This window comes from Oryx dammah, unplaced genomic scaffold (assembly GCF_014754425.2).
Source record: "Oryx dammah isolate SB20612 unplaced genomic scaffold, SCBI_Odam_1.1 HiC_scaffold_26, whole genome shotgun sequence".
In the NCBI taxonomy this organism is placed as follows: Eukaryota; Metazoa; Chordata; class Mammalia; order Artiodactyla; family Bovidae; genus Oryx; species Oryx dammah.
In genome coordinates this window covers 55,721,412-56,009,769 of record NW_024070210.1, presented here as the reverse complement: position 1 = coordinate 56,009,769, position 288,358 = coordinate 55,721,412, and the positions used below count along the sequence as shown (strand labels likewise).

Genomic DNA, 288,358 nt, shown 5'->3' with positions numbered 1-288,358 from the left:
AGGCAGAGCAAAAAACAGAACTGCAATGTGGGCCTTGAAGCCTTGGCCAACCTGCAGGGGGACTGGGAGGGAGGGAGTGGTGGCCTGCAGAATGTCCCATGGAAGCCTCAAAGGGCTGGGTCTCAAGACCTCTGCCTCACTCAGTCCCTTGGCTGTGGGCTGCCCTGAGGGGGATGTGACCTTGGGCGAGGCTGCTTAGATAGCTGAGGCAGACACTGAAGCAGATGACGGCTGGAGGACCTGGCCTCAGCTACTGGGCAGCAAGTGAAAGTGAAAGTCGCTCAGTCGTGTCTGACTCTTTGTGACTGTAGCCTGCCTGGCTCCTCTGTCCATGGAATTCTTCAGGCAAGAATACTGGAGTGGGTTGCCATGCCCTTCTCCAGGGAATCTTCCTGACCCAGGCTTCAAACTCAGGCCTCTGGCATTGCAGGCAGATTCTTTACCAGGGCAGCAAGGCCTTCCTAAAGGGAGCTCTGGGCAGTGTGCCCGTGTGCACCACAAGAGCACACCTCTGTTCCTCTGTCACACATCTGGGGTCACCTCCCACACAAACTCCTTGTACTTGTATCCTGTCTCAGGCTCTGTTATGGGGGCGCTTACACTAAGACAGTGGATGAATCTCAGTGTACACATCCATTCTCCCATTAACGGACATCCCAGTTGCCTGCAATCTTTTGCTACTGCACACCGTGCTGCACTAGACCTTTTAGTACCAGTCTCCTTTCATATACACCGTGGGAGTTTTAAGATAAATACCTGGAGGCTGAATTCTCGGAAAACAGGGTTACACATCTTCAAGTTTACCAGGGGTTGGACCAAGGCCCTGGAGCTGAAGTTAAGATTGAGGATAAGAATATACTGGGAAGACAGCTTCATACTGAAAATGTTTTGTATCAGATCCTTCATCACAGACAGATCCTCAGAACCCTTCCTCTAGAGCAGAGTTTCTCAAACTTTAATGTGCATACAAATCCCCTGGGGATCTTGCTGTAGCGTAGATTCTGATCTGGTAAGTCTAGATTGGGACTTGAAATTCTGTATTTGTAAGCTTGTAGGTGCTGCTGCTGCTCCATGGACTTCACACAGAGTATCAAGCTCTAGAGAATAAGTCTGATTGGGGGGCTATCGAATATCAAAGTAAAAGATCCATGATTCTTTTTGACTACTGCCAATAGAATAGGGTAAAAAGAGATGGCCTACAGAAGGAAGTAACCTGTGGGCTAAACCATTAAGATACTACAAATGTGGGATATTATACTACTAAAGGTCTAGGGATTCACCACTGATGGCTTTTGGGAGTAATGTCAATTCCAGGTTACACCTCATTATTTTCTTGGGGAAAGATAAGGACCAGTGTGGCCTTATAGGAGTAGGTCTGTCTTTAAATGTCAACTTTTCTGTTGTTCTAGACACAAGGTTTGATTGTCAGTTTGAAGATGCTATAACATTTGTCCATAAAAACTGCCCAAGTCAGGTGGGTTTGTACTTGAGTCCCCAAGCAGACAGACTTGCTTTGAGGATTTATAGCCATGGACCACCATATGGGAAGGTCTTCTGTTCATTCCCATCAGTACAAAGGGACTTCTAGCATCAGTTAAAGAACTTCTGTTTCTATTCATGATGGTGTAATAAAGATTGAATTTATCCTCCCATTCAAAACAATGAAAAAGATGGATAAATATTAGAAACAATGGGAACACATGAGGTGAGCCCTACAATTACTTAGCTCATTGCCTGAAGAAAGTTTTCCATCCGTGACATATGGCAGGGAACCCAAGCAGAACCTGGGAGTCTCCCTGTGTTGAGTGAGCAAAGATGGGGTGCAGGGCAGCCATGGCATCTACAGTTCATAGGGCAGAGAGGCAGAGGAGAGAGCTGCACAGGGAGAATTGTGAAGATCTGCAGAGGGTCCTTCCTGAGTATTCATCTGAGTATTGACCAGCCCAGGCATGTAAAGACTTTTGCTGAAACCAAGGAAAGAACCACCCAACAGGATTTGAGGGAACAGGGTTCAGCACTCATAGTGCCAAGAACAATGCCTGCTCCCCACAGCCAGAGTAGAAAATCTCACAATTCAGGAGGCACTGATTAGAGCACCAAGGAAGGTCTTGCCTTGGGGGAAGATGAACTGTAAATTAAGTCAACTCTGACCTGGCCTAATAAAATTGAAATGTAAGACCTGAAATTAACAAACTGTTGGAGAGGAAGAAATTTTCCTCTACTCTTCTAGGTTCTTCTGGCTTGTCTAAGAATTAAATTGACATGAGACAGATTAAGAGGAGAAAAATTAAATGAAAGTTCCAGGAAAACTGAGTAATTCACAAAAATAGCCTAAGCCCTCACCTTAAATACCATCTTCAGCTAAAGACAAAAGTGGATGTTGGGAGCAGTGGTTTGAGACTGCAGAGGGGAAGTAGGCAACTGACATGAAGATGAAAAAGCAACTGTTTGGAAAAGCCATGCAGAGACAATGGAACACTGATTTTTAGGCCCTGCCTAGCATTTTCCCCACCATCCTAGCCCATATCTTTGCAGAGATCTCTGGTGATAGGTCTAATCCAGAAACAGACCCTTTATCTAAAAGTTTTTAGGGAGCTCAGGGAGGGGTCAAAATTTCTTCCTGAGTCTTTTGGGCCTTGATTGTTTTTGTTCAAAACAGTTCACATGCCAAAGAGACATTCTGGGTGGCAAGTTTTGCTCTCCTACAATACTGTTTCCAAGTAACTTAACTGCATTCCAGAACAAAGCTCAAGAATATTTACATGGATACAAAAATATTCAACATCCAACAAAGTAAAATTCACAATGTTTGGCATCCCAACAAAAAGTACCAGACATGCAAAAACGCAGAAAAATACAATTCAGAATGAGGAGAAAAATCAATCAAAAATCATCAAAGCTGACTTGAAGAATACAGATGATAGAATTCATATACAATAATATTTTTAAGTTATTATGACTATATTCTATATTTCAAGAAGATGGAGGAAAGACTCAATATAATATACAGACACATGAAAGATATAAAATAAACCTAAACTGAACTTTTAGGGGCAAAAATGGTGATGTCCAAGATGAAAAATGCACTTGCTAACATTAATAGATTTTACATTGCAGAAAAAAAGAACACTGAACATGAAGATAATAGCAACAGAAACAATCCAAAATTAAACTTAGAAAAAGACTAAAAAATGGGGATATCAGTGAACTGTGAGATAATTTTAACACTCATGTAATGTAGAGATTGGAGTCCCCGAAATGGGGAGGGGGCAGGGGGCCAAAAATAACATTTGAGGAAGTAATGGCCAAAAACGTTCTAAATCTGGTGAAAATTATAAACCCACAGATTGAAAGAAGCTCAATAAATCTCAAGCACAAAAAATGAAGAAAACATCACTAAGACATATCATAGTCAAATTGCTTAAAGCCAGTGATAAAGAGAAAATCAAAAGAAGCTGAGAAAAAACATACATTATTACAGAGAAACAGAAATAAAAATGACAGATTTCTTGTCAGAAACAAAGTAAGCTAGGAGACAGTAGAATGACATCTTTAAAGTACTAAGAAGAAAGAAAAAACAGTCAAACTAGACTTCTATACCCAATGAAAATATCTTTAAAAAATGAAGATGGTCAAGAAAATAAGAAGACAAGCCACAAACACGGAGAAAATATTTCCAAAACACACAACTCGTTAAGAGCTGTTATCCAAAGTATACAGAAAAACACTGAAAACTCAATAATACAAAAATAAACAATTAAAAAGTGGGCCAAAGACCTTAACATATACCTCACCAAAGAAGTTATACAGATGGCAAATAAGCATATGAAAAGCTGTTCCACGTTACATGTCAACAGCAAAATGTAAATTAAAACAATGAGATACCTCTATGCACTTATTAGAATGGCCAAAATCTGGAAGGCTGATGACACGAAATGTTGTTGAGAATGTGGACAGCAGGAACTCTCATTCAAGTGGGAATGTAAAATAGTACAGCCACTTTGGGAGACAGTTTGGCAGTTTCTTACCACATGATCTCGCAGTCATACGCTTTGGTATTTACCCAAAGGTGTTGAAAACTTATGTCCTCTAAATCTTCCCCATGCATGTTTTAGTAGCTTTATTCATAACTGTCAAAACTTGGAAGCAATCAAGATGCCCTTCAAAAGATGAATGGATAAACTGTGGTACATGTAGACAATGTTCTATTATTCAGCGCTAAAAAGAAAAAAGCTATTGAGTCACAAAAAGTTAAAATATTACTGAGTGAATGAAGCCAGTGTGAAAAGGCTATGTGCTATATGATTCCAACCATGACATTCTGGGAAAGGAAAAACTACAGAGATGGTAAAGAGATCAGTGACTGTCAGAGGTTGGGGAAGGGGTAAAGAAACAAGCAGAGTACAGAGGGTTTTGAGAATAGTGAAAATACTTTGTATGATACTATAATGGTGGACGGGCCTTGACTAGTGGCTCAGTTAGTAAAGCATCTGCCTGCAATGTAGGAGACCTGGGTTTGATCCTCGGGTCAGGAAGATCCCCTGGAGAAGGAAATGGCAACCCACTTCAGTATTTGTGCCTGGGAAATGGACAGAGAAGCCTAGCGGGCTACAGTCCATGGGGACTCAAGAGCTGGACATGACCTAGAGACTAAATCACCATAATGGTGGATACATATCATCGTGCATTTGTCTAAAACTATACAACAGGCTTCCCTGGTAGCTCAAACAGTAAAGCATCTGCCTACAATGCAGGAGATCCGGGTTTGATCCTGGGTCGGGAAGATCCCCTGGAGAAGGAAATGGCAACCCACTCCAGTATTCTTGTCTGGAAAATCCCATGGACTGAGGAGTCTGGTAGGCTACAGTCCATGGGGTCACAAAGAGTTGGACACGACTGAGCGATCTCACTTCACTTCTTCATACAACGTGCATCACCCTGAGTGAAACCTAAGGTAAAATGTGGGCTTTGGGTAAGTATGATGTATCAGTGTAGGTTTACCAGTTGCAAGAAACGGACCATTTCATTGGGGGTGTTGATAATGGGGGACACTATGTATGTGTGGAGGCAAGGAGTACATGGGAAATCTCTGTAACTTTCTCTCAGTTTTGATGTGAACCTAAAACTGCTCTAAAAACCAAAATATTTTTTTAAAAGGAAGTATGAGGAAAAAAAGGAAGTTAGGGGAAATACTTTTTTTGATATATAAAAACTAAAGAATTCACCACCAGTACTTATTCTATCAGGGCTTCCCCTGTAGCTTAGTCATTAAAGAGTCTGCCTGCGATGCAGGAGACCCGGGTCCGATCCCTGGGTCAGGAAGATCCCCTGGAGAAGGATGTAATCCACTTCCGTACTCTTGCCTGGAGCATCCATGGACCGAGGAGCCTGGCAAGCTACCATCCATGGGGTCACAAGAGTTGGACACAACAGTGACTATACCACCACCCTTACTCTATCAGGAACGTTATTGGAAGTCTGACAAGCAGAGGGAAAGTGATAGCAGAGGGAATCTAGGTCTACGTAAGGGAATAATGTCAGAAATTACACTGCATGGGTAATGTTTTTTTGTTCGGGTCACGTGGGATCGTAGTTCCCTGACCAGGGATCAAATCTGTGCCCTCTGCAGTGGAAGTGCTGAGTCCTAACCACTGGACCTCCAGGGAATTCCCTAGATAGGTAATTTAAAGATCTTTTCTTATCTAAATCTCTTTAAAAGGTAATTGACTATGCAAGACAAAATAAAAACAATTTGCTTATGTAGAAGTAAATGTATGACAACAATAACAAAGCCTGGGAGAGGAGAAATAGAAACAGCTATTAAAAGGTTCTCATATTTTACATGAAGTGGCATAATATCTCTTGAAGATAAACCATGATAAATTAAAGCAACCACTAAAGTAGAACAATAAAGAGTTACAGCTAGTAAGTCAACAATGGAGATAAAATGAAATATATCCAATTAATCCCAAGAGTCAGAATAAGATGGGAAAATGAACCCAAAAAATAGATGGTAAAAATAGAAAACAGCAAGGCAGTGGAATTAAAGCTAACCATATCCAAAATCACAACACATTAAAATAGGCTAAATATTCTAAATTAAAATAGAGATAGTCATATTGGATATAAAAGCAAGATACAGGTTTCCCTGGTGGCTTAGTGGTAAAGAATCCACCTGCCAATGCAGGAAACATGAGTTGGATCCCTGATCCAGGAAGATCCCATATGCAGCGGAGCAACTGAGCTTGCATCACAACTATTGAGCCTGTGCTCTAGAGCCTGGGGGCCACAACCACTGAGCCCATGTGCCTCAACTACTGAAGCCCGGGGGCCCTAGAGCCCGTGCTCCCCAACAAGAGAAGGCACGGTAGTGAGAAGTCTGTGCACGGCAGCTAGAGAGTAACCCCTGCTTGCCACAACTAGAGGAAACGCCCAGGCAGCAGCAAAGACCCAGCACAGCCAAAAATAAATGAATAAAATTATATATAAATTAATTTGGAAAAAGACATAATTTTGAAAACAAAACACAGAACAAAGTTTCAGCAACAGAGAAAGAATTTTTAGGTAAAGAGGGGGTTCAGTCCCTCTGAGTTCCACTTTGGGGTCTATCACTGGGTCCAGAGATGTGATTATTGGTCTTCTGGGTCCAGGGCAGCCAGAGCTTCTCAGCTTCCCAGCTGACATGGGCTGGCACTGTCATCCAGCACTAAACACAAAGACAGTATTATCCCTAGATGAGGGTAGTCAAGGTGCCTGTCCCACACCTTTTGCTTTCAGGACCATCTGCTCAGGCCTTCCTGTGGCTGAGGCCTCTCCCTGGAGTGAGATCAAAGAGCCAGGGGGAGTCAACGACAAGGAGGACCTTCCACATCCAGGGTCTGGGTCCCAAAGGCCCTGGAACTTTCTGCTGAAACGACCTGACCCCATTTCTAGGGCCATTAATGAACTGTTATACAGATCCATCCTACCAAAGGAGGGCTCTACATGGGCCAAGGGGGCTGTAGTGGGAGCATGCCAGTGAAGTCTGGACAGGGTTGTCTGTACCCATGCCTGCAAGTCCCTCTGTCATGAGGAATAGAGACAAAGGTGTGGGGAGAAGCAGAATGACCTGTGGGCCAGGGAGCCCTCATTTAAGTTCTTGCCTTGGTCTCTGTGAATGTTAGTATTGGGCCTGCCCCAAGAAGAACGAATGAGAGACATCCACAGAAAGCACAAGAACCATGAAACCAACACATTTAGTAGAACTCCTAACTCGATGTACGGAGAAAAGTGCTCCCAAAGTCACTGCATTAATAAACCTGGACCTAAGGTGATGGCACCCCACTCCAGTACTCTTGCCTGGAAAATCCTATGGACAGAGGAGCCTGGTGGGCTGCAGGCCATGGGGTCGAGAAGAGTTGGACATGACTGAGCAACTTCCCTTTCACTTTTCACTTTCATGCATTGGAGAAGGAAATGGCAACCCACTCCAATGTTCATGCCTGGAGAATCCCAGGGACGGGGGAACCTGGTGGGCTGCCATCTATGGGGTCGCACAGAGTCGGACACGACTGAAGCAACTTAGTAGCAGCAGCAGCAGCACAGCTTAATTTATTTTTCATGTTAAAAGTCAGGGGAAAAAATGAATTGTTCTAATCACTAAGATTCATTTGTTTAAAAGAAAATGGAAATAGTTCCCTACATCAGCATGAGGATAAACTGAGAATGCAGGCAATATTTCATGGAGGTAAGCACTTAGCACATGCTGATATGATTGTTCTATTTTCCTTCAGCTGGTCCCTAAGATAATGTTCAAAGCATTACCTTGTCCCTTACTATGTCTGGTCAAATCTAGTTAATAAAAAATAGACACCAAGACATTTTTAAATCTCAAGTAAGCCAAGTTAATAATTGCTCACCTACAATATGAGAGCAAATTGTAGTTTGGGATCAAAAGCTACTGTTTTTCTGCTTTTCAGAGCAGGCAGAATTCCTGATGGTTGTGCACCAGGTGAGTGTGGGGACAAGCTTAGAATCGAATGGTCTTATCATCATGGCTTACGCCAGACCCTGGCTGGGGGCATCTATCCAGCTTAATGAGGGTGAGATTTAACCTGTCTTGTCTGGAAAGAAAGGAAGAACTGAAAACCCATGCCAATGACCATGAAATCTGCGAAAATATCAAACCACACTACATGAGGATAGTCTTCAAAGGCTAGTGAGGTTGCAGGGCCTGCGGCTCATGGCAGAAATCACAGCTATCATCCCTTACACTTGTGTAGCACTCTGCTATTTCCATAGGGGTGTGGTAGGCAGGATTTCCCATCATCTTCAATTAGAGATAGAGTGGTGCTCACTACACAGAGAACCCAGGGATGGAATCTTTGCATTCCCCAAATTCCCTTTGGGAGAACGTTTGGATATGATCGTGCTGGCTCTGGGGGCTGGACAGAGGACAGTGCTCATTAAGTGCCTGTCAGATGCTGCTGGGTTTCACTTCTGCAAGACCTCTAACAAGGGAGGAAGCCACAATGCCTTCAGAGAAACCCCCACCCCTGGACCACTGAATGCAGTCTTTCCCATGAAGGCCTGGCTAATGGGGAGGCTCATGCCCTGGATACAGGGTTTTGTCTCTTCTCTGTCTGCCCTGGAGGAACAGATGCTTGTAACACATGTAGGCATCTGGAGACACATGTTTTGAGCCCCAGATTTCTGAAAGAGAGCTCTGGGCTGCAGATCTGGCTGGAGGACATGGTCCTGGACACATGGTGCCTCTCAGGGATGGGGCCAGATGCTCAACAACCTCATGGGTGTTCAGGATGATACACTCAGAAGAGGTGCAAGGGCACGCAGCCGGCCAAAGTAACCCAAATGATTACACTACCATTTACGGGGCTTCCCTTGTGGCTCAGACAGTAAAGCATCTGCCTACACTGCAGGAGACCTGGGTTCGAGCCCTGGGTCGGGAAGATCCTCTGGAGAAGGAAATGGCAACCCACTTCAGTACTCTTGCCTGGAAAATCCCATGGACAGAGGAGCCCAGTAGGCTACAGTCCATGGGGTCACAAAGAGTCGGACACGACTGAGCGACTTCACTTCACTTCACCATTTATGGAGCATCTTAAAGCACTAATTATTTCATATACATTATCTTATTTAATCCTCAAAACACCTTGCATTGGTTTCATTATTCCCATTTCACAGATAAGGAAAGTGAGGTTTAGTGGGAAAAAGAAATTTCCCAAAGTACACAGCTGTAAGTGGTGGAACCAAGAACTTTCTATCAAAAGACCAGCTTATACAAAGTCAGGAGTGTAACACTTGGGTTGAAGGTGCTCCCAGGACATTGTTTGCTGCTGCTAACTTGCTTCAGTCGTGTCCGACTCTGTGCGGCCGCACAGACGGCAGCCCACCAGGCTGCCCCGTCCCTGAGATCCTCCAGGCAAGAACACTGGAGTGGGTTGCCGTTTCCTTCTCCAATGCATGAAAGTGAAAAGTGAAAGTGAAGTCGCTCAGTTGTGTCCGACTCCTAGCGACCCCATGGACTGCAGCCCACCAGGCCCCTCCATCCACCGGATGTGCCAGGCAAGAGTACTGGAGTGGGGTGCCATTGCCTTCTCCCGGGACATTGTTTAGGGAGCCTTATTTTGACATCTGAGGTTTTCATACTTGGAAGCTCAGTCACCTAAGATTCCACAAAACTCGCTGTGCAGTAGCTGTCACGCGTCACCTCCAGGTCCCCAGAGCCCCAGCCTAGCCTGGCAGTGCTCACTCCCACAGTCTGGGGTTCCTGATCCAGGGCCCTCTCCACACCTTCTGGAAGCTTTCCTGTGGTTACCAAGACTGAGCCTGGGAAAGTGGCCAGTGCTATTTGTCAGCTTTTGCCTCTTTCAGCAGCACATGGGATTCTGGCTGGGGATGTGACAGAAGAAATATGGTTGTTGATAAGGCCTGTCTATCAGCTCCGTGGGGGCAGACACACACCCCTGGGACTTTGCAATTCTCAGGACCCAAGGCCGAGCTGTTTTCTCAAAGGACAACATCTGTCTCCTCTAGTTCTATTGCAGGCTGCCTTGCTTTTTCCTGGTAGAGGAGGAAAGACACTGTGACTGTGAGTACCTCCCTCCCAGTCCTGGGGTTTTTAACCCTCTTGGAAGACAGACAGAAAACATCCATGAGGGGGCCAAGGTGGGGCGGAGGGGCAGGGGGTGTGTGCCAAACTGGGGGTCCAGCACAGGATCCTGAGCTGAACCAGGATAGAGGACCAGTTGGAAGTGGACTGAACCACACCACACACTAAGAGTCAGATGGCACCTGAGGATGAGGGGCCCTGGCTCCAGGAGTGTGGAACTGATGGTGGAGGGAGGGAGGCAGGTGTGCAGAGCCGTGGGAACATGCAGGCCCCAGCTGGAAAAGAAGCGAGATGGGCAGGAGTTTGGCAAGAGGGGCTCGTGGAGCTGGCTGTTCTGGTTGCTGTGCCCGTGGACTCATCAGAGTTAAAGGAGAGAGACAGGCTGTCCCAGCTGTTTACTCCTATAAGGCAACAAGTTAAACTAAAAATCCTCTAGGATTCAAAACCAGCTTTTGTACACACTAGCCTCCACTTTCCTTTCTAGCCTCATCCCTAGCTACTTTTTTTTTTGTCCACTCTAGCCCTGGTCAGAAAGTCTATGTTCCAAGAGACTCACAGACTTAGAAAATGAACTTACAGTTGCTGGAGGGAAGGGATAGTTAGGGAGTTTGGGATGGTTATGTACACAGCTACAGTCAAAATGGATAAGCAACAAGAACCTAACATATAGCACATGGAACTCTGCTCAGTGTTATGTGGCAGCCTGGATGGGAGGGGGTTTGGGGAAGAATGGATACACGTATATGTATGGCTGAGTCCCTTCCCTGTTCACTGGAAACTACCGCAACATTGTTAATCAGCTATACTCCAGCACAAAATAAAAAGTTTAAGGTCTGAAAAACAGAAACAAAAAGTCTGTGTCCCTTCATATGTGGCTCTCTCCTACATCTTTGCCTGAGTAAGTTGCTTGCTCTCCTCTAAGTGCCCACTCACCAGCTCTCTGCCTGTGGAAACTCTGCTCATCTCACTTGAACAGGTAAGTCATGTAAGAGTTACAGTCAAGAAGGATAGGGAAACATAGTTATCAGAGAAATGGAAATTAAAATTTATTATAAGACATCATGGCATGGCTATGACGTTAGCAGATTACAAAGAAAAAAAAACCTCAAAAAACAGAAATCACCCAGTGCTGACACACTTCTGATGTAATGGGTAAGTCTATTGTTGGTGATGGTATAAATGGGTCCAGCCTTTTTGGGGGAACAATGGAGGAATATATTTCAAGGGGGATAGAAATGTTCAATGCCTGTTGACCCCCATCAATCCTACTTTGCAGAGCTAAGCGAAAGAAAATGATACTGGGCTGCCTTGGGGCCTCAGTGGTAAAGAATCTGCCTGTCAATTCAGGAGACACGGGTTTGGCCCCTGGTCTGGGAAGACCCCACATGCTACAGAGCAACTAAGCCCATGGACCGCAACTCCTGAGTCTATGCTCTAGAGCCCAGGAACCATAAATACTGAGCCCATGTGCTGCAGCTACTGAAACCCACATGCCCCAGAGCCTGTGCTGGGCACCAGGAGAAGCCACCACAAGGAGAAGCCTGCACACCACAGCGGAAGAGTGGCCTCCAATTGCCGCAGCTAGAGGAAACCCCGCACAGCCGCAAAGACCTGGTGTAGCCACATAACTATTAATTAATATTAAAAAAGAAAACAATACTAAAGAATAAAAAAGCTACATGCATAAAAAGTTACCCCTTACTTGTGGCTCAGCTGGAAAAGAATCCGCCTGCAATATGGGAGACCTGAGTTCGATCCCTGGGTTGGGAAGATCCCCTGGAGAAGGGAAAGACTACCCACTCTAGTATTCTGGCCTGGAGAATTCCATGAACTGTTTGGTCCATGGGATTGCAAAGAGTCGGACAGGACTGAGCAACTTTCACTTTCATACTTACATCATAATTGCTAACTGCAAAGAAACGGGAGAAACAGCCCAACTATCCCACACCAGGGGCCTATAAAGGAAATTACTTTCACCACCAGATGGAAAATACGATGAAAACTATTAGCAAAAGGAAATGCTTATCACATAATGCTTATGAGAGCATAAAACTGTACTGTGAAGATACTATTAAAATCACATATATGTATGAATAAAGATGTGCAAAGGAACACAGAGAAAGGAAAATACTTCTTAGGGCATTATTTTTATCAGAATGTTGTTGATATAATAAAAATCTACAAAAAAATGCTACCCTCCCTTCACAATCCCTGACTCACCTTGTCCCTACTTGGTTTGTGATCCTTATTACATTATGGCCTGAATGTAATTATTGCAATATACTGGTTTTGGACCATAAACTCTTCAAGGACAGGGACTGTGTTTTACTTTTTTGTCTCAACTGAGCACTTGTATCTGCCTAGCACACAATAAATGTTCAATAAATATTAAGTGAATTCAACCACTGCTAAAGACTATCTTTGCTTCAAAATAAAACTCAGCAGATTATTCCCTTCACTCTCTTGTCTTCCTGGCAAAAAGCACTCAAATGAATGAATATCTATATTCCTTTTAAAGGCTTCTTGGGAAGGAAAATGCACATCTGAAAAGTTAGCATTTTATATCTGGAGTGAAACACAGATGCAGCGACACAGGCAGCACGTGGAAATCTACTGAGCCTCCTAAGGCAAGAAATCTAAAAACTGAAGCCATACTGAGGTTCGCCACTTGGGGACAGGTGGATCCCGGCCAGAAGGAGAGCTATTCACCAGCCCCCCTGGGAGTCCCGAAGCTGCTATGTTTGAATCAAGGCCTGTCTCATATGAGCTTCAATGTTAGGACCGGCCAGAAGACAGGAAATGGGACTAACTAGCAGGAGCTTAACCCTCCCAAAGGGGATAACGGGAGTTTACTAAGGAGTTATTTTTAAGTACCCAGCCTTTACTGATTACTAGGCATGCTATGTACACTTCCTTAGGCTCCCATTTTACAGATAAAAACTTGAAGTTCAGAGATAATATATGACTCACCCAAGGTCAAAGAGCTGGTAAGGCCAAGAACCCAAAGCAGCCACAGGTTCTTAATCTTCCCTACCCAGAATGCCTTGCAACACATTATGAACAGCCCCATTTTGGCTGTTTGTCCAGGTTGGTTAAGTCACAGAGTTTTTCTTTCCCCTGTTTCTCATTTTTTAGAAGGCCAGTTAACATTTTCCCAGGACTGTGCTGAAGAGGGAGTGGGTAGGTTCTTGCATGTACAGATAAGTCCCACAGCCTTCAAATCAGACTATTTTCACCTGGCTTATGTTTTTCTCTTGTTTTCAGCCTGGCTCAATGAGCCCTTGATTTTATTCTATGCTCTTTGTTTTTTGCTTTGTTTTTTTAAAAGACTTTTAAAGTATTTATTGAATTTGTTACAGTATTGCTTCTGTCTTATGTTTCGGTTTTTTCACCCTGAGGCATGTGGGATCTCAGCTCCCTGACCAAGGAACGGAGGTGTGAAGCCGCACCTCCTTGGAAGGTGAAGCCATAACCACTGGACCACCAAGGAAGTCCCAGCTGCATGCTGTTTGAATCGCTGGGGTCCATCAGTCATTTTCTGCTCAAGAAAATCACATATTGTCTCTTATCAGTGACTTTCCTGATGCCTGAGTGTATAAATCATTTTTAGGACACGTTTCTTTATCTGACTACAGTCTCCCATATTGAAGCTAGGTTTTAGGGCATAAAACAGCAGTTGTTCCAGAACAGCTTCTTCCAAAATTATATGAATTTTTTCTTAGAAGTAAAGCTTTTATACAAATTGCACTTTTTTAGCATTTAATATTCTCCTACTCTCTGTTCCCTTTCCTCTCTTTCTTCCATGCATTTGTGGTGCAAAACTGACATTTTCAGTTTCTCTTAATGCAAATAACATCTGGTTAATACCCAGCTTCACTTAGGCAGAGGCAGGATCCCCTCTACTTGCTCTCCTGTTGCAGCTGCTTCAGGTCGCACTCATTTCTATTCCTCTTAGTTTTATTTTGTGCCCTTCAAATTATCTTCCTAAAATACAATATTCCACATCAACTAAAAATTGATTTAGAAATAGATGGTACTTAATAAGCCCCAAACTACAAAAATCCCACCCATTCTTAATTGTCTGGGGCTTACACAGTTATACATTAAGTGGTAACAGATGTTCCCTGCTGGAGACAGTTTTCAGGTCTGTGTTTCATCATTCCCTCCAAAGATAGTCAATTTCACCTCTTTCATTCTTGCATTAAAAAAGAACAAATAGCAGGGGAAAAAGTGGAAGCACTGACAGATTTTATTTTCTTGGTCTCCAAAGTCACTGTGGATGGTGACTGCAACTGTAAAATTAAAAGATGCTCGCTCCTTGGAAGGAAAATTATGACAAACCTACACAGTATATTAAGAAGCAGAGACATCACTTTGCCAACAAAAGTTCATATAGTCAAAGCTATGGTTTTCCAGTAGTCATGTATGGATGTGAGAGTTGGACCATAAAGAAGGCTGAGGGCTGAAGAGTTGATGCTTTTGAACGGAGGTGCTAGAAAATGTTCCTGAGAGTCCCTTGGACAGCAAGAAGATCAAACCAGTCAGTCCTAAAGGAAATTAACTCTGAATATTCATCGGAAGGACTGATGCTGGAGCACCAGTACTTTGACCACCTGATGTGAAGAGCTGACTCACTGGTAAACACTCTGATTCTGGGAAAGATTGAAGGCAGGAAGAGAAGGCAGCGACAAAGGATGAGATGGTTAGATGGCATCACTTACTCGATGGACATGAATCTGAGCAAATCCTGGGAGATAGTGAAGGACAGGGAAACCTGGCATGCTGCAGTCCATGGGGTTGAAAAGAGTTGGACATGACTTAGTAACTAAATGACAATAACGAAAGAACATTCTCTAGGTTTAAAAAGAGTGAAAACTTGTACATTTGGAGGAATAGTTTAGTGATAGATATTTTTTCTTTGGACCAGTTAAGGAAATTTAGGCTATGTTTTCTAGGTTTGCCGTATATTATGTATATTTCACTATTAAATGAACATTTTAATATGTGTGTGATGGATGAAATCTGGCTGCAGATTCTCTGCAGGTCCTCTCATCAAGAAGTGGAGTCTATTTTCCTACCCTTTGAATCTAGGCTGAACTTGTGACTTGTTTTGACCCATAGAGGTGGCAGAACTGGCCTCCTGTGAGTTTCGGGGCACAGAGCCTAAGAGGACTTGCAGCTTCTGCCTCCATCACTTGCTGCACTGAGACTATCTTTAGGAAGCCAGGCCATACTGCAGGAAGGTGGAAGCCCACCTGGAGGATAACCCAGTACCACCTGCCAGACATGAGTGGGGGCATCCTGGACCTTTCTGCTCATGAACTCAGGTGAGACCTTTCACTTGCATGAATCCAGGTGATACCAGCAGAACCACCATCCGGCAGGTCCACAATAGTGCAAAAAATAAGAAATCATTTTGTTTTAAGCCACTCAGCTTTTGGGATGGTTTGTTAAACAACAATATATAAGTGAAAAACATGGCATCCTCAAGTCACTGTGAGAGAGAGTGAGTATGTGTGTGTGTATAAATCCAAGTATGTGAGTTTTAAAGAAAACTAGTTCCTTAGACCTTAGAGGCAAATTACTCCCTTTGGATGTTCCCCATATTCAGGGTACAGATTAGAAATGGACTTTTCATTCAACATCCATTTGTGGTATATATATATAAGAAAACCTTTCAACAAAGTGCGTATGGAGGGAACATATTTCAATATAATAAAGTCCATTATGACAAATCCACAGCCAACATCATACTAAATGGTGAAAAGCTGAAAAATTTCTCTCTAAGGTCAGGAACAAGGGTGAACACTCTTGCCACTTTCAATCAGCAGAGTATAAGAAGTCCTAGGCACAGCAGTCAGAAAAGAAAAAGAAATAAGAGGAATCCAACTGGAAAGGAAGAAGTAAAACTGTCACTGTTTACAGATGTCATTATATTATATATGGAAAATCCTAAAGATGCACAAAGAACTATTAGAATAAACAAATGCAGTAAAATTATAGGATACAAAATTAATATAGAGAAATCTGTTGCATTTCTATACACTAATAACAAACTTTCAGAAAAACAAATTAAGAAAACAGTCATATACAACTGCATTAAAAAAAAATACCTAGAAATAAATCTAACCACTGAGGTAACACCTGTACTTGGAAAGCTATATGATGTTAATAATGGAAATTGAAGATAACACAAACAAATGGGAAGATACAGTGTGCTCACAGATTGGAAGAATCAGAGGCTAAAATGATCATATTACCCAAGGCAAAGCTATAGATTCAGTGCAATCCATATAAAAATACCAAATGGTGTTTTTCATAGAACTAAAACAATTCTAAAATTTGTATGGAAACACAAAAGACCCTGAATAGCCAAACTGACCTTTAGAAAAATAAGAGCAAAGCTGAAGATGTTATGCTACCTGATTTCAAACTATACTACAAAGCTACAATCATCAAGACAGTATGGTACTAGCACAAACACTGATCCATGGAACAGAATAGTGAGCCCAGAAATGAAACTACACTTACATGGCCAATTAATCTATGACAAAGGAGGCAAGAATATACAAGGAGGAATATATAGGCTCTTTAATAAATGGTGTTAAGAAACTTGGACAACTACATACAAAAGAATCAAACTGGACTACTCTCTCATAGCATTCACAAAAATAAATTCAACATGGATGAAAGACTTAAATGTAAGACCTGAAACCATAAAACTAAAAGAAAACATAAGCAGTAAGCTCTTTGACATTGGTCTTAGTAATATTTTTTGGATTTGCCTCCTTAGGCAAGGGAAACTAAAGCAAAAGTAAACAAATAGGATTTCATCAAACTTAAAAACTTTTGCACAGCAAAGGAAACTATCAACAAACAAAAAGGCAGCCTACTGAATGGGAAAAGATATTTACAAGTCACATATCCAATAAGGGGTTAATATCCAAATTATACTAAGAACACATAAAACTCAACATCAAAAAAACAATGCAATTTTAAAAATGGGCAGAGGATCTGAATAGACAGTCCAAAGAAGACATACAGATGGCCAACTGGCATATGTAAAGATGCTCAAAATTATAAATCATCAGTTCAGTTCAGATCAGTCACTCAGTCGTGTCCAACTCTTTGTGACCCCATGGACTACAGCATGCCAGGCTTCCCTGTCCATCACCAATTCCCAGACCCTACTCAAACTCATGCCCATTGAATCTGTGATGCCATCCAACCATCTCATCCTCTGTCATCCCCTTCTCCTACCACCCTCAATCTTTCCAGCATCAGGGTCTTTTCAAATGAGTCAGCTCTTCGCATCAGGTGGCCAAAGTATTGGAGTTTCAGCTTCAGCATCAGTCTTTCCAATGAATATTCAGGACTGATTTCCTTTAGGAATGGTCTGGTTGGATCTCCTTGCAGTCCAAGGGACTTTCAAGTCTGTCTTCTCCAACATCACAGTTCAAAAGCATCAATTCTTTGGTGCTCAGCCTTCTTTATAGTCCAACTCTCACATTCATACATGACCACTGGAAAAACCAGAGTTTTGACTAGATGGACCTTTGTTGGCAAAGTAATGATTCTGCTTTTTAATATGCTGTCTAGGTTGGTCATAACTTTTCTTTCAAGGAGCAAGTATCTTTTACTTTCATGGCTGTAGTCACCATCTGAGTGATTTTGGAGCCCCCCAAAATAAAGGCTGTCACTATTCCCACTGTTTCCCCATCTATTTGCCATGAAATGATGGGACCAGATGCTATGATCTTAGCTTTCTGAATGTTGAGCTTTAAGACAACTTTTTCACTCTCCTCTTTCACTTTCATCAAGAGGCTCTTTAGTTCTTTGTTTTCTCCCAAAAAAGTCATCTGCATATCTGAGGTAATTGATATTTCTCCCAGCAATCTTGATTCCAGCTTGTGCTTCATCCATTGCAGCATTTCTCATGAGGTACCCTGCATATAAGTTAAATAAGCAGGATGACAATGTACAGCCTTGACGTACTCCTTTCCCAATTTGGAACTAGTCCAGTTCTAACTGTTGCTTCTTGACCTGCATACAGATTTCTCAGGAGGCGGGTCAGGTGGTCTGGTATTTCCATTTCTTGAAGAATTTTCCACAGTTTGTGGTGATCCACACAGTCAACGGCTTTGGCACAGTCAATAAAGCAGATGTTTTTCTGGAACTCTCTCACTTTTTTGATGATCCAACAGATGTTGGCAATTTGATCTCTGGTTCCTCTGCCTTTTCTAAAACCAGCTTGAACATCTGGATGTTCACGGTTCATGTACTGTTGAAGCCTGGTTTGGAGAATTTTGAGCATCACTTTACTAGTGTGTGAGATGAGTGCAATTGTGCAATAATTTGAACATTCTTTGGCATTGCCTTTCTTTGGGATTGGAATGAAAACTGACCTTTTCCAGTCCTGTGGCCACTGATCAGTTTTCCAAATTTGCTATTGAGTGCAGCACTTTCACAGCATCATCTTTTAGGATTTGAAATAGCTGAACTGGAATTCCATCACCTCCACTCTCTTCATTTGTAGTGATGCTTCCTAAGGCCCACTTGATTTCAAATTCCAGGACGTCTGGCTCTAGGTGAGTGACCACACCACTGTGGTTATCTGGGTCATGAAGATCTTTTTTATATCATTCTTCTGTGTATTGTTGTCATCTCTTAATATCTTCTGCTTCTGTTAGGTCCAGACCATTTCTGTCCTTTATTGAGCCCATCTTTGCATGAAATGTTCCCTTGGTATCTCTAATTTTGACGAGATCTCTAGTCTTTCCCATTCTATTGTTTTCCTCTATTTCTTTGTATTGATCATGAGGAAGGCTTTCTTATCTCTCCTTGCTATTCTTTTGAACTCTGCATTCAAATGGGTATCCTTTCCTTTTCTCCTTTGCTTTTAGCTTCTCTTCTTTTCACAGCTATTTGTAAGGTCTCCTCAGAAAACCATTTTGCCTTTTTGCATTTCTTTTTCTTGGAGATGGTCTTGATCACTGCCTCCTGTACAATGTCACGAACCTCCATCCATAGTTCTTCAGGCACTCTATCAGATCTAGTCCCTTAAATCTATTTCTCACTTCCACTGTATAATCATAAGGGATTTGATTAGGTCATACCTGAATGGTCTAGTGGTTTTCCCCACTTGCTTCAATTTAAGTCTGAATTTGGCAATAAGGAGTTCATGATCTGAACCACAGTCAGCTCCCGGTCTTGTTTTTGATGACTGTATAGAATTTCTTCATCTTTGGCTGCAAAGAATATAATCAATCTGATTTTGGTGTTGACCATCTGGTGATGCCCATGTGTAGAGTCTTCTCTTGTGTTGTTGGAAGATGGTGTTTGCTATGACCAGTGCATTCTCTTGGCAAAACTCTATTAGCCTTTGCCCTGCTTCATTCTGTACTCCAACACCACATTTACCTGTTACTCCACGATTTATACTTATCAATCATCAGGCAAATGCAAATCAAAACTATAATGAGATAGCATCTCACGCTTGTCAGAATGGCTATCATCAAGAAAACAACAAATAACAAATGCTGATGAGGGTGCAGACAAGGGAACCCTTGTTCACTCTTGGTAGAATTGTAAATTTGTGCATCCAGTATGGAAAACAGTATGAAGAGTCCTCAAATAATTAAAAATAGAACTGCTACATGACCCAGCAATTTCACTTCTGGAAAAGAAGACAAAAACACTAATTTGAAAAGATATGTGTGTGTGTGTTGCTTAGTCACATCCAACTCTTTGGGACCCTATGGACTGTAGCACACCAGGCTCCTGGAATTCTCTGGGCAAGAATACTGGAGTGGATTGCCATTTCCTACTCCACAAGATCTTTCTGACCAGGGATTGAACCCAGGTCTCCTGCAGTTCAGGCAGATTCTTTACCACCTGAGCTACAGGGAAGTCTCAACATTCATTGCACTATTATTTCAAAAGCCAAGATATGGAAGCAACTTAAGTGTAAACCCATAGATGAATGGATCAAGATATTGTGTGTGTGTGTGACATACACATATCACACACAATGGAATATTAATTATTCCAGTATAATTATCAGCTATTGAAAAAAAAGGACTCTTGCCATCTGCAACAACAGTGGATGGATTTAGAGTGTATTATAAGTGAAATGTCAGACAGAGAAAGACAAACACTATGATATCACTTATTATGTAGAATCTAAAAAACAAATAAAATGAAGCAAAAAATAGACTCATAAATACAGAAAATAAACAGGTGGCTGCCAGAGGGGAGGGATGGTGAGGGGGTGGGTGAAATAGGTGAAGGAATTAAGAGGTATATATATCCAGTTATAAGATAAATAAGCCATGGGGATGCAATATATGGCATAAGGAATACGGTCAATAATACTGTAGTAACTTTGCATAGGGATGGTTACTAGACTTGTGGTGGTGATCATTTCATAATATATGTAAATATCAAATCACTATATTATATACCTGAAATGATCATAATATTGTATGTCAGCTATTTTTCAATTAAAATATAAAAAATTTTGAATAATAAAAAAGTTATCTCTAGTCCATGGGGGAAAAAAGAAATGGGCTTTCTAAAGGGGTAAATAGTAGACAGTCTAGGAATTTGCAAATTTATTAGGCAAAAAATATTAGGCAAATGAAACAAATATACATAAAAAATATATGCTGTCTCTTCAACTATCTGGGATTCTCTGGTGGCTCAGACGGTAAAGTGTCTCCCTGCAATGTGGGAGAACAGGGTTCGATCCCTGGGTCAGGAAGATTCCCTGGAGAAGGAAATGGCAAGCCACTCCAGTACTCTTGCCTAGAAAATTCCATGGATGGAAGAACCTGGTGGAGTCCATAGGGTTGCAAAGAGTCAGACATGACTGAGTGACTTCACTTTGTTTTCTTTTCTTTCCTTCTTTCAACTACTTAAACATTGTGTGAAAAGCATGCATTTAAAAGCACCTTCTTTTGTTGTCAAAGCATTTTTATTATGAAATATTTCCAGTCTACACAAAGGATAAAAAATAAATACCAAGATTATTACAGATAAAATGAAAGCCCCTCCTCAATAGCATTCTCCTTCCTTTGCCTCCAGATGGAGTCATTGTTGCTAACTGGTGTTTATCATTTCCATGTATGTCCACATGTAATATACAGCTCTGCAGTTTTACAATTTTATGTAAAGTGAATCATCCATATGCAACTCCAACTTGCTTTTTATCTTCAGGGTCAAGTTTTTGAGGTTTATCCATGTTGGCTCAGGTGGTAACCCACTGGACTCTATTCTTAGAAAAGTGGGATACAAGTCATTGTAACAGACTCATTTTGCTGTACAGCAGAAACTAACAAACTCAACACTGCAAATCAACAACACCCCAAGTCAAGAATTAGTAAAATAAATAAAAATGTAAAAACCATTCTTGGCTGGCTGACTGTAAAAATTAAAGGCAGCTGGACAAATTTGGCCCACAAGCCAAAGTTTGCTGAACTGTGTTCTAATGAATCACAAAACTGAGCTTGATGACATACTTTTAAGCTTCACTTCTGTTAAATATGTTCAATATACTAAAAACTCTAGACTTGTTTTTGGATCCTGAGGTTAGGTATCTCTACCTGGATATCAAAACAGAGACATGTATTTGTAAGACAATAAAAATAATAATAGAGGGGAGAGATACAGCTGTCCCTCAGGATTCATGAGGCATTGGTTCCAGAACCTTTTATGGACACCAGAATCCACAGATGCTCAGGTCCCTTATATAAAATGTGGAAGTATTTCCATATAACCTACTCGTGTCCTCCTGTATACTTCAAATCCCCTCTAGATTAATTACAATACCTGATACAATGTAAATGCTATCTAAACAGTTGTGGCACACAGCAGATTCCTGTTTTGCTTTTTGGAACTTTTTTTCCAAATATTTTCAATCCAAGATTGGTTGAATCCCTAGATATTGAACCTGTGGATATGGTGGGCCAACTGTACTCACTCTATGAGAGAACAGGGGTTGGGACACCTGAGGGGACAATGAAACATTCCATCCATTTCACACCCATTCAGGGCACCCACACAGTCACTGTTCCGTTCACCTCTTTCCCTCTATCTGTCTATGTCCCTCTATCTGTTCTCCCTCTTTCCATCCTTCCAGAGTAAGTATGGCAAATGAGTGTACATGAGATGATTCTGCTGTAATGCAATGTCTAAGATTCAAAGCAAAGGTAGGCTCTATGTCCTATATCTCTGAGTTCTCCAAGAGAAATGTAATGTGAGCCCAAATGTCATTTTAAATGTTCTGGCAGGGGCTTCCCTGGTGGCTCAGTTTGAAAGAATCACCTGCCAATGCAGGAGACACGGATTTGATCCCTGATCAGCAAGATCCCTCATGCCGTGAAGCAGCTAAGCCTGTGTGCCTCAGCTACTGAGCCTGTTCTCTAGAGCCTGGGAGCAGCAACTGCTGAAGCCCAACACACCCTAGAGCCCTGCTCTGCAACAACAGAAGCCACTGCAGTGAGGACTGCACGCCTCATCTAGAAAGGAGCCCCTGCTCACGGCAACTAGAGAAAAGTCCAGGCGGCAAAGAAGACCCAGCAGAGCCGAAATAGACAAATGTTCTGGTAGCCACATTTTAAAAAGAAAAAGGTACTTTCAATAACATGTTTAACCTCATATGTCTAAAACAAACCTCATACATCTAAAATATGATCATTTCAATGTGTACTTAGTTTAAAAAGGATCAATGAAACAGTTCATAATTTTTCACACCAAGTATTCAAAATCTGATATGCGTTTCACACTTAGAGCACACGCTAATCTGTGCTACCCACATTTCAAGAGCTCAGTAGCCACCTGTGGCTGGGAGCTATTGTATTAGCATCAGTGTACCTTCAAAATCTGAGGGAATACACACTGAGTAATCCTTCACTACGAACAAAGCTAGTGTAGGTGATGGAATTCCAGTTGAGCTGTTTCAAATCCTGAAAGATGATGCTGTGAAAGTGCTGCATTCAATATGCCAGCAAATTTGGAAACCTCAGCAGTGGCCACAGGACTGGAAAAGGTCAGTTTTCATTCCAATCCCAAAGAAAGGCAGTGCCAAAGAATGCTCAAACTACCGCACAATTGCACTCATCTCATATGCTAGTAAAGTAATGCTCAAAATTCTCCAAGCCAGGCTTCAGCAATATGTGAACCGTGAACTTCCTGATGTTCAAGCTGCTTTTAGAAAAGACAGAGGAACCAGAGATCAAATTGCCAACATCCGCTGGATCATGGAAAAAGCAAGAGAGTTCCAGAAAAACATCTATTTCTGCTTTATTGACTATGCCAAAGCCTTTGACTGTGTGGATCACAATAAACTGTGGAAAATTCTGAGAGAGATGGGAATACCAGACCACCTGACCTGCCTCTTGAGAAACCTATATGCAGGTCAGGAAGCAACAGTTAGAACTGGACATGGAAAAACAGACTAGTTCCAAATAGGAAAAGGAGTACGTCAAGGCTGTATATTGTCACCCTGCTTATTTAACTTATATGCAGAGTACATCATGAGAAACGCTGGACTAGAAGAAACACAAGCTGGAATCAAGATTTCTGGGAGAAATATCAATAACCTCAAATATGCAGATGACACCACCCTTATGGCAGAAAGTGAAGAGGAACTAAAAAGCCTCTTGATGAAAGTGAAAGAGGAGAGTGAAAAAGTTGGCTTAAAGCTCAACATTCAGAAAATGAAGATATGGCATCTGGTCCCATCACTTCATGGGAAACAGACATGGAAACAGTGTCAGACTTTATTTTTGGGGGCTCGAAAATCACTGCAGATGGTGACTGCAGCCATGAAATTGAGAGACGTTTACTCCTTAGAAGAAAAGTTATGACCAACCTAGATATCATATTCAAAAGCAGAAATATTACTTTGCTGACTACGGTCCGTCTAGTCAAGGCTATGGTTTTTCCAGTGGTCATGTATGGATGTGAGAGTTGGACTGTGAAGAAGGCTGAGTGCCAAAGAATTGATGCTTTTGAACTGCAGTGTTGGAGCAGACTCTTGAGAGTCCCTTGGACTGCAAGGAGATCCAACCAGTCCATTCTGAAGGAGATCAGCCCTGGGATTTCTTTGCAAGGAATGATGCGAAAGCTGAAACTCCAGTACTTTGGCCACCTCATGCGAAGAGTTGACTCATTGGAAAAGACTCTGATGCTGGGAGGGATTGAGGGCAGGAGGAGAAGGGGATGACAGAGGATGAGATGGCTGGATGGCATCACTGACTTGATGGGCATGAGTCTGAGTGAACTCCAGGAGTTGGTGATGGACAGGGAGGCCTGGCGTGCTGCAATTCATGGGGTCGCAAGGAGTCAGACACAAGTGAGCGACTGAACTGAACTGAATCCGTGATGTATGGGTCTTCCTATCAGTGAGTGCACATTGTGAAGGTAAGTTTGTATCTTTCCATGAGACTAGAGGAAGAGTCTGCAGGGCTGCTGGAATGGCGGAGCAGAGGCAGCCCCAGCTTGGCTGGGGAGCCTAGTGGGAAGCTCCAGCTCTATAAACCCCTGACGTAAACTTAGGAAGCTCACTTTACTTCCTGACCTTTTGGGGCATCAGTTTTCCTCTCTCTAAAATGCAAAAGTAGACTAGAAACACTTGAAGGGCCCTTGTAGCACTGAGGATCCCGAGCTTTCCATTTCCCACGGCCAGTGTTCCTTGGAGTAAGGACAGTGACGGTCCTCTGCTGAGGGGATGGGCTGCTATCTGTATTCCCCACACAGAGCACCAGAGAGCCTTTCATCGGAAACTGACTCCTGAAAGTCCCATAGAGTCAGAGCTTAAACCTTGGCTCTTTTAGGGGGACCATGATTCCTCCCGAGGCTAGGCTGGCACCATAGCAGTCCACAGTCAGAGAGAACCACACACCAATTCCCTGGGTGGCATGGTCTGGGCGGCGCTTTATTTAGATGAATGCACACAGAGATGCTACAGTTCAGTCTGGGCATATGATTACACGGTCTGGATGCCGTGTGGTCTTAGGGCAAGTCAAGAACACTGACTGTGAATCCCAGCTCACACGAAATTTACTGTGCCCTGTCTCAATTTCCCTTTTTCTCAAATTGGCAGCACAGCTGTCACCTATCTTATGGGTATGACAGTTCTATCCAGATTCTCAAACCTGTTTTTAAAGAACCCCAAGTCTCTACTGTAAATGCCACAGAAATCCAAGTTTCGAAGTACATTCAGGCTGAAACCAGTTTTGAAGTCATGCAAGATCTCAGGTTTCACCTTCTTTTCTTCCTTGAAGATCCAGTGATACAAAGAAGATCAAGTAACCATGATTATTAGCCCAGGAGGGCCAAGGAAAAGGAAGAGAAAGGGTAACTTTCATTTTATTCATCAAGGTCTTACTGGAAAAGAAGTGGATGAGTAGACGCCAGAAAGGAAGCTTGTTGGCTGTTAGTGTTTTCCATCCCTTTGGAGTTGGGCACCAAAGGGCTAGGCTCCCAGTGATGGGGAGGAAGAAAAAGGAAGGCTTTTTTTTTTTAAGATTTTTTTTTTTAATGTGGACCACTTTTAAACTCTTTATTGAATTTTGTTACAATATTGCTTCTATGTTTTGGGTTTGGCCCCGAGGCATCTGGGGCTTCTCAGATGGCACCAGTGGTAAAGAATCCACCTGCCAATGCAGGAGACATGAGTTCCATCCCTGAGTTGGGAAGATCCCCTGGAGGAGGAAATGACAACCCACTCCAGTATTCTTGCCTGGAGAATCCCCTGGACAGAGGAGCCTGGCAGGCTACAGTTCATAGGGTTGCAGAGAGTTGGACACAACCCAAGCGACATAGCGTGCATGCAAGAGGCATCGGGATCTTAGCTCCCCAGCCAGGTATCTAACCCACACCCACTGCACTGGAAGGTGAGTTCTTGACCAATGGACCACCAAGGAAGCCCCAGGAAGGCTCTCGTTTTAATATCAGTTGCTATCAGCAGTCAGGAGGGGAATTTTTCAGGGCATTCTGATTCTTGGCAAATTATCACTGGATATAAATCTAAATTTAATGCAGTCCTATGCCCCCTACATTATCTCTTTAAAGAGACCATCACCACCCAAAGCCCTGAAGGCTCATTCAAAAGCTACCTTTTCTGAGAGCTCATTTTCATGGGCCATTTTGGTTTGATCCTCTTGATGTGACATTTTCAGATTGTATTTTTAATTTCAAAGGTAATATAGAATTCAATTCAATAAGTCTTGAACACACATAAAAATCTGGTAAAAACTCAGATACTATAAAAGGGTATACAACAAGAAGTAAATTTCATTCCATCCCAACCAATGCCAATCGGTAACTAGTTTCCTGTGTATTATTTCAAAGCCATTCTATACACAAAATGTGTATTTTTTCATGCATTGAAAGTTGTATTTTTTTACTTTTAAAAATACTTAAACTCAAGACAGAAAGGTAGAAACCTGTGGATTAAAAAAAGAAGAAAAAGAGGTCTGAGGTATAATTGTTTTAAATGCTGTGTTGATGTGTTGAGTTTAAAAATATTTTGATGTGTCCCAACGCATGGAAAACAAGATGCTATGAATCATTCACTGCCCTGAGTGAACTGTCCAATATGATTATATATTTTTTTACTTGGCAAGGTCACCTTGACAAGTTTATATAACAACATACAGAAAACAAAAGTCACCAAATAAAGTGGAGTGAGCAGGGAGGGAGAGAGAGGAACAGAATACAGACTATTCAAGAACCACTTACATAAGAGGGGCCGAGAAGGGACAGAGATGAAAGACTGGAGACATAGGTCAGCCAAACACTGGGCCAGGACCTTCCTAGAGGATCTTCTGCAAGAGTGGACGTGATCACGTTCTGCAACATCTGAGAGGGCAGCCACTGATGCTACTGAGCACTTGAAGGGTGACTCGTGTGACTGAGGGACTGGATTGTTCATTTTAGTTCATTTGAGTTTATATAGCCACATGGGTTAGTGGTTCCCAGCACAGTCAGTGCACCATCCTTAGGGGGCATCAATGAACACAGAGAGAAGGGAATGAAAAGAAGTGAGAAAATAAAGGAGGGGAAAGTCAAAGCAGATGAGGAAAGAAGGAAGGCAAGGGACAAGAAGAAAGAAGCCGTTGGGTCTTGCCAGAAGGGAAGGAGAAGGGAAGAGAATAAAAGCACAAGCAGAAGCGGGGGAAGGAGACGGAAAAAGAGTAAGATGCGATGGAGAGGTAGACAGTTGAGAACAGTCTTAAGTGACAGTGAGTAACTTTGTGCCACCAGAAGTGCCCACTCACTGGCATTTATTCTGAGGTCTCAGCAATAGCGCCACGGGAACAGACTCTGGGGTGTTAAATTCCGGGACAACATCCTACCTGCGCTGACGCGGGAGGCCTAGGGGCCTCAACTCCCTAGTCTGCAAAGGGAGCAGCGGTCCAATACCCTAAGGACTTGTTCACCTTCACTGGTAAAATAAAATACTTGACTCCAAGGAAAACCCACAGTTTTGATACACCACTAGGTGTCGCCATTAACCAAAATGAGTTTTAATTTTTTTTGACCTGCAAAATTTGGTGAAACTTTTATCTTTGAATCTATATCTGACCTATACAATGTATGGCTCTTTCCGAATTCTGTCACACAAAAAGCAAAACAGTTTGTGCTCTGGGAGTCCACTAAAGAGGGATACTCATTCTAATTTGGTTTGTTTTTCTTTCCAGTGAAAGCTCTCCTAAATGCCACAAACATGGTATGTATGCACACACACACACTCAGTCACTTGCTTGCTCGTTCATTCATTCAACATTTACTGTGTGCCAAGAAGCGGTCTCACGTACAGCCACGTAAGTTGTGCACTGCACAACTCGGGGCGGGGGGCAGAGGGGGGCCCGGTGTCGGGGGTACTGTGCACAGACCTCAATGTGAATGCCTGAAGTTGTTCGGACAGGAGGCTCTGCGAGATATTGGTTTAGGCTTGGGAACAAAACAATGGTCCCTGCTTTTTGGTCCCTTCCTGTTTTCTCTCTTAGGAAAGAATCTTAGTCTAAAATCTTTGTAACTAGAAATATCTGTGCCCCATATACATTTTGAGACTTAAACATACCACATAGAGGTTTATCCACCCTCATAAACACTAAACTTTCATTCCTTTTCAGAAAAGTTATACCCCTCACTGAGCATATTTTACAACTAAAGCAATGTACTGAGAAAATCAAAGCATGGCCTTTGATCTTGAGAAATTCAAGAAGAGGCTTGATCATCCTTGAGATACAAAATAATATTCTTAAGATCTGCATATCTCAACTTGACCTTTGACTAGAAGAGGAGTAGCAGCAATTGAATGTGAACCTAGACACTAAGACTTCGAGATCTAATCTGATTAGGCTTTCTTGGGAAATGTACCATTTAATTTTGCTGTGTCACAAACCACCTGAAACCTAACTGGCTTAAAATAGCAAACATATTATTTCTCATGATTCCATAAGTCATTTGAACAGTAATCTGATCTAGGCTGGTGTGGTGGATCTCTGAGGTCTGAAGGTGGCTCATCCGGAGCTGGCTGGTCTACTCACATACCTGGAGATTGACAGGCTGGCTGGCCAAGGGGGACTCAGCTAGAATGACATCTCTGCCCTATGTGATCTCTCCTCCTCCAGCTTCACATGGTGGTCTCACCATGAAGGTCTCAGGGTACCAAAGAGCAGGAAGAGAAGGCAAGCTTCAATATGTAAGCAGTTAATTTTTAAAATGAATTAATTATTTCTGGCTGTGCTGGGTCTTTGTTGCTGTGCTCAGGCTTCCTCTAGTTGTGGCGAGTGGGGCATACTCTTTGCTGTGGTGTGCAGACTTATTGCAGTGGCTTCTCTTGTTATGGAGCATAGGCTCTGGGGCACACGGGCTTCAGAAGGTGCAGCACTGGGCTCAGTTCAGAAGTTGTGGCGCACAGGCTTACTTGCTCCGCAGCATGTGGTATCTCAGTTCTTTGACCAGAGATTGAACCTGTGTCCCCTGAATTGGCAGGTGGATTCTTAACCACTGGACCACCAGGGAAATCCCTGCGAGCACTTAAAATTTTCTGCTTGTGACATATTTGCTCTTGTTTTATCGGCCACAGCAAGTTACATGGCCAAGCCTGAGTCAATGGGCAAGGTGTGATTCAATGGGGTGGATCCAAGGAGGTATGAAAAAACTGACAGCCATTGCTCCAACAATCTACTGAAGAAAATCCACTTAATTTCTCTTTATCTCAGTTTTCACTAAAACGATAATAATACTTTCTTTACCTGTTGTCCAGGAATGCAAAAGGGATAAACACACAGAAGAAGCTGCTATATATTATTCAAAAGAGGAACAATATAAACATTAATTTTACTTCAGTCTCTTCATTTACCGTTTTCATGTCTCCTCCATAAAATGACTAATCTTTCCCACTTATTAGAAACTCCTATTGAAAGGAAAGGTACTATTTTCAAAGTAAATTTCCAATTATCTCATAATCTTTACCTGTAAATAGGTACATTTCAAGGGCTGTGTGTAAATATACCTACCTCATGGTGTTAAATAGGAGTAGTATTCAGGAACAGAGACCGAGGAATGTCAGTCTGCATGCTAACTTCCACAACTGCCCCTCTGTGTTTTAGACTTCACAGGTACATTTCATTCTGAATAGCTGCTCAGCACTGCACAGATTGAACACTTGTTAGTACAGCACTCAGACAATTTATCAGATAGTATAGAGAATGACTAGGAGTTTACAGTGTCGCTTCTTCCTATTTGCATGTTGCTAAGTGTTACTCAAGGGAAAGAAACCTCTGCAAATTCACATTCACTCCTACTGGCACCAAGATTGGGCAAGAGCATTTCTTCACCCTAACAAATGACTCCTTTTTCATGTAATTTGTAACCTCTAGAATCTAATTTGATGAATAAAAATTTATGGAATGTCTACTATGTATTAAGAACTGCTACAGAGATTGAGAAAAACAAAACAGAGTCCTTGTCCTTCTGGAGGTCACATCTAATGTAACGTTAGATAATGAACAAAAAACTATAGGGCACATCAGATAGAGAAGCACCATGGAGGGCACAGGGGCAGAAATGATATACCCCCATAAGATGAACTTGAGAAGACTTCATAAGAATGATGAGTTGTTCTGAGCCTTGATGAATAAGTAGGATTTCTCAACATGGAGAAAGGATAAGAGTACTCTATGTATGGTCACCATATGATAAACAGATTAGGTTTAAAGTACACATGTTCAGGGAAAGGAAATCAGCCAGAGTGGTTTGAGTGTGGGATAAGTTGTGGTAAGTGGAAAAGGAGGCAAGACCAGCTTGTCAGGACCTCTGAATGCTCTTGTTAAAGACCTTACAATGAGGGTCTTCAATGGCCTACGATTAAAGCATTCTCATGATCATAGTTATTTGAGAAATATTACTCTGGCTTCTGGATTCTGACAAAATGGCAATCCACTTTAGGCTACTGGCTATTTCCCTCAACCCAGCTTTGGGAGTGCCTCAGAAATGGGGCAGTTGTTGGATCTGAGCATCTAATGTAATAATTGTGAGAAGCCTCTAGAAGGACAGAAATAGTTGGGTTCCAAGCTATGTGTGTCTGTGACTGCAATTTACAGAAGAGGAGGAAAGATGCCACAGGTGGGAGAGTTTCCATCTTGGGATCTTTTTTTCCCTCAATATTTTCATGGACAGATTGTTGTCTAGTCCAACTCCACTACAAGTCTACCCCAACTCTACTATAAGACAAAACAAAACAGAATCATGAGTCCTGCACCAACAGAAGATGGAGTCTGTGGCTAAAAAGCTGGCTTAAAACTAAACATTCAAAAAAAGAAAATCATGGCATCTGGTCCCATCACTTCATTGCCAATAGATGGGGGAACAATGGAAACAGTGACAGACTTTATTTTGGGGGGCTCCAAAATCACTGCAGATGGTAACTGCTGCCATGAAATTAAAAGATGCTTGCTCCTTGGAGGAAAAGCTATGACCAACCTAGACAGCATATTAAAAAGCAGAGACATTACTTTGCCAACAAAGGTCCATCTAGTCAAAGCTATGGTTTTTCCAGTAGTTAGGTATGGATGTGAGAGTTAGACCGTGAAGAATGCTGAGCACCAAAGAATGGATGCTTTTGAACTGTGGTGTTCAAGAAGACTCTTAAGAGTCCCTTGGACTGCAAGAAGATCCAACCAGTCCATCCTAAAGGAAATCAGTCCTGAATAGTCATTGGAAGGACTGATGCTGAAGCTAAAAATCCAACATTTTGGCCACCTGATGCAAAGAACTGACTCATTTGAAAAGACTCTGATGCTAGGAAAGATTGAAGGCAGGAGGAGAAGGGGATGACAGAGAGATGGTTGGATGGCATCACTGACTCAATGGACATAAGTTTGAGCAAGCTCCAGGAGATGGTAAAGGACAGGGAAGCCTGGCTTGCTGCAGTCCATGGGGTCACAAAAAGTCGGACATGACTGTGCAACTGAACTGAACTGAACCTATAGGGTCAGGAAGGAGATAACAGGTGCAGACAGGCCCAAGTTCCCTCTAAGAACTGGAGCTGCCAGAACATATGACCTGAAGACGCAGTAATAGGTGTAAGGATTTAAAAGGAAGTGACCAAGGTATGCTTATTTTACATGGATTACCAACATGGAAAACCTCACAGAATTAATAGAAAAACTTTTAGAACTACTACTTATTGTCTGTGAGGATATCAGGAACAAGATCTCCTTACAAAGATCAGTAGCATTACTCTATGTTAGTAATATTCAACCAGAAAATATAGTAGAAAATAAGACACTTTTTGCAAGAGCAACAAAGTGATTAAGTACCTAAAAATTAGTATATCTGGAAAAAACCATATATCCAGAGAAAACCATACTTTGAAAAGGTACACGGACCCCGGTGTTCATTGCAGCACTGTTTACAACAGCCAAGACATGCAAGCAACCTAAATGTTCATCACAGACAATGGACTTTTGTTCTTGTTCTTGTTTAGTCTCTAAGTAGTGTCCAACTCTTTTGCAACCCCATGTACTGTTGCCCACCAGGCTCCTCTATCCATGGGATTTCCCATATAAGAGTACTGGAGTGGGTTGCCATTTCCTTCTCCAGGGGATCTTCCTGACCCAGGAATTGAACCTATGTCTCCTGCATTGGCAGGCAGATTCTTTACCACTGAACCACCTAGGAAGCCCACAGTGGAATATTACTCAGCCATAAAAAAAGAATGCAATAGTGCCATTTGTAGTAACATGGATGGATCTTTCTAGAGATTACCATACTAAGTGAAGTAAGTCAGAGAGTGACAAATATCATATGATATCACTTATATGCACAATTTTTAAAAATGATAAAATAAACTTATTTATAAAAAAATAGACTTATAAATTTAGAAAACAAAATCATGATTACAAAAGGGGAAAGGTGGGGGGAAGGATAAATTAGAAGGTTGGGCTGAACAGATGCACACACCTCCATATATAAAATAATTAACAAGGACCTACTGTGTAGCACAGGAAACTCTACTCAATACTCTATAATAACCTATATGGGAAAAGAATCTGAAAAAGAATTCATATATGAATGAGTAAATCACTTTGCTGTACACCTGAGATTAATACAACATTGTAAATCAACTATACTCCAATATTAAATAAAATTTTTAAAAATATAAAGCACTTAAAATTAACATAAAAGCTCAAAATAAATTTTTGGAGAGAAATGTAAAATTGATAAAGTTCATAATATAAGACTTGAATAGACCAGAGGTATGCCATGGTGGTGAGCAAGACTCCTTAACATGTAAAGATATCAACGCTTCCAAAGTTAATCTAGAAATTCAAGGCAATTTCAATACACTTCCAGCGAATATTCTGAGGGAATAAAAAAAGCATATTCAAAAATGTATATGGAAAAATAAAACCGAAGTCTGCAATTGAGCTGATTTTGAGAAAAGAATAAAGAGAAAGGACTTGCCCCACTCTGTTCCACTGCCACGTAATAAAACACTATAGTCTCTGTGCTTGTGTTCAGTTGCGTCCAACTCTTTGTGACGCCATGAACTGTAGCCTGTCAGGCTCCTCTGTCTATGGGATTTCCCAGGCAAGAAAAGCAGAGTGGGTTGCTATTTCCTCCTGCAGGGGATGTTTCTGACCAAGGGATCAAACTCAAGTACCCTGCATCTCCTGCACTGCAGGCGAATTCTTTACAACTGAGCCCAAGACACTAGAGTACTGCTGCAAAACCATGCAAATAGACCACGGGCCGGAGAGTGCTCAGAGACGTATGTGTGTGTGCGCGCGTGCATTCGGATGTGAGTGTACGTGATGCATGGGAAAGAACACACCACAAACCCCAGGGGACAGGGTAGGTGGCTTACCAGATAGCGCAGGGAAAACCGGTTTACTTGACGGAGAAGAATTACCTTGAATTCCTAACACTATAAACAAAGGTAAACTTCAGAGACACTACAGATATGAATGTGAAAGGCAACCCTGCAAAACAAACAAGCAGAAATATTTACAGGAGAATATATCTATGATCTCAAAAATGGGGAAGGATTCTTTTAAAAAAAAAGGGGGGGCCTAAAAAATACAACTATAGGCCAAGGAAAAAATTGAGGGCTTTGACTATTTTAAGATTAATGATAATCATGGGTATCAATATCAACTGATGGGTGAAAAAGAGGAAAATGTGATATTGAGAAATTATTAATGATTTTTGTGCGTGATAGTAACACCATGATTATGTTTTAAATAAGGGAGTCCTGGGGTGGGGGGGAACTATGTATACACATACAACTGGATATATCTCAAGAAGATTATGCTAAGTAAAAGCCACCACACATAACAGATATATATTTTATGACCCTATAGATAAAATTCTTATGAAGTCTGAATAATCTATAGTGACATACACAGCTCACTGGCTCTTGGGTGGTGGGGTGATCGGTACTACAGGCTGAGGAATTAGAAAGGGGCACAAGAAGTCTTTGGGGGCACGAGAAGTGTTCTTTATCTTAATTATGATGATTTCAAGGATATAAACGTGTCAAAGCTTCTCAAATTAAGACACTTTAAATATGTACAGTTTACTGTATATCAAATGTACCTCAATAAAGTTGTCAAAATGTAAAAATTATTTTTACAAAGGAAGTCCTTTTTAAAAGAGAGATATGTAAATAGAATAATACAATGGTTCCCCTGGATTTGCAGCATCGGTATCACCTGGAAACTTCTAGAAATACAAATTTTCGGCCTCACCCCAGGCCTGCTGAGTCAGAAACTCTAGGGGTGGGGCTCAGCAATCTGCTTTAACAAGGCCCCCGGGGGATTCCACTGCTCACTCCAGTTTGACAACCACTTAAATAACGTGCGTGTATGCTCAGTGTCTCAGCCCCGTCTGACTCTCTGCAACCCCATAGACTACAGCCCACCAGGATCCTCTGGCCAGGGAATCTTCCAGGCAAGAATACTGGCATGGGTTCGTCTTAAATTTCTTTCAGAATAACCCGGGGAAGGGTGATAGTTGGTGGAGATATGTATGAAACCAGCTGGATCATGAGTTGATCATTGTTGGCTACCTAGGGGCTCATTACAACCATCCTCTACTGTTATATACATTTGGTAGTTTCCCATAAGAACCGTTTTCAAAAATCCAAAGTGTTTGTCCCCAGTGCCCCTCTACTGCTCTCCCTCACTGCCCTTGCTCCCTTCTTTCCAGCTCTCCTGTCTCTGGAACATTCTCTCTTGAACTTCAGAACTCGGCACCCTCCTGCTCTCCTCAGGTGCCTCAAGGGTTCCCAACCCTCGGGGCTCCTTCTGCTCTTGCCCTCTCTCCCTGTCCTCCCAGCTAACGTTTTGAAGTGACCCATTCCTTACCATCCGTCACCACTTCTCTCAAAGTTCTTTTGCGCACTCTAGTTTCTGTCCACTCTCTCTGGGTGCAGAACCAGATTTCTCGGAAGCACTGAGGACTCTGTCTTGCCCAAGATCTTTTCTCTGCACTTGCCACGTGTGATCTTTTTGCTGCTTTCATTGGCATCACTGAGGCCCTCTTCTCCTGTGAAAGTCTGTTGCTTCTTTTCTTTCTCTTAGAAAAACAAGATCTTGCCCCTTTAAATTAAAAAAAAAAATTTTAACTTGACTGTTTTAATGTGTAACAGAATTGCTGATTTAAAAAAATCCAAATAATACAGTAGTATAACAAGCACCACTGTTATCTTGTTTCCTGGGACACTATAATTTATTTCCTACTAGCCTGGGGATCCCTCTGTGGGGTCTGAGTTCATTCTTCTTGGTCTCTGCCTCAGCTTCCCTGGGAAAGCACTCACTCTATGGAGCTGGAAGGCTGCTGCCCATTGATTCTTGAGACTGAAGGATAGAGAAAGACTAAGGGAAAGGAGTAGATGAAACAGAGAAGAGAGCAAGACAGAGCCAGAGTAAATATGAGGAGGATGGCTGGCAGCCACCTGGAAGTAAGAAGAGAAATGAAATGTTCCTCGTAGATATCCAGCTCTGAGACTCTCCAATCCGTTTTTTATTGAACATCTTTGTTTTCAGTCATGGCTCTTGGGCTCTTTGGGGATTCCCAGGTGGCACAGGAACCCCTGCCAATGCAGGAGATATAAGAGAGGCAGGTTTGATTCTTGGGTCGGGAAGATCCCCTGGAGGAGGGCATGGCAACCCACTCCAGTATTCTTGCCTGGAGAATCCCATGGACAGAGGAGCCTGGCCGACTATAGTCCACAGGGTTGCAAAGAGTCGGACACAACCGAAATGACTTAGTGCACACACTTGGGCTCTTTGAGGAGCTCTGAGGCCCAGAAGCTTTGCTTCTTCAGAGGAACTAGTGATAAGACACTGCTCAGCATATAAAGTTAGAATGAAGACTCACCATCACGCACGTGGCTGCCTCCGCCCTCAGCTGTGAACCTGGATCCATCCTAAGGGTTCACTGCCTCCCACCCGGCCAGCACTCTGCTTGCATTCACAAACTTGTCCCCAAAGACGTCAAGCTGCTAACTTACTGACAATCCACCCACCGTCACATTTACCTGATCTGCTCAAATTGTGTTCTTATTGCTCTCCAAGGAGTTTCCTGAAAGTCATTCAAGAAACTTGACTCCCTGTTTTAAACTGGTAGCCTTGCCAGACTTCATGACTTAGTGAAAAATCTACTTAAGATGTTTGTGATGTTACACATTTTTAAGGCTATGCAGAAATGTGGAAAAATCCTTACGACCCACTGTTAGTTTCCCAAAAAAGTAGCGTACAAAATACAGTGTATTAACTTGGTAGTAACTCAGTAAATATTTTTTGTTGACATGGACAGGAATAAAAATGAAAGATACAAGAATGACATTATTGTCGGGTAGGATTGAGTAGCGGGAATTCTTCTCCTTTATGAACTCCCTCTATATAGCTTTGTATATAAAAACCACTTAGCTGAGATGTTTCCCTGTGCTAGTTCAATGTTGAAAGTTCTGTTTCCAGGGCTCTGATCAGTGTTCTGTGGCAGCCTGGATGGGAGAGGAGTTTGGGGGAGAATGGATACATGTATATGTATGGCTGAGTCCCTTTGTTGCTCACCTGAAACTACTCCAACATTGTTAATCAGCTATACCCCAATAGAAAATAAAATGTTTAAATTTTTTTTTTAAGTTCTGTTTCCAGGGAACTTGAAAGGGAAGGGAGTGGGACAAGATAGGGTAGGGGATTAAGAGGCACAAACATAGCAATGTATAAAGTAAATAAGCTACAAGGATATATTGTACAGCACAGGGAACATAGTATTTTATAGCAACTTTAAATGGAGCACTGAATTAGCATGTTATACACCTGAAACTAATATAATGTCGTAACTAAATTGTACTTCAATTTTAGAAAGAAGTTCTGTTTCCAGTCTTGGCTGGCATGCTTTGTACAGCACCAGATTCTCTGTGTTGAGTCAACACAAGCAAACCCTGTTGCTCAGCCCCCAGGTGAAAGCCCTTGATACCATCTTTCACTTCCCTGCATCTCCCCCTTGGTTCAGATAACGGCTATGAGTTCGAACTCTTCCTTCCAGAACTTTTCTCTGCCCTCTTCCCCACTTCTTAGCATTTTTCTTCTGCTGACAGCTAGTTATATGAGACCTATTATGATGGGATTTCTCCTACCCAAGATCTCTGAACTGATTTCTTTCCTGTGAACTGGGCCTGTGTCAACTTGTTTGTTCTGTCAGAGGAGGAATAAGCCCTGGGTTCCTTCTTATCACAGACATGTCTGATGCCTCCACTAAAAACCACCAACCAACTCAATGGTTACAGGTATCAATACACTTTATAATTTTGGAGCATAGTATCCTTCCTAAACCTTGCAAAAAGAATTTTACAAATCCTCATTGGAATTAAGTGCTACAATCTCTATGATAAAAGTGGAATGACTGAGGTATTGGAGCTATTTCCCCTTCCCATGCCCCCAGGGAAAACAGAAGTTGAAGAGTGCACCTGAGTTTTAATTTTCTGATTCTTTGAATACCCTTTAAGGACTCTCTGCATCCTGTCCTCATTTCTACCACCCACGAAACTGTGGCAAGTCGAGAAAATAGATAGGCAATATCAAAGAGAAGTTTTGCATATCTGTGTTAAAAAAAAAACTAGGATGTACATATAACATCTAATCTAGTTATAATTTATTCCACTAGAAAGTGAGCTCCAAACTCTTATTTCAAGGATGGGGAGGGAGACGGGCATGAAGAAGCAAGCTCTGGGTATGTGTATGTATAACTGAACCACTTTGCTGTACACCTGAGACCAACACAATAAATCAAGAATAGTCCAATATCAAATACAAATTTTAAAAAAGAAGGTATTAACAGCTCCATAGGTAAGACTTCTTAACTCATCTCAGTGGGTTTGCTATGCAGCCGCTCCCCAAGGAAGTATCTTTTGTTCACTGGCTGTGTTGCCTTGGGTGAGCTTTTGGCTGCCTGCCTGCCCTGCTGGTCACCAGATACACCTGCACCCTTTCTCAGAGCTAGACAGAAAGCTGGATCCTTGACAGAGCTGACCTCTGGCCACAGAGGCAACCCGACCGGAGAGGTCTGTGAGGATGCTCACTGGCCTTCGTCTGTCCAGGCCATGCAGCTGACAGTGCTAGTGGCACCGGGCTTCCAGCCTCCTGAGGACTTCATCAGGCACTGCAACTGAGATAAGAAGGCTGAGGGGCAGAAGGATCACCCCACGTGTTCCAGCACCCCATAACCAGGGGAGACGAGTGCAAACTGAAGTGCAAGCATCTGGGGGGTGCTGGCCAGTCTTCTTTGAAAGGAACTGACATGAGGGATCAGATCATACATTCCTGCCATTGCACAGAAGTAGAGCATCCAAACAAGAGGAAATTGCCAGTTTACGCTGATAGAATGTGGCATCTCTGAACTCAAGAATACCTCCCAGCCCCACGAGTCTGGTGATAGGGCATTTCCTGTGGACATGCAGTTCAGGTCTACTGAGTTAGGAGGCATCATTGCTTCAGCAGGAAGACTGGCTTGTTATGACAAAAGCTACATTCTTTGAGAGGCCAATGTGTAGAACTGCAGGGAGCGACACTTGGAAATCACTCCTTCTTTCTTAGGGTTCATGACTCTGGGGTGATTGCTCAAACCAGAGAAGCTGATAGGGTTGCCAAACTAGAAACTATGGGATGAAACAGTCTCCTCCTTCAGCCAGTCAAGACCTTTCTACAGCAGAGAATCACTAACATATCTACACAGTGCTTATTATGAGCCACTGTGCTAAGTTCTCCACATGCCTAGCTCATAATATTTATTCCTTCCTCCTGCTCTTTGGGATATATTATATGGCCTTCATCTTTAAAAAAGTAGAAAACTGAGACTCAGAGAGGTTAAGTGACTTGCTCAAAATCACAAAGGAAGTGAGTGGTGAAGCTGAGTCTTAAAGCCCAGGTTCATGAGATGCCAAAGTTTTTCCCCTCCACCCTTTGGTCCCCCTAACCATCAGTGAAGTTGTCAGAATTGATACAAGGACTATTTGCTTTATGGAGCTATCTGTGAGCTTGCTGGAATGTGGTCTGTGACTGCATTTTGGTTTAAAACACAGAGATGAGAGAGGACAGTGCTGCAGACTGAGAGCAAGAACAGGATCTGGACCAAACCTCTGAGCTTAGAGAAGAGTGGGTCTAACCAGACAACGTGAAAGGAGAGATGGGTATGAGAAACCTTAAGCTATTATAGTCTAATGATATCTCCTAAGCAGTCTCGGCGTCAACTAACCATGGCTTTCAGAATAATTCCCCTGGAAAGAGATAACACATATTGCACCAAGGTTTATTTTCACTTAAAATGCAAACTTCCTTGTTATATAGGCTTTTGATTTATCATCATTTTTATCAGTCACACAGAGTGCTTTATACAAGTCCCAGCAGAAAAAAAAAAAAAAAAAAAGTCCTGGTGAGAAGCTATTATTCCCTATTCGACAGAAGCAGCAGTTGGGAGTCCATGGACAAATAATTGGACCAGAGTCACTAGTTACCATGGTAATTGGTGGCAGGGGCTGGGTAAGAACTTATGGCCCCTTGTTGGAATCCAGATTTCAGTTTAAGTTAGTGAACCAAGGCTGAGATCAAGACAACTTCCTTTTGTTTCAAGTCCACACTCAGGAGTATCTTATATATGTCAGATGCTTTTGTTTTCCAATGTACTTTCCCATATGTGGTCTCATTCTACATCCATCAACTTGGCTGGGCTTAGACATTCTTATTTCAACTTACAGGTCAGAAAACTAAGGCACATACTGGGCTAGAGACTTGCTAAGGGCCCAGAGCTGGTTCCTGGCAGAGTCAAGAGTCTGGCTTTCTTTTCTGTGGGTCACACTGCCCTCCACCTGATCCTGCCTGAAACTGAGCATGGCAGCTAGGGTTCAAACAGAGGTTATGACTCTAAGCCACAACTGCAAAAGTGAAAACAAAGATGTGAAGAAAGTGGCAAAAGTGATTGCATTTTCAAAGGCCTTGACACTTGTACTGGGATCAACGGGTCCATGCACACCTTGGCTTTTGTTCCCTCAGCCAACACCCAGGCCAAGCATTCTCTTAGCCTTTTCCTTACTTTCTTCCTTTCCTCTACCTCACCTTCCCTCCACGCTCCCTTTACCTGGTCAAAGCAGAGCTCATTAACATAACAAAGAATTACATGGTTGGGCTCATAGTCTCCTTTGCTAGAGAACTTATTGAATCAAAGCTCTGTGGTCTCAGGTTCCTCATATCCCATTTGGGCAGACCTCTATGCAGTGATCAGAGTGCAGGGTCCCTCAGCATCCCTCCCCATAGCACTTGGGGAGGAGGATACAGTCGGGTCCTGGGCAGAGCATCATGTGATTGCTAGAAGTGGCTCACCGTACCCCAGATCAACAAAACACAATCACAGCATCTAGAATCCACATCTCAGAGGGACCCAGAAATACAGCATCCTCATTTGAGGCATTTGTTACCGCAGCCATGGAAAATGCTTGTCTGGGCCTTGGAGACAGAAAATTGTTGTTGCTATTCAGTTGCTAAGTCATACCCGACTCTGGGACCCCATGGACTATAGCACGCCAGGCTTCCCTGTCCTTCACTATCTCCTAGAGTTTGCTCAAACTCAAGTCCATTGAGTTGGCGATGCTTTCCAACCATCTTATCTTCTGCTGCCCTCTTGCCTTAAATCTTTCTAGAAAATTATCTGGTTGAAAATTCAGTCTCTATTACTCAAACCTTGTGAACTATGCAAGGAAGGCGTTTTACTTTTCCAAGCCTCATGTGTCTCTTCCATGATATAGCAAACATAACACTAATCCCCATGGGTTGTAAGAATAAACTGTCTGGCAAACAGTAGGCACTCAATAAATGTTAGATCTCCTCCCACCAGCTTTTTGCCCCATCCAAAGGGGCGTTCCTCATTGACTGACACTATTTGAAGAATGAATTCTCACCTTAAGAAATAAAAATCCCTGTACTCTAATCTTTATGCCTGAAAAGCCAATGGTTAGCTTGTGTAAGGGGCAAATACTGCCAGACAGCACCAGCTTTGAGAAAGAAGAGCCTGGTGTTAGCTGTGCATTTCAGAGGCTTTAGGAACTCACTGAATCTCACCCTTACACAGATGATGTCGTCCCTCACAGCCCCAGGACAGAGTAGGACTCTTCTTCTGATTATACATCAAGCTTATTATCATCCTTTTGGGTTGGCCGAAACGTTTGTTTGGGGTCGGCCAACCCAATAATTACATTAATATTTATGACATGGTTTGTTTTATGTTTACACATTCTCTGAGCAAGGACTATGCCTAGCACAGTGCCTGGCACATAAAGAGTAAATGAATGAATGAAGTTTCCACCCACTTTATCTCATTTCAGCCATATATCAGTACTGTCGATGACCCTGGGGCCAAGATGACAATCTGTACTTTAGAGATGAGGATGCTGAAGTTCAGAGAAGTTGCACCACTGTCAAGGCCATCCAGTAAGTGGGCAGACACTTCAGTCCAGAACTCTTGACAGAAAATCCGGTATACATTTCTTCCACTCCTCTGCCCTTTGACTCATCAGCCTCACCCTCCTGTTGATACACACATGGTGAGATTTGAGAGAAGCTCTGTTCCATGGAACCTTCCATCTGGGCATGTCGTTTGTTGGCCTGGTGCTATCTCTTGAGCACTGAGCATTACCTTAATACTTAATGGATTAAGGTAGCACTTTCTACCCTAATCCATTGAGTAATGGGCTATTTATCGACTGACAACAGCCGCATCTGCTGCTGGCAAGGCAAATCCATACAGGTTCAGTTGCACAGTGTGCAGGAAGCCTCCAGCAGGGAGGCTTCCCAGAGTTGGGGTCTAAAGCTGGCTAGGTTTGTGCTGTTTGCTGAGGTATGGGAGGGAGAGGCTTGATATTCAGCTTCAATGTTTCAGAAGTTTGATCATTTCATTCATTTCTGTTTACTTTCCCTCCCTGTGATATCAGAAGATTAAAATAAAAAAAAAAAACCCCACTCTTGTAGGTCAATTACACTTCAAACAAACAAACCCATAGAAAAAGAGATCAGATTTCTGGTTATTGGAGGTAGAGGGGCAGGGGAATTGGATGAAGGCAGTCAAAAAGTATAAATTTCCAGTTAAAAGCTTAATTAGGGCTTCCCAGTTGGCACTAGTGGTAATGAACCTGCCTGCTGATGCCAGAGACATGAGAGATGGGAGTTTGATTCTGGGGTTGGGAAGATCCCCTGGAGAAGGGCATGGCAACCCACTTCAGGATTGTTGCCTGGAGAATCCCATGGACAGAGGAGGCTGGTGGGCTACAGACCAGAGGGTCGCAAAGAGTCGGACACAACTCAAGCGACTTAGCATGCACGTATGTAAATCTAAATTATGCTGAATTGATTCGTAGTGCTTTTTACATCTACTATATCCTTCTACTTCTCTGTATATTCAATTAATTTTTGAGAGTTTGATGTTGAAACTCCAACTAAAAAATCTTAATTTATCTACTTAAAAAAATAATTGTAATATATAGTGGAACTATATGTAACCTTGTTCTGTATTTTCCAAGTCTCCTGTTATATTTTTATAATAATAGGGATGTAAGGGACAAATCTAACACTGCTGTATGTTATATATGAAAGTTGTTAGGGTAAGTCATAAGAGTTCTCATCAGAAGGAAAAAAAATATTTCCTTTTTTTCTTTTGTTTTGTACATATATCAGACAATGGATGTTCACTAAACTTATTGTGGAAATCATTTCATGATGTATGTAACTGAAATCATTAGGCTGTATACCTTAAAATTATACAGTGCTATGTATCAATTATATTTCAATAAAACTAGAAAGAAAAAAAAAAACAAAGCACTTAGAACAATTGGGCCTCTGTTTATATTCTCAATCCTCTTTTAATTGCTATCCATTCTTAACCAATTAACCAGATCTTTGATCTAGCTATGCAATAAACATTCCAACCCTCTCCTTTCTCTCCATCAAACTTAGTTCACAATATTCTGTTAAATCCATCCCCTTTTTAAACTTCTCCATCTCTGGGGATCCTTGGGGAACGCTTAGAGATGCATGCTCAAGAAGAAACTGGACTTACTGTTTAGCCAGACAGAATGGAATGAGAGTGATAAAATGTGTGTGCCCGACCCAGCTTCCTTTGAACTAGTAGTGAAATGTGTGGTGAGTGATTTCACTTCCATGGTGTGCATTTCTGAACCTGCAGCAGCCCCTCCCCAACCTCTGGTGTTTCTCTAGTGCACTTCATCTTGTAAAGACCTTGATGACGAATCAGAGACACGAATGTCTTAAGAACGATAGTGAAACACTCACTCACCACCCTAGAGGTGTGGTTCCTGATCAAGAGCTATAAGCAGAAAAGGTCATCCCTAAGTCTACGGTGGTTTGAAAGTGCTTGTAACAAGACTGTCTTTGTAACAACTTCCTCAACAAGACTTCATAGCCCTTTATTAACCCAAACAATGGCTGAGCAGATATGAACAGAACAGTAGCACCCCTTGAAATGTGGGTGGCATGTGTTTCCTGTGGCTTCAGCAGAAAAGCTGGTCTGTCCTTCCAAAACTGCCACGGACAAGCAGCTTCATCAGTCATTGAGGCTAGCCTGAGAGCCCACTTGGACTGAGGTCAGCACAGACCAGAGGGGGGAGGGCTGGTCAGGCAACTGTGGCCAAGAGAAGAGGGTAGGATGATTCAGGTCACAAAACCAGGGGTCCTGTACCAGGGCTGGGGGTAGGCACGCTTCAGCAGACCATGTGATCTGAACAATGCCTGTGGGCGGCAGGGAGCCAAGAGAATAGGCAGAGTCACTGAGCAGGAAGGAAACAGAGCCAAACCCCCGGGACCAGACACACACAGAGGACCCACGGAAGCCAGAAGCACCAATAACAAGACTGGTGGTGGGAACAGCAAGTGGCAGTAACAGCAGTAGGAAAATTCAGTGCATGCCAGAGGCAGCAAGTTGGTAAGACCTTTGACTTAACGACTGAACATGGACTAAATACAACGGGGGTCAGACAACAAGTATCAGCATGTGACTAGATGGAGACCTGGATTTGATCCCTGGGTAGGGAAGATTTCTGGAGAAGGAAATGGCAACCCATGCTAGTATTCCTGCCTGAGAATCCCATGAAAAGAGGAGCCTGGCAGGCTACAGTCCATGGGGTCCCAAAGAGTCAGACACAAGTGAGCAACTAACTTTAACACACACTGTATATATATACATATATATGTTTATTTAAAAGAATACAGACATGCGAGGCAAGTGGACAAAAATGAGCAACAGGTGCTGATAATATGCACTGAAAACGACACCAACATTAATCTGAGCCAAGAGGCAAAATGCCTGGTACAGAGTCTTGCACTGAGTGACCTGCATGCTAAGTCGCTTCAGTCAGGTCCAACTCTTTGCGACCCTTGGGACAGGAGCCCACAAGGTTCCTCTGTCCATGGGATTCTCCAGGCAAGAATACTGGAGTGGGTTGCCATTCCCTCCTCCAGGGGATCTTTCCAACCCAGGGATCGAACCAGCATCTCTAATGTCTCCCACATTGGTAGGCGGGCTCTTTACCACTAGTGCCACCTGGGAAATCGAGTCAGAGCTCAAGAAATCATGCAAGTCCCTTTCTTTCATCCAAGTGCCCAGAAAAGAGACCCCTCCTTCCTCCCCAGCTTCCTAGAGAAAGATTGATATTATGAACTAGTTAAGAGCTTTGCCTACTTACCTGCTCTGAGGTGAAAGTCTATTTGCTTAGCAAAGCTGTTCATTTTTTCTTTTTACCTACATATCTATTTCTATTTCACAGCGCACCCTCAACCCCATGCTATTTACCTGTTAATTTCTTTGCGTCTATATTTCAAAGGTAAGACCTTTTCAGGACCTGTCTGTGAACTGACTATACAGTCCACAGAAATTCTGAATTTGAATGCACCCCATCCCTCCTAATCCATAGGTGTCTCGTCCAGTCCGTAAGATGTGCCCAGTCCAGGCAAGCACACGATGGGGGCACAGAAGGAGTCTCTGGCCCAGACTGGTATTGTACTTAGGGGGCTTCTCAAGTAGAGGCAATGACAGCCCAAGGTCGTGGCCACTGAAGCGCGTCCCTGGACGCACCCTCCCCACTGGGTCCAGGCAGGCGTACCTCTCCCCCGCCCGCCTGCGGCTTCCACGGAGAACTGGGTTCCGCGCCAGCCCCGGCTCAAGGTGCGCCCGGGCCACTGCCCCGCGGAGAGCGGCTGAAGTCAGGGTTACAACTCACCTTGGAACTGGGGCGCCAGACCTCCCGTAGGCAGGGCGTTCTCCCCTCCACCCGATGACATCATCTGTTTGGGGCTGAGTCGCTCCATAAAAGCAGCCCGCGGGAAGCCAGGAGCCCAAAGAACAGAGGTGCTGGCCGTGACGCCCGGCTGCGCGCACAAGGTCCGGGTGAGCGCCCCGCCAGCCCCAGCGCCGGAGCCAGAGGGCGAGAAGGAGCTCAGCCGCCCGCAGCCCGCGCTCTCCGCCCGCGCCGGGAGCCGCCCGAAGATGCCTCTCCGCAGCCTGCACGCGGCGGCCGTGCTCCTGCTCGTAGTCTTAAAGGAACAGCCTTCCAGCCCAGCCCCGCTCAACGGTAAAGTTTCTTCTGCCTCTTCTTTCCGAACAATCCCGAGCGCTCAGCCATACCTGGGCAGGAGTCCTCACTCGGCTCGTTGAAGTAAAATCATTTGCGGGGAGCGGGGAAGGACCTGCAGGGTCTCCAACAGTACGTTTTTACAAAGGATGCTTCATTTTCCTTTGGAATGGAGGATCCGTTCTGGTTTCGCTGGGTGGGCGGGGTAGTGGGGAAGCGGTGTGCCGCACATTGTCCTCGCATTAAAATCCGTTTGTGCCTTCTCGGAGTACACCCCCCAACACCCAACCGCAGCGTTGGAGAGGTGGCTTGGGAATCTGCTAACCCGGGGAGGAGAAACAGAACCAGGATGTAAAATATTTTGCCCCGATCCACGTGCAGGCGGCAGAGGGGTGTTCCTGAGCAGCCTCTCTACCAGGGAGGGTTCGCACAGTGGTGGGTGCTTTCCTTTGGAGGAGAGACTCTTTACCATTAAGTTTTACCTCCAAGTCAAAGAGATGATGCATCTCATCCTAATCATTGTTTTTCTCCAGAAGGGCTCTACTACTCTGAAGTCGTACGTGTGTGTGCGCGACGTGCCCTCAGACGAGCACGCATAACCTTATTTCTGAGTGTAGTTAGTTAGGGCTTTGGACCCTGAAGGGCTGAGGCTGGTGGTGCCCAGCCAGTAGCAGGAGATGGTAGAGGGGCTTGGGTCAGGGAGGCGAGTTGTAGCCAGCAACTATAGTGTTAGTTGCTCAGTTGTGTCCCACTTTTTGGGACCCCATGGACTGTAGCCCCCCAGGCTTCTCTGTCCATGGAATTCTCCAGGCAAGAATACTGAAGTGGGTTGCCATGCCCTCCTCCAGGGGATCTTCCCGATCCAGGGATCAAACCTGGCTCTCCTGTGTGTCGGGCATTGTAGGCAGACCCTTACCCTCTGAGGCATCAGGGAAGCCCGTAGACAGCCAGCAGCTAAGGTGAGGGCTTCTGCCTGGGTCTTCACAGCTGGGCGAGCCCTTTTCTGGAGGAGTAGATGGTGACTTACAGAAACTTCCTGAGTAACAGATGGTGGCTAGTGCCCTTGACAGAGTTTGCCCCAAGTGTTTTTATGGACATTTGTAGGTGCAACCATTCCTGCTGCTGCTGCTAACGTCCGACTCTGTGCAACCCCATAGACGGCAGCCTACCAGGCTCCTCTTTCCATGGGAGTTTCCAGGCAAGGGTACTGGAGTGGGTTGCTATTGCCTTCTCCGGCCACCCTTCCTTGACCCACGCTAGGCTGAAACATTCCTAGAAGAGCCCAGAGTGACTAAAATGGCTGCCAGTCTATATTCCCTGGCTGGGTGGTGGTGGTGAGAAGTTGGTTCTGCTCAGAGGCATGAAAGCTGGAGCCCCCCTCCCGTCAGAGGGCATGGTGCCCATGGGGCATGGTAGGAGAGGCAGAGGGAGCCTGGCTGTCAGCAGCTTTGTCACTCCTCTTAATTCAGTTCGAGTCCACTAGCTGGCTCGATATGCTTGGTAGTTATCTTCCTCATCTGGTGAGGGAGAAAGTGGTTGGGAGAAAGGAGTTATAAAAGTGGAAATTAGTTTCTAAAACAGCAGACTTTAATATATATTCCCCTCTGAAGAAAGCTGCACTGTAACCCAAAGTCTGACTTGAAATCTCCCTTTTAGCTCCAAAACGAGAGAGAAGCCCTTCACCGACCCTCTTCTGAAAGCCTGTTTCTCCCCTCACTCTGGGGGCAGCTCCTTTTCCCTGCTGTGCTTCTCTGAACTTCTGGACCCTCCTCTCCCCCTCCTACTTGCCCTTCTCTCTTTTCCATTCTCCCAGTTGGGCTGGGGAAAGTTTTCAGTAAAAAAAAAAAAAAAAACTACTTTCACTGTACCCTGAGCAGCCAGCCTGCTTACCCCTTGATTCTAAGAACACAGCTTTTATTCTGTTCTTCCTCAGGCAGGTTTCTTGGCTTTTTAGTCAGAGCAAAACTCACTGAGATGTAAAGTGTCAGTGTTAACCCAAGTGTGGAGGGGGGTTAAACTGGGCAGTGGGTGAGAAAATAGTCTGCCCTCTGCCTGCGTGCATGCTAAGTCACTCAGTCGTGTCCAGCTCTTTGCAACTCCATGGACTGTAGCCCGCCAGGCTCCTCTGTCCATAAAATTCTCCAGGCAAGAATACTGGAGTGGGTTGCTATGCCCTCCTCCAGGGGATCTTCCTGGAGCACCTAAATTCTCAGTGACTGGCACTGGCAAACCTCGGGGTCAGGGAGGGAGAGAGCATAATAAAAGTCAAGCACCTTCCAGAGATAACCTGGGAACTCTCAGTTGCTGGGGCAGGGGGTGGGGGTAACATTTCTATGAATTCTGCAGAACCTGCTCTGCCTGAGCCTGGTGTGGAGAGCTGGGCAGCTTTGGGCTCCCCAGACGTTGGTTACTCAGGGAAGGTTCTAGCATCCAGGACAGGAAGCAAGCAGGGCCCAGAACCCCTGACCTGAATCTTTGTAAACATCGTTTCCTCCGAAAGCAGCCAGGACATTCTCTCTGCCCAGGATAAGCTGGGGCTGCAGGTTCTAACAGGCATCCACCTGGACCTCCCAGTGCTCAGGACAGAAGTGATGACCTTCTCAGAACAAGACGCCCTCAGGAAGCTACTGAGGTGCAGCCACAGGGAGGGTCCTTTGCCTGGCCTGCCTGGGTGGGGGGCAATTTAATTCTGTGAAGATCTTTGCCCCTAAAGCGAGAGGTGGGAAACCAGGAGGGGCCATTTCCAAATAAACCAAAGGTGCACCCTTCCTTTTTTTTTTTTTTTGCACCCTTCCTTTATAAAGTTTTCTTGACCTCAGTTCTAGCAGACAATGAACCAAACTGGGCACTGACCTTCATCCAGTGAGACCCCCTGACCCAGATCACCCTCCCCTTCATTTTACGGTGCCTCTCCTCTCCAGACTCCAGCTTTCAAGCCCCTCCAAACATGGCCATTTATACCCAAAGCACGGAGTCTTGAGATCCAAGCAGGGTCACTCAGCAAAACGAGGGCAGGAAAGATTGCTCTGCTGCTTTTTAAGAACATGTCCCCAGGCCTGTGTCCTTGAGCCCTTACAGTCCCAGAGGCACGCGATCACACTGAGTTTACCAGAGCATTGTGCTGATGCCTCATCTGAGGATGAGCACTGCAACAATATGGAAACCTCAGCTTAGCAAGCTTCGGGGAAAGGAGCAGAAGATACAGGCTGTTAAGGCCATGGTTTGATTTTGGTGCAGGTGCAATTAAAATTTCTGGCCAATGCAGGACCGCTCAGTGGTTGCAGATGTTTTTTCCTGGTGGCCTCCAGGATCACTGAGTGGCCTGTGTCTCTCCAGGGAAACACTGAGATGAAATTCCCTGTTCCTTGTGAGATTTTACATCCTGGGCCTCCAAGTGCTCTGGCCAGCTAAGTGACAATCCTCTGGCTTCCTCTGCCTCTGAAATCCAAGGTTGTATTTTAATAAAACCCCTCAAACAGAACGCCAAAGGCAAATGTTCAGAAAGGTGGTTTGAAGTTTTCTGTAGCTTGGTTCCCAAGCCATGCTTCACCCCCCACACCTCTTCATTATTGTGTCAATGAGAGGCTAGCAGTAAACTTGAGGGTCACATAGAAGTTTGGGCTCGCCATGGTTCTGAATGTCTTCATCTAACTGCTGATTCAGAGGAGGTGAATTTAGGGACTGTTAAGCCCTGTCCAGTCCATAGTAGGTTTCAGGGGGTCTGTGGGGTCCTGGGTACTGTCATGGTACACATCTTTGCCACAAGCATTTTCAAGGTGTAGCTGGCCCATAAGGCAATTTTGCTGCAGAAAATAAAATAATAAAAAGTAAAAGCATGACATCAGAAAAGACATAATGAACAGAAATAGAGTCAAGTGTACAAAAACTTATGGTTACTGGGGGGGTGGGGAAGGCGAGGAGGGATAAATTGGGAGATTGGGATTGACATATACACACTACTATACATTAACAGATAATTAATAAGGCCTTTTGTAAAGCACAGGGAACTCTACTCAATACTCTGTAATGGACCTACATGGGAAAGGAATCTTAAAAACAGTGGAGATATATATATGTGTGTGTGTGTGTATGTATAACTGGCTCAGCTTGCATATACCTGAAACTAACACTGTAAATCTACTCCAATAAAAAGTTTAAAGGACACAATGAAACATAAGAAATAAATAAAAATTTAAAAGACTTTCTAACAAATATAAACTATTTGAATACATTTTAAAATGTATGTAGATTCATAGTAATACTGTGCAAATAACTGATTTTATCTTGTGGGCTGTACCTAAGCATTTGCCTTCCAAGTCTTTCGTTCATGGTATTTTATACTTTTTGTTTGTTTGTTTGTGGTTGATTCATCTTCTCAGTCAGCATCGCCCTTTTCCTTCCTTAAGAGAAGTACCAGCTTCCAAGTATGAGGGTGCATGTTTGTACCTGAGCTTTGTGTTGCAGTGTGAAAGCCTCTACCCTGTGCTGGATTCTTGGCATCTTGTCACCTATCTGTTGATAGATGTTTCAAAGTTGTGGGAAATGTTGGCTCAACCTTTGAGGCCCTCGGCCTCTTTTTCCTCCAGTGTAGTGTGTTTCAAAGTAAGAAACCAATTCTTGGCGCTAATGATCATCATTGGTCAGCTGGATAAAGCCATCAGTAACATCACTAACTGGAAGAAATGCTAATGCATTGGAATGCTAATGCAGTAGAAATCCAACTGCCAAACCAAAAATTGTCAGCCAGTTATTTGATCTTTCATGGCAGAAATGTCTTACTGCCAGTTAATTATGCAATAACAATTTGTGGCAAAAAAGCTTGTGGCAAAGAAGTTTACAGTAAAATAAAGAAAAAGGAAAAAACACACAGAACAAAAAACCAACACAGTTCTATGGACCTCCTATGAAATTAACTGTACGTGAAATTTCTTGTGTTCAAGCTTATGGGCATTTTTGATGAGGAAAGGCAGCAAATACTCTAAGGGGTCTGGACTACTGCCTCTAGCTCAAAGATTCTCTAAGTTCATGGGAAGTGATGGGAAATGTGGAGAAATGCTTCTTAACAGGAATTGATCCACTTTGCCTTATGGTCTTTCATTGCTTTATCTAGAAATCAAGGAGATGGGTGTGTGAAAGAGCCCTTAGTCCTTCTCTTCCAAAGGGCTGTCAACAAATAATGCCTAAACCTAAGCAAATCATGAAGGCTCAATATAGGTATATTTTTATAGAGTTGTGGAGATAATGCCAAAATAATTATGTTAAAAGAATTCAAAGTGGTTGCCATAGGGAACAGGAAAGTGACTCAGGAGTGTTAGGGGACCGATATTTCATTGAAAGCCTGATGTGGATAGAACCATCTGACTCTTTAAACCACATGCAAGTGTAATTTGAAAAAATTACCAAAAGAATTGAATTTGAAAATTAAAAACACTGAGACAAAGAAATGAAACAGAAAGCAATTTAAAAAAATAGGTGATTAACCAGCTTACAAAGAAAAACAAGCCAAATTCCCTCAAGTTTTTCAAAAGCACTAATGGCCTGAGTAGGAAATGCCCAGTTGTGAGAAGTGAGCACCAGGTGACTGGTCAGGTAAATTTTACTGCAAATCAATTCCCGAGAGAAAGGAGATATGAGTCTTCCTCCTGCAGATGGGCCCAGAATCCTGGAAGCACCTGGTGAAGTTGGGAGACAGGAACATAGGGGTTGAACAGTCCCCTCCCTATAATGTGTCCGAGACAGACACCCCGAGTCTCAATTCAGGGTCTCGGGCTCTTCCTGGAGATGAAGAGGGAAGTGTGTCAAGAGCATAGCTCCGCAACAACTTTTTTTAATTGAAGTGTAGTTAATTTCCAATGTTGTGTTAGTTTCAGGTGTACAACAAAGTAATTCAGATACACATATACATATATATTCTTTTTCAGATTCTTTATCCTTATATGTTATTACAAAATACTGACTATTGCTCCCTGTGCTATACCATTGGTCCCTGTTGGTTATCTGTGCAATGACTTTTTAAAACTATATTTAGTTGTTAGCATGAAGGACTTTTATGAGTGAAGGGTGTGAGTGGGAGGTGACAGGTGACTTTCATTACACTCCTGGCAGGACCTCTCCTCCACATTGCTGCCACCCGTGGAATTCTAACTCCGGTGATGATGGTGGCAGCTTCCTCAAATAAAAACCTTCCTTTTGGAATGAGCTTGAACTCTTCTCTAGGCTGCGTTGTTAAGTAGGGGAAAAGCAAGATGCAAAACAGCATTTCCCAGAGGCCAGCATTTGTGTGAAAAAAAGAAGGGAAGAGAATACAGATACGTGTATGTAGTCACACTGTGCAAGGGGTCCCATCAGCTGTGAAACTGGTTGAGTCTAATGAAGCAGGGAGGTTGGGTGGTAGGAAGTGCTCTGTGTTCCTCTTGGCGGCTCTTGAGTTTTGAGCCTTGTGAATTTATTAACTATCTGGATAGTGAAATGTGGCTTTTCTAAGATATATGGGAGACTTCTGATGAAGCCCCGTCCCTGACCCCTGGACCCCTGCAGAGAATCTTGCCTTGTGCCCCTTCTCTGGAAGCACAGGTGCTCTGAGAGGCAGTTGTTCTGACACAGACTCTGAGAAAGGTTGAGTGTGTTTTTTTTCCTTCCAGTTTTATTGAGATACACCCGACATAAAGCACTGTATACATTTAAAGGGTGTGGTAAAATGATGTGACATATATTTCATGAAGTGATTATCACAATAAGTTTAGCAAACATCTATTATCTCATACATGTACAAAATTATATAGATAGAATTTTTCCTTGTGATGAGAACTCTTTGGATTTATTCTCTTAACAATTTTCATATGTAACATACAGCAGTGTTGATTATATTTATCATGTTGTATTAAAACATCACATTCCTAGGACTTATTACTGGAAGTTAGAACCTTTTGGTCACCTTTATCCGGTTCCCCCTGCCCCAGCCCCTTCCCTCTGGGAACCACTAATCTGATCTCCTTTTTGATAAGTGAGTTTGTTTTTAAAGTATATTGACCTACAACAGTATGTTATTTCCTGAATATAGATTAGTGGTTTTTTCCTATACATTTAAAATATGTCACCATCCACAGATACTACAGTTGACTGTATTCCTCATAGTGTACATTTAATATTGGTGACTCATTTATTTTGTAACTGGAAGTTTATACCTCTTAATCTCTCTTACCTATTTATTTCCTCTCCTTTATGCACCTCTCCTGTGACAACCAACTGTTTGTTCTCTGTATCTATAACTGTTTGTCTTGTTTGTTCATTTATTTTTAGATTCTACATATAAGTGAAATCATACAGTATTTATCTTTCTCTTATTTCACTTAATATAATACCCTCTAGGTTCATCCATGTTGTCATAAATGGCAATATTTTATTCTTTTAATGGCTGAGTAATACTCCATGGTGTGTATGTGTGTGTGTATGTGTGTGTGTGTGTGTATGTGTGTATATATCCTACATCTTTTTCATCCATTCCTTTATTGATGGGCAGCACTTGGGTTCTTTCCATATCTTGGCTGTTGTAACTAATGCTGCAATGAACATGGGAGTGCATATATCTTTCCTAATTAGTTTTTGTTTTCTCTGGATAAATACCCAGGAGTGGAATTTCTGGATTGTATGATAGTTCTGTTTCTAATTTTTGTGAGGAACCTGAATACTCTTTTCCGTAGTGGCTGTACCAATTTACACACCCACCAACAGTGCAAAAGGTTTATTCCCTTTTCTCCACAATGAAAGTTTGAAGTTCTCAGCATCTACCTCCTTCTCAATCTTGCCCATTTAAAACTAAACTCTGGGGGATTCCCTGGTGGTCCAGTGGTTAGGATTCAGAGCTTTTACTGCTGAGAGCCTGGGTTCAATCCCTGGTTGGGGAACTAAAATCCCACAAGCTGTGTGGCGTGCCCCCATCCCCCAAATAATAATAGTAAAATCTGTCGTGTTTTCTCTAACTTGTTCAAGCTCAATTGTACTTACTTCCTTTGTTTTCTTCTTTGCAGGATCCAAGTGGACCTATATAGGTAAGTAGCGATCTTTATTTTTTTGAAGAGATGGCTATATTTAATGAGAAACTTCTTGTTGTGTGGAGATTATTTAGGGGGTTAGGGAGAGCAGTTCTGTTCTTGTTAAAGGAGGACACAAAGTCCTCCCCAAAGACTTGCTCCACATGGGCCACAGACAGTTCTCTCTCCCAGGAGCTGAGCCCACTTTGTGCATTCGAATCGCGAGTCACAGTGTTAAGGTTTTCAGATTCCTGCAAACCACCCAGGTGAGGATGCCCAGGTTCCCTTCAGACTGCAGGGGCCCTAAGCAGGAGAGTGCCCTTCTCCTCTGTAGGACATTCATCCTGCAATAAACAAAGAATAAAGGGCTCCTTTCTGAAAGTTAGGCCGAGGTCCCAGAACTTAAGCTGCCAGTGCGTTTAGCATTAACTTCTTGTTGTCATGCTTGTAAGCAAGCAAGGGACCAAGCAGTGATGGTCGATCCTCAGTAAAAGAGGAATGGTTGTCTTAAATGGAGAGACATGGATGTCAAGGGTGTGCAAAAGGGTTTTGAGATAAGCAGCTTCAAATAGGCTCAGCTCATGTGTGTGCAGTGAATGGGAACTGGTCATCAGCTGGAATGGGGGATGAGGGCCGAGCCCCAGGGTTCACTGGCAAGTGCAGGGATATTAATAATGTCTTGTTTGGGACTGGGTGACGAGGGATATGCAAGAGAGATTGCTGTGGGGAGCAGGGGGGTGGGACTGGCCACACTGGCACAGGAAGGGCGGTGACAGGCAGGGAAGTCCATTACAGCAGAGGAAGCAGAATCCAGAGAAAGATCTGACTTAGATTTTCTAGTTAGCCTTTAGATGTTTGTTAGCCCAAGAGGCTTAGAAAATTCCCTGAGCTAATCAGTTGCCTCCAGGCCAAGGTCTCCTGGCCTCTAGTATTGCAAGGCTCTGTCACTGCTAACATCCCTTACTTACTTATTATGTGCAAAGCACATTGCTAAGTGGGTGGATAATTAGAAGCGTAGGCTGGTAGGCTGTGGTCTGTAGCTGGGAATTACTTAAAGCTCACAATTCAAAGCAGAATATAATAGGTAATAAAAGCAGATAACAAGTAAACGGTTCAGTGCTCTGATGGTTCAGAGAAGAATGCTAGGACTGGATGGGTAAGAAAAGCTTCCTGGAGGAAGAGGGCTTTCACGTGGACTGTGGGGGATGGGGAGGATTCAGTACGGCCAGAAGGAAGTGCTACTGGCCAAGTTGATGATGGTGTCACAGGAGTGGAGGCAAGAAAGAGCAAGATGGCATTTGAGGGAAGACATACAGAGATGTTGTTACGGGGGGAGGGATAGACTCTAAAGCCAGAAAGACAAGGTGGGTCAAACAGGGGAGCATGGAGGAGGAGGCCAGGCTTTCCCCACTTTGTCTCATGGATGGAGGGGTGAGGTTGAGGGTAATCTGTGTTTTAAGGAGAGTAGGGGGTGATAGGGGGTGCAAGAGAAAAAATAGGAGAGAGGCAGGAAGACATTTGGCCCTTGAAGAAACACCATTCTGTGTCTTAATGTCCAGTTTAAAGGGATGGCAGTAAGAGGGTAAGGCAGGGCGGGGCAAGAGCCCTGTCGAAGGAGGAACCCAGAGTCTGGGTATAAGCCCGCCCCCCGCCCACCTCACCCCTCCACCCCGTGTGGGAGGAGACAGGAGCAGGGCAGGTGCAGAAAGAAGCAGGGACTTGAGGTCTGCACCTCATTCCATATGGTCTGGTGTGAACCCTCAGGGTCTCGCTTTCTTCCCACCTGTGACTTGGGAAAGGGGTTGTTTGATCGGTGTTTTCAAGCTATGGCTTGGGGTCTCCTGCATCAGGATCATCTGGACTGCCTTCCAGATATGCAGATTTCTGGGAGCGAGGGAACCTGAAAACCTGTCTATTTCAGATGATCCTTAGGCAATCTGTTAGAGAACCTCGACCAGGTGATTCCCAAGACCTCTCTAGCCTGAGTCAGAGGAAACCTGCCCCACCTCTTCTCCTGGCTTCCCGGTAGAGTGGAGACACCAGTCACGCCTCTCCAGGGCTCCCTGCCTCTGTAGGACAGCCTACAGAGTGGAGCGAGGAAGTCATGGAGAGCAGAGAGACACCATGTCAAGAGGTAGAGGAGGAAAATCTTACTGACACTTAGGCATGACATGGGGCTCCCTGGGGAGGGCCTCTGTACAGCCATATTGACTAATCCAGAAGCATTTCTTCCTGACCCTTTGTGCTGGCCAGCCCTCTGTCCCTCCTCCCCTAGACAGTTAGGGTGGCTCTTTGCTGAGGAAGCAGAGGGCAGAGTCTAAGGATGCAAGACATGCATGGGGGTGAGCACAGAGGCAAACCTGGCTTTTTATTAGTGAAGTGAGCACACACGTGATGTGGCATCAGGTCAGTGGGGGCCCATGAAAGAGGCCGGATGGAGGATAGCTAAGGAGGCAAACAGGTCCAGACTGGCAGCTGGCATCAATGTTCACAGTCACACAGGTAAACAGAGAGCTTGGCATAGATGCCAGGGGGAAATGGTTTCCAAACAACACGGGTTGCACCGAATGGGGCAAGTCCAACCCGAGGCCACGTGGTGATTTTCCCAGGGTGCAGACCTCAGCTACTTTGCACGTAGATGCCACTGAGTCATCCTGCTCTGCAGGCCTCCGGCTGCCAGGAACACATGGTAGGACTTCTAGAAGCACATGGAAAGGGAATTTGAGCCCCTTCCCCCTCCACACTGAGTCACTGGACTGACCTCCTCTATGGCCTCCTGGAGACAGGAGGACCATCTGACAGCCAGGATGGGGCCAACCCTGCCCCAGGTGTCCCTCCTGGGGGGATGGAGCGGCATCGGGTATGTGCTGGCATGTGCTGAATCAGTGCCCTGCCCCCTGCAATCAGTCCCAACTTGATCCTGCTGAGCCACCACCTCTGAAATGGAGGGCAACTGCAAGTCAGGCTGACTCACGAGGGGAGGCTGGACTCCAGCCTGTTCAAGGGCTGTTAGAAAGCGGAATAGGGGTGCCCTTGGGTGTGGAGGTGATTGGAAGAAGGGGATACTGGTCACCTTGAGTTCCTTGGTGTGGGTGCTATGTTCAGTGTGTGAAAAGCCATCAAGCTTATGATACATGCACTTTTCTGTATGTATATTATATTCAATAAAAGAGTTAAATTCCAGCTGGCTGGGAGAGTCATCCTTACCCGGATAGAGTTTTCAGCCCTCCCACAAGAAACAACCAAAAAACTCTCAGTGTGTTCAAAACAACAGAGCAACTGAAAGGAATGACTGTACAGAAATTAATGAGCCAAGAACACATCATGTGAACAGAGAACAGACCTGGGGCTCCATCCCTGAGGATGCCAGACACTGCTCTGATGGTCCTCCAATATGAGTAGTTCAGAAACAGACAAATGCCACTGTTCGCTATTTGGGAGAAATAAGACAAACCTTCACAGCTTCCCAGGTGGTGCTCATGGTAAAGAACCCACCTGCCAATGCAGGAGATGTAAGAGGCCTGGGTTCAGTCCCCGGGTCGGGAAGATCCCCTGGAGGAGGAAACGGCAACCCACTCCAGTATTCTTGCCTGGAGAATCCCACGGACAGAGGAGCCTGGCGGCCTACGGTCCATGGGGTTGCAAAGAGTCGGACACGACTGAGCGACTTAGCACGTATGCACACCATGGGAGATAGGATGTAAGGAGAAGAGGAAGTCAAGCCCCCATCCTGGCTGGTGAGCAAGCCCCATTTCACCCCAAGTTAGGGCCCTGAGGGGCGTTCACCAGGCCAGCCCCTCCATTCTGGAGTGGGGACTCTGGAAAGATGGCAGCTTAGCCTGGGGGTGCCAGGCACCGGCTCACAGGCCCTCCTGCCCAGCTTCTTGGCCCAAGGCGGGACTCCCATGACCAGGCACTGCCACCACATTCCTCAAGCTGCTCTCCTCTCTCGCAGACAATAGATGCTTTATCGTAAAGGATTTCCTTTGGGAATTTGGAAGGGCTCCTCCATCAGGGTGAACCTCACTGGTTCTTCAGGCTCCCACCTCCACCCCTCTTCTGTCCTAAATCTGCTGGAATATTAGGTTGCTACAATCAAACTATCCCTGGGATTTAGGACATTCTTCCTGAGCTAGAACTAGACAGGGGACACATGCAAGGAAGCTAGGAAGAACTCTTTCCTTTCTCTTCTTTAGTAGTGGTTAAAGATACCATGTGACTTCATGATCAAAGGCAATATAAAAAACAGACTAATAGCTAGCCAGCAGGAAGCTGCTGTGTAACACAGGGAGCTCAGCCCATGCTCTGTGATGACCTAGAGGGGCGGGGTTTGGGAGTCTCAAGAGGGAGGGGATATATGTATACATGAAGCTGATTCTTGTTGTTGTACAGCAGAAACCAACACAACATTGTAAAGCAATTGTAATCCAATTAAAAATAAATGAAAAAAAAAAAGACTATCACTTAGAGCTAAAGGGAGAACTTAAAACAGCAGTTATGGAACACATGCAATTAAAAGGCTGATTTCATTAAGGAGAATTCTTATCTATACCAAAGGTAGAGCCTGGCCAACTCACAGAATCCCAGTGCCTTCTCCCCCATTCCCACTGCCAACCTGAGGATGAATGACAAGAGGCACAAAGCACTCTTAGGGGAGAGAGAACCAGAAGGGCCAGAACATGTTTTTCATACCAGGGAACTGAATCGCTATGCCTGCTTCTTGGGGGTTTCCCTTGAGGCTTAGCAATCCAACCCGCTATGATTTATTCATTAAATCTGTGCTATAGTTCCAGTTACTTCTAGTAGAAGTTGTGACATCCAGGGTTTGCCTGGATGTGCTGTGGTCCACCCGTTCATCATCATTTCTCATCTTTCCTGAGTTGCAGAATTGAGGTCTGTGTGTTCTGGGTGCCTGCATTTTCATGTCCACAGCTGGCCTCACCAACTGGGTGAAAAGATAGGGAAGCTAGCATTTGTTCCTAGAGGTGGGGGTGGTGTCGTGAAGGGTAGGAGGGTGGTGGTGAGGGGGTGGTGAGGCAGAAAACCAGGAGGAAGAAGAGGAAAGTGTACAGTGCCCAGAACCAGGCAGACCTCCTGGAGATTGCAGCTCAGCCACTTTCTGGGTGAATGGCCTTAGGAAAGTACCGCCCTGGACCGTGGTTTTCTCAACTACAAGATGGGAGTCCTAACAGCATCTGCCTCAGTGGCACCGGGATGGGGCAGCATCAGCATCCCCTGGGGCTCCGGATGCTCTTCCCAGACACTCTGAACTGCAAGTGAAACTCACAGGAGGAGTCTGGGAGAAAAACCACAAACGCTTCACCTCTGGTCCTTTAGCAGCAAGGAAAGCACCATGTATGACTTTGTTAGAAACACAAGTTCTCCGGCCCCTACCAGATTTACATCCAAATCAGAAACTCTGGGGCTGGGCCCAGCCCTCTGCTTTAATAAGTCCACCAGGTGATGCTGATGCACCCTCGAGTTTGAGAATCTCTGTTCTCCCCAAGCTGTGGCGAGGATGCAGTAAGATAATGCACAGAAATGGGCTTGCAGTGCCTGCTGCTAGTGTGCATGCAGTGGGGCCAACTGCCTTCTTTCCCTTCGCGTCATGGGGTTATGGTGGAATTCTATTAGCTAATCGGTGGGTATCTGCCTTGTCAAGTCTACAAGACCAAACAAATGTGAGAGGTAGATCTTACAAAGGGTCTACCTCTTCATGCTTTTCTGAATTGCCTGAGTTTTTATGGGTGAGGAGGATCCCTTTTACATTTGTACTATTTTCTTAGATCATTCTTCAGCTTTATTGAGGTGTAATTGGCAAAAACTGTGTATATATTAAAGGTGTCCAATGTGATAGTTTCATATATGTTGTGAAATGGTCACCACAATCAACCTAATTAGCACTCATCAGCTTACATAAGCATAAGCATTGTTTCAGCTCAGTCGTGTCCAACTCTCTGCGACTCCAGACTGTAGCCTGCCAGGCTCCTCTGTTCATGGGATTTCTCAGGCAAGAATACTGGAGTGGGTTGCCATTTCTTCCTCCAGAGCATCTTCCCAACTTGGGGATCGAACCCGCGTCTCCATGATCATTGCATTGCAGGCAGATTCCTTACCACTGCACCACCTGGGGCCCCTACCTCACGTAATTACCTTTTTTTTTTTCATTCCCTACCTTCCTCCCCGCTGGCAACCACCTGTTTGTCCTCTGTATCTATGACTATTTATATGTTAGACTCCACATATGAGTAAAATCATACCACATTTGTCCTTCCCTGTCTGACTTGTTATCTGTCTCAGCATACTACCTTCTTAAAAAAAAAAGAAGTGTCAGTCACTCAGTCATGTCTGACTTTTTGTGACCCATGGACTGTAGCTCGCCAGGTTCCTGTGTCTATGGAATTCTCCAGGCAAGAATACTCTGCTCCTGCTTCTGCTGCTAAGTCGCTTCAGTCGTGTCCGACTCTGTGCGACCCCATAGACAGCAGCCCACCAGGCTTCCCCATTCCTGGGATTCTCCAGGCAAGAATACTGGAGTGGGTTGCCATTTCCTTCTCTAATGCATGAAAGTGAAAAGTGAAAGTGAAGTTGCTCAGTCGTGTCCGACTCTTAGCAACCCCATGAACTGCAGCCCACCAGGGTCCTCCGTCCATGGGGTTTTCCAGGCAAGAATACTGGAGTGGGTCGCCATTGCCTCCTCCAAAGAATACTCTAGGTTCATCCATATTCTGAAAAACAAAAGGAGTTTCCCTTGTGAGAAAAATAGGGATTGAACAAAAATACCTCAAGGGTTCCAAGCTCTTGTCCCATGGGCTTCACATGCCAGAAAGTTCTTCCCAAGCTTGTCCTTCAGACCAGTTACCCTGGCACTTTCCTCGAATCTGCGGGACAGATATCCAGTTCCATAGCCGTGGCCACTTCAGTCACGCAGCTTAAATCACTGGAGCATCCCTTCCTGCCCCGCCCAGAGAATGCACTCCTCCCCTCTGAGCCTCTGGGCTGAGCTCTGATTTTGGGTTTAGGAGTGGAGCTGGGAAGAAATCTGGTGCTGGGCTACAGGGAATTCTGAGCTCCATTAAGCCCAGCCCCATGCAGGTTCCCCCACACACCTGGGGCAGAGACAAGCCTTGGAACTGTGAGGTGAGAGCTGCCTGGGAGGGGGTCCTTCCAGGGGCTCTGTGGGGCCTCTTGCTGTGCTCAAACTTGCCCTTTCTACTGCATGCTGGTCTCAAGCCCCAGGCAGTCAGGTGAGGGCAGGGCACAGCCCTCCAGCAGCCAGTTAAAGCCCTTGGCAGTCCATCCCCAGCAGGAAGAGAGAGGGGAGCAAATGCCTGGGGTAAACCAGATCAGAAGATTGAAAGCAAAAGGGCTGAATTCAGAGCAGATGAGTGAAGGTGCCTTGGGCAGAGAAGGTCTGGTTTTTCATGGAGAAGGGATCTGAGATCGTCTCAGCAGACTCCCACAGTCTCCTCAGAGGGAGCAAGGGCCCTCTCTCCTGCTCGGCTGCAGGGGCAGAGGGGGTGAAGGGCACAGGCACTACTGAGGCGCCCAAGAGCACAGCCAGCCACGCCACATGGCCAGGAAAGAGAGCCCGCACCTTCTCTGGACAAAGACTGTACTGTAGTGATTCTCAGATGCAACTTTTTTTTTTTACATTATAGCATCTCTGTAAGTGGGATATATCTTATAATCCATGGCATCTAGAAGCGATGAAATATGGTAGCTGTTCCACAAATACTCACCAGAGAAATTCCCTGTTAGATGCTAAGAGCACAGAGAAAGGAAAAATGATTTAATTTCCACAATTAAACAGTGAAACAGTGGGGGCAAGAAAATGTAAAGCTAATGGCTAGTATGCACAGCACAGAGGAAGGATGCGAAATAATATTAGATTTTGAACTCTTAACTTCTTCCAATTTTCAGTCTAGCCACAGTTTACTTATATACCTAAGAGGTATTAGATCAGTTTGACAAATATTTTTAAGGAAAATAAGTTAGGTGCTTATCTTTTTTTTTTTTTGTCATACCACATGGCTTGTGGGATCTTAGTTCCTTGATCAGGGATTGAACCGGGCTAAGGTGGTGAGTGCACAGAGTCCAGGGAATTCCTATACCTATGTGGGCTTTTCTTTTAGTTAACAAAAGTATTGCTTTAAGGTACAAGCTTTCCAATGACCTGGCAAGTATTTGATTTTTGCCAACCAGGAAGGAACAAGTACGGGCTGCCACCTCCTTGTATCCATAAAGGTTGCCTCACCACTGGTATAACTCTAAATAAAATAGTTCATTTAGCTCATTTTAGCTTTTTAAATGATTTTGCAATCATTAACTTGAGACATACATCAGCTGTGTGACTTCTGAGTGAATGGGAGGAGACCCATTCAGACCTCATAAGGATGCCTGTGGTTAGTTTCAGGGCAAACAGTCATGATGCCGCCATCTCTGGGACAGTTGGCTCAGAAAGGGCTCCCTGGTTATGACCAGAGTGAGACTTGCTTACAGCAGGCAGTGGTGCCACTGGTGAATGGGGCCTGGGCTTTTGTAGTGAGGCCCCTGCTTGGCACCCCATCTTCTGGAAACTGCATGAGAAGTTGAAAAAGGAGGAAAGGTGACTCTGAAGGTTGTGGAACAAAGAAGTTTTGTAGCAAGTCTGAGGCACTCACGCAAATGGCTGTTTCCTCTTTTGGCTTTTGCCACCAGGAAGCCCAGAGGCAAATTGGTGATTCCAACTTGAGTAACTGCCCATTCTCCTATGATCTGCAAATCTAAAGACTCTTCATTGATGATGCCCTTCTAGTTCACAGGTATTTTTTCTGATCCTGAACCAAAGTGTTATACAAATAAATTTCTGGAATCATTATCTAGAAAGGACCAGAGAGTAATGGTACCCCACACATTCATCACTCTTTTATTCTGCCCTCCTCCATGGACACCATCATTTAAAAGGTTTAACAAATGAAATAATTAATTTTCCCCAATTGTTTTCTAAAATTTTTGTTCATATATTTGTCTGCAACAGGTCTTTAGCTATGGCATGTGACCTCTTAATTAGGTAAAGCATGTGGGATATATTAATAGTTCCTTGACCAGGGATTGAACCTACACCCCCTACAATGAGAGGGTGGAGTCATAGCCACTGGACCACCAGGGAAGTCCCTCCCATTTTTTTTATTAATCAAAGACAGATCTGAAAACAGTCAAAGTTTTAAGTTAGCCCAAGATAACTGATTCATATTTTTTCCACAAACATTTATAAATATTAAATGCCAAGTATTAGACTAGATGCTGAGGAAATGATGAATAAGGCGTGAATAAGACTGAGAGTCTGGGAGGAGACAGTGAATTAGATAGAGCCTTACAATGCAGAGCGGAGAAGGCAATGGCACCCCACTCCAGTACTCTTGCCTGGAAAATCCTATGGACAGAGGAGCCTGGAGGGCTGTAGTCCATGGGGTCGCTGAGGGTCAGACACAACTGAGCGACTTCACTTTCACTTTTCACTTTCATGCATTGGAGAAGGAAATGGCAACCCACTCCAGTGTTCTTGCCTGGAGAATCCCAGGGACAGGGGAGCCTTTTGGGCTGCCGTCTATGGGGTCGCACAGAGTCGGATACGACTGAAGTGACTTAGCAGTACAATGCAGAGAGATGAAGCACAGAAGAGAGTGACTTTGCCTAGTGTCTTGGGAAAGAATCAGAGAAGGCTTCCTGGAGGAGGTGATGTCCAAGCTGAGGCCTGGAAGACATGTAAGAGTTAGCCAGGCAAAGGGAAGAGGTTAAAAAAGCTTTGGGGTGTAAGGGATCAACTAGGCTGGTAGGTCCAGGGGACCAACAAGGGTCTCAGAGAGGAGGAAAGGGGCTGGGGAGATGGACTAGAGAGTGAGGGGCTCATGAGCTGGCCGGAGTTGGGACCTCACTCTGGAGATAGCAGGAGACAGATGGAGTATTTTAAGTAGAAAACTGAGAAAAGCATTTTAGAAGGATCATCCTGGCTATAGCATGGAGAGTAAATTGAGGGTGAAACGCTGGAGGAAGTGGGGCCAGAGAGACACAGGAGTCTGAACCAAGGGAGGGGCAATGGGGGTCCTGACCTATTGATATAATTCAGCCCGAAATGTAGACACCTAAAGACGCTTACTCCTTGGAAGGAAAGTTATGACCAACCTAGAAAGCATATTGAAAAGCAGAGACATGACTTTGTCAACAAAGGTCCATCTAGTCAAGGCTATGGTTTTTCCTGTGGTCATGTATGGATGTGAGAGTTGGCCTGTGAAGAAAGCTGAGCGCCGAAGTATTGATACTTTTGAACTGTGGTGTTGGAGAATACTCTTGAGAGTCCCTTGGACTGCAAGGAGATCCAACCAGTCCATTCTGAAGGAGATCAGCCCTGGGATTTCTTTGGAGGGAATGATGCTAAAGCTGAAACTCCAGTACTTTGGCCACCTCATGAGAAGAGTTGACTCATTGGAAAAGACTCTGATGCTGGGAGAGATTGGGGGCAGGAGGAGAAGGGGATGACAGAGGATGAGATGGCTGGATGGCATCACTGACTCGATGGATGTGAGTCTGAGTGAATTCCGGGAGATCGTGATGGACAGGGAGGCCTGGCGTGCTGCGATTCATGGGGTCGCAAAGAGTCGGACACGACTGAGCGACTGAACTGAACTGAACTGAATGTTGTCATTGGCTGGAGCAGCCTGATTGTGGATGAGGGCTCATCTCTGTTGGGCTGCATGAAGTATTCAAATCATCATCCACTGCCACTGCTGCCCAGGTGGGACCCCAGTGGGGACCGCTGATGCAGCCAAGCCCCACAATCATTTACAGATGAGGCGACAAAACCTGAGCGTTGTCAAGTGGCCCAAGCATGAGAAAGTGAGCAGCCTGGAATCTGCGTCTCCTGATTTCAGTCTCGTGTATCTCCCCAGACATTTAGTAGATGCTCATTTTATGTCAGGCATTGTGTACTCTACACGGCACATCACAACACTGAGCAAAAGTCACTGAGGAAATGCGGTGATTTTTAAACCAAGTAAATAATACAGACTTGCCAGAAACAAATGGTGCCAAAATAACTTGCTTTTCTTCTCTGTATCAGTAAAAGGCTTAGCGGTTAAAGAAAACACAATAGACTTAAGACCCGTTGACATAAATAAACATTTGATACAGTTCCTTGTAACACACTCATGGGAAATGTAGATCAAAGACCAACGTGGTTGCTAGGAAAAAAAAAAAATCAATATCCTCAAGTCATTGTTACTGTTGGCAGCACACAACTGGGAGAAATGTCAGGGGTCTTCCAGGGGCCATAATGACCGTTTTCAGATTCTTCAGAGTAGGATGGACAGCTGAAGGAGTTAGAAAGATGAGTGTTGGAAAGAACAGGGAATAGACGCCAGAAGAAGAAAAGCAGGTCAAAGAGGGCAGGTGGAGTGGGGCAGAAAGCGCACCCAGTGAGGAACATCGAGTGAGCGCAGCCGCGCTGCAAGGTGGCAGGTACCAAATTAGGAGAGCTGCTCGCTCCCCCGCCCCGCCAGGCGCTTAGTCCTGGTGACTCAGGAAAGAGGCGTAAGCATGCATTTACACATGCGCACGCACGCACACATCCACATTCATGTGCATCTATCATACATTCTCAGATGTGTCCTTAGCCCACACTCAACCTCCATCTCCTGCACCCGAACCTGGAGTGAGGCTCTCCGCTGGTTTCTGAGCTACCGGAACGTGCGTTGACATCTCATTGCTCACAGCGGTGCTGGGGTGAGATCTTACAGCCTGCCCCTCGCTCCTGGGTGCTTCTTTCTGGCAATTTCCCAAGAGCCTCCAGCTCTCTCGCTCTCTCTCTTTTTTAATTGGAGTATAGCTGCTTTACAATGTTGTGTTAGTTTCTGCTGCACAGCAAAGTGAGTCAGCTATATGAATACACATATCCCCTCCCTGCTGAGCCTCTCTCCTACTGCCCCATCCCAAGCCGCTAGGCTTTTTTTAACCTTTTATTTTGTATTGGGGTATAACCAGTTAACAATGTGTGACAGTTTCAGGTGAACAGCGAAGGGACTCAGGGACCCAGTCCTACATAGACATGTATTCATTCTCCCCCAAACCAGCTCTTGAGGAATCTCTTGGTGTAATGCCATTGGCAAGGCTGGAGTAGGAAAGCCCCCATTACTGAGTAAAACTGAGCACAAAAGGTCTGTAGGGAAGACTGTATGTGCAAAGATGCCTGGTCAGAAAACTCATTATGGGGAAAAAATTGAGAACTGCAGGAATTTAATGTTGTCCCTTCACTTAATTGCCTTGATAAGCATAGGTGCCTTTTGGGTTAGCAACCAAGTGCCCACTCTCCAGCTAAGGCTAACGTGCCAGGTTATCACTGGAGAATGTTTTCCTCCAAGGTGGTCTTTGAGCACAAACCTGCTGGAAGCAAGGCAGTGTTCGAGGGATAAGGGGTGAGAAGGAGCCCTTTCTTGTCTCAAGGACAGTTATCTAGAAGGATATCAGCACAGTGTGTGGGGAGTGACACCCCCCAGCAGGCTGCTTGGGCAGAGGCACAGAGCCCAGTCCAGGAGAGGAGCTGGAGATATACCTGTTGAGTGAATGAGGAAAGAATGGTTTGTTTCTCTCTTTGCTTTTGGCTCTGGGTGTCAGGGAAGGCACCAGGGAGAAGGCGGCACTTGATCTGGGATGGTAGGATTTCAGAGGTGAAACTGGTCTGAAATGAAATGCCACATCTCCATATATATCTCATTAGAAGTAAAAGGAGACATGCAGGGAGCCCTAGATTTGTTTTCCGGTGAGGTGAAAGGGTGAACTTGCTTTAAAAGGTTGGAAACAGCCCTTAAGGTAAAAAAAAAAAAAAAGACTTGAGACTATTCCATTCAGAAGGGCCTGGGAACCAGCATGTCTTGGGAGTCCATCACAAACAGACATTGATCTTAAGCTACCACATTTATTCACCCAAGAGCTCTGAGGTCCTGCCTGGTGGGTGTTACTGCATTCCTTTTGCAAGCAAGCTCAGGGAATCTAAGAGTTGTATTCAAGGTCACACAACCAGTAGGTGGTGGAGCTGTGATTGGCAGCTTGGTCAATGGCTCCAAAGCCCTTGACCTTCCTACTGCATTTCACACCCCTCTGGAAGGGAGATTTTGACAGACATTTTTTGGGCTCCAAAAATCACTGCAGATGGTGACTGCAGCCATGAAATTAAAAAACACTCGCTCCTTGGAAGAAAAGTTATGACCAACCTAGACAGCATATTGAAAAGCAGAGACATGACTTTGCCAACGAAGGTCCGTCTAGTCAAAGCTATGGTTTTTCCAGTAGTCATGTATGGATGTGAGAGATGGACTATAAAGAAAGCTGAGCAGCGAAGAATTGATGCTTTTGAACTGTGGTGTTGGAGAAGACTCTTGAGAGTCCCTTGGACAGCAAGAAGATCCAACCAGTCCATCCTAAAGGAAATCAGTCCTGAATATTCATTGGAAGGACAGATGCTGAAGCTGAAACTCCAAAACTTTGGCCATCTAATACAAAGAACTGACTCATTGGAAAAGACCCTAATGCTGGGAAGGATCGAAGGAAGGAGGAGAAGGGGACGACAGAGGATGAGATGGTTGGATGGCATCACCTACTCAATGGACATGAGTCTGAGTAAACTCTGGGAGTTGGTGATGGACAGGGAGGCCTGGCGTGCTGCAGTCCATGGGGTCACAAAGAGTCGGACTGAAGTGACTGAACTGAACTGGAAGGGAGACAGAAGTAGCCTGGATGAAGATCTTCAGGTGTGAAAAGCACCATCAAACGGCAAGTTTGAAAACTGAGGGAGCGGCTTTAAATAACAGCAAGAGTGCTGTAGGTTAGGTATCAGAAGGGACTTCCTCTTTGTGAAAGCTGGTAGGTGACGAATGGGTTCATAAAAGGTCAACACTGAGGGGCCAGTGAGCCTTCAATTAGGTCAGGTTCCACCCTGGGGAGCTGCAGAAAGCTCACATCTTTTATCAGATCCCCTCTTTTTGTTACTTCTAGATGCCCCCAGGAATGTTGACCAGGTCACAAATCCCTGCGCCCTGCTGTTTCTCCCCTTTAGCTCTGGACTATCGCCAGGGTTTACCTGCTGGTCATCTCTCACCGCCTGATAACCGCCACCCACTTCCCAGGCTCTGGACCCTCCAAAGGCTACTGTGGGGGAGAGTGTGAGGGTCAGGGTTGGTGGCAGCCTGGCTCGTTACTGGCACTGATTTGGGTCTCAGTCACCACATCTGCTAAATAAGAACATACCGTCTCTGTCCTAGGCTTGTTATGCACTTTAATTAACGCTTGCTAAGCATGTAGAACAGTGGTTGGTGGACTATGGCCCGTGGGCTAAATCCAGTCCACCACTTGTTTTGTAAATAAAATTTTCTTGGAACACAGCTACACTCACCATTCACCTGTTTGCATATTCTCCATGGATGCTTTTTTTTTTTTTTTTAAACAACAGAGTTGTGTAGTAGCAGCAGAGACCATATAGCTCACAAAGCCTAAAATATCTCCTATCTGGCCTTTTGTAGGAAATGTTAGCCCACCTCTGATGCAAAATGATGTCTAGCATGTAGAAAGTACTCATTAAATGGTCACTTAAAAAGAAAAAAACCTCACTAGGCCTTGGGGTTTAACAGAATTTGACTGAGGTCCTGGGGCAACACAAAGAGCCTCAAAGAAAAACCTAAAACAGGTGTGTCTGTCATCGATGCTCCCCGGGGGCAACCACAATCCCTGACCCTGGGATCCCCTACCATGAGTCGTAGGCGCCAGCCCTGCCCTTCTGGCCTGGACTCCTGTGTTTCCTCTTTCCAGAGGCCAGGCCCCAGGATGACTGACAGCAAGAGTGCTTCATTCTGTTTAGAAAAGCCTCCTCTGCATGTGCGATCTGTGTGGTCCACGCAGGGCCATCACAATAGTCCGGGGCTCCCAGCCCCTGCACTGCTGGCACTGGGGGCGGCAGGTTTCTCTGCAGGGGGCTGTCCCTGCACCGTATGGCGTTCAGCAGCATCTCCGGCCTGCCCATGTACCCACTGGATGCCAGCAGCATTTCCCCCTGTGATGACACCAAAAATGTCTCCAGATGTCACCAAACATCCCGAGGGGACAAAATCGCTTCTGCTGAGAACCACTGGCTTAGTCTGTAATAACATCATAGGTGAGCCACCAGACATTCCAGTGCAGGATAGCTAAATCCCTAGGAAAACAGTGTTCTTTGCAAGGGCACAGACCTGTTAAAGACGCATCCAATTTATATCACTGGATGGCTAGACAGAAGGCTTAGCATTTTGGCCTGAAGCACCAGCAATGGGACTATTACAGCTGGGGCTGCGCTTTCACAGCAACACTGGCCTGAAGCCTGGGTTCCTAAGAGGGGGGCTTGGCCAAACACCCTGTCCCATAACACAGGGAGGGTCTCCCCAAAGACAGATTTCTGGTCCCTCTCCCAGATCATAGAAAATGCTTATTAACTCCCTGCTGGATTTTTCAGCTTCATCCATTTTACATCTGCTCCTCCAAGTAATAAGAAACTGCCAGAGGCTGTAAAATAACAGGCTCTTCACTGATTCACTTATTCTTTTACTGATCCTTAATGATTCCCTTTGTGGGCTGGTCAGTGGGGATCAGAGACAAGCAGGACACAGCCATGCCTTACATGCACTGAGAGTTGGTAAACAGGTCACAACAGCGGAGCAGGTTAAGTCCTATGATAGTGTGCACTGGCCCTGGGGACACAAAGGTGGAGCAGAATTCCTGTAGGTGGTGATGTGGCTGTCAGGCTCGCCTGAGGAGCTGATTCTTGAAAGACAAAGGCATGAGCAGGACAAGGAGCACGCCTGCGAGTTTACACACATGCGATGAGGATGGCATTCCACTGCAAGCAACAGAGCTCCCAAACCAGACAAGAGTGTGGGGTGCGGTCAGAGACACGGGGTGGCAGCGTGCTGGAGTGGTGGTGTGGGGAGAATATTCCCCCTGAGGGCAGAGACTCTGACACCTTTTGTTCCAGACTATCTTTTCAAAGATGTTTATATAGGAAATCATCCTGTAAGTTCAAGACAGTCTCCTCCCAGGGAAGAAAGCAGATTGGTTTGCTCCCCAGGAAAATATTGTCTCTTTCGGAGGCGAATGTTGAGCAGGCTTGCTAACTGCCTCTAAATACAGGGGTTTCTTAAGCTGGGAGGGACACTCATCATCCTGAGCAGGTTGCAAGCGCAAGTGTCACAAGGCCCTCATTACATCACCCTGTGGATCTGAGCTTAGGAAACAGGTGCAAATGTCACTCTGCCTTGTGAGTATTAAACTGTGCTTCGACTCAGGAGTCTCTGTCTTCACCAGCATCTGTGAGACTGGCAGGCTAACTTTTTAGTCTGGGTGAAGTCTTAGAACCCCACCCCCACTTTTTTGACACATGGCAATGTGGGAGAAGCAAAGGCTGCAGTGGTGGGGTGGAGAGCACCAGGGGATTTGGGGCTGCAGTCCAGACCTTGGGATTAAGCCTGAAGGCAAAGACATGTCTGGATCTGGATCTAGCTTGGGGAGTGGAGGGCTGGAGAAACAAGGCCAGTGAGGCCTATAGATATTGAGCTATGTGTCTGAATAGGATATCCAGTGGGGGCAGATGAAGGCCAAGTTTAAAAGAAACTCAATACGGGGCCTTGACAGCATTTTTTCCAAATTGGGAATCAATTGGGATAATCCATTGCATTTATTTGCGGTCTCTTTAGAACTTTCATGCCCTTGACATTTCTGAAGCATATAGACCAGATATCATGTAGAATGTCCTTCCATTTGGGTTTGTCTGAAGGTTTCTTATAAGATTCAGGTTGTCCATTTTGGCACAAAGAGTACAGAAGTGATGTGCTTGGTGTGTGTGTATATAATACACATATATAATATACATATATATGCCCACACACATACTTATGTATACATATATAGACAATGGAATATTAGCCATAAAAAGAATGAAATAAAGTCATTTGCAGCAACATGAATGGACCTAGAGATTATCATACTAAGTCAGAGAAAGACAAACATCATACGATATCACTTATATACGTACATGGAATCTAAAAAGATGATGCAAATGAACTTACAAAACAGAAATAGACTCAGAGACATAGAAAACAAACCTATGGTTACCAAAGAGGAAAAGGGGAAGGTATAAATTAGAGGAGTTTGGGATTAACACATACATACTGCTGCTCCTGCTGCTAAATCGTGTCAGTTGTGTCCAACTCTGTGCGACCCCATAGATGGCAGCCCACCAATAGATGGCAGCCCACCAGGCTCCTCTGTCCCTGGGATTCCCCAGGCAAGAACACGGGAGTGGGTTGCCATTTCCTTCTCCAGTGCATGAAAGTGAAAAGTGGAAGTGAAGTCGCTCAGTCGTGTCCGACTCTTCGCGACTCCACGCACTACCAGGATTTCCCAGACAAGAGTAGTGGAGTGGGTTGCCATTGCCTTCTCCAGATACACACTACTATATATAAAATAATAAGGACCTACTATATAGCACGGAGAACTCTATTCAATATCTTATAATAACCTATGAGGGAAAAGAATCTGAGAAAGAATAATGTATGTATGTGTGTGTGTATATATATATATATATATATATCTGAATCACTTTGCTGTGCACCTGAATCTAACACAACATTGTAAATCAACTATATTTCAATTTTTAAAAAAGTTTAAAAATAAAGACAAAATATTGTCCTAAAAAGAAAAGACTGCTAAGAGAGGAAATCTGTCACCTCCCTGTGCCTGCAAATGGGGGCCAGAGGAAGGAGACTGTGACTCCTGGCTTTTGGTGGGCGGGTGGCAATATTAGCTGAAATAGAGAACCTCGAAGGAGGTGGAGGGGGTTTGGGGGCAAGGAAGGCGAGAGAGGGAAAGATGGCAGGTTTGGTTATTTCTCAAATTGTTTGCCTGTCTGCCTCCCCTTCCAGGCAAGTCTGATTTCAGGAGGCCATGGAACATCTTAAGGAGGTGTCCCTTAAGGCTCTAGAGCTCAGGAGGAAACCCCGACAGGGCAAAGGTTGTGCTGAAGCCCTGGGAGGCGTCAGGATTACTCCAGGGGAGTGTCAATGAGAGAGAAAGAGCCAAGGACAAAAGCCATGGGACAGCTGCCTTGAAGGGCAGGTGGCTACTGAGAGCTGCAAAGGGGCAGGAGGAATGGGAAGACAGCTCAAACAGTATCCCCCAAACCCAGAGAGGAGAGGTTCAGAAGTGAGCGGGATCACCAGGGCCAAGGGCTACAAAAAAAATGAGGGCTGAAGAGTCTACTTGAATCCAGTGGGAGGTGGAAGTCAGAGTCCTGGGGCCGTGAGAGCTCAGTGGGGAGTGGAGGTGCAGAATTGAGCGGTGTAGACAATTCTAATATGATGCTTGGCTGCAAAGAGGCGGTGAGGGGGACTTCCCTGATGGACCAGTGGCTAAGACTCTGTGCTCCCAATGCAGGGGGCCTGGGTTCAATCCCTGGTCAGGGAACCAGATCCCACATACTGCAACTAAAAATGCCACATGCTACCAGGAAGATCAAAGATCCTGAGCGCTGCAACTGACACCCGGTGCAGCCAAATAAATAAACAAACATAAAAAAAAGGAGGTGGGAGGGGCACTTCCAGGTGGCTCAGTGGTAGAGAATCCAGCTGCCAATGCAGGGGACGTGTGTTCAATCCCTAATCCAGGAAGATGCTACAAAGCAACTAAGCCATGCACTGCTACTGAAACCCACAGGCCTAGAGCCTGGGCTCCACAAGAAAACCTACTGCAGTGAGAAGGCACACACTGCAACTAGAGAGTGGCCCCCGCTCACCACAACTAGAGAAAAGCCCAAGGCTAGAGAAATGGCCGTGCGCAGCAACAAAGACCCAGTGCAGCTGTAAATAAATGAGAGACGCAGCGGAGAGGCCAGAGCAGGAGGAAAGGGGAGGTCCTCGTCCAGTAAACAGATACCAGAAGCCCACAACTAATAGCTTGTTCAGGGCCGCCTTCAATAGATATCCAGGGTGGCCCCTGACCCGCTGTCTGACCACCAATCCAGTCTTGGCTCCTCACCCACAGCCTCACACTTTTAACAAAGGTTAAAAGTGATGGGATGGGGAGAGGGAGGGAGAGGAGAGCAGTTTTTTGGCAGCCAGAAGTACCTGCGACATTTTCCACCGTCTCTGCCAGGGAAGGAGCCTGTCATTAAGGCAGCCCCAGCTCACATGATTTGTTCTCCCATCAGCTTCCTTTTGGTGTCAGGGAACACTGCTTCATCACCTTGTATAGAACACACCTTTATTATCATGAATGTTCAAACTGTTCCCTCTTCATTTAGAAGCTAGTTAAAAGTAACAGCCTCCCTGGTCCCCAGACCCTTGCTTCCAGGATACCAGGCTGCAATACACCCACCTTTGCTTCATGCAGGCTCTGTTCACAGTTTATGTTCTAAAACCCATACAGGAGAAACACTAATGCTTTATTTCAGTCAAGGATTATTTTATAGTAGACAAGAGCAAGTTGAACCAGAGTCAGATATTTAAACTACAGTGAAGAGCAGCACTATGAAAGGAGAAACAAGCTTGATTTATTCGTACAATGGGATATTCTTCAGCCATAAAAAGGAATGAAGTACATTATCAATGAACCTTGAAAACATTATAGGATGTGGAAGAAGCCAGACAATGGAAGAGGCAAATCCAGAGACAGAAAGTAGATTAGTTGTTGCCCAGGGCTGGGGGCGGGGGAGGGGCGGACGAGAAATGACTGCTTAGAGAATACGGGGTTTCCTTCGGGGTGATTAAAATGTCCTGGGACCGAACAGTAGTAACGGCTGTGCAACACTGTGAATATACTACATGTCATTCACGTTAAATATACGTTACAAGTGCGAGTGCCTGCGTGCTCACTCGTGTCCAACTCTTTTGGACCCCGTGGACTGTAGCCCGCCAGGCTCCTCTGTCCATGGAGTTTTTCCAGGCAGGAATACTAGGGTGTGTTGCCATTTCCTACTCTAGGGGATCTTCCCAACACAGGGATTGAACCCGCGTTTCTTGGGTCTCCTGCATTGGCAGGCAAGTTCTTTACCACTAGCGCCACCTGGGAAGCCTGGCTATGTTATATACATTTTACCACAATACAAAATTAATTAAAAAAAAAAATCTTACCTTGACACTGGAGAATAAAAAGCTCTGGCTCCAACCCCAACACCATCGAAGTAGTGAGGGCTTTCCACTGGCGCTTGTTAACTTTGGCTGGACAGCTGAGCAGAATCACCTGAGAAGCTTTTTAAAGCCTCCTGTACCTAGACTCCACTCAAGACCAATTAAACCAGGTCTTGGAGGCTGGGGCTGGGAGTAAACTGAGAAGGTCTTGGAGATTCCAGTGCACAGTTAGAGTTCAGAAATACTGAGTTAGACTAGACCAGTGCTTCTCAAAGTGTGGTCCCCAGACCAGCAGCATCAGCATCATCTGGGAAACGGTTAGAAATACAAATCTGGGGACTGCACCCCAAACCTTCTGAATCAGAAACTATGAGAGTGTTTTAGCCATCTGTGTCTTAGCATGAAATCTGTATTTTAACAAAACCCTCCAGGGGAGTCTGATACACACCAACATCTGACACCAACTCTTCTGCATCTAGATCAAGTAAGATAAAGAGTTTTCCTCCACCACTGACTGTTTACTGAGCATCTATCATAAGCTTGCTTTGTGACAGATGCTTTGGAAGTATAGAAACCTAGCTCAGCTCTCCTCAAACATCTAGCCCATCTAGTGAGTTAGATTCTTGGGAAAGAAGTTGTACATTAAAACAAGACGAGCCTTTTTATGATTGAACAGGATTCCATTGTATGTATATACCACATTTTATTTACCCCTTCATTTTTTGATGGGCACTTGGGTTATTTCCACCTTTTGGCTATTACAAATAATTCTGCTATGAACATTAGTGTATAAGTATCTGTTTGAGTTCCTGCTTTCAATTCCTTTTATTACATACTTTGGCTTCCTAAGTGGCTCAACGGTAAAGAATCCACTTGCAATGCAGGAGACAGGGGTTCGATCCCTGGGTTGGGAAGATCCCCTGGAGAAGGAAATAGCAGTCCACTCCAGTATTGCTTATAAAATTCTATGGACAGAGGAGCCTGGCAGGCTACCGTCCATGGAGTCGCAAATGAGTTGGACATAACTTAGTGACTAAACAGAATTGCTAGGTATTATAATAATTGTGTTTAACTTTTTAAGGAATCACCAAACTATTTTCCACAGCCATGTACCACCAGGAAAATACATTTGGGATGATGGAAAAAGTTCTGGAAAGGGCTAGTGATGATGACTTCACAAAAGTGTAAATGTAATTGATACCACTGGATTCACTTTAAAATGGTTAAAAATGGTAAATTTTATGTATATTTTACCACACACACACATGCAAGATTAAAGACATGAAATGAGCCATGAAAACAAATTTAGAAAAGGAAGTTATGTTCCTAATGGCTCAACACTGAATAAAAATGACTTTAAACACCATAATTATGTTTCTATAATGACACATATAACAATGCATTAAAAAGATGGTGTGTGCAGTTCTTACTAGTCAGAGATGTTCCCTGCTTGAGCATGGAGAAATAATGTTTTTAATATACTTTTTTAGGAGGGTAGGGCAGGATGTCTGGCTCTACTGGGGACTTAGCACATTTACAGTCACCAAAATTCCTTTGTGAACCAGTCAAAGAAAATCAAAGAGAATAACAAGTACTGAGCATGGAGAGGTGATGGGCCTGGCTAGGTTTCCCTGCTGGGGTTAAGCTGTTACCACCTCAGCAACTTGGCTAACTTCTTAGCGGTTTTTATTCAAGAACCACTTTGATGTGTGGGCTCAGAGGGAAGAGTCAGGGATATAGGAATGAATGGGATGAGCTGAGAACCCAGCACGGTGGTTCCCAACTGTCAGTGAGAACCAGAATCACCCACTGGGCTCATTCAGTGATAGATGCTGGGCGCCACCCCCAGAGTGTCTGGGTCAGAGCGTCTGGGGTGGGGCCCAAGGTTTCTAACAGATTCCTAGGTGATGATGGTGGTGATGCTTGTCCAGGGACTGTACTTTGAGAACCACTGGTCTACTGGGGTTGGTAAGAGTAGGTGCCTCTAGGAAAGATAAATGTGAAGGCTCCATGGGAGCACAGGACAGGGAGACACTTGGTCCTGCCTTTGGGGAGTGAGAGGGGCAGGGAGAGGGTGTTTCAGGGAGACGAGATGCAGCTGGGTGTGTCTCAGCATTGCTGCAATAAAGAGAGGGTGGAGAGCAGGTTCAGAGGAGTCTCGACAAGTGGGCAGAGCTTCACCATATTGAACACTCTCCAAGGCAACAGAACCTAAAAGGGTGCCGGAGACAGGAGCAAAAGCAAGTAGCTGGCACCATCTATCTTTGACAGCTAGGAAACCCCACCCTCCTCCCTATAAAAGCCTTCCCTCCAGACAGAACCTGACAAATGCCTGGAAGCCAAAGGGTAAATGACTGCAAAGTCTCCTCCTAGCTATACCCGTACCTCCCCTCTTCCCTAGCAATACTGGGAAGGGATTACTGGAGAGGTAGGGGCCCTCTAAATATGGCAAGCTGTGGGGGAAGGACTTCCCCGGGGCTAGCAGAGAGCTGAGTTGATGGCCCTAGTCTTGCAGCTCATCTTTGTTCACCCTCCAGCCTGCACTACTGGCCCCACTGCCACGGCTAAACCAGAAAGGCTGCCAAAGAGTGGCTTGGGAGGACTTTACCCCGTCCCAGTCCCTTCCCTCTCAAAGTGACCCCCCCCCCCAAAATTGAAATAATAAAAGGAAAAGTTTGATATAAAGTATGGATTAGAGCACCCTTAGAAAACTTTATTTCTATTGAAATAAGAATAATCTTTCTTATTGATTTACAATAAAAACCAAGGAAGCAGAATGGGCCTGCTATGGCTGTCCAGCTTTAAGCTTTGTAAATAATAAGTAATCCTGATCCTCCAGCCCTTGCTCTGCCCTTGCTCTGCTTCACTTCTAACATTAACAAAGAAAAAGCTTCAACCAGTTTGGCTCCTTGACCTCTGTTTATAATAAAATCATAAGACATCACCAGTTAATCATTAACCCAGCCCTCTAGTAGCCTTCTTTCCTTTGGGGCAGGATATAGGGCTTTATGGCCATACCTCTCCACTTGACTGGCAGGAAAACAGAGAGAGTGAGCACAGTGTGGCTTTCTGTTCAGCAGGGATAAGAATCCAGCCAGGGAAGATACTGTGGGAACCCCATACTACTGAACAGTTCAGCTCCCTGGACTTTTATGAGAAACCATGTATCTTTTAATCAACTCCAGAAGTGAACTGCAGGAGCTATAAAATATATATTGAACACATTTTTAGGATTTCCCTGATGGTCCAGTGGTTAAGAATCTACCTGTCAATGCAGGGGACATGGGTTTGATCCCTTGTCCAGGAAGATCCCACATGCCTTGGAGCAACTAAGTCCGTGTGCCACAGCTACTGAAGCCTGTGCCCCAGAGCCTGTGCTTCACAACGAGGGAAGGCACTGCAGTGAGAAGCCTGAGCACCCTAACTAGACAGTAGTCCCTGCTCGCTGCAACTAGAGAAAGTCTGCACAGCAACAAAGACCCAATGCAGCCAAAAATAAATAATAAAAAATAAAATTTTTTTAATGTGACTTCTACCTCCTAACAACATCCTGAGAATGTGTAGTATTTTTGAAAATACTTATTTATTTATTTGCACCAGGTCTTTACTTGCAGCATGCACACTCTTTAGTTGTGGCACGTGGGGTCTAGTTCCCTGACCAGGGATCGAACCTGGGTCCCCTGCACTGGAAGCATGGAGTCTTAGCCACTGGACCACCAGGGAAGTCCCAAAATGTGTGACATTAGATGGGTTTAGAGAGGATACAGACGCTGCCTTCTCTTCTGAATGGGGTCCTGTGGCTTAGCTGTGTTCTCTGTGGCTCTAGCCACAGGACCACAGAGGATGGGTGACCCCTGGAGAAAGGTGGGTCCCATCTCCCTGAAAGGAGTGTACCTGAGCAGGTGCCGAATGACACCCACTCAGCCCACAGCCTAGCCAACACCCAGCCTAGCCAAGAGGAAGCCAGATGAACCCTAGGTTCTTTCTGAGTCTTTATATCACATACACAAAAAATATACAAGCTCTCTGCTGCAGCAGGGCCTCTGAATGCTCTGTGCCTGCCCTCCGGAATGCCATTCCCCAGGTCACACTCACTGTGGATTCAGTCCCATCCTTTAAGTCTCAGCTTTAATGGCACCTCTTCTGTACCACTTGGTCCACCGTAGTCCCTCCATTTTTCTCTATCAGCCCTTGCTTATTTCCTTCATAGCATTGATTGCAGACTGGAATTATTTTACTCATGTACATTGGTTTGCTTATTTGTAATTTACTATCAGTCTTTTCTTCTTTCTTTAACATTTATTTATTTTTGGTTGGGTTGGGTCTCGGTTGTGGCTCACGGTCTCCAGAGCATGGGCTCAGTAGCTGAGGCGCATGGGCATGGTTGCTGAATGGCATATGTGATATTGGTTGTCCGACCAGGGATTGAACCTACACCCCCTGTATCGGAAGGCAGATTCGTAACCACTGGACCACCAGCAAAGTCCCTGTTATGTAAGTTCCTTGAGGACAGAGATCAGATCTGCCGTGTTCTCCATTGTATCTTCCATACTAAATACAATGCCTGGCCCACAGTAGGAATGTTTGTTGAAGAAATGAATGAATTAACTTCAAAATTAAATAGCACTCCAAGGAGGGTATTTAGTGATTTTCTCCTTTATTCGACTTTGGAATACTCATTCTTAAACTGAAAGTATCTATTTAGTTAAGTGTGCATTCAAATTTGATACACAATCTATGACCATTTTCAATAAATATACACGCCCAGACTAGGGGTATTTTTACCAGTCAGATCTTAAAAAACAAACCTTGTGGGCTGATCAAAAGCTTTTATTGTACTAAAATTTTGACTGTTCGTTTAAAAAACAAAAAAGGTGTGTCAACATCTAGAATGTGTAAGGCCTTGTCACTATTGTGTGTCAACATCTAGAATGTGTAAGGCCTTGTCACTATTGTTTAATCTGTGGGGGCAAGTTTTGATCTGGCTGTGTTTTGGTAGTCAGTCCAAAGAAACAGGCCCCGGAGACAGTGGTCAGGACCAGCTGCCCAGGCGTTCACACAGACACTGAAGGGTCTATCCCAAGGGTGTGGCTACCACCACACCCTTGTTACCATACCAATGTCAGGGGCATCAGGTAGGTCTGAGGGACATATTTAGAAAGGCCCCAAAGGACAAATATCAAAATAAAATAATAGTGAATGCATTTTATTTTTGGTCCAGACTTGTCAGATATAGTCCAAATTACAGGCAATATTTATCTTCATTAAAATTTCTGTTATTCTTAAGCACATAGGATGCAGTCAGTGAGAAAGAATAATCAGTAAGAAACAGCAATCAAACTGTACCAGTAATTACATGGTTCTGGTCTCCTACAGAACGATATGTGCTTTTTTTATTATAATATACGCTGTCACATATGTAGTATATTTAGTAAATGTAGAAATTACTCAGCCCCATTAAGTGTTTTACTTACCCCTATACCATGTCTGCAAACATTATAAAACACTAAAATTATCCTTCATTTACTTGTGTAGATTGTTATTTGCCCAAGGCAGTAGTGAGTCTGTATGTACATAAGTATGAACAAATACACCCATGTTGGAGAGAAATAAGAGGAGGACCTGTAGATAAAAAGAAACCTATGGGACATATTAACCAGTCATGATACACAGACCTTATTTGGACTGTGATTCAAACAAACTCTTTCATAAATACATATGACTTTAGCACATTCAATATCTAATAACAACCTATCATGGAAAATAATCTGAAAAAGAATATATGTATACATATTCTTATATAAATATATATATAACTGAATCACTTTGCTGTACACCTGAAGCACTGTATATCAACTATACTTAAAAATAGGAAAGAAAATTATGAGACAACTGGGGCAACCGAACATGCACTGGGTATTTGATGACATTAAGAAATCACTGTTAACAGTTTTTAGATGAGAAGATGATATGAGGTTATTTTTAGAGAGTTCTTACCTTTAGTTGTATATAAGCATCCACAGATTTTCTTCAAAGTAATCCGGTCAAGGGAAATGGATGGGGTCGGGGGTATGGGTAACACTTAATCTGTCACGAACAGATGGGCACATGGGGCCATTCTACTGTGCTCTTTACTCTTGTACCTGCTTTAAAATGTTGTTTAAATTTTAAAATGTTGTTTAAATTTTAAAAAAACCACACTGACTCTTTTAGGTTCATGGATGTACTTGGGCTGCGAGCATCTCAGAGTGTGAGACTCTGAGACTGCCTGTCATCCCACAGTCAGTCTTCTCCCTGATCACCTCTGCAGACCTGTGAGTTCTAGGATTTCTGGCTCTGTCTGTCCATCTATGGGCTTCCTTTCCAGGAAGGCTTCAGTGTACTGGTCTGATCTATTCAGCAAACACTTACTGCATGCCTCCTTCAGCCCAGAGGTAATTTCTACCTCTGCCTCCAGGCCCTCCCCTCCCTTGCTCTCTTTTCAGGCCCACACTCCATGACTTTCTTCTGGAACCATCCTTCCTCATCTGCTTCCTTTTCCTTCTGCTTGGAAGTGTGCTGAAGTCTCTCCATTAAAAAAACAAAAATGCTTCTTGTCAACCTCATCTTCCTATAACCACATATACACATGCCCTTCTCCTATCCCTTTATGGCTAGATTTCTGAAATGAGCTTAAGAACTATTCATTAAGTGTCTAGTAAATGCCACTGTGTGCTCAGACACAGGGGAGGGATGTGACATTGGCTTCTAGGCTTTCAAAGGTCTTTGGAACTTGAAGGCAGGATTCTAGTCTGGAACAGGTTTATAACAGTCACAGGGGAGATGGTTAGAAGACAATTCAAGAAAGTGCTGGAGTAGCTTGTCCAGGACTTGAGCTTGTTTTTGAAGATGGACAAGATTTGCAAAGGTGGAGAGAAAGGAGGTATTTTAAGAAGATTTTTAGCATAAGAACATTTGTGAAGGTTGTTTTGAGGATGGGGCAGCTGGCCTGACTACGGCAGTCGACCTTGGGAAGGTATGAGGGCTTTTGAAGGCCTTGACAGGGTCTTCCCTGGTGGTCCAATGGTTAAGGTTTTGCCTTCTAATGCAGGGGATGTGGATTCAATCCCTGGTCCTAGAACTAAGATCCCACATGCCCTGTGGCACAGTCAAAAAAAAGAAAAAGAAAAAAATTAATGAAGGCCTTGACAGGCTAAAAGTGTGAAAGACAGCTACGGTTCTCCTTTGTTTTTGGGGGGGACAGGAGCAAGGCAGGGCATGCTGTGGAGAAACGGAGTGGATGGATGGGGTCAGGGCTACACCTGGTTAAACCCAGTTGCAACAAGAAAGGAGCCTGGCAGCCAACAGGAAAGGCTGGGGCGGGGACCCTGCAGGGATCCTTTGCAGTGTGGTATGTTGAGGGAGAGGGCCTAACCTGGGATGGTAGGTGTGGTGGTGGTGATGGAAACTTGCGACTCCATGACCCACCCCCTGAGGGCAAAGGATGGACCAGACTGGCCTGGCTCTGAGATTTTGAGCATTTGAGCTTTGGAAGAGTGGGGTCATTTGTCCTCTGACAAGGCTTAGCATCATCAAATTGAGATCTACGCCGTAACACGTCAACCAACTGTACTCTCTGGATGTTATCTGAATCCTGAATTTTACAAACAACCGTTAAAAAAATATGAAAGCAACAAGGTCCTGCTGCATAGCACAGGGAACAAGGGATAAACCATCATGGAAAAGAATATAAAAAATAATGGGTATATGTATAATGAATCACTTTGCTGTTAACACAACCGTGTAAATCAACTACACTTTCATAGAAGAAAATTTTTTAAAGATAGGAGAAGAGGAATGAGGAGTTTTAATTACAGTTATTAAAAATAAAGATCATCTACTTCAAATAAAAGGATACAAGATCCTTGGAAATTTTCAAAATTCTGACTGGTTTTAGTAAGATTCAGTTCAGTTCAGTTCAGTCGCTCAGTCGTGTCCGACTCTTTGCGACCCAAGGAACGGTTAACTTTTTGAGTGTGGGAAGGGTATTATGCTTTTGTTCTAAGAGCCCTTGTATTTTAAAGACATACTGAAATGTGCACAGATGAAGTATATTCAGGTTTGTTTCAAAAATCATCCAGGGCTGGGGAGCGTGGGCACAGTAGAGATGGAGGCAGACTGGCTAAGGATTGCTAGCTGTTAAAGCCAGGGGATGTAGGGCTCACCTTGCTTCTCTCTCTACAGTTCCACGCATTTGGTGTTTTCCCTGAAACCATCCTGGTCCTTGGGGGTAACGCACGTCTTTACTCTGGGCCTCGATAACACCTTGCTGGGAAGCATGAGAGGCGCTTTGAGCTGTGCCACGTTAATCTCCTGTTACAATTCAAAACAGAAATTTGGCCCGCTTCTGTTTTGCCTCAAACAGAAAAATTCATGAACTGGAAAGAAATAATGCCTTGATTTTAGTTGGGAAAACAAACAGGGAGATCCGTATGATCTCCTTTTTATCATGATCTTGGGAGGAATCTAATCCATGCAAGAGGGAAAGTCACAACTCAAGAGAAAAGTCGCATTTTGACGGTAGCTGGAAATGCTTCTTTTGGAAGTCAGTCCTGGGGGAGGTTTTCTGGTAGCACAGCCATTGGCAGGAGTGTGACAGCTGAGAACAAGCTGAACGATGACGCCAGGGCTGTCGCTGCCGACGAAAAGGCTGAAAGATGACGCCAGGGCTGTCGCTGCCGACGAAAGGGCAGTGTTAGAGCAACAAGTCTCACGTTGCCCACACAGCAGCTGGGGGCAGAAAGGAGCCGTTGCCGACATGCCTGACACTGGGTGCCTTGGTGCCCCCCCCACCCTGGCACCTCTGTTACCTAGAAGCCAAAGAGGTGGGAGGCTGCTCTGACAATGTCCCTAGCCGTGTAAGAAGGGGACAGAGCCATCACATGCTGGAAGAGGGTCCTATGAACTCCAATAAAATCCCACACTTGGCAGATCACCTCCCAAGCCAGGGGCCAGCAATAGCATTTATTTTTCAGTGAGTGGCTCCACACAGAGCCAAACCTCATGCCAGGTACACGAGAAAGCTAGGAGCATAAATTCTGAACCTGAGCAAGTGACATCATTTTTCGTTTCTTTTTTGATAGGAAAAAAAAAAATTATGTGGGGGAATAGAGAAGCTAGGGGGATTAATATAGGCACTTACTTCCCTGAGAGGAACAAGCACAAAATTAGCAGGAGAATCCAGCTCAGTAAACATGTGAGGGCCTGCTTTGTGCCAGGCACTGCGGCCAAGGTAGGGATGAATGAGACACGGTCCTTGCCTTCAAGGAGATTACGGGAGGGGGAGGAAACGGGCCTGGACAAAATCTTCCAGATAAACCCTGAAACAGAAGTTCACAGAAGTTCTGTGATCCAGGCAAGGTAACTCTGTTACTAAGCCAAAGTCTGACTTTGGGCAAATCACTTAATCTCAATTTTTCATCTACAAAACGGGGCAGTTCTTGCCTTGTGGACCCCACAGAGTTGTAAAGGCGTAAGGACCAAAACTACTAATATCATCATCACTATCACCATCAACCTTAATGAGGAGAAGAAGAAAAGGCTTTCTAGACTCTGCTGCCCTAAGGACCTGTGATGGGCACTCAGGATGAGCGACCCCCACCCCATGGCTGGCAGCTGAGACCAGCAGCACTGGACCAGCCTGGGGAACGGCAGTGCCCTGTGCCCTCATTTCCACAGCTGGCTCCTACTAGGCACCCCGTCACATTCCCAGGAGCTGCCTTGGCGTGAGCAGCTCTTTCCAACCCGTTCCAACTGGCCTGATACAGAGGTGAAGGTGCTTAGCCCCAGTAATCTTAGTAAATCTCAGAGCTTGGGAGCCAGAAGGGATCTTCCAGAACATAGTGTCCACCCCTCCCATTAGTACAAAGGGCGAAGGAGAGTCAGGCAGGGAATGTGACCTGTTTGGGATCACTCATGGAGGGGCGGCGGTTGGGGGGCGAGTTGGGGGAGCAGCTGGATCTGGTTCTTTGGACTCTCCGGGTCCAATACAGTTGCTTCTCTTTCCTAGGAATTTCTCTTTCTCAACCATGAACTCTGTTGCTTTTTTTTTTTTTTTTAATATTTATTCCTTTGGCTGTGCTGGGTCTTAGTTGTGACATGTGGGATCCAATTCGCTGACCAAGGATCGAACCCGGGCCCCCTGCATTGGGAGGGCAGAGTCTTAACCACTGGACCACGAGGGACCAACCGGGGAAGTCTCTCCGTTTCCTTTTCTATCCTTAGTCTTTTCTGCTCCCAAACACCTAACTTAGCCAACTTCCAAGGAAAATTACTTAGGACAAAAGAAAAATTCCTCCTGGTGATGTTTCCTGAGCTCTCTGTTCCCTGGGGCTCTCATTCTTCGGGGATTATGATTCCTCAGTGCCTGTCACGGACGTGCCCCCGGTCATGATGTGGGTTCACAGACATGAAATGGGAGGACCTGGGCCTCTTCCAGGAAGCCTTCAGGTGAACCCCGGCTCTGGGAAAAGACAGTTCTTCTTATTCAGTTCCCTTTAGCTATGGGATGCACAGTTTTGCCACATCTTCACTTCCTGAGTTTCTTCCCTTCAGGCCTGGCTGGCAGCTTCTGCCACCCTGGCCGCGGGCCCAGATGTGAGCAGAGCAAAGGCTGGCGGCCTCGCTCTGGAAGGCTTGCCACCTGGCAGCTGCACCTCCTCCTGACCCTCAGGGTTTACATGATACCTCTTGACGGCTTCCCCTCTGTTCCCTGTGGTCTCTAAGGAATTTAGTTTTGCCCTCAGCTGAGTAACCGCTCTGCTCCAGTCTGCTCCCTGGAGTGACTGCCTCCAGCCTCCCTCTCCCCTCGTCGCCATCTTGGAGTAGTTTAGTTGCCTTGAGTCCAGGGCTTTGAGGCTGTGGAAATAAAAACAACACAGTCCAGGAGAAACTATGATATGTGAGAGCTGAGAAAACTGGTGTCCAGTGAGAGGCTGAACTAGAGAGTCTGGAATCCCTCCAAGTTCCACCATTTCTGAAATCTCTTCAAGTTCCAACATTTCTGAAAAGGTATACCTGAAGGTTGACAGCCTGAAAAATTAGAGGATTCTCCTGTGTGTGTCTAGACACAGGGCCAACTCCTCATAGCATCTAAAAAAAAATATTTTTTTTCTCTATTTATTTTTTTAGTCTCTATTTCCAGTGCTCTCTCGTGCCTCCTGAAGCTCCAAGTTTCTTCTGGGATAATTTCCCTTAAAGCCTAAAGAGCTTTCATTCACATTTCTTACAGAGTATTTCTGCTGGTCACAAATTCTCTAGTTTTATCTGATAATACTTATTTTCACTGGTTATAGAGTTCTGGGGTTGACAGCTTTCTTTCAACATTCTAAATATTTGTTTGTTCATTTGGCTGCACCTGGTCTTGGTTGTGGAATGCAGGATCTTTATTTGCAGCACTGGGATTCTCAGCTGCAGCATGTAACATTGTTTTATTTGGGGCATGTGGAAGACTCTTAGCTGCAGCATGTGGGATCTAGTACCCTGACCAGGGATTGAACCTGGGGCTCCCGCATTGGAAGTGTGGAGTCTTAGCCACTGGACCACTAGGGAAGTCCCTCATAGCATTTTAAATGAACGTGGGCATCAAGTTTTGCTTCTGACTCTCCCTACTCTCCAGTTAGAGAACAAGGTAGTCAGGGATGAGGATTCTATGAAGCGAGCGCACGCGCACACACACACACACACACACACACACACACACACTCTCTCTCTCTCTCTCTGTCTCAACGACGCTGTGGTCTGTGGAAGAGTGCCCAGAAGAAGTGGTGCTCCTTCCCCCAACTCCATCTCAGTACATCCTTCCTTGTGCTGAAATACTGATGAATGAACTCCAGGTGGCAAACCTTGATTCCCAACTCCTAGAGAGCCCACAGGGCACAATTGTTCCACTCCAACGAGCCATGACCTGCCAGTTATTCGCTTTTCTGGAGAAACCTCAGCTTGAAAATCCATTTAATTACCATGGGAGATAATCTTTTAAACACAGCCTGACATTCTTGAAAGACTTTTCCCTATGGGAGTCAGAAATTTTATCTGCAGTGGGACTGGATTGTTTATTTTCATTTCCAGGGGAAGGACCATTACCTGGTAGTTAGCAAGAAGCCTGAGCCCTGGAGGGTTTATTTGTTAAGTCTGTTCCTCCTCACTGCTAGTTTGTCAATTAGATTGTAATAATTAGCTTGTAATATTGTCATTCTTTTCCCCAGTGTAAACACTGCATTTAGTTCTGTGATTACTTGCTATCTTTCAAGTTTCCCTATCAGGTTGCAGGGTTTTTACTTACTCTAGACCTGGGTATTCAGAGTCAATGTCCTCCAGGGTTTCCTATCAGGAAGATCATAGTCTAGATTACCAGCCTCAAAGACCTACCTGGAGTTGTAGTCAGTTAGACACCAATTTTTCCAACATTTGGGACATTCTAGCAGATTAAATAAATTCTTCCCTGCTAGAAGAGGGGAGGGGATCTGGGCAAGAGGGGTAGAGGAGTAAGGGGTACAAACTATTAGGTATAAGACAAGTTACAAAGATATTGTACAACAAGGGGACTATAGCCTATATTTTATAATAATTTTAAATGGAGTATAGCCTTTAAAAACTGTGATTCACTATATTGTACACCTGTAGCATATAATATTGTACAATAACTATACATCAAACCAGTCGATCCTAAAGGAAATCAACCCTGAATAGTCACTGGAAGGACTGATGCTGAAGCTCCAATATTTTGGCCACCTGAGTTGGCAAAGAGACAACTCAATAGAAAAGACCCTGATTCTGGGAAAGATTGAAGGCAGGAGGAGAAGGGGGTGCCAGAGGATAAGATAGTTGGATGGCATCATCAACTCAGTGGACATGAGTTTTAGCAAACTCTGGGAGACAGTGAAGGACAGGGAAGCTGGGCTACAGTCCACGGGGTCGCAAAGAGTTGGACACGACTGTGACTGAACAATGACAACAACAAGTACATCAATTTTTAAAAGTACCAAAGGGAAGAGAACCAGAGATTTTAAACTGAACTTTAAAAAAAAAAAATAAGAAAAAACTAATTTCCTTTGCTTCTAAAACACACACACACACACACACACACACACACACACACAAATTATTCTCTACTAGAATGCAAGCATGGGTGGCCCCAAGACCCAGAGTAACTCCTACTCATAGTAGGTGTTCAATATACAGATGCTAAACTGCTGAGAGTCATGAGGTCTTCTTGCAGAATGAATGTGCACTGGGTTGAAATATGAACAATGTACAGAATAAAGTGGAGTCCCTGCCATGGGACTGCTCTGGCCCCTCTCTCCCCACATTACTTCAAAAGCAAACCATCTGGAGATGTTTGCATGCCCTGACTCTGTAGGTTGGGGTCCCTGGACCCTGAAGAGCATACCTCTGGGGATAAAGAATAGAAAAGGAATAACTGTACTGCACACAGAATTAGAAGGCGAGGAAAAAGCTCTAGTGGAAAACTGATTAAGTCCCGGGCTTGAACCTCCCCTTCCAGGTCCCGACGGGGAGAAGAGCTGGTCCAAGACGTACCCTTCCTGTGGGGGCCTGCTGCAGTCCCCGATAGACCTGCACGATGACATCCTGCGGTACAACGCTAGCCTCGGGCCCCTGGCCTTCCAAGGCTACAACCAGTCTGCCAGTCCGCAATTTGTCCTCACCAACAATGGCCACTCAGGTGAGCGAGCGACACGGAGACCTGCAGCGGTGGCTGGGCTTCCCCTGGCGCCCTGGCCTCTTGAGTCTGCTGGTGGTGGGGGGGGAGGCGGTTGGGAGGTGTGTTCTGATGAGGCACCCAGGAAGGAGAGCAGAGGGGAGCCCTTGAGGGATCCTTGGGCCACTCTCTGCAGGAGATGCTGCAGGCCCTGGGCTCAGGTGGTTCTGCTGGGAAAATACCTCTTAGAAGCAGCACATCTCTTGGGGTGGGATGGGGAAAGGCTTGAGCCCCTTGACCTATTGATATGGTATCAGAGTGAATTTCTGGGTCCTCATGAATGACTCAAGGGGTCACACAGTTCACTGGGGGGCTCGCCCAGGAGTCAGACCAATCTGAGTTTGCATCCTGGCTTGACTACATATGAGTCACGAGACTATGGATAAGAATTTTAAAATCTTGAGGTTTCATCTGGAAAATGGGCATATTGACAGATACTGTAAAGACTAGAAATTCTGTATGTTAAGATCCAGAATAGAGAGAAGCTTCATAAATAGCAATTGTTGTTGTTGTTGTTGTTATATAATTCTCAGCTTGGCAGATACTTCACTGTAGGTTCCATCTTCATGGCCAAGTGTGTAATACATAGATATATAAACAAATATCCATCTGTTGGCTAAATTAGTTCCTGCCATCATTTCCCAAGGGGAACAAAGAAGGTGCTGCCGCCACTGGAATTGCTTTGTGGAAGGGGGACGTTCTCAGAGAAACAGCCCAGGTTTCTGAGCTGCACCTCTCTGGTCCCCACCTCGCTGCCTCCCCCTGCCCCTGTCTGGGCCCTGGGCAGGTGATGCCAACCTGCTCTCAGGCAGCATCCAGCTGGCCAGGGCTCTGAAGATCGCCCCTCCTCTCCCTGCAGTGAAGGTGAAACTGCCCAAGGACATGCAGGTCTGGGGCCTCGGGGCCCGCTACAATGCCTCGCAGCTGCACCTGCACTGGGGGGACAAGAACGACCCTCATGGCTCTGAGCACACTGTCGGCGGGAAGCACTTTGCCGCTGAGGTGAGTGGGGTGGCGCAACTGGCAGGGGAGTCCTGGCGGTGGGTGGTCTGGCACTCTTCCACTTGGCTGGTGTGTAGACAAGACCAGAGCATGGCGGGTGGGGTGGGGGATGGCCTTCACGCTCTGCACACCCACCCCAGCCCTGCCGACAGCATAGGGAGGCAGAGCCACTCCAGCCACGCTACAGCTCATCCGTGGAGGCCCGCTTCCCTTCCTTTCCTGGACTTGCTGACTTTGCCTCCAAGTCCTTTACTGGGTGATGCTTCTCCAAAGGCAGGGCTCCCACAGTTGCACAGGGGGGACACACGTGCCCCTTTTCTAGACATCACCCTTCTGTGCACACAGATTAAGATCCCACCAGGCGTCTGGCTGACCCATCCCACTGCCGAGTCATACTGGGCTAAATGCTCCCCCAACTTCTCAGCTTTCGTCACACATCATACTGATTACATGGGTCTTTCCTGTTTACATCCCATCTTTCCTTTCCCTGGGCATGGGCTGTGCTTGGAGCTTGGGGACCTGGGTTCAGGGTCACTCTTTTCTACCTAGCCACAAATCAAGGGATGACTGGCATTATAACACACAGGGCATCGTGGCAAGCAGAGACTCACTTAGGATAGCTTGGGATATCACCACAGTGCTGTGCTATGTTGCCTGGAGGTGCTACCCCCAAATATCAAAGAAAACAAGAAGAGGAGTGCGAGCTTTGCTCCTGCACTGCAAGCGTGCAGTGGAGCGTGGGGGTGGGGGGTGGTTGAGTGGCTCCATTTCAGAGCTCAACTGGGATTGCACTTGGGGATGTGGTTCTGAATGTTTACAGGGCAAGAAATACAAGGAGATAAATTCTACTGATCAGCCAATGGAGCCCATGACAAATACTGACACAAGCATTCTCCTCTGTTCTTAAATGCTGAACTGCTTAAGATTTTAGTCTAGTTAGAGTTATAAGAGGTGGAGGGGCTGTAACTCTGGCCTAATAGGATGGCCCTACTGGAGCTGCATGTATTTCAGACCAGATCCCTCTCTGAACCTCCAGGACTTTGTTTCTTTCAGCCTAATTGCAATGAGGAAGCCTCTATTTTCCCAAGGGGAGTAAAGGAGCTAGGGTATAGGGTGAGAGGATTTAGGCATTTAAAAATAGTCACTGTATTTTCTGCTATTAAGCCACATCATGAGACCAAGAGCATGGTGAAGATGGCCCATTAATGTTAATAATACAGAAAAAAAGTCAGTGAAAGTGAAAGTGTTAGTCACTCAGTCGTGTCCCACTCCTCGTGACTCACCAGGCTCCTTCCTCTATCCATGAGATTCTCCAGGCAAGAATATGGAGTGGGTTGCCATTCCCTTCTCTAGGGGATCTTCCTGACCTAGGGATGGAAGCCAGGTCTGCTACATTGCAGGCAGATTCTTTCCCACCCGAGCCACCAGGGAAGGTGACCCTAAAATGGCAGATTCTTTATGGAAGTGAAGTCGCTCAGTCGTGTCCAACTCTTTGCGACCTCGTGGACTGTAGCCCACCAGGCTCCTCCGTCCATGGGATTCTCCAGGCAAGAATACTGGAGTGGGTTACCATTTCCTTCTCCAGGGGATCTTCCCGACCCGGGGACTGAACCCAGGTCTCCTGCATTAGAGGCAGATGCTTCAACCTCTTAGCCACCAGGGAAGGTTCAAAAAAATTCTTTATGGCGGGCCCTTGAAAGTGTAACAGTTTTTCTGGATTGAGTTTATATATGAAGACTCTGGTGGGAACTTCCCTGGTGGTTTAAGAGTCTGAGCTTCCAATGCAGGGGGTGTGGGTTCAATCCCTGGTTGGGGAAATATGATCCCTCATGCTGTGCAGTGTAGCTAAATAAATACATAAAATAAAAGTAACATTAAAAAAGATAAGCCTCTCTCAATCCTCTCCTCGGGGAACGCTTTCTGTTTGTATTAGTCTTTAGCTCCTCTTGATTTCATCTGAACAAGTGAGAAAAGTGCTGAAGAACACAAGCTCAACAGTCAGCAGTAAAAAGAAACAGGGATATGGAACCTTTGGGGTCGTAGCCACATAGAGCTCTGCACCATTTCATAAAGCAGTGCCAGGACAGGATGGTGTGGGGCAGTGCAGAGGCTACATCTTTTGGGGGTAAAGATGAGGAAGCAGGAGCCCATAAGAAATCCTTCATAGGGGACCAATGAAAAGAAGAACTAATGGGATTAATTTTTTCCATTAGAAAAGGCCACTTGAAAAGTGGGGAACATTGAGCTGTATTTATTGAAATATGCTTGAACTCTATTTATAATCACATAAGATGGATCATCGAAAAAGCAAAAGAGTTCCAGAAAAACATCTATTTCTGCTTTATTGACTATGCCAAAGCCTTTGACTGTGTGGGTCACAATAAACTGTGGAAAATTCTGAAAGAGATGGGACTACCAGACCACCTGACCTGCCTCTTGAGAAATCTGTATGCAGGTCAGGAAGCAACAGTCAGAACTGGACATGAACTACACACTGGTTCCAAATAGGAAAAGGAGTACGTCAAGGCTGTATATTGTCACCCTGCTTATTTAACTTATATGCAGAGTACATCCCGAGAAACGCTGGGCTGGAGGAAGCACAAGCTGGAATCAAGATTGCCGGGAGAAATAACAATAACCTCAGATATGCAGATGATATCACACTTACGGCAGAAAGTGAAGAAGAACTAAAGAGCCTCTTGATGAAAGTGAAAGAGGAGAGTGAAAAAGTTGGCTTAAAGCTCAACATTCAGAAAACTAAGATCATGGCATCTGGTCCTATCACTTCATGGGAAATAGATGGGGAAACAGTGGAAACGGTGGCTGACTTTATTTTTCTGGGCTCCAAAATCACTGCAGATGGTGACTGCAGCCATGAAATTAAAAGACACTTGCTCCTTGGAAGGAAAGTTATGACCAACAAAGACAGCATATTAAAAAGCAGAGACATTACTTTGCCAACAAAGGTCCTTCTAGTCAAGGCTGTGATTTTTCCAGTGGTCATGTATGGATGTGAGAGTTGGACTATAAGGAAAGCTGAGCGCTGAAGAATTGATGCTTCTGAATTGTGGTGTTGGAGAAGACTCTTGAGAGTCCCTTGGACTGCAAGGAGATCCAACCAGTTCATTCTGAAGGAGATCAGTGCTAGGTGTTCACTGGAAGGACTGATGTTGAAGCTGAAGCTCCAATACTTTGGCCACTTGATGTGAAGAGCTGACTCACTGGAAAGGACCCTGATGCTGGGAAAGATTGAGGGCAGGAGGAGAAGGGGATGACAGAGGATGAGATGGTTGGATGGCATCATCGACTCGATGGACATGGGTTTGGATGGACTCCGGGAGTTGGTGATGGACAGGGAGGCCTGCTGTGCTGTGGTTCATGGGGTTGCAAAGAGTCAGACATGACTGAGCGACTGAACTGAAGATGGAAAAAGAGATTAATGAAGAAAAGAAAAGAGATAAAATCTCAGTGTGTTATGGTCTCAAGAAGCAAAGAATCAACACAAATACATGAGATCATATATAGAGAGATCATCTACTAACACAGTTTTTTTGAGGATAGGTGATGCCACCTTGAGGATTAAAAATCAGGTTAAACATTGTCAGAGAGACTTCCCTGGCAGTCCAGGGGTTAAGATTTCACTTTCCAATGCTGGAGGTGTTGGTTCCATCCTGGATGGGAAGCTAAAATCCCACATGCCTCATGACCAGAAAACCCGAACATAAAACAACAGAAGCAAAACTGGAACAAATTCAAGACTTAAAAAATGGTCCATATCAAAGAAAAACAAAAACCAAAAAACCTTTTCAGAGCTTGTCATAATAATGTCTTGATGATTCCTAGACAGTTTTTTTTTAACTTTTTAAAGAGCATTTTAGGTTCTAGAGCATTTAGAAAAACGGAGAGAAAGTACAGAGATTTCCCATATACTCTGCCCCCAGCAACATGCATAACCTCCCCCATAATCAGCATCACTCATCACAGTTTACCTAGGTTTTTTAACCCCCAAATTTCTCAAAAACATCTCTTTTCTTCACTTTCATCATGACAAGTAATTTCTACTTTGGAGAAAAAAATGAGTTTAAAGTGGTATTTTGGAGTCTACATTTATGGAATAACATTTCTGTTGCTCGGTCTCTTCAAATACGACTGATAAAACCTTTATAAAAGCCATGCTGTGACTGTCTCCACCTGAGAGGTCAACACATGTCATGCTCTAGCTACAGATGCGATGACCTTACAGTTGGAGGTTTACTGTCTCAGCCTTCAGTTCTAAGTACAGAGTGGCCAGGCTGAGGCCGGGCGAATCACGTGGGACCATTTTGCCCCAGGTTCCAGAAAAAGCAGGAAAAATGACAAGGGAGAAGTTCTCCAAAGTATCCAGGTGTTTTCGCAGCTGGTAAAAAAAAAGCCCATTTGTTCATTTATTCAGGATCTGCTGTGCACCTGGTTATGTTTCAGGCACTAAGTTAGACACTGGCATACAATGAGGAACAAGATGGACAGACTGTCCTGCTGGAGTGTGTAGTCTAGAGAACTGAGGGAAAAGAGAAAGCTGGAGTGGCCACGAGGTGAGGGTCTGAGGCCTAATCTAGCTGGAGGCGGCGGAGGTCCCTCCTATTGGATCCCAGTCTCCTGTAAAAGTGAAAGGTTCCCACGAGTCGCTATCCCTGATGGACAGCAGCTCGTCTCATCTCTCCCACTGCAGCTGCATATTGTCTATTACAACTCGGACCGGTACCCCAATGACAGCGTCGCCAAGGACAAGCCAGAAGGCCTCGCGGTCGTAGCTGTTCTCATAGAGGTAAGAGATGTTGAGAAGGACTTTATGTGAGATTTAAAGTCAGGAGGATGTCAGACGCAGCATTGGGTTCCATGCACACCTGTCCCATTTCAGCTGTGTTTTGACTCTAGAGCAGGGGGTATTCTCCCACAGGGTTCCTTCTCTCTTGGCCTAGCGGCAGCACTTTCTGTGGCTGGACAGCAGAAAGGGACATGTCGTAGGTGATGCTGGAAAACTCAGTCCTAATCCCCAGCCCTACTGTACAAACATGGAATTGCCTGGTTACACAGACCTGTGGGGGTAGGGGACTCATTCACTGCTGCCCCATCCAGATGCCTGAACCCCTGATACAGTTCCCAGTATCCAAGCTCCATCCTTCATCTGGGCCCTGGAATAAATTCTTTTCTGAATCCCAGAAAATGGGACTACCTCCTGATTCGCTTGCACTGTTTCTCCCAGTGAGACAGCGCATATGTCGTTTCTCCACATGCTTACTTGCCTGACTTGGCTGGCATTCACTCGAGCTCCCTTCAGTCCTGATTAGAGAACATGTGATTTGTGGCCTTCAAGGTCACAGACAATCAGGAGCACAAGCTATAACTCTTGCCCTGGGATAATCAACCCTTAGTGCCTTGAGCTGGAAACAGGATGTCCTGAGATGTAAGAGGGCAGGACCATCACACCAACCCCCTAACGGCCTAGTGAAGCATCATGGCTGTCCTGGTAAAGTGTATCCTTTGGGGAGGATCTCAGCAGTGGTGATCATACAGCCCCAGCAGAGAGCTCTTCCATTCACAACTGTCAAGCCAGGCTCAGCCTACTGAATTCTGTCTCTGTCCAACTTGCCCCATCTCTGTTGCAGGTGGGCTCCTCCAATCCAGCATATGACAAGATCTTCGATCACCTTAAAGCTGTAAAGTACAAAGGTGAGGGGTCCTTACTGCTTACTCACCCTCTGCTGGAGAACAGCATATTTGCTCTTGGGTGACCTGAAAAAGAATGCAGGCAGGGGACACGTACTGTCTGTGACCAGGTCCTGGAAACAGGTGGCTCAGAATGGGGCTAGTTCACGTTCCTAGGCTGTCATAGGCTCAGCTGTACCTCTGCCTTGGGGAGGAAGGTGACCTTGTATCCCAACATGTCTCTCCAGACCAAGAAGTGTTCATTCCGGGTTTCAGCATAGAAGAGCTGCTGCCAGAGAGGCCTGAAGAGTACTACCGCTACAGGGGGTCCCTGACTACACCTCCCTGCTACCCCACTGTGCTCTGGACGGTGTTCCGGAACCCTGTGCAAATTTCCCAGGAGCAGGTAACTGTCGTGTTCTTCCTTGTCATAGACCACGTGGTACCTCGGACCCTGCACCGCCTGTATCATAATCGACGATCTGACTACCTCACTCAGTTTCATTGGTAGCTATTCAAAACCTCTCCAGATACCACAGGGGCCTGGAAGTGCTTTGGAAATCACAGGCTGAGCTTCAAAAGCAGAGCTGTCAAGTGGGGAGAATTACTCTATCTCCACAGTTCTTTAAATATGAGTTGTTAGGCTGTGTTCCCTAACCTGTCCCCCAGTGGAGAGTGTTCACCTCCCAGGCAGGAAAGCGCATGGCTCCTTAGCCGGGGTGGAACAGACAGGATCAGGTTAGATGGTTTAACAAACCCAGAGGGTGGGGGGTGCAGCGATAAGGAAGTGAGCGTCTCTGCCTTCAAGAAGCTCATGCGAGTGTGTGCCTGGTGAGTCACGTCTGACTCTTTGTGACCTCATGGACTGTAGCCCAACCAGGCTCCTCTGTCCACGGGATTCGCCAGACAAGAATACTGCAGTGGGTTGCCATTTCCTCCTCTAGGGGATCTCCCTGACACAGGGATCAAACCCATGTCGCTTATGTCTCCTTCATTGGTAGGCAGGTTCTTTACCACTGGCGCCACCTGGGAAACCCTCAAGAAGCTTAGGCTAGTGCAAAACTGGGGAATGGAATCCATAGCAATCATCTCTAACCCTCTCATTTCTTAGGTGATGAAAGTGAGGGTTAGAGAGTCAAGGAGACTTTGGGGTCACCAGCTGGTGAGTGACACAGCAAAGGCCCAAGGTGGAGCTGAGTTCCAAGTCACTGCTCGTGTCTCTGCTCCGCAGCTCAAATTCGTCAGGAGGAAGCATCGTTGCCCAGGAGGCGGGTCTGCCTGCTGGCGCACAGCCCCACCGCCTTCATGAGCCCAGCACAGCTCTCATTGCTGCTCCTCCCTTTTTACTATGGACTACCTGAGTAACCTCAATAAATGACAGCAAATAGGCAGACAGGAATATAGTCATGATGAATCAAGAGAGGAAATGACTGGGGAGGCAGTAATGTTTTAACCCAGAAACTGCCTTGGAAACAGTTATGTAATCTATGTGTGCATGAAAATACCATGAAACTGGTAGTCAGATGACCTGTGAGGTTCTTGCCTGCCTTTTTCTGTTCCTTTTGATGGGACCATCAGACTGAGCCCCAGGCCCCTCTAATTAGACTGGGCTCTGAATGAGGCTCAGGAGAGGAATGCAGTCTCTTTGGGAGGCGGGGGAGCCTTTTGACAGCCCAGGTTTCACTCCCTGCAGGGCAGATTTCACATGCAGTCAGGAGCTGACAGTACCCACCCTCCCGGTGGCCCCGGGAAGTGGGAACACACATGGGCCATTACTCAGACACCCGCGGGGCAGGGGCAGCTTTCAGCTCTCCCACCACCTTCTCAGGGGTCTCTCGCCAGGCCTCAGAGGTGAGATCTGGCTGTCCTTTCCCTTGAGGCCAGGCAAGGGGGCATCACTCTGCCTTCAGGAGGTGTTTCTGCTCTTTCCCTACAGCTGATGAAGTTGGAGACAGACCTGTACTGCACTCACATGGACGACCCGTCCCCCAGAGAGATGGTCAACAACTTTCGGCAGGTCCAGAAGTTTGACGAGAGGCTGGTGTATGTCTCCTTCCAACAAGGTAAGGAGATGTGGTGTGTGGGCAGTGTGGTGCCACGATGTCTGTTCCGTATGAAGTCAGGTGCCCTGCCCTTGGGCATTGTCACTCATGCCCTTAGGAGTTGGGTTAAGAGCACTCTGGCTGCCATGGGAGCCGGGTATGTGAGGAGCTACTGAGTGTGGGTTTACTGAGGTCTCCCGTCACTGACCTTGACTTCCTCGAGCCTTTGTAGAGAAGCACAAGCCAGGGACTCCAGGAACAGGGACCAGAGTCCTCATTAAGTCCAGGTGTCTCCCACAGATGGAGGAGAGAGAGGTACACAAGTAGGACCCTTTCCATGAGATCAAACACCGAACTTCTTACAGGCATTCTTGGCATCAAGGCCCATCCTTAGCCTTGCCAGGTGATCCATGGCACACACCAAGGTCCAGAGTTTCTCCTTTTAGAAAATGGACATGACCCGTGTCTGAGCACAAGCAGCTCATGGTCTAATGTCGCAGGGCCCGTTAGACAAGAAAGCATCTTCAGGACCGCCTTTTGGCTCACCTCCCTGAAGCTTGCACAGGCACCAAGAATCTATACTGAATGAGACATAATAGTTTGGTTTCTTCCTGAGCTGCAGAAGCTCAGTTCTTCCCTCTAAATCTGTAACCATAACTCCCCAGATGGACATTTAACATCTTGACTTGCTCTCTATCTACATGAAGATGGCTGGAGGCCCCGGGAAGGGGGAAAGAGGCCCACGCTCTTCAAATCTCCAAGTTCACTTTCTCACTGTAGACTCTTGAGTGGTCAGGAGAGGGGTCGCTCCATGGAAGTTCCACTTTACAACATTCTCTTTTCCTATTCTCCTAAATGAAGTGGGTAGTAGTCAAGGGTTGCACGGAAATACTTCAATTCTTAAATAAAATAAAACTCTTCCTAGAGATAAGGGACTCTGCCAACATAGGTCAGGCAGAATTTTGCTTGTGATTCAAGGATAACAGTCAGTTCTGTTCTTTTGCACTAAGTCGCTACAAGTCACAGAGGATAGGGTGACAGGAACATCCTCCCCACCCCCACCTCCCAGTTGGGAGACTCAGGTTCAAGGTCACACCTTGTTTCCTCCTGGCTGTATGATGTGGGAAAATAATGTCCCTTCTTTGGCCTTGGTTCCCTCAGCTATAAAGTGACAGGCTGGACTAGGTGAGCTAACATCTTTTCCGCGCTAACATGTTCTAAGTGAGTACTAACAACTGCCCATCCTGACTTTACGTTGCAGGGACAGTGTGTGAGGGCAGTTACAGAGGATCAGAAGAAACCGTGCAGAAACTTGACATCCAAAAGTAACCCCCACGTGTACAATGAACATGGGGATAATTAGCCATCTTCTTAGACCGGCTCAGGTCTAAGCTGGCGCCTGTAGAGCGGGAAGTACAATCAGGCTGGCGGCAGAGCGCTTCAGTAGACCTTCCCAGGCAGGCTGGGGGAGCTTGAGGGGCCTTGAAACAGACGGGCTCCAGCTTAGGACACTGGAGATCACAGCCCAAATGCAGCTTTGCACCACCTGTCCTGCATAGCTCACCTGGAGCTATTGCTCCCAAAAGCGGGGCTGGGCTCGCTCCTTGGAGTGAGAATCCATGGCTGTCCAAGGCAAACCTGTTCATTTGGAGGCTGATTATAGAAACTTGGCTAGAATTCTCCCCTCCCTCTCAAGTCCCAGAGACTCGGGCAGCTAATCGGGCTGTTTCCCCAAGAAGCAAGGCTGAGTCAGCCCCAAAGAATGAAGAACCAAACCTCATCCTCCCAGGGGCACCTGCCATTCACAAGAACCTGCTCACACCAATGTGGAGCAGGTCAAAGACTGTAACGTGCCCTTTGGGTTGATAGGGGTGAGCTTGTTTGTCAGCAGGAACCTTAAGTAATTTGGACTCAAATTGTCTGCATGCTCTTTCACTGGGACATGTCTATAATTAGGGGCTGGTTTAATTCAGGGTCTTCTCTGAAAGTTAACAGGAACTATGCAGTTGGACAATGAAAACTCTGGAGTTTTCTGTCAGGAGAAAAGTAATGTTAAGAAAATCCTTTAAGAAACAAAGCACATGGACTTTGAGAGAGGGGAATCTAGGGTTTAACCAAACTGGAACGACTGGGACTGAATCACTTAACTGGACCCTGCCTTTTCCTTACCCATGCTGGAAAAGGAACACAGAACTTGGTTTCTGTCCTTAAGAGGCAGAGAGTCTCTGACAGCCCTAGGGTAGGGTTTCTTAGTCTTGGTATGTCAATATCGACCTTCGGAGCTGGATAATCTTGTGGCGGCGGCTCTCCCGTGCACTGCAGGATGTTGGGCAGCGTCTTTGACCTCTACCCGTTAGATACCAGCAGCATGTCCACCTGTGACAGCCAAAATGTCTCCAGACATTGACAAGTGTCTCTGGGGAGGAGGGGCAAAGTTGCCCCTGATTGAGAACCACTGCCCCAGGCATTTGTACAATGACTTTCCCAGGCCCAAGACTTTTCCCCACTCAGATCACAGAATTCTAGGGTTTTATATCACTTGCCCTGGTCTTCATTCTATTCTAACCCTGTTTCCCATCTTCCTTTAAAATTTGAGTATAATTGGGTAGGTCCAAGGCTAAGAGATGTAGATAAGACAGAACTATTCACCTTCAAGGAAGCAAACAAATCTCCAGCAGGGGTCCAGATGCCTCTGAGGCAGCAGCCTGAACCCCCTCATCATTCTGCTCCATCCCTTCTTTCTGTATTTTTTTCCTCTCATGTATGCTGTTTCTTCCTGTCTTTGGTTAAAATGCTCACTTTTTGGGAGAGAAGTGAAAGTCGTGCCAGGGCATTGTTTTTCAGCTCTTAAAAAAAAGTGCCTCTTCCAAGTGGCACAAATGAAGTCTTGAGCTGAGGCCGGGCGACAAGACTCATGTCCTCAAGGTGGGGTCTTGGAGAAAACCCATCCTGAGAGCATCCAGATCTCACAGGAGTCAGATGCCCAATGTGAGGAAGAAAGATGGCCAAGGCAGAGTTATATAGCCCAGGGGCCCAAGTCTTGGTTCTGAGAAACTTCCCAGCTGAAGACATCAACACTGGGCCCATAGGGTAGTAAAGCCAGACCGATTAAACCCAAATACTGATGTTATCAGGCTCTGTTCTCAACGTGTCAAGGCAAGGGAAACTTGAAGGACAAGAGAGAGCCAAAAAGTTTCTATAATCACGTCTTTAGTGGGTTTGAGCTGAGCCAGTGCATGTCCCATAACTCAGCCCAGCTAAGGTGAACCTTAGACAGGACAGCCGGGCGGTCGAGGGGTAGGGCTTTCATGCTCAGCCAAGCTGTAGAGTAGCATGGTCAGAATCTGCTTGATCCTCAGGGACCTGGGTAATTTCATAAAATGTTTTAAAGAGAGAGAGTGAAAAAAAATCTTACAAAGCTAAGATGGCTAATTATCTAATTTTTTGAGACAAGAATGTATGCTTTGTGGTTATCGACCTTGTGTCTCTAAAGGTTCCTATTTATAAATAAACTCTATTAGATGAAAAACTATCAATTCTTCCCAGTAACCAAACGAAAGACCAGAAGAATTCCCACCTACGAATCCCCCTCCACACATACAGGGTCTGAATGGTCAGGAATAAGCATTGGATATGCTGAGAAGTGGAGTCCTAGTCACCCCTCATGCAGTTCATCACGCCATGTGTTACTGAGTTGGCCCCACATTAGCCCCACGTTTCTCTTCCACGGTGGAGAAGAGAACACCTCGCCAGGGATGTTCTCTTCACTTCCAACAAGCCTCTGGCCCAGACAGGAGGAAAAGGGGTCAGGCAGAAACCTGGGACCACCATTCATGGTCCAGCATCAGCTGAGCCTTCCAGGGTGTCTCCCTTGCCTCCCCCATACTGCCCTGTGGGGTCTTCTGCAACATGGCAGGTGCTTCACGTGTGCATGCTACAGACTTTTTCACACACGGGTCCCTCAGTCTGGGATGCCCTGCACCTCTCCCACCTGGAAAACCCTGTCAGGACCCAACACTAATCATATCCTGCCGTCCTTCCCCATTCCCCTGAGGATGACCTACAGTTTCCTGCTCCTGTGTGGCCAGAACAGTTATAGCTCTCTATACCTCTGTTACAGTTCTTGGCATAACACAGAGTAATGATCTATTATCATGTACAAAAAAAAATCTACTTTATCCATAGACCGCAAGCCCCTAAAGCAGGGACGATGGGCGTCTTACACGCTTTTTGTGCCTGGTGCTCATTGCAAGTTTGAAAGGATGGAGCCGACTCAGCTCCCTTCCCCTCCCCCGCCAGTGTCTTCTCCGCAGAACCATCTGAACAGAAACCTGACTGGCTGTCAAGTTTTAGTTTTAGGAAGTCTTATTTTGCTTTGCTGTCAATTTGCCAACAGCATTGAAATCAATCTGCTTGTTGAGGAACACGTAAAGATCAGAAGGTAGCTGTCAAGTGTCAGAGGCCCGGGAGGGAGTTGCTGACAGATGCTGTCTGGCCTTCTGTCCTCCTCTGACCTGACGGGGATGAGAGGTCCCAGCACTAGTCAATCCTGCGGCCCAGACAGCCTGACCCACCACAGGGGGCAGACAGCACGAAGCGCCTGGTGCTGCACTGTAACCCATGCCCATTGTGCCAGGGTTTAGGCCCCTCAGAGCAACATGGCCCTCTCTTCTGGGCCGGCATTCCTGCAATCTGGAAGGCAAAGCCCTCAGACCCTAACGTGGGTCATAGAAAGCCAGTTCCCTTGTGTAATCTGGTGGTCTCCTTTGGGCAGACTTATTTGTAGAAGTTATTTAATAGGTTCCATTGTGTTAAGAAAAAACTCCTGTAAAACATATCCTTTTAAGATGTTATGCTCTGTGGTTATAGAGGGCATCTTCTTTTACTTAACAGAACATCCTCCAAAGAGAGGACCAGCATTTCAGTTGCTTGAGTCTATGACTTATATTAAGCATGATAATAAGGATTTTACCAGCTGAAACTGGATTTTATATATTTAAACTCTCAAATCCCTGCTAAACCCAAATGCTCCCTGCCTCTTTTATAAGACTGGAGCCTGCTAAAGACAAATGTAATGTGTACATATGTAATCACTATAGAACATGTCACCCACCACAACAGCCCATACTTTAATACTTTGAAAAGGACTGTATTCCTTTTTATTCAAAATTCTGTTTGAATAAGCAGAATTGCAAATACACCTAGAAATTGCTAGACTTTTTCCAGGAACTTTGAGCTGTATACAGGAGGTGTTTGTTCCTCCTGCTGGACTTTTCTGAGTGTGCACTTGAGGCTCCAGAAGACCTCACATGCAGTTAACCAGCCTCTCTCGGTCCAGCAAGATACCAGTGGAAGACGCAGCTCCTGAGCCAGCCAGAACAGGTAGTTGTACCCTGTGGCGAGCAGCATGTCGATCTCCGGGGTCTGAACCTTCCCCAGTGAGGCATGTGGCACTGGGGTTCTTCCATATCTGTGTGATTCCTTCTGTGTGTAGTACTGTCCCACCTCTGCTTGCTCTGACTCATACCAGAGCCCTGTCTGGAGAGCAGGCGGCTCTCCCATGTCTGTACCGTGTGCAACCCTTCTACCAGCTCAGGAGCCCCTTTACTGCATTCTCATCCTGTGGCTCTTGTGGGCCACTGCCATCAACCAGCGTGTCTTGTTCTTCCTGTCTGTTCTTCTGTGGGAACTCCCTGCCTCATTCGCCATTCAGAAACCATTTCTTTGTTTAATCAATCTGCAAATGAATCTCTGCCCCTCCCTGAACCATCTTTGATGCCCATTCTTGGGCATTAATGCAGGTTTTGGCTTCTCTCACTGGGTGCTAGTTTTCCAGTCTCCCATCAGTTCTCCTGGTGCCTTTTGTGACTTCCCCTTGTGGCGGGCTACAGTCTACAGGGTTGCAAAGAATCAGACACGACTGAAGTGACTTGGCATGCATGCATGCTTGCCCTACAGTTATCAGATGCTCTGACTTCTGCCTCTACTGGGACCTAAGCCTTATGCTGCATCCAGTTCCACAGAGGAGCCCGGCTCCCTGAGGCTTGGTGCTGTCTTACCTGCAGGGGAGAGCATCCAACATCACCGTCCTGTCCTGGGCTTCCTGGGCTTCCTGGCAGGCAGAATTCCTACCAGGTGCTGCCCTCGCCACCACTTCTCTTCCCAAGTGGCTTACATGCTTCACTTGCTCAGTCAAACTGCTTTGTTTTTGCTGCATCAAACACTTGGCTGTGAAGCCTCTATCCCAGAATCTGGGGATTTCCTCATCTTCCACCTGCTTGGTCTTGTTTCACTGTTTCCGAGGAGAGGCAATTTAGGCCCTAACCAGTCGTCATCCAGAAGCAAGGAACACACCTTAGAGCCCTGGATTAAATTAAGCTATTGTTTATAGGGCCTAAAACAGCTAAGGACACTGCTCAGTGACGCAGGAAAATCAGACTCTCCTTCCAGAACAGCCACCCAGCTGGGTCACGTGCTCTTGAAAAAAGCCTATGCCTGGAGCCTTGCTTCTGGAGGCTTTGCTCTGCTCCCGAAGACCATGGCCTGGGGGCACCTCCTCCAGCCCTGGAGATGGGCTCTCAGCTGTCTGGGGACCTGCCTGGCTCTCAGGATCTTCGAGGTGACTGTGAAAGTGACAATTTTAGAAACATCCAGTTTGGACAGCTTAACCAAGTGATCAGGCTTACTAGTAACCATCTTACATGGCAAGAACTAGTTTGGTACCACAAGCATCTGGAGCTTTAGGAACAAAGAACAAAAGAGCATTTCATCAGAAAGGACTGAAAAAAAAAAACCAAAACAAAACCACGACCAGTTGGGGTTCTTTTTGGTGGTGGTTGTTTTTAAGATCCTGGAGGCCTTGGTTACCTTTGCATGCGTGCTATGCATGCTAAGTTGCTTCAGTCATGTCCGACTCTGTGCGACCCTATGGACAGCAGCCCCCAGGCTCCTCTGTCCACAGGATTCTCTAGGCAAGAATACTGGAGTGGGTTGCCATTTCTTTCTCCAAGAAGAGAAGACAGTGAAGGTCAAATATCCCTGATAAAATATCAGGCAGGGGCTTGTGGCCCAGAGCTGGACACTATGCAAAAATGAGGTAACCAGATCTCAATAATGTTAAGAATTTGAGATGCCTGTACCACAACTGAAGACAGAGCTTTTTACAGTGGACTCTCTTCTGAGCAGCACTCCTAGATATTTCTATTATCTGGTACACCTAAACTTCTGAATATTCTCCAACTGATGCTCTAAACACCTCCAAGGTTCTGTAGGTGCTCCAAAATCAAGGAAGGTCACATCATGCCTGGTAGTGTTTTGGTGTTAGCCTATATTATATAACAGTTATTTAAAAATTGGTAATCCATATTTAGGCTCAATGATGGCTCCAGTAATCTTATTAACTGGAATATCCCATTCTCCCAACAGGATCAGTGGTCAGAGCTCATTATACAACCAAAGCCAAAATGGGGGCAATAGAATCTAATCACCCATGATGAAACAGCCCACTGACCAACTGTCTTGATGCAAGATCACCAAGATGTTTCAATGCAACCTCAGCATTTCATAGAGTTTCATGATGACCAGCTATCCAAACTCTTAGGTTTTAGTAGGATTCAAAATCCTTTAGGTTACCTTAGGTTACCTTTAGGTACCTTAAACAAAACAAAACACCAAATTATAATGTGCAGAGGCCACAGGCCATGTAGAGAACAGAGGTACCTTTAGGTACCTTAAACAAAACGAAACACCAAATTATAGTGTGCAGAAGCCACAGGCCATGTAGAGAACAGAGCATATGCTGTATAAACACTTGACGCCCTCCCCAAGGGGAGACTCATGTCCTGAGGGTCTCCCCAAGCCACAGACTGGGCTTTGTGTTCAGGGCAGGGATCAGGCCAGGGGAGCCACGTTCTTTGCCACCCAAGAGGCTGCAGGCTGCCAGTGGTGGCTGGCAAGAGCCAAGAGAACAGGCCACCCTGTTCTTTGTGGATGGCTCCTAACCATATCTGCTCCAGTCATCCTTACAACAGCCTGGGGCCACCCAGGAAGCCAGACCAAGGGCTTCTAGAGCCCAGGCTTGGACCAATGAGGTTACAGACTCAGTATGAGATTGTGGAAGCAGATAGTAGGGAAAGAAGATGGGGCTGATAGCTCCAGGAGAAGCAGCCAGACTTGAAGGGGCCAGATGGCAGGAGAAGGGGTGAGCAAGACCTCACTCTCCAGTCTTAGGTCTGGTTCCTCGGGTGTCAAGTGCCCCAGGGGGAGGTGGTCCCTGGCCCTCTGCTGGCATCTCCTACTTGGTCGGGTCTCTGTCACCTCAGGAGGCTCTGCGGGCACAGGCTCTCCGGAGTGTCTGGCTGGGTGGCTACCATCTGCACAACTCCAGCTTCCAGTGTGAACTGGAATACCCACCCCCCACACCAAACACACACGTAAGCTAGAAGTTTCTACTGAGGTCAGAAAACCAGTGGATAAGCAGGTCTGTGTAAGCAGACATTCTGTAGAGGGAGGGTATGACTGGGAGGAGTAGTTCTGAGAGCCTGCAAGCAGCTGGGGTGACCTGGGGGCTTCGTGACTGGGCTCCTCTGTATTACCCACGAGAATGGAGTCACCCATGGCCCTCCCTGGGGAGGTCCTTAGCAGGCTGACTATAAGCTTTCTCCTTAGATCGCTGGGCACAATTTCAGCCCCACTGAAGACCTCTAACTCACCCCATTCATCCCCAACAATAACTCATGGAAGAGGACACAGTCCTCTGGTTCCACATACCAGAGAAGGGAGGCTGGTATGGTGGATGGGTTTCTCCAGTTTGTCCAGTGGAACCAAAGTGAAAACAGAACAAAACCACAATAACACTGGATGGGGATGGATGTGGAAGTCTGGTAACAGGTTCTAACCAAGCTCTGCCAGCCCGAGCCAGCCAGCACCTAGAAAGTTATTTGCTGAGGACGAGAGGTGGGTGCCAGGGAAGCAGATAAGAGCCTACCCAGATAGACTCTGATTCTTACCCTTGCTCACCTTTCAAGTTGGCCACATTGGATGAAAAGCTGAAGTCTTACCTGAGTACAGAGACTGCAATGATAAAGGAGCATGGGGGCGGGTTCATGGTATGAGTTCCCTGGGTGGGCTATTCCCTTCACCTGAGCCAAGAGGGAGCGTCCCCAGAAGGGCTGCATTAGCCCCGTACCTCCAACCAACCAAAGGGAGTGCGTCAATCAACACACTGGTCAAATCTGCCATGGTTTGCCTCGGTTAACTTCCAATATTTTCCTCTCCCCTCCGAAGTGCCAGACCTTCCCTGCACAGGACTGAGTCCGGGTATGTGGCCGGCCGGCCGTGCATGTTGCAGCTGGGTGATCGCTGTGATTCTTGGTGTGATCTGGGCCTCTGAGACTTCCAGCTCATCCTCTCTGCTTCTCTGTGCTGTCACTCTGACTGCTAGGCCCCTCCTCACTGTGTGTCTTACCCTCAAGTCACTCTCTGATTCAAAGATGAGCTGCCAATCAAATGCTCCTCTAATGAAAGACCTAATCACTTTATAGCATGTGTACATTCAAAGAGCCTATCCAAGACCTTCTGTTGGCCAGGGTGGGAAAGCAGTGCCTAAAAACTAGGCCAAAGGCAATATATGGAGGTTGGGTGACCAGCCAGTTGAACTTGGCAATGGGCCCTGGCTGTTTGGGACTGCTTAGGACTGTGCAATAGAACTTGAGGTCAAAGCTGATGAAGAGGCATCTCAATGGGCCTTGAATCCAGCAAGGCAAAATAGAGTAACTTTTTATTATGTAGCCCAGGGTTTCTCAAAGTGTGGTTCATGGACCACTTATCAATACATCAGCATAAGCTAGAGGTGTTTGGTAAAAATGCAGATTCCTGGGCCAAATTCCAGACTGAATCAGACTCTGAAGCTTGGGCTCAAAGAGTATACATTTGAAACAAGTTCTTCAGATGATGCTGGTGCAAGTTTGAGAACCCCTGCTGGATAGTCACTACAATTTGCAAATGGCCCCTGTGAGTACTCCAGCCAGTCCTGCTCAGCCAGAGACCAGAACTTGAGAACAGAGGTGGGGAAGTGACACCTTTCTGTGGATGACCCTGCAGCTGTCACCTGACGGCATACACGGGGACGAGATGAAGGGGAGGAGGGCTTGTAACGTGTGTGCATTACCCCTCCCCAGGCATCGTCCTTTTTGTGGCCCTGGCCTGTGTTCTTGGCATCTGTATTGTCCTGGCGGTATCCGTTTGGCTTTTCAGGAGAAAGAGGTGAGCTGGTTTGGGTTTGAAATGGGAGTGGGTGGCTCTGTGTCCATGAGAATTGATCTGTCTGGGAAGGCAGGGTGCACAATGAGGAGCTGTGCCACCTATGCCAGCTTATCCTTGGAGTGCCATCTCCAAACCACCACCGATCGAGGCCTTGGCGTGAGAGGCTGATGCCGGCAGAGCACGGGGCTCAGGGCTGGAGGCGTCTCTGCCAGCTTGGCTCCCACTGCTGAGACCTTGGACAAGACTCTTGACTTTGGAGGGGCGGTCCCATGGGCCTAAACACAAGCACCAAGGCTGCTTCTTTCTAAGATCTTTTCATCCAGTTTTTCTTCTCTAAACCCAAAAAGAAAATTGAGGAAAATTTTGATTTCTCATTCACATTGATGCCCTTTGCTCATGTTCTTATTGCCTAAAATAACCTATTTTTCCTGGTATGAAAAAACATAAAAGGTTGTCAGAAACCCTATTGGAATCAGAGATCTGAAGCAGCATGGTAATGAGACCTTCATCAAAATGCAGGTCTGGTATCATCAGGTGTTGAAAGAGAATAGTTGAAAAATGAACAGTTTCCATTGTGGTTATTGGTTATTGGGGGGCATTTCCTCCCAAGACCAATGGAACTTGAAAAAGGTTTCCAAGAGAAGGTTTCTAAGAGTCTGACTTGCCTCATCCCATAGCCGACTCATTCTTTGCTCTCCTTCCTCTTTGACTAACAAACTTCGTATGTTCTTGTTGCTCCAGTAGCAAAAAAGGTGCCAACAAAGGAGTCATCTACAAGCCAGCCATCAAGCAGGAGACTGAGGCCCATGCCTGAGGCCCTGGCACGCCCAGGCACATCCAAGGGAGGACTTGGCCTTGGATGCCAGCTGCTGCGGCTCCCCGGACACTGGACATACCTGAGGCTTTTCTGGAGATCAACCCACAAACATCTTAGACCCTTGGGGGGACCCTACCATCCTCCTGTCATGCCACCACCCCCAGCGGGAGTGTGGATGGGAAGAACTCGCCAAGGAGGTGGGAACTCTAAGCTGTCTGCTTCATGTGCGTGGCCTTCCAGTGGTCTGGATTCTGGGGGCACAAACTGTACTGCCTGCTGGGGCTGTTACTGGCTGGAAAACACTTTCATCCAGGGGTTCACGTGAGTGTGGCTTCAAGTGTCTGGGAATCTGCTTCTTGTCCACGCTTACAGACGAGAACGTGTGGTCTCTGCTGAAGCTTTGTTTTTGAGGCTCCATTTCTTTCCTCGGAGAGGGGCTTGTTCAATTTCCTTCTGCTATGACAAAACCTTTAGTCTGACCTTACAATTGAGGGTTGGGTGGGGGGGAGCCGGGGAACAGGAAGGGTCAAGGTGTCAGAGACAAAAAGAAAACAAGAAATATTCTTTGCAGTATAGTAAGCCACTTTCCAAGTCTTGTCCTTCAGATCAGATGCACTAACTAAACAGACCTTAGCGAGAGAGAAGACACATTAGACCTGGAAAAGTCTCACTTTGAAATCAGATTGGAGGGCTTTTCTTGGTGGTTCAGTGGTTAGGGTCCTCCTTGAAATGCAGGAGACATGGGTTTGAGCCCTGCTCAGGGAACTAGGATCCCACATGCCTCGGGCCAGCGAAGCCCTCATGCTGCAACTACTGAGTCTTCTTGCCACACAAGGAAAGATCCTACATGATGTAATGAAGATCCCACGTGCTACAACTAGGACCTGACACAGCCAAATAAATTAAAAAATAAATATTTCAAAAAGAAGAAAAGAGATCATATTGGACTCAGAAGTTGCATGTCAAGCTGTGAAGTGTGAGGACAGAATATTAAGCCCAACACAACCTCCTGTCAGGGGCATAATTCTGTTCTGTACTCTACAGATTTTATAAATAATTAGGCTGTTCCTCGAAAATGTGTTATTGCCTCTCTCTCCTAGAGGAGACGTGAATTCTGAGATGACCTCAGCTGCTTTTGTATACAGAGGAAATGGACAGAAGCAAAATGGTTGAAGATCTTTGTCTCTTTTGCCCAAATTTCATTTCTGCTGCCTTTGTGGTGAGCCTACTGTCAACCTTGAATTGGGACCTACCTACTTCTCTGACTTGAAGGATGTCAGGTCATGGCTGAACTACAATAGATTTTCAAACTATGAAAACGGGAAGTTACTTGTGCAGGGGCTGGCATCACGGTATTCCCGGACCAGAGATAATGGAATGTTAACAAAGATCCTTCCCTGCCAAGTGACAAAGACAGTTTCTGAGACAACTTAACTCCTTCATTCTCTTCCTATCGACCTAAGAGCCCTGTGGATATCAGTCTGTTCCATGACTGAGAAGGAGACCCCCACCAACCTCTCCTGGCTGGGACCTTTGGTTCTCACTCTCTGTGACAGCATGGGGTATTCTGTTTAGCGCATCTAAAGTGAGGTTTTGGAAGTGAGGTTAAAAGCATTCCTGTTAGCAGAGCAACATTAGTTTGCAGTTCCCTGCCTAGGTGACAGGTTTCTTTAGCATGTCTTTCCCCCTCTCCCTCTCCGAGAAATCTCTCTTGTCTACTGTCATAACTTGTAGTAGTGATGCTAGGCAGAGTTACAGGGGACTCGATGGAGACTCAGACATTGGTTGTCTCCATGAGATGCCTGACTACCCTGGAGACTCAGACATTGGTTGTCTACATGAGATGCCTGACTACCCTGGAGCCTGGCATGGCATCCGGCCTTGCCATTAGCATGCTGGCCTGATGCTGATCGAATGACAGCAGGGACAACCCTCAGGACCAAGCAATGGGAATTAGATGATGCTTTCTTGGCCTCAGCCCATAACCGCCAATCAGAAGCCGACATAAACCACTCCAGAGCTGTGGGGCTGTATTTCAAAGAGCTTTCTACGGCTTTTTTTGGTCACATTCTGTGAGAGAACAGAGAAGTCCCTGTACCTAGCACAATGGCTGTTGATAAAAACGGAGAGTTACGGGGGTGGTGGAAACAGCCACACGTCTCCTGCTTCTCCCTGCTCAGTGCAGCCCGGGCTCTGGGACCTCTTGGCTCAGATAAAACAAAGCCAGGGAGCGGGTGCCAAGAATCAACACTGTCGCCCTCCTTGCTAGTCCGCGTGGGACTCCTGAGGACCCAGACCTGCAACGGGGAAACCTTCCCTCAGGTTCTCACTCCCTCCTGACGCTAGCTGCCTCTACAGGAGAGTGGTGCGGCGGTGCTGATGATACTCTGCCTCCCACTCACCCCGGGAGGGCCCGGCGCTGTGCTGGGCACACGGCAGGTGGAGGTGAAAGAACCAGGCCCCGGCTGGGGCAGAGGCGCGGGCAAGGCTCTGGCTTCTCTGCCTCTCTGTAGTGGGAGATCTTCAGTCCCTTTGCTCTGTTTCGTTAGTGTCAAGTGATGATGACAGTAAAAACCTGTACCTGTTTCCTTAACAGACATTCTAGGGTTTTGCTGCATTGACTATTGATCCCATGGTTGGTTCCACCTTAAAGTCTCCTCCCCTTCACTCAGCTCCCTGAAGGCCGCCTACTGGCCCTTGGAAACCCCAGGGATGGGCACCACCTTCTGTCCCTGTGGACCACTGGCCACCATGATGATGGTCCGTTTAGGACTTCTGTATTTATTATAAGAATCACTGTAATGAAGACATACAAATATGAGAAATTGTAAATAAAATTTTTTTTCAGATCAGACTAGTTTTTGGAAGTGAGGCTGAAAGTATTACTATTGGCAAAGCAATAGTAGTTTGCAGTTCCCCGCCTATGGTGGAAGGGAACAAGTTAGAATGAATAATGATGTCATTTGCAGCCAGGTCATAGACCCCAGCTCCAGAGGAAGACACACAGATGCCCTAAAGCATTTTACCAAGGACGCAGGCCTCCGATGTGTGCAGCCCTGGTCACAGGCACACTTAAGAGGGTCTTGTACGCCTAGAGTAGTCAGGGACTGACTGCTCAGGGAGAAGGCGGTATCTGAGCTGAGTCTTAAAAAATAAGTCATATTTGAACAGATGAATATAAAAGAGGGAGCCATGGGACTTCCCTGGTGGTCCAGGGAACTAGATCCCACATGCTGCAACTAAGAGTTCACATGCCACCACTGAAGACCCCACATGCCGCAATGAAGATGAAAGATCCTGTGTGCCAACAACTAAGACCCGGCACAGCCAAACAGATAAATTATTTAAAGTACTGAAGAAAAAAAAAAAAAAAAAAAAGGAGTCATTCCTAACCAAAATGACCTGAATACAGGGAATGGGTCTCATGTCTCTTTTTACTTTAGCAGGTATTGTACCTAGAAGGTTGGTAGCATCTCTTGGTTGCCTGACTGTTCCCTTATTTTGGACTCTTTTTGCTGTCCCCCTCTATATAATCTTTTGTCTAAATCCAGATTTCACATTCTGGTTTGCTAAAGGAAGCAGTTCTATAAAAGTTACAAGTGGGCACCATCCCTGTTTGAGTTATTAAAAAAGCTTTGGATTTTCACTTCAGTTGCCCTAGGACCAAGACAGGTAAACTGTTCAAGGATAACTCTGCTCCAGTAGGAGATAAAGCAGTGAGTCCAGCTTTGGAACAGAAACATTACTAACCTCTCCAGGCCCTGATGGTCTCTTCAGTTGGAACACAAGGATTCTTTGGTTCCTCCCCCTTGACACCCTCCTGGTGTTACAGCCATGTGCAGGGATGAGGCCAGAGGGGAGCAAGGCACAGAGCTCCTGCATAACACCCATTCCTCAGACTTGCTCCCATCCCACGGGGATGGAGGCAGGGATGGGGGAGGTTGGAGGAAGCACTTCCTGGAGCAAGAAATGAGCAACAGAAATTATCTCCCTTTTCTCCACTGCCTTTCTCTCCATTCCCTGAACGAAAGGTGCAGCTGGGCTGATGCTCAAAGAGGTAAATTGATGAGAGCCATGGATGGTGAGGAGATTCAGTCCTCCTTCAGCTTGCCCATTACCTCCTCATCTAAATTCAGCTAAATGGACAATCCAGGGCCCAGAGTCCAACAGAAATACGATAAAATATAGTGTAATATGTGAAATTTTAAAGTTCTAGTAGCCACACACACAAAAAAAAAACCTCCCACAAAAACCAGTGACACTTTCATAATATATTTTATGTAAACCAGTGGATTCAAAATACTATCATTTCAACATGTATTTTGATGTGAGTGATTTTCATTCATTTTTCCCTAACATCTTTTAAATTTGGTGTGTCTTTTATACTTACAGCTCATCTCCATTCAAATGCTAAATTGTCACTGAAAATTTCTGATCTATATTTAGATTTCATAAAAATTTACAGTTGAAAAAAGTGTGTTTAGGGACTTCCCTGGCGGTTCAGTGGTTGAGATTTTGCCTTTCAATGCAGGGAGTGTGGGTTCAATCCCTGGTCTAGGAGCTAAGATCCCACATGCCTCGTGGCCAAAATACCAAAAACATGAAACAGAAGCAATACGGAAACAAAATTCAACAAAGATTTCAAAAATGGTCCACATTTTTAAAAACTCAAAAAAAAAGCATATACACACTCAAGTTGCTTCAACATTAAATTTTCCAAGTAACTGAATCAATTATTAGCTTTAAAATTTAAATTTATTAAAATAAATGGAGTTTCTCAGTTTCAATAGCCACGTTCCAAGCACTCAGAGCCACATCCGGCCACTGGCCGTTTCAGCCACTGTGCAGATATGGAACCCTAGCCGCCTCTGACAGACGCTTTGGAAGGGTTAGCCCTAGATGACTGTCACATAAAATAAACCTGGAAGAAAGCCCTGGAAGGTGAAGATGGGGGAAAGAGACAGAGGATGGGGAAATCCAGGGAGGTGGACTGGGAGGACAGGAGAAAAGAGGGCAGGCAGGAAATCAGGCTGAGGCAAGCAAGCCAGCAGACACTGGGCGTGGCTCTCCTCCTCCATGCACCTCTTCCGCTTCTGGGGGTCCCCAGCCCTCCCTGCCCTGGCCACGCCCCTCAGCCACACCCTGGGGTCCAGGTGCTCAACGGTCACATGGCCTAGGGCACCCTCGCCTTTGAGGAAGGTTGGGCCATGGGCACGAGGGCATCTGGTTAACTTCCAGGGATCTCGCTGAAGGACGCTGGCCAGGTGCAGGACCTCTCTCCCCATTTCCTTGGAGTCCTAACATTCCCTCATGGGACAAGGTGTCTCCTCTCTTCCAGAACCTGCCATCCTGAAGAGGGCGAATGCCTGAAACCCATGTCTCTTGACTTGTTAGCTGTGCCCTATCCCTCACATGAGAAGGAGTCACCTTCCTTCAAGGCATGGGGAAAAGCTTGAGACCCACTTACAAGAGAAAGCAATACCTCCAGGGCCGCCTGCCAGGCAGCAGAAGTGCCACCTGGGCAGTGGGGTCACTGTGGCGTCACCATGCACGTCCACACTGGACACAATCCTCTGGCTCAGATTCAACAGTCACAAGGTATAGGGGAAGGTGTGAGGCCGGGACAACGCCATGGAGGAGAGTCCCCACACCCCACCCGTGCCCTTTCACTATAGAATGACTGGACAGAAACAAGGGTCAGAGTGCTTTGTGGTACAGAATTATTCACCATAATCGCAGGGCAGCATAGCATCGAGACTGCAGTCAACCAGGGACTCAGTAATGCCTCCCGCCGGTACACTCTTGACTGTGTCAGTGTATCTTCACGCCCTTATCCAACAACCCAGGGAAAGAGAAAGCCCTGCCCCGATCTTATAAGGAAAATGAAATAAGGGCTGGTGCTCTGGGCTCTCATGGCCACAAAACTCCCCAAGTGGAGGATCTTCAATGACAGTGCAAGGTCCACCCTCCACAGCTCTAGCGACACGGAAACGCCTTCATGTAACAGAATTTACCATGCTTATCACAGTCATGCCACAACCTCATAAAACCCCACACAATAAAGACACTAAAGGCCTTTGTGACAATTTCTGGAAAGTCAACCGCAACCCCCGCCTCCAATCTGCTTTGGAACATTAAACTCCAGCATCTTCTCAGAAAAAGTTTGAAGTTTGACCACTACTGCTAGCAGACAAAGGAGTCAGCTTAACTCTGGGGATGTTCCCCTCACCTCTAGTTCAGTGAACCAAATTTCCCAAGGACATATTCACTGAACTCTCTCCTTCCCTAAAGCTGAACTGGAGATAAGGAATAAATACATACACACATATAAACACACACATATATAAATTCCATTTGTATAAAATTCTAAAAAATGCAAACTATAGTGACAGAAACCCCAGATCAGTGGTTGATTGGGGATGAGGTGGGAGATGAAGGGATTACAAGGGATATGAACAATTGTTGAGATGATGGAAATGTATGCTATCTTGATGGTGGTGATGGTTTCTCTACATACGTCAAGACTGCTCAAATTTTATACTCCGACTAGGTGTAATTTATCTTACATAGATTATACCTCAATAAAGCCATAAAAAAGAAGACGAAAATCCCCACAGAGCCAAATAACATCCTGCCCCAACCTGGCATTTCCATTCAGAGCTTATCCCCCGGGTGCATCAAGAAGGAGATGCCTGGCCAGGCCTGGAGCACATGTCTGGGACTCGTCCTGCTGGCGGGAGCCCAGGAGAGAGTGTGATCTCTACTCACATGGCCACTGTGACCTCCCCACACTGTAAGTCAAAGTCATTCTTTCTGTCTGAGCTCACTCATTTCAAATATTAACTTATAATTACCTGCAATGAAGACAACAGACACAGGGCCTACGAGTTCAAGGGCACACTGAGACCTCTATAGCAGCTCTGTGCCGGTGGTGACAGAGTTGACCTGCGTCTCTGAAACGGTGAGGCAGGTAACATAACCAGTTAGTTCATCTGCTGAAACTAGTATCCCAAGCTACCTAGACATCCAGCGACAGGTCCCATGCATCTTACTTTCACTGCTTCCCACCCATGCGACACATACCCATTTGAAAAGTTTTCTTGAATATGCTATGTCCTTTTCATGTAGAACAAACGTGGTCAGGAGCTCATCACTCCCTCTGAGCCACTGGGTAAAATCTGGATTAATCTTATGTGATACAATAAGAAATAAGTACGTGGTCTTTGTCTTCAGTTCCTGGCACAGAGATCCTAAATGTTATTTATAAGAAGCCCCTTTAAGCCATACCTCAGCTGATGCTAAAGAGGTGATGAAGGACTTGCCTTGTGGTCCAGTGGTTAAGAATCTGCCTGTTAAGGCAGGGGACATGGGTCCGATCCCTGATCTGGAAACAGTCCACATGCTGTGGGGCAACTAAGCCCATGTGCTACAGCTACTGAGTCTGTGCACCATAAACATTGAAGCCCACGGACCTAAAGACTGTGCTTGCAACAAAAGAAGCCCCCGCAATGAGAAACTTGAGCCCCACAATTAGAGAGTAGCCTCTGCTTGCTGCAACCAGAGAAAGCCCAAGTGCAGCAATGAAGACCCAGTACAGTCAAAATTAAATAAATAATAATTTTTAAAAAAATGAGGTGATGAAGCTTGGAGGATGGGGGCTGGTTGCCAGAGGAAACAACCATGTGACTGGAGGGCTGGAACTTTCAGCCCCAACCCTAATCCCTCGGAAGGGGAGAGTGGCTGGGAACTGAGCTCAATCACCAATGGGGATGATTTAATCAACCTTACCTGCATAGTGGGACCATAAAAACTCTAAACAATGAAGTTCAGAGTGCTGCCAAGGGCGGTGCTAAGATAGGGGTGCACCCCCAGAGGACATGGAAGCTCTGCGTCCTTTCTCCATACCTTGACCTACGGACCTCTTTATCTGGCTGTTCATCTGCATCCCTCGTAATATTCTTTATGACAAACTGGCAAATGTAAGTAAATGTTTACCTGAGTTTTGTGAGCTGTTCTAGCAAAATATCAGACCTGAGGAGTCATGGAAACTTGCAATTTATAGTCAGAGACACAGGTGACAACCTGGGACTTGCAATTGATGTCTAAAGCAGGGGCAGGCTTGTGGGACTGAGCTCGCAGCCTTTGGCATCTGCAATATCGTCAGCTAATGTCAGAACTGAGTTGTTAATAAACTGTAGAACACAGCTGGTGTCCACCAAGAACTAGAGAATTGCTTGGTGTGGAGAAACCTACAGGTTTGTCAAAAGTGTTAAAAGGAAACAGTATTTTCCTTTATCTCTCTTCTATCATTCAAAGTAACTTCCAGCTGACTACCTTTCTCATATTTCCTTATTCAGTAGCAAAGATTTAATGAGGAACCACTGTCTGCTTTAACACAGATTAAGTGACGGTGATTCAACCATGGTTTAGATACAGATTCTCCAGGCAAGAACACTGGAGTGGGTTGCCATTTCCTTCTCCAATGCATGAAAATGAAAAGTTAAAGTGAAGTCGCTCAGTCGTGTCCGACCCTCAGCGACCCCATGGACTGCAGCCTACCAGGCTCCTCCGTCCATGGGATGTTCCAGGCAGGAGTCCCGGAGTGGGGTGCCATTGCCTTCTCCTTAGCTACAGTACCTGTATTCAATGATAACTGACATCACAATCTTAATTTGAGGAGACAGACAGAAACCATTAACCATGATATATTAAAGAGTTGTGTGAAAAGATGCTACATGTCTTATCAACAAAAGGACTAAACAAACTGTATATCCCTAAGATGGAATACCATTCAGCACAAAGTTACAACTTACCGATATACCCCAAAACGTGAATCTCAGGAAATTACCTTGAGGAAAGAAGTCAGATACAAGAGTACACTTGTGTTATTCCATTTATATGAAGTTCAAAAGTAAAACTAATGTATGGTGACAGAGGTTGGAAACAGCCATTGCTTCTGTGGAAGCCACTGCCTCTAGGAAGGAAGGGGGGGACCACTTGGGGAACAGTAAGCACTCTACAGTTTCACTGGAGTGGTGGTTAGACAGGCAGACACATTTTCAAGACTCATCCAATTGTACACTTCTAAGATCTGTGCATTTTTCTGTATGTACATTATTCCTGGATTTACAATATACATACATGAATGTTAAGAAATCACAGTGGAAAAAGTCACTTGTTTTTCTGAGTCTAATCAGAAAATACTTCACAAAGAGTGACACTTGAGCAGGACCTTGAAGGAAGAATACCATGTTTTCTGGTTGGAGCTAAAAACAAGAAAAAAGATGTGGAGGTTTGAGAGTCCCTGGTACATAGTAAGCAGAGGTTTCAGGGATGTGTTTGAAAATGCCTGGGAAGAGAGGATAGGGAATGGTGGGAGGCAGGATAGTAGTTGGGATCAGAGTGTGAAAGGCTTTGTATCATATATTTTATGATATATGAAATATCATATACTTTATTTTTTTGATAATACCTTTTTTTTTTCAATTTTATTTATTTGATTTTTAAAAAATCTTTTTGGCCATGTCATAAGGCATGGGGATCTTAATTCCCTGACTAGAGATCAAACTCATGTCCCTGCATTGGAAGCGTGGAGTCTTAATCCACTGGGACAGGCAAGTCCCCATATATACTTTCTAATAAGGACAACAACAATAAAAAAATCACAGAAGTGCCTAGATTATGTTTTGGTTGATTCTGTAAATAATATCTACTCATTCTTTAAAAATATAAGTATTTAATTAAGTAGTAAAAAAAAATTGGCTGCATACCAAGACACGTGGGATCTTAAGTTTGATCAGGGATCAAACTTGTGCCCCCTGCATTGGAAGTCTTAACCACTGAACCTCCAGGGAAATCCCCTAATTATGTATAAAGCCAAAAAGTCCCCCATATTCTTAACTCTCGAAATTGTCATAGCTAACTTTTTTTTTTGCCATTCCATGTGGTTTGTGGGATCTTAGTTCCCCTGCCAGGGATGGAACTCACATCCTTGGGAGTGAGAGCGCAGAGCTCTAAGCACTGGACCACCAGGAAATTTCCACTAAAAATTTATCTTTCCACAATTAATTTATGTTTGTGTGTTAAACATTCATTTTCAAATATTTAATAAATAGATCTCACCCGCTTTAACTATTGTATTCTTGGTATCTAGCACAAAGTCTGGCATACTGAATGGGAAAATGCTTTATACCTTGCTTTTTGTTTTCTAGCATATTCCGAATAACTTCATTCTTTTTAAATGGCTGAAAAGTGTTCTGCAATTGGAGGCAAAGCTCTACTGACAGACAGACATTACAAATTCTTTACAGTTACAAGACTATTACAAGAGGCTTATGTACCTGGATCTATTTCTGGAGGATCAATTCCTAGAAAAGGAATTGCTGGCTCAAAAAAATGCACATCTCATGGATTCTAGAAAGATGGTACTGATAAACCTATTTGCAGGGCAGCAATGGAGATGCAGACATAGAGAACAGATCTGTGAACATGGTCGAGGAAGGAGAGGGTGGGACGAACGGAGAGCGAGGACGAATGAAGACAGCAGCATGGAAGCACAGCATCATATGGGAAACAGCCAGTGGGGTTTGCTGGGTGACGCAGGGAGCTCGGCACGGTGCTCTGTGACAACCTATGGGGGTGGGATGGGGGTGCGAGAGGTGCGAGGACGGGGGGACATATGTATGCCTGTGGCTAACTCTTACTGATGTGTGGCAGAAACCAGCACAGTATTACAAAGCAATTATTTTCCAATACAATTTTTTTTAAAGACAATAAACTTAACAATTTTAAAACACACATCTCAAAACCTTATCAATATTTTATAAATTTTGCTAAATTACCACCCAAAAGGATTGTACTGGTTTGTTCGCTGACAAGCTATTCCAACCTTATCCTCAACAGTTCTTTATTTTATTGAGACTGACATACAGCATTGTATAAACATAAGGTATATGGTATAATGATGTGACTTACATACATTATGAAAATGATTATCACAATATGTTTAATGAACATCTATTATCTCATACAGATACAAAATTGAAGAAACTGAAAAAAATTTGTGTGTGATGAGAACTCTTAGGATTTGCTCTCTGAATCTTCACATACAACGTATAGGAATGGTAATTATTGGAGAAGGGAATGGCAACCCACTCCAGAACTCTTGCCTGGAAAACTCTATAGACAGAGGAACCTGGAAGGCTACAGTCCCTGACATCACAAGAGTCACACATGACTTAGCAACTAAACAACCACCATCACCAATATTAATTATATTTATCATGTTGTACATTATATCCCTAGTAGTTATTTAACTTATAACTGCAAGTCATAGTAGTTTATGACTGCTTTATTCAATTTCCCCCTTCCCCTACTCCCCACCTCTGATAACCATATATCTGATCTTTTTCCATTTTTTATTTATTATTGTTTATTATCAAGCATAACTGACCTATAACACCATGCTAGTTCTTATATTACATAATGTAGTGATTTGGTATTTCTATATAATTCAAAATTATCACCACAATAAATCTGGTTACAAAGTGTCACCATACAAAGATACTACAGTGATTGACTATATTCCTCACACTGTACGTTTCATACCCATGACTCATTTATTTTGCAACTGGCAGCTTGTACCTCTTAAATCTCCCTCACCAATTTCTTTTCTCTCCCCACACCTTCCTCTAGTAACCACCTGTTTAGTTCTCTGTATCTATAACTCTGTTTCTGTTATGTTTGTTTTTAAAATTTCATGTATAAATGAAATCATACAGTATTTGTCTTTCCTTGCTGACATTTCCCAAAGTTTAATACCCTCATGTTGTTGAAAATGGCAAGATTTCACTCTTTTTATGGCTGAGTAATATTCCATGGTATTTTATATTATACACACACACACATATATAAATATACTGGGCTTCCCTTGTGGCTCAGCTCGTAAAGAATTCGCCTGCAATGCTGGAGACCTGGGTTCAATTCCTAGTTGGGAGGGTCCTCTGGAAAAGGGAAAGGCTACCCACTCCAGTATTCTGGCCTGGAGAATTCCATGGACTATACATATAGTCCATGGGGTGTAGAGTCAGACATGACTGAGCGACTTTCACCTCATATAAATATATATAGCACATCTTCTTTACCCATTTACCTATCGATAGGCACATGTGGATTGCTCCCATATCTTGGCTATTATAAATGCTGCAATGAACACAGGGTGCATGTATTTTTTTAAATTAGTTTTTGTTTTCTCTGGATAAATACCAACGGGTGGAACTGCTGGATCATACCGTAGCTCTATTTTTAACTTTCTGAAGAACCTCCATACTGTTTTCCATAGTGACTAAATCAACTTACATTCTCATCAACAGTCCAGAGGCTTGCCTTTTCACTGCATCCTTGCCATCACTTGTTATTTGCAGCCTTTCTGATGATACCACCTGACAGGTGTGAGGTGACATCTCAGTGTAGTTTTGATTTGTATTTCCCTGACGATTAGTGATGTGGAGCACCTTTTCACGCACCTGTTGGCCATCTAAGTATCTTCTCTGGAAAAATGTCTTTTCAGATCCTCTGGTTGTTTAATTGGATTGTTTGTGGGTTTTCTTTTTTTTTAATGTTGAGTTTTATGAGTTCCTTATATATTTTATTAACCCTTTATCAGATATATTATTTGCAAATATCTTCTCCCATTCAGTAAGTGGCCTTTTCATTTTGATGATAGTTTCTTCTGCTGTGCAAAAAGCTTTTTAGTTTGATGTAGTCCCATTTATTTTTGCTTGTTTTCCTTGAGACATATTAAAAAAAAATTACTAAAACTGATACCAGAGTACTGCCTTTGTTTTCTTCTAGAAGTTCTATGGTTTTATGTGTCTGTTTTTTATGCCAATACTATAATGTTTTGATAACTACAGCTTTATAACATATCTTTTTTGGTAGAATTCTTCAGTGAAGCCTTTTAGGAATTTATGTAAACTACAAATTCAGAGTCTTTAATACACATAGGGAATTTCTGGTTAGCTCCAATATATAAAGAGCTTGAAAGCTGTCACTCCCACACTTAAGAGTAATAAAATTCTAAAAGTGAAAATCAGTATTTTTCTCACCTTCATTAGAGAAGGTTAAGGGATGTAGGCTCACCAAAAAACAGATTTAGTCTTAAGATTATAGGACATCTCCTCTTCCACACCAACCTTACTGTCAGCCAACAGGGCTCCAATAAAAAACAGTGGATTACAGTTCAAAGGTCTGCAAGACATGGACTTTCTTTGAGAAGGAGCACATGAGAAAGCCCAAAGTCAAAGGGGAGACAAAAGCAAGGGCACTGGAAGGACCGGAAGCCTCTGGTACTCAGAACTGCAGCAAACATTAAACACAGTCCAACTCTTGCTCAGACTGACACAAAACTTATATTAAAGGCCTATTTACTTCAGTTACTATTACCCAATACATATGTCCAGCTTTCAATCAATAATTACAAGGCACATTAAGAGGCAAGAAAAAACACAGTCTACAGATATAGGGATATTCAGATTTTCTAGTCCTTCTTGAGTAGTTTTTATTTAATTAAAAATTTGTTTTCTTTAAATTTTGGCTGCACAAGCTCTTCCTTGAGGCATGAGGACTTTCTCTAGCTGCAGAGCATGGCCTCGAGAGTATGCAGGCTCAGCGGTTGTGGGAGGCAGGCTTAGATGCCCCGAGGCACATGGGATCTTAGTTCCCCAACCAGGGATCAAACCCAAGCCCCCTGTACTGGAAGGTGGATTCCCAACTACCGGACTACCAGGGAAGTCCCTTGAGTGAGCTTTATTAAAATGGAATTTGTCTGCTTCATTTAAAATTTTAATTTATTGCCTTTAAGTTCTTCATAATATTCCCTTTTTATTTAATAATGTAGATGCTGTGATGATATCTTCACTTATTACTGATATTCATATTTTGTATCCTCTCTTTTCTCCTTATCAATCTGGACACAGTTTTACCAACTGTATTGATTTTCTCAAAGAAGATTTTCATTTCATTGATTTCTCCACTTTTTTCTGCTTTCTATCTGACTTACGCTATTCTTGTATGCTCTTCTCTTCTGAATTCCTTTCTTCTGCTTATTTTAGCTTTAGTTTGCTCCCCTGTCTCTAAAAACTTCTGGCCTCTCGCATGTGGGATCTCAGTTCCCTGACCAACGATCAAACCCACACCCCCTGCATTGGAAGTGCAGAGACTTGGCCACTGGACTGCAGGAAAGTCCCTCCTCTGTTTCTAAAGTAAAAGTTCAAGTTCTTGTTTTTAAACATTTTAACTGATATAACATTTAATGCTGAAAGCGTCCCACTGCATTCTCTCCTCAGGGACTCTACTTTGGCAATTATCCCCTCTACTACATCAATTTTTCCCTTTCCACTGAATCATCCTCATCTTCTTACAAACATGCTGTTACAGTACAATATTATAGAGGAAAAAAAAAAAAAAACAAAACAGAAGAATGCCCTCTCCTGCTCCCACATTCTTCTCAGGCTATCATCCAATTCCCCTATTATAATTATACGGTTATCTGTATTCTACATGCTGTGGCTACTTCCTTATCTCCCAATCTCTATAATCCACTCAGTTTAGGTATTCACCCCTACACTGAAACTACTTTTATCAAAGTCACCAGAAAATTTCATCTCTCCATATGCAAAGATCAATTCTTACTGTTAGTAGAATTCTCATGTTAGTCATTGCTCAGCAGCATTTGACATACATCCCTAGCTCCAAGGCCACTATGCCCTCCTGGTTTTTCTTCTTTCCTCAGTGATCACACCACCTCTACCTGTCAATTGGAGTGCACCCAGAGTTCAGCCCACAGTCCCACTTTTTCCTCTGATATACATCCATGACCCAGGTACCCTTCTTCATGTCTAAAACTTTAACTATCATCTTATGTATTCAAGCTATTTGATATCATTTCCTAATTTGTAGTGCATTTTGTAGCTGCCTTATATATTCTCAAAAAACAATGATCCTCACCATCTTGTTCTTTTCTACCCTTTTAAAGTCTCTCTCTCTCTTACACACACCCACACAGTAAAGTATCTGATACAATGTTCTGTGCATGGTGAGCCTTGATTAAACACTAGATTCCATCTCTAATTTTGCTCAAGCACAGAAAATATGTATAGATTTACTATTAGGTAGAAGCAGGATTTACAGTGACCCACACTTAAGCAACAAGTACCACCTACTAATTATTGAATATTAAAGCCAGGGCTTATAATCTACTGTCATCCCCTTAGAATGTGTCAAATCCCCAATTCTTCTACGGAGGCTGAGACCATAAGCCTGGAGTGGTTCCTTCACTCAGCATTTTCAGTGAGGCAAAGGTAAAATACGTAGTTCTTTCCATTGAAGCTTTCTTATGTGTTGAGGCTGGTCACAGGGAAATCCCTGTTCCAACTAAATATCAAACAAATAATAATTAAACTAGAGCCACAATTCCAGTGCAGAAGGAACAGAGAAATTGTACATGAATCTGGGCTGTCATCTGAGGAAAGCCTACCTTTTCTCTTACCTTACAAGTTATGTTTTTGTTACTATTGTTTCAACTATGTATGTATTTATTTGGCTGCGTTGGGTGTTCCTTACGGCACTTGAGATCTTCGCTGCAGCATGTGGGAGCTTTCCTTGTGGGGCTCGGGATCTTCTGTTGCGAGGCACAGGCACTTCCAGGCGGCACGCAGGCTTCTCTGGTTGCAGTGCTCAGGCTCAGTACTTGCAGCAGGCAGACTTAGTTGCTCCACAGCATGTGGGATCTTAGTTCCCCGACCAGGGATCACACCTGCATCTCCTGCATTGGAAGGCAGATTCTTAACCCCTGGACCACCAGGGAAGTTAGGCCAGAATCCTTGGTTCCTGAGGATACTTCCCTGAATAACACAGTTAACATAAACGTGGAGCAGCCTCATTTTAAACCAGTATCAGGACGCATCACACGGTATCAAGTTTCAGGCCCTAACAACTCTCTGTGTAACCTGTCTGATGGTGGAGGCCAAGCTCGGCCCTTTAGCCACACTGACTCCACACCGAGGGAAGGAAAACAAAAATGACTCTATAGGCCGCTCAGGGTCACTGGTAGAAACTAAATTATACTATCCTGGTCAACCAACTGCCATCTTTAGCCAGGATTCCATGATGGTTTATAAATTCACTATCTCACAATTACTTAGGAGACGTTTTCAAGGGCATTCAGGGCCTTCAAGAATTCTCCTCCACTAGGTTTATGACACCTCAAGGAATTTGCCTGCACCAAACTGTTTCTGAACAAACAGAAATGAAATCAGCCTTTTGAATTTTAAATCAGAAAACAAAGATTTCTCTTTGAAAAGAATCTCAGAGTTGACCAGTTACAAACAACATACAATCAAATTTTGTAAGAGGCAAAAATTGTAGTAACAGATACTGAAGGACACACTATTCCAAAGAAGAGGAAACACGAGAAACAAGTCCTGACAGTCTTTTTATTGTTTACTGGAAAATACAGGTCTGGAAAGAGTATGGCATCGTGTACTGAACGTAAGGTCTGATACTGCAAGTATACATGACATAACAGTATAACTTATATAAAATGATACATATCCTACACAGGGACAGTGCCCAGCCCTCTAAACACTAAAATTTAATGGGATGAAGCAAAGTCTTTTATTAAATGAGAAATGTAAACAATGCAATCATATACAAAGTGCTCTAAGAGAAGAACTCTGAAACTGTTTTGTTGTGACATCTGTCTACCTAGAGTTGGGAATGGTTGAGCCTTAGGAAAACTAAGTCAACAAAAAGCTGAAACTCTCAAGGAGTTCTTCCCAGGGAGCCGGCTGCTGACACCTGAGGCAGGCTGCCATCCTGACTTCTCTGGAGCCCTCAGGCCCACTCTGACCATTAATCCTTGTCTCAGGGCTAGTGTGAGGCCAGCGGGAAGAGGATCAGGTGAGAAGACACTCCTGTCCTGACTGCTTGTCCTGCACCAACTCCATGCAGTAAGAATACCCGTAACTGCCACTCCTAGCAAAAAATGAAATGTGCTTGAGAAGAAGAATACTAACGTTGGGAACAAAAGCCCTCTTCTATACAATCTGCAGATACCATTCATTCCTTTCAACCATGTTTTCACTAAGCTTCCAAAGAGGCTGCTACTATTCTATTGCCGGTCACACAGGCCACGATCAAGGGTAACAAAACGTCTCCAGCTACAACCACTAACTCAAATGAGTTTAAAAAAATAATAATACAAATTTATTAGAGAACCATAATCGATCTCAGTGATTCACACAGCAACAGAGTCAAGCACTGCAACAACATTCACATTCCACGGTCAACTTTAACTACAGCCTCACTTCCTCCAAACTGAGAAAGCCCCGTGTGGAGGAGAACATACAAGATTTCCACTATCACCTCCTCTCCAAACACTATTAGGGCTCAGAAAGTTCCTTAGAGGTAACAAATGCAAAAAAAGAGAAAAGATAAAAAGAAAGCACACCTCAATATATATACACAACAGAGGAAGACTGCTCTCCCTCTGTGCTTCCTTGGATCAAGCAAAGCAAGGTTATTTGCAGTAACAGTGCCTAAGCTGACTATGGCAACACTCACAAGAGAAATAAGGAGCTACAAAGTTCCTTTATTCATAGGTAATCATGGATTACTAAATAATTACTAAATAATTTCCTGAATTAAAACGACAGTCTCACCATCAAAGAAAATTTTCTTCCTGCCTGAGATGCATTTATAAATGAAATTTTACAATATCCTAGATTCTTAATATTGAACTATTAATGCACAGAAGACATCCTCAGAGCTCAAGTATGACTAACATCAATATTCTCTGATATTTCTACACTTTAAAGATCAGCAAATATTTTACCAGATTATCCATTCAAGAGATTTGCAAGTCTACTGTTATAACCAACTGTATCTTTTTCTTATATCCTGTTCATCAAAGAACACCATGTTCCAATAGGAATGAAGCCCAGGTCAATGGGTATATAATTCCCTTTGATTCTGCACAGCAGATTTTACTGTTCAGTCTCTATGCCCTTGACTCTTCTATAACTCACCTAGTCTAAAGAAAATCTTGTATAAAGGTGGGAAGTTGCAAACCCCAGCAAAAACACTGGTGTCAGTGCTGAAATAAACTATAGGGGAATAACTATAATTGCTTACAAAACTGTTTATAGTTTTGCCAGAAACCCTACTGCTCCTGAATCTCCAGATTGAAAAATTAAAATAACTTAAATATGAGAGGGGATTTCACTGATAAAGGTCTAGTTCACATGTAAGGTTCTGGTTCTTAGAATGATGTGTGACTAACCCAAAATACTGGCTGCATTTCCATTTTAAACATATCTGTTAAATTCTTGTCAAATTCTCCCTTCTGTCACCTCACTGGTGAACCCTTTCATTTGCTGCTTCTATTTCTTTTGGCTAGTCTACTGCACATATGGGATTCGCTGAGGTTCTCACTTTAATGTGTACGGAATTTCCATTTCATACCAATAGCTCCCTAAAAGTCATCAACAGGGAACAATTTCTAGCTTAGTAAAGGCACAATTTCTCTTTACAGAGGAAACCAAAAAAGAGTCGTTTGGAAGCTGAACAAACATCTTAGATACGCCTATAAAGGGAACGCTCTATCTGCCAACAAAATCCAGAGACATTTACAAGATCTAAAGATTACATGGTCTATGTTAAAAGCATGAATTTGGCAAATTTAAGACATATTCCTAATTTTCCACTACACTATTTGGGGGAAATGTGCTAGTTAATATCACAGGAGCAAATTACGAGTGTCAACATTGCTCTACTGGCTTGTTCTCCTCCTGTTTTTAGTAACCTTCTGCCAGCTCCAGTGAAGCCTGTCCCAGGGTACATCACTCAGCAACCTGCAGAGCTGCTCAGAGACAGAACAACCGACTTCAGGTCAACTAGTCCAGCAGTGAGCACTCAGCTGGTAAACACTGCCCCGGGGCAGAGCCCATGAAGAGCCTTAAGCCCAGGACTTACAGAAGTTGCACAAAAATTCTTGGTTTTATATCATCTTCCCAGGAAGTTGGAAAACAACTGGGTTTTAGTTAAAGAAATGGAACCTATGCTCAAAAACAATGTAATGCTTCAAAAAAGCAAAATTGAGATTGGAAAGAGTAGAGAAAAATACAGTTTATTCGTCAATAGCTTACTTTGGCTAAATGATTATAGCGTCAGTGCAATCCATTATTGTAGTTTGAAGCATGGCCTCCCATGTTCTCATGAAACAGGGTACCAGTGAAGTACATGAAAACAGTTCATAGAGATGATAGCCCTTTAGCCTTCTGTGACTTCAGAACTCGAAAGACACAGGCTAACCAGGATTTATATTCAGATACTTGCCCAGTGCAGGCTGAGTTAAGAGACAGCAAAACATCTGATTTTTATTCACCTACAGTGTTCTCAGGAAGTTCCTATTTGGGCAGCGATGGTTCTCAACCTGGCTGCACATTGGTGTCATCTAGGAAGCTTTAAAAGAATTACCACGTGCCCAGACCAATTAAATCTGGAGATGGAGCCCAGAGATCGGTATTCTTTGTTTCCCCAGGAAGTTCTAACATGCACAGGCTGCACACCACAGATGTATCCCTTTCAGAAAGCTGTTGCATGAATGTCAAATCATGTCTAAATAGTTCGTTTCTTCTAAATTCCACCAGGAAAAGGGATGTTTAGAAAAAGGCACAGTTGTGCTTCCTCTAATGAGGCAGCTTACTGTTTGAGAAGTGCTAGTTCTCGGAGGTTATCTGGCACGCTGGTTGAAGAGGAGGAAGTCCTTATCTTGGCAGAGCAGGCAGAGTTTCAGGCTTCGGCAGCTGCCTCCAGAAACAAAGAAGGCCCAGACGCCCATGAGCACCATGATGATATATACCAACACCAGATTTAATCCATAGTGAGGACTGATTAAGGTCTGCAGAGGGAAAGAAAAGCAACCTTATTAAATATGTGGAATAACCTAAGATAATGGAAAATATGAAATACTTTCAATAGTGGAGGTGTGTTTCACCAAACATCTGATGTATGTCATGGGCCCACAGACACACAGGAATTAACCTGTTCAACAGACACTAGCCCATAAACCTGTGCTTTGCTGTATTCAAAGGGCAACCCTAGAAGGTAATCAGAAGCCAGACCTAATGAAATACCCAATAGAAGATAGATGTTATACAACCAGGGTCCAGTTTATAATCTTTTTTGTGTTAACTGGCTCTGAAAATTAAGAAAGTTAAGACAAGTCTGTGTTGAAAGTGAAAGTGTTAGTCACTCAGCTGTGTCCGACTCTTTGTGACCCCATGGACTGCAGCCTGCCAGGCTCCTCTGTCCATGGAATTTTCCAGACAACAATACTGGAGTGGACTGTCATCTTTTCTCCAGGGATCTTCCCAACCCAGGGATCAAACCTGGGTCTCCTGCATTACAGGTGGATTCTTTACCATCTGAGCCACTCTCTGTAATCAAGGGAACAAGAGGGAACAGCATCTCTTTTTCAGCTGCACAACTGCTGAGGGTTCCAAAAGTTCATTTAAAAACCACTGATGAGGTGCCACAAGGTATTAGTGAAGACCACAGTGCCTATCCTAACAGAGCTTATAGCAATAAGGGACACAGGCAATGCATGAAGAAACAAAATCACAGGGACGTCCTTGGTGGTCCAGTGGTTAAAAATCTGCCTTCTAATGCAGAGGACATGGGTTCGATCACTGATCAGGGAACTAAGATCTCACATGCCAGGGGACAATGAAGCCTACACGCCACAACTGGAGAGCCAAAAAATAAATACTTACACATTGTGATAAATGCTAGGACAGAATAACTACAACTGAGACGGTGCTAGTAAAGGTTAAGAACAAAGTGATCTACTCAAGGTGGACAAGGAAGGCGTTGAGAAAATGGCATTTAATCTGAGACTTATAAGAGGAGGTGTGAGCCAGCCTGGTTTAGACTAAGGGAGGGAACCCAAGCAGGGCAAAGAGTTTGGTGCAGCTGAGGATCTGAGAATCGCTATAAATGATGTGTAAGGATGGAGGGCAAGCGCGGAGATAGGAGAGGAAGGCAGGGGCCAGATAGGCATGTCAGTGCTAAGCGTGAATTTCACCCTCAGAACAATGAAGGGGTGCAGAAGGATGTTAGGTCAAGGAGCTGAACAGTTTTAGATTTTCAAACTGCAGAGAATGGATTCAAGGAGGCTATGGTGAAAGCAGGGAGAATAGTTAAGAAGACTCCTCACTGAATGAGTAGAGTGCAGGATGGTGACTTAGTCCAGGGTGGTGGTGGTAGAGACAGAGAGAATGGATGACAGGAAGTGGCAGGACTTGACTTGCTGGTGGATGGCATGTGAGAGAGACAGAGAACCCAGGAGTGACTTCCATGGTTCTGGCTTTTAGGAAATAGTGATAGTAACGAGCTAGGCAAGACTTGAGGAAGACCAAGCTTAAAACACTTGGGGAAAGACTAAGCTAGGAGTGATAGGTGGGAACCAAGTCCAAAGAGGACATACTAAGAGTGGGCTGGCTCTGAGATTTCAAAAAGCAGGTGTCAGGGGACTTCTCTGGTAGTCCATTGGTTAAGAGTCCATACTTTCAATGCAGAAACACAGGTTCAATCCTTGGTTGGGGAACTAAGATCCCAAATGCTGTGATGCATGGTCAAAAAAAAAAAAAAAAAAAACAGGTGTCAGGTAAGCAGTTAGTTTATGAGTATGAGGCTCTGAGGAAAGGCCTGGGCTAGAAAGAGAAATACAGAAGCATAGTTCATAAATGGTCTTAAAGCCACGGCTATGAATGTGATTACCCACAGAGCTAGAGAGAAGGGAAAAGTGAAGTCACGCTCCAGTCCTGAGAACAGTTATAAAGTATTTGTGCTGTTTAGTACTGCAGGAGCAAAGTAAAAGCACCAACACCACCCTACTGGCTTGACTCATACTGAAAAAGAGTTAGCAAGGCATCTGAGAAGAGCAAGGAGTGGGGTGAGAGGGAACCAGGACAGTACGATGCAGAAGCAAATGAGGAAATGTTACAAAGAGGGGGCGGCCAACTCCTTCTAAAGGCTGCTGAGATGAAAAAAAAAAAAAAACAAAACAAAAAACCCCAGCATCCTTTAGATATGGAGTGATTAGGTCCTTTTTAATCTTCAAACATGCAGTCTTAGAAGAGTGGTTGGACAGAAGCCAGAATGCACTAGGAACATGACCAATTTCGCTGTGATACAGACTAGGGAAAACAAGTCGTGGCTAGAAAGAGAACCGGCAATAATGAAGAGTTTTATCTAAGACATGTCTAGGGACTTTACTGGTGGTTCCCAGTGGCTAAGACTCTGCACCCCAAAAGCAGGGGGCCTGGCTTTGACCCCTGGTCAGGGAACTAGATTCCACATGCTACGACAAAGACCTGGCGCAGCCAAATAAAACAAAAGCGAGCCCCAAACCCAGATATGTCTACGTGCCGGTGAAGAGAGGGCAAGGCTGGTGATGGAGTACAGGAGTAAGGGCGCAAAGAATTAGGTTTGGAGCCCAAACAGAGGGGCTGGCCTTTGACAGGAGAAGGAATACTTTCTCTGCTCAACCAGGATAAGGTGGAGAAATGGGTTCTTTTTAAGAAAGAGGCTCTGACTGGGTCAAGGTTTCAGGGGGAGTACTCCCCAGCACCTCAGCGTCCTCACCCTCGCCCTGTCTGCACACTCCCTTGCGCGAAAGCCCCAGCCCTTTCCTACCCGTTGGCCAAGGTCACAGGCTGATTCTGCAGACAGCGCCTTGTGCTGCTGAGACTGTTTTTCTCAGGAAGCATCTGGGGGCACGGCAGGCACTGAGCCCTTCAGGTTCTCCTTTAGATTCTTAAGGATAATTCTGTTCCTCAAATCTGCTGAGTTTTAACATACTTTGTAGGGTGCTAAGCTACTTTCCATCTCTTTTTTAGCTTGTTTAATAAAATTATCTCTTTTAAACAATTACAGAAACAACGCGTGATTACTGTAGAAAATTAAAATGTACAAGTGAGTAAAATAAATTTTAAAACGTGAAATTCAGATAGGCTAATTTTTATACAACATTCAACATAAAGAGAATGTAAAGACAAACCACACTGTAGGAACAGTTATTTATAATACATATATCTAATAATGGAGAAGGAAATGGCAACCCACTCCACTATTCCTGCCTGGAGAATCCCATGGACAGAGGAGCCTGGCAGGCTACAGTCCATGGGGTCACAAAGAGTTGGACAAGACTGAAGTGACTAGGCAGGCATATCTAATAAAAGCCTCTTTTAGAGAATACCAAAAAAGAACCTAAAAAAAAAAAAAAAAGGACAGACGACCCAGTAGAATGATGGGTTAAAGATGTGAACAGGCACATCACAACAGAATTATCCAAATGGCTGATAAACATAGGAAGACACGCTCAACTTCATTCACCATCAAGAAACTGAAAATGAAAACCAAAATGGGATGCCACTACATACCCAGTGCTAGATATGGGTAACAATAAAAAGAATGCAATACCAAGTGTTGGTGAAGTGGTGGAGAAAATACAACTCATAAATTAAAGGTGGAGTGTAAGTTGATACAACCTCTCTGAAAAAGTGGGTAGTATGAACAATTGACATGTACACCCCATGACAAGGAATTCTACCCCAGGTATATATCCAGAAGAAATTTGCACACATTTTTACCAAGAGATATACACTAGAATGTTCAAAGCAGTACTGTTCGCAATGGTTAAAACCTGGAGACAGCATAAATGCCTCTCTATTGTGGAATGGATAAATTATGGTATAGTCATACCGTAGAACACTATTCTGCAAAGAAACAGCAATCAATAGCTATAAACAATTAATTTCCCAAACAAAGACTGAGTGAAAGGAGTCAGACACAAGAGCAAACACTGTACTGTTCTGTTTAAGGCAGGGCAAGCTATCGAGTCAGAAGTCAGGACCTGGAGGGGTGGCAGCAGGGAAGCAGAGAAGTAGCACCAGGAAGCTCACGGGAGCAGATGTTTTAGCTTTCATTTGGGTTCGAGTGACATTGGTGTGTTCACACTGGGAAAATTCATCAAGATGTACACACTGGACCTTGGTGGTCTAGTGGTTAAGACTCTGCACTTCCAGGGCAGGGGGTGTGGGTTTGATCCGTGGTTGGGGAAATAAGATCCCACATGCTGCTCAGTGAAGCCAAAAGATTAGGGGGGAAAAAAAAAAAGATGTACACTTCCGATTTATCTACTTTACTGTACATGTGCTATATTCATAAAACTTACACATTTTCTGAAATCTGTCATTCAGAGACAACTATTGTTAACATTTTGGTATCTAATCTTTCAAAATTTCTGGGTTCTTTTCAATCATCAGAGAGAATAATATAAACTCTTCAATATTCAACAATAGTTACTGGCCATCTCCTATGTGCCAGGGATTCAGGATACAAAGATTGACAAGATAAGATCCCATCCTTGATGATCAAACCCTATTGGAGAAGTAGATGTAAAAGCTGTATCAAATAAAATAATGCTGGCCCTGGAGAAGGGTTACAACACAGCTGTAAAAAAGGGCTAGGATAGTGCTTTCAGAAATGTGCACCTTTTCCAGGAAGGCCTCACACGAAATGAACAGTTTTCCAAACTGACCTAGGTTAGGAGGGAGACCCATCACTGCATATATAACAGCATGAACGACCTGCGAGCCACACTGGGTCAGTTTAGATAGAGTGTATGATATGAACTATGGGGAGCAGCAAGAGGTAAGTTTAGCACCAGTAAGACTCAGTAAGAGGCTTATGTCAAACAAAGAAGTCTGGGTTTTAGTCCACTGGCCTCTGCTACAACTCATCACTCTCTCTTCCTTAATACATTTAGCTTCAGGACACCTGACTCCTGGCTCTCTTCCTGCGTCACTAACTTGCTCCTTCTCAGTCTCCGTGGCTGGCTTCTGCTCTTGCCCCAACCTCAAGGTTGGGATGCCCCAGGGCTTAGTCCTCTGGCCTCTTCTCTCATCTGCTTAGATTCACTCCCTGTAATGACCTTTTAAAGCTTGGATTTCTCTCCCAAACTCCAGACTTTTTCACCCAAATACCCATCTGACATCTCCACTTGGATGTCCAACAGGCACCTCCAAGGTACCAGGCCCAAAGAGGATTCCTGCTCTCCCCTCACAAGCTTCTCCATCCCAGCTGATGGCAACTCCATCCTTTGGGATGCCCAGGCTCAAAATTTTGAAGATGTCCTGGCTCCTCTTTCTCTCCCTTGCCTTATCCAGTCTATCAGGAAACAGCTGTTAGCTCTACTATCAGAAACATGTCCTGAATCTGAACATTTCTCGTCGTCTCCACTGCTATCTCACCCAAGGTGTCCCCATCCTTCTCTTGATGATTTAATTTCTTCCCCTGTTACAGTCTACTCTGAAAACAGCAGTCAAAGTGAGTCTTTTAAAACGTGATTCAAATCAAGTCCCTGTATTCAACACCCTACAATGCATCCATTTCACTACGGGTAAAAGTCCAAGCCTTGCATTATCTAGATATGGTTCTCATTTCCAACCACTACTTCCATTTCCAATTGCAAATCTGTGACAGTATCTCCTACTAACTTCCCCCGGCTCATGGTTCTGGCCACTCTTGCTTCCATAAACATGCCAAGCATGTTCTTTAGTCTTAAGACTTTGCCACTAGCTGTTTAGTCTGTCATGTTCCTTCTCCAGACAGCCACATCACCAACCTGAAGCCTACTTTTAACTACCTAGTTTGAAACTTCAACATCCCCAGCCCCTACCATCTAGAATCTTTTTTTTTTAAATTATTTATTTTGGCTGTACTGGGTCTTAGTTGTATCATGTGAGATCTAGTTCTCTGACCAGGAATCGAATCCAAGTCCCCTACAATGGGAGCATAGAGTCTTCCCCACTGGACCACCAGGGAAGTCCCTTGAACCCTTTGAACCCACTCTGCTTCCCCTTTTTTCCCACAGCACCAATCAATTTCTAACATATTTTGTTTTATTATGTCTGTTGCTTATTGTCCCTTTCTCTCCACTAGATGGTAAAGGCAGAGTCTTGGTTTTTTCTGTAAATTATTTTGCTCACCTAGAACAGTGCCGGAACACAGAAGGCACTCACTATTTGTTGAATGAATGAATGGTGGACTGGATCCATAAGAAGGACATTGGCTTTTTCTTGCAATTTCCTTTCTGATTATTAAAGTATATACAGTAGAAATGGCAACTCACTCCAGTGTTTTTGCCTGGAGAATCCCATGGACGGAGGAGCCTGGTGGGCTGCAGTCCATGGGGTCGCGAAGAGTCAGACACGACTGAGCAACTTCACTTTCACTTTTCACTTTCTTTCATTGGAGAAGGAAATGGCAACCCCCTCCAGTGTTCTTGCCTGGAGAATCCCAGGGACGGGAGAGCCTGGTGGGCTGCCATCTATGGGGTCACACAGAGTCGGACACGACTGAAGTGACTTAGCAGCAGCAGAAAACTATAAAGAATAAAAGAACCCATCCAGAGATGAAAACTGTTAATACTTTAATGCATTCTCTCTCCAATTATTTTTTCATGAAGATTTGACTTTACATAATTGCCATCATTTGAGAAGGAAATGGCAACCCACTCCAGTGTTCTTGCCTGGAAAATCTCATGGACGGAGGAGCCTGGTGGGCTGCAGCCCATGGGGTCGTGAAGAGTTGGACACGACTGAGTGACTTCACTTTCACTTTTCACTTTCATGCATTGGAGAAGGAAATGGCAACCCAGTCCACTGTTCTTGCCTGGAGAATCCCAGGGACAGAGGAGACTGGTGGGCTGCTGTCTATGCGGTCGCACAGAGTCAGACACGACTGAAGCGACTTAGCAGCAGCAGCTGCCATCATTGGAGAAGGACATGGCAACCCACTCCAGTATTCTTGCCTAGAGAATTCCATGGACAGAGGAGCCTGGTGGGCTGCAGTCTATGGGGTCGCAGAGAGTCGGACACAACTGAGGCGACTTAGCACGCATGCATGCATTGGAGAAGGAAATGGCAACCCACTCCAGTATTCTTGCCTGGAGAATCCCAGGGATGGAGGGGCCTGGTGGGCTGCCATCTGTGGGGTTGCACAGAGTCAGACACAACTGAAGTGACTGAGCAGCAGCAGCAGCAGCTGCCATCATATTAAAGGTAACTTTAGTATCATATTAAGGGTAACTTTAGTATGACTGAAATGTTTTAGGTAGGGAAGGCAAAAAGATTGTTCTTTAGATGGGTGAGAGAGCAGAGTCGAGTATAAGAAAACTTGATATGAACTCTAAATGGATGGAGAGGAGAGAAATATGAAGCAGGATACCATCAGAAAGAACTTTTCAATACTTTAGGTGAGAAATGATGAAGGTCTAGACAAGGCAATGGCTGGGATCATTCTGATATAAGTATATGACAAGTTATGATTAAAGTCAGACCAAAGCATTAAACAGTACTTTAAAAATACACCTAGTCAAGTATTCTTTTCAACTTTCTTTTGAAAACTGACATTTTAATACCAGTGAGGAAGGATTAAGATGGGTACTATTTGGGAGGGGGTTTCACATTTTTTTGGCCATGTGGCATGTGGGTGGGCTCTTAGTTCCCTAACCAGGGATCAAACCTGAGCCCCCTGCATTGGAAACTTGGAGTCTTAACCACTGGACGGCCAGGGAAGTCCCAGGCACTCTTGATATTAATCAGAATGAGTAACAATAGTACAACCCTTTTGGAGAGAATTTTAGCAATCTGCATCAGGGGCTTTAATATCTTAAAATATTTAAAAATATTCCATTTGACTTCATAACTCCATTCGCTAGAATCTGAACAACGTATTGAAAAAGTTGCATATACAATGATGTTCAATTCAAAACAGCTTTCTAATAACCAAAAGTAGAAAAACAAATGATCAATCAGTTAAGCAAACTATAATTTTATGTAATGATATAAAAAGCTATCAAAAAGTAACTATTAAAAGGATCTATAATAATGTAGAAATTGCTTAAAATGTGTTCCATAACATAAGCATAATGCAAGACTATTTCAGGTTTGACTAACTTAATTAAAAGAAAGACACTTACCAAAAAGAAATAGTTCATGAGATCAACCAACAAATTAATAGTTATCTTTCTATAGTAAGACTTGGATGATTTATCTATCATTCATTCATTCTTTTAAATGACTTTTTCTGAATTTCCTCATTATGCTGCGAGAGTGTATTTCACTTAGAGTGGAATCTATCACTTCAGATGTGTGGACTTAAAGCTCCAGAAACCAGTTTGAGCAGAGTAGCAATACTCACCAGGGCTGACACCAGCAGATGGGAGAGAAGAACTACAAGAAGGGTGTACCACTTCTTCTTCTCACAGCCATCGAAAAACACGATGCCCCAGAACACGTGCAGCAGTGTGATCACCAGCGTCATGAAGGCTGGAAGAAAGGCAACCGTTAGTGCCCAGTCGCAGGTCAGCAGACCCCAAAGTCCACTGAACAAGTCCTTGGACGCCGGCTCTTGGGGTGCACTGCACTACTGTGATGGTTCACCCACAACTGACGGAGGACCCTGACACAACATTTACTTGAACAGTAATTCTGAAAGCAGCATTTCTGAACCAGGGGCCGGCTCTGCAGCGTTTCTCACCTAGAATGTGAACCGGTGAAACAAAAAGTCAACCTGGATCTGGCTTTCAAGGAGTTTCTGTTAGGAACAAAACAAAATTACTGATATATAATCAGCTTTTCCAAGTTGGCCTTCTGTACTAATCAAGAAACTTTTTTTTTTTTTTTTTGGCCACACACACAGCAAGGTGCATGGGATCTTAGTTCCCTGAGCAGGGACTGAATCCATGCCCCCTGCATTGGAAGCTCACAAGTCTTTACCACTGGACAGCCAGTGAGGTCCCCAAGAAACTTTTCTAAATTAAAACAAGTGTCTTTGATTTAAACAAGTCTTCTCATTAAAGTGGAATTGCTTCTTGGATCTTTTTTTAAGGTCAGTGGGAGAATAAAAATAATAGAAATTGCAATAATCATCTAAGATTCTTAAGCAATGGAAACTGAATCCGATCAGTACACACAGGTTTTTCTATGGAACACTGGGTGTGTGCATGCATGTATGTGTGTGTCCTCCATCCTGGAGATTTTTTACTTAAAATGAGCAAGTTTCAGGAACATCTCGTGGTTAGGAGTCTGTGTTCTCACTGCTGAGGGATGGGGTTCGATCCCTTGTTGGAGAACTAAAATTCCACAAGCCATGAGGCATGGCCAAAAAAAGAGAGAGAAAAAGCAAGTTCCGCATATTCTGAAAGCTTCAACATGGGGAGGGGGAAGGCACACAGATTTCTCATTTCCACCATTAACACCCACTATCCTGGCAAAAAGTCAAGTCTGACCGTTCTCCTTCACACTATTGGTAATTCTCCCTTGGCATCTGTGGAGGATAAGGTCCAGGAACCCCCAGATACCAAGCTTGGCAGATGCTCAAGTCCCTTATATAAAATGGCATAATATTTACACATAACTTATACACTGGCTTCCCTGGTGGCTCAGATGGTAAAAAATCCTCCTGTAAGGCAAGAGACCTGGGCTCAATCTGTGGGTCAAGAAGATCCCCTGGAGAAAGGCATGGCAACCCACTCCAGTATTCTTGCCTGGAGAATCCCATGGACAGAGGAGCCTTGTGGACCACAACCATAAGGTCACAATGAATTGGATATGACTCAGTGACTAACGCACACACAACCCAGGCAGAGCACATCCTCCACCCCCACTGTTTAAATTATCTCTAGATTACCTATAACGCCTAATATAATGCAAATGTTATGAAAATAGTTGTAAACATAGTGTAAATTCTATGTAAATAGTTGCCAAGTCAGGCAAATACAAGCTTTGCTTTGGGGAATTTTCTGGAATTTCCCTTTCCTGAACATTTTTGATCTGTCATTGGTTAAATCTGAATGCAAAACCCAAAGATATGGAGGGCTGACTCTGAAGCAATATTCTGAAACAATTAGTCTGTTTTTTTTTTTTTTTTTAATTTAACTTACTTATTTGGCTGCAATGAGTCTTAGTGTGGCATGCAGGATCTAGTTCCTTGATCAGGAATAAAACCTGGGCCCCCTGAATTAGAAGCGGTGATTCTTAGCCACTGGATCACCAGGGAAGTCCCAGCAGTTTGTTTTTGAATCAACAGACCACTAGTCTTTGAGCATTTGTAATAACAAAAAATGTCCATCATTACCAGAATGAATAAACTGTGGTATATTCACACAATGGAATACTTACATGTTCTATAATGGTCTCAAGAAAATAATGTTGAGTGGGAGAAAAGCATATTGTGACAAAATGCCCATATTTCAGTTATACAAAGTCAAAAAGCAAATTATTACAGAGACATAACTGTTGAGGTTGGAGGAAAGCAATCTGTTACATCTAGTGACAGTGTTTCAGCAAATAATGATAAATACTTTATAGAAGAAGGGGGATTAAAAAAAGAAAACAACTTTGGAACAATAGCAGACTAATCTAAAGTGATTTATTTTAATCCCACTGATGATCCTTGAAAGGGCAGTTTCCCTGAAGATAGATGCCTGGTTGTGTGACAGTGAATAGAGTTGAGACAACTGGAAACACCTAGTAGTTCATTTTATGTCAGAAAAGACCAGACTAGAAACTGTGATTTGCAGACACAGATGTTCACACTCTAAGGCTTTTCTAAAGCCTACATGTCAATCAAGTGTCAAGAGAAAGCAATGACACCACTAATGTGTCATCTGTTCATCAGCTATGTGAAAGGAAGATCAAAATGGAGTCAGTATTGCTAACAGAACTCTCTTAATAGAGCCAGGAGGCCATTAAGGAAGTGTGACTTAGGCATAGCTTAGCTGAGATGGAATCTGATATTTTTACCTGATGAAGTCATAAACCTTCCAGAAACTCAAGACACTTCTTAAACACTTACCCTAAAAAAACTCATGAGAGTCTACCCACTTAATGGACCACTACCCTAAAATATGTGATTCCTTAAGGCCAAATATTTTCTGAGTTATGTCGATCACAATTCTTACCACGCAACTTTTAACAGCCTCATAGACTTTTGTCTTCATAAGGCCCCAACTCTATTTCTTCCGTGGAACTTTCTTTCAAGACTACCCATTCTTATAAGACTATAAATCTGGGTCTTCCAACTTGCAATTCTTAAGACTCCAAAACACTCTTCTTATTTGCAGCCTCCTGCATTATCTTTTGTTTGACAGCTCTATTTGCTCTTTCCTCTATGCATTACCATGAATACTGAAACCAGCCAATCATCCTCCTAGGGTCAAGTCTGAGAGTTCAGATACTTGGAAAATGCTCTTACTTATAGACTTTTTAGTTCATTCTCATCTAAAAGAGCATTACTCTTGTTTCAGACAGGCATTCTCAAGGAATCACTAGCCTTGAACATTCTTCCAAATTCTAGGTGGGTATTTCTGTATGCAAGGCTCTTTCCTGATAAAAATTCTCTCTGATGGACTGACTCTGTCTCTAAAGTTCAAGCATCTCATCCAAGGCCCTCTGCAACCTAGACCCAAACTGCTATCCCCTACTCATCTTCAAACACATCCTACTTGGTAGGAAACCAGAAGTCCTACATATACTCTGTCTATGCCTCTCTGTTCTCATTTTTTTAATTGACTGTCGCTTTCGCCTGAATCCTCTACCCTTCACCACCACCCTGCCCTTTTCACCCTACCCAAATCTTACTTCTATTTAACACCTAGCTCAATGCCATCCCCTTAATGACTTCATCCTGATGCCTCCTCTGTTTTTGCACTCCACACACAGTTACTGAGTGCCTAGAGAGTCTGGCCGGGGATGATGCCTATGGCTCTAGAGCCGCACAGCCTTCAGCTGGGATCCCAGCCCCACAGTGTGCTTTCGGGCGCGCTATCCAACTCCTCTGAGCTTGTGTCCTTTATTTCCAAAATGCAAATAATGCCCCTGGCTGTTGTGTAGGGAAGAATAGTGCTTTGCAAATCGTAGTTTTCAATAAATGACAATTACTATGTGCTATGGCGTCTAGATTCAAAGATGAATATAACCCAGGACCTTCAATTTAGTGAGTTGCACTAACAGGTTGGAAAGTGAAGCAAAGCAGCAAGCAATTATCACACGTATCCAAGCTTCCTGGGTACCTATGTTTTAAAATGTATTCTCAGACTGTCTTGGTGGTCTGCCAATGCAGGGGACATGGGTTTGATCCCTGGTCCAGGAAGATTCCACATGCCGTGGAGCAACTAAGTCCATGCGCTGCAGCTACTGAAGTCTGCACTCTAAAGCCTGTGCTCCCAAACAAGAGTGGCCACCAGAACGAGGCCTGAGCACCACAGGAAGAGCAGCCCCCAATCACCCCGCTCGCTGCAACTAGAGAAAGCCCGAGCACAGCAACAAAGACCCAGCACAGCCGAAAATAAATAAATAAAGAAAGAAAGCCCTTTAAATATGCACTCCTTCACTCCTGTAGATTTCTTCTTCATCTGACACTGGAGTATTACTCTCACATTTACTTTCTTCCCTCCTCTTTTATTAATCCATACAAAGATTTATTAGCACCCACTATGGGCCAGGCTTCCCTGGTGACTCAGATGGTAAAAGAATCTGCCTGCAATGCAGGAGACCTGGGTTCAATTCCTGGGTTGGGAAGACCCCCTGGAGGAAGGAATGGCAACCCACTCCAGTATTCCTGCTTGGAGAATTCCATGAACAGAAGAGCCTGGAGGGCTATAGTCCATGGGGTCGCAGAGAGTCAGACTAAGCACATGGCCGGGCAATAGGGCTATCCCAGAGAACAAAACACTGTCCCAAGGAACTTCCTTTTCAGAAAAGAAGCCCATCTTTTCAGTTTACTATGTTTGATTAACACAATACCTAAATGGGATCTCTCAGACATTTATTAAAATGCTGTGTATTCCTATTTGACTGCTTATTTAGCTAGCACTAGTTCCAAATCAGGAAAGGAGTACATCAAGGTTCTATATTGTCACCCTGCTTATTTAACTTATATTCAGGGTACCTCATGAAAAATGCTGGACTGGATGAAGCACAAGCTGGAATCAAGATTCCCAGGAGAAATATCAATAAGCTCAGATATGCAGATGACACCACCCTTATGGCAGAAAGCAAAGAAGAACTGAAGAGCCTCTTGATGAAAGTGAAAAGAGAGTGAAAAAGTTGGCTTAAAGCTCAACATTCAGAAAACTAAGATCATGGCATCCGGTCCCATCACTTCATGGCAAATGGACAGAGAAACAGTGACAGACTTTATTTTTGGAGCCAGACAGGGAAACAGTGGAAACAATGGCTGACTTTATTTTTTTGGGCTCCAAAATCACTGCAGATGGTGACTGCAGCCATGAAAGTAAAAGACACTTGCTCCTTGGAAGAAAAGTTATGACCAACCTAGATGGCATATTAAAAAACAGAGACATTACTTTGCCAACAAAGGTCCATCTAATCAAAGCTATGGTTTTTCCAGTGGTCATGTATGGATGTGAGAATTGGACCATAAAGAAAGATGAGCGCCAAAGAATTGATGCTTCTGAACGGTGGTGTTGGAGAAGACTCTTGAGAGTCCCTTGGACTGCAAGGAGATCCAACCAGTCAATCCTAAAGGAAATCAGTCCTGAATATTCATTGGAAGGACTGATGCTGAAGCTGAAACTCCAATACTTTGGCCACCTGATGCAAAGAACTGACTCACTGGAAAAGACTCTGATGCTGGGAAAGATTGAAGGCAGGAAGAAAAGGGGACGACAGAGGATGAGATGGTTGGACGGCATCACTGACTCAATGGACATGAGTTTGAGTAAACTCCGGGAGCTGGTGATGGACAAAGACGCCTGGTGTGCTGCAGTCCATGAGGTCGCAAAGAGTCGGACACAACTGAGCGACTGAACTGAACTGAGTTTCTGTTATTAAGTGGCTTTATGGTCATAAGCCTTTACTATTACAAAGTGCTGCTTAGATTATGGGATTTGTTTTTCCTAATTGATTAGAGGTCTAACAGAAACTGAGACCTGAATATCTAAAACGATTCTGTCATATACACGTAGCTAGAGCTATATATACACTATTTTGATACTTCTCTCTAGTAAATGGAATTAACTACAATTAGAAATGAAGATTTGTTAATAGTATCACTAAGGTACTGTCTTTGTCATGTTCCTAAAGAGACAAAATTCTAAAAGTCCTTCAATGAATTAATGAATCTAATTCTAAAATTTATCCTTTTTTTTTTTTTTTTTTTGCCTTACCACACGGCATGCAGGATCTTAGTTCCCCAACTAGGGACTGAACCCAGGAACCCTGCATTGGAAGCTCAGAGTCCTAACCACTGGACCACCAGGGAAGTCCCAAAGCTTTGTTCTAATACTCTTAGAAGTTAAAAAAAAAATTCAAGACTTTCCTGGTGGTCCAGTGGCTAAGACTATGCACTCCCAATGCAGTGGGCCCCGGGTTCAACCCCTGAGCAGGGAGCTAGATCCCACACCCACCACTAAAGGTCCTGATGCCACAACGAAGACCGAAGATCTTGAGTGCTGCAAATAAGACCTGGCACAGCCACATTAAATAAAATATTTTTTAAAAAAGAAAAAATACTTTTCTAAGTTAACTATAATATCAAAATTATGTGCTTTTATAATCCATATTAATAAAAAGAGCTTCCATAATTTCTAATATTTCGGAACATCAATCAGAAAGCTGAAGAGTGCTAAGAAGTATTGTACATCTGTTTGTGAAACTATAGCTTTCTAGTTTTGTTTTTTTAATCTTTCTAGTTTGATAATGGACTTCCTCTTCTAATAGTCTTTTACACATTCTCTTGGTAGAGAATGTTTCAATCCAACCTATTTCTAAAGAAAATGTTTCAGTGTTATCTCTAAGAGGCTACATTTACTATTTGGTTCATCAATCCTTGCTGAACACAGCCCAAGCGTTCCAGCACACAAACTCATAACTATCTTCATTTTCACGCTTGTCCCTCTCTCCCTCATTCCCAGTATCTACTTTTCTGTCCTTACAGACAACAGCCTAATATAGCTACTGATTCTAATACTGAGTCCAGCCAGCATGGAAACAGCTATCTGGCTTCCCCTGCCAACTTCAGAGAATGTCTATAACCAGGCTAGAGAGTGCCACGGGCTGCTGCTGCTGGGTGGTGGCAACAACAGGCAGAGGACTTCCCAAAGCCAAGGTTCAAACTCAGCTGCCCAGAGCCACGATGTGATTACCAAAGGGCTCCTAATTTCTCTTCCCCAGTAAGAGAAGGGTCTGGGGCATCAAGGTCCTGCAAAGTGACAGCCTCTCCTCTTTCCCTCCTGATTGCAGAAACTCACCAGATCCTGGAGAGATCTCCAGTGACCTAGCCCAAGTCAGGCCCCAGAACACAACTAGTGCTTTTGAAAATGCTTTTCCTGTAATAAGGATTTAACTTTACATTTTTGCTTTAAAAACTGTAACAGAATTCTGTCATCTAGTTTATTGTAATATAGATGTACATTTATTACTAACCAAGTAACATTCTCCCCCATTAAAATAAGACATTTTGAACGCCATCTCATATAGCCATAAGAAAGGCATAGTACTAGCCCTTAATACCAACCAGATCAAAAAGAAAATGTCCTGAAAGCAATCTGAATATAAAGAAACACTATGAAATATCATTTCAGACTTATGAAAATGCTCCTGAAGGACGTTCATGAGCTGAACAGACTGCCAAGGAAACAATGTTATGCTGACAAGCCCCAGAGCAGATGGTGGCAAATGATGAAATTCTCTCCTCCAATCAGTGTGGAGAGTCAGTGTTGGGAAGCCCCTTAAATGCTGTCTGATCCAGTCCCCTGTGCAATGAAAAAGCAGATCCCACACAGGGCCCACTTCCAATTACTCCCAGTTTAGGAGCTTATTTCATCACAACAGTCACTATGGGGAAATCCCTTCTCAAACCAAACCCAAATCTGGCCTTTTAATTTGGTGATTCTCAAGTGGGGTGATTTTGCCCCCAGAGGTCACCTGTCAATGTCTGTAGACATTTTTGGTTGCCACACTGTAGGTGGGGTACTTCTGGCTTCTAGTAAATAGAAGCCAGGGATGCTGTTGAACATCCTACAATACACAAGACAGCGGCCCGGCCCCCCCGCCCCAACAAAGAACTCCAAAGGCCAATAGTAACAAGGTTGAGAAACCTTTTACCAGCTCCTGCTTATTAAGAAGCCTAGGAAGGCTCTTTGAAGAACCAAAAGTCAACTCTTTTTTTCCATATGTGGCACATTAAAAAAACCTGAAACTCCCTGTTATAGCTCAACTATTATCACAAAAATGCTGCATAAGAAACCACGCCAAACTCACTGGCCAGAGCTGCCACTGGGCACGTAGGGTGTAAGGTAGTGCTTATAGGAACCAGGTACAAGTTCCTAATCCAGTGTGTGTGGGCTCTCAGGATTCTCTTATTAATACTTTGCATGTTGTAAAGCAATTATCCTTCGATTAAAAATAAATTAATTTAAAAAATACTCTGTATGACTGCTTCACTGACTTCATGAAATTAACTAGGACCTTCCCACATCTGATACTGCCCTGGAATGGCTGCAGGTTTACCTTACCCACCATCAGGTTTACCTTTTCTTAAAATGCTTGCTCCAAACCAGCTCTCAAAGCAAAACCAAGCCCATAAGAACCTGGATGGAGATTTAAATGGAAGTTAGAGGTAACATTTGCAGTTGGATTAGATAGGAGAATCAGGATTACTCCAAGCTTTTGGGCCTGAGCAACAGGAAGGATTGAAGTGCTTCAGCTGAGATGAGGGAGACCACAGAGGTACCCCACTCTAAAGATAGTGTCCCTCTATCTTCTGTCCTCCAGAAATGCTGGTAGGTCTAGGATATTGTAAATCATCGTTTTGGTGAATGTAAGGAGAAAGTCCCCTGAGAAATGGAAAAACAGCCTACTATTTGAAACAAGGCACTTCAATCTCAAGATAGAAACATTCAAGAAGATCTTTGTAAATGAAAACATTCAAGTAAATTTTTCGTCAAGAACTTGAGAATGAAAAAGATGGTAAAATCTGATAGCTCCGTCTCTTAAAATAAACCTCAAGCTTGATTAATCCCTTAAAAGAACCATGAAGATTTCCAAACATCTATGCATGTAAGCAAAGTGGTTTGGGGAAACTGAGCTAAAACCTGTTCCAGGAATAGTGTTGGAAAACCTCAGATAACACCAATGAGACGTGTTGCAACGTGAACGATTCCCTCAGAAACTGAGCCATGCAGCCAGCCCGAGGGGAACACGGTGGTTCTCCCTAGCAGAGCAGGGGAGAGGGAGAAGAACTGGTAGAAGCGGTTCCAGTGCTGATGAGACGCCTTGGTGAGACGTGAGCACAGGGCAGGTGAGTAAATGCCAGGGGCCCAGCCGTGGAGCTGCAGAGGATTAGCCGAGGTTACTGAGGAAGGCCAGGCTCATCAATAAAGCTGAAGACAGGATTTTTTTTTCTCCTTGCAAATTATTAATATTGGGTGTCATGGGTAAATTAATATTCCTATAGAACTAAATGAAGCAAGATACTATGCTGAATGATATTTTAAAAAAGACTACTTTTTCCCAATGCAAATCATCTTTATAAGATACTATCCTGCTCATCATGGCTATGAAAAAAAAAACTCTAAGATTCATTGAAAAAAAAGACACTAAACACACACACCATATAAATAAAAACCACCACCAAATGTTAAAGGCAGCAGTAGATAAAGAAAATAAGGACCAATTCACATGTGAGGATGACACAGGCCTCGGACTTCTCTGGTGGCCCAGGGGCTAAGATTCCCAATGTGAAGGGCCAAGGTTCGATCCCTGGTCAGGGAACTAGATCCCACATGCTGCCCACTACAGATCCTGGCATGCTGCAATGAAGACTGAAGATCCTACATGCCACGACTAAGACCAGACACAGCCAAACAGATAAATAAAAGATGATATAAGGCCTGGAGAGAGAGAAGCACGAGGCCTCAGGCTGCCTAAGCTGCAAAGGGGTCAGCAGGGCGTCTTCACCCAGCCATGGGAGCAAGGAGACATCAGTGTATCAGAAGGTTACCTGGAACACATGTGGAAGAGCCCCAGCCCGTGGCATTCTTTCAGCCACTCTGTGACCCAATTCACTGAACTGCCTGTCTGTGCTCTGCCTAAAGACGGCTCCGCACACTTGATAATGTATCACAGGCCACGGCTCAGGGAGAGGAAATTTACAAAGTATAACCTTAACATTTTCAGTTATTTGAGCAACTTGAAGGAAAGACTATTACACTACTGATGTAAAGAAAGCATAGAATGAAATACAAATACATCTTTGGTGACAAAGCCAATGACAGTATATGAAGTATCCTTGTGTCACCAGCAGAGACGGCTGGCATCACTTATTATAAGAATTAAGACTCTAACAAATTCAGAAAAGGATAAGAATTGCAGATTAAGCTTTATAGTCAATTACTTTCTCTGTATCATTAATAATGTAACAGTTCCTCTACCACTTTGGAATTGGTAGTTATTAGAGATAGTTTTGCACACAAAGTGCTTTCACTTAAAAGTCTACACATTTAACAAACTACCACATTATAGAGATTATACTTAAAATACTGTGGGGGAAAAAAGTGAAATGAATAAAAAAAAAAAACTCAGTGGGTTTCAACAAGAAAGAGTAACTCTCCTGCTCACTGGACTACAGGATGACTGTTCTTTGGCTGATCAAGTGAGCCTGGGCTCAGCTGGACAGCTCTGTTGCTGGTACAGCTGGGTTGGCCTGTCACTCAGGCTGGGCCCAGGTCTGCTCTATACACGCTCATTCTGTGGTCCAGACTAAGAAGGCATTAACTACGGGGCATGTTCTCTGGTCCATGACCAGATCTGAACATGGCAGAACCAACCATGCAAGTGCTTTTTAAGTCACTGACTTATACCCAGTTAGTGACTTACATTCACCATTTGCCAATTTGTGTCACAGGACTGAGGTCAAAGTCAGGGGTAGGCAAGTACATTCTAGTCATCGTAAGGCAATAGAAGGATGTGGATATATAATTCTACTACAGCAGAATGACAAATTTGGACAAAAATGGAATCTCCCACATTCCCCTTACTTTCATTTTTCTTTAAGCTCAATATTCCTCTGCCCTTCAATCATATAGCTTCTAGGTTTTTCACCATACGAATGATGCTCTTCTATACCAACTTCAGTGGTTCAGTATTCCGATTAAATCACAATGCTCAGAACTGGACACAAGGACTTCCCTAGTGGTCCAGTGGTTGAGAATCTGCCTGCCAATGCAGGAAACACACAGGTTCAATCCCTGGTCTGGAAATATTACACACACTGAGTGGGGCAACTAAGCCCATGTGCCACCACTACTGAGCCCTAACTACTGAAGCTGGGGCTCTGCAGCAAGAGAAGCCACTACAATGAGAAGCTCACACACCACAACTAGAGAGTAGCCGCCACTCGCCACTACTAGAGAAAGCCTATGTTCAGCAACGAAGACCCAGCACAGCCAGAAATAAGCAAATATAGTTACTTTAAAGAAATTAAAAAGAACTGAACACGATACTTCACATGCAATCTGACCCGTACTGACTTCTCCAAATAAAAGGTTTAGTGGCTAAAAAGTTGAAAATCTCACCTAGACAAGAGCACTGCCAAGAAAATATAATGTAAATGAAATGGCTTAGGGAAGTTTTAAAAATAAAACATCAAATATTCTTACTGAGTAATAAATACATTTTTCTTCTAAATCATAAGGGAGCTGATTCAGAGTGATGAACCCAGATACCACATAAATCAGAGAAATTATCCTTTCTCTAAATTCTATGCTTCAAGAACCAAATTCTCTACCCTTAGGCCATTTCATAGTTTATAAAGCACTTAAATATATACTCTCTAATTTCATTTAATTCTTTATAACCCGGAGCTAGGTATTATTTTTGCCTCTGATGAAATATGAGGAAATTGAGGGTTGGACGGAAGTCCAGTACTTCTGTACCCGTGAACAATGCCTTTCTTACCTCCAGGACTACTAGGAAGACTGCTTCCCTCTGCCTGGAACATTCCTTCCCAACAACCACCTTGCTCTGCCAGCCTACCTACTATTCATCCTTTAACTTTCTACTCGGATAGCACTTCCTCCATAAGCAATGCCTACCTTTCCTTTTTTTTTTTTTTCAAAAAATATTTATGAATCCATCTAGAAACAAAAAACTCCACAAAGTGCTAAGGATACTGCAGGAAACAAGACAGAAAGTCTTTGCCCTTTTATGGCTGAGCATCCAGCTGGGGTGAAAGACACAAATAACTGCACAGCTGACTATTAATTACAAATATGGTAAGTATCACAAAGGAGAAGTGCTGATACAATGAGTGGGTGAGAGCTGTTCTGTGTGCTCATGGCTCTTCCTCATCACAGTATTTATCACACTTCATTATAACCAGTTGTGTGTCTTTATTCCCCACTGAGAGTGGAAAGTATAGGCACTGACTGGGCTCTTGAATAAAAATACTTAATTATTTATTGAATGAAAGATTAAATGATCAAATGAACTTGCCTAAAACACTAAATTAATGAGCCAGGATACGACTTGAACTTAAGACTCAGTTCCCATACCTTGCCTCTATACAGAATTTCTAAGAAATGATAATGATTCTAATGAAAGTTAATGTTAGCCTGCTATACAACTACAAACAAAAAGAATTAACTTATAATACATTTTATTTATAAACTATGCTTACTTGCTACATGAAAACCTATGTACATAAAGGAATCATATAGTGTATAACTTGTACTAACAGACATACTAATTAGATCTCATATTCCTTTTTATTCTGGTTATTAGCCATTTGTAATGGAGTACAGTAAAGAGCCTCTTGATGAAAGTGAAAGAGGAGAGTGAAAATGTTGGCTTAAAGCTCAACATTCAGAAAATGAAGATCATGGCATCTGGTCCCATCACTTCATGGCAAATAGGTGGGGAAACAGTGACAGACTTTATTTTGGGGGGCTCCAAAATCACTGTAGGTGGTGACTGCAGCCATGAAATTAAAAGACGCTTACTCCTTGGAAGAAAAGTTATGACCAACCTAGACAGCATATTGAAAAGCAGAAACGTTACTTTGCCAACGAAGGTAGGTCTAATCAAGGCTATGGTTTTTCCAGTGGTCATGTATGGATGTGAGTTGGACCATAAAGAAAGTTGAGCTCCAAAGAATTGATGCTTTTGAACTGTGGTGTTGGAGAAGACTCTTGAGAGTCCCTTGGACTGCAAGGAGATCCAACCAGTCCAACCTAAAGGAAATCAGTCCTGAATAATCATTGGAAAGACTGATGCTGAAGCTGAAACTCCATTACTTCGGCCACCTGATGCAAAGAACTGACTCATCTGAGAAGACCCATATGCTCAGAAAGACTGAAGGCAGGAGGAGGAGGGGACAACAGAGGATGAGATGGTTGGATGGCATCACCGACTCAATGGACATGAGTTTGAGTAAACTCCAGGAGTTGGTGATGGACAGGGAGGGCTGGTGTGCTGCAGTCCATGGGGTCGCAAAGAGTTGGACATGACTGAACTGAACTGAAACTAAAAGAAAAATTTTTAGTGATCTCATGCTTAAAGACATAGTAACAGCAGCAAATAATATACACAATAAAGACAAATATAAGCAAATTTGATTATATTTTTAAATGCAATAAGCAATTTCTTAAATGTATAATTAAAAGTTTAAAAGAATGATGTTATAACAAATAAATTCTAGCACATGATAAAGTAACAGGTATTTCTGACTCTATAGGTACACATTCATAGCATGTTCAGCCTCTCATCCTAACTTAGCTATTCAGTTCAGTTCAGTTACTAAGTTGTGTCTGACTCTTTGTGACCCCATGAACCACAGCACACCAGGCTTCCCTGTCCATCACCAACTCCCGGAGTGCACCCAAACCCATGTCTATTGAGTCAGTGATGCCATCCAGCCATCTCATTCTCTGTGGTCCCCTTCTCCTCCTGCCCCCAATTCCTCCCAGCATCAGTCTTTTCCAATGAGTCAGCTCTTTGCATCAGGTGGCAAAAGCATTTGAGTTTCAGCTTCAACATCAGTCCTTTCAATGAACACCCAGGACTGATCTCCTTTAGGATTGACTGGTTGGATCTCCTTGCAGTCCAAGGGATTCTCAAGAGTCTGCTCCAACACCACAGTTCAAAAGCATCAATTCTTCTGCGCTCAGCTTTCTTCACAGTCCAACTCTCACATCCATACATGACTACTGGAAAAACCATAGCCTTGATTAGACACACCTTCATTGGCAAAGCAATGTCTCTGCTTTTTAATATGCTAAGTTGATCATAACTTTTCTTCCAAGGAGTAAGCATCTTTTAATTTCATGGCTGCAATCACCATCTGCAGTGATTTTGGAGCCCAGAAAAATAAAGTCAGCCACTGTTTCCACTATTTCCCCACCTATTTGCCATGAAGTGATGGGACCAGATGCCATGATCTTCATTTTCTGAATGTTGAGCTTTAAGCCAACATTTTCACTCTCCTCTTTCACTTTCATCAAGAGGCTTTTGAGTTCCTCTTCACTTTCTGCTATAAGGGTGGTGTCATTTGCATAACTGAGGTTACTAATATTTCTCCCGGCAATCTTGATTCCAGCTTGTGCTTCTTCCAGCCCAGCGTTTCTCATGATGTACTGTGCATATAAGTTAAATAAGCAGGGTGACAATATACAGCCTTGACATACTCCTTTTCCTATTTGGAACCAGGCTGTTGTTCCATGTCCAGTTCTGTTGCTTCCTGACCTGCATACAGATTTCTCAAGAAGCAGGTCAGCTGGTCTGGTATTCCCATCTCTTTCAGAATTTTCCACAGTTTATTGTGATCCACACAGTCAAAGGCTTTGGCATAGTCAAAAAGCAGAAATAGATGTTTTTCTGGAACTCTGTTGCTTTTTCAATGATCCAGAGAATGCTGGCAATTTGATCTCTGGTTCCTCTGCCATTTCAGCTTGAACATCTGGAAGTTCACGGTTCATGTATTGCTGAAGCCTGGCTTGGAGAATTTTAATCATCACTTTACTAGCGTGTGAGATGAGCGCAATTTTGTGGTAGTTTGAGCATTCTTTGGCACTGCCTTTCTTTGGGATTGGAATGAAAACTGACCATTTCCAGTCTTGTGGCCACTGCTGAGTTTTCCAAATTTGCCGGCATATTGAATGGAACACTTTCACAGCATCATCTTTTAGGATTTGAAAAAGCTCAACTGGAGTTCCATCATCTCCACTAGCTTTGCTCATAGTGATGCTTCCTAAGGCCCACTTGACTTCACATTCCAGGATGTCTGACTCTAGGTGAGTGATCACACCATTGTAATTATCTGGGTCATGAAGATCTTTTTTGTACAGTTCTTCTGTGTATTCTTGCCACCTCTAAAGATATAACACTTTTTTTTCTTGAATTTACAGAAGTCACAAATACTATCACCAAATTGCTGCACATTTTTCACTTTCTTCTAAAAGAATCATTTTAAGTCAATCTTGCGAAAACAGCCTAGCTCTCTAAAGGGAATTGGCACCATCTAGTGATAGAAGCTGGTAGAAAAATAAACTTCATTAGGAGACTGGTACTTGAGAAGCAAAAAAGAAAACTGCCTATGTAGCAGTATAATACACTGATTTAGGAAAATACAGAAAACTGTAGCACCCCCCTCCTGGCTATATTTTATTAATTTATATTGGATGCTAACAGATTTTAGCTACTTATATTACAGTTGTTCTAAAAAAATACTAAGACCCTTTATTATGATCATTTTTTTAAATTGTCAGAAATATTCTAGTTATGGGATGTTTAAAAGGAAGATAATTTGCTCTGTTGGAGGCACAACTAAATCAGTATGACCCAATCCACTAACATACTTTCCCTTCCTCTAACTTGCAGCCAGATGTGAAGGGCCTTGACTTTATCCTGTAGGCCTTGAAAAGCCATAGTTTTACACAGGGAAGATTTCTTTGGGGACAGTATAAAGGATGGATTCCTACAGAAAGTGTGTTGAGGAAAGACTAACCAGGTGGGGGTTAATGGTAGTAATCTAGACAGGAGATAACAAGGCCTAAACCGAAATGATGAACGAAGAGTCCACTGGGTTGGAGGATCACTATAACATGCAGGATATCTCTCAACTTTTAACTGCAGCAATTTTTAAAATTCGGTTATACCTCGTCTTATCCTGGAGAAGGAAATGGCAACCCACTCCAGTATTCTTGCCTGGGAAATTCTGTGGACAAAGAAGCCTGGCAGGCTCAGTCCATGGGGTCGCAAAGAGTCCAGCGCCACTGAGCGACTAACACTTTCACCTTATATCTTTTATAACTTCAAACTGCCTTGACAAGATTAATCACTTTTTGGGGGGGCCTTATTCCCCCTACAAAATGATAAGCTCCTTGAAGACAAATTACTTTTGTAAAGATGTTAAAGATGATTTAATTAAAAGAATCTGTGCATGGGGTCACTTATTTCAATGATATAGCTTATGAAGACAAAAAAACAGTGGTGTTTCAGAAAACTATTTTTTGATAGATTCTTGTGTAATTTAGGAGAGATTTTATACTAATTATGTACACTACCAACTCTTAAACGTGTGATCATTGTATCACGGGGACAATATTCATCTGGTGGATGAAAAAGCAGTTTGAAATGTGTTGGCTTTTTTATAGGCATCTTTGACTGTGTGGATCACAATAAACTGTGGAAAATTCTGAAAGAGATGGGAATACCAGACCACCTGACCTGCCCCTTGAGAAACCTATATGCAGGTGAGGAAGCAACAGTTAGAACTGGACATGGAAAAACAGACTGGTTCCAAATAGGAAAAGGAGTACATCAAGGCTGTATATTGTTACCCTGCTTATTTAACTTATATGCAGAGTACATCATGAGAAACGCTGGGCTGGAAGAAGCACAAGCTGGAATCAAGACTGCCAGGAGAAATATCAATAACCTCAGATATGCAGATGACACCACCCTTATGGCAGAAAGTGAAGAGGAACTCAAAAGCCTCTTGATGAAAGTGAAAGAGGAGAGTGAAAATGTTGGCTTAAAGCTCAACATTCAGAAAACGAAGATCATGGCATCTGGTCCCATCACTTCATGGGAAATAGATGGGGAAACAGTGGAAACAGTGTCAGACTATTTTGAGGGGCTCCAAAATCACTGCAGATGGTGACTGTAGCCATGAAATTAAAAGACACTTACTCCTTGGAAGGAAAGTTATGACCAACCTAGAAGGCATACTGAAAAGCAGAGACATTACTTTGCCAACTAAGGTCCGTCTAGTCAAGGCTATGGTTTTTCCAGTGGTCATGTATGGATGTGAGAGTTGGACGGTGAAGAAAGCTGAGCGCTGAAGAATTGATGCTTTTGAACTGTGGTGTTGGAGAAGACTCTTGAGAGTCCCTTGGACTGCAAGGAGATCCAACCAGTCCATTCTGAAGGAGATCAGCCCTCGGATTTCTTTGGAAGGAATGATGCTAAAGCTGAAACTCCAGTACTTTGGCCACCTCATGCGAAGAGTTGACTCATTGGAAAAGACCCTGATGCTGGGAGGGACTGAGGGAGGGAGTAGAAGGGGATGACAGAGGATGAGATGGCTGGATGGCATCACTGACTCGATGGATGTGAATCTGAGTGAACTCCGGGAGATGGTGATGGACAGGGAGGCCTGGCATGCTGCGATTCATGGGGTCGCAAAGAGTCAGACACGACTGAGCGACTGAACTGAACTGAACTTGGATAAAGGTGAACTCAACTATTTTTTTTTAAAGAATACACTACAGTTTATTTTTAAATGTTCAAAAGCAAGAAAACTAAATATATTTTTTCCGATACACACATGAAGGTAAAACTTCCAGGTTTTAGCTTCAGAGTAAAACATCTGTACATGTTAAAAACCTAACCTTCAGACCTGGGTAACCCAGGGACTGAACAACACAAAATCAGGCAACAGTTTCCCGTGGGGGAGGGGTGGGGGGGAGCAAGGGACTCTAAGTTCCTGCTGATGTCCCAGTTCTTAAGAAACAAGGAAGATGGGTTGTTACAGTTACAATTTTAGATATGCTACACACATTTTTTAGATAACTGACATTACCTCACATTAAATAAGAACTGTTTTCCTTCCTCTCAATTTCAAGATTAAATTATACTTTCCATCCCCAAAAGCAGCCAAGATGACAAACTATAAAGATTAGTCATTACACTGACAATAAATAAAAACTAATAAAAACAAAAACAACATAGGCAGAACACTCTGACCTAAATCACAGCAAGATCCTCTATGACTGACCTCCTAGAGTAATGGAAATAAAAACAAAAATAAACAAATGGGACCTGATTAAAAGTTTTTGCATAATGAAGGAAACTACAAGCAAAGTGAAAAGAAAACCCTCAGGATAGGAGAAAATAACAGCAAATGAAACACTGACAAAAGGTTAATCTTCAAAATATATAAGCAGCTCATGCAACTCATACCGGAAAAACAACACAATCAAAAAGTTGGGCAGAAGACCTAAACAGACATTTCTCCAAAGAAGACAGGCAGATGGCTAATCAACACATGAAAAGATGCTCAACATCGCTCGTTATTACAGAAATACAAATCAAAACCACAATAAGGTATCATCTCACACCAGTCAGAACAGTAATTATCAAAAAGTCTACAAACAATTAATGCTGGAGAGGGTGTGGAAAAAAGGGAACTTTTTGCACTGTTGGTGGGAATGCAAACTGATATGGCCACTATGGAGAACAGTGTGGCTGCTAAGTCACTTCAGTCGTGTCTGACTCTGTGCGACCCCATAGATGGCAGCCTACCAGGCTCCCCCGTCCCTGGGATTCTCCAGGCAAGAACACTGGAGTGGGTTGCCATTTCCTTCTCCAATGCATGGAAGTGAAAAGTGAAAGTGAAGTCACTCAGTCATGTCCGACCCCCAGCGACCCCATGGACTGCAGCCTTCCAGGCTCCTCTGTCCATGGGATTTTCCAAACAGTGTGGAGATTCCTTTAAAAACTAGGAATAAAACTACCATACAACCCAGAAATCCCACTGCTGGGAAACCATAATTGAAAGAGACACATGTACCTCAATGTTCATTGCAGCACTATTTACAATAGCTAGGACATGAAGCAATCTAGATGTCCACCAACAGGTGAAAGGATAAAGAAGTTGTGGTTCAGATACACAGTGGAATATTACTCAGCCATAAAAAGGAACACATCTGAGTCAGTTCTAATAAGGCTGAGGAACCCAGAGCCTCTTAAATAGAGGCAAGTCAGTCAGAAAGACTAATACTGTATATTAACCCATATATGTGGAATCTGGAAAGATGGTACTGATGATTCTATTTGCAGGGCAGCAGAAGAGGTGCACACATAAAGATTAGACTTTTGGTCCCAGTCAGGGAGGGAGCAGGTAGGAGGACTTGAGAGCAGTGCTGAAACACACATCACCATATGTACAACAGCCAGTGGGGACATGCTGCAGCTGCAGGAAACCCACTCTGTGACCACACAGAGGGGTGGGGTGGGGAGGGAGGTGGGAAGGAGGTTTACGAGGGAGGGGACATGTGCATGCCTGTGGCTGTTTCATGCTGAAGTATGGCAGAAACCATCACAATATTGTAAAGTGATTATCCTCCAATTAAAAATAAAATTTTAAAAATAATAAATAAAAATAATGCTGTTAGAACAAAAAAAGCACGTAGCCTATAAAAATTCACTTACAATATATCAACTATACAGCAAAATTGTTAGTATAGTAACAGAAAAATGAATTTTATACAAGCTAAATCCACTCTAAAATTCAATAATCCCCTAACTGTAATTCTTACTGTCCTAGGTCTCTTTCATCACAGTGTCTAATGGTACCTTGCCTTTAGAAGGTACAACATAAATTTCTATTCACTGGAATTCCTAAGCCAGGGAATTCCACTAAGGATGACCATACACCAGATGTCTAAACACTCAAACCAGACACATACCTGAATTTAGGAAGAACTGCGGAGGGTCTCCATGAATGCCCACCGTGCCTGGTCCCAAGGAGTCAGACAGGGTATTTACAAAGGAAAATACGCCACTCATGATTCCAAAGCCGAGGCCAGAAACTAAAGAGGAAGGAAAACACTGTTAAACCTTATTCACACTATGACTTCTCTTCAAATCAAATCCCCAAGGACTAGGGAACCCTATTTTGCTGAAGGAAAAAGGGTGCACAGGCTGTTGGAGAAGCAATGGAAAGTTGGCTCAGAAAAGGCAAGTGCTTGGCAAAATGAACTGGGGTGGGGGCTGGGGCGTGGTGGAATGGACAGTGAAATGTAGCAGAGAATTGAGAAACGACAGAAAGAGATCCACGAGGGCTCTGAAGTGACAGGCGAGGCAGAAGGATATGATGCGAGGCAGAAGGATATGATATTAAAGCTCTGACTTTAATTCATGATAACAGAGTCTATGGAATTAATTTTGATGGAATTGAGCTTGAGAGGTGATTGCATTGTAAAGAGGGATCCCTTGGTCAAGCTGGGTGACTCAATTTAGGAACCTAGATCCAACCTTTAAACCATAATTCTGAAAGAAAAATATGAAAACATATTAACTGTTTTAATATGAAGAGTCTTTCCAGTACAAATTCATGAAATCAACCCAGAGAGGGTAACAGTAACATCACTTGGAAATTGTTAACTGGAGTGTATACATGTTAAAAAAACCTAACTGTCAAATTTGGTTAATAGTTAATGGACACACAGATAAGAGTCAACTGAAATAACTTTCCTTTATAAAAGGGCTCTGCTACTACTGCTAAGTTGCTTCAGCTGTGTCCGACTCTGTGTGACCTCATAGACGGCAGCCCACCAGGCTCCTCCATCCCTGGGATTCTCCAGGCAAGAACACTGGAGTGGGTTGCCATTTCCTTCTCCAATGCATGAAAGTGAAAAGTGAAAGTGAAGTTGCTTAGTCATGTCTGACTCTTTGTGATCTCATGGACTGTAGCCCACCAGGCTCCTCCATCCATGGGATTTTCCAGGCAAGAGTACTGGAGTGGGGTGCCATTGCCTTCTCTGAAATACTACTAGAAACCCACAAAGCTATAAAAGATAAAAATGGCTTTTAGGTCAAGTTTGACTTTTTTATCTTCACAACACTATGCAGCTCTAACTTACCATAAGCCAGCAATCTCATAGAGGGTGCTTTCTCATATGGGTTTATAATTTTCAAACCCTCACTGGCTTTCCTAAAATAAAAACACACATATAATTTTTTTAAAGTAGTGTATCAGAAAAACATATAAGGTATGTTAAAATTCAGATACTTAATGAGGCTTTTGATCAGATTATACACTAAATCTAAAATCCATTTAAATGAATACAACAAAGCTTCAACTAACTAAAATCAACCAAAATTTCCAACCAACTTTTGCCTTTTATCTGACATTCACAAAGAATAGGAAAAATAATATAACAAGCCATCGGATTGGGTTTAATAACAGGGAAAAAAGCAGTATTTATGACTAAGCTTGTGTGTTAAGTGACTTCAGTCATATCCAACTCTGTGTGACCCTATGTACTGTAGCCGGCCAGGCTCCTCTGTCCAGGATTCTCCAGGCAAGAATACTGGAGTGGGTTGCCCCATCCAAGGACTGAACTCTCATCTCTTATTCTCCTGTAATGGCAGGTGATTCTTTACTACTAGCACCACCAAGACTAAGCTTCAGTATCAGTTCAGTCTCTCAGTCGTGTCCGACTTTTTGCAACCCCATGGACTGCAGCACGCCAGGCCTTCCTGTCCATCACCAACTTCAGGAGTTTACTCAAACTCATGTCCATTGAGTCAGTGATGCCATCCAACCATCTCATCCTCTGTTGTCCCCTTCTCCTCCCACCTTCAATCTTTCCCAGCAGCAGCCTCTTTTCAAATGAGTCCATTTTTTGCATCAGGTGGCCAAAGTATTGGAGTTTCAGCTTCAACATCAGTCCTTTCAATGAACACCCAGGACTGATCTCCTTTAGGATAGACTGGTTGGATCTCCTTGCAGTCCAAGGGACTCTCAAGAGTCTTCTCCAACACCACAGTTCAAAAGCATCAATTCTTCAGCGCTCGGCTTTCTTTATAGTCCAACTCTCACATCCATACATGACTACTGGAAAAACCATAGCCCTGACTAGACGGACCTTTGGCAAAGTTGGCAAAGTAATGTCTCTGCTTTTTAATATGCTTCCATTTGGAAGCATCATTTAGTAGCAGGGACATGAGCCTGAATTTACGTGACTGTGATCTTCTTTCTCTGGAACCATAACCACCTGAAATGCCCAAGTAGCCTATATAAACTCACCTATCACAGGAGTGCTTTGAAAGGCTAATGAATGCTTACAGACCTACATAATAGCAATAATCTCCATCAACAAACAGATATAATGATATAATAGAATCAATAAATTTTGGAGGACTTCTGTTTTATATAAATTGATCAGTAATGAGTAAAAGATTTTTGATATTTAGTATAACAAAGTACTGCTACTGCAAATATATTAAAGCTCTAAACTTAAAAGTGTCGTAAATGTCCTCCTCCTATGAGGAAGGAAAGGTCTAGGGCACCAACAGTTCTCAGGGCCAATATCAGGAAGTGAAAAAGGAAGACACCATCATCAGCTTCCAAGTTCTTGATGGACACAACCCACAACTTATAACATGAGGGACAGTGATTTTAATTTCACCATTTTACTGAAATGGAAATTTTTTGTTTGCATTTATTATTGTTTCTAAGAACAAAACAGAAAAAGCTCAATTTTTTAAAATATAAAGTTTGAAAAAAATAAAAAATAAAAATAAAATATAAAGTTTGAAAAACATATGATAAATCATACCAGCTTTCTTGTTTGCTCTGATTCACTTCACATGTGTGTGTAAGAGAGGGAAAGTACCACAGAATATGCATGTAAATACACTATTTTAGAAATTTTTTAAAATAGACTTAGGCCTTTTAAAAAGTTGGAGCAATGATTATCTTACTACTTCTATAAGTGATTTTTAAAATTACCAAATCTTTATGGTATTAGCATTATCAGACAACTGAAACTACAAAAGCTTCACTTTGAGCCGAAAAAATTCTAGTGTATATTTTAGGCAATATGCAGGACCTTTTTAACTAGGATTTTTTTTTTTTTCCTTCTAATTAAGATAGGAAAAACTCATTTGTGGCCACATGTCAATTTCTCACAGTGCAATGCTTTGCTAGGCTGAAAGTTACAATTCATTCATTCAAGATGAAGTACTGTTCCTAAGGCCTGAATCATGAAATAAATTGGGGCTTCCCTGGTGGCTCAGAGGTTAAAGCGTCTGCCTGGAATGCAGGAGACCCAGGTTCGATCCCTGGGTTGGGGAGATCCCCTGGAGAAGGAAATGGCAACCCACTCCAGTACTCTTGCCTGGAGAATCCTATGGAGGGAAGAGCCTGGTAGGCTACAGTCCATGGGGTCACAAGGAGTCGGACACGACTGAGTGACTTCACCTTCACTTTCACAATGATAAGTGGGCTTCCCTGGTGGCTCTCAGTGGTAAAGAGTCTGCCTGCCAATGCAGGAGATGCATGTTTGATTCCTGGGTTGATACCCTGGAGAAGGAAATGGCAACGCACTCCAGTATTCTTGCCTCGAGAATTCCATGGACAGAGAAGCCTTGAAGGCTACAGTCCATGGGGCTACAAAAGAGCTGGACACTACTGAAGTGACTAAACAACAACAAACAACAATAAACACTTTGATTCAATTCCATATATATATATATATATAAAACTGGTGCAAGCTCTCCACATTTTAATCTTGGCACCAAATTCAGGTAGCAAAATTTTATTGAGGTAGTACTTTAAATTTAAAAGTTCAAAACCTACCTTGGCAGTGGAGATAGTTAAAATATTGACTAAACTGAAGTTCCTATATTTAATTTGGTGAAGCCTAAGAGAGCAACTTAAATGTATCTATATAAATGTTCAGTTCAGTCACTTAGTCGTGTCCAACTCTTTGCGACTCCATGAATCACAGCACATTAGTCATGATTAAAGTACATAATTCTCAAACTTGTTTTAACATGTAACTATATAACATCCTTATATACAGAGTACATCATGAGAAACGCTGGACTGGAAGAAACACAAGCTGGAATCAAGATTGCTGGAAGAAATATCAATAACCTCAGATATGCAGATGACACCACCCTTATGGCAGAAAGTGAAGAGGAATTCAAAAGCCTCTTGATGAAAGAGAAAGAGGAGACTTAAAAAGTTGGCTTAAAGCTCAACATTCAGAAAACGAAGATCATGGCATCTGGTCCCATCACTTCATAGGAAATAGATGGGGAAACAGTGGAAACAGTGTCAGACTTTATTTTTTTGGGCTCCAAAATCACTGCAGATGGTGACTGCAGCCATGAAATTAAAAGACGCTTACTCCTCGGAAGGAAAGCTATGATCAACCTAGATAGCATATTGAAAAGCAGAGACATTACTTTGCCAACTAAGGTCCGTCTAGTCAAGGCTGTTTTTCCAGTGGTCATGTATGGATGTGAGAGTTGGACTGTGAAGAAGGCTGAGCGCCAAAGAACTGATGCTTTTGAACTGTGGTGTTGGAGAAGACTCTTGAGAGTCCCTTGGACTGCAAGGAGATCCAACCAGTCCATTCTGAAGGAGATCAGCCCTCGGATTTCTTTGGAAGGAATGATGCTAAAGCTGAAACTCCAGTACTCTGGCCACCTCATGTGAAGAGTTGACTCATTGGAAAAGACTTTGATGCTGGGAGGGATTGGGGGCAGGAAGAGAAGGGGATGACAGAGGATGAGATGGCTGGATGGCATCACTGACTCGCTGGATGTGAATCTGAGTGAACTCCAGGAGTTGGTGATGGACAGGGAGGCCTGGTGTGCTGCGATTCATGGGGTCGCAAAGAAATAGGGACACGACTGAGCGACTGAACTGAACTGATATAACATCCAACATTTTAAAAATGTGCTAGGAAAATATGTCATATTCTAAAGGTTTGTTGCAGATCCATTTTGTAGAGGCAAACAAAGGCACATGTTAATACATATCTGTCCTATTATTTATCTGCAAATCTCCAAAGGTCCTTTTGGAGGACCAAATATGGTTTCCCCAGAAGGCCAAGGAGGCTTCTCTGAATTTCCTGGCCTGAGACCCTGCAGACTGACAGCAATACTTCCTTCCACATGTGGTCCTATGCCCTCACTGCCCTCATTAAAAAGGGCAACCCATGGGGAACTTCCTGGCAGTCCAGTGGTTAGGACTCTACATTTTCATGGCCAGGGCGCAGGTTCAATCCTTGGTCAGGGAACTAAGATCCCACAAGCAGCACAGCAATAGCCACCGCCCCTCCCCCCTCCTCCCCGCAAAAAGGCAACTCATGTTGGGCTTGTTGTCTTTTGGAACCTTGGATTAGAGCCAATAAAGCTTTGCTTTTCAGGTGGAAATCATGAAGAAAGACAACAGTAAAGAACAGCAGATACTCAGTTAGCCAACTCAGGTAACTGAGGTTGTAGAATCTCAGGTCCTAAAGGGTTATTACTAAAGCCAGGACCTGATCTGTGAAAATCTACTGAAATTAGAAAACGCAAAACCAATGTGAGCCAATGACGATGACATTAGAGTAAGAAAGTCCAGTGCAATCAGAAGCTGGGTTAAGAGAAAAGTGCCCTGTCAACGGTGGGAAGGGCCCTGCTTTCTGAACCACTTTGACCACAGCAGGGCACTGTGCTGGGTCCTGGGCACAGGTAAACCCCAGGCACTGCCAGAAAGGGGTGTGTCCACTGACATAAAAGAACAGAGACAGGAAAAGATTTGGAAACCACTTCTGTGTCTTCTGAGGGCCAAGTGTGAAAATAAGGAATGCACAGTCTTGAAAGAGATAAGATGACAACCATGCGAGAGACTGCTTGCCTGTGCATGGTAGAGGTGAAGAAGAGGGGAGATTTTTATTACCTTAATATAGTCTACAGTAAAAATTAAATTTTGGAATGGCAGTTAACTGCTGCAAGCCAGAAATATTCAACCATAGCTGAATGTCCATCTCTTAAGGATATTGTAATTCCCATGGAACCTGAAATGTTATCTTTGATTTTTATCTGTTGCTCTTTAATATTTCCAGGAACTAATGGAACTTTCATTTTTAAACCTTTTCTAAGATACTACTTTTGTTTCTAAGCAATGGCTTCCTGGTTTTCTACTGGTGGTTTAAATTGCTTCATTATTAAAATTTCAGTATCTGTTATTAAAAGCATCAAGTAAAAAATACAGAAGCCTTGGCATTTTGGCAGGAATAAAGGATCAGAAGCCTATTACAAGAGATGCTATTGAGGTCCTTTCTGTCTTGGTTGCACCCTTGCAATTCATAAAGTGCTTTAATGAATTCATTTGCAGAAATGAAAAAACAGCACATTTATCATTCTACTAACTAAGCATTACTACGTAATCAAAGCGAAACTCATGACTGCCGGGAGGAAAATACTATTCCAAGTTCAAGCTGTGCTTTCAAACAGTGGTTTCATATGAGCTCTTCATGGATCCTACAGATGACCTACTTTCTGGCCTAGAAAGGGAACTCATGCCCACTTTTTTTTAAAATGTATTTTTCTATTACAGACATGAAATCAAATGACATTATCACAAAATGAACACCTGTTTCCCCAATACAGTCAAAATTATGGCAAGCATAACTGCTATAGGAATTATCTATTTTAGGTGATGTCAAAGAGAAGCACATAAAAATTCTGATTTGGAACAGTTTTTGTACTTATTGTTTCAATGACTTTCTCCACCTTTATTTTTCTCTATGGCACTTATCTTGTAATATACAATGTATTTTCTTATTTATTCATTTGTTATCTCTTTCCACTATAAGGTACCACCATGAGACTGTCTTTTAATCATGAAGTACCCCCAGTACCCAGAGTAGTGTACGGCATTAAGCAAATTCTCAAGACATATTTTTTGAATGAGTAAAGGAAGGAATGAGGGCCCACAACTCAAAATACTCAATATTTTCAGGCTGGAAATGTACGATCCCCTGGCTTGTAGGAAGACATGGACCTTCAATACAAGAACATATTAATGTTTCAAATTACTAAATAATAATTCAAAAAACACTGGGGAAAAAAAGTAAACCAAACACTTTAATGGCACCCCACTCCAGTACTCTTGCCTGGAAAATCCCATAGACGGAGGAGCCTGGTAGGCTGCAGTCCATGGGGTCGCTAAGAGTTGGATACAACTGAGTGACTTCACTTTCACCCATTACTTTCATGCATTGGAGAAGGAAATGGCAGCCCACTCCAGTATTCTTGCCTGGAAAATCCCATGGACGGAGGAGCCTGGTGGGCTGCGGTCCATGAGGTCGATAAGAGTCGGACACGACTGAGCGACTTCACTTTCACTTTTCTCTTTCATGTGCATTGGAGAAGGAAATGGCAACCCACTCTAGTGTTCTTGCCTGGAGAATCCCAGGGACGGGAGCCTGGTGGGCTGCTGTCTGTGGGCTCGCAAGAGTCGATAAGAGTCGGGCACAACTGAAGTGACTTAGCAGTAACTTACTTTAAAAGTTTATAATATGCAAACCGGAACATTTCTTGGATAAGGACTGAGATTAACACTCCAAAAATCAGCAGATATTTCTCTCTTGGTTCATCTTTGTTACCAATAAGGGTTGCTGTCGTGAACCAAATGAGGGAAGAAAACAGCAGAGACACCAACCAGAAGAAAGCTCTGAAAATTGGAAGGGAAAAAAGTTATAAGTGAACAGGATCAAAAACGATTTAAAAGCAGGAAAGAAAAAAGGGACTTCCTTGGTCATCCAGTGGTTAGGACTCTGAGCTTTCAATGCAGGGAGAGCAGGTTCGATTCTTGGTTGGGGAATAAGATCCCACGTATCACATGGCAAAAATAATAATAATAATAAAATGTACAGGCTGCCACATAACACTGAGCAGGATTCCATGTGCTATACACAGTAGGTTCTGGTTATTCATTTTAAATATAGCAGTGTGGTTTGGGGGAGAATGGATACGTGTATCCATATGGCTGAGTCCTTTGCTCTTCACCTTAATCTATCACATTGTTAACTGGCTACAGCCCAAAACAAAGTAAAAAGTTAAAAATAAATAAAATGTATAGAGCCAAGAGATGCTGCTTACAGCTGAAAGAATTACATATAAAATAAGTAAATAAAAATAAAAACAAAACCCTGCTTGAGAAGAGAGAGATTTCCGGACAGAAAATGTTCAACTGTTCTTAATCAATGTGCAGTTTCCTTGGTGAAACAAACATGCAGTCCAAGAGGAATTTGAAATTTTTTGTTAAAAAATCACTTTTTTCAGTGACGCTTCTTTTTGTAAGTACATCTGAAGACTATTTGCCAAGGACTGTCTGGCTGGAAACTTCGTTATTTGCTAATTAAGCTTCCTAATTAAAGCTTTGTCCACTGATGTGTAAATATTTTTTCCAGGAAAATGTCTATGTCTCTACTAACAGAACAGTTGTTTAAAATCCAGATGAAAGCCTGTGCTCTGATCTAGATCAGTTTCCCAGGTCTGGTTTTTACAACATTCCTGTGGAGTTTAATGATTATAACAAGCTTTACAGACTTTTTGCCCAAATCTCTATTGTATTTTGTTTTGTTTTACTTGGCCGCATAGGGTCTTAGTTGTGGCCAGCAGGCGTGGTTACCCCAGGGCAGGCATGTCGGTCCCCAACCAGGATCGAACCAGAGTCCCCTGAACTGAATAGCAGATTCTTAACCACTGGACCACCAGTGAAGTCCCTCTCTATTGTTTTTTAAATGACTCTTGTGATGCAGCACTTTCAATACAGTGTGAGTGGTGAAGACGTTCAGAAAAGGTGGGACTCACTGGCCTGGCCTCGCAGTTTCTCCTGACGCCAGTTGAGACCCAACAGCACAGAGGGTCATGGGGAAGCTCCAGTAAGAGCTGCCAGACAGGCGAAAACTGGCATTATGATCACATTCGCCACAGGAGTTCGGTATTGACCAAGCTCCTGGAAAGAGATGTACTACAGGTGATGCGGAGTTTTCACAGGCTTCTTACCCCTTGGCCGCATACCTGGATCACCTGGGTCTCTTAAATTGCGTAGTCCGAATCCCACTCCCTAGACATTCCTATTCAGTTGATCACGGGTAGGGGTTGGGCAGGAGTGTGTTTTAAAGCACCTGATTCCCAGGTGCTTAAGGGCTCTTAACTAGCTTGGGATTAGAGATGTCTGTTTGAATCTGAGGGGCGCTCTCTCCAAAATATATCAAAGATGCATATTTGAAGTTATCCACAATTCTTTACACAGTTTTAATGTATGACGAACGCCCACCCACGGACCCTAGGCAAAGACTGCCGAACCAAACGTCAGGGTTTTCTGAGACCCACGGCGTGAGCTCCTTCACGACGTGAGCTCGCTCTTTGAGGTCGCCGACCCTCGGAGGAGGGCAAGAAGTCCCAGGGAAAAGGGTCTCAGCTCTCCCACTTCCAACCATTCTCCGCTCTAAAGCCCAACGTGATCGAGATGTTTGGTGGGGCGCCAGGGATCGCGGGTACCCCCGGCGGGGGAGGGGAGCCCCGGGTCCGGGTTTCCCGGCGCAACCTCCTTACCCAATGATGAGAAAGATGATGCGTAACGGCTCGGTGACGATGGTGAAGATGTAGAGGGCGAGCGCAGGCCCGAAGGCAATGAAGGCGCAGCCGAAGAACACGGCCGCCGTCATGGCGACCGCAGAAGCCTGCCGGGGGGGCCTGGCCTGGACACTGGGGCGCAGAGCGCCGAACCAGCTGAGCACCGGGACGAGGGCGGGGCAGGACCAGGGACTGGAGGCGGGGCGAGAGTGGGGCGCCGCGGAGGGCGAAGGCGTGGTGGGGCGGGGCGAGGTGCGGCGATAGGCAGGCCGCGGCGGTGGGCGGGCCGCGGCGGAGGCAGGGGGCGCTGCGCGGCGAAGGGCGGGGCGCGGCGGAGGGCGGGGCGCGGCGGGGCGGGGCTGGAGGGAGGGGCGGGGCGAGGCGGGGCGGGGGGGGGCGGCGGGGGGGGGGGCGGGGCTCACCGGGCTTCCGCTCTGGAGTCCTTGTTGTTTGCTTGCTCAGTCCTCGTCGACTCTGCGAGCCTGTGGGCTGCAGCACCGGGCTTCCCCGTCCTTCACCATCTCCTGGAGTTTGCTCAAATTCTTGTCCATTGAGTCGATGATGCCATCCAACTATCTCATCCTCTGTCGCGCCTTCTCCTCTTGCCTTCAATCTTTAGCATCAGGATGAGCTGGCTCTTCCAATCAGGTGGCCAAAGTATTGGAGCTTCAGCTTCAGCATCAGTCCTTCCAATGAATATTCAGGATTGATTTCCTTTAGGGTTGACTGGTTTGATCTCCTTACAGTCCAAGGGACTCTCGAGAGTCTTCTCCAATAACACAGTTTGAAAGCATCAATTCTTTGGTGCTCAGTCTTCTTTATGGTCCAGCTCTCATATCCGTACATGACTACTGGAAAAACCAAAGCTTTGACTATGTGGGCCTTTGTCAGCAAAGTAATGTCTCTGCTTTTTAATGCGCTGTCTAGGTTCCTAACAGCTTTTCTTCTAAGGAGCAAGCATCTTTTAATTTCATGGCTGCAGTCATTTGCAGTGATTTTGGAGCACAAGAAAATAGTCTTTTACTGTTTCTATGGTTTCCCCATCTATTTGCCATGAAGTGATGGTACCGAATGCCATGATCTTAGTTTTCTGAATGTTGAGTTTTAAGCCAGCTTTTTCACTCTCCTCTTTCACTTCCATCAAGAGGCTCTTTAGTTCCTCTTAGCTTTCTGCCATAAGGATGGTGTTATCTGCATATCTGAGGTTATTGATATTTCTCCCGGCAATTTTGATTCCAGCTTATGCTTCATCCAGCCCGGCATTTCGCATGATATACACTGCATATAAGTTAAATAAGCAGGGTGACAACATACAGGCTTGACATACTCCTATCCCAATTTGGAACCAGTCTGCTGTTCCATGTCCAGTTCTAACATGTCTCAAGGCATAGTAGCCTCTGATCCAGAGGCAGAGATAGCTGGAGATTTTAGAATTGGAGCAAAGCACTCAGTCCCATGCTGCCACTAACTGTATACATCAGGCTGGCCAAGGTCGCCAGCTGTGAGGTGCCTAAGAGGAGTGGAGGTCCCCAACCCCCTTTGGATCCAGGACAGGGGAAGATTCCAGATCAACTGAAGAAGAACACACAGGGCATAGGCAGGATTCCATTTCTAAACAAAGGAGTCTTTTTTTTTAAAGGACATTATGCCATTTGTTGACTGTACAAAACTGTAGCTGGAGTGGCTGTGATGACCCAGGTGATAACTCTGACTGTAAAAGCCCCGTCTCAGGGTTGTTTTGGTGAGCTAGTTTTATTTGTACTCCACTCCTGCCAAGTCTTTAAAAAATCGTTTTGAAGGCATTCATAGTGACAGGAACATCTCCCTGCTCAGTTTTTACTCGTTTGTCTCTCCCATTAATACATAAAATTTTGGAGGGCAGGGTTTTTGTTTTGTTCTTTGTTGTTTGCACAACAGCAGTGGCTCAGATGGTAAAGAATCTGCCTGCAATTCAGGAGACCTGTGTTGTATCCCAGGGTTTGGAAGATCCCCTAGAGAAGCGAATGGCTACCCATTCCAGTATTCTTGCCTTCAGACCAGAAGAGGGTGCTCACTAAATACCTATTCAATGAATGAAATAATTTTAAAAGTGGAATTCACAAACATTTGCTATATGAATTGAACAGTTTCTGAGAGTTTTACAAATTAAAACCAGGTTTATTTCCCTGATCATTCACATCTAATAAGATTTATCTCCATGTCTAACAGTCTGGTCTTAAGTCGCTCAATCTTGTCTGACTCTGACTCCACGGACTGGATGGAGCCCGCCAGACTCTTCTGTCCCTGGAATTCTTCAGGCAAGAATACTGGAATGGGGTTACCATTCCCTTCTCCAGGGGATCTTCCCAACCCTATGATTGAACCCAGGCCTCCTGCATTGCAGGCAGATTCTTTACTGTCTTAGCCACATTTAATGGGGATAATAATATTTAACATATTATGGATTATTTTGAGGATTGTGCCTGCTTGGTAAGTGCTATACAAGTGTTAGCCATTTCTACTTATTCTTTATCTATCATGAATAAAGCTTTTGGGAATCAACACTGAAAAGACAAACATTGGGACCTGAATGAAGATATTTTGTAGCTCATTTCTTTATGGTAAAATGTCATCTTTGTCCATTTAAAATAGACATATATAGCTTCCTTTTACTCCACAGAATTTCCCTTCATTTTGAAATATCTTTTCCAGTATCTATTAAAACTCAAGTTGAGACAATAGTTGAAATTGATAAAGTGATTCACCATTAGATATATTCCTTTGGTTCTATCCTGAATCAGATTTGTCAAATGTAATTACATTACTTTAGCTTCATGCAGAAATGCCTTCATAGAAGTATATCATACTCATGTATGATATACTTCTATGGTGTGAAGTATAAGCTTTTTTTTAATTAAGCTTTTTTTAATACAAGAAATTGTAAGCAGATACAATAGAGGATCCCCTGAGAAAGAGAAACAGGCATGGCTTTATTGACATAAGAAGAGCCGTTTTTGGCCTAAGCTATTTTGTCACCTAAGCCTGGACACAATGCTTGTCCTTGAACTGGTCTTAGTAATTAATAATCTTCTTTTTAAAAATATTTATTTATTTGGCTGTGTTGGGTCTTAGTTGTGGCATGTGGACTCTAGTTCCCTTGCCAGCTACTGAACCTGGGCCCCCTGGTTCACACTCTTAGCTACTGGACCACCAGGGATGTCCCAGTAATTAATAATCTTAAGGAAACAAAAGAATGCAGGACTGTTACCAGGCAAGAGAAGCAACAATAGTAAAGATAATACATCAGCAATAAAGACTCCCAGTTCTGTTTCAATGGTAAAGATTTGCCTGAAACCTCAACCACCAGATCAACTGGAACCTGAGGGATGATGCATTTGACCTTTCCTGACCTTCATGACTTCAATCAACTAAAGCTTGGACTATTGTCAACCTTTGTCTCAATTCCATGCTGAATTCCCCTCTGCTCAAGCCCCTTCATGAATATGCATATACAGTTACCTTGAAATTTCCCCGTCTTTGCTGTCTGTACACTGCTTTGAGAAAGATCCCTGGTGTTCTCCATACTTGCTGCGAGTAATAAATCCTTCCTTCTCCTGGTCTTTGGCTTCCTTGTGTATTTTTGCATTGACGTCCACCAAGAGGTGAACCCAGTTTTTCATGTAGCAAAATGGCTATCTACATTTTTTCTTGCAAACTTCACAAAACTATTTCATTATCATTATTCAATATCTCTAATTTACTTTTTAAGTTCAGGGCTAGGAAAAAAGTTTTGTTTTGCCTGACAAACGCATATACTCAGTCTGAGAGCTGACTTATCATATTCAGGCTTTATCTTAATTCCCAGGAAGCTTGGAGCTAAATCTAATAGTCGATTATAGCAACTATTCTTCGTTTTAATTACAATTACTGCCATGACTTCAGAATATGGCTTATTCTTTTACCCCTATTTTGATTTGATTACCTCCATTTTAACCAAGATCTGTGTCTCCATTAAAGCTGCCTCAAATACTTTGGAAGTAGGCAACTCAACATGGAGAGCTATAAGTTGGGGGAATTTGTCCTTATGATATCTTGACTATATCTCAGTTCAATTTTAGTCTTCAAGTCTAGTTAAAAAATGGGGAGGCAATGTAAAACCTATAATTAAGATTAGGTTTTCATCATTGAGGAAATGATGTTTTAACAATCAGTTATCCACTCTTAAAAAAACATACCTAGACCTTACAAAGAAATATGAGACAATTGTATTTAGCAGCTCTAATTATGAAATAAATGGCAACCCACTCCAGTATTCTTGCCTGGAGAATCTCATGGACAGAGGAGCCTGGCGGGCTACAGTCCATGGGGTTGCAAGAGTCAGACACGACTTAGCGACTAAACAACCACCACCAGTGTAAAATGTAATGAATCTGCCCCCTATCTATAAAGATATCTTTTAAAAAATTATTTTTAATTGGTGGATAATTGCTTTACAATGTTGTATTGGCTTCTGCCATACAACAACGTGAATCAGCCATATGTATGTGTGTGTGTGTGTGTGTCCTCCCTCTTAAACCTCCCTCCTACCCCCACCCCCAATATTAGGACATCTTTAACTGATATGTCTGTTGGAATAGAAATTTACTAGAACAAACCATCAAAATCACCAGTAAGATAATCTTCAGCATTCATGGTTATTCACTAAAAACACTTATTTCAAGCTTTCTCTGAATTACATTTATGTAATGCATTGCTGTTTAAAAAGCACTTTACACTGATTTTAGCAATTCTGTTTACAAGTGAGGACTGAGAAGCTAAGTAGCAGTGCTATTGAATTCTCAAGTTTTTATGAACTTACTATGAGCTTTCTCCAGAAACTCGAAAAGATACCTGGGGGAAGGAGGCTTACACATGCTATGGATAAGAATACAAACTGCTGGGTGTGCACCTGGAGGAGTGGGAGTGTAAAAAAGTAGTATCACATTCTAGCAATTTATCCAGTAATGCTTGGACATACCAATTAGTAATTCATAATATGCTAATGAATTCACTCGAGCTTTATTTTCTGATAGTGCTGATAGATTATTCTCAACCATTTACTTATTTGTTCAAAATGCATGTTGCATGACTATGACATATCGGGCACAATGCTAGCACTGGGAGTTACACCAATGAAACAGATGTGCATCCTGTCTTCACTGAGCTTACGGTCTAGTGAAGACACCAGAGAGGCAAGTGAAAGTCGCTCAGCTGTGTCCAACTCTTTGCAACCCCAGGGACTATACAGTCTCCAGGCCGGAATACTGGAATGGGCAGCCTTTCCCTTCTCCAGGGGATCTTCCCAACCCAGGGATCAAACCCAGGTCTCCCGCACTGCAGGCAGATTCTTTACTAGCTGAGCCACAAGGGAAGCCCCAAAATACTGGAGTGGGTAGCCCATCCCTTCTCTAGCAGATCTTCCCGACCCAGGAATCGAAGCAGGGTCTTCTGCATTGCAGGTGGATTCTTTATCAAGACAGGCAAGGACAAGGATTATGAGGATATAAGAAAGGGGAAAGTGAATCCATGTAACTCAGATTGGGCTCAAACCCAGTCAAAACCCATGGTCTTTTAACTGAGATCACACACTTGTTTTCAGGACTTAATGAAACTCAGGATTTGGATGTTCCATTGCAGAAAGAATTAAGTGAAAGACAAAGTGAGAAGTAAAAAATTTATTTAGAGAGAAACACAGTCCACAGTGTGTTGGCCATCTCAGAAGGTGAAAGTGGCCTTGAAATATGGCAAGGTTATTTTTTATGGGCTGGGTAATTTCATAGGCTGAGTGGGAGGAGTATTCCAACTATTTGGGGGGAAGGGGTGGAGATTTCCAGGAACTGGGCCGCCGCCAACCTTTTGGCCTTCGATGGTTGGTCTCAGAACTATCACAGTGCTGCTGGATGTGTCGTTTAGCTTGCTGATGTGTTATGATGAGCATATAATGAGGCTCAAGGTCTAGTGGGAGTCAACCCCTCTGCTGTCTTGGACCAATTTGTTTCTTCATCCAGCATCTTGGACCTATGTAGTTCTGACCAGTTTATGACATGTCCTCGGGCTATGTCATTCTTTTCAAAGGTTGTACCCTGCCCTCTTCTCTCCTGTTCCAGGAGAGCCAATCCAAATTTGTGAGGTATTGCTCAAGAAGATGAGACCCACTCATTCAGGACTCAGCTTTCGAGTTAGTAAAGCTAGGAAGAAGGAGAGACATAGAAAGACAAAAGAAAAGGCTTCAAAGTGAAAGAAAGCAGAGCATTTCTGAGGACAGAAAGTAGGTCAGGATGTCCTTGGAGTGTGAAGAGAGAAGAGGCAAAAAAGTCCAGCAGGTTAGAGTTCACCTCAAGTTCCAGGCTTATCCGAGGGAGTGGCAGGCTCTGATCTCCTTTGCAGATAATGGGAAATGGGATTCCAGATAAGAAGTTCTTGGCATCTGCAGGTGTGAATCAGGGAAAAGCAGGAGTCTGGAGAAAAGCAGACAAACTCAAAAGAGATTTAGGCATTGTGCAAAACAAAAGTTAGTTACTGATGGGCTCCATGGAGTGAGGGAGAGGGAAAAATCAAGGATGATGGCTTCTGCAAAGATACATACATATATATATATACACACACAAATTAATTTTACTTGTGTTGACTGAAAAAAAAAAAAGGCACAACCTAAAAGTTGAGAATTTTGTTTCATTCAGCTGACTTCATTCATTAAGCCCATAAGACAGCCTCTCAGATATTTCTGAGTTACTGATCCAAAGAGGCAAGGAATATAGGAATTTTTGAAAAAGCAAAAACCTGGTAGTCAGAACATCAAAAAGATTACTGTTCATGTTAATGAATTTAGCACTTTTCTACCAGTGGGAAGGTGCAAGAGTCTGGGCTCATTGAAATCATTTCTTAGGTATGCATCTTACCTATCTAGATCTAGGGTCAGCATCCTGCTTTTCTTCATCTTGAATCCCCTCTAGGTGCTGTTTTGCGGGGTGTGGGGGCAGGGGGCAGGGGGTGGTGGATGCAGTGGCTCATGGCTTGACGGCCACAATATCCTTTGTTTGCTTATATGGTCACTGATGTGTTTCATACATACTTGCTGTGGGAGTATACTCATGTATCCCTGTAACTAATATTAAAAAACTTGGAAACATTGAAGAGAGGGGAAGAGGATTTACTCAATTTACTGATATATAAACAGCATTCTGGGTGATTTGTCTTATCAAAAGAAGATCCTTCTGTATTTAGTAAAGGTTAAAATAGTGTAAAATATTTAACAAAGACTAAAATAAAGATGAGGGCCAGATAATGAAGCTTCATAATGAAGCTTCTCTTTTTATTGCCAAACTTACTGAGGCTCTGATGAATTTACTTCCAACTTAAAAAAATTTTTTTTATTTATATTTGGTTTCTGTTGTGGCACCCAGGCTGTAGAGCATGTGGGCCACCCATGGGGCATGTGCAGGCTTAGTAGTCGAGGCCCTTGTGGGAGCATGTGGAATCTTAGTTTCCTGACCAGGCATCGAACCCGAGTCCCCTGCACTGGAAGGAAGATTCTTAACCCCTGGATCACCAGGGAAGTCCCCCTTTACTTTTAATCTTTCTTCAAATTAAAAAGTAAATAAAGAACCAAACAACTCCTAATTTATACTTAACTCTCTTCAGTGACAGTTGATTTTGATGACTGCTGAAATTCACTCATTTTTCCCCCAACATTTCTTAAACACCTACTATATGCCAGGTCCTTTGTCTGATACTGTGAATACAAAAACCAAACATTCAGTCCCCAGCCTACAAGAGCTGAGTCTAGTGGGGAAGGAAAGTAAACAGATGATTCCAATCCAGTGCCGTGAGTGACACTTTGGGCAGACATAGGAGAGGGTTCCTAACCATGGATGGGGTTGTTGCTGAAGTCTTCCCACCAAACCCTTACTGAATATTGAAAGATAAGGAGAAGTCAGTTGGGCAAGGGATGGGGAGTCAGTGGAAGGGGCAGCCTAAAGAAAGGAATGACAAAGCATGTTATATTTGGAGATGCAAGTACTGATGAGGCTCAAAAGATATGTGAGTTCAAGTGTGACAAAATCAAAGGCTGAAGAGAGAGAGGTGGAGATAGCAAAGGACTTTGTCAGTCTAAAGGGTTTAAATGTGGCAGTGACAGATTTAAAAACCATTCAGCACTGTGAAAACTGGAGAGGAGGAAAATAAAATTACAGACTAGAAGTCTGGTTAGGAGAGGTTACAGAAATCTAGGCAAAAGATAAGGAGGCCTGAACAAAGAGAAACTAACATGACATTGTAAATCAACTATAAATCATCAAAACTGCTGCAAAATATAAATAAAATTTCCCTCTCCCAAAAAACAACAACAAAAAAGAATTCTAAGTCAGATGTAAAGTTTGCTAAAATATCTCAGGTCTACCATGGTTTGTGACACATACCTGGCAAATTAGAAGAAACATTTTTTAAAATGTGCATTTCAGAGAGACATGAGTATTTTCATTATGTAGTTTTTATTTTAGACGAACATTGTAAAAAAAAGTTCATCTGGAATAAAATCCTTTTTTTTTTTCTTAAAAACAAAATAAAACCCAAAACACAGCATCATTATCAGTACACAGTTAATGAGTTGGCTTAAACAAGATTAACAACATGACAGGTCCACTTTATCTGCAGGTTTTTCACATTAAGCCGTTGGAGCAAAGGTGAAGTATGCTGAAACATAAACAGTAGGACAACTCTATGGAAAAAACAGGTATTTCCCACTTGGGACATGATTTTAGTCAAAAACTTGAAGGTACTTTGCTTTAAAGGAACAGTGTCAGCTGCAAATAAACAAAATAAGACCCATCTGTAAGGCCAAAGGAATGAATTATAATTAAATTCACATTTTAAAAAAAGGTAAGAAATGAAACAAGAAGTTCTATTAGTTCTTGGCAATAAGAAATGCAACTGCATATGGCACAAGCATTTTAAAAAATGAAGTAAATTTTGAAAATATACCTAAAACAATTGCTTGCTAATTTCTATTTCTGCAAATTTCATTTACATTTTTATAGTGATCATGACATTAATTTTATTAGTCTGAAAAAAGACCGTTTCTACTGTAAAACTGTGCTAGTACTTGAAATTTTATTAGCATATTCTGTACATCTACATCTCTACCGGACAAGGAATTTTTTAGGCATTCCCCCACCCCCTTTTGGATGTAACAAGAAGGCAAAAGGAATGTCCGTTCTGTGAAAAGAAAAAATCTAAAAAATCTGACATGAGAAACAAGTGCTTAAAATCTGAGATAAGTAAACCAACATAACAAAATGCTGTTTTAAAATTTTCAGCTTAGAAACTCATCTTTCAAGATTAAGAACTAAATTTATCAAGAAATCAAAGTTATGAACAAGGAAAGTCTGCTTACATGGATCACTTACTGCTCACAAGAAAAACTCAGTAAGCCTTAATACAGATTCTCAGCATTCAGAACCTGTAAAATGCAGTTATAATCTCTTATTCAGAAATTTCTGCAAACATTTATCTATATTGCACAGCTAAATTTATTAATGGAGACAGGAAGATAATACTTTTTTTTCTGCGCTATTGGGTAAGACATGTATGTTCTATCCTAAACTACCTCCTACCTTTTCCAATGATGCTTTAGTTCAAAACAAAACATTGAGTCTAAATTGTGCTGGATACTTAAAAGACTGGCTCACTGTTTTTCTACTAGGTATTAGAATACTAGTTAGCTAAATGAGGTATAATTAAAAAATAGTCCTTCAAAGTAAAGAGTATAGTCTTCTGAAAATTTGTAACAAAGACTGCACAAAATGTTCATGTGAAGAGTAAGAAACCTTGCAGCACCGCCTAACTGATGCACAGGTGGATTATTTTCCCATCATCTGTCTGAAGAAAAATGTAGCTGAAGTAAGTTCCCAGGGAAACATTTTACAATTAACTGATCTACATGCTACTTAGTTACAGCACATTTGCATTGTCTGATAACCCTCAGACTCTTATTTGAAAAGGTCGAGCCCAATCGTCAAAAATCAGCACACTGATAATAAAATGCAGCCACTGAACCACTAACACTGCTGCAAAAAATCTTCATGTATCCTGACCCATAAAACCACAAAAATGTTCACACAAAACTAGATTTCTTCAGTTTCAGCAGGGAAAAGACAATTATCTGTCACTAAATTCATCTACAAATAGAAAAAATAATGCACTGTATGTACATTATTAAGCAAAGTGGAATATTTATTGGGGCAGTGTTACCATGCAGAAAGTGAATTTCCTATGGTCTTAGCTCAAATTATATACAATTTAGCAAAGCTAAATGTAAGAAAATAGCAAGGACAATTTATTTCTATATAACAGAGTATACACCCCCAGTTTGCTGCTACTTCAAAGAACACTTTTAGACTCAGATATCTAACTTTTATAGGCTCTTTCAAAGGGAAGTTCATGGAGACTAGTTATTAACCCATAAGCAACAACAGAAGAGAAAAGGAAAAAACAAAACAAACAAAAGCAAAGCATTCTGTTAAAAATTAAAAAAAGGCTAACCACAGAATATGTCAGTTTTGGTTTGCAGACAACCCCTGAGATATAAACCAAAGTGTTAAGACACCAAAGAGTCCGAGGTAAATTACTAAGAGGGTTACATTCATACGTGGTGTCATAGCACTTGCCTTTTAGAAATTACCTTGTTACCATCCAGAAAGCTTAACTGCTGGGATCTTTTTCTGAAAATTAGTGAATACAAGATGTTTCTAAGAAATTATTTTCTTCATTTCAGAAATATATCAATATCTAATTTTAAGATGGTAAACTTACAGTCCACTTGTGATCAAGGAACTACTGATTTTACTGGTACACCAATAGGTGCTTTTAAGCCTATAAGTATGTACAAAAAAAAAAAGTCAAGGAGACCAAAATTTGTGAATATTAAGTTTAGAGAACCCATCAAAACTAGCTCTGGTATATACTTCCTGCCACTAAATTGTGCCTAAGTTTTCAAACAAGTAGTGAAGACTGACTGGTCCAAGTACCAGTGATACATCTTAATTTGAAGCAGAATTCTCTGCAGTAACAAGCAATCCATTTCCACTTTCATCTTCCAGCCTTAAGCATCAAGCATGATGGCAACCTTTGTGAAACAAAACTGGCTTAACAGGAAGTATAATTATTATTCCCTAATCACCTCGTTATTACTCCCTCTGTCTTATGACACTGAAGGCTGGAATAATAAAATGAATTTGGCACGTAAGTTAATACTAAATACTTTCTTTTTTTCCTTATGTGATGGACTCATCTACAAAAGGCATTACCAGTACCAGTGTTATGATGAGAAAGGCAGCTAAGCTTTTGGTTGGCTTTGGCCCAAATGGCTGGACCAAGTTCTATAACAGTGAACCTGAATAGATGGATCTGGGTTCTACACATTCAATAACAGCTGTTGTAAAACTGAAACCATGCTCTTGTTTTCTCTAATGAAAAGGTGAGACTTTTCCTAGAGGATGCACTAGGACTAATTACTCTTAATAAAAGTCCAATTAAAAAAATCATTTCCACCATTACCAACAACTATCTCTATAAAATTACATCCACAAGTTAACCTCTCTCCCTATGGGTAAGCTTTCTGTGAATTGAGTCTGAATCTAACTCTTCAGACAGGGATTATGGTAAGAACTAGACATTACTACTAAACCAGCAAGCTAAAAGCGAATCTAGGAAAAGATATATGACATATGCTGACGTAACAAAACATCAATCAGATGCTGAAATAAAACCCTAAACTAACTCTCTGCCTATGTAAAATTCCAGCTCAAGAAGTTTATATGTAGAAACAGACAGCAGTGTTCAAATATGTCTTAGGTGAGCGATTACAATAGGTCAAATGTAGGAAAAAAGAGGGAATACAAATCGCAAGAAAAGTAACATTAAGATGGTTTCCAAATGCAGCTTCAATAGATTAGGCAGAAGTAATCAACTGAAAAAAATGATTTATTCAGCTACTCAGACTCTCCGGCAAAAAGGTCAGGAATGAAGAAAAACTCTAAATAATCTGAAGAAATAAACCGCGGCCTTTGATGGGCATTTTTAGGAATTTCTAAGGTAAACTTTTATCAAAATTTAATGACTCTTATTTAAGAAAACCAGAGCCCTTAAATAAATGCTATCAATGCAATAACATTTGGCCATATGAACCAGACCAAATGTCCTAAAATTTTAGTATATTAACTTCTGCTTTAAATGTTCTACTCTTTTTAAAAAAACATTCCCCAAAGCAAATTTGTCTAGAACTTCATGTCAGAAGTGTGCAGATATGAATCTCAGATTGTGCTGTAACAATGAAAGGCTAACACTGATGTGCAAAGTGAAAAAGAAAAAGATAGCAGCTTCTGCAACACGCGATAAAACAGAGGAAAAACAAGTTAAGTCCGGCACATGTCTCCACTTCATGGCTTCCACATTTGAAGAGAGAAGCCTATTATCCTGATGGGCCATAAGGCTGGAATCCACTGCACACTCAGTGTGCAGAATCTAGGTATAGGTTCAGTGGTGCTCTCAGTAGCAGCCTGGTGGGATGGTTCTGAGGCTGGGTGACCTGTGCTTTCAGAGAAGCAGGAGAGGGTCCTCAAGGTGTGCTGCAGTCTCTCAGAAAGAGTTCATCAAAGTAGCAAACAACGGAAGAAACTGGTCTTCTTTGATCGGTTTTCTGTTATTTTCACTGGTCCACCTGCCCCTGATGAATTGCTGTCGTTCTGAAAAACAGAAGATGAAGTTACCAAGGAGATAAAAGTTTCACGGTTTGAGCCCAATTATCTAAAAAATAAAAAATATCTAACCATGCTAATAAATTCGTACTCAGTAGTCTAATTAGGAAGGGAACTAGCTAAGCTCTTATGTTTTTTATTTCTTTGGAAACGGTGGGTTAAAATGGGAAAAATATTTTACAGTGAGCACCTAATATATTAACAACATTTTAGTTAGGAAGTTCCTATTTCCAGTCCAAAGAAATTATAACCACAAGAGTGTAAAGTATCAAGGGTAATGATGGAAATGATATTAAGATACTGGTACAGGCAATCCTGTTAGAGGCAAGAAGAGCTGGTAACATAAGGTATACAATTACATGCAAGATTCAGGGTAAACCAAACTTTTCAGGTTGTCCTAATGAGTCATCACTGAGATTGTTTCAAATTGAAGCAAACTTTGGCAACTTCAAAATCATAGTTATATACAGACACAGAGAGAGAGTAAAATATTTAATTTGTGCCATTATTACTTTAATTATTCTGAACAAAATTCGATCAAAGACCACTTATGGAGCCAGAGGAAAGAACTGAAACAGCTGCAGTTCAGAAATAAAAAAATCGGAGAAAACAGAAATGAATCAAAGTTTAACTGGGTGAAAAGATAAGACAGGGAGAAAATGATTTAATGTGAATATATGCCTTCTCTTTAATTAAATAAACAACATAAATAAGAAAACAAATTTAAACACAGCATAAGGAAAATAAAATTATATATTATACAAACCATTTTTCTGTTGAGTTTTGTCATTATATCTCGTGCAAGTGTAAAAAATGCCTAAAACATAAACCAAAAGATTTCATTATTATATGTTTATCTTTTAAATTAGAAATGTAGATTTCTTTATTTCATTATAAAATAAAAATATATTACTTTAGCGTTTTTAATTGAGAAAAAGAACATAATTGCAATCAGTAGACACATGACTACTTAGTTTTCAATTTTATCATAAAGGTTTTCCAATATAATCAAACTGTCATTCATCAAATATTTTCTGCACATAACATCTGGCACTGCGGCTTCCTGGCGGTCCAGTGATTAAGATCCGCCCTGCAATGCGGGGGACACAGGTTCGCTCCCTGGATGGGGAACTAAGATCCCACATGCCACGGAGCAACTGAGCCTGAGCGCTGCAACTGCTGCAGCCTGCATGCTTTAGAGGTCATGAGGCACAACTAGAGTCTGTGCACTGCAACAAAAGACCTGCATGACGCAACAAAGATCCCACATGATGCCACTTAGACTCAATGCAGCCCAATAAGTAATATATTAAAAAAAGAAAACAACCCACAAACATCTGGGACAAGTTCCTAACATGACACTTGTTGAGTTGCGAGGCAGAGGCTCTACAGCACTTGTGTGTTCCCAAAGTCGGGGCATAATTCCTGGTATAGGAGATGATGAATATCTGCTTAAAAACTGAAAGAATAATTCTCCCTGGTGGCTCAGACAGTAAAGAATCTGCCTGCAATGCAGGAGGTCCAGGTTTGATCCCTGAGTCAGAAAAATCCCCTGGAGAAGGAAATGGCAACCCACTCAAGTATTCTTGCCTGGAGAATTCCATGGACAGGCTACAGTGTATGGAGTCGCAGAGTCAGACAGAACTGAGTGACTAACACTTTCATTTCACTTTCACAGCTCTGAAATCTATTTTCATAAAAATTTCTACCCTTTATTCCCAACTTCCTATCTTTCAAATGACTTTCACTCTTAATCCGGAAAACACAGAACCTCTTGTGTCTCAATCTCCCCAAATCCCAAGCATTTCTACGCTCAACTCAATTCCCCACTATGGAAATAAGTTCCAGTGGTAGCAGAACAAAATCTCAGTGGCATTTTATGCCTAGTGTGTCTTGACCCAACTCTAAGCCAAATGGTTTTAAAACTTATCAGCCTGACTTTGTTTCTACAGAGCCAGGATTCTTAAGGCTTCTTCAGTTGTCTCCACGCTAAACCCACTGCTATGTCAGTTTGTTCCCAACAATTCCTCATGTCCCCAAACATGTTCAGCAGGGTTATTATTCCCAAACTAGTCAGAAAGAAGCAATATGATAACTACTATTATCACTTTGTCAGTGTCTCACTGTCACACTGGCCACCTGTGAGTCAAAGTTTCTAAGTAATCCTACCCCAGTTTTTGAGGTTAAGTTAAAGCTCTGGGAAAACTGCTAATCTCCGCAGAACACCTGACTAGAATAAGCAGCCTGAGCAATCTCCAGGTCAATATTTCCATAGAGAGAGCTCAGTGTGCTCTCTTTTTTTTCTTTGGCCATGCCATGTGCCTTGTGGGATATCTTAGTTCCCTGACCAGGGACTGAACTTGGGCCCTCAGCAGTAAAAGTGCAAAGTCCTAACAACTGGTCTGCCAGGGAATTCACAGTTCAGTATTCTCTCTAAGTCACAGGTGAGATCAGGGCACAGGACTAGTGGAGACTGAAGTCAGGGTACAGAAAACATTCTGTGGCACAGTCCTACCACATCTCAGAGCAGGTTTCTCTCCTGTCTCCACGATTAAAGCTTACTGAAGAGGCTCCTCTCTTGTGCATGAAAGGAAATCCTTTTGTTGTAAGCAAAAGGAAGCATTTTTCTACTTTTCTATTCTCCAGTAAATAAATCAGAAGAGGTTTCCTGTTTTCTAACACCCACTAACCAACCTGAAAAAATGACCATTAGTTATTTAAAAGAAAGAAAAAGTTCTGATCAGTGACCATGAGTCAAGTCATTAAAGTCTCAATTTGCAGTCATGATGTCACGGTGAACAGTGACTTAGCTTGATAAAGTAAATGTTTATGAAACCCTCAGTATTACTGTTAAGTAAATGACATGTATTAACACATAATACATGTATTATTTTTATGATCAATTTTAAAAATGTTTTTTAAAAAGAAAATATTATCAAAATTCTGCCCTTCTAAAGAAAATCTATTTCTTAGAAGACTTTAGATAATCTGGTTTTAACAGTTAACTCACTGAAAACTTACTAAAACTACTCTCTGATAGTTTCTTATATCTACTTAATGCCATATTAAAAGGGATCATGCTTAATTGACTTCAAGCATGTATTCAAAGGGAATCTGATCAGTAAGCTAACAGTTGAATTGTCTCTTGAGAGTGCAGACATGAAAGGAATTAAGACTCTGTGCTACAAGTTAGTGTAGGATGACATGAACAATGATGAATGAGCAGAGACCACAGCAGCAGGATTTCCAGCTTCCCAAACAAAGGGCGAAACTGAACTGAACCTGAACTCCCATCTTCTGTCCAGTGACTCTCAATGAAGTGATCGAATATATGCCATGTGAAAGACAGGTACTAGAAATCGAGCAACCAAGGTCCTCATAACAGTCAGAAGCACAACAGTTTATGAAATGGAAGTGGAAGCATTCACTAAGTCAGGAAATATCAAGGCTCGGAGAGTTGAACACAGGCACCAAGACACGAATGCTACTACATAACAAGTCACCAAACATTTCCTTCTCACCTCTTCTACATTCATACTGGATTTTGCACTCGTCTCCAAGAATTTAATCCCATAGTCAATTGCTAACTGAAAGACAAAAGAGGAACACTGAAATTCAGGGCAAGCTTCTTGAACATATAGAGCATTTATATTTTTTTAGGTTTTCCAAAGTCCCAAAGGGAGAGTACTTAGTTCAGAACTCCTGTGGTCCTCAAATTCTTTTGCTTTCTTCTATCGTGTTTGTAATTTAGAGATCCAATTCCATCATCTAGTAACTAAAATGGCACTTCTACTCAAAACATAACTTGAGTATTTCTCTTTTTTTCTATTATACCTTTAGTTCTCTAATCACTAGAAAACATATTAGACACTCACCTGTATCATAAATCTGGGATACATTTGACTTCAAATTACAAATCTCCAACAATTACTATTGTAAGTTTTCATTATTTTCTTAATAAATTAGATATTTAAGATAATACATATTATTTTAATAAGTAAAATAAATAAATGTTTTTAAACTGCATAAAAGAACTAAAGCATAGAATACTAACACTTAAAATCTCATTGCTTGGTTTTCTATTGATTGTGGCAAATTGTGAATTCTTCTACATTCCCATCTATTTCCAAAGAATTCCCAGTTCATTTGCAACACCAAGATTAAGTGAATGTTTTCAGGGGGAAAAAGTGTATAGTCAGATTCAAAAACAAAATGCATTTTGCCTGTACCCCTAGAAAAAAAAAAAAAAAAAAGCTAAAGCAAAATTCCAAGACTTAAAAAATTGAAGCCTTTAAGTCAGTTTGGAAAATGTCATAGAAATGAATATATATGTATAATAGACTCTTGTTTTGTAGGACACAAAAGAGAGAAAAGGTTATAAATATAAGTATCCACAGCTAAATGAGTTTACAAAGAGTTTATTCATAATGACCTAAATCTAATATATAGTAAAATATTCTTGGAAAAAAAAATAATGAATTGAAAAATGATTACTGTTGAAACTTTACCTATCCTCTGACTTTTTTTCAAAGAGAAGGAATTGCTTTAACTTCAGAACTGGGCATTTGCACATAGATATGGAACAAACAGCCTGAACTCTCAGCTGCACGAATCTGAAAAAGGACCAAATTGTATCTCCCAGAAAAGAGCAAATTCTTGAGGAATGAGTCATGACTACACAGTGTATGCAGTTGGAGCTTGAATACTAATTCATACCATTCAAGTATGGATTACAACTGTCTGCTGGCTTTTTAATGGATTAAAATATACATACTTAAAAAATTTACATCAATAAACAATAGTATGAAAATGAATGCTTAATATGAATAGACTCCAATCTTCATTTATTCAGTTCAAATTTACCTTCTCTCCTCTTTCTTTTGATACTTGTCTTTTGTCATTCATATCACATTTGTTACCCAGGATCATTCTTTCAACATCTGAAGAGGCATGCTGCAGGGATAAAACAGTATATTAGGAAACAACATGAGAAAAACACAGTTGTCCAACAGGCAAATCTTAACCTGTCAGAAGCAGATCCATAAATTTAATTGCAAAACAAATAATCTCTTACTCAACACAAAACCCGATTCAGAGGAAAATTTTTTAAATGAGAGGAGGGGAAAGTTACAGCATAACTTTTCCCCCAAAGGCCTTGCAGTCATTCTTAGGTCTTCTTTGATACACTAACAAACAAAAATAAAACCTATAGTTATCCAACAATAAAACTCCTAAATGTTAGTCTGGGTCAAAGAAAGGAGAGAATCTCAGTACCAAGAGAGCCAATGCAGAAGGTATTTTGGATTCTGAACTACTTAAACAATAAATTCACATGGTTTAATATAAATGTGTATGAAATTATTTTAGAATCTGAAATGTCAGAGACATTAGAAAAAGGTCTCAATACCAATCACAGTGGAATTAAATCAAAATTTAAATATCTAAGATGAACAGAATGTTAGAAGGGCAAAATGAATTACCAGAATAAAGATGTATTCCTGCCAGTCAAACAGTATGAGGGAACAGACAGAACCCGAGAACCAACCTGCCCACACCTTACTTCCCGCAGCTCAGCTACGTGACAGGGAGACAGAAGGAGCGAGCCCTCTGTAAGCACCCAGCGGGATTCTTCTCCAGTATCCACTGTCTTTCCCATACCTACCTCTTCAATGTTTCTTATCCAATTTTTAATATTGTCAAAGGACTTTTCATTTGTGATGTCATAGACCAGCATAATTCCCTAAGGAGGAAAAAAAGATCTTTATTTAGCGCTTTCTACATTTTAAAGCAAAGAATATCCTATCAATGTGCTCTTCTCTTCCAGGAACTCTGGGTTTGTCCTTTTTCTGTCTTTATAAAAGGAATTTATAATAAATGTTTAAAATACAGAGAAACAAAATAAATAAAGAAAATCTTCCATTGTCTTACCACGTAGATAACATGTTAACATTTTTTCCACTGTTAACCTTTAATGAATTAGTGATTATGGTAAAGGTGATACACCCTTTCCACCTGACCTCATAGGATGAGAACTGGTACCAATTAAAGCTAGCAGGATATTTACGTTAAAATAGAGATAACACTGAAGGTAAGAGGGAATCACTTCTGTTGTGCACTTATTTATTCTAAGCAGAAATTATCTTGCTTCTTACTCTTAAAAAATTTTTTTTAAATTTTTTTTGGCCACATCACATGGTATGTGGGATCTTAATTCCTCAAACAGGGATTAAACCTGAGTCCCCTGCATTGGAAGCACGGAGTCTTAATCACTGGACCACCAGGGAAGTCCTTTTGCTTCTTACACTTATTCTAAGATTGTAACCACACAACTTTAGATTTATTTTTATATGAACTGATCAAATGTTACTAATCTAAAAAAAGTAAATCACAGACACTCAAAATATAATGCATTTGTTACACAGTTTAATGAGGGCACGAACATCATATTTTGGAAGACCCCATGTCTGATATTTTAAACAGTTAATCTTCTAAATGCTTCAGCTGACACTTGTATGCTGCCCATTTCAAAATCTACATCACAAGACTGCACTTGTGTACTAAGTGCTAGGTCCACCTCTATCTATCCATTCCAACATTTAGTGAGTACCTACTATGTGCCTGATAGTGGAACAAATGCTACCACTAGTAAATAAGACAGGCAAGGTCCCTTCTTATGGATGGTTGGCAAAGAAAACAATGAACCACTAGTTATATAATTCATTATAATTTAGACAATTGCTATGAAGAAGGCTGAGGAGTTCTGAGTGAAAATGCTAATCTAATCTGGTTGAGGGGCTAGGGTGATTCACAGAGGGTTTCTCTGAGAAAATGACATTAAAGCCAAGGCCTGAGGACTGAGAAGATTTGAACTGGGCACAGGGATAGAGGCTGGGGTGAAGAGGGGTGAAGAGAGGAAGCCCTCAGTGTCTGGAATATCACAGAAATGGGATAAATTATCTTGCTCTCCAGAAAGGCCCAGAACCTAATAGATTGAGTAAAGACGGTCAGCGTGGCAAGAGTGCCCCGGTTTGAGGGACTTTACTGGTGGTCCAATGGCTAACACGATGAGCTCCCAATGCAAGAGGCTGGGGTTCAATCCCTGGCCAGGGAACTAGATCCCACATGTACCAACTAAAGATTCCAGAGACTGCCAGGAAGATTGAAGATCTCGTGTGCTGCAACTAAGATCCAGAACACTCAAATAAATGAATAAACACTGTAAAACAAAACAAAAAAAGAGTGCCTGGATCTAATGGGAGAAGGGCACAAGATAAAGCTGAAGACAAAGACAGGGGTCAGGGTGCCCTGGAGAACACTGATTGGACATCAGCTCCTACATGGCCCATTTGGTCACCAAAAACTCAACTAAGTGAAACAGAAAGTTGTCTTTGTCCCCTCCAAATCTTCTCTTTCTCCCTCTACTCTCATTTTGAAGAAGTGCAATACAACCCTGTAGGGCTTCCCTTGTGGCTCAGCTGGTAAAGAATCCATCTGCAATGTGGAAGATCTGGATTTGATCCCTGGATTGAGATATCCCCTGGAGAAAGGAAAGGCTACCCACTCCAGTATTCTGATCTGGAGAACTCCATGAACTGTATTCGCCTGCTGCTGCTGCTAAGTTGCTTCAGTCATGTCCAACTCTGTGTGACCCCACAGATGGCAGCCCAAAAGGCTCCCCTGTCCCTGGGATTCTCCAGGCAAGAACACTGGAGTGGGTTGCCATTTCCTTCTCCAATGTATGAAAGTGAAAAGTGAAAGTGAAGTCGCTCGGTTGTGTCCAACTCTCAGCAACCCCATGGACTGCAGCCTACCAGGCTCCCACGTCCATGGGATTTTCCAGGCAAGAGTACTGGAGTGGGGTGCCACTGCCTTCTCCAACTGTATAGTCCATGGGGTCGCAAAGAGTTGGACACGACTGAGTGACTTTTACTCACTCACTCAACCCTGCCAGCCTGCACAAGCAGACCCCTGGGAGTAATTTCCTCCACCACCAGTCAGTCACTAAGTCCGATGGACTCAACACTCTCAATATTTCCACAATCCGATTCCCCACATGTATGGCCTTATTCACATTTTCATCAATTAGCCTTTACCTGGGTGACGTAGGTCTCCTTGCTTTCATTCTTAACCTCCTCTAATCCACTCTCCGTAAGGGCACCAGAGTTATCACCTCATTGTTTAAAATCCTTTAGCATCTCTCCACTGTACTCTTAATTATATTAAAATTCCTTAAATAGTAGGCAAAATCTTTCAGGGTTTGGTTTCCAACTTTATAAATAAAAATAAAATATAAATATAAATAAACATAAATCATAGACAACAAACGTACACGTAGATGAAAGAATTCAGGAAACATAGCAAAATGTTAACAGAAGCTATGTCTCATGTGGGGTTTTAAGATGGTTTCTTGGGATTTTTAAAGCTTTCGAATTCAGCAGTGGCCACAAGACTGGAAAACATCAGTTTTCATTCCAGTCCCAAAGAAGGGCAGTGCCAAAGAATGTTCAAACGACCACACAATTGCGCTCATTTCACATGCTACTAAGATTATGCTCAAAATCTTTCAAGCTAGGTGTTACAAACGCATGAGCCAAGAACTTTCAGATGCACAAGCTAGGTTTAGAAAAGGTAGAGGAACCAGAGATCAAATTGCCAACATTCGTTGGATCATAGAGAAACCAAGGGAATTCCAGAAAAAAACATCTACTTCTGCTTCACTGACTATGCTAAAGCCTTTGACTGTGTGTATCACAATGAACCATAAAAAATTCTTAATGAGATGGGGGATCACCTTACCTGTCTCCTGAGAAATCTGTAAGTGGGTCAAGAAGCAACAGTTAGAAGCTTACATGGAACAACATACTGGTTAAAAATGGGAAAGGACTAAAACAAGGCTGTATATTGTCACCCTGTTTATTTAACTTATATATAGAATACACTACGTGAAATGCCGAGCTGGATAAATCACAAGATGGAATCAAGAAAAGGATCAACAACTTCAAATACACAGATGATACCACTCTAGTGGCAGAAAGTGAAGAGGAACTAAAGAGCCTCTTGATGAGGATGAAACAGGAAAGTAAAAGAGCTGGCTTAAAACTCAATATTCAAAAAACTAACATCATGGCATCTGGTCCCATCAATTTATGGCAAATAGAAGGGGAAAAAGTGGAAGCAGTGACAGATGTTATTTTCTTGGGCTCCAAAATCACTGTGAACAGTGACTGCAGCCATGAAATTAAGGCACTCTTTCTCCTTGGAAGGAAGGCTATGACAAACCTAGACAGCGTATTAAAAAGCAGAAACATCACTTTGCCAACAAACGTCTGTATAGTCAAAGCTATGGTTTTTCTAGTAGTCATGTATGGATGTGAAAGATGGACCATAAAGAAAGCCGAGAACCGAAGAATTGATGCTTTCAAACTGTGGTGTTGGAGAAGAGTCTTCAGAGTCCCTTGGACTGCAAGGAGATCAAATTAGTCAATTCTAAAGGAAATCAACCCTGAATATACATTGGAAGGACTGATGCTGAAGCTGAAACTCCAATACGCTGGCCACCTGATGCTAAGAGCCAACTCAGTGGGAAACTCCCTGATGCTGGGAAAGACTGAAGGCAAACAGAGAAGACAGAGGCAGAGGATGAAATGGTAAGACAGCATCACCAACTCAATGGACACGAATGTGAGCAAACTCTAGGAGACACTAGGGATACCCTGGTGGCTCAGATGGTAAAGCATCTGCTTGCAATGTGGGAGACCTGGGTTCGATCCCTGGGCTGGCAAGATCCCCTGGAGAAGGAAATAGCAACCCACTCCAGTACTCTTGCCTAGAAAATTCCATGGATGGAGGAGCCTGGTGGGCTACATGACTTCATTTTCACTTTCCAGGAGATTCTGAAAGACAGAGAATCCTGGCATGCTGGAGTCCATGCAGAGTGGGGCATGACTTAGCGACTGAACAACAACATTATATGTAAGCTTTTCACAAGCAGAAAAATAAATATTCTTTAAATCTAAATGGCAAACAACATTTTTCTTTACCCTCCCTCCTCCTAGCCTCAAAAGGAAATATTTAACTTTGACTACACTGTAAAGAAGATTTTACAATAAGCAAATTTAATTAAAAAAATTCAAAGTGGAGAACTATACACTTAAATGCTAAATTTTATCTTACATATATTTTACAACAATTTTTAAAAGCGTCAAAAAAATGCAACCTGAATAATTCCTGATTCAAACAGCTTAGCTGCCTACAATTAAAATTAATCAAAACACTTCAGAGCTCTACTACCTTTTGGGCTGTACAGACAACCTGGATCTTCACTGCTTTCTGTTTGTCAAGTAGTACTTGGAGTAGTTAGCACAGGAAGTAAACACAGTGTAGTAGTTAAGGGCACAGATTCTGGAGTCAGAGACACTCAAGCTGGGCTTCACCACATGCTGCCTGGGAGATGCTGGAGAGATTACTTTGTCCCTCTCAGTCTGCATTTACTCATTTGGGAAATGAGGACAGTATATTTTCCACATTGCCCTTTTTAAAAAAAAAAAACAACCAACAATATTTATTTATTTACTTTAAAAATATGTATTATTTATTTTTATTCATTTGGCTGCATCAGGTCTTAATTGTGGCATGCAGGACCTTTCGTCGTGACATGCACACTTCTCCAGTTGTGGTATCTGGGCTCTGGAGCATACGCACAGGCACAATAGTTACCGCACATAGGTTCAGTTGCTCTGTGGTATGTGGGAGCTTAGTTCCCCAAGCAGGGATTGAACCCAAGTTCCTTGCATTGTAAGGCAGATTCTTAAGCACTGGACTACCAGGAGGTCCCCCAGATTGGATTTTTGAGGATCAACTGACATATTATTTGTAAAGTACTTTACCTAGAACCTGGAAGTTCATGGTTCACGTACTGTTGAAGCCTGGCTTGGAGAATTTTGAGCACTGCTTTGCTAGCATGTGAAACGAGTATAATTGTGTGGTAGTTTGAACATTCTTTGGCATTGCCTTTTTTGGGGATTGAAATGAAAACTGACCTTTTCCAGTCCTGTGGCCACTGCTGAATTTTTCAAATTTGCTGGCATATTGAGTGCAGCACTTTAACAGCATCGTCTTTTAGGATTTTAAACAGCTCAACTGGAATTCCATCACTTCCACTAGCTTTGCTCGTAGTGATGCTTCCTAAGGTCCACTTGACTTCACATTCCAGGATGTCTAATTCTAGGTGAGTGACCACACCATCGTGGTTATCTGGGTCATGAAGATCTTTTTTGTTTAGTTCTTCTGAGTATTCTTGCCACCTCTTCTTAATATCTTCTGCTTCTATTAGGTTTGTACCATTTCTATCCTTTATTGAGCCCATCTTTGCATGAAATGTTCCCTTGGTATTTCCAATCTCTAGATCTCTGGTCTTTCCCATTCTATTGTTCTCCTCTATTTCTTTGCACTGATCGCTGAGGAAGGCTTTCTTATCTCTCCTTGCTATTCTTCGGAACTCTGCATTCAAATGGATATATCTTTCCTTTTTTCCTTTGCTTTTAGCTTCTCTTCTTCTCTAAGCTATTTGTAAGGCCTCCTCAGATAACCATTTTGACTTTTTGCATTTCTTTTCCTTGGAGATGGTCTTGATCACTGCCTCCTGTACAATATCATGAACCTCTGTCCATAGTTCATCAGGCACTCTGTCTATAAGATCTAATATCTTGAATCTATTTCTCACTTCCACTGTATAATCATAAGGGATTTGAACATCCATGAACTTCCAGATGTTCAAGCTGGATTTAGAAAAGGCAGAGGAATCAGAGATCAAATTGCCCACATCCATTGCATCATGGAAAAAGCAAGGGAGTTCCAAAAAAACATCTACTTCTACTCTATTGACTACACCAAAGCCTCTAACTGTGTGGATCACAACAAACTGTGGAAAATTCTGAAAGACACCTGACCTGCCTCCTGAGAAATCTGTATGCAGGTCAAGAAGCAACAGTTAGAACTGGACATGGAATAACAGACAAGTTGGCTTAAAGCTCAACATTCAGAAAACTAAGATCATGGCATCTGGCCCCATCACTTCATGGCAAATAGATGGGGAAACAGTGGAAACAGTGACAGACTTTATTTTGGGGGCCTCCAAAATCACTGCAGATGGTGACTGCAGCCATGAAATTAAAAGATGCCTGCTCCTTGTAAGAAAAGCTATGACCAACCTAGACAGTATATTAAGAAGCAGAGACATTATTTTGTCAACAAAGGTCTGTCTAGTCAAAGCTATCGTTTTTTCAGTAGTCATGTATGGGTATGAGAGTTGGACTATAAAGAAAGCTGAGCACTGAAGAACTGATGCTTCTGAACTGTGGTGTTGGAGAAGACTCTTGAGAGTCCCTTGGACTGCAAGGAGATCCAAGCAGTCCATCCTAAAGGAAATCAGTCCTGAATATTCACTGGAAGGACCAATGCTAAAGCTAAAACTCCAATACTTTGGCCACCTGATGCAAAGAACTGACTCAGTGGAGAACACCCTGATGCTAGGAAAGGCTGAAGGTGGGAGGAGAAGGTGATGACAGAGAATGAGACAGTTGGATGGCATCACTGACTCAATGGACATCAGTTTGAATAAGCTCCAGGAGCTGGTGATGGACAGGGAAGTCTGGTGTGCTACAGTCCATGGGGTCACAAAGAGTCAGACACGACTGAGCGACTCAACTGAACTGAACTAACTTACCTAGAACCTAGGACACAGCTTGGACTCAATGATTGGCAGCTATTACTAATTTATATCTGGTTTCAGTAGCAAAAACCCTTTGACTACTTCCTATGTTTTAGGCTAACTGATACTAAGAATCAGTTGGAAATACAAATTCAGGTACACCAGTTAAAAATTTTATGTATTTAGTATACAGACCTTTACCAACAGCCAGACAGTACTGAGAAATGTTGATTATGGTCCCTCTTCTCCTCAGAGCCTGACTGTCCATCAGGGTTACTGCTATGCCTACACATGTTGCTGAATAGTATGAAACAGATCAAAGGACTCTTGTCATGGGGGCAGGACCAGTAGTGTGCTTGCCACTATGCCGTGCACCTGAGCTTACCCAACTAAACCTGCCAGAACCACCAGTTGTGGAAATGAGAACACGACGACCCCACATCCCACTGAAATGGCTGACATGCAGGATCCGAGACTCAAGCAGAGCAGGGTTTCCTGAGGATGTGTCTAAGATTGTTTCTTGATTCTGATTTTTCACTGATTCACTACTTCAGCAAGTATTTATTGAACATCTACTATGTGTAAGGCCCTGGCATCATAGCAAAGCAAAAGAGACAAAAAATTCCTACCATCAAAATGGAAAGGATGATATATTTTAGAATAGCAACGATATCTAATTACTTGCAATAATGTGAAAATGGCTAGGCAGTAGATAAATGAAAAGGACAGACCATCTTCAAATCTCAAAGAACATATTTCAACGACCTCTTGCCTTGTACCATAATCTAGAGCTACACATCCAAGACAAACATTTGCTCCACGCTCTAAGCGTTCTTGCCCACTGTCTAGTGAAAACAAGCTTGTAAGTGGTATCGATACATTATTCCCCAAAAATAAAAAACTGTGTTTAAAAGATGCCTCTAATCAAAATTACCTATGAACTATTCTAAATCATCCCTGTTAAGATGTTCTTATTTACCCTTAAAAATCCTTTCTAGGGGAAAATAAACAATAAACAAACTTCTTCACACAAGGTAAGTCCCTTCCCTTAGATTCTAATCTAAGCAAAATAAAGAGTAGTTGACAACTGCCCTTCTTAAAATAATGACTTTTAAAACTTTAAAGTATTATAGGGTGGAGAACATATATATATGTAACGCTTAGTTGTATATAGTTCCAAGGTAGGAGAGCTTTAAAAAAGAATTTCCAAAAGGAATTCCCAACCTCTGTGGGGGGATATTACTGGCACCCAAACAATGGAGGGTCAGTGGCAGTGAAGGAGGCGGGGAGAGCAGCATGACAACAGAGGGGTCTGTGGGTTCAGATCACAGCTGCCTGCAGCAAAGGGACAGCCATCACCCCTCCAGCTCCACCACCTCCAACCACTCTCAGCACCAACAGTCTTTTACACAACAAGCTAGGTATGATGGCAGCTGGCACCCCAGAGTCTACCAGGTTGGTCTACCTGATCTCAACTGTGCAGTCTTCTCCCTGAGCATACGGGATTTCACCATAATTTAAAGCTCCAAGTTATACGTGACTTAGGCAAAAGCCAGAGATAAAGCCCTGCTCTGGGTCTGACGTTCTAGGCTTGGTTCAGTAGAGCTCAGCTTCTACACTGCCTTATTCACCACTGTACTCACAGCACCACACAGAATCCACCACGAGCCAACAATAGAATGGGTTGTGTAGATGAAGCATCTTAGGATGGAAAATAGCCAAGTGACGAAGTTATGATAACAAGGATAAAGCAAGTATGTAGCCAGGAAGGACTGGGTAGTCAAAGATTCACCAGATGCTAAGCCTCAGAGAGTCACAGATCTTTCGGCTACTTCCTGGCCAGCTGGCAGAAGACTGGTGGAGGAGCCTCCAGAAAGATGAGCCAATAGCAATGGGTGTTGTAGATCTGGTGAGAGATAAAGCATGGTGGTGGCAGGGTGAATGGGGGAGAAGGCACAAGAAATGAATACTTGGTCACAGAGCTTGTGGCTTGTTAAGATTTGGCAAAGGCATTAATAAAAGGACAAAGCACAAAAATATATGATCACTCAGAATATGTGGAGTTCTAACGCATCTGCAAATACGTGAGTAATATGAAGACCAGTGGCTGAGGACACAGCTACTAAACGCAGTGTAAAAAAAACCCTTTAAATGCCTTGTTTTCACATCAGAAAATCTATTTTCTCCAATGTACTAGACTCCAGCTTGAATCCTACAAACCTGACGAATGAATATGCATGTTTTACTTCCATAAAACCCTAAAACACACTCACCATGGCTCCTCTATAGTAGGCTGTCGTGATGGTTCGAAATCTTTCCTGACCCGCTGTGTCCCTAAGATTTGAAACAAAGGAAAGAGTGGTTAGAAAAACCATCTCGTCAACAACGCTGACGAGAGGCTCTGAGCTGCAGGAAGATGTAATTGCGGTCTGCTCACAAATGCAGTGGTTTCAGGGAGAAGGGGGACAAGACACAAAGAGAGCCTGTTGTGCGTCTGTGAGCTGGAGGCGGCTGTGGCCACGGGCGCCTGTCAGGAGCTCACAATCACTTGGGTGAAAAACTTGGACTCCGATGACAAAAGCAGTGACAAGAAAATGCACAGCCCGGACCGGCACAGTGTGTTCATCAACCAGAAGAGGAAGAAAATAGAGAAGAGTTGTAAATTCTTGGACTCCTAGAGGCAGTTCAATCCCTTTCTATAAATGCCTAATCATTAGGGCATTTTGCTCTTTTGACAGAAAATCTGATTTCTGTACAAAGCAAGCAGGCAGGCTGGACTTACTACTGTGCAAATTCTGCTCCGTAGAGTATGCTAAAATGGATCTCTTCAAGAACTTTTTCAGCTCTAGAGCCCGTGATTAAATGAGACCCTGGAGTTCAACATGCAATTGTTGACCAAGACTTCAAAATATGAACAACACCTCCAAGTTATATAAACTTACATTTATTCTTACTTTTTTGGCTAATGACATACCATTAAAATACATTCTGAAAAATGTTAACATTTCAAATTACATTTACCAAAGCAATTCTTATAAAGGAAGTCAAATTTCCTTGGTATCTAGGAAAAATCAATATTCCTAAATTTTCCACTTCCTGCCAGAACTAATTTCACTCCCTGTGTTACTAAGACAAAACTAAATTGTTTAATTTGATTGCTTCTAAAAAGGATGCATTTGTGGAAATACACTAAAACTCTACTACGTGTATACCAAATTTAAGTGAAATAAAGGCCCAAGGAAAATATGGTAATATAAAATGTTAATAAATACCTTACCATTTATGTATACTTTACAAAATACTTTCAGATGGTGTGCAAATGATGCCCACCACAGCCCAATGTGGTAGTTTTACCATCATCTATGTTTTCCAGAAGAGAAGACAGGCTCAGGTGGGCTGTGGGCCCAGCTCTGCACTAAACAGCTCATCTGAGTGCTGAGTCGATTCAGTCCTGTCCAACACTTTGCGACCCCATGGACTGTAGCCCGCCAGGCTCCTCTGTCCATGGGATTCTCCAGGCAAGAATACTGGAGTGGACTGCCATGCCCTCCTCCGGGGGATCTTCCCAACTCAGGGATCAAACCTGTGTCTCTTAGGTTTCTTGCACTGGCAGGTGGGTTCTTTACCTCTAGCACCACCTGAGAAGCCCAAACAGCTCATACACTTGAGTGAGAATCAAGTATCCAAAGCCTTGGCTGTTTAGTGCAGGGCCAGGTCTTACACCACCATTATTTTATCCTGCCATCTTCTCATTGATCAGGATTAGATAACACAGGCACTTATTTGGTACCCAGCAAACAAATGGAGAAAACAAAGGCAAAGCACCTTTGAGCAGACTAAATATATTTTGATTCTAATATGCTACTTGATTTAGAACCAGCTTTGCAGTGAGGATGGAGAAGAAACCGTACCATTCTGAATGCAGGTCATGAAGACTGAAGGTAGACTATTTTGCTGCCAAGAGTGCTGATAAATAGTGCCATGGAGCTCTAATTAGCTGATCACCCACAGGCTCCTAGAAATGTTCCTTATTGTTCTGATCAAGACTACACAGCAATGGGTCCCCAGCCTTTTTGGCACCAGGGACCAGTTTCAGGATGACTCAAGCACACTGCATTTCTTGGGCACTTTATTTCTATTATTATTGCATTGTGATACATAACAAAATAATTAGCCGACTCGCCATAATGTTGAATCAGACCATCAGGCATTAGATTCTCATTAGGAGTGCCACAACCTAGATCCTTGCATGTACAGTTCACAAAGTTTGCACCTGACATAAGGTTGCATTCCTATGAGGATTTAATGCTGCCACTGATCTGACCGAAGGCAGAGCTCAGGCAGTAATGTGAGTGATGGGGAGTGGCTGTGAATACAGGAGCTTCACTGTCTTGCCTGACCCTTGCCACCTGCTGTGTGGCCTGGTTCCTAACTAGGCATGGTAGTGGTCCCTGGCCTGGGGGGTGGGGAACCCTGCTGTGCTGCACAGAGTCAGACATTCTCTTTGCTTTTCCCTTAAAATAATTTTTTTTTAACCTTTAAAATACTTGACTTCTTATTACATAGCAACAGATGAAAAAAGCAGCATGCGGTAACCTTCAAAATGTCTTGCAATGAAATACAGTGGGAACCTCTATATGGGGTTAATACGTGAAGCTGACATAAGGTTCTGGGATACTGGGGTAGTTGTCCCAGTTCTATCACTAACCCAGACACACGCCCTCAGATGGACTTAACCACTCTACGTCCCAGTTTCCTGTAAAAGAAAAGTGGTGGATTTCAATATAATGTTCTACTTCTATCCTGGTTCTGAAATTCAAAGGAGAAAAACAGCCCAGGGAAAAAGCTGACGTATATGTATTACTTGACTATTTTGACCTGCTTCCTTCTGAGTCTATGATGTTCTAAATGTCTAAGCTTTGTTTCCTGCTGTCGTCGTCACACATCATGTCACTAAACATCATCAAAACCCTTCCTTAAGGCTACAAATCTATGTGGCCCCATGGAAGGCCTCCCACTGAAAGAACTTAGATCAGCTTATAGGAGGTTCAAAAAAAAAATCTAAGAGTGTGAGTTCAAGCCAGAAATATTCAACCAGGCAATCTGGAGGAACCATATTTATTCCTTGTAGTTTGACAGATTCTTCAGGAATTAAACCAGTTGGAGTTGACTGATCCTAAGGAGACCTTTGCCTTGCATATTACATGAGAGATGAGAGGCCTGCCTTTTTCCTCCCTTATTCTCCAGTGCAGGGTTCCCCATTTTAAACTGAAGGAGAAGAAATAGGCAAATAAACGAGGAAATATCAGAGCCGGAAGGGAACTCAGATGTCATCAGTCTGACAAACCCATTTACAAATGAGGACAAGAAGGCCCTGAGAAGAGAAGCAAAGAGCTCCCAGTTGTTAGTATAGAGGCTGACTCCAGACTGGCACTTTGTTTGGGGTTCTTACCACTTGACTCCTTTGCCTTATCTGATTTCACAGCTACAACAACCGCAGGGAAAAAGTAACTGACATACTTTAGAATTTAGTTTCCTCCCCTCTAAAATTAGCATTTTGGAAGAATGAGTTCTCACATCTCTCCTGGCAGTGAGTGTTAGTGATACCATCCTCACTATCCCACTCTTGGTGGAGACATCTTTGAATACTTACCCATTTCCCCTTGGTTCTGATAAAGAAAAGATGTTTTAGCTACCCAAGGATACCTCTAATTTACCACAATTCACCTTCTCATTGCTGCTTCAGTACCTGACTAAAGTAGAAACACTATATATATATATATATATATATATAATATATATATATATATTTTTACTTACCATATCTGAAGCTTAATTTTCTTTCCATCTAGTTCTATCGTTCTGATTTTAAAATCAATGCCTGCCAGAAAAAGAAAGAAAGACATGCTCAATGTCTTCAAATATAATTCAAGTCTTATTGAGAAAAGGACAAAGATTTCTATTGAAAAAAAGCTCTCCAACGCACTGGAAAATGTGAACACAGAGAGGGTGTGAACGGTATGTGTCCCCTGAATACGGGCTAAAGAAAGGAATGCTAATTACTCTGCAAAGAATTCCCACACATGTTAAATGCAAAGTATTATATGCCTCCTTATTTCGACACAAATGGATCACTTCCCTCAAAGTTACGTAATTTAAGATAGATTGAGACCATGCCGTATTTTCTACTTCCTGAAATGCAATAAACAAAGCTGCCTACCCACCCCTCATGCCCGTTCTCAAAGCCATGAGACCTCTTTCTGTTTTCTTCCTCCTCCTTCCATTTATTTCTTTACAATCTGCAACTGGCTAAGGAAGAATGAACAAAACAAAAACCATCTATTTGAAGGCAGAAATAGGAAAGTCTGTAGATTTATTTTATACAGTTAGCAGGTATTTTACATACACGTTAATAAATGTAAATAGCTAAAGGGGCTTTTAGACCTGGCCGCACTTTAGAATTACCTGAAGAACTTAACAAAAATAATGGTTAGACCTGCTCTTTTCCCCAAATTTTGCGATTCTGACTTAACTGTTCAAGGGTGGGATCTGCACACTAGTAATTTTATTTTTTATTTTATTTTTAATTTTTTAACTGCAGGACAATTGCTTTACAGAATTTTGTGATTTTCTGTCATACATCAACAAGAATCAGCCACAGGTACACCCACGTTTATTTTTATTTTAGTATTTATTTATTTTGGCTGTGCTGGATCTTAGTTGTGGTATGCAACGTTGGATCTAGTTCCCTGACCAGGAATCGAACCTGGACCCCTTGCATTGGGAGAGCAGTCTTACCCACTGGACCACTAGGGAAGTCCCCACACTGCTAATTTTAAATATTCCCCAGGTGATTTTAACCTGGAAGCCAAGGTTAATAAGGTATCAACAGCCCTGACAGGTAGCATTGTGACAGTCATTTCCCGTTCCAGCATTCAAACACTTTACTCTTCCCTCACCTATTTATCCCCCCAGTGAAAGTGAAAGTTGCTCAGTTGTGTCCAACTCTTTGTGACCCCATGGACTATACAGTCCATGGAATTCCCCAGGCCAGAATACCAGAATGGGTAGCCTTTCCCTTCTCTAGGGGATCTTCCCAACCCAGTGATCAAACCCAGGTGGTCTCCCACATTGCAGGTGGACTCTTTACCGGCTGAGTCACAAGGGAAGCCCAAGAATACTGGAGTGGGTAGCCTATCCCTTCCTTCTCCAGCAGATTTTCCTGACCCAGGGATTGAACTGGGGTCTTCTGCATTGCAGGCAGATTCTTACCAACTGAACTATTAGGGAATTCCTATCCCTTCCCTAAAGTAGCTCAAAATCTACTCAGCAATTTCAAATACAAAGAACCACAAAGTCCCTGACAAATATCAGCATCCCCTATGATTTATCGCAAACAGGCTGCTGCTCTTTCTGAAGGGACCAGTGAGTGAACACAGCTCAGTTGCAATTTACTAAATCATCATCATCTGGCCACTCAGCTTTTCTTTCAGACGTTTCTAATCCTTCACATTCTCTATGCTGTGCTGTGCTTAGTTGCTCAGTCCCGCCTGACTCTGCAACCCCATGGACTGCAGCCCGCCAGGCTCCTCTGTCCATGGGTCTTCTCCAGGCAAGAATACTGGAGTGGGTTGCCATGTCTTCCTCCAGGGCATCTTCCCAACCCAGGGATCGAACCCAGGTCTCCCACGTTGCAGGAGGTTTCTTTACCAACGGAGCCCCCAGGGAAGCCCATGACTACTGGAGAGGGTAGCCTGTCCCTTCTCCAGGGGATCTTCCCAACCCAGGAATCGAACCGAGGTCTCCTGCATTACAGGCAGATTCTTTCCCAGGTGAGCTACCAGGGAAGCCCTTACATTCTCTACAGAACCCCTTAAAGTGGTTTCCAAGACATTTCAAGAAAATATGTCAACTATGCATTTTCTGAAAGCAGGGGTCCCCAACCTCCAGGCCATAGACCAGTACCTCCTGTCAGATCAGTGGCAGCATTAGATTAGAAATAAAGTGCACAATAAATGTAAATGCACGTGAATCATCCAGAAACTATCTCCCCCACCCCTGGTCTGTGGAAAAATTCTCCCAGAGAATTGGTCCCTGATACCAAAAAGGTTGGGGACTGCTGCTCTAAAGTGACTTAAACATTAAATGCAGCTATTTAGAGGTAGAAAAGTCTTCAAGGACTACATTACTACATTATTTCTGCATATTAGCACTGAGAACACCCAAAAAGGCTGCTTGCCAGCTCCAGCTTCACATAAGGCAAAGGCATAAACCAAGTGGATTTGCCCTTTCTTCTCTATGTGGCAGCTTTCCCCCAGGGAACCTTTCTAGGTATGCTTGTGAATCTTGAAATAGGTGGCAATCACACCCCAGCTAATCTAGCAGAACAGTTTCTCATTCTGTCCCCTCACTAATAACCAGGTAATATGAACAAATACACTCTCATACCCAACATCCCCAGGTTATCTGACCCACATTCCTCCTCTAAGTTACCTCGGTACTGCAGGGTCTGCTGTCGCTGAAGTGAAACTGAGCAACACAGCACTTTCTTGTCAGCATCACACAGAATTTACTGTGATTATTATTCAAGACTTAACACACACTGATTTTTGTGATTTATCTTTTTATATCTCTCCAAACCCAGTGTAACAAAGACCCTCTTTAGCCTTCATCTCTTTTTGGTCCTCGCATCAAGAACAATGCCCAACAGCTGGTAGACAATCAATAAATGTTTCTAACATTTTTTAAAAATTCATAATTTTTCAAATTTATAGAAACAAAAAATAGAATGGTGGTTATAAAAGGCTGAAGGGAGTAGGGGGGAAAGGAGAGTTGTTTCATGAGCATCAAGTTTCAGATTTGCAAGATGAAAAAGATCTGTTTCACAACAATGTGAATAGACAATACTGCTGAACCCCTCACTGAAAAAAAGGGTTAAGATGGTTAACTATATTTTATGTGTTTTTTTTTTTAATCACAGTAAAAAAAAAAAAAAAAGAAAAATTCCTGACTTTCAAAATACCTACTGTAACTCCGGAAAACAACCTACTTAACTGGAAGACTAAAGTCATCCAACATTCCATCTTAAATAGTTTGTTCACATTTTAAATAAAGGATGATATCTATTAAAATGCCTGCCAAGTGAATACTTTTCTTTATTCTATTTTATTAAGATGTAACTCCTTTACTTTCAAGGCTGTTTTACGTGTATTTGGAAGTCATGGGCAACTTTTCTACCTTCATTTAACAAAGCCATTCTAAGGCTCCCTTAAATCTCAGTTACTCTCCATTCATGAGACATTGAGAAAGCTTTCTACTGACCTAGCCTTTTGTTTCCTGTATTTGTTAGAAGGATTACCTTTCTGTTATTTGAGGAGGTTCTACTATTGTCTGTGATACTTAACCAACTGTTTACTTTTCAGAAGTTTTCATGTTTTATAAGAGTTGTGAACTGATGCTGCTGTCAGGAGCCAGCTGACAAACAGTGTAAGAGTAGTGGTTCCCAATCTTTTTGGCACCAGGGATCAATTTCATGAAAGACAATTTTTCCACAGAATGGGGGTAGGCGGGTGGGGGATGGTTTCGAGATGACTCAAGTGCATTACACTTATCATGCTCTTTATTTCTCAGATCAGGCATTACATCTTGGAGGTTGGGGACCTCTGCTTTAGAGCACAATCAAATTATCACAACTTGAACTTCATAGAAATGGGAAATACCGATGTGTATTACAATTGAAAAGTACTGGCCCTGGAAGTCAGAAGACCTAGATTGTAGGTTGGGTTCTGTCATCAACAACTTTTAGGAGGTTGCTTACCTGCTCTGAACCTCCAGGTTCCCATCCATAAAAAATGGCAGAGAGGATCTCATTAGAGAAACTAGATAATATGTTTGATAATGCTGTAGGAACTCTGAAATTTCACACAGATGTAAGATATTCCACACTCAGATGTTATTATCTGGCAGCTCTTGTCACCTCCTTCATGGACTATGGTAATAGCTTCCCAGGGCACCATGCCAACATCTCTCCCTGGTCTAATTCCCCTGCATGCCACTGTGAGAAGCGCTTTTAGCCCTATTCAAGAAGCCATGGATCCAACTTCCTCAGCCTGGCAATCCAGCCTTTCCCACCGGAAGCACCGCCACCCTTGCAGCCTCTCTCCAACCTCAACCTCTGTTCCTCTCACTGGGCCCTGTACCTGCTCCCCTCGGCACGTGCATGGCCACCGTGCTCGGCAGCCTTCTCTGAAGATGCCACTCTACCCTGTGTTCCTGCCCTCCTTCCCGCCTCTGGTCTCCACTCAGCCCATGACCATCCCTAGCTCCAGGCCTGGCCTTTACACAGCAGCTCAGCACTGTGTTACTGGGTTTAATAAACTACTCTGAATTGTTCTCACATCAAGTAAGGGCTCCACCCTCTCTTTGCCATCTAGGATGCACACAGAAACATGTAGACCATAGGCACTAAATGAGAAGTTGAACACCTCTACAGAATTAGGTAGGGCTTCCCAGGGGGCATTAGTGGTGAGAATCTGCCTGTCAATGCAGGAGCCATTAAGAGACACAGGCTTGATCCCTGGGTCAGGAAGATCCCCTGGAGGAGGGCATGGAAACCCACTCTGGTCCTCCCGGCTGGAGAATCCCATGGACAGAGGAGCCTGGTGGGCTACAGTCCATAGGGTTGCAAAGAGTCAGACGTGCCTGAAGTGACGTAGCGCACATACACACACCACTAAGTAAAGGTTCTAAGTGTGGAGAGAGCTAAGAAAACCTCAGAAATTTAAAGTTTTGTTAGCATACTCTGGTGACAATAATAAGGATGCTAAGAAATTATGACACTAAGAAAATGAAGATCTCTACATTACCATTAGCTTTGACAGTATCAGTATAATATATAGTGTATTAATAGTGGCTTTCAAGGAAAGGCAACTTCCTGAGGCTACTCCAGGATTAAAAGAACAGCCAGTCATAAGAATAATAATATAATTATATCAGTGAGGATGCTTTCTGTTGCAAATAACAGAAACCCCAAGTCAAACTGGCTTCAGGTAATTTGTTGACTCATATGATAAGTCCAGTGGTGAGTGGGGGTTCAGAGATGGCTCAGTCCAGTAGTTCCAGTTCATTTCTCTGCACCTCCTCTGGCTCTCTCCTCTTGGGAGAATCAATTTCATCCTTTGACCGACAGCAGTTCCTGACTACAACAGCAAAACTGGAAAGAAAAGAGGTGATCTTCCTGTGCCTCTCTCTTAAAAGTGAGCAATGTGTCCCCTCAGCCTCCCGCGACCTTTCTTTCATGGCTCATTTCTGGGTTTATAACCATGGGGATGGCCTGTTTTGGGGGCCTGAGCTTCAAGGCTAAGCTCCTGAACTAATCACTGCCATGGGCAGTTATTATCCAATCATGGGCAAACCAAGATTGGATTAATCTAAACCCAGCCCTAAATTTAGATGAATCCAGGCCTATCCCTGGAGCTGTGTCACTGCCCCTGATCTCCAGGGCTGCTAAAAATAGGAGAGAAGGGAAAGCTGTTGAATCAGTCATAATATCTGTTAGAATAATGCAAGTTTATTTAGTAAAATTTAATATTCATAGCTACATGAAACAGATAAATCCTAACAGCTATCACTACTACCCTGGTGCGAATGCTATTAAATTTCATGATAACTATAGTACTCTTCTGAAGATAATTTCTCCTACTGTTCAGCCACGAACAAGAAAGAAAACAGGAAGGAAAATAAGGACAACAAGCAGCCCAAGTAGCTGCCACAACCTCTCTGGGCTAAACCATGATCTTCACTGCTAGGAGAGTCCCCGAGTCCACAGCTCCAAAGACCTGGCTTATGCTCTGGCCCCAGAGGAGTAGAGACTGCAGAGGAGGAGGTGGTCATTACTGCCAGCAGCAAGAACCAAAACTCATCTTGGCAGTAAGAGAGCAACTTTTTTTTTTCCTTTTAAAAGAACTATATAATCTCAAAAAACATAGCTTCTGGAGAGATGACATTTAGGGTCAAAAAGCCCTCTGTATTTCAATAGCCTTTTAGAAAGCATCATTTTTTGGCAGCATATAATAAATCATGTTCAAAATGACAATCCTGAGTCATCCCACCTCATGAGCAATCCATGAGCCACCAGCCTGCACGCAGCCTACCCGGCCAGCAGCACAGCCAACATCAATGCTCAAGAGAAGACTCCATCCTTGCCTGAATATGCCCTGACATTAATTTTTTGATGACTTTAAAGAAGTGCCAGTTTTCTCATTAATATTCATCTAGTCAATAAAACAGGAAATCTAAATTGTAAGAAACACTGTAAGAAAACATTAGAAGGGACTCAAAACCATTTTTGATTCTGAATTTAAATACATGCAGACACACTCACACTAATAGGTTTTCATCTCTTCTGAACTGATTCTCATGATAAATGGTTGCTCATTGCTGATACTTATGATGCAACACAAGCAGGCCTGGAGGGAAGAAGGAAAGGAATCAGAGAATTCAAGGCCTGGGCAGTAGCTTGTGGTGGTTTAGTCCAGTCCTCCCTCTGTGCCGAGGAAACTTGCAGCCCAGGAGATGCGGCAACTTACTGGCAGTTCACAAGAGCCAATTCAGAACGGGCTTAAAATCGAATTCTGACATTTAAAGATCAGGACTTAAACAAATAAATAAAGATCACAACTTCCTAAAGAGGTGTGTACAAGAATTCCATGTCTCCCTGAAGAGGCCTCCTCTCTGAGGATCATAGCAAAGTACTAGCAACAGTGGAAATGCCCTGGTATACAAGGCCAAGAACACCCTGGAACACAAGGAAATACTAGGGAACAGTGAACAAGAGCCACATGAGTGAAGCTCAAAACAAAGTCAAGTGAACAGAGCAACCACAAACATGCACATACAATCCAACCACTTCTGTAAAATTTCAGTAATATCCAAAACAACAGAAGGTATCATTTATATCAATACATCTATCCATGTGTAATTCAAGTATTTTAAAAATGCCCAAGAAGGATTATCAACAGAATCCGGATAGCTGTTTGCTCTCTCTGGAGAGAAGCAGAAGACCAGGGAGGGGTTCCTGGGGACTTCAACTCTACTTCAATTCAAAATTTCTAGACGTGAGTGGCAGTACATGGATGGGGAGCTATTTTATATTAGGTATACTTTTGTATGCCTAAAATTGTTCATATTTTTTATAAGCAACAATTAGTTACTGGGGTAATGACATAGGGAGGCATATATTCACTTATGGAAGGAGAAAAATCAAACCAAATTTTAGAGATGAAAGGCACCTGAGAAGACTTAATCCCGGGAAGAGCTGACACCACCCCTTCCCCAACGTGTTCTATACAAAGAGGGACTTGGTGCTCAGTTCAACAGACTAAGCCTTTCAGTTCAGTCACTCAGTCATGTCTGACTCTCTGCAACCCCATGGACTGCAGCACACCAGGCTTCCCTGTCCATCACAAACTCCCAGAGCTTGCACAAACTCATGTCCATCGAGTCAGCGATGCCATCCAACCATCTCATCCTCTGTTGTCCCCTTCTCCTCCGGCCTTCAATCTTTCCCAGCATCAGGATCTTGTCTAAGGAGTCAGTTCTTCGCATCAGATGACTAAGCCCTTGGTGACAAGTTATGGAGTGACAGCAAGACTGGATCAAGTTCAGAAAGTGACGGGGGAGGGACTTCCCCAGCAGTCCCTGGTTAAGAACCTTCCAATGCAGGAGACCCAGTTCAATTCCTGGTCAGGGAACTAAGATACCACAAGGCTCGGAGCAACTAAGCCCCAGAGCCACAACCAGAGAAGCCCTCGGAGTGCAACGAAGAGCCCAAGTGCCGCAACAAAGTCCCAGTGCAGCCAAAAAATAAGGTGCGCTCCCCACTCAGACTTCAAATCGCGGGCTCAAGGACATTTCCTTCCCTGCCTGGAGGAAAAGGAGCTTCCACTTGGGCCAAGGACAAGGGAGGAATACACGAGTGGTCACTGGTGGGAGTGGCATTGTGGGAGAGGAACAAAGGAGCCCTGATTTGCCATCTCTAACGGGACCGGGTAGAGGCTTCGCCTGGGAGAGGGGAGGTGAGTTGGGGGGGAGTTCTGCCCTGCACCTCTAAGGAAAAGGTGGAGTCTAAGATGTTTTCATTGTTCAGGGTGACCCACAGGGGCAAAAACTGGCAGAAGCTACAGTGAGGCTTTACTTAGGGATATGGACCAAGCACTTGCCTAAGGCACTGCTTATGAAGCAGACAGTTCTCAGAAACTAGTGGTGGACTTGGAGGCAGCTGAGGGAGGGCGTGACCAGCAAAAGAAAGGGATGGACGCTCTGACCTTGGCTCAAGTCCACAGTTAACGGCCTCAGAGGGAAAGGAAACTTGGAATGAGCAGTCTTGGGTCTCCTTTCATTCTGCGAGTTAGATACAACTTAACGTGGAGAGAAGACAGATTGACAAAATTCTCTTTCACTGAAGTCAAATTAGTCAGCCAAAAGATATAATAATGCTACCTTCTCTGTTTCAAGAGAACAGGGTGGTTGCTGGGCTTGTGAATGGCGGAAAGGATACCCTTGCTGGAGTGTGGGAAACGGTACAAAAGGACTTTTCCTGGCCTTCAGAACTCACTCTCTGGGCCCAGGGCACTGTCTTGACCTTCGGCCTACGCTGTGACTGGATGCAGTTTTGCTCTGTGGCTGCTGGAGTTTACAACACACACAGCTCTTCTGTGTCAGGTCACTTAGGCAAGTTTGTTGCCTGGCCGAGAAAAATCAGGAGTTGAGAAACAGTAGGGACCTTCCTTCAGCTGAGGCTTTAGATATGTGGTTCCCACTGAGGTTCTTCTAAAAGTCCAATTTGGCTGAAGTCGAGAGAGCCATGAAAAACAAACAGACAGATTTCTGGGATGTTTAGCCTTTCAGTGAATGAGAGCAACGCATGCTTTCAATGCTGGGCTTATCCCAGTGCTGTGCACATTGAGGGAGAAAAAACACGGACCATCTATCCCCTTTGACCGACTTTAAGAAGCAGAAATTTAACACTGCACTTTTATAATTAAAGAGAAAAAATGTACTTTGTTTCAAAAGTACATTTGGGAACAACAAACATCTGTGATTCCAGGGGATCTGAATATGAGTTATGTGGTTTGTTTATTTACATTTCAGAGAGAGATTCCAGAAATAGAAAAAAAATTTCTCAAATATTGAAATTCACTTTAAAGAAATGTTACATTCATTTCCTCACTCAAGAGCTTTATTATTAACGATAAAGATACAGTGTAGATAGATCCTGCCAGTTTTGAAACCTTGACAACCATATTTTGCTTGTGCTTTTTCTGTGGAGAATAATAAACATGGAGAATAATAAAATGGAGAATAATTAAATTTTAGAGCAGCTAATTTCAGGATAATTAGCTAAAGCTCTAATTAGAAAAACAGATTAATGAAATAGGAAAAAATATGAGTCATAGATTGAAGCTTTAAAATATTTTTTTTCCAAAATAAAGGAAGGACTTAGAAAAAAAATGGGTAAAGGTAGAAATAAAGTTAAAAATTTTACTTAGATTGAAAGAGAGGAGATCAAGGTATTGTTCTTTTTAAGAAGCACATTCTATAAGTTCATAAAAGCCATATTTCCACCAAGTGCCAACTTTGTTGCATATATTTAGAACTATTTTTTGTCTTATTCATTTGTACTCAAATTTACTGTTTTCTTATTTGAAAATTAGAAAATCTAAAGTTCAAGAGGAAAAACACATTAAAAGTAAATTTAGAAGACACTGTGACAACAGTTTGAAATGATCACTGGCAGCAAAAGATGTAAGTTTTGTTAAATCCAACACTGGAAAAGGGGGATTTTTTTCTTTTCAGGTGGACTAACAAGAGGTCTGTGAACATACTTTGCCCTTAGAGGAAAGAACACCTGATATACTAAAAAAGAAGGCAGACTAGACGTTTTCAGATTTCTTTGGTTCTTCTACTTGGTGAATAGGAAGTGGCAAATGAAACCTCATTTATGGTGTAAATCAACACTGACACATCACCATTTCCTGCTGAAAAAACTGCACATCTTTATACTGCTTTGGAATTTCCTACTTGTTACTGAATTAAATCCAATTCTTGGCATTCTTCATAAGACAGCTGAACCCATAAAATCTAATCACACCAACAAAAGATGACAAATTTGTAAACTAATTCTAGCTATTAGGAAGAATTTACTTATTTTTCTTCAAGCCATAAATATATGCATGACAGAGACAAAAACAGAACATTTAAGAATAGTTTTAAGGAATCTCTGTATTTGAGAATCTCAAAGGGCTTTATAGATTAAAATATAAAGATACAATTAACCTTTAAAATATCTTTGGGCAATGAAAAGTCAAAATAATAAATCACCACAGTACCAAACGATAACTGCTGCTGCTAAGTCACTTCAGTCGTGTCCTACTCTGTGCGACCCCATAGACGGCAGCCCGCCAGTCTCCGCCATCTCTGGGATTCTAATATAACTCAATTACAAATTAAAGTTTTTTAATGCTAGAACAGCCAAAACGTCAAGAAAGAAAAACAACTGGCAAACAAGATGTAATAACACAGCTAAAACAACTCATATGAAGTATGCAGAAGCACCTAGGAAGGACTGAGCATGTTTAAATCTGATTAAGGAGCCAGCAGTGATCACCCAGCATTCAACTCACCATTTGAGAAAGGCCAAAGAATGCACAAGTCTCTTTTGCAAATTGTGCACTTTCAAAAGGAAATGTGTTTTGTGTTACTCAATCTGGAAATAGCAATGTGCTTGAAGTTGTCAAAATGTGGATTTTAAAGGCTTTCAATGAACAGATGTTTTCCCTTCAGTAAAATCTCTTCACAAAAAACCTACGAATCAGAATTCCTTGTAGTTAGAAAAGTTTAGAATGCCTCTAAGAGTTCTTTTTTCCTATTATTAACTAATGATCAGCCCCAAAACCAAACCAAACTGCTCCCCAATGAAAACAGTTGCATCTCCTCTGCTCTATCCACTGTTTCTGATGGTGTACCTTTCTAATGGCATCCACTAGAGTCCCAACCCGGGACTTTCTTTGCACTTTGACAACTCAGGGTCAGGTCTGCTTCATTTAAGGGTGAAGGGAATACTGTGGTTATTCAAAAGACGATGATAAAAAATCTCAGATTCTATATACTAATGCTATGGGAAAACCATACTGCCAAATCACTGGAATTACCACTGGAAAAAATTACAACTACATTCCAATGATGTTGCACCAAAAATGTAGCAAAACTGATCCTTTAAATTTTTCGAAGCTTTGACATGTATCACATTTTCCATTCATTTGGAGGTAAATGAAAGCTATAAAGAAAAAAAAAAAAAAAAACTAAGTAACAGCATTACATGGTGTAACTAACTAAAAACAAAATGTATATTTTCCTTTTGAGAAAAGAGGAAAACCAAAAAAAAAAAGATTGTTATAGTGTACTATACTAGTCAGCAACTAGGGCTGAAATAAACCTTAGCTACAATCTTTTTTTTTTGACTGCACTGGGTTTTGTTGCTGCCTGGGCTTTTCTACTGGAGAAGGCAATGGCAACCCACTCCAGTACTCTTGCCTGGAATAGCTGCAGCAAGCGGGGGTGTGGGTTTCTCATCATAGAGGCTTCTCTTATTGTGCAGCACAGGCTCTAAGGCTCTGGGCCCACGGGCTCCAGGAGTTGCAGCGCACAGGCTCAATAGCTGTGGTTTGTGGGCTCCAGAGAGGAGGCTCAGTAGCTGTGGCACATGGCTTTAGTTATTCTGTGGCATGTGGAATCTTCTCAGACCAGGGATTGAACCTGTGTCCCCTGGATTGGCAGGAGGATTCTTACCCACTGCGCTACTAGGGAAGTCCAGCTACAATTTTATTATTGAGTATTTTCCAGGAAAATTTCCAGATCTCTTAAGGTTTCAGCTTATATTGGTACAAAATGTAAAAATTTCTTCATCCAGTTAACACAAATCAGCTTTTAATGGGGAACAGGTAAGGGTCTATACCAGATTACTGGAGGCTGAAGAGAAGAATCATCTAAAGTCTTATACTATCTCCTGCAGTACCCACCTCACCCCTCCCATCCTCTTTTCCCACTGACTTTTCTCTAGATAAAGGAAAGTGATCAGAAATTACAAAATAAACAAACATAGCTGCAAACTCACACTGCTCTGAATCTAGTTAGCAAAAATGCCTTTTCTTGATCAAAACCAACATCGATGCCACAAAAGAAGAGTAAAATAAAGCAGCACTAACAGCTCTCTGCAGTCAGGGTGGCAGATGGATAATTATAATAAGCTATTGCTAATGAGTAGGATTAAAAAACAGATGGGGTATATGCAAGCAAAAGGATGAGACAAAAATCCACACAAATGGCACAAACAGAATATAGTTCTCCTAATCAAACATGAAAACCTTTTTCAGATGATTATATCGGCTTGATTTATAAACATACTTCCCTATGATACAAAAGTTCAAAGTTGACAACACCCTATAACTTTCATGTATATAGTAAATACTTCCACCCGCCTATTATGCACATCTCATATATATATATAGACAACCACCTCTAAATACTTGAGACATTTTTGTGACTTTATAAGGTGATAAAGGATTATGCCGCCTACTACTTCCTTGGTTTGATTTTTAAAACAGAAAACAATGTGTCAACTGGTTGGTAAATCCAAGCTCTTCTCTAACTTATGGACGTGGTCTGGACCAATGATGCAGCATGTCATATTCTATTCTCTCCTGTCCCCTGGCTAATTGCCACTTTAAACTTCAAATACACAAAGAATGAGTAATAACTAGATTCAAAGCATAAAATGAGTGGGTTACAAAAATATGCTATGGCGAATTCACACTCAATCATTCTTTCTACTTCTAAAGCCCTGTGTTTTGGAGGGGTTCAGTGGGGAGGAAACATACACAGTACTGACAAGAGATCATTTTTAAGTCATCCCAGAGGCTTCCCTGATGGTCTGGTGGCTAAGACTCCATGCTTTCAATACAGGGGGACCAGGTTAGATTCCTGGTAGGGAACTAGATCCCACATGCTGCAACTAGAGATCCCGTGTGCTGCAACTAAGATCCAGTGCAGCCAAATATATATATATTTAAAGTCATCCTATACTTTAATGGTTGGGAGATTCATCCAGCACCACATAAAATAGTTTTCTAAAATTGATCAAAAAAATCTATTTAACAGACAGATCTTTTCAGGTTTATCTGTATTTTAAAAGAAACCCACTTTCTTTGCCTTAAAGTCTGACTCCCCAGTAGTGAGATTTTAGGCTGTGTTTGCAGAAAGTTATATAAGGTGGATTGGGAGTAGATTTCCAGCTTTCTGGGAATCAGCGTGTTTTTATAAAACCAACTTCAAAGTGGAAAACCCCATTCAAGGTCCCCTACCCCCATGGCCAATAACTAAGGCCTCAGGCATTAGAGCAAGAAACTACCTCCACGGTTTCCTCCAACTGGTCCCCCATCTTGGATAGGAGAATTATTTACCTGAAATTTCTTTCTACCCATTTTGTTCAAAATAGACAGCTCTTTCCAAATCCTAGAGAAGTATGTTAAGGATCACAGAATGTCTGTTAACACCTGTCCTTCTCAGGCAAGTGTTGCAAAGTTACAAATATGTTCTTTAAACAAGTCATAATTAGGCAGTTTGGGCTTCCCAGGTGACTCAGTGGTAAAAGAATCCACATGCCAATGCAGGAGACAGAGGAGATGTGGGTTCGATCCCTGGGTCGGGAAGATCCCCTGGAGAAGGAAATGGCAACCCACTCCAGTACTCTTGCTGGACAATTCTATGGACAGAGGAGCCTGGTGGTCTAAAGTCCATAGGGTCACAAAGAGTCTCACGTAAACTGACCACACAATCAGGCAGTTGCCCCAACCAACAGGTATATAAAATGCAAACAGCTCATTTTCAAGTCTCCTTGAGAATGGAGCAGAACACTATTTCCCACAGAAGAACACCAGGAGTGAGTGACCAAGAGTTACATTCTCTCTTAGGCAGCTACAGACAGACACTTCCTTGAAAAGGGCATCCGCTTGCCGCCCCCAGCCCTGCCTCCCCACCGATAGCTCCTCCCCTATTTCCAATGCTAGAGAAGTCACTGAAAGCTTTGCTTCTTTCTCACTGTGAAAGAGTAATTTCAGTCTATTAAAAGCAATCCTTGATAATTATCAAGAATACACAGAAACTTGGAGAGTATTTATGCTCTAATTTGATAAAAAGTAGCAAAATATAAATGGCATGTTTGTAAATATGTAGAAAATATATGTACATATGGGAAGCAACATGTAAAACAGTAAAGCAGTAATGTTAGGGTAAGTACATTACTGTGAGGTGATTTTCAAATTTATGAACTTAAAATGTTCACATATTCCCGCATTTCTTTACATTAAGCAATTTTGAAGAAAATGTTACAAATCCTAGAGATGAAATAGTAGTCACTAAAACTAAACTTCAAATTCTGGATTAAAGAAGTTTTTTGGGGGGACGTCCCTGATGGTCCAGTGGCTAAGACCCTGAGCTCCCAATGCAGGGGGCCTGGGTTCAATCCCTGGTCAGCAAAATAGATCCCACATGCCACTACTAAGGAACCTGCATGCTTCAATGAAGACCCAGCGCAGCCAAATAATAAATACTTAAAAAAAAAAAAAAAAGAAGCTTTGGGGGACTGCTCCTACAAAATCTTACCCTTGAATATAATACTGTTTCTACACGGGGAAAAGTGTAAAAAGGCACACCAAATAACCAATTTCATACACTCCTGCAAAGAGTCTTGAACTGAAGACTGCAACCGTTATCTACAAAACAGCCTAGACAAATGTGCCCCTTTTCTAATTCCTGATTCAGTTTATTTGCTGTCACCTGCAAGAAAATGTGTGGGAAGACCAAAAAAAGGGATAAAGAAATGTGAGCTTGCTTTCACATGATGTGTCCTGGGGGCATCGGCAGGACACACCCAGGAGGAAAGGCATTTTTCCATGCTATCCCTGTCCTTAATTAACAGGATAATTCTGAGTTTGCCATACTATAATTTATTAACCTTATTCAATTAATCCAATCAGCTATAAAACAGAAGAGGGCAACAGTGCAAGCTTTAATAAAGGGAGCTCGCTGAGCTTGAAAAGTTGCTTAGCTGAGGCTCACGATATCCCCCCACGGCACACAGGGCATGAGTGGCCCTGGTAAGTAATTTGCTTTGTGTATTTTTAACTCATCTTTCTACTTAAGGTTCCATATTACAATGTGGTTTAGAAAAAAACAAACAGCAGGTATATACAGATTATTTTAAAAGTAAACTCGGGGGTACAGAGAATAGATAATTTCAGGTTCTTGGGTGTGGAGGGGTGGATCCAGCCCAAGTGTTGCCACATATAAACAGCTGAGAAAAAACTGTGTAAAACAAACCTGATCATCAAGTTGAAAATTTGACCTCTGCAATTGAAAAGGTGGCATTTTAAAATGTTAAAACTCATCTACCCAGTTTCTGACTGATCCAAAAAGTACACTGGCAACACCCTAACTGTAACCCTCAGTTACTAAAGTGAAAAACAAAAGCAGAACTCTCCAAGCATGTGATCGTTTTATAGACACACTGTCATTTCAGTGATGTTCTCGGGCAAGCCCGGAGCAGGATTTCCACATCTGGTGGTCACGGTATCAGTGTACCTGGTTAGGACAGCGCAGTCATTAGATCAGGAAATGCATACAACAGTGATGCAAAGAAGTTAAGAAACGTGATACGCAATGACTGTGTATTTTTAACCCCAAATGGTCTATCAGCAGAACAAGGAGGGTGAAGAAAAATGTCACTGGCCATTCTGGGAACAGAAGAGACCACACCCATTGGACTGGTGTTCTTCGAATGAATTTTTGAAAGTGACAGAAAAAAGTTGTGCACTCAGAAAAATGGATACTGAATCGACTTCAAATAAGCCTCTGCAGGCCTCAATGCTGCAGTCCATGTTTCAAAATTTTGATATATTGAGCACAGATAAGTGGCAGACATGGCCCTCTTTGCGACTTTGCAACTGGCTCCTCAGCCTGTCTGTGAGTATAATGCACGACTCAAATTATAAAACAGAAAACTGACTGAGGCTGCTTCATTTTGTCTACATAAAAGACACTGCTAAAACAGTGCTCAGCCACATGTGACAGATACAAGGAAGCTGAGCTTAGGCAGATGTAAGTCACGTGAATGAAAATCAAGTTTACAAATGGAAAGACAGATTTCAGTATTCATCTGACACGAAGTCCTGAGCCTGACAAGATGCTATGTGCTAAGGAATACAAAGATGAAAAGTTACAGGCTTCAGGGAGCTCTCAGGCCAACAGGCCCCAAAATCTCATAATGTGAAAATCCCATGTCATACTTACATCTTTTGTTAAAGATAATACTCTAAGGTTTGTTCTTCAGAAGCATGAACTAACAGCAGATGATGAACCAACAGAAAACATGATTTCCTAAGATATGAAACTGCCTGCTTTAATTCTATCTTTACCATAAGCAAGTGTATAATTATCTCCCCAAAGGCTCAGAGAAAACAAGTGGCATTTGTCTATCACAAACGGGAAAAATGGTAATAGCAATTTTTCACTGTTGTGTAGAAACCAATTTGGCTTAGGATTTAAAACAGTCTTAAAAAAAAAAAAGGACTCATTCTACCCTCCCAGCACTCCAATATATAAGCGATAGTCTTGGTCAAGTGTGATAGTTTCTCTGAACTCTAAGAGCTGTGATGACCAGCTAAAAATCAAAATGAGCAAACATCACATTTACAAAGAATGGTAATATCAAAAACAATTTTTGCTAGAAACTAACACAAACATTGTAAATCAGTTATACTCCAATTAAAAAATTAATTTAAAATTAAAAAATTCAAATGAAAACTATCATTTTTAAGTTATATGAGCAAAGACTAAAAGGCTCAGATACCCTCTGGAGCTCATCTGTAGAATCTTGTCTGCTACTGATGAAATGATATTAAGGAGCTACCATTTACGGTGTACCTACTACGTTCCAGGTATAACCACAAGAAATAGCCATTATTATCCCCCATTTCACTATCAGAGAACCTGAGGCTCAAAGGAGTAACCTGTCCAAGACGACAGGCTAGGAAGAGCAAAGGAGAGATGTTTATCTGTGCCTGCCTAGCTCGCTTCACTTGGCTATCCACTAAAAATTCAGATTACAAATGATCTGGGAAGAAGCACTTTCTGAAAGAGCACTGAAAGTTGAACCTAGCTCTAGGTCATCTCTAGATCACAAAAGGAGGATGGGTCCACTCTGGGTCGACCTGAATACTATTAGTTCTGTGAGCCCTCTCAGTATGTTTGGTATAGCCATTCCATAAAGAATTCTTATTCTAGACTAATTATGAAACAGATCTGATCATCTTGGAATCTTTCAAACTGGAAAGACTCCATCACACCAAGTCTGTTTTGAATCAAGGCAAACCTCTCTCCTCAGGCAAGGCCCAAAATAAGGGGTGTTCAAGGAGAAGGGGCAAGAGGCAACTTTTGCTCTTATGATGGAAATCCATCTCGTGTCAGCCTGCAAGACAGGAATTGTGATAACTCATGCTGCCCCAGGGAACATGCTTTTGGTTCCAAAGGAAAGCTAGGAAGAACCAAAAAATCTAGGATACCTAGGATATCATCAGTGGTCAAGTGTATTTCCTGGCCATTGAGAGAATACTCTTTAAATGCACATAAATTTCTTCCAACATGAGATGACTGCTTTATACAACTTTATAACTGTAGGTGCATCTTCCAATTCTGAGTTTATAATGAGAAAGAAACTATGTTGGAAATAACTACAAATGATCACAAAAAATTAAAATATGACCAGCTGATAGACTGTTCTGGGACTTCAGTTAGGTTCCAAACCTAGTGTTCTTTTCACATTACATTGCTTTATTAGGAGATATTTTGTGGGATAATAAAATGGGTTGATATCTAGTTCTGGGCTGCACTATAGAAAAACACAACAAGATAAAGACAAAAGAAATACTCCTTTTTTGAAATAATGCATCAGTTAAGATCTAATCAGGAAAGAGAAACCACTTAAAGTATTTACACTGGAGGAATTTAATACAGGGAATTGGTTACACAAGCCATGAAACTGCAGAGCACCAAAGCGGGGCTTCCCTGGTGGCTCAGACAGTAAGGATCCACCTGCAATGCGGGAGACCTGGGTTCGACCCCTGGGTTGGGAAGATCCCCTGGAGGAGGGCATGGCAACCCACACCAGTATTTTTGCCTGGAGAATCCCCATAGACAGAGGACCCTGGGCGGCCTCAGTCCATGGGGTCGCAGAGAGTCAGACACGACTAAGCAACTAAGTACAGCAAAGAGGGGATGATAAAAGTCAACCTTTCTGCTGCAACAGCAGGGAACCATTACCACTCCCAAGCCAGAGAGACAAAAGGAGACAGTTACTGGAGCTGAAGGCCTAGACCTGATAAACGGGTGGAACCACTGTGCCCCTGTCCAATGGGAGCTGGAGCCCCGGAGACACAGTCTGCTGAAGAAGCCACCTGGGGCCAAAAGGGAGGAGAAATACCTTGTTTCTCCCCTTCTCTTCTCCTCCAATTTCCCTCCAATGTCTCTAACTGGTTGAACTCAGTCTAAAGACAGCTGACTCAGGAGCCTGGGCAGGAAAAGAGTCAGAAGAAATGGATTTGACAGAAAACTGACCAAGGATATGATCAACCTTTAGCTGCAAGAATTAAATGCGTGTTACTGTTGTAAACCACTAAGATTTGGGGGCTGTGTATCAGCAAAAGCTGACTGAAACCTCCATAAACAACATCAAGCAGGTAAATAAATAAGCAGACAGAAAAGTCAGATAAATGGAGACTCAAACGTTAAATAATGTGAATAATTATTTTCAACAGTTGCTTTAAAGAAAACATCTCCACCATAATGTGGGAGCCTGGGGCAGAGGGCAAGTCCCTGGACAGATCCCCAACCACACCCTGGCCCTGAAGGAGAAGCACATTCAGGATCTCCAGCTGGAGATGTACATACCTGGCTATTACTATCTTGCAGGAATATCTCAGTAACGAACATACCTCAGTACATACCTTGCTATTACTGTCTTGCAGCTTCAGAATCAACTGGGGGCAGTTTGGGAAAGGAAGACCTGGTGAACTTAAGGGTGAAATAAGCTAGCAAGTCAGGAGCCAGGCTTCCAAAAGGAAGTCTGTCACTGAGTCAGCGATGCTGCCAAGCTCAAAGCCGGAGCAGTACCAATATAGCTCAAGGGTAGCCACTGAAACGGTGACTCCAAGGTTTTTGCTTATACTACTTCCACATGGTACCAGCCTCCATCGTGGTACTCACAGGACATTCTGGTTAATTATTTATAATCCCTTCTCCCAGAGTAGATGGTAAGCACCTCAGGATGTGGAGTGCCTTTTTAGCTTCTGAGTCTACAATTACCCACCTTAAAATACATGGCCTCACCTAATATATCTAACCCTACTTTTCATAGCGCCTCAGTACATACCCTCAAAAATGCTTCCCTCATGTTGCCCTCTGATATCCCCTGTCTTTCCAGGAGTCCCCTGCCATCTGGAACATTCTCCATCCTTCCCCTTGGAATCCTGACAGTGACTTAAGTAGCCCAGTAACTCCACTTCCTCTGTCCTCCAGATATCTGGGTCAACTCTGCTCACTCTTGACCCTAAATTTCTACCAAATTTAGAATACCATTAGTGGTGGCATTTAATTATTCTTGTTGCTTCATATGATAAGTTTTGCCTTCCCGATTCAATTTAGGCAGAGCGTCTGGCACAGTATGCAGCTGATTAACTAGGTGCTCAATACATGTTCAAAGCAATGAAGGGAAGGGAAGCTTCATCTTTTACAAGCTATTCTCTTTGTAACCTTCCCTCCTGTTTGCCAAGAACATCATAGGCACTCAATAAATACTTATTGACACTGATTAATCACTTCTACTTCTGAAAACAATCAGGTTGACATATTTCCAAACCGATCCTACTGGAATGCATCTTAATGCCTAACAAATTAAGCTACATATTTGGATAACTTTAGGGAGGGAAGAAAGAAAGGGAGGGAGGGAGGGAGGGAGGGAGGAAGAAGGGAAAAAGAGAGAGGGAGGGAGGCACACAAACACTAAAATAAATTATTGAGAAAAGAACAAAGCAAAAACACAGTATTCAGCACACATAAAACAGATGTCTTTTCTTTTTAGAATGAAGACAAGACAGTAATACAGTCTCTTCTAGAGAAACAGAATTGAATTAAAAGTTCATTACCTATAATTTAAGGTTCTGTTACCTGATAGGCTTAGGAATCTAGATGAGTTTTAAAAACATACATGAAATGAGATAAAAATTCTGTAGGTATATTAGGAGAACCAATGTAACACCCCAGGTTGGGAGGAAGAGTGGAAACTGTATATTTCATATAGGGAAGTTTTACTTCCTTCAGAAACCATAATTTTCTTAAAACTTTGGCAACAACCACAAAACCATATGTTGTAGACATCTCTGCTGTGTGGGACCTTTTGCCATTGCTCCAACAACTAGAATGGTTGTTCTTCCCTCTTTAAGTGGACTTAGAAAAAAAGCAGAAAAACAAAAAAAAAGGGGGACAGACTATAGGTTTATTACCCAAAATAGGTTTATTACCTTACAGAAACACAGCAAGTCAAACTAGCAGTGGAAGCCTTCCATCAACAAAAGCCTGAGAGTTAAAAAGTCTAGTTTTTTTCACACACACAAAAATAATTTATTCAATTAAATATAGTCTCCATGTTGCTGCTGTTGTTGTTCAGTGGCTCAGTCATGTCCAACTCTGCAACCCCATCAGTGGTGGCACACCAGGCTTCCCTGTCCTTCACTATCTTCTGCGTTTGCTCAAACTCATGTCCATTGATTTGATGATGCCATCCAACCATCTCATCCTCTGTCGCCCCCTTTTCCTCTTGCCCTCAGTCTTTCCCAGCAACAGGGTCTTTTCCAGTGAGTGGGCTCTTCACATCAGGAGGCCAAAGGATTAGAGCTTCAGCATCAGTCCTTCCAATGAATAATCATGGTTGATTTTCTTTAGGATTGACTGGTTTGACCTCCTTGCTGTCCAAGGGACTCTCAAGGGTCTTCTCCAACACCACAATTTGAAAGCATCAATTTTTATGTGCTGAGAGTCTTCTTTATGGTCCAGCTCTTACATCCATACAGGACTACTGGAAAAACCATAGCTTTGATTATACGGACCTTTGTCGGCAAAGTGATGTCTCTGTTTTTTAATATGCTAAGTTTGTCATAGCTTTTCTTCCAAGGAGCAAGCATCTTTTAATTTCATGGGTTCAGTCATTGTCCATAGTTATTTTGGAGCCCAAGAAAATAAAATCTGCCACTGTTTCTACTTTTCCCCCATCTATTTGCCATGGAGTGATGGGACTGGATGCCATAATCTTAGTTACACATGTACATCTATATTACTTTCTGTTATGGTTTGTCACATGTTATTGAATATACTTTGCTGTGCTACACAGCTGGGACTTGTCATCTCCCATCCCATCCTACATACAATAGTTTGCCTCTGCTAATCTCAAACTCCCATCCCTTTCCTCCCCTACCCCGCACCACAACTCTGTTCTCTATTATCTGTGAGTCTGTTTTGTTCAGTGGGTATGTTGATTTGCCTCATATTTTAGATTCTATGTAAGTGAACACAGGTTGCAGGTATCCTTTTGAACCATGTTTTTCTCTGGACACATACCCAGGAGTAGGATTGCTGGATCATACGATAGCTTTACTTTTAGTTTTTTAAGGAACCTCCAGACAATCCTCCATAGTGGCTTCGCCAGTTTACATTCCCACCAACAGTGTAGGAGGGTTTCCTTTTCCCCACATCCTCTCCAGCACGTGTTACTTGTAGACTTTTAATGATAGCCATTCTGACTGGTGTGAGGTAATAGCTCATTACAGTTTTGATTTGCATTTCTCTAATAAGAGCTGTTGAACATCTATCTTTTCATGTGTCTAATGGCCACCTGTATATCTGCTCTGGAGGAGTGTTTATTTAGGTCTTCTACCCATTTTTCAGTTGGATGGTTTTGTTTTTTTGTTGTTGAGTTGTATGAGCTGTTTGCATATTTTGCAAACAATATATTTTCTCTTCTATTCTTATGTTCTGGTCTAGTCTCTTCCCCTTCATCCAAAGAAAAAAACAAAGAGAGATTGGTCTGGACACACTAAACTGACTCCATGACCCAATAATGGGCTGCAATCCACAATGAAAAACACTGGCTTAAAGAACATTCTGGAAGTCAACCAAAGGTCACATGCTATTTCTTTCTTTTCTAAAATTCCTTTGCTGATAAGGAAAAGCCACTCCAGCTTCACTTCTTAACAAGAGAGAGAGAAAGGGAAAAAATGACAACTTCAGGGTCCAGCATACTGTAAGCACTAAAATATTTGTTAAATTTAAGAAGCCATTAAAAAGTGTACATGTATGTTTTTGTGTTGTGGGTAAAGTTAACAGAGAGGAGTAGGGTGAAGAAGACTTAAAGGAGACAAAGGAGAATTCCAATGACAGAAATGCTGCCTGGGTAACGTGCCCAATTTTTTGAGCAAGACAAGGCCAAAGCTTCTGCTTCCTCACTACCTGAGATGCTTTGATTCACTGGCCCAAGGCCAAGAAGCAAATGAGAAAAAGTGCCTTCAAAAAAAGGTACAAGAATTCAACAGGGTTTGATAATTTACCTTATTACAAATTAATAAAATAGAACTGTATCTTTTAAACGAGGGAATAATTGCCTGTAAAATCAAGGATTTAAACTTCACTTTAAATCAGTCCAGAATGGCTACAGTACAAATTGTACCAGAGAACAAAGTGTAGCCAAACAAAATGAGCATCAGATTAGATCACCCTGTATAATGGAATCATTATTAAATAATACCCCTCAAGATATTCTCCTGAGACTCCTTCCCCTTCAACATATAATGATGCTGACAGTTATAATGGGATAGGCTATCATTAATAAAAATAGCTGACATTCCTCAAGAGCCCACTTAGTGCCAGGCTCTGTGCTGTGTACTTAATATACCTTACCACTAGTCTCAACATAAGCCTTCATGAGGGTTACTATCCCTATTTTACACAAGAGGAAACCTAGGTCCAGATAGAGAAGACAGAGGTCAAAATCAGAGAATGGAGGAGGGATGAGTCTGAGAGAGGAAGGATCTTGGGACTCAATTATGCAGACATTAGTCTTCAACTTCCAAACTCCCTGGGTCCCTGTTGGTGGTCTGGGACTACCATGGCATTTGGTCCCAAACAGGAACAGTAGGTATGGGGCCCATGTGGAATGGGGAAGCAACTCAGAATCCTGGAGAGACTGCAGACATCTGATTCTATGCTGATGAGGTAGAAGGTATGAGGATATGGCGCTCTAGAGACCCTCCTTCAATTCTAAAGACCTTAGTAAACAAGAAAAATAAACACTATATATGTATTTCATAGAAAATATGTTTTTCTTTAGAAAAAAGTATGCAGTGTTTAAGTTAGGAGGGGGAAAAAAATGTAAACGTGAACTCTCAAAAGCAGGAACTCGAATCTCGATGGTTATGTAAGAAAAGAGAAATGAACTGCTGCTGAAATTGGAGGCAGGAGATTCCCGCCCTGGTCATGTCCATTGTCAAATGCACAAGCTTTGGAAGTGTTAGACACCGGGCACGCCCATTTCCAAGGAATTCAACACCATCAAGGAATTTTTTTCCAAACTGGAATTAAGCTCTTGGATACCTACATTAAACAGACCCTTTACCTCCCACACTGTTAAGGCTTTGAAAGGAATAACCAATTTGAATTTTTAAGCACTGAAAATGTCTACATTATACAAAACTGATGGACAGAATGAAGCTACGTTTGTTTTGTTCCTGAGAGCAGATATGAGAGGAATAGATGGAAAATGCAGAACGTTATTTGGAAGACAATTTACTCATTTTAAGTTTCAATACTCATAAACAAATGTGGTTGGAAAGAGAATTTGTGTTAAGAATTCCCCTTAATCAGAGGAAGCCTGTTTGGTTTCCTCATTTTTTTTAACGTCCTTATAATAACTTAAGCTTTTGTCATCATTTTAAAAATGAAAGCTGCTTTATCTGTGGGCATAATGCACAGCCTAATGAATTTAAGAGGAACACATTAGTTTTAAGCATAAGTACAAGTGGCTAAATGACCAAGAAATTCTTTAGGCAGTACAGTGGCTTTTCTGGGCACGTGGCACTATGTGGAGAACAAAGATTCACAATGTACCGATCCATTGACCAAAGTCACGCTATGATTGCTCCCCTAACTTGACCTCCGTCTCTCTTCCCATACCCCACCTCCACACATACCCACCTGTTTGGGGTAGTGAAATAGTGCCTCGTAGACATTTATCCTTTGAATTTTATTTGAAGAAAGATGTTAGAAACCAATTATCTAGTATAACTCAGGTACAATTTTAGGTACTAGAGAAACGAAAATTAATTTAATCTGTGTTGAGGTTGGAATTATCCCTAGTTTTGAAAAGAGATTAGTCAGAACCTAGAGAGTTTCCTTTCCTTCCCAAAGGGAAGGGAGGGAGGGAGGGAGGAAGGAAGGGAGGGAAAGAGGGAAGAGGGAAGACTTTGACACTAAAACATGTTTTGTTTCTGCCAGAGCCTTACAAAAACCTAACATGAACCTCACAGTTAACTACTGACAGTGGCATGTGCTTTTAATTATATTCTGAAAATGTGCAAGCAAGCGAGGCAAAATTTTATCACGGTTCTCATTTACATTTATCATTTGCTCACTATGGGAATATATAATCACATACAGACATCTGTGGCTGATTATACATGAAGATGGGCCTTTCAGGATCAAGTGTGAGAGTTTCAGTGTCTTTCTCTCTATTCATACACCAATCATGAGGCAATTCACTAGAGCTGTCTCAGTGGATAGGGCAAAACATGGGGAAGTCCAGAGGCCCTCACCCTGCCATGTATAGAAATTCTATAGTAATTTCCCTGATCCACACCCCAACTCCTTCCCACAGTAAAGCTCAGAGGTAACTTTCCTTTCCCCCACCTGTTTATAAGAATCACTGTGTCCTTTTCAACACTTTCCTTTGTAAGGGGTTCTGTATTTTTTCCTCAAGTCAAAGGTGATGCCAGATTATCACTACAGTATCTTGGCTATTCTGATCCCCAATCAGAATTTCCCCTCCCCTGGTTGAAAGTGACATTTTCTAGCACAAAAAAATTTCCAAGCAAAACGGAGTTAAGAGTAGAATGAGTCACAGCTGAACATGAACTGAAACAGCAAACGTGCTGGTGAAATCCCTCCCTTAAAAACTATCTGTAAAAACGATAAATAAACACAGTGGTCAATTCAACAACCTGGTATCGAGTTCATGTCGCTGTCTGTTTTTTGCTGGGAACTAGCTCAGCATGCCCTGCACCAAGGATGCTTCCATGCCAACTCAGAAGGCAGGACCACAATGCACCGTCCAAGGAAGACAGGACTCCATGTGATGTGGAACAATCAACTAGGGTATTTCATCTTCAGATCTGATATATAAGAGATGCTATCTCAGTCGCTATGTGGCGAGACTAAGGAAAATGTGGGTGCCTGGCAAAAAGTCCACCAAAGCTATAAGTGGATTTAACCGGAAGTTAATTTTGAACTCTGCCATACTCACTTTTACTTTTAACAAGCTATATTTAAAGGAAGTATTTGCTAAATACAGTATCAAGATCCTTTATATAAAGAAAATTTCAAACTAAGAATCTCTCCAAAGCCTTACACATTCAGTCCTGTCAAATTGCCCTCATCATTGAAGTATGACAGGGTTAAATAAGCCTGTCCCTGAGAGATACAGGGAGTGAATGCAACCTGGAGCAGAGCAGTTATAACAGACAGTAATTTCCCAAGCTCCCAGCATGTAAAGGGGCAAGAATCCACTCAATTTGGCTGTAGTTTCAGGAACATCTGTGAAGCATTTCCCCCTAATCCCAGTGATTTTTCTACTTGTGATCTACCAACAATATTCTATCATTTGTTCCCCTGTCAGAAAAGTTAGGCCAGAAAAGCCAAAAGAGATTTTAATGTAAAACACTTAAGCCAATGAGGGTGGAACTGATCATTCACTTTTATCCTGGCCTTTGCAGATAAGACACACGTCTCAAAGTACAGAACCCTCCCCAAACTCTATTCCTGATGTGCAAGAACTGCAAAGGGTCACTGTGCAATGGTTATCTTTCAGCAAAAAACGAAGAAGCTCCTTGGGACGAGTTAAGTCTTGGCTCGTCAAAGCTAATCAGAACCACATCAAGCAGCACTGTCTAGCACACTGCTTATCATGTTAAGCTTTCCTTCTCTTCAAGAGACAATTCAGTATCTTGTCTTCTATTTACCCGCCAGTCATTCAAAACACAAAAGTAGCCTCCAGTTTAGAAAAAGAAGGCCAAGAACTAGCCACAGCGGTAGGCACCACCACTGCCATCACTAGCCACTGCCCTCTCCATCTCTTTCTCAGTAGAAAAAACAAGGCAGAGGAGGCAGCGGCTTCCTTTTCCTTCTCCTTTCCGGGTCTCCCATGTTAGAAACCCACCATTGTCCCCAAGTCCAAAACGATGTCAGTGCTTCTGTGGAAAAAGTTGAAACATTGCTCCATCACAAGAGGTCAAGAACCCAAAGGTGAGGGAACTTTCCTGGTGGTCCAGTGATTAAGACGTTGAGCTTCCACGGTAGACGGCATGGGTTCAATCCTTGGTCAGGGAACAATATCCCATATGCCATGTGTCATGACCAAAAAGGCGGGGTGGGGGTGGGGTGAGGAATTTTGCACAGAAGGTTGCCTTGGGTGTGTATACTAGGAGGCCCAGTTGTGAAACTACCTGTCGTATCTCCCAGCCAGGCTTGCTTTCCATAATCCAAATTCAGTAACAGAAGATCTGGTGGGACAGGGCAGGCACAGGCAAAGCGGGAAGAAAAACTGAGTTCATTAAAAAAAATTTTTTTTGTTTTGTTTTGTTTAAAGAAGAATAAAAGTGACCGGCCTGTATCTAGTTCAGAGATAGCTTTTTTGTAGATACAGAGAAAGCCTCCTTATCCAGATCAGGCCAATGTTCACGGGCAAGCCAGAGACAAAGAAAGTGCAGTCTTATCACCTGGGGGAAAGAAGACTTTTCAGGGCCTCCTCCTGTCAAAATGAAATCAAAATCAATGTTCCAAGAAGTTCCACAGAAAAAGGCCAAATGAAATGTTTAATTTCTTGACCACCTCAACCACAGCAGACCTTCCCCCCCCCCCCCCCCCGCCCCGCCACCCGGAGCTATCTGGGGTTGCAGTCTAAGATTGCTTTATCTTTAAAAGATAAACAGATCATCATTCCTAACATATTTTAGTAAGCCACTGTAATTCTCATTTCAGAACTGTCAGAAGAGAAATTCTAAACTAGTGCCTTTAGAGGTCCCCTACCTCCAAAGATGAGCTTTACTTAATCGTTTCATCAGTATCACCCTGAAATTTCAGCTTAAGGACAATTTTTCCAAGCTCCAAATATGTGCCAAATACAACGTCTGGCAAATGCAAAGAACACAAAGATAAAACAAGCTTCTGTCTCAAAGACAGTTTTCGTTGGGGTGGGGAGCTGGGAAAACAGAGAAGGAAGCTGGCTCTACCTTGAACACAGGGAGAACATGGGAAATGCCACGCCGAAGTCCAAAGTACTGCAGGGGATAAAGTGCCATTGAGGAAAGAGAAAGCGTCTTCCAGGGCAGAAAGAAGGCTCTGACAACAGAACGAAAGCAACATTTGAGGGGACTCAAGAAGGAAAGGCAGGATGTCAGCAGGCAGAAAGTACGAGGGGTGTCACGGAACCATCTGTTCTTGAATTTTGTGAATTAGTGAAATCTCTGGCAGCAGAGTAGGGGTGGAGGAGGATGCGGGGGACCAGGGGCAGGGGCAGGAAGGGACACAGGGAGAAAGGATGAAAGAGTAGTGGTGGTGAGAATGAAAGAAGTTAAAAGACAGAGTATACTAAACTAGGAACTCTATTCCATAAAATTTGCTTGGGTAGAACACTGGCTAGAAAGGTTTTTCTCCCCCCTGGAGAAACAAAATAGCCAGAATTCGACTGACTGCATTTCTTTTTTAATTTTGCAAAGGATAATGAGATAAATAATAACTATCTATTAGTACCATCGTTTTATAAGTAAAGGAGCATTTTCATTCCAAAAATGCAGGAACCACTTCATCTCAGAAACTTAAAAATGCCGTTCCTTCTCATGAAAGTGAAGTGCTAGTCGCTCAGTCATGTTCAACTCAGCTATCCCATGTACCGTAGCCCACTAGGCTCCTCCATCCATGAATTCTCCAGATAAGAATACTGGATTGGGTAGCCATTCTTTCTCCAGGGGAATCTTCCCAACCCAGGGACTGAACCCAGGTCTCCCACACTGCAGGCAGTTTCTTTACTGTCTGAGCCACCAGGGAAGCCCTCTCATGGAAGGGTAGCTGGTAAACTCACTGGTCAGGTGGAAACGCAGTCACTGCCCACTGTTTAATAGGAGTCCGTGGGTTAAGAGTCTAGGACTCCAAAAAGGAGATGAAGGAAATAAAGGTGAAGCCACAAGGTAGGGGTTTGGAATGGCAGACTGAAGAAGATATAGTCAATTAAACAAAGGGAAAGATAAGACTTTTTAGGGGAGGGATAAGGGTTTAACATGATGTATAATCAGAGCTATGTTCCACAGTTAATTATCAGAGTGTATGAGATGGAATGGAGTGGGTGGAGGGGGTTGCTGTCCAAGTGAGACTGAGTGCTCAGGCCACCCAGGAGGAGAATGCAAAGTTCAGGTGAGAGGCGTTGAGGGCCTAAAGCAGGGTACTAGAAGAATGGAAAGGATTTAGCAACAAATTATATACAGGATGTGAGGAAAAGAAAAAGAGATTTCCAGATTTATGAACCTAGGTAAATGAAAAAAAATATGACAGTAGTGTTAACAGATATATGAAAATTCATGAAGGATACTAGATAGGAAGAGGAAATTAATTCATGTTGGGTGAAGGGCAGGAGTTTGGGAAAGGCTGGGGACACAAGATAGGACACTGGAGAGTCAGACATGGAAGGCTTGAAAGGGGGCAACCTTACCTGCTTCATCACTTGTGGATGTCTGTTGCTGCTGCTGCTGCCAAGTCGCTTCAGTAGTGTCCGACTGTGCGACCCCATAGACGGCAGCCCTCCCTATATGCCAGGCACTATACTAGGTGCTAGACATACACTGAAGACCAGCAGACCTGGGACCTGCACTCATGTGATCACACAGGTGGGTGATTACAAATTGCATTAGAATCTCTAATCTCCGAAAAAGGTGGGGGGGGGTGGAATAGAGAGCAGATACTTGGAAAATGACTTCAATTAAAAGGCAAAATGAGACTACCCATGGAACCAGAAGGCAGTTAGAACAGTAGGAAACGAACTGGAGCAGACAATTCCTGGAAGTTGGTACAGGAAGAGTTTCAAGAAGCAAGTAATAAACAGTGCCAAGGACTGTTAAGAGGCCAGGGGGGATGAGGATTGGGCAAAGGCCACTGACCTGTTCAGTGAGAACAGGACCCCCTGAGTGCAGTGCTGAAGCAGGCAGGGCAGGATTTCCAAGGGTTAATGAGTGAGGAGATGGTAGGAAAGTGCAAGTGATAAGACTTCTCTTTCAAGAAGTTAAACAACAAGAAAGGTGATGTGAGGAAGTGAATTTAAGGGATCTCTTTATCAAAATGGAGGTGATTTCAACAGGATTAATGGCAGAGCAGAAAGAGCCAGCAGAGCCAGAGAAAGAGGAGAGAGAAGACATGAGAGGAAGATGACTGCCAGGGCCCGGCCCCAGGAGAGTGGAAAGGTATTCCATCAAAAACACCAACCAGGGACTTCCCTGGGGGCTTCCCTGGGGGCTCAGATGGTAAAGGGTCTGTCTGCAATGCGCGAGACCCGGGTTCGATCCCTGGGTCGGGAAGATCCCCTGGAGAAGGAAAGGGCAATCCACTCCAGCACTCCTGCCTGGAAAATCCCATGGACGGAGGTGCCTGATAGGCTACAGTCCATGGGGTTGCAAAGAGTCGGACACGACTGAGTGACTTCACTTTGACTTTCAGGGACTTCCCTGGTGGTTAAGGGTTAAGACTGTGTTTCCAGTGCACAGGCCACCAGTTCAATTACTGGTTGGGAAACTAAGATCCCGCATGCTGTACAGTGTGGCCAAAAGGAAAAAAAGCAAAGAAAGAGGGTCAACCAACAGGTCAACATCGGCTCCTTGGAGAGAAGGGAAAAGGAAACAAGGGAAGATGAAACTATCTGGAAATTTCTGGCAAGAAAGAATGTTGGCAAAGTTCTTGTTAGTCATAGGGTCTTTGCTGGAAAAATACGGAGAAAGAGGAGACATTGCGATCTGAGTGAGACATGAACAGCCGGTGAGTGCTAATGGCCACCAACTGTACATTCAGGCTACAAACATTTAAGCAGGGCCTTCCACGCACCAGAAACTATGCATTTACAAGCGGGCATAAGTGAAGTCAGCAGGCATTTATTACTATAGGCAAATACTCTAGGCAAAAGAGAAACAGATTGATTTCATCACTCTCATATCTAGAAAAAGACCATAAGCAATAACAGGTGATAATTATATATCCTTTGAAGATTATGTATGTGCTAATGGATGAGATCTCACTATTACAGGAGCCTCAAATCCATTCCTCAGAAGGAATATATGGTGTTAGTTCATTTATCCCATAGATACCGCATGCCTGAACATCAGACAAATGAGCTCTGAAGAGGCAAGCCATGGTTCCTGTCTTCCAGAAGGTCACCATCAGGTGGGATGTCCTGAAAGCTTCTGCATGCTCACAATTTTGGCACATTTGAGTGCTCAGAACATTAGCTGAAGCCAACCCTCACAATTTGTATGCTTCATTAGGAGGCAAGACTGGCTAACTGAGCGTTTTTAACACGACACTTTTCTGGACACAACATGACTTTAGGGCATGGACTGGACCAGAAAGCTACACGGCGTGGTTTTTCAGTGCCATTAAAGCCCAAGATGGAACTCAATCTTAAAACCACTGCAGCTTTAAAAATTATAAATTTTGTGTATCACACCCTGCACATGGCCCTGCATATGTACTTTCAGCTACAGTCAGAAAAGTGCTCTCCTCCTTACCTCAGCCCTTGAGGCTCTTTGTGACCTGGTCTCTGTCACCTCCTGTACTATCTTTGTATATGTGTGCATGTGTGTATACACACACATATATAAATGCTTAAAAATACTTTTAAACTAGAGAGCATCTCAGCTCACCTTCTTGGTCTAAGTAAGCACTGTACAAAGCCAAACCCAATTTTGGCTTTATTCCTACCATGTACAAGTAATCATTTAGTACATGGGAGAAAACGGGTTAAAAGGGAGGAAGATCATGCTATACGCTCACCCTGACACATTTATTTCCCTAATCCTCTTGCAGAGATAGTTTAATGATTAAAAAGAAACTACTAGCATGTATTGATACTGTGAAAATATGATTAATGACTTTTGATTATTAGGTAAAGAAAAGCCTAGTAACTAACTTTCAAGTTGGGTAATTTACTCCATAAAATCAGCTATGGCGTTTCAAGATTTAATGTATTGTTCAAATTCATGTATGCAAACAAACTCGTTAAAATTCAGGACCTCACTCAGAAACTCACTGCATTTAAAATTCAGGGCCCTAACAGAGAACACTGAGCTCAAATATTTAAATTGAAACATTTGTCCTTCCTAGACAGGGCATTCAACACCGATTTTATCAATATTTTCACCAGAAGGAAGAATTCAATATGTCTGAGAGTTTGCAGCAGCTAGAAGGCTCTGAAGAACTCGCCCCTTATATCATCACATTAACATCCTGCACCCAAGGCCAAGGGCTGTCTTGGACACCTCCTTATGCCAGCTGAGGCATAAGGACCTTCACTTTGGGAATGAGTTTAAAGAAACGGTTCCCATTTGAGCTTAGTTAAATGCATACAGTCCTAAACTTTAAAGCACATCCCATTAAGTAACCAAAATGTTCCCATTCATATTTTTTATGTAACTTATTCTAATAGGTGCTTCTTAAGTTACCTGGGAACAACCAAACCCTCACCATTTACTGAGCCTGGCTGCATGTGTAGCCCTGTTAAATGCTTCCCTCCAGGACACTCCATTAAACCATTCCATGATAGTTCTCTGCAGAAGAGGAGACAGGGACCAAGGAGGTTTAAAGGATGTGATGATGTCACCCAGCTGGTAAGGAGCTGCCCAACAATGCGTCTTGCATCACATCAACTCCGTGTGTGTTACTCACTCAGCTGTGTCCAACTCTTGCAACCCTACGGACTGTAGCCCGTCAGGCTCCTCTGTCCATGGGGATTTTCCAGGCAAGAATATTGGAGTGGGTTGCCATTTCCTTCTCCAGGAGATCTTCCCAACCTAGGGATCGAACCTGGGTCTCCCACACTGCAGGCAGATTCTTTACTATCTGAGCCACCAGGGGTAGCTAATCTTTTTCTTTTTTAATATTTCTGAGTCACCGATGGGGCAGAAAGGCTTAGGGCTTAAAACCACAGACTCTGGAGTCAAACGGCCTGGATTCAAATCCAAGTTGGTTCTACCACTTATGAGTTCTGTGATCCTGAGATGTTCTTTAAAATCTATGCCTCAATTATCTCATTTGGAAAAATGGAAATAATAACAATGTACCTGAGAGGTTATTATGAGAATTAAATGGGTCAACCCATGAAAAATGATAATTCATGTAAAATGCATAAAACTGTACCTGATATATAGTAAACACTCAGTAAATATTCAGTTCAGTTCAGTTCAGTCGCTCAGTCATGTCCAACTTTTTGAGACCCCATGAATCACAGCACGCCAGGCCTCCCTGTCCATCACCAACTCCTGGAGTTCACTCAAACTCATATCCATCGAGTCAGTGATGCCATCCAGCCATCTCATCCTCTGTCGTCCCCTTCTCCTCCTGCCCCCAATCTCTCCCAGCATCAGGGTCTTTTCCAATGAGTCAACTCTTCGCATGAGGTGGCCAAGTAAATATTAGCTCTTATTAATTAAAAGCAAGTGTTGTAACATTGAAACCCCCACGGATCACCAAGGTCCTCAGAGCTGTGTGGACCGACCTTCACTGAACTCAGACTGAGTTCACCCACACAGTCACACACACATGGCTTTCCATGTCTACCATGTGCCAAAGGTATTATGCACACAACAATGCATTTCGTTCTCGAAATAAAACAACAGAATTCTTGCAGGACTCTTCCTTTATCAATAAGGAAAATGGTTAAATAATTCACTCAAAGCTCGCAACAGAAATTAGCAGAATCAGGATTTGAATTTGAGTCTCTGTCTCAAAAGTCCAAGCTCTTGTTTACCTATACAGCGTTATCTTCAGTTTTCACATCTGTTTAATTTTGTGGGTAAAAGTGGGGAGTGAGTCCACCGTCACCACTTAGGATCAGGGTTTTGGCAGGGACTATACAGTGAATCTAGCACAACACCCCGTTTGCTTATGGAGAAAAAAGGAAGCCTGGGAGGCTGGCTGCTGACTTGCCCCAGGTCACACGAAGGACGCCGCAGCCGCAGTGCCATGTCGCCACTTCTTCCTCTCAGATGCCGGTGGCCCATCTCCAGGAGGGCCCCAGCCCTGCTTTAAAGCAAGAATGCAAATGCTAAGTTTGGATCCAGGGGCTCCCTCCCCAGTGAGGCAAGTTCAGCATTTTAGCAAATGGACTTTGTATAACTAGCTTCGCTGTTTGGACCTTTCTGCTTTCTGGCTCAACAACAGCATTCTAGAGACCCAGGGTCAGCAAACAAATCAGGTGTTAGACTGGTCTACAATGTCACCGTGAATCTGAGGAAAACTGCCAAACACAGCTTTATAAACAAAACCCAGAGCAGAGCCAATTTCACTCTGGAAAAAAAGGAAAGGAGAGGCTAATGTAAAGTTTAAATTTAATTTGTCAAAGGAAGGAAGCTCACAATTAAAGCAGCAGTTCCTAGCACTCTACAGTCTAGCTGAGACCAACAACAAATGAAAAGTATAACAAACCATTGGCCCCATGTGGAGAAGCAATGCTGAGATTTCCGATATAATTAGCTTCCTTTCCACAAAAGACTTGGATTCATAATTAAACTCTGTCTCCTCCTGCCCTGGTTCTGCTGTGTATGTATTTGATTGCTTCCTATGGGACTGGGTGGGGAAGCCAGGAGACAATCCGAAACCAGAGTCTGCTGACCTTCCACGGCCAGCAAGCAACACGATGCGTGTGTGCATTAGCTGTTACTGGGCCTTGTCCAGGGAGAGGCTGACTTCATCCCTCTGCTCAACACACTTCTCAAGGGTTTGCTGGTCAGTTTACGCAGTTCTTACAGACCACTGGAAGTGACCGTTACTACGGGCTAAGTGCCAGAGCACTGAGTCCCATGGAAAATTTCAGGACCCATTCTGAGAGGAGCAGGTTGTCGTGGACAGACTGTGGTTCAGAACTGAGTTCAAGGCTCAAGTCTTGGCTCCTCTACCTACTTAGCTGATGGATCAAGAGTCTATCACTCTCTCAGAACCTTACCTTCCTCGTCTAGAACATGAAGACAATCTCTGTCCATGGACATGATCACTGAGGAGTTTAAACAGGGATGTTAGTGAAAGTGCTCCCTGTAAATGGTAAAGGGCCAAAGAAGGGACGGGGCAACCAAAGATGTCTGCTGATCTCCTCACTGGTCTCCCTGTAGAAAATCCCCAATGACTCCCTACTGCTCTCAGAATAAGTCCAGACTCCTGAACAGATGTAAAGTTCCTTCACAACCTGCCCTCTGGTTACCCCTTCAAGCTGACCAATGCCACATGCCCATGTATTGAGGAGGAGCTCCTTCAGGGGCTGTCTCCCCGACATCTGCAGGCGAGAGCCCCTCCTCCTGACACTCCAAATTCGACCCAACTAAGGCCTGCTGCGGTTCTGATCTTAACCTCCACATCATTCTCTCCCAGACGCCCTCCTCTCCCTCTCCTCTGCTCTTTCCTGACATCCTACATTAACCCCTTTGAAGCCCTTTTCATCACTGTGTTCAAACTGCCTGGACACTTGCTATTCTTTCTCTTCTCAATATTTTGTGGACTGAAAAATGCTGCTCACTGAACGAGTAAAATTAGCGAAAATGACTCGGTATCTGATATTAGCAGCCTACTAATAAGTCACTACAGTTCCCAACCCCAGCTTCTCCTTTTCACAGATAAACATAAAGGCAAAAAAAAAAAACCAAAAAAAAACCTCACTAGTGTCCACCTGCAAAAAGAAAAGAAAGTGAAGTCGCTCAGTCCTGTCCGACTCTTTGTGACCCCATGGACTATAGCCCACAAGGCTCCTCCATCCATGGAATTTTCTAGGTAAGAATACTGGAGTGGGTTGCCATTTCCTTCTCCAGGGGATCTTCCTGACCCAACTTCCCCACAATCATTAACTAAGAACAAATTTTTTTTCTTTACAGACAATACCTGATTTCATAGACTCACAGAACGCTGCAGCCAGAGAGATTCTCAAGACCCCTGAAGCCTGAACTTTCCTTTCACAATGAGAAAACAGACCCAGGCTATTGTCCTTAGGAAGGACCTGTACCACCACTGACTGGAAACATGCAACATTGTTTTTCAGAGCACTGTATATGTGGTAAATCATATTAATGAGATCCCAACATAAAATAAAATATAATGGTGTTTATCCAAATTGAAGGCTGAAGAGCTAAGACAGAGACACACCTCTGAATTTATATATATATATATGTTTTTATATTTCATTGTTATGGAATTTTGTGGATGTAAAAGAAATTATTTCACTTGTTTCATTACTTTTTCATGCTTCTATAAGACTGGAACTTTTCAAAACAATAGTAAGTAGACAAAGGAAATGCACTTACTCAAATGATTTTGCTTGTGGACAAAGTCCTAATCTGTTCATCACGGGTTATGACTGAGACAAGCACCTAGTTCCCTGGCCAGGGATTGAACCCTGGCCCCCTGCACTGGGAGAGCAGAGTCTTAGCCACTGGACCACCAGGGAAGTCCCCTAGAAATGAACTCTTATAATTCAACTTTTAAGTAGAACACTTTATATTTCATGTATGTTAGAAACTGTCCTTCTACTTTACACATCAGGAAAGTATCTACGCATTATTAAAATAACTACCGCCAAGTTCTCCCCCCAAATGTACAAAATTGCAATGTGAAGTGGGGAAATCATGATTTTTTTTTATTATTTAGTTTTAAACACTATAAGAAAGTAATGCAGTCAAAAGTCACCATATTTTAGGCAGAAGTTTCTCACTTCTCAGCCAACAATTTACTCCAATTTACAAAAGCAAAAGAGGCTGAACAAGTAGCCAAAGAAACTGATACAGGAGCAGGGTAGAATGCTGTTTTCATCCTTCTCTCCCCTATTTAGACCCCTCTCCCCAAATCCTGATAGGGTTGACGTGTTAATGGAGAGTGAAATGAGAAAGTAGTCTGAATCATTTCAAAAATGGAATAGTTAACTGTCAATAAAGAACTGTTTTCCATGCCATCTCAAGATTTTATTCAGAGACCTTAAGATAAAAAATTCCTTGTTGAAAACCATAAACAGCTATCCCATCCAAATTCATAAGCAACAAACAAATTACAGTAGGGTCAGTCACTGACATCTCACAATGTACACATTTTTTTTGTAATGGATTTTTTATATGAGATTAGAATATTTTGCAATACCTATTCCAGCTAAGAAAATATTGCATAGGGTCACAAGAAATGAACTTTTTTGGGGCACCATGCTGGGATCTTATTAACAGTTCCCCAATCAGGGATCAAACCTGTGCCCCCTGCAGTGGAAGTATGGAGTCCTAACCACTGGACAACCAGGGAATTCCCAGAAATGAACGTTTTTTAAAAAATGCTTCTTTGTTTGTTTTGTTGCACTGGTTGTTGTGTTAGCTGCAGCATGCAGGATCTTTAGTTGGGGCATGTGAACCCGTAGTTGCAGCATGTGAGACCTAGTTCCCTGGCCAGGGATTCAACCCTGGCCCCCTGCACTGGAACAGCAGAGTCTTAGCCACTGGACTACCATGGAAGTCCCCCAGAAATGAACTCTTACAATTCAGCTTTTAAGTAGATCACCCTGTATTTCATGTCAAAACTTGATCATGTATGTTAGAGACTGTCCTATTTTATACATCAGGAAAGTATCTATGAGTTATTAAAATAACTAGCCAAGTTCTCCCCCCAAATATGCAAAACTGCAATGTGAAGTGGGGAAAGCATGCCAGTCCTAACTTTGCCAGCAGAAAGCAGTGAAACACTACATATTGCTTAAGACTTTGTGGTTGGTTTTTATCATGATGAGGTAGAATTCCATACCTTACTGAGCTAAGCGCTTTGAAGTCTTGCAGTGCCGTCATGGGACTGCAAGCAGCACTGTCACCCAGCCTGTCGTGGTGACAGTGAGCCTAATCTGACTAAGGCGGGGACGTGCAGAGCTTTCACACTTCCTCCCGGGAGCCAAGAGTGAAAATTCTGGGCCCAGGAAGATGAGAGCTCTGTGGAAAATGTCCAAAGGTTCAGCAACAGGTAAACACCAGAGTCCGTAACTAAACTGATGCTGAATGCTACAGATTAAGACAGCAAGAAAATACTTTGTCACAGTCAAGGAACAGGGCTGCTGTAAGAACTGTTTCTGAGTTGTCTGCATCACTTTATGTGCTTCGCTAAGGAAGTCCTGAGTAACTAAGTAACTTAAAAAAAATAGCGCAGACATTTCTTCCTCTGAAGACAATCAGGCACCTATTTCCTTTAAGGTTCTTTATAATTCAATGCAAAATAAGAAGAATCCAGAATTTAAAAGTGAACAAAGGAGAAGGACACACCTCCAGACACAATATATCCAGCAATCACTAACGGATAATATTTTAATACTGAAATTTAGCCACAACACATTGGAAAGCAAATACTACCTATTCACTTCAGAAAAAAACAAAACCGAAAACACTCATCAGTTCCAAGGATACAGTTTGCCAGGCTGTGCCCAGTGACATCCTCTATCAATATACATGGCAGAGCAAAACTATGAATGAAAGGCTTCTTGTATAACATGGTGGGGGGGCAGGGGACAGAAACAGACAGTAAATGTGGAGGATGTTGCCACCCACTCTCTCCATCCCCTGCCCACAACTCACATCAGGAATTTGTCAAAGTCCTCAGTCTTGCTGAGCTCAGACAGGACCTGAGAACTCTATACAACACAGCATGCCAGGAGGCAGCTACCAACTCAGCACTGGCAATCAGGATGAAGCCCATTTCACCCCAGCACTGCATAGTCCTCAACCTACTATACCAAAATACTGAAACCAATCTTCAGAGAAAGCCACTTGGTGACAGTTTCAAGACTCCCCAAAACCCTTCATTTAAGCCAAAAAACGGTAGTTTTCCATATTATGTAATTACTAAAGGATAGTAAGAGCAGAAAACATAACTGCAAACATTAGTCTTCCTCTAGACATGAAGCTGTTCCACTGAGATACACAAGCAGTTCTATGTAATAAATGTTTATATTCATCTTTTTCAAAATAGCATTTGGCTTTATTCAACCCAAAGGCCCAGCCCAGTTCCAATCCACTCACTATGCTGTCACTCAAACCAGTGCTGGGCAGAACACAAACACAAACACAGCTCCATCTGCTAATTAAAACTGGGCATGAAACTGTTAACAGGCATCTGTTGCATTGTTTGCAGCTAATGGGCAAAGACAAAGCTGAAATGGCTCTTCTAAAGCAAACCCAGTGATTTCACTCATTTTCTATTTGGTATTTATGTTAGTGGGGGGTTGGAAGCAGGGTGATAAACAGCTTATTATGGAGACTGAAAGACAAGTGATATATCTTTCAGAGTCTAAAATATCCCTTTAAAACTGATTATAGAAAGACAGCATTTGATAGAGGGAGAAATAGTGTTAGGAATTCAAATTAAGCACTTTTAATCTCATCTCTGACATCATCTAATTATCTAGAATACTATGAAAGATAATGACTAAAATTCAAGCAATGCTGTATGGCTCACAGTGCTTTATAATTCATCCATCCAGTTGATCAGTCATTTAATAGAGGCCTTGGAGACTTAAAAAGTGAGTAAGATTTGATTCTTGCCCTAGGGAACACAAAACATCCCTGAGAAGTCTGCATAGTAGTAATACAATCTAGTACAGAAAAAGGAACTAAGGCCCAAGAAGGAGCACCAACTCACTAAAGACAAGAGAAGGAGGAACAGCAGATGTCACGGCATGAACCCCAATCTGACTCCAGGCCTATTGCTCTTAATTCACTGTGCAATCTTCTAACACCAAACACCGACCAAGCCACTTCACTGGCTACTTACATCTCAGTAGCTCCCTATGAAGCTATGGAGCATAGCACAGCATACTATATTATATAGCTATACTACCATCTAACATCTAGTTCCCCATTCCCCACTCCCACCCTCTTCTCACGCCACTGTGAAAACTCTTTCCTGCACATCTTTCCCATGTAGCAAATCTAACACACACAAGAGTTCATCTCCAGAACCGTCCTCTGTACAGGCAGGCAGACCTGACCTAGAGCCAGTCAGCCTCAGGCCGTGTTGGCAGCTCCCTGGTCTCCCAGTTCTGGTTCCATGTTTTTTTCTCAGATTCAGTTATGAGCTTCCACTAAAATATCAACTGCTAAATTTTTCCCTGTCTTCAAAGACCAGACATTTTCTACTTAGGCAATATCCAAACCTATTTCCCTCCAGCATTTCTCAGAGGATCCAAACAGTTTTGGTGCTGTTGCCAAGAGAACCTCCTCCCTGGTTTGCTGCCATGCAGAACAGCTGGCGAAGCTCTTTGTTAAAGTACACATATTCTTAAGACATGTCCAGGTCTGTGTCCAAGACTCAGTTTCCTACCTTAATTTGTTGAATGGCTTTTTGCATTCAGTAGAACAATAACTGAGGAGACGAGTTTAACCGTTCATGATCAGGTATTACACTCCTGAAACAGTGTTATTTTCAAAGCTATCACTTAGGTGGGAAGTCTACTGACACTCTGAAAGAACACAATGACGTTAAACTAAGGTTTTACGGACAAAATGTTCAACTTGAAGTTGCCTGAAAGTGTTCCTCGCTCAGTTGTGTCTGACTCTTTGCGACCCCATGGACTGTAAGCCTGCCAGGCTCCTTCCTCTGTCCATGGAATTCTCCAGGCAAGAATACTGGACTGAGGCCATTCCCTTCTCCAGGGGATCTTCCCAACCCAGGGATTGAACCCTCATCTCCTGCACTATAGGCAGATTCTTTACTGTCTGAGCCACCAGGGAAGCCCTGAGGTTGCCTGGTCCTTGCATATTTTTGTTTGAGAGGTTGAAATCAAGCAAAACAATGATGAAAATCAAAATCAACTTGTACTACATATCTGGATTATGCTCAGCCAAATGCTGATATCATCTTGGATAAAAATGTCAATATGACAAAGTTTGTTTTTCGGTCAATAAGTCTTGATAAAAGTTTTGAATTGCCACCAACCAAAAACACTATTTAATTGTAAGCTGGGGTCGGCAAACTCTGTGAAAGCACAGTTAGTAAATATTTTTAAGCTTTGTGGGACACATATGGTGTCTGCTTCATATTTCTTGTTTTGTGTTAGTTTTTAATAACCCTTTAAAAATGTGAAAACCATTCTTTGCTTGTGGACTGCACAAAAACAGGCAGGAGGCTACATTTGGCCTGTGGGCCATAGGCGACCAACCCCTAAACATAGAGAAAGTGTATCCAAGAAAAAAAATGCCAGGGAATAAATTGTCTAAAAGTGCTCTGATGGGACTAGGCTGCAATTACCAGCACACTATTAATACAATGTCATTAGTTACTTTGCACATGGAAGGAATTTTAATGGCAGGATGCACTCTGATTCCCTAACCTGAAACAACAGACATAGAAAGAAAGGGCAAAGGACAGTTAAAACATGCCGAGTTAGCCCATATAAACTTCTACAGGACTCTGAGTTGTCGTATTAGCATTTACTGTTTCCCTGAAGAGATACAACTGATCCAAATGGGAACACTTTAACTTTCCTCACATATAAGCAAATGCGCAAAACTGAATTCCTCCCTGGAAAAGATGGCAATTTGAATTTACAGCGGTAATCATGCTGATCAGAAACAGCAGCAGCTCAACTATGAGAAGCAATCCAGACTTGGGTTTGAGGTTTCACTAGAGATGCTTCTACAAGCATCTGATCAGCTGCATGATCTTGACAGCATCAACCTAAGCTTGGTTTTCTTATTTGTAAAACTGGGGCACAATCATCATGTAGATAATTTCTAAGGCTCTTTATGCTGTTCAACTATGACTATACTAAATAATATAACCACTCAGGAAATACCCTAACAGGAAGAGGGGGGCTGGGCAGGGGAGAGACAGTAAAGGGAAGAAGCTGAGACTGTCCTGTTAGAAGACAGGGCTGGGTTTTCTCTGTTCTCCCGGCACCAGGTTCAGTACAGGCCATTCCAAGATGTCCCTCTGCCTTCGTATCAATATTAAAATGTACCCACATCCCATAGGAAATATAACTCAGAGAGATTGCATTACTGTTTCTTAGTTGTCTTCATGATACATTTTACATACATTTAATTAACCATTGATAATGATTATGCAATCCATGGGGTCACAAAGAGTCCAACATGACTTAGAAACTGAACAACAACAATGATTATGTAAGGGGCTTGAGGAGCCAATCAAAATTTCTTTTTCAGTTCTTAAACATCTGAATTGAATGAGAGTTGGTTGTTGGTTCTAGGCACTGAACCTACAACTTCAAATGGATAAAACATCTCTACTCAATAGTTAAATATTATCTGACTGATATGTGACGACTCCTAGCAAGTCAGTTGAAAGAAGTATACCCTCCAGCACCCCCAAGAGCAGAAAGGAAATGAGGGGAGCCAGGATATCAGAGAAGATACCAGAACCTTACATACATGAAAGAAGAAACTATCTGTGAGACAACTGGATCTGTAATGAAAATGTCTCCTTCCTTTCATGAAGACAGAATCCCTATCAAATCAGGGTCGAGAGGTGGCAGATGTCCTTTTCTAAAACTACCTAAATTTTAGTAAAGCAAAATTAAGACAGTAAATGTAACTCCATGGGAAGAAACAGATATTTATATATATAACTCCCGAAACACACAACACACACACACACAAACCCCAGGTATTAAGAAATAGATCTTTCCTGTGACGTAGACCTTATTAAGTTTTGTCAGCAATCGTGGCAAATCTTTCCAAACCCAGTCAGAGAAGCCCTGGAAACTTCCATGCTGAGATGCCTCAAGAAATAATTGTGACTGGGAGGAGGTGGACCACCAACGCTTCCTTCAGCAACTTCAGACCGCCTGGAAACGGGGGTGAAGGTTGGGGGCATGGATATTTCTGCTAGAAAGGCAGACACTTCAAGCCTATGTTTGTGGTCAATGTGTGTGGAACATTTCACTAGAATGATGTTAACATTCACCTTATTTTCCTAACTTAACTTCAACTCCAAAGCATTAGGTTGCAGGTAACATATTTTTTCGTGCTGTTTGAAGGCTCTGGGCTACCACTTCCTGTCAGAGCTCTTGGGGCTAAAAAAAAGGCATGGGATTTCCCCTCCTCCATGTCAACTGAAGACACAGCTCAGAGCCTCTTTGTACCACATCTACTCCATAGCAATGCAAAGGCCAACATCATACATGAGATTCACCCCCCTTTAATGCCTCCCTCCAAGTCTAAACTTTTTCAGGATGCTCACTTTCCTGCAACCCTCCACAAAACAGAATTTCAATCACTTAAAAAAAAACCAAATTCACACAAGAAAGATTTTACTCCTTCAGAATAAAAAGTAATTTTTCAAAGCTACAATTGTAAAAGGAAGCAGATACCTTCACAGACAAAGTAGGACAAAAATTAAGACTAAAAAAGAGGAAACTAATAAAACTGTTACAAACAAGCAAAAGTCATTTAAGGAGCCTAACAGAAACAGCCTCAGTGAGATTTAGTCACTTTCGATGCAGGAGAATACTTCTGGGAGGTTCACACATAGAATGGACAAAAGGCGATCCGCTTGACTTGTTAGAGACTGTCCTTTACCTTCTGGACTTCAGTGTGCACTCAACAATGAAAAACAGTGATTTGGGGTTTTGACATGAGTACCAGCATCAAAAATTAACACCTTTTGGTGGCTACAACAGCTCCCATCAAATCTCTTAAGAATACATTTGAGACATGACATTTAAAATCTGCTTCCTCAGAAAAGAAAAAGTCCCACTCACAAATGACTGCCAAGAACTTGCAACTCAAACTTCCCTAAGCCCAGACATCATAACACCCAGGAGGTTTCAGACCACTCAATCCATATGAAAAATGCCAGAACAAACAAACCATAGCTTTCCCCAGTGCTTCACCGAACAGCGCTCTATACCCCAATACTCTTCTTTTATAAGTGATAAATTATCCTTAAAACATAACTCATTACAATAGTACTAGCCCCGCTAAGAATCCATGGTGAAATACGCTATACGAACCATTTGAAAGATGCTTAAGTGAGCTGCTATGAGAAGCCACAACATCACCCAGACAACCAAGAGCTAAGATTCTTAAGGTGCTTAATTAACTGCAGCTATGATGTTAAGGTCACTTGTACAGGCAGCTTAAAACCAGCTCTGATTTGCTCTTCTTCAGTTTAGGCTAAGTCTGAGATTTTGTTACCTGAACACAGAGTCCTCCAAAAGTAGGAAGGACAGCTCCCAACCAAGACCAGAAAAATCCGAATCAATTGAAAGTAATTGGGGGGTACACTGCATGTTCTGATTCGTTTAGCAAGTAATAATTAAAACTAAAAGGAAAATACATAGAAAGGCAGGCCGAATGTAAAATCAACTTCCCAGCTGAGAATTACTAAACCTTCAAGGCTAAGAATTTTAAAAATTAAGAAGTGCTGCTTTGCAGGAGATAGTAAACCATATTTTCCTGATCATACCATTCCAAAAGTCACCAACCCTCCCAACGCCCATTAACACTCCCAGAACAATTTGATGCTCCATAGACAATATCTCATTATTAGTCACTTTTTGCTCTTTCTCCTGCACTTGATCCAGAGAGAGTAAAGAAAGAGAAATGGTAACCAGTACTCCCAGTAACTGGAGAAAGTTCTACTTTCCATTTTCTCTCCCTTTCCCATCTTCTCTCTTCTCTGCCCCACCTCTTTACTGTATATTTTGCTTTTCCTTTCTATTTCACACCCAGCTCTCCTTTACTTTTTCCAAGTATCCTCATTTCGTTCTTGGGTCCCTTTAACCCATCTACCTTTTCCTACAATTTCCTCACGGTGTCTCTGACCAGACTTCTTGCAGCCAGTGTCCCTCTCATCTCTCAACTCTCAATCACTCTTTCCTCCGAATTCCCTTCGGATTCCTGGGCTCTCCTCTACCTTGTCCCTTGTGTCCTCTGGCCCTTTACTCCCCGGACCTCCCATTCCCACTCCCCCCAACCCTTCGTTTCCCCCTTCCATTTCCTTCCTCTTTTAATCCATTTCACACCCACTATCCCCTTCTCTTTCTCTATGAGCTTTCCTGTGTTCCCCCACTCTGTCCCTCTAAGACCCCCTCCCTGTCACAGCCCCAACCCTCTCACTTCCCCCAATACCCCTAGTCCTTGTTCTTCTGTTTCCTCCTCTTCCTTTGCCCCCAAGTTCCTCCTTTCAACCCTCTCAGCCCCACGTCCTCACCGCCTCTCTCTCTCTCACGCCTTCACCCTCTCCCACTGCCCTCGCCGCCCAGCTGTCCCCGGGGTCCCCTCCCTGAGGCTCCCAAGTCCTCCCACCGCTCTCTCCCGGCACCCTCGCACCCGCCCCCCATTTCTCACTCCCAGTCCCCGGCCGCAACCCCTCCCTCACCGATGGTGGAGATGAAGGTGGTGTTGAAGGCGTCTTCGGAAAAGCGGAATAGCAGGCAGGTCTTGCCCACCCCAGAGTCGCCGATCAGCAGCAGCTTGAACAGATAATCATACGTCTTCGCCATCTTCTCGCTCCGGCCCTCTGACCGGGGAGCCAGAAGAGCCGCGGAGAGAGGCGGGGAGGGGGCCACGGGGGAGGGGGCGTGCCCGCCGAGCCGCCGCTCGCCCCGCCCTTTCTCCCGCCCCCTTCCCCGGAGAAGGCCTGCGCTCCCCGCCCCGCGTGGCCAATCCACGGGGGTTTCGTAATCACCGCCGGAGCCCCAGTGTTTTATGGGACTTGTAGTTCTTGTGAGGCGCTTCGGGCGTGCCTTGGGCAGGCTGTCCCCGCGGCCCCAGAGGATAAAAGACGATACTCTCTAAACTGGGTGACCCGGCGTTAGGGTTTTCCTCTAGAGCTAGCAGGGAGGCCGGGCTTTCAACTCTGCGTGTTGCGCTACCGGAACTTAACTTCGTCGTTTCTTTGTGTGCGGGCGCCTTTCAAATGCAGGACCTTGAAGGCTGAGTCCGCAGTTCCCGCATCTCTTCCACCGCGCCCCAGAGCTGAGATGCTTACTTTCCTTCATGCTGCCGTGGCGCTGCCTGTGGATTATCTGCAGAGTGCCTTATCTTGCTTCTCCTCCAGTTCCTGTCCAGCACTACGTCTAAGCCCCCTCCCCTCCCTCAACTCCTCAGTTACCGAGCTCAAAAAGAATGATTGCCTTTCTCACTTGCATCCACTCCTATTCTCTTCTTCAAACCTCCAGAGCAGAGCTAAATACAGTGGGTATTTTAAAGGATCTACTGTGCAGACCGCTCCCCTCTTCCTGCAGGAGGATGGACAAAAAGAATCTGGGAATTGGAATCTGTGAGGCTTGTGCGTCAGGCATGTGCCTGAAAAACTGCAAGCATTCATTCGAGGCAGGAACTGACGGTGGGAATCTGGAGGGTAAGATTTGGATTTTGTCTTGGCTCAGCTGCTTAACAGCACATAGGCTTTCTGCACCTCAGTTTTCTCATCTGTAAAATGGGTATAAAACAGATGTTTCATAGGATTGTAGGAAAATTAAGTGAGATACTGAATGTGAACCTATTTTGAAATCCTTAAGGCAATGTAGCAATGTTAGTGTTGATGGTTACCTTCTTCAGCTTTCTGTAGGCTCTCATTTTAATGGATAACAAATAGAGGAGACATTCTGTTATACCCAATCTGTCATTTATTGTCTTAGACTATTATTTAATTGTTTCAAGGATGTATTGTTAAGGCCTCTTTCAGCAGCTAGGGGCAGAGACCCAGCCAGTGAAGGGGATTTAATGACTCTGGTAAATCACAAGGGCAAGTGAATAGCCAAGGAGGTCTGGGACCAAAAGCTCTGTCCACTAGGAGTGTCTCTGCCTCTCATCTCTTTTATCTTCTAATTTCTAATATGTCAAATATGAACAAAAGCTCTTTAGAGGCCTCAGTCATTTTTAAGAGGATAAAAGCATCCTGAGGCCAAAATATTTGAGAACCACTGTCTATGGTTCTTCGCTCCAAAGAAACACCTTTCTGGGAGGTTAAAGGTTATTAAGGGAACCAGTGCACTCAGCCTTTAGTAGACTAAGGAGAAAACTTGGACAGTTGGTTGAAGAAGACAGCAAGTTTGTCTAAAACACATCTTGAGTGCCGTGTGACTTCATATTCAATGCCAATGATATTATATTCTTAATCTTGTGAGTTAAGAAACAGGAGCAAATTCAGTTGGCCCTAGTAACTACTTTCACCTTCTATGTGGAAAAAACAAATACAATGAAATGTGTCATTGACACACTTATTGATCATACAATAGCCAGAGGGTTGTTGCTAATCTAATGTCTAATTTCTAGAGTCCACTTGATGGGAACAGATCTAAGAAGGTCAAAGTCACAGTTTATATCCCCTAATGAGGACAGATTCTGCCCTCTGGCACAGGCTGAGCCTCCTTGCCTCAGTCAGAGTGCTTGGGCAAGTCCTGTGAACTGGGCCTCAGCTGGGGCTGAACAGGACTTCCCAGGTGGCACTAGTAGTAAAGAACCCACCTGCTAATGCAGGAGACATAAGAGACACAGGTTTGACCAATGGGTAGGGAAGATGCCCTGGAGGAGGGCATGGCAACCCACTCCAGTATCCTTGCCTGGAGAATCCCATGGACAGAGGAGCCTGGCGAGCTACAGTCCATGGGGTCACAAAGAGCCAGACAGAACTGAAGCAACAGCACAGCATAGCACAGCACAGTGCTGAACAAATATGGACAGTTTAGTTCTATACCTTCCTCTTCATTCTGGAAAAGAACGGGGAAATCTTTAAGACCACTGGAATCCTCTTTTATAAAACGTGTAGATTAAAGTAACTTTTAGTTCCACTACCTGCATGCAACTGTTGGCATTCTCTCTGTGTATGAATAAGAGCACACTGATGTGGCAAAGAACTTAAATTCATAAGAGAATTTAGGGTTAGGAATTTTAAAGTCCCTAAGTTTCCTTAGGGGAATTTTGTTAATTTTTTTGTCTTGTTTTCACTTCCTCGGATTTTCTCTATCAGCAAGTGTGTATAACGTTGGGACTTTCTAGCTGGTAAGTCTGTGCACCACTGTTGAACCATGCAAGCATTCTGATATATGACACTGATATATCAACAAGTATCCAATTGTTTTTTCCTTTTGTGAATTATGAATTTTCATATTTTATATAGTAACATGTTACTTAGAGATCAGATTTGGATGGTAGCAACTACTATTGAATCAAGGCACTTTGCTCAAAAGCCTGGACAAGAAGTGTATTTATAGAGCTGAAGGTTCCACAGGTGACAGGTTGCTGGCTGCCACTTTCTTTTCTTTCTCCAAGTGGCACGTTGCTATGTTCTAAGAAAACCACATCAATACATTTTTTTTGCCAGTTGCCCAGTAATGTAAAATGCTACGTCACTGCAGAACACTAGGCAGACCAGCACTTTCAAATTGATTCTGTAAATGTTTATTGAAGCTTTTGATATTACACGGCAGCTTGACTTACAGAAATCTGGCTGTCCAAGGAGTTTACCCTCTGTGGTTTTTGTCAGGCCAGCACTCTTTTTCTTCTTGCTTTTGGGAAGCTGCCCTCCCCCCCCAACTGGTGGCTGTGAATCATGGTACTCTACTCCTTCAGCCACAGAGATGGGCATATGGCCAGGCTGGGTCAAACTGAGTTCTTCCTCGTGGATTTTCTAATGAGGTGGGCTGATGATGCTGAAAGGAGGTCTCTCCGATAGGAGGTCTGTGTGAGCTTCAGGCTAGGTGACCAGAGCTATAGTCCATCTTCCTCTGTTCTCTTGTGGCTGCTCTCCTCTGTTTCCTTTGTCCTCGGTCTGGCTTTCCTTATGGGAGCAAGCAGAACTGTCATGTTGCACAATCCCAAGAGCCATTCTTCACTTCTTACACTAGTTTATTCATCTTGGGGGTCTCTAACCCTCAAGAATCCATGAACAGGGGCTTCCCTGATGTCCAGTGGTTAGAAATATGCCTGCCAATGCAGGGGACATGGGTTCAGTCCCTGGTCGGGAACATTCCACATGCCGCAGGGCAACTAAGCCTGGTGCCACAACTATGGAGCCCAAGCGTAGCAACTACTGAAGCCTACACTCCACAAGAGAAGCCACCACAGTCAGAAGCCCCCACACGGCAACTAGAGAGTAGCCCCTGCTCTCTGCAACTAGAGAAAGCCCACATAGCAACAAAGACCCAGTACAGCCAATAATAATAATTAATAAACAAATATTTTTTAAAAGAATCTACAAACACATTCTTGAGGATATGTGTGTTCTCTAGGGAAATTTTCAAATTAATTCAAGCATCCTTTAACTAGTTTAAAATTGTTCCATGACACCTAAGTGCAAGAAATGTCACCTTTCTTAACTGCTGAAGTGAAATTAAACCTGGCTGAGATCCCTACTTCTCAAGGACTGGCAAAACTGGTACCAAATATTACTGGGACTCTTCCTCCTCTTAATTGTATCCTACAAGAATCCAAGTGCTTATATGGTCCTGAAAAATTTGGGACAAAGAAACCTCTGGTCCTCTGCCTGCACTTAGCCTGCTGATGCTTCTGTCCAGCCCCCCATGGATTCTGGTCCTCTGCCAGTTGAGCACAGCTGTCCCGGTGGGCTACAAAGATGTCCTTCATGGTGATTATTTTCACTGACTGATGACTCAGCTGTTGAATAAGTTCTCTCTCTGTTATCTAACAGTTTGTGAACTTCTTTGTCTTCTCCCTTAAAGTTGAGCCTTTTGAGGAAAGGGACATTGCTTATTTTTCACTTGTCCCCAGCATGCCTAGAATGATGCCTTACACATAGTAGGTACTCAGTTAAGCTGTTGAATGAATGAATGAACATCTGACTATCATGCCAGCCGTCTAGGTTTTTGTTGGCAGGGGCCATGCTATATGGCATATGGGATTTTAGTTCCCTGACCAGAGATAGAAACTGCACCCCCTGAAGTAGAAGCGTGGAGTCTTAATTACTGGACCACTGGGAAAGAAAGTCCCCAGTCTAGGTATTTCTTAAAAACATTTGGGACACCTTCAGTTTCTACTAAGCCCTAGGGATTTTTAGCTTCACCAATACCTTTCTGGTTGTCCTCTACCTTGTATTTGTATGTTGTTCATTCTGTAAGAATAATATTTATTGTTGTATTTAAAAATAGGTGTGATTATATATTCTTTCTCTAGGTTGTCAAGATCATATTGAATGATAACTCCTCAAAAATATCAATTTCTCTTATCCACTGTGTGTCAACTCAGAACATTCTGTTTATTTAGTGATAATCCAGTGGGATAATTCTATAATTATCTTCATCAGAGAGGGACACACTGTACTCTTTCCACCCACTGATGTTTCCTGAGCAATCACTGGTTGAATAATGTCCACTTAAAGAAATAGTCATTAAGCTCACACTATGAAACCAGCTCAGCGAGGCCTACCTGGAGGATTCAAAGGTATCTCTCATGTGGTCCCTGCCCTTAGTTTGCTTCCCAGGTAATTGAAGGGAAATCCCACAAGTTAAAAGTTTAGTGATGAATGGGAGGCAGATATCTGGTTGACACACACTTCATTTATTCTGATGGATCAGGTGTCCATTCTGATTGGTTGGCTTTAATTCTGATTGTTTAGACATTCAATCTGATTGGTCAAGTGCTCATGCCAAACATTGTTAAATATTTTACATATCACCACTGAATGTAAAAGTTAAATAAAAATGACAATACTGAAAAATGACTACATGAAATTTACTCCACTGTAAGGTGGATTGCGGAGAAGGCAATGGCACCCCACTCCAGTACTCTTGCCTGGAAAATCCCATGGACAGTGGAGCCTGGTGGGCTGCCGTCTATGGGGTTGCACAGAGTCGGACACGACTGAAGCGACTTAGCAGCAGCAGCAGCGGCAAGGTGGATTGGAAGAAATCTATTCTAATACAGCTTATATTGTTTCTTTTCTAATAGTAAAGTTTTCATTAGCCTAGGCATTGCTATGTAGTATTTTGTATCAAGTAAGGTACATACACAGTAAGTACTCTGCGTTTTGGGTAGAGTTTCTTCAAATGAATGATTCAATAAGGCCTTTTGGAACCAACTCTAAACTAGACTTTGATCTAATGGTGAGGTCAAGATGTGCTGAAACTCATAATCAGCATCATAACAGATATTGAGATACATATGGCAGTAAATAATAGAATACTGAATGACTTAAATAATAAAAATATTTACTCGGACTTCCCCCCGAAGTCCAGTGGTTAAGACTCCACACTTCCACTGTTGGAGGCCCAGGTTTAATCCCTGGTAGGGGAAGTTCGGTATGCTGCATGGTGCAGCCAAAAGCAACCCCTAAAAAGCAAAACAAAACCGAAAAATTTAATCACATACTAAAATAGTCAGAGCTACAATGAGTGACAGGTGAGTAATCCAGTAGATCAGATGACATGCCTGGTACCTGTTTCTCTCTCTCGGTTTCTTAGCAATGCTTCCTCAAAGTAACATTTTTTTCAACAGGCCAACCCCATGTTGTTGCAAAATGTTTTCCTGAAACTCCTGGGACTCCTTGATTCAAAGAGAGCAGAAAGTAAAGAATCTTCTTTCTCAGGAGTTCAAATAACCTGGAATTCAGTTCCATGGGCACTGACTACTCCTTTGTGAACTGATCCTAGGGTCCAAGAGAATAGTGTATGCCAACTGGCTTAAGTGATTCAAGCTAAGTATGGGGTCAGACTTACCCTAGATCACAAGGTTCTGTTAGAAATAGAGAAGACAGGAGGCAACAAGGCTGTAGAAGCAACCAATGAAAACTAATACTTGTTTCAGTGTCCAATGCATATAGGTGTTTATATCATGTTTGGTTATATTGGAATTTCTGGAGAGGTCAGGGGGCTGAATCTAAGAAAATTCTGACTTGTCATTCTCTTAAACAGATGGATTGATGTTGAATTGGGAAAAAGAGGCAAGAAAGAAACAGTGTTTCCGTGAGGAGGGGATGGAATTTATAAGCATTAATAAAGCATTAATTATTTATTAATGCTTATTAATAAAGTCAGAATTAAAAAGCATTTAGACACCTGCTACCCTTTCTATCCCACTTCAGCAACCAGCTAAGGCTGAGCACTTTGGGAGCCTTGAACTATCTCAATTCTCTTGTCAGACCCTGACAAGCCTGTCCTGAGTTTGTAATGGAGGGAGAATTGGACAAAGCATCAGGTGGCCGGGATTCTTTTCCTAGTTCTGCCACTAACAAGTTCTATGACCTTAAACAAGGACAACGACCCTTCTGTGCCTCAGTTTACTCTTTGTAAAATGAAAAAGGCTGGGCTAGAGAATCCCTTTCTGTCCATAAAATCCTTTGACTCGTGAACCCAAGCTCCTAACAGATGTCCTAAGATCTGCCCTAGGGGTTCTGGTTTAGAGACTTTGGTCTCCAAGGCCAACCAAACACCGTAGTGAATCTGAGATTTATCGACAGGCCTAGCAGGTCCCTTGAAGGCCAGGCAGGGTGTGGTGTTGGGAAAGGAGCCCAAGACACCTAGTTCCTTATTCTAAAGAGCAGTCAGTCCACCCTATGACTCAGTTATCAGTACTTCTCTCTTTCCATGGAGCACAGAGTCTCAGTCCTTTCTGTGATGGCAACAAGTTACTGAGTTGCCAACAATTTATTGGGTTGTCAACCTGCAGGATGAAGAGAATGAAATTCTGTTTTGTATTTTGAGCCATATTCAATAAGATTCTTGCCTCAAATTCCTACTTAATATTGATAATCATTTCCTGAATTACCTTACACAGACTTTCCCCTGCCACCCTAATTTAACAGCAGCAAGGGCTTTTAAGTGGAATTAGTTAGGGAGCTATGAATACTCACAAACCTATGACAAAACACCCTGTCTCTCTTGAAATTCATTGCTCTTTGTGTTCAGGAAGAACGGAAGAATTAATATGGAATCAAGCAGATCTCTTTGATGGCTCATTTTTAAGATTTACAATTATAAATTATGGTGACAATCTAATAGAATGCTGAGAAATAAGGCTAGGTAGGTGATTCTTTCAGGCCAGGATGAATATTCAGATTAAGAAGAACTGCTAATGAAATCCCAATCACATAGTAATTTCCCCCCTATTACTTTCTGGAACTCAAGTAGCTATATGGCCTAATTAGGCCTGTTTGGGGGATTATCACAACATTTTATTTCTGCAATGAATGGCATCACTCGGCGTTTAATATTCATTGAGGGTTTTACAGAACAGAGAGGTTTCCATATGTCTCTAGAGCAAAACATTTGTGTTTGCCATCTGCTACTCAAGAGTAGTTCTGTAGAAAAAAGAATGCAAATCACTTGGTTCTTTAATTACTTTGGAGTTAGGCTATACTATAGCTGGGACTGTGGGACAGCCAAGTCATTGCTTCAAGAATACTGTTGTTTACTTAGCCACCAACTCAAAGGACTCTTTTTCAAGCAAATGGCATGAAAAGAAATTGAAGCCTAAAATTATCTTTGTCCTTTTAAGTAGAGTCAAAGACCATTGTGAAGTGATGTGTGAAGCTTTTTAAAGTTGGCATTAAGGAGACACTATCCAGAGCACTGGATGCTGAGGTCAGTATAGCAGACATCAGTTCTCTTTTCTTGGTCCTGACACCAAAGGAATATATGACTCAATACTTAAAAAAAAAAAAATTCAAGGATCTTGAACTCAATATCAAAAAAAGGTAATTTACTCTTGGTCACCCAGGAGCTAATTACCTTGACTTTGGACTCAGTGCCACTTGCTTCTCCCTTTCCCGTTCTCATTATCTTCTTGAATTGTGATAATTGTCTGCTCAGTAGTATCTCCACTGGCCTATGGATGTACACCATTAGTTTTGCTTAATCAAGAGTAACTTCAAACAACAGAGTTTAACCAAACTGCAAACCCTGGAGCTTCCAGGTTACTTGTAGATTTCAATGACTGATCCTTTTTCTAATCCTTCTCACAGTAAAATTTCATTCTCCGTGGTTTTTAGCATATAGAATGTGAAAAACTGGCAAATGAAAGGGACCTCGTTTGGCCACTGACTTGCTATGAGATCCTAAATTCATAGGACCTCTGATTTCTAAGGCTATTTTCTGCTTTAAATTGCTATAAAATCAGTGTGTTTAAGAGATCGTTTATTCTAATGTTTCCAAAGTTCGTACCTCAGAATACTAAGTGAATCAGCAGATGTTAGTAGGTGAAACTAGAAGAGAGCGTTTCATGGTCAAACTTGTTTGAGAAATGCTATCAAGTGTTTGGAAGGTACAGCTTGTCGGAACACTTCCCTAGGCTGATGTGCTCTGTGACTGGGTGTGGTGGGCAGCTTGCCCTGTTGTGCTGCTCCAGGCCACTTTTTGAAGAAGTGTCTTATGGGACCCATGGGCTTCCCTAGTGGCGCAGCAGTAAAGAATCTGCCTGCAATGCAGGAGATATGGGTTTGATTACTGTGTCAGAAAGATACCCTGGAGAAGGAAATGGCTACCCTTTCCAGTATTCTTGCCTGGGAAATCCCACAGACAGAGGAGCCTGGCAGGCTACAGTCCATAGGGTTGCAAAGAGTTGGACACAACTGAGCAACTAAACAACAACTTATGAGACCTGTATGTTTTGCAGAAGATAATTGGGAAACTCTGATGTAATCAAAACCCCTAGTTTTAGTGATGAAAATCAGCGTGTTTACAGGAAGCTGTAGAGAAAGGAGGCAGTGTCCATTACCAGACTGCCCGACACACTGGACTGAGAACACTGCCCTGCCTCCTGGGTTTCTCCTGACTCAAGGGCAGGGCTCTCGCATGCCTCCTCTGTCACCATCACACCCACAGAAAGGTCAGCCAAGGGTGGGGGTACTGCAATGGCTGTTCCCTCCCTGCTTTGGGCTGTTGCTTTACCCTCAAGTCCTGGGGGGACTGGCAGATACTGTAGTAACTGAAATAAAAATCATCTTAGGTGCAGGAGCAAATTCACCCAGGATTCTGAAAGTGCAAAAAGCTAGATCCTTAAAGGAACATTCTGGATGCTGTTTTGTAGGGGGGGTGGGGGAAGGCAAATATCAAGTAATTAAGCTAACATTCTCACATTCTTTCTTTTCTGTTATTCTATATTTTGAGTGAGTTATAGGATGTGTTAGACTGTCACATCACTCCTAGGCTAATTTATTACTGTGACATCTAAAGTTCTGTAAAATGATCTGTACAATAAAATGGTTTTAAAGATGAATTATTTACACTTCTCTAGGGCATTAATTATATTCACATTGTATCCCTAATAACTAACACAGGGCTTGGCATATACTAGGCACATAATGATAAATATGTGTTAATTAGTAAATTATAATCTGATGATTAGGCTTTAATAAAAAATGGTAATAATATATTAATGGTACTAATGATGTCCTACTTTTTAAACATTTCCTTGTCCTGGTTAAGGTTGATGAACAGAAGCTAGTTAACACTCCTTATTTGTAACCTTCTGTTTTCATAAACAGTTGCATTGTGATGTGATGCTTCTTTTAGGCAGAAATAAATGTGATCTCTTCTGTATTTGACTTTGAGACACATACACACAGACTTAGAACTGGAATGAGTCAGTCTTCCAGTTCTGTCTTCCAGTCATTACTGAATTCTGCTTTCAGTTACTTGGCCCATATTAAACATCTCCAGAGGAAATACACATAATAACAAGCCTGAAGAAATGTGTGATCCCAGAGGGTCTTCTGAGTCATCAAAGCAGGATTAAGTCATGTTGGTAAATTATAGTCTGTGTTCTATACAGTTGACCCTTGAACAACATGGGCTTGAACTGCATGGGTCCACTTACATGTGGATTTTTTTTCAATAAGTATCCAAAAATATATATGTAGAACATCCTGTGCAAGACTTGAAGAGAACAGCCTATCCTTACATAAACATGAGGAGAATGATATTTAATTGAGGTGTGCGGGATCTTTAGTAGCGGCAGGTGGGATCTAGTTCCCTGACCAGGGGTCAAACCCAGATTCCCTACATTGGTAGCATGGAGTCCTAGCCACCAGACTACCAGGGAAGTCCCTTCTTACTATTTTATAATTTTGCTTTCAAAGAATTACAGGACCGTATAGTATGCCTCTCTTTCCCTCCCCCTTTCTCTGTCTCTCTCTTGTTACTAGAAAAATTGCACATCAGCCTATCACCACAGTAAGTGTTGTTTTGTTTTAATATTGGGACTTCCCTGGTAGATAGGTGGCTAAGACTACACATTCCCTATGCAGGGGGCCTGGGTTTGATCCCTGGTCACAAAATTAGATCCCACTTGCTGCAGTTAAGAGTCTGCATGCTGCAACTGAAAAAGATCCCACATGCAAAGGGGAAGGACATCAGAAGAAGGAATGCCCCATCTCAGGAGAAGGAAGGCCCAAGCTTAACCCTCTTCATTTCAGCTCCTGGTAACCAAAAAAGAAATGGGGCCTGAGGACTCCTCACCTGGTTCCACAAAACACCATCCTGATCTCCCCTGAGAAGTCCAGGGTTACTTTAGAAGTAGCAGGAGAGCAAATTGAATTTTTGTTAGATACTGGAGCCAGATTTAAGTTGACAACCTTAATAGGGAATGCAACATCAAAGAGGAAAGATACCAGGAAATATTGTCCTAAAAATGTCCAACGTAGAGCTCTTTTGACATCCTAAAACTGGGCTATACATATGCAGTTAGTAAAAAACCAACTTTTTATAAGGAACTTGTTTCTTTGAGATGTAAATATTCTACCCAGGCTCTCAGGAACTTTTATCTAGAGCATTTTTAATTCCTGGGACTGAAAGAGAGAAAAAAAGGAAGCTTTTTAAATGTAAGAAGAAAACTCTGACATCTTTGTGTCTATAGGAATGTATATATGTTCATTATAGATATATGTATGTCTACCTCTAGACAGTATTATCAAAAGTAATTTGTGGATGAGCTCTGTATGATTGGCTTAAAGGAAATTAAGCACTTAGAAAAACTCTCACAGATGTGAAGGAAACTGGCCAGAATGAATTTAAGGTTCACATGATCTAGGAAATAGTTTCTATAATATCAATATCTGGTATTGAAGCCAATTTAAGTTTGGCTTAACTTAAAAACTAAATTAAGTTAAATGAACCTTAGTTTCATTTGAAACTAAAATAAGTTAAATGATGAGAATTCATTGACTACCTAGGTCATTTCAAATAAGATAAATACTGGAACAGTAATTGCTGGCAGGTCTAAGTTTACTTACTCCTGCCTTCTTATCAGAGAGAAACTGAAAATGCTTGCTTGGGTTTATTAAACACCTACTCTGTACCACATTGGTGAAAGAAATTTTGTTATGAGAAAATGTGTTTCTAGAGATTATGGATTGTGTTCAGAAGTTTCCAAGTGGGAAATACTAGTATGATAGACAGTTTATAATTGCTTGCTTCTTGGTTTTCACTGGAGATTAAGGGTTTTAAGGGTTAATATTATAATATATATAATTAAAGCTACTAAGATAATAAGACAGTTCAGTATGCCAGGACAGTAGGATGTGTGTTTTCAGTCAAAGAAGTGTGAGGAATGGAAATGCATTTTGTTAAAAGAAAAAAAGGGAGGGATTTCCCTGGTGGTTCAGAGGCTAAGATTCTGTGGCCCCAGTGCAGAGGCTCAGGTTTGGTTCCTGGGGAGGGAACTAGATCCTGCGTGACACAACTAAGAGCTCAAATGCCACAACTAAAAAGAAACCAGATGCAGCAACAGAGATCCTGTGTGCTGCAGCTCAGACATGGTGCAGCCAGATAAATAAGTAAATATATTTTGTAAAAAGGTGGTTTTGCCCTAAAGCTTTTTCTTTTTTAATGGAAAACAAAATAAGGGACAAAATATGAATACAGAAAATTGTAGCTTTATGGAAAAGGAACACTGAGAAAAGAACTTTGTACATGGTCAGGACTGGCTTAGACTGGATTAAATTTAATTAGGTAAACAGATTCTATAGACTGGTATAGGACTGGAGTATTGTGCCCTCTATTAAAGGAACAAAGTTTTCCTGAAATTCCGCTTTTGAAAACAGATTATGTGAGGTTCTTTGCCTTTCAGTTCAGTTGCTCAGTCATGTCTGACTCTTTGTGACCCCATGGACTGCAGCACGCCAGGCCTCCCTGTCCATCACCAACTCCCAGAGTTTACTCAAACTCACGTCCATTGAGTTATTGATGCCATCCAACCATCTAATCCTCTGTCATCCCCTTCTCCTCCTACCTTCAATCCTTCCCAGCATCAGGGTCTTTTCCAATGAGTCAGCTCTTTGCATGAGGTGGCCAAAGTATTGGAGTTTCAACTTCAGCATCAGTCCTTCCAATGAACACCCAGGACTGATCTCCTTTAGGATGGACTGGTTGGATCTTGCAGTCCAAGGGACTCTCAGTCTTCTCCAACACCACAGTTCAAAACCATCAATTCTTTGGTGCTCAGCTTTCTTTACAGTCCAACTTTCACATCCATACACGACCACTGGAAAAACCATAGCCTTGACTAGATGGACCTTTGTGGACATAGTAAGGGCTCTGCTTTTTAATATGCTGTCTAGGTTGGTCATAACTTTCATTCCAAGGAGTAAGCGTCTTTTAATTTCATGACTGCAGTCACCATCTGCAGTGATTTTGGAGCCCCAAAAAATAAAGTCAGCCACTGTTTCCACTGTTTCCCCATCTATTTCCCATGAAGTGATGGGACCAGATGCCATGATCTTCGTTTTCTGAATGTTTAGCTTTAAGCCAACGTTTTCACTCTACTCTTTCACTTTCATCAAGAGGCTCTTTAGTTCTTCTTCACTTTCTGCCATCAGGGTGGTGTCATCTGCATATCTGAGGTTATTGATATTTCTCCCAGCAATCTTGATTCCAGCTTGTGCTTCATCCAGCCCAGCGTTTCTCAGGATGTACTCTGCATAGAAGTTAAATAAGCAGGGTGACAATGTACAGCCTTAAAGTACTCCTTTTCCTATTTGGAACCAGTCCATTGTTCCATGTCTAGTTCTAACTGTTGCTTCCTGACCTGCATACAGATTTCTCAAGAGGCAGGTCAGGTGGTCTGGTAGTCCCATCTCTTTCAGAATTTTCCACAGTGTATTGTGATCCACACAGTCAGAGGCTTTGGCATAGTCAATAAGACAGAAATAGATGTTTTTCTGGAACTCCCTTGCTTTTTTCATGATCCAGTGGATGTTGGCAATTTGATCTCTGGTTCCTCTGCCTTTTCTAAATCCAGCTTGAACATCTGGAAGTTCATGGTTCACGTATTGCTGAAGCCTGGCTTGGAGAATTTTGAACATTACTTTGCAAGTGTGTGAGATGAGTGCAATTGTGCGGTAGTTTGAGCATTCTTTGGCATTGCCTTTCTTTGGGATTGGAATGAAAACTGACCTTTTCCAGTCTGGTGGCCACTGCTGAGTTTTCCAACTTTGCTGGCATATTGAATGCAGCACTTTCACAGCATCATCTTTTAGGATTTGAAATAGCTCAACTGGAATTCCATCACCTCCACTAGCTTTGTTTGTAGTGATGCTTCCTATGGCCTTTAAGTGGTCTGTATTTGCTTTTGAAGTCTTTTGTCATTTTAGTTAAGTGAATAAGTACTGCTTCACAGTGACCTGTGATCCTATTTGACCAAGTGTCTTGAAACCTTTTTGATATTTTTATAAAATCACCAAATATCATATTCTTTTTGTCCATGCTGCAGGGCTTTCAGGATCTTAGTTCCCCAACCAGGGATCAAACCTGTGTCCCCTGAGGTGGAAATGCAGAGCCTTAACCACTGGACTTCCAGGGAAAGTCCTCCAAATATTAAATTCTAACTGAAGTTCTTTTGACCTCCTGCTAACTGTGATGTTTCAGAGGAATCCTGAAGCATCTTAGAGAAAGATATTAAATTAAATAGGATAATCTGATAGGTTAAATTACATGGGAAGCACTGTCAAATAAGTGATAAGCCATCTGAGGTTATACTATAGGAATGTGCTCAGCTGCTCAGTCATTGCTGACTCTTTGTGATCCTATGGATGGTAGCCTGCTAGGCTTCTCTGTCTGTGGGATTCTCCAGGGAAGAATACTGGAGAGGATTGCCATGTCCTCCTCCAGGGGATCTTTTCAACCCAGGGATCGAGCTTGAGTCTCCTGTGTCTGCTGCATTGGCAGGTGGATTCTTTACCATATCGTAGGAATAAATATTATCAATATATTATTAACACAGACATTCTAGGAATTATACATTTCTGAACTGTGGATATGTCCTGGTATGATTATGTTATAATTTTAGTTGCCATCTTAAAATGTTGTATGTCAAAACAGTAACCAAGATTCATTGGCAGTTACAATCAGGTGTGAATCATGTCTTTTTAAGTCCTTTGCCATTTATAGACAGTTATTGTTATACTTTGATATTTTGCAAAATGCTTCATCTTCAAGAAAATTCTTAGGAAGAAATTTTTGAAAAGTATAGGTCTCTGATAAATTTCAGATCATCCCATTGAACTAGGTAAGAAATTAAAGAATCCTAATGAAAACCTGCCTAGGTTTGGGTTGACAGGTTTTCATTAGGATTCTTTAATTTTTTACCTAGTTTTAGACAGCATATTAAAAAGCAGAGACATTACTTTGCCAACAAAGGTCCCTCTAGTCAAGGCTATGTTGTGGTCATGTATGGTTGTGAGAGTTGGACTGTAAAGAAAGCTGAGCACTGAGGAATTGATGGTTTTGAACTGTGGTGTTGGAGAAGACTCTTGAGAGTCCTTTGGACTGCAAGGAGATCCAACCAGTCCATCCTAAAGGAGATCAGTCCTGGGTATTCATTGGAAGGACTGATGCTGAAGCTGAAACTCTAATACTTTGGCCACCTGATGGGAAGAACTGACTCATTTGAAAAGACTCTGATGCTGGAAAAGATTGTAGGTGGAAGGAGAAGGGGACAACAGAGGACAAAATGGTTGGATGGCATCACCGATTCAATGGACATGAACTTGAGTAAAATCCGGGAGTTGGTGATGGACATGGAGGCCTGGCATTCTGCAGTCCATGGGATCGCAGAGAGTCGGACACAACTGAGTGACTGAACTAAACTAAACTGAATGAAAACCTGATGGCTTCATAAAACTATTAACAAAAAGGATCAGTTACTGAGTGAACTGATGAATATGGTTATAATTTTTAGGGTTTTTGTCTAAAATATTACTGGCTTTAATCTGTGTTTTCCAGACATAATGATACACTCCCTCTCAAGCTAATTATGACTAACAGCAATTTGGTAAATTACACCTTTGGAAGTAAAACGGAAATGTTTATCTTTTCTCTCCACCTGATTCCTCCAAAAATTAGAAATCTTTAAGTTTTCAACAGCTTTATCAGGTAAATAAGGAAGGCCACCTCCTAACGGATGTAGGAAACTCAAGGTATTTTGGAGACCTTGAAAATGGTGGAATTCACTCAAATCTGTAGATGTTGCAGGTGAAATCTGTGACAGGCCCACAGAATGGTTTTTCTGGTTTTGAGAAATCTTTCAACATTTCAATCTGAGATCCCTTATGAAAAGCTCCAACCCAACCAATTTAAAAGAGGCTAAGTAATCAATCAATCAGACTTATTCTGCAAACAAATTGGTCTTAATTTGGCTACATTTGGTAAAAGTAAGGTTAACTTTAGAGGAAAAAAATGTTTCAGTGGATATTAAAATCTAGTTTTGTTAATTGAAATCTGTATTTACTGTCTGAGACTCAACTGCCAGATAGCTACTTATTATTAAGTTACATAATTATAAAGTTTAAATGAATTGTTAAAGGGACACTCTTAAGTTTGTTTCTAAAGCTTACCATGACAATCTATTTTTAGATGAAGATCCAACACCCCACGTTAAGGCCCTATCAAAATCGAAAGTTATTGTGTTAGCCATACATTTGCCCTGATGTTCAAGAGGAAAAGAAAATTATCTAGTGAAGCTGTCACAGAGTATGCTCATGACAGGTGTCTCTGCTTGCTTTAAGTCTAGGGCTAAAAGCACATATACAGTGTCTGTGTTATAATTTGATACAACTGATAAATGTGTAATCTACAAAATGCTTCCCAACTAACATACCTCTGAGCCTCTTCACAGATAACCTGATAAATTCTCCCCCAGTGTGGATACCTAGGCAAATATTTCTATATTAACAAAAAGGAGGCCTAGCACCAAGGGACATGATGGACCCAGAATAGGCTGCAACCACCCTGGCATCAAGGGACAAGTATTTTTGTGCATTAGAAGACTTGAGATCAAGAGGGGAAATGACAAAAATCTTCTCATTGAGGTATGGGGTAAGTCATGCTGGCTTATACATGATTTAACTTAAACTTTACTGACCAGAGTGGCCTGTTTTGTGGCCTATAGAACATGCATTGTACATCTGCTTTGGCCATTAAGAAGAGGACTACTTTTAGAAAATCAAACGTTAAAGGAAACTCCCTGGTGGTCCAGTGTTTAGGACTCGGCACTTTCAACTTTCACTGCACTGGGTCTGGGGTTCAATCTCTGGAACTAAGATCTCACAAAATGCATGGCATAGCCAAAAGAAAGAAAGAAAGAAATCAAACACAGAAGACATCATCACTCTCATAGAGGCTTTAGCAAAATTTACCCAGCAAGCCTTAACAACAGTAATCAGGCTGTCAGTCTAATCAACTCAGAAGTTTCTATGATGAAAAAATGGCCCTTGATATTTTAAAAGCCTCCCAAGGAGGAACTTATGCTATAATATATACCAAACACTGTTTTTAATTCCTGATGAATTTTCTAATGTGACTCACATTATGATCCACATGAAAAAATCAAACCTCTTCTCTGGAGGTTCCCTTCCCAGTTTAGTGAAAACATGAGAAAAATGGTTTGGTTTGGGGGCTCTTGGCTCAAGTCTCTGCTAATGATGTTGGATGTTGCTGTTAACTGTCTCTCCCACGGTGCGTCTTCTACACTTGCTAGAATAATGCTACTGAAGCAAGGTTCAGACACTACTTTGGTGAACCCCAAAACTGACCTAGCTCCAGCAACAAGAGAATTTCACTCCTCTAATTCAGGAAACTGAAACATCCATTCTCAGCAGGAAGCAATTACAGAAGTCTTACCTTCAGTCCCATACCCCTCAAGACTGAAGACAAATTTCTTAAAGGGGGATATTGTAAGCAGATTAGGTAGAAGGTCCCCAGAGAAAGAAAACTAGGCATGACTTTCTTGACAAAGAGAAGTCGCTTTTGGCCTAAGTCATTTTGTAATCTAAGCCTGGCCACAGTGCTTGTCCTTGGACAGATCTAATTAATAATCTTAAGGGAACAAAAGAATGCAGGAATAAATGACTGTCATCAGGCAAGAGAAATAACAATAGCAAAGATAAAAAATCAGCTGTAAAGACTCCCAGTTGTATTTCAATGGTAAAGAAGAGCCTGAAGCACTTAAATTACCAGATCAACCTGAATCTAAGGAATGATGATGTTGACCTTTTCTGACCCATGTGACTTCAATCAACTAAAGTTTGGACTCTGTTAACATCTGCCTCAATTCTGCACTGAATTCTTCTCTGCTCAAGCTCCTACATAAACATGCATGTACCTTTGGCTTAAAACACCTCTAGTTTTGCTATTTGGGGAGACACTTCTTTGGGAAAGATCTCCAGCGTTGTCCTTACTTGTTGCAAGTAATAAATACTTCTTCTTTCTGATCTTTGGCTTGGTTGTGTCTTTTGGCTCAACACCCACCATGAGGTAAACCAAGTTTTTGGGTAAAAGTGTGACATCCACAGTGTTTTGTATCATGTAAGACAACACGGATGCAGGTACTGACAGAAGATTCATCTTGTAAACAAATAACTTAAACAGTATCAATAAATACAGTATAGTACTGTAAATGTTTTTTCTTCCTTATGATTTTCCTAATAAAATTTTCTGTAGCTTATTTCATTATAAGAATATACCATATACACTACATATAACATACAAAATATATGTTAATGGACTGTTATGTCATTGGTAATGCTTCCATTCAATAGTAGGCTATTAGCAGTTAAGTTTTGAGAAATGAAAAGTTATATGCAGATTTTTGACTGTGTGGGGTAGGCACCCTTTCCCCACATTGTTCAAGGATCAACTATATTTTCATTCATTTGATAAAAACATTTTTTAGCATCTACAATATATAAAGCAACTCTCTAAGTACAATAAGGGAATAAAGATGATACAAATCATCCTTTAAGAACTCAATGGCCTTGCAGGGGAGGTGGGGCACACACATAAATAATTACAAGGCCAGGTAAAATTATGATCTGCCAGTAATGTGCTGCTGTGTTATTTATAGTTCCTTCCAAATTAGTTTATTTTTCTTTCAAAACTGGTAGTCTATAGTTAAGCAGATTGCAGTTTATTAGAACTACCTGTTCCCTAACTATTCTGGATAAATGAGAAGTTACATTCCTTGTATCAGTGACATCAGATATTATCAGCAGCTATCAACATCATCTGAGAGTCAAACTTGTCATTCGATGGCAGAACTATAGCATTCCAGCAAAGTCTTATTGACAGCACCAAGTCCCCTTCTTTGGACCTATAATTCACCTGAACTGGAAGGGCAAGGAAGATGTATCAGATAGCATGGGAATTTAAACTGTGGTGGGGAGGCAGAGGGCATGCTTTCAGGAAGTAGGCCAGTTTTGTGGGTGGCAACACCCAAGTAGATGGGTCATGTTATCAAGTGACAACCAGAAATGGGGTCAGTATAGGCACACAGACTGTCCCTGGCTCTGCAGAAAGAGGCTGTGTGAACAGATAGAGGATCTTTGGTGGAGAAGTCTATGGGGGCAGGAAGAGAACCTATCTGTCCACACTGCAGATGTGACAACTATCTGATGGTGTGAATTGACTGTTTTATTCTGATTTGGACTGTATTTTTATCTCCATTTTAAAAGCAAAATAATAATGAATTAATTTATATAAACACTATCTAAAGATCATTAAGGAAATATATCCTTCATACATTAGGAACAAAACTGTAGGAGAAGGTTGGGCTAAAGTCTTTGAATCAAGACTTTAGAATTCAGGGACTTCCCTGGTGGTCCAGTGGCTAACACTCCATACTTCCAATTTAGGGAGCCCGGGTTCGATCCCTGGTCAGGGAACCAGACCATGCCACAACTAAGATTTCAAATATCAGATTAAATATCCCACATGCTGCAACTAAGACCCAATGCAACCAAATAAATATATATATTTTTTTTAATCTCATTCTTTAAAAAACAAATCCAGAATTCAATGCTGTTGGCACTGACATAAACAGCAGCCACAAATTAGCATCAAAATATACATCTTATACATTTCCTTATTTATATCTTTTGCCTTACGAATTTTTAAATAATTTTATTTAATCGTTTATTTTTGGCTGACTGGGTCTTTATTGCTTTGCACAGGTTTTCTCTAGTTGCTGTGAGCAGGGCCTTTCATTGTGGTGCTGCACAATGCTTCTCAGCGCGGTGGCTTCTCCTGTAGTAGAGCACAGGCTCTAGGCACGCGAGCCTCAGCAGCTGCAGCACACAGGCTCAGCAGTTGCAGCCAGCAGGCCCGAGAGCGCACAGGCTTCAGTAGGTGCAGCATGTGAGCTCAGTAGTTGCGACTCACAGGCTCAGTACTGTGGTGCACGGGCTTAGTTGTGGAATCTTCCTGGACCAGGAATCAAACCTGTGTCCCCTGCACTGGCAGGTGGATTCTTATCCACTGTGCCACCAGGGAAGTCTTGCCTTCAGAATTTGGTGATAAAAATACTTTTTATATGTGGATATAGTTCCCTTAAAATTAAATGTTGTAAATCATTAATTGAAACAAAATAGAGATATGAGTTAATAAGAAAGCTTGTGATGTAAACCTCTTTTCATCTCAAGCCCCAGGACTGGGATTATGACTCTGATGCTATGGAAAATGATGCGGACAGAGGGATCTGTTTTGTCCCAGGGTCCTAGCAACCTTGACTGACCTAAGGACCCCTCCACAAAGAGCATGGCAGCACATTTCCAGGGCACCAGGGAGTCATGCTTCTCTTTTTCTTCCTAATTCGTCCATTTTGGGGTGGCAATAGCAGGGGTACCCTACTTAGTGTCACCACCTAGAGTTAAGACACCTGGTTATTTTATGGGAGCTCAGCCTCTCTAGTAAAATATTTAATTACAGAGCTGATTCATTTGGTTTCTGTCCCTTATACCTACTGAAGATCATGCCTATTGCCCCGAGTAAGTAAGTTATTTGTGGAAGGTGGCACACATAACATTTGAAACAGCTCATGCCTCTGGGTCTTCTAGCTGAAATGAAATTATTTATGGTAACCAGATTTGTATAGACTCCAATATTAACTCACACTTCTGGATGACTTATTCTTTGGCCAGATATCATTTGCTCTTAGATCATGGCAAGAAGCCCCTCCCTGGGCCCACTCTTTAGAGAGCCCCCTCCCTGGGCCCACTCTTTAGAGAGCCCCCTCCCTGGGCCCACTCTTTAGAGAGCCCCCTCTCGTTCTCTTCTGGCCCCTCCTCTTCACTAGGCAAGGAATCCACAGGCCAAGTGATTTATTCACTCAGAGCCCTGCCCTGCTTTTAGGCCCAGAATTCCCTACCCAAGTCCCTGCTTCTTCAACTAGTATGAACCTCTTTTCCTGATCTATCCTTTCAAGGGTAGATTGTGGTACCATAGGCCCAAGGTGCTGGTCATGAGGGGGTGCTGATGTGGCAGGAACTTGCACGGATGTGGGGTGGGATCATCACTGAATGTATATGAGGCCCTTTCTGATATGGACCAGGCCTGTGGGTGGGGAAGGACATCAAGTCAGAACTGTTCTCCTGGAACCAGACCATTCTGATGTGGAGCTCTGAGTAGTTCTGCATCAGTCGAACTAAGATTACAGGTCATTATAAAGACAAGTCTGTCAAGATAGGGAAAGTTAACTGGTCTATCAAGGCTAACTAGCTTGTTAGCTTCAGCTACAATTTTTACATGGACGTATGGTATGAGGGCCTCCGGTTTTCCTCTTCCCCACATCCCACCAATATGGGACTAGGCCTGCTCTTGGAATAGGTTTGCTTCTGAATTCATTTGAAATTTTAATGTAAAGAATCTGGTAAGAGTGGGTAGTGAGCAGGCTGCTTTCCACCAGGTCAAATGTCAAAGGCAGCATTGCTACAACTGCCCACATGTCCTGGCCTGCTCTCTGGCCTAACGGGAGAAACTTTATGTGCATATGTGTTTAACATCTACTGAGAGCCAGAAAAATAAGAGTTGGCTGTTTTCAAATGATTCAAGCCACACACTGTGCTCCAATCATAACGGCTATCATTCCGCTGCCAAGCAGCTCTTGCCAGCTGATGTCCTTAAGGTGCTTGGAGTTAAGAACTGGGTACTTTGAAGGCCTCTTCCAGACCAAAAAAAAAGAGTGAACTCGAAAGGGAACTGGGGCAAGGTTCCTTGGGTGAGCACCACTTCACCTCAGCAAATCCCTAAGCCTTAGTATCTGTTTTGTCAGCTGCAAAATGAGCAGACTATGGCTCAGAGGGAGCTGAGTGGTAGGTTTAATTAATGGTGATTGTGATGGCCTTTGTCATGTAAAGTTGCATACAAATGAAAAGGAGCATTAGAACTATTTTATCCAGAGTCTGGAGTTCATCTCGCTTTCTACTGCCACAGTTAAGCCTCTAAGTCCTGTTCACAGACCACTGCCGACTTCAGGAGTGAAGAAAAGAACAGCTGAGCTTGCCTTACCTGAGCAAAAAGTGGGTTTGCTCTTGGCAGTGGAGCACAGAGCAAGTGATCAGTGCACAGTTCAGATTTCTGATGGCAGGCGGCACCGAGATCCACTGGATCCAGCTGGCTGCAGGTGGTGGACTGGTTTCTGCAATCAAAGGACAAAGAACAGGTGCACTCATTTACTCCTGGGGCTGTTTTGGAAAGATCTTGAGACTGAAAGTTTCGTGTTGAGGGGAGAGCTTTTTTTTTTTGCACTTTTCCCTGTTGCCCCAGGTTTGCTGGCTGATAGCTCACAGTAGAGGTGCTTTCTTTAGGGACAGTGTTTGTTTACTGAGAACAGGCAACAAGGATCAAACCTAAGATCCATTCCTTCTTTTAGTCTTATATCTTATTACAAAGGGTCACAACTCACAGTTCACTTAAAGACACAGGTACATGATTAACCAAAAATCATAGTGGTCCTGCTGAGAATCACACCTGAGAATAGTTGATTACTTTGGCTAACAAGGGATTTCTATCCCTCACATGATTCAGCTAACAACATTCATATGCAGCAAATCATAACTTTTATATACTTAGTAGAGATGATTGTTCCTTTCCTTCATTTCCTGGAGCTAAGATGTTACTGGGATAGCACCTCATATTCAGTGTTCTATTATAACTATTTGTATATCCTCTTGCTCAATATTAGATGACCTTGAGCTCCTTGAAAACCCTAAGAGGGTCTTAAACATTTTTACATTCCCCTCGACATCAGTGCCTTTCTTCAGTTCAGTTCAGTCGCTCAGTCGTGTCCGACTCTTTGTGACCCCATGGACTGCAGCATACTAGGCCTCCCTTCCATCACCAACTCCCGGAGTTTACTCAGACTCATGTCCCTTGAGTCGGTGATGCCATCCAACCATCTCATCCTATCATCCCCTTCTCCTCCCGCCTACAATCTTTTCCAGCATCAGGGTCTTTTCAAATTAGTCAGCTCTTCCCATCAGGTGGCCAAAGTATTGGAGTTTCAGCTTCAACATCAGTCCTTCCAATGAATAGTCAGGACTGATTTCCTTTAGGATGGACTGGTTGGATATCCTTATAGTCCAAGGGACTCTCAAGAGTCTTCTCCAATACCACAATTCAAAACCATCAATTCTTCGGCACTCAGCTTTCTTTATAGTCCAACTCTCACATCCATACATGACTACTGAAAAAACCATAGCTTTGACTAGACAGAACTTTGTTGGCAAAGTAATGTCTCTGCTTTTTAATATGCTGTCTGCTGCTGCTAAGTCACTTCAGTCGTGTCCGACTCTGTGCGACCCCATCGATGGCAGCCCACCAGGCTCCCCCGTCCCTGGGATTCTCCTGGCAAGAACACTGGAGTGGGTTGCCATTTCCTTCTCCAATGCATGAAAGTGAAAAGTGAGTGAAGTTGTTCAGTCGTATCTGACTCTTAGCAACCACATGGACTGCAGCCTTCCAGGCTCCTCCGTCCATAGGATTTTCCAAGCAAGAGTACGGGAGTGGGGTGCCATTGCCTTCTCCGAATATGCTGTCTAGGTTGGTCATAACTTTTCTTCGAAGGAGTAAGCGTCTTTTAATTTCATGGCTGCAGTCACCATCTGCAGTGATTTTGGAGCCCCCTAAAATAAAGTCTCTCACTGTTTCCATTGTTTCCCCATCTATTTGCCATGAAGTGATGGGACCAGATGCCATGATCTTAGTTTTCTGAATGTTGAGTTTTAAGCCAACTTTTTCACTCTCCTCTTTCACTTTCATCAAGAGGCTCTTTAGTTCTTCTTTGCTTTCTGCCATAAGCATATCTGAGGTTGTTGATATTTCTCCCAGCAATCTTGATTCCAGCTTGTGCTTCATCCAACCCAGCATTTCTCATGATATACTCTGATCAAAAGCAAAAGAAACAAACTTGCGTAGATGCATTGAAAATGAAAACTCCTCCTGAAATAAAAAATGATAGGAATTCCTTCTGTCCATTAGGTAACTTCATTTTCAATAAAAAAAAATATTTCTTGCTTGAAGATCTAAACATTTTATATTGGTTAAGTTCAGCTTCAGCCAGACTTGGGCTTCTATCTTGGTTCTGCAAATGACCATTCGTGGGAACTTGACTACCATGGTGTCTTAGTTTCTTCATCTGTAAAATGTGGAAAATAATACTATCCATCTCATAAAGATGTTATAAACATTAAATGAGATTATCTACGTAAAATGCTTAGCACAGTGCCAGGCACAAAATTAGTGCTCAGATAATACCATCATCATTATAATCATTGGAGACTGTAAGGAAGGAGTCTTGGTTGCTTTCTGAGACTAAAAGTATAGCCTTCAGGGACCTCCCTGGATGTTCAATGGCTAAGACTCCATGCTCCCAAGACTCCATGTTCAATTCCTGGTTGGGAAACTATATCCCACATGCCACAACTAAGAGCTGACATGCCTCAACAAAAAATACCAAAGATTCTGTGTGCCGCAACTAAGATCCTCCCTATACAGCCAAATAAAGTTTCTTTTAAATCCTTCAGATTTAATAATCTGCTCCAGAGTTCCCTTAATGCTACCTTATCAATCTGAGGCACAAATCCATTTATGTTAGAACCTCCAGGTTTTCTGCTTCTAATCTCTGATTTCAGGTTTTATTCTTTGGATACCTAAAGAAGTATAAATATAATACTTTTCATTCAGATATAATATGAAGGCTGTTTTAAAAGGCACTTTGCAAATGAATTGCTTGTACATATACCTAAGTGATTCTGTTGCCTGTAAAAAATATACTGTTAGGCAATGTAGATCCTTGTAAAACAGGCTCAGTTCCACTGTACTTGGTAGGTATTTAGTTTAAATTGGCTTTGCTCCTTAATGTATAGTTCCTAGATTATTCTACATGAAAAACAATGTTTTACTTGCAAACCTTCATCATCAGTTTGGTGAAGTTTGTGATAAAGATCTTTTCCGTTAACAAACTATGTTTAGGTATTGTTCAGCATTTCAGGGAGAAGGCAGAGAGGCAGCTGGAATGGGTGGAGGGGGTCTTAGAGCCACTGGCTGGCTTAACAGTTTGCAGGGAGTAGGCACCTTAGGGGGTCTTCGTTCAGTCTGGGTCTCCTGTTTTAAGAGCTTCTGTGCCATCTGCTCCCTCAGGGGTGGGCCCCAGGAGTCACTACCACTCCAAGGGCCCACAGCTGATTGGAGGAGACACTCCTGACCCAAACTGAGACAGCCAGATTCTCTCTGCAGGACATCTGGAATGGGGACACAGGCCTTCTGGTCAGTCACCATTGGCCCCAGATCTAGGACAGCATACAATTAGGGGCTGGCATGGTCATTTTCACTATGTGCTCTGGGAGGCAGGAAAAACTGGACTGTAGAGAAAGATGACTAAAACAGCGTCAGGGAAAAAAAAGTAGAGATGAGAAACCAGGTTGCCACTGGAAGAAAAGGGGAGGGGGGTGAGAGAATAGCTGTGTACATTCCCAGGGGCCTCTCAGGGCTTTGTTCCGACCCCTATGAGGCCCAGCTGCCCTTCTGGCCCTGGCCCGTGTCCAGCCCAGTCTCCATTTTAGCTCAGGCAAGCTTGAGCTGTATCTGTTACATGAAACCCAAGGAGCCTTGGTTAAGCAAGTGGGCTGGCACAGAAAGAGAGGCTAAGCTAGGCATTCTGGTTGCACAGGCAGGGTCCACATGGGGATGCCCCTGTGGGGGTTGGGGTGGTCCCATCACACTGGTCTGCCAAAATCAGACATGCATACAAGTAATTTTTCCTGATGATAAAACTGAATAGAACAGATTCATAGTTATTCCAAAACAATGTTCTCTCTTAGTCACTTCCTTAAATGCTTTCTTGTGTAGTAGGAAGCAGCTGGCATCGTAGATGGCACGCCCAGAATTGTGTCTAACCCTGAATATTTTTAAAGGGGTACATGTACCTACAGCTGTCATTGGTCATGCATGTTGCAGGAGACAAAACAAGGCACAGCTGGATAGGCACTGTTCTCTTCTAAGGAGCTGTAAGTCCCCATCACTGGGCCACTGGACACTCATCTGTAGCTTTGGCCCTTCCCCAGATTCAGGGTCAAATCCTGTCTCTAGCTGAAGGCCTTAAGCAGCCCTGTTTCACTAGTTCAGGATATAATTAGGATATCCTGTAACTTGTCCTGATCAGATGCCCTGGTTCTGGCCTCTCGGCTTTTGCCTTCAATCTGGTATTGAGTCCTTGTTCTAATTCCCTCTTGTAGAGTCTGAGTCCTTGGCTCCCCAGGACTCTTCCATAATCTGACCAGAACCCTGGCCTTTTCAAAATCAGGACTCTTAACTTGTTTACGTCTATTTTCTCCAGGTATCACACCTGAAATGCGGACCAAGCTGGGAACTCACTAAACTGCCGCCTGTCCTGTCTGACTGACACCGCCGGTCTGGGCCACTCACACTATTCCTCCCCCATGCCTACTTTCACCACTGCCCATAATCACATCTGTTCCATGTATAGGACACCTACATTTTGCTACCTTCTAGATCTTTCTAATTTCAACTGATTCTAATTAATCTCTCTCAATTATGATGTCACCTGTTACTACGCTCAGGAACCATGTGGTCCTGCACGTCTGCCTGCCTGGCACACTCCTCCACTGATTTCAACTGGGCACCAGTCACAAAGCCTCACACGTAGCAGGGGATAGGGAGATGGTGTGGCATGCGAAGACCACAACATGAACACGGGCACCCTGGGCAGACCTGAGTTTATATCCTAGCTCCTCCACTTGCCCCAGTTCTCTAATGCCTGTAGGACTCAAAGGTGTTGAAAGTATTATATGAGGTAATATATCTGTTAAAATTTAGTAGTTATTTAATAAAATACCAAATTTTTTTCTTTTCAGATGCACAGCACAACATGTGGGATCTTAGTTCCCCCAGCAGGGGTCGAACCCATTTCCCCTGCAGTGGAAGCATGGAGTTTTAACCACTGTACCACCAGGGAAGTCCCCATCCTTCAGTACTTACTAAAACACATGTCTTTCTTTCTCGAACTTGTATTTCTAACAGGTTTATTGAGATAAAATCTACAAATCATTCAACCTAGTGATTTAAAGGGTACAATTCAATTGTTTTTAGTATATTCACTGAACTTATATTTCTTAAAATGGAATTATATCATAAAGGCTATGAGAACTATTAAAAGCTAAAAAGGCTTAGATTTTAATCAGCTATGATTTTTTGTAAATCAAGAGTGTGATGCCATTGTGTTGCCAAAAAATCTTACATGACATTGGGCTATACTGATACACATGTCCATTCTTCCTCCCACTTCTCATTCTGACTCTCTGTTTTTTCATTAGAGGAAAGAGAAAAGGAAGCCCCAAATCGTCAGTATGGATTTTTTTAAAGCACTTCCAATGATGATGGAAATGTTTATAAAATAAGACTTTGGCATTACCTAATTAGGATATTGTGCTCATCTCTTCCCCACTCTGTGTTAAGGGACTTCATCTTAGTACTTGAAACTGGCCGTGGTGGAAACAGCCACAGAAATTAGCAAACGTAGCAAATCATCCTCCCCTACTCCTCCAGCTCATCGACCAGTGCCCACTGCTTTAGCATCCACGCTACCCCATGATGACAGAGCTGGCACTGTTAATAATGACAATAGACCCTCTACTAGATTTCTTGACCATGTGTCTCCATAAGAAATATATTTACAGATAATGGTAGTTAACTTCCATATAAGGGCAATCTGGAATTTAAGTAATTTATTGTAATTAGTTTCAGATGAGTAGAATATTTAGGGGGAAATATCTGGGGAAGACTGGGTTCATTCTTAACAGCCTTCTAGGCCCCATCTCTTTTTCTTTAAGGAAAACCCATAATCACCATGGTCTGTATATTTGAACAGTCTATTCTGCACAGCTACTTACGGATTGGCCATGTAACAGACTAGGAAGACATGTGCAAGATGAAGGCCCCCTGAAAGTGGAACGATAAAGCACTCTGTTGGCCAGTGCTTGTCCTGCACAAGTGGCTCCTTGTGCCCCCTATTGGATTTGGAAAGAACAATCTCTCAGCCTCGATTCAAAGGTGAGACTCCAGCAAGTATTTTCTGCAGGTGGAACATATTCGTAATCTCCTTTAAAGTAGAACTATTGTAAAAACTTTGCCCTGTACACATTGTCATGAGGGAAACCACCATCAGTTGAAGATTCCTGTAGTCAACTGAATTTTTTTTTTTTTTGGCCATGCCATGAGGGTTGTGGAATCTTAGCTCCCTAACCAGGGATCAAACCTGTTCCCCTTCAGTGGAAGCGAAGTCTTAACCACTAGACTATCAGGGAAGTCCTCCAACTGATTTCTTTATCACCAACAAGCTCTAGGAATTACAGCTGGCATTTATTGAGCATTCATAAGCACTGTCTCATTTTATCTTCAATTAACCTTATCTAATAGGTATAAGTCATCAGGCATTCTATCTATCAGATCTAGTCCCTTAAATTTATTTCTCACTTCCACTGTATAATCGTAAGGGATTTGATTTAGGTCATACCTGAATGGTCTAGTGGATTTCCCTACTTTCTTCAATTTAAGCCTGAATTTGGCAATAAGGAGTTCATGATCTGAGCCACAGTCAGCTCCCGGTCTTGTTTTTGCTGACTGTATAGAGCTTCTCCATCTTTAACTGCAAAGAATATAATCAATGTGATTTCGGTGTTGACCATCTGGTGATGTCCATGTGTAGAGTTTTCTCTTGTGTTGTTGGAAGAGGGTATTTGCTATGACCAGTGCGTTCTCTTGGCAAAACTATTAGCCTTTGTCCTGCTTCATTCCGCATTCCAAGGCCAAATTTGCCTGTTACTCCAGGTGTTTCTTGACTTCCTACTTTTGCATTCCAGTCCCCTATAATGAAAAGGACATCTTTTTGGGGTGTTAGTTCTAAAAGGTCTTGTAGGTCTTCATAGAACTGTTCAACTTCAGCTTCAGCGTTACTGTTTGGGGCATAGACTTGGATTACCCTGATACTGAATGGTTTGCCTTGAAAACGAACAGAGATCATTCTGTCGTTTTTGAGATTGCATCCAAGTAGTGCATTTCGGACTCTTCTGTTGACTATGATGGCTACTCCATTTCTTCTAAGGGATTCCTGCCTGCTGTAGTAGATATAATGGTCATCTGAGTTAAATTCACCCATTCCAGTCCATTTTAGTTCGCTGATTCCTAGAATGTTCATGTTCACTCTTGCCATCTCCTGTTTGACCACTTCCAATTTGCCTTGATGCATGGACCTAACATTCCAGGTTCCTATGCCATATTGCTCTTTACAGCATCGGACCTTGCTTCTATCACCAGTCACATCCACAGCTGGGTATTGTTTTTGCTTTGGCTCCATCCCTTCATTCTTTCTGGAGTTATTTCTCCAGTGATCTCCAGTAGCATATTGGGCACCTACCGACCTGGGGAGTTCCTCTTTCAGTATGCTATCATTTTGCCTTTTCATACTGTTCATGGGGTTCTAAAGGCAAGAATACTGAAGTGGTTTGCCATTCCCTTCTCCAGTGGACCACATTCTGTCTGATGAACTATGGATGGAGGTTCATGACATTGTACAAGAGACAGGGATCAAGACCATCCCCATGGAAAAGAAATGCCAAAAAGCAAAATGGCTGTCTGGGGAGGCCTTACAAATAGCTGTGAAAAGAAGAGAAGCAAAAAGCAAAGGAGAAAAGGAAAGCTATAAGCATCTGAATGCAGAGTTCTAAAGAATAGCAAGAAGAGATAAAGCCTTCTTCAGTGATCAATGCAAAGAAATAGAGGAAAACAACAGAATGGGAAAGATTAGAGATCTCTTCGAGAAAATTAGAGATACCAAGGGAACATTTCATGTAAAGATGGGCTCAATAAAGAACAGAAATGGTATGGACCTAACAGAAGCAGAAGATATTAAGAAGAGGTGGCAAGAATACACAGAAGAAGAAAAAAAAAAAAAAAGAATACACAGAAGAACTGTACAAAAAAGAGCTTCACAACCCAAATAATCACGATGGTGTGATCACTCACCTAGAGCCAGATATCCTGGAATGTGAAGTCAAGTGGGCCTTAGAAAGCATCACTACCAACAAAGCTAGTGGAGGTGATGGAATTCCAGTTGAACTATTCTGAATCCTGAAAGATGATGCTGTGGAAGTGCTGCACTCAATATGCCAGCAAATTTGGAAAACTCAGCAGTGGCTATAGGACTGGAAAAGGTAAATTTTCATTCCAATCCCAAACAAAGGCAATGCCAAAGAATGCTCAAACTACCACACAACTGCACTCATCTCACACGCTAGTAAAGTAATGCTCAAAAATCTCCAAGCCAGGCTTCAGCAATACGTGAACCATGAACTTCCAGATGTTCCAGCTGGTTTTAGAAAAGCAAGAGGAACCAGAGATCAAATTGCCAACATCCACTGGATCATGGAAAAAGCAAGAGAGTTCCAGAAAAGCATCTATTTCTGCTTTATTGACTATGCCAAAGCCTTTGACTGTGTGGATCACAATACACTGTGGAAAATTCTAAAAGAGATGGGAATACCAGACCACATGACCTGCCTCTTGAGAAACCTATATGCAGGTCAGGAAGCAACAGTTAGAACTGGACATGGAACAAGAGCCTGGTTCCAAATAGGAAAAGGAGTACGTCAAGGCTGTATTTAACTTCTATGCAGAGTACATCATGAGAAACGCTGGACTGAAAGAAACACAAGCTGGAATCAAGATTGCTGGGAGAAATATCAATAACCTCAGATATGCAGATGACACCACCCTGATGGCAGAAATTGAGGAGGAACTATAAAGCCTCTTGATGAAAGTGAAAGAGTAGAGTGAAAACGTTGGCTTAAAGCTCAACATTCAGAAAACGAAGATCATGGCATCTGGTCCCATCACTTCATGGGAAATAGATGGGGAAACAGTGGAAACAGTGTCAGACTATTTTTTGGGGCTCCAAAATCACTGCAGATGATGACTGCAGCCATGAAATTAAAAGATGCTTAATCATTGGAAGGAAAGTTATGACCAACCTAGATATCACATTAAAGAGCAGAGATATTACTTTGCCAACAAAGGTCTGTCTAGTCGAGGCTATGGTTTTTCCAGTGGTCATGTATGGATGTGAGAGTTGGACTGTGAAGAAAGCTGAGTGCCGAAGAATTGATGCTTTTGAACTGTGGTGTTAGAGAAGACTCTTGAGAGTCCCTTGGTCTGCAAGGAGATCCAACCAGTCCATTCTAAAGAGATCAGCCCTGGGTGTTCTTTGGAAGGAGTGATGCTAAAGCTGAAACTCCAATACTTTGGCTACCTCATGCGAAGAGTTGACTCATTGGAAAAGACTCTGATGTTGGGAGGGGTTGGGGGCAGGAGGAGAAGGGAATGACAGAGGATGAGATGGCTGGATGGCATCACTGACTCGATGGACATGAGTTTGAGTGAACTCCGAGAGTTGGTGATGGACAGGGAGGCCTGGTGTGCTGCAATTCATGGGGTTGCAAAGAGTCGGACACGACTGAGCAACTGAATTGAATAGGTATAAATATTTTCATTTTACAGATGGGGAGACTGCTTTAAGTGTTTAAGCAGCTATTAGAGTTAAAAAGTTTCTCTGCTCCTAGGAAACATTGTCGACTGCTTTGTATATAGCAGACATTCCATAAATAGTTCAATCAGTTTTTTAATGTGAATAAATAGAGCACCATTCTTCCTAATACTTTGAGCCCTTTGACCTATTAGTATTTTAAGCAGCTTTTATCTAATGGAAAATCAGAATGATTTCCATTTATTTTGCTTCTACACACATTCCAGGGGCAGATCTCACTCTAATATCTCATTAACCCTACAATGACACAATTATTTTCCCAATTTTAGAAACAAGTTAAAGAAGGCTTAGCTGGAATCCATGTTTGATGCTTTTATCACACAAAGTCAAGGCAGAGGAAAGACCAAAGGCATGCTTTAAGAAGAACCTACTCCAGTGTTCTTGCCTGGAGAATCCCAGGGACCCTGGAGCCTGGCGGGCTGCTGTCTCTGGGGTCGCACAGAGCTGGACTCAACTGAAGCAACTTAGTAGCAACAGCAGTTCTGGGATTTCCTTGGTGGTCCAGTGGCTAGGACTCTGAGCTCCCAATGCAGGGGGCATGGGTTCAGTCCCTGGTCAGGGAACTAGATCCTACATGCAGCAACTAAGAGTTCATATGCTGCAACTAAAGATTCTGCATGTTGCAACTAAGACTAGGTGCAGCCAAATAAATACTTTTTCAAAAAAGAAGAAGAATCTAGCTCCTACTGTACAGCCACAGGGAGCTATATTTAATATTCTGTGATAAACCATAATAGAAAAAATATAAAAAATAATGGATATATATGTATAATTGAATCACTATGCCATAGAGTAAAAATTAACAGCATAAATCAAGTGTACTTCAATAAAATAAGCTTTTTTAAGATGAGCTTGAACTTAAAAGAAATTTTAAAAAGAAGAACCTAGTAAAGTTATGACTAGGAAAAAAGGGCTCAAGATAAACTGGGAGGGAAACTGTCCTCAAAGAATGACCACAGGTCAGTTCTGTTGAGTATGTCACTCAATGGATACAGTTCTGTGTTTAATAAGCACTATACTAGGCGTCGGGGAGATGACACCAAATACTTTTGAGACACCTATGAGCTTTTAGGGAAGAGAAGACAAAGACATATAGACATAAGGAAAATGAATTTGCAGTATGAGAATGTAAAAAGAAAAAGCACGCAGGATAGCAGTGGTTATTGAGAAATGGCTAATGTAGGCAATAAGTTCAGAAAAGGGAATGATTATATTTGCATAAATTTATGCTGACCTCAGTACCTTCACAAAACCTCTTTACTATGAGTTGTAGGAAGACAATGAAGTTTGAGAGAGCACCTGGCTTCCAAGGAGCTCCCTTTCTTCCCTGAGTAGACCAGATCATTAAGACCCATAAGACAGTGCTGGGACAACTCCCCTTGCTACTGAACCTGGGTATTATGAATTATTAGCTAATGATGTTTCTCTCTCTCTATTTTCCCTCTTTCTACCTTTAAGCAAGAGTAGCTTGGAGTCCTTTTGGGGCTTTGCTTTCGACATTTTGAAGCCCTTTAGAGAACTTAAAGCAGTGGTTCTCAAACCTGGCTCCACTTGGAATCACCTGGCGAATTTTTAAGACTGCCACCTGGGTCCCACACTCAATACTCTAATTGAATTGACCTAGGATGCTCCTTGGAGAAGGCAATGGCACCCCACTCCAGTACTCTTGCCTAGAAAATCCCATGGGCAGAGGAGCCTCGTAGGCTGCAGTCCATCGGGTAGCAAAGAGTCGGACACGACTGAGCGACTTCACGTTCACTTTTCACTTTCATGCTTTGGAGAAGGAAATGGCAACCCACTCCAGTGTTCTTACCTGGAGAATCCCAGGGACCGGGGAGCCTGGTAGGCTGCTGTCTATGGGGTCGCACAGAGTCGGACACGACTGAAGCGACTTAGGAGCAGCATTAGCAGCAGGAGGATGCTCCTTTGGTGATTCTAATGTGCAATCGAGTTTGAGTATTTAAAGGGTTCCTAGACATGATAAGAGAGAGTGAGACTTGCTAGAATGAACAAAAGTATCTTGGAGAAACAGAGAAGGTGGGGAGCTTCCCTGCTTCGATCTAGAGAAATAAGCTTGATTCACTATCCTGGAGTAGTAGGAATCTGGCTTCCCCACAGCCCCACAGGGGAGGTAGAAAGACTCCCCTCACCCTGGGATACACACACAAATCACCAGAGGATTTTGTTAAAAGGTAGGTTCTGACTCAGTAGGTTTGAGTGGGACCTGAGAGTCTGCATTTCCAAAAGTTCCTAGGTGACCCCAGTGCTGCTGGTCCACCAAGTGGCAGAGCTCTGCATGGCCATGACTCAAGGCCATCTCCCTTAAGATTCCCACAACCATCTCAAACATGGAACAGGAGGAGGCACAGTCTGTTGGACCTGAAGGGTTCCACAGACAGGGACAGTGGACAGCTGTGCAGTGACCTGTTTAGGCTTATGACTGAGAACCAGATGGTCCCCGTCTGCAAAGCGTTCTACACTAAAAGGGGAGCATATCCTGGCAGGGGATCCTGGCAGGGGATCCTGGCAGATCACAGATGACTCACTCAAAAGGGGTCTAGAAATCCGAGGGCAAGAGAAGTCAGCTGATACAGCCCAAAGTCAGCCTCCTGGGCACAGAGCAGGGTGAGGGATGGAGAGCAGACCCAGATAACAACATATCTATGTTACAGATAACCTGGCACAATCCCCAAGAGTGTGGTGAAATGTTCTTCCAGGCCAGCTATCTCAGTCTGTGTGACTGCTGTTAACAAAATACTGGGACTTCCCTGGTGGTGCAGTGGTTAAGACTCCATGCTTCCACTGCAGGGGCCACAAGTTTGATCCCTAGTCAAGAAACTAAGATCCTACATGCCACTGGGTGCCAAAAAAGAGAAAGAAACAAAGAAAAGAATGAGGTGAAATGTTCTGCTAGGCCTGCTATCTTAGTCTGTTTCGGTGGCTATAACAAAATATTAATACTCTAGACTGGCTAGCTTAAACACATTTATTTATTCTAGTTTTGGAGGCTGGAAAGTCCAAGATCAAGGCATCAACAGATTTAGTGTCTAGCGAGAGCCTGCTTCTCAGTTTACAGATGGCATTCTTCTCACTGCGTCCTTGCAAGGTAGAAGTGGTGAGGGAGCTCTCTGGGGCGTCTTCTTTAGTGGTACTAATTCTGTAATGGACCAGGGCCCTATGGGGCCTTCTTGGAACATCCCCCATATCCTCTCTCCCCATATCCTCAGCCTGCCTGCCTCTTGTTGGTAGAAAAGCTGTAGTCTCCAAGCCTCCCCTGAGTCACAAAAGCCTGGCTCAAGAATTAACTACTGAAAGGATGTGAATATGTAGTGACAAAAATAGCAGTTGGGCCAGGAGAATTGCTAAAAATTTAAATAGTAAATCAGCCATACAGCAGTCACAGACTTTTTAGTCCCTCCCGGAAGTACCTGGATAAGTGTCTGATGCATGTTTCCTGCATTGTTTTAGATACTAAAATCCCCCACAAAATGGAAGAAGTTAACTACCTGATGACCATGAGGACTTAGCACCCAAGCCTGAGGATTGATAATGTTGACCTCTGTTGACAACACCCTGTTACCTCACCAGCAACCACAATCCTTTGATTCACATACCCTGTCACTCCCCACTCTCACCTTTAAAAATACTTCCCTGAAACCCACTGGGGAGTTCAGGTCTTTTGAGCAGGAGCCGCCAGTTCTCCTTCCTAGGCTGCGCAGTAAACCTTTCTCTGTTCCCAACTCCAGCGTTTCAGTTTGTTTTGCCTCGCCGTGTTGGGCACACTATCTTGGGTTTGACAACAATTCCAACATGAGGGCTCCATCCTAATGACTTAATCACTTCCCAAAGGCCGCACCCTCCAATACCATCACATTAGGGATTAGGATTCAACATATGAATTTTATGGGGGACATAAACATGATGGCTCCGACGATAAAGAATCTGCCTGCAATGCAGGAGAGCTAGGTTTGATCCCTGGGTTGGGAAGATCCCTTGGAGAGGGAAATGGCACCCTACTTCAGTATTCTTGCCTGGAGAATTCCATGGACAAAGGAACCTGGCAGACTATTTATTGTCCCTGGGGTAGCAGAGTCAGACACGACTGAGCAACTAATACTCATTTTCACACTATAGTACTAGCCCTATGGGGGCGCTGCCTCAGTCAGAAATTAAATCGGTATGAAAAATAAAAAGAAAATGATGTCAGAGCTTGCATCTGAGACTCTTACCCCTTAGAGCTGGGAGCTTACGTGAAGTGTCAAACATCCTCATGAGTGGCAGATGGACTGCAACCCCAACAGCAGAGCTTTGGGGACAGTGTTTATGTCCTGTTGGAGAACTGATGTGCAGAAAAGAGGTGGCTTTCAGAAGTCACTGCTGCTTTCAAGAATGTGTTGAGAATGAGCCACACGTGCTTTGCAACCTACCCACAGGTGGACAAAAGAAGGAAGAGAAAAATAACGCTTAGTTAAAGTTTGATGACAATATGGATTTCCCTGAGCTTCTCAGAAAAATACTTAGACAGGCAGTGGTAACAAAAGTTAACATTAGGGCCCCACCTCACACCCTGAATTTCTTAAAGCTGAGACTAAACTAAACCTCTTATTGTCTTTCTGGGAAAAGAAGGGTATAAGCCTGAGGAACTCCAGCCCAGGTGAAAGTGGGGAACCAATCTGTCTAGAATCGATTTTGCCCAGCTTGAAATTTAGCATCAGTGGGCTCTGATTTGGTTTAAGGTGAACACCTGTGGGTTCTCCCAGCCTTTGAAGTTTGGAAAGGAGGAAGGGGCTAGAAATGGCCTCACATTTCTAAGGTGAAGGGGGCTGGATGCTGAATGGAGGGTTCAGCAGCACCTTCTCAGACCTTGCTAGAGAGAACAGCTGGAAAGTTCTCAAGCAGCATACAGAATTTCAGCTGGTACTTCAGAGTCCTTTGGGAAGCCAGGCAGGAGTTCCTTGTACATGATCCCTGAGTAGGCTGCCAAGGCCAAGGGATCCTGCACCCTTGCACCTGCCTACGTGTCTCTTTATCTGTCATCAGTGCAAAGGCCTGGAGACATGTTAGGAGAAACTGAGCTTTGGACAAGCAGGCAGAGTCATACATAGAGTCTAGATCTTCTTGACCTTGAGTTTTATTTCTCACACTGTTAGTGTCTCAGAAGTGAAAGGGTTTTGACACTGTACTGGGCATTGCTTAAGAAGCTGAAACAATAACTAGGCCTGCTCGTTAGACATTGTTCTGAGACTCACTACACACCAAGTGCCAAAAGAAATTCCAGGTTAGGGAGTGCCCCGGTGGTCTAGTGGTTAGGATTCCAGGCTTTCACTGCTGGGCTCCATGTTCAATTCCTGACCAGATAATCCAGGATAATTTTCCTAGCTTAAAGCCAGATAATTAGCAAACTTAATTCCATCTGCCATATAAGCACAGGTCCTGGGGATTAAGAAGTCTTTGGGGCCATGATTCTGCATACACAACTGTATTATTCCATATACGAATCTGTCTGAAACTATTTAACATTAATATTTTAAATATTAAGCATTTAAAGACCAACCCTAATGTCTATCTTAAGTGTATGGGTGACATAGGCTATATATTCACAGTATGAATGCTATGTGTCCATTGAAAGTCATAATGTAGGAGAATATATAGTAACATGGAGTGACATTCACTATACAGTAAGTTGTGTGTATGGGGATTCGTCTTATCATAAAAGAACATGCACAAGATGATACCAATTATGTAAAACCAAATCCCAAAACAAACCTATATGCAAGTGAAAAATAAATTGGAGGATACAGGTCAAAATATTAACAATATTTATCTCTGGATGGTGATTTTAAATTTCTTTTGCTTTTCTCCATTTTCCAAAACAGACGTTATACATGCATCATGTTTTCGAAGAGAAATAAAAGCTGGTCGAGAACGTCTACCTAGGACAATTGTCTGATCAAGTATTTTTTAGCTTTTGACAACACTCGCTCAATCTACAGGATGGTGCTCTTCATCAAAAATATTTCAAGGCTGGCCATCGGTGACACTCGCTGTTTTTTCAAGTCCGAGCTGTCCACTCTGGAAAGTGTGACCCTCGGAGGATACGAAGGAGCCACACATTGAACTAAGCAGCAAATAGGTGCTTCTTAAAAACTTTTTCAAGGCCAAGCAAACGCAAAGCACAGCCACACCCCGAAAAGAACTTAATAACCAGTAATTTGGAGCCGGATGCACAAGGAGCCTCTTTCATAACCTCGCTGGCACGTGTTAATGGTTTTAATTAATAATACTGTTTTTAATACATAAAAGAACATAGGCATGGCCCGTGTGCCTGCCAGCTGAGTGGCGGAGAGCGGAGAGTGTCTTGCCAGGACCGCAGACAGGACCCAGCATGCCCACCCTGGTCCGCTCCCGAAGCCCGAGCCGGCTTCCTAGACGAGAGTGAGCAGCCTGAGCTCGACCCTAAGCACTCCTGGGCCCAGAGCAGAGACCCGAGGCCGGGGGCCCTAGCCCCGGAGCGCGTTAGAATCCTGGGCTTTGCGGTGTCGGATGGGCGCGCGCCTCAGCACCTCCCCTCTCCCAGCACTCGCGTATCCCGGCCGGAGCCAGCCCCGACCACCGAGAGGTGCGCCTAGAGTGGACGAGCCCGCCGCTTCGCTCCTCCCAGCCTCCTCTATCCCGGAAGTTGACGCCGCGCGCTTCGTCGCGTGCTGCTCGCTGGGGTTGTCGCCTTAGAGATCTGCACGGGCTGGGCTTGCGAAAGGATCAACATGCCTGTGAGTTGTTTACTTTCGAGCTTCGCGTTTGTATCGGCCTTCTCTGTCGCCCGAGGGGCCCCGAGGACAGGCTAGATCCATGGCTCCGCTGGGCCCCGGGGCTCCCCTGCACGCCGCTCGGCGCCTCGGATGGCAAGGCTCTTTCGCGCGTGGCGGACTTGTTGGGACTTGCCCGGGCGGCGCGGCGAGCCGGGCCCTGCCAGGGCGTGGAACTGGAATCCCGGCGCCGCCCTGGGCTGCAGTCGGGAGTTGCTGGTTGGCAGGGGACTGCTCCCTGCGTACCTTACTCAGCCCTCCTGGGTTTCGGTGGGCACCCGCGAGGCTATGATCGTTTACGTCTTCTTGCTTTCCTCTCTTTTTGTGGCTCTTGCCCCTCTCTGCCTCACTCTCGGAAGCGATTTTTCTGCTTGTTTCCTTTTTTAAAAACTGTCTTCGAAGTTGACATACAAATTAACTCTATCAGGGCCAGTCAAGCGTCAGCCACTTAAGAGTTCTTGTCAGATCAGAAGTTGAACCCAGGGGGCAGAAATAACCTCGCTGTTGACATTCTCCGGGTCTACTTCAGCAATTTCTTCTCTCAGCGGGTCCACCAGGGTCAGGATCATTAGCACCACAGTTTTATTTTCTCTGGCGACTGTTATTAGTTACGAAGAACGGAGTTAACCTTACCATCTGTTTCCGGATCGTTGTAAAGCCCCTTAACTGGGACTTAGAGAACGCAAGCATTATAAAAAGTGTTGATGAAAGTTAACAGGCTTAAAAAAACAAAAACTAAAGTGTTGTCTGTGCTGAGTATGACTGTTATTCCTATTTTTGCATGTATATTTTACATATGGTTAAATCTGCCAGAGTTGTGTCATTTTAGTACTCATACTGTGTGTGGGTTTTTTTTTTTTTTTAATTCAGTTAGCTAGAGATTTACTGCATCCTTCCTTGGACGAGGAAAAGAAGAAACATAAAAAGAAACGGCTGGTTCAAAGTCCAAATTCTTACTTCATGGATGTAAAATGTCCAGGTGAAATATCAAACTTTAATTCCTTTTCTAAGGAAAATTTCTCTAAAGGACTACTTACAGAATTTCTATAAGGACTGCTCATAGTCTGTTGTGTACATTTAGATATTAGGACCCTCTGTTGGAGTAGAAGTGGGATTACAGGATTGGAATATCACAGGGTTATTTTCATAATAAACCACTTCAGAAACATTTGGATTGGGGTTTGTGAAGATGGGATTTCCACAGGGGACATGGCATAGAACTTATTAAGTCTTTAAGCTGCTCAGATGGTAAGTTTTCTTTTTCATGGTTCAATGAAAAGTATATTGATTCTTCTTTGTAAAGCAGTGGGATCCAGTATGGTGGCCATTAGGCATATGTAGCTAGTGAGCACTTGGCATGTGGCTAGTCAGAATGGAAAAATTCTTTTTCATTCTTTTTTTTCTTGAGGTATAACTGACATAAAACATTATAGTTTCAAGTATGATGTCATGATTCCATATTTGTATATACTGGGAAATGATCACAATAAGTCTAATTAATACCCATCACCATACATAGTTATAGTATTTTTCCTTGTGATAACTTTTCAGATATACTCTTTTAGTAGTAACTTTCAAATATTCAGTATGGTATTAGTAACTAGTCACTAGGCTGAATCTTTTTTTCTTGTTTCATGCTGTATCTTTAAAGTGTGAAATACACACCAGATTTTGAAGATAGAGTATAGGAAAAAAAAAGGCTTTGATTACACGTTGCAATGATATTATTTTGGAAATACAGACTTCCATAGATTATATTATTAATTTCATCTTAAAAAAAAAAAAACAACTTGTTTTTAACGTGGCTACTAGAAAAGTTTGTTACCGATGTGGTTTGCACAGCACTGAAGTTCCTAATCTTTTACAAGGTCTCTACTAGAAATAAATTGAACAGGTGCTGTGTTTTCTTCTGCTTTTCACTTCTAACACTGCCATTTTTTAGGTTGCTACAAGATTACCACGGTTTTCAGCCATGCTCAGACAGTAGTGCTTTGTGTAGGCTGTTCAACAGTGCTGTGCCAGCCAACAGGAGGAAAAGCCAGACTCACAGAAGGTAAATCATTTGGCATTTTCTAACCCAGTGATGAGATTTTATGATTTTAGAGTCTTTTTACAAAAATCAGTTTAAAAGAAATCATAGATGCATAATTACCAAAATAATTTTTATCTTTCATTGTGTGCTCTTTTTAGTAGAGTGCCCTTTTAAATTAGATAAGTTTGTACTCTTGACCTTGCAAAGAATTCCATAATCTGTTATTTGTCTTAGTAGAACATCTTATTTTGTTGTATTATATTTAGTCAGTTTGCTTAACTTGGAATATTAGACATAAATCAGAATGGAGTAAAAGAATAAATACATGTAAATATTTTGTTTCCTATGTATTTGGTACATATGATTTAAGATAGTTTTTATCATTGCTAGCTAAGCAACAGATAACTATATTTAATATGTTAGAGGTTTGATTTCTATGAGCAACTCATAATTAAGACAGTCTCATTTTTAATTCTTTCACTTTTCTGCAGTGAGAAGAAATAATACATATGTATATCATTTTCCATAGTAGTACTTAGAGATTTACAATTCAGTAATGATATTTAAAATTGGCTTGTGATATTTTTGGTAACATGGTAAATTCCATGTTATTCTCACTGTAAGAGTTATAAGTGAATTGGTGACAAATTCAAGATCTAGTTAGTATGACCTGGTGAGATCTAACTTTGAAGTCAGCACAATATTTAAGTGCAGTATTCTGCTTAAAAATGTACTTGCAAGATTGCCAAAACCTGCATATCGTGCCATGATCTTAGAATTTGTGCCCACATGCTGACAGATGATCAAAAGGGTACATATGTACCAGAGTTTTCCTAAAAGATCTGAGATGAACTCTAACGAAAATTATGGAGAAAAGAATTCAGACTAGTTCTTAAAAATTAAGTTTGCATCTGCTGACAGCTTGCATTAAAGTTTTAACTCATGGTCTTAAATGAATTTCATTATAACATTTGAGAGGACTTAATGAGTATTTAATCTAAAATTTCTAAAAGCTAAGTTTTTATGTGAAAAGTACTTTTTATCCTTAAAACTCTATACCAGAGATAGAACAGACTTGTGTTTAATATGCTCTTGTGATTCTTTTGCAGGCTGTTCATTTAGAAGGAAGCAACACTAATGATCCACACAACTTCTTGAATTTGTGTTCTATCGCAGAAAGCCTTATCAGTTCAGTAATTCCAGTCAATCTACCAAGATAATGTAATTACATTTAATTTTGTAAGGTATACAGCAGCGCTCTCCTATTTTGGTGTCGGTTTTTCAATAAAGTTTTGATTATGGGCAAATTACGTCTTTGCTTTTTTTAAAGTATGTGTGAATATGCTATACATTTATATATACTGTGTATGTGAGTTTGGTTTAAACATTTTTAAAAGCATATTCTGATTAGTTTGTGTCTCACTTCAGGAATAGAAACTCAGTATTTATTATATGTCATTTTTCAAATTACTCTGAAGGGGTTGTGCTGTGCTGTGCTTAGTTGCTCAGTCTTGTCCAACTATTTCTTACCCCATGGACTGTAGCCCACCAGGCTCCTCTGTCCATGGCAATTCTCCAGGCAAGAATACTAGGGTGGTTTGCCATGCCCTCCTCCAGGGGATTTTCCCAATCCAGGGATGAAACCCAGGTCTCTGGCATTGCAGGCAGATTGTTTACCATCTGAGCCACCAGGGAAGCTTACAAATGGAAAGTTCATTATTTATTAATTCTAAATGTAGTTTGGTTTTGTAACTATGGAAACATGTATAGAAGTACATATTTAATGCAGTAACAATCACAGTGTAATGCCTTGGATTTATGTGCCCATAACATACTGCATAATTTAGTATAGTAACTGTACCTGGCATCTGAGTTACTTAATAGAAAGCTCTTCAGGGGTAGAAAATTTGAGAGGAGGAATCAAGAGTATTGTGATTTTTCCAGGATGTCCTGGCAGGGGGCAGTAGATGGTACTACGTTCTCTGGTCCAGACAGGTGAGCACTGGTGACTGCAAAACATGTTAAGTGGCTCTGTAGTCTCATTGTCATTCTTATGGTTTATAAAGTGACCCTTGGGACTTAGGAAGTAGAGTATATCTCTCCCTTTCTAGCCCTTATATGACTGCCCGTTAGACTGGGAAGATAACTGCTTCTGTTTACCTGTTATCTTTAAGCCAGGCACTTAGGACAGGCATTTTCTACCAAGAGGTGTTCTATATATACACCCCTAATCCGAGAGACTGATCCATTAACAATACTGATTGTTATATCAGAGGAATGTTGCATGAGAACTGAAGAACTGTGGAAAGTTTGGGGTGTATTGTATGAGAAGCAGATAACTCAGGGCTTCCCAAACTTTCTTGGTATATAGCCTCTTTAGTTGCAGTAATTTTTTTCATGGAGTCCCCTGGCCAAAAGAAATAGCTAATGGTTAAATTTATTAAGTAGTTAAATTATAGCAGTTTGTACTAAAGTAAAAAAACTACATGTAAATTAGAACCAAAGTGATAATTTTTGCTTTGTTCTTAAATGACCTGCTAATAAAATGAGTATGCCTTCTGGGTACTGAATATTTTTCAAAATTTGGATCACATTGGATACTGCCATTTTCATTTTTTCCACATTGATTTTTGCATAGTATTAGATTTTTTTTACAGCAATGACCCAAAACCCAGCTTCACAAAGATGTATCACCAAAGGAAATGTGCTATCTAAATGTATCATAATTACCTGGAACTTGAAGTTTGAATGGTCTCCAAAAGATGTCAGGTGTCAGTGTTTGCTCCAAGGCACCTCAGTCTGCACAGTTTAGGAATTTTGGCAAAACCTGTGATAAACAGGGAGCTGCTGCTGCTAAGTCACTTCAGTTGTGTCCAACTCTGTGCAACCCCATAGATGGCAGCCTACCAGGCTCCCCCATCCCTGGGATTCTCCAGGCAAGAACACTGGAGTGGGTTGCCATTTCCTTCTCCAATGCATGAAAGTGAAAAGTGAAAGTGAAGTTGCTCAGTCGTGTCCAACTCTTGGCGACTCCATGGACTGCAGCCCACCAGGCTCCTCCGTCCATGGGATTTTCCAGGCAAGAGTACTGGAGTGGGGTGCCATTGCCTTCTCTGAAAAGCAAATTTTCTTGGAAATAGCATCAAAAGAAAGTATGGTACTTTAAAGAACCTATCTAAGAGTTAATTTAAAGAGATACTTGGCACTGGGAACTGGATGGTATATTAAGTTTTATTTCATTATTAAACAGTATTACTTGATTGGAAAAATGCTCAGAGGAGAACATTCAGACTTTTCCAAACTTAAATAATATGTTTCCCAAACATTATTATTTACTGCGTGTTTTTCTTTAATATTATCATTTATACTGTCCTCATTTTTTTCTGGCCTTGCCACAGGGCATGTGGAACCTTGGTTTCCCTGACCAGGGATGGAATGCCATGCCACCTGCAGTGGAGGTGCAGAGTCTTAACCACCGTCTTTGCTTTTTAATGTAAGGAAAGGTTAACCTATCCCATAAATTAGAAAAAAAATTACGTAAAAAGAACTAAAAATTAAATTCTTGGCTTCTGATCTGACCAGATAACAAATGGTTTCTTATCTGGTTGCCTCTGTAAGTTATCTGATAAAGTTGAATTTTTGTTTTGTTTCAGATATAATATATACCATGAAACTCAACACTTTACAATATAAGTTTCAGTGGTTTTTATTATATTCACAATGTTGTTCAACCACTGCCAATATCTAATAATTTCAGGCAATTTTCATTATGAGAAAAAGAAACTCCATACTCACTAGCATTCACTCCCCATTGCTTCCTCCTCCCAGATCCTGGCAACCACTAATATATTTTCTATCTCCTTGGATTTGCTGTCTGGACATTTTATATAAATGGAATTACAGAATACATGGCCTATGGTGTCAGGCTTTCATTAACATAAATATATATCATGGCCATTCATGCACGTATCAGTACTTCATTCCCCTTTTGACTGAATAATACTATGTTGTAAGAATATACATTTTGTTTACCCATTAATCAGTCAATGGACATTTATATTTTTTTCACTTTTTGGCTATGAATAATGCTGCTATGAATTTATGTGTACAAGTTTTTGTGTAGACATATTTTAAATTCTCTCAGATATATATACCTAGAAGTAGAATTGCTAAATTGGATGGTATTTGTTTAGCTTTTTGAGGAATTGCCTGTTTTCCAAAGTGCCTGCACCATTTTATTCCTACTAGCAACAAAGCACAAAGGTTCCAATTTCTCTACATCCTTGTCTGTTTTTGTTTGTTTTTTAATTATAGCCATCTCAGTGTTTGTGAAGAGTTACCTCATTAGGGTTTTAATGTGCATTTCCTTGATGACTAGAAGCTTCCCTGGTGGTGCAGAGGTTAAAGCATCTGCCTGCAATGTGGGAGACCTGGGTTCAATCCCTGGGTTGGGAAGATCTCCTGGAGAAGGAAATAGCAACCGACTCCAGTATTCTTGCCTGGAGAATCCCATGGACTACAGTCCATGGGTCGCAAAGAGTCGGACACGACTGAGCGACTTCACTTTCACTTTCCTTGATGACTAATGATGTTGACTATATTTAAATGTCCTTATTGGCTTTTTGTATATCTTCTTTGGAGAAATGTCTATTCAGGTCCTTCGTCCATTGTTAACTGGGTTGCCTTTTTATTTTTGAGTTGTAAGAGTTACATAGATACAAATCCCTTATATATATGGTTTGCAAATATTTTCTCCCATTCTGTAGCTTGTCTCTTCATCTTTTGTCCTTAGAAACACAAACATTTTTAATTTATATGAAGTCTAATTAATCTAATTTTTGTTTGTTTGTTTCTTGTGCTTTTGGTGCCATATCTAAGAAATTATTCCCTATTCCTAGGTCACAGAGATTCATGCCTGTTTTCTTTTAAGAGATTTATAGTCTTCATTCTTACATTTAGGTTTGATCTGCTTTGAATGAATTCTGCATATGGGAAAGGGAAGCAGGGATCCAACTTCATTCTCTAATTCTTTTTAATGACTACACAACAATCCATGGTGTGGAAGTACCATAATTTATTCAGTATTATCCTATTGGTGGGCAATTTGTTTCTAGTTTTTTCCCATTATAATCAATGCCATAAATATATTTAAATATTCCTTAATAATAGCACTTTTATTTCTGTGGGTTAGATTTATAGGAGTAAGACTGCTGGTTAGAAAGATAAATATATTTTTAATCAAGTGACTGCTTTTTTTAGCAATATATGAGAGTATTTTCCCCCTTCCCCATCCTCCATAAATAAATGGAACTCTTTTTTTTTTTTTTTTTTGCCACTTTGGTGATTGTAAGGTTATTTATCATTGCTACTCTAATTTGTGGGCTTCCCTGGTAGCTCAGAGATGGTAGAGAATATGTTTGCAATGCAGGAGACCTGGGTTCAGTCCCTGGGTTGAGAAGATTCCCTGGAGAAGGGAATGGCAACCCACTCCAGTATTCTTGCTTGGAGAATTCCATGGACAAAGGAGCCTGGAAGGCTACAGTCTATGGGCTGCAAAAAGTCAGACACAACTTGAGTGACTGACACACTCTAATTTGTATATCTAGATTACTGATGAGTTTAGAAGTGGAAAGAAGCCAGAATAAGCTACTATCTTCCTA

The 288,358-nt window shown here is 42.9% G+C and overlaps 4 protein-coding genes and 2 non-coding genes across 7 annotated transcripts; 3 read left to right on the top strand and 3 right to left on the bottom strand.

Moving 5' to 3' along the window:
- The first annotated feature begins 45,500 nt into the window (after nucleotides 1-45,500).
- On the top strand, nucleotides 45,501-107,939 carry CA12 (carbonic anhydrase 12). Of its 2 annotated transcripts, XM_040226701.1 has the most exons (11): nucleotides 45,501-45,767; nucleotides 53,795-53,815; nucleotides 87,518-87,697; nucleotides 88,593-88,735; nucleotides 93,444-93,539; nucleotides 94,381-94,444; nucleotides 94,669-94,826; nucleotides 96,357-96,483; nucleotides 105,748-105,780; nucleotides 106,641-106,725; nucleotides 107,467-107,939. In XM_040226701.1, the coding sequence occupies exons 1-11, from the start codon at nucleotides 45,683-45,685 to the stop codon at nucleotides 107,537-107,539; spliced, it is 1,065 nt and encodes a 354-aa protein (XP_040082635.1). In that variant the 5' UTR covers nucleotides 45,501-45,682; the 3' UTR covers nucleotides 107,540-107,939. The 2 variants fall into 2 exon arrangements, with proteins under 2 accessions (XP_040082635.1, XP_040082636.1); XM_040226702.1 differs by lacking the exon at nucleotides 105,748-105,780 and having other exon boundaries at nucleotides 45,578-45,767.
- Nucleotides 77,625-77,697, bottom strand: TRNAW-CCA. The gene has a single exon. It is a non-coding gene; the product is annotated as a tRNA-Trp (tRNA).
- Nucleotides 107,940-124,018: 16,079 nt separating the features above from the next.
- APH1B (aph-1 homolog B, gamma-secretase subunit) lies at nucleotides 124,019-165,523 on the bottom strand. The gene is made up of 7 exons (XM_040226700.1): nucleotides 165,331-165,523; nucleotides 163,271-163,441; nucleotides 156,843-156,913; nucleotides 155,667-155,789; nucleotides 135,872-135,999; nucleotides 127,308-127,502; nucleotides 124,019-124,576 (listed from the first exon to the last, which is right to left on the bottom strand). Exons 1-6 carry the CDS (start codon nucleotides 165,441-165,443, stop codon nucleotides 127,335-127,337), a joined length of 774 nt encoding a protein of 257 aa, XP_040082634.1. The 5' UTR covers nucleotides 165,444-165,523; the 3' UTR covers nucleotides 124,019-124,576; nucleotides 127,308-127,334.
- On the top strand, nucleotides 158,989-159,061 carry TRNAS-GGA. Its single transcript has one exon. It is a non-coding gene; the product is annotated as a tRNA-Ser (tRNA).
- An 8,940-nt stretch (nucleotides 165,524-174,463) lies between the features above and the next one.
- Nucleotides 174,464-242,087, bottom strand: RAB8B (RAB8B, member RAS oncogene family). The gene is made up of 8 exons (XM_040226699.1): nucleotides 241,903-242,087; nucleotides 196,651-196,711; nucleotides 193,104-193,164; nucleotides 183,784-183,861; nucleotides 182,985-183,074; nucleotides 181,643-181,708; nucleotides 178,888-178,938; nucleotides 174,464-178,109 (listed from the first exon to the last, which is right to left on the bottom strand). The coding sequence occupies exons 1-8, from the start codon at nucleotides 242,024-242,026 to the stop codon at nucleotides 178,017-178,019; spliced, it is 624 nt and encodes a 207-aa protein (XP_040082633.1). The 5' UTR covers nucleotides 242,027-242,087; the 3' UTR covers nucleotides 174,464-178,016.
- A 38,115-nt stretch (nucleotides 242,088-280,202) lies between these two features.
- On the top strand, nucleotides 280,203-284,008 carry RPS27L (ribosomal protein S27 like). Its single transcript, XM_040226698.1, has 4 exons — nucleotides 280,203-280,630; nucleotides 281,537-281,645; nucleotides 282,609-282,719; nucleotides 283,808-284,008. The coding sequence occupies exons 1-4, from the start codon at nucleotides 280,625-280,627 to the stop codon at nucleotides 283,834-283,836; spliced, it is 255 nt and encodes an 84-aa protein (XP_040082632.1). The 5' UTR covers nucleotides 280,203-280,624; the 3' UTR covers nucleotides 283,837-284,008.
- The last annotated feature ends 4,350 nt before the right edge of the window (nucleotides 284,009-288,358 follow it).

What these genes read in the sequence shown, in the direction of transcription:
- APH1B (XM_040226700.1), bottom strand. Translation starts at nt 165,443, where the DNA reads ATGACGGCGGCCGTGTTCTTCGGCTGCGCCTTCATTGCCTTCGGGCCT. An exon ending in GCATATTATAAACTTTTAAA is followed by an intron (nt 156,914 to 163,270) that starts GTAAGTTACTGC and finishes TTTTTATTTTAG; the next exon opens with GAAAGCCAGTGAGGGTTTGA. An exon ending in GCAGTTCTTCCTAAATTCAG is followed by an intron (nt 136,000 to 155,666) that starts GTATGTGTCTGG and finishes CCTTTCTTCCAG; the next exon opens with CCTTCATGACGCTGGTGATC.
- RAB8B (XM_040226699.1), bottom strand. Translation starts at nt 242,026, where the DNA reads ATGGCGAAGACGTATGATTATCTGTTCAAGCTGCTGCTGATCGGCGAC. An exon ending in CAAAAGAAAGAGGAGAGAAG is followed by an intron (nt 181,709 to 182,984) that starts GTAAATTTGAAC and finishes TTTGTCTTTCAG; the next exon opens with TTAGCAATTGACTATGGGAT. An exon ending in CCAGTATGAATGTAGAAGAG is followed by an intron (nt 178,939 to 181,642) that starts GTGAGAAGGAAA and finishes TTTATGTTTTAG; the next exon opens with GCATTTTTTACACTTGCACG.
- CA12 (XM_040226701.1), top strand. Translation starts at nt 45,683, where the DNA reads ATGCCTCTCCGCAGCCTGCACGCGGCGGCCGTGCTCCTGCTCGTAGTC. An exon ending in CACCAACAATGGCCACTCAG is followed by an intron (nt 87,698 to 88,592) that starts GTGAGCGAGCGA and finishes CTCTCCCTGCAG; the next exon opens with TGAAGGTGAAACTGCCCAAG. An exon ending in GTATGTCTCCTTCCAACAAG is followed by an intron (nt 96,484 to 105,747) that starts GTAAGGAGATGT and finishes TCCCCTCCGAAG; the next exon opens with TGCCAGACCTTCCCTGCACA.
- RPS27L (XM_040226698.1), top strand. An exon ending in CATGGATGTAAAATGTCCAG is followed by an intron (nt 281,646 to 282,608) that starts GTGAAATATCAA and finishes GCCATTTTTTAG; the next exon opens with GTTGCTACAAGATTACCACG. An exon ending in AAAAGCCAGACTCACAGAAG is followed by an intron (nt 282,720 to 283,807) that starts GTAAATCATTTG and finishes ATTCTTTTGCAG; the next exon opens with GCTGTTCATTTAGAAGGAAG.